A 276,606-nucleotide genomic window follows, 5' to 3' on the forward strand; every position below is an offset into this window, starting at 1 on the left:
CCAGACCTATACCTCAAGGTGAGAGAGGGCAGGGCTGGGGGTCAGCAGACCTGGGCATGAAAGATTGGCTGGTGCTGGGGTCTCCCTGAAAGCCACAGACCTGTTAGGAGAGTGTCCAGAGGCCACTCCAGGTCCTGTGGGGGGGCGGAGGTGGGGATGCCTTCAGTGTCCAGAAGGACAGAGTGGGCCGGGTGGGAGGGGGGTAGGAGAAGAGAAGAGCAGAGTGACAGACACATGATAAGGCCATGTGGTGTGGTGGGGGGAGAGCTATGGGCTGCGTGTCTGCTGAATATTTGGGAATATTCACTTGGGCATGGTATCAACAAATATGTAGACCTAGCCACATGCATTCCCTGCCCTTGGAGTCCCCCGTGCCTCACAGGCAAACAGACAGACAGACAGACACACACACACACACACACACACACACACACACACACAGGCCCAGTGTACAACCCCAGCACCCAGTCATAGTGCAATTTTATTCAGCCACGGAATCATCACTCTGGGGCCTGCCCTCCTCCCTCCACCCACTGCCATTTGTCCATGTCCATGTCTCAGGCTTGGTCTGTGAGGGGCTCTAGGACCCAAGCAGGATAGGGGGGCCACCAGAGGGCTGGTGCCCACAGTCTGCCAGCCAGGCTCAGCTGCAGCCCCCCACGCCCTTGATGAGGTTGGCGGCCTCGGGGATCTGGCGGAAAAGGTTGCGAAGGGTGTCCAGCTCCTGAGTCAGCTGCTCCACGCGGCTGCGGAGCCGCTCGTTCTCTGCCATGTATTCCAGCACCTTCTGCTGCGTCTCCAGAATGCGCCTCTTGGCCTTGTCCCGGCTCTTGCGCACGGCGATGTTGTTGCGCTCCCGCCGCAGCCGGTACTCCAGGCTGTCCTTGTTCACTGCCTTCTTGCCCTTGTGCGAGGGGCCGGCTGGGGAGGGCGCTTTGAGGAGGGGGCTGCAGGGCGGCGCAGCAGCGGCCAAAGGGGCCTGGAGGGGAAGGCACAGAGGGAGGAGGTGAGGGCCGGCCGGCAAGCAGAGTGGAGCCGGGGCAGGAATCCCAGCAGCCAGAGCATTCTTTGGGCCTCAGAGGGATATGGGGTTCAGAGCAGCTCCTGGTTCCCAGTCAGGACAGTCATTGCCCTGCCAGATGCAGAGGGTCCTCTGCTCTGACCCAAACTCCCTATCATGTTCCCCCACTCTCTGAGGACACTTTCCTTCAATCTATCTTGCGTCTCTGGTTCTACGATCAGCAGGCATTTCCTCTTCTAGAAGCAGGCGGCAGAGAAGCAAGAGGAGGGTGCTGGTGGGCAGCAGAGAAGCTGGTAGGGGGCCAGAGGTCTGGGCAGGTCAGCTGGCCACAGGGGCTGCAGGGCACGCTGGATTCCAGCCACAGGGTGGGGTTCGGGGTGGGAGTGAATTCACAGAGAAGCAAAGAGGGTCATGGTTGGCTGGCAAGCACGGAGGGCTTCGGGGTGGGTGATTGCACAGAGCAACACCAAACACAGACCCGTTAGCGGAAGCGGGGAGCTCAGGGACCCGCCATCCACACGGGCCTCTCTCCAGCCCCTGGGTGGCAGGGAGGAGAATTGACGTGTTCTTACCTTGAGGACGCGCAGGGGCTGGCTGGGTGCTGCCAGGGCTGGCGGCAGGTGCATGGCCGTCTGCCCACAGTGTGCCACTTGGTACTGCAGAGGATTGTAGCCACTGCGGCTGGCCCCCCGGCTGCCCTCAGGCCCCCGAGGCTCCTCCTTCACGGCCACAGCCCTGGGGTCGTAGTTCCCTGGGCTGCTGTAGATGCCAGGCCCCAAAGCCTTCCTGTCAGGGCCGAAGGTATGTGGGGGGTAGGCGAAGGGCCTCGGGTCAGGCGGCAGGTAGTGGGGGAAGGCGGGGGTCCCAGATCCCTTAAGGCCTCGGGCCTCAGGTGCCGGCTTCACAGCGAAGAGGTCAGAGAGGAGCTGCTCCTCCCCAGACTCGATGTAGGCGGAGAGGTCGATGGAGGCCTCATGCTCACACATGTCCCCCAGTTCCCCGGGGCCCGCTCGGCCCCCTGAGAACTCCAGTGGCTGCTGGCCAGCCCGGGGCTCACACTCGTAGTAGGTCCCGTGGGACATGCTGGCCCGCCCCCTGGGCTCCCCGCCCCCGCCGCCCTGCTCTCGGGGCAGCCTTGGGGATGCTCGGCCTGCCCTCTCTCGATCTCCCCTGCCCTAGATCTGCCCTAGATCTGCCCTCTCGGAACTCCTCGGTCACCCACTCCTGCGTGGCCTCTCTCCTCCCTCCTCTGCTGTTTCCTTTTCCTTCCTCTGTAGTCAATGCTTCTTTTCTCTTCCCTTTTTTCTCCTCTCTCCCTGGGGTGACTCAGGGAGGGGCAGGGCACACCCCGGAGGAAGGGATGCAGACCTGAGAGCAATGGGGCCCCTAGCCTATTTAGCAGTTGGGGGCATTCTTCGCTCAGGGTCCCAGGCAGGGTTCTGAGAAGCCCAGGAGCTGATGCTTCTGGGAATGCCTCCCCCTCCCCGTTGAGTCCAGGGGATTCCAGAGTCCTCGCTGAGGGCAACACCTCACTCTGAGTGTCCTCCTCCCTCGGAGTTCCAAAAAGTTCTGTGCAGAATGAGGTGCCAAGTCAGAATGAACAGAGAACACCCTCTTCCAGTGCCGACCCCCAGCCTGATCTGAGCTCCTCCCTTGACACGCCTCCCTCTGGGTCCCCTGCAGTGCAGGGCTCCACCTAACCCCAGGGGCAGTGAGTTCCTTTTGTAGCCCCACCTCCAAGGGCATTCTCCTGGGTGCAGGCCAGGGGTTGTTTTTTGAGGGGTTTAGGAAGTAGTGAAGGTTCTGGACCAAGCCATACAAGGGGGCCTGTACCGTGGTGCAGAGCATGCTTATTTGTTAGGGGTTTGCACAGGGTCTGTGCCATAGCCCAAACCCTCACATGTTCCCAGCCCTGGCCAGTTCTAGCAGCCTGGCACTGTCCCTGACTGCCTGGGCTTGGCTAGGGCACATGGTCAGGACTTGGGCCCTGTGCCTCAGGCCCAGGCAGCCTGCTGCCGCTGGAACTGACAGCCACACTCCTCTGGTGGCCCCAGCGCCTCTCTCTTCCAGCTGCCCTGCAGTGCCAGAGCCTCAAGCTGGCACTCTGCCCCACTCTAGTCCTGAGGCTCTGCCTGATTTCCTGTGCCCCGGGCTGCAGGGCTCGGGCACCCTGCAGCTTAGCTTGCACGGCCTTCTGCACAGCCGTTCTCTGACCTCGATGCATGTCTCTTGGTCCACTTCCTCTTGTGAGGCTTGAGAAGGCTTCTCTTTTGTCATCACCTCTTCCTGGAGCTCTGTTTCAGGGTCTCCAGGAGAAGCGCAGGGCTTGCTCTGCACTTTGGCTCTCATGCTGGGCCCCCTCCCTCCTTCCCTTTTCTTTTGCTTCAGGGAACCCCTACTCCCTCCCATCAGAGGCACGAGCTGTGGCTCTGCTTTTACCTGTCGAGTTTCATCTACAAAAGGGACTCGAGGTCCAGTGAAAAGGAAAGGACACCTAGAAAAGTGTCACTGGCTCTTTTATCACCAGCAAATGCTGTGAGTACCCTGTGGAGGCCAGTAGGTTTTATGTCTGGCTCACCAAGGCTGGGCCCCAGTGGGGCAGATGCAGAGGGGATATGTGCGGTGTTGAACACTAAAATAAAGTCTGCAAATGTGAACGGGCCTGCCTACCAGTCAGGCAAGTCCCCCCTCTAGTTAGCATCCTCCTTCCTCCCTCCATCCCTACTCCCACACCCACCCCAGGAGCTCTCTATGCAGGGCCTGAGCTACTTCCTCTGAGAGCCCTGACCTGGCGTGGATAGATCTGTGAGGATCCCAGAGACAGATCTCAGGAACCAGATGGGGAGATTTCTGCCTTCTCCCCATTTCAAAGGACCCTGTGGCAAACAGGTACCAGAGCTGAGGTACTTGTTTGATGGCAGTGCCTTTTTTGACCACCAGGTGGCAATATTGGTCCAAAATTCAGGTAGTGAGGCGCTGCTGTGGTCAGGAATGGAGTGGACTGCAGAGGGCAGCCTCCCATAGCTCTGGCTCCGGCCAGACAGGGCTGGGCCTCTGCAAGGAGGAAGAGGAAGCATGGCCGGGATGTTACACAGAGAGTGGACAGGCTGAGAGGACTGGGGCCAGAGGCTTGTCTCAGTGAGGAGAAATTCTATCCCCTCCCCGACTTTGAAATAGCGATGATGGTTAAGGCCTGGCATTTTCTAGTGTTATGCTTTTCCAATAATTGAGACGTACACTTTTCCATGCTGACCATTTCCCTGTGAGTTAAGTTGGAAGGTAAGCAAAACAGACGGTATTTTTATTCCTGCCATATAATGGAGGAAAACAGGCTAAGAGGCCGAGCCGCTCAAGGTCATCCAAGGATGTGCTGTTGATCTTGGGGGAAAGGGCAGTGGCCTAGTTCTTGAAACCCCCAGGCAAGAAGGGATAGGGAGAGGAGGAGCTGTGTAACTCAGAGAGCCTTTTGTGCCCTCAGTCATCCACCCTGGGGATGGGGAGACTGCGTCAACAGTGAAGGGGCGCTGGCGGAAGCAGGGAGGTGTGCAAATAGAGCGGCAGGAAATGAAAAGTCAGACGACAGCTCGACCATGGAGATAAGCGATCTCGGCCCCTCACCTCCAGGCTGGTGGCTGACGTTGCTGGCGCGCTGACATCAGCGTTTCCCAGTAACCGAGGAGTCTGGCGGCGGCCCTGTCGCTTACTAGCCCCGTGACCTTGGGCAAGTTACTTAATCTTACATGTAACATGGCAGTAGTAATGCGTACTTTGTCAGGTCGTTTAATTAAACTGTGAATAAGAGAATATACGGAAAGCAACTGGTCTCAGTAATGTTCAGTCTCCTTCCGCCCTTCCTCTGACTGCCCATTGCAGTTTATGTGTGTCTCCTAAGCAGGTACACTCTGCAGTCTCCTCTGAGGCCTCAATTTGACAAGCTTTTTTTTTTTTTTTTTGAGGAAGATTAGCCCTGAGCTCATATACCCTGCCAGTCCTCCTCGTTTTGCTGAGGAAGAGTGGTCCTGAGCTAACATTTGTGCCCATCTTCCTCCCTTTTACATGTGGGACATCTGCCTCAGCATGGCTTGATGAGCAGTGCGTAGCTTGACACAAGGTGGAACCTGTGGGCCCCCCCCACCCCTTGGCCGCCGTGGAAGCGGAGCACACAAACTTAACCACTACGCCACAGGCTGGCCCCTGCCAAGCATTTCTGGGCACGTAGGTACCAGCCCTGCACAGACTCTGGGGATCCGGCAGGTTCAGACCAGCCGGACTAGGCAGTCAGTGATGCCACGAAGTGCACACGTGTATGCCACAGGCAGGCTTGCCGTCTTTTCCATGCAGATGACTTGCTCCTTGAAGGTAGGGTCAGATACATCATTTGGACCTCTTCAGCCATTGTCACCATATTGCCTGAATTAAAATGAAGGACAGGCAGGGGGCTGGCCTGGTGGCTCAGCGGTTAAGTTTGCACGTTCCTTTTCAGCTGCCTGGGGTTCGCCGGTTGGGCTCCCGGTGCGGACATGGATGGCACTGCTTGGCAAGCCATGCTATGGTAGGCATCCCACATATAAAGTGGAGGAAGATGAGCACGGATGTTAGCTCAGGGCCAGTCTTCCTCAGCAAAAGGAGGAGGATTGGCAGCAGATGTTAGCTCAGGGCTAATCTTCCTCAAAAAAATAAACAAATAAATAAGGCCAGGTGGCATGACATGAATGAATATTCTTTTTTTTTTTTTTTTTTTTTTTTTTTTTTTTAAAGATTTTTTATTTCCTCCTTTTTTCTCCCCAAAGCCCCCCAGTACATAGTTGTATATTTCCTGTTGTGGGTTCCTCCAGCTGTGGTACGTGGGACGCCGCCTCAGCGTGGCCCGATGAGCAGTGCCATGTCCGCGCCCAGGATCCGAACCAACGAAACACTGGGCTGCCTGCAGCGGAGCGCGCGAACCCAACCACTCGGCCACGGGGCCAGCCCCTATGAATGAATATTCTTATGGAGACAATGGAACAGAATATTTGAAGCCTGTGTGGATTTGGAAAATTCAGGGATAAGTTCGCTATTCCTACAGCATACCACAAAACCCTTGGACGCATGGTTATAAAAAGATTTGTTGTGTGACTATATTAATAAATGAATGCTTAAGCAGCTATGATATCAGTGACGTCCAAAAGGCTCCCAAATTCCCCGAGGTCTAAGCATGTGAATTCCTAGTGTTAAAGTGACTGACAGGGTGAAGTCAGGGTAAAGGCCCAGGTTAAAAATAAATGCATGTTGCCCAGGAAGAAACCCACATTTGCCCGTTTGACCAGGTTAAAAAGATCAGCAAGTGTCACCTTACAGAGAGAGGGAGGGGCGCCAGGGACAGGTGTCTCCAAGGAGTGAGAGGGGATTGGGGCGGGAGGGCTGGACTTGCCAGAATGGGGCCTCATCGACCAGACCTGGGGCAGCCCAGGGACAGGAAAGTGTGTGTAGGGAAGAGGGGTCCCAAAGGGTGGATGTTGGGGAGAGGAGGGCCTCTTGCACGGGACTGGCTCTGCCCAGTTCTGCCCTTGCTCTTTTTGGACTGGGAGATTGAGGAACGCTTTGAGATTAGGTTCAACTCTCTTTTTTTCCTCTCTAAAAGTGCTAAATAGACGAAGTGACTTGCCCAAGGACACACAGCTGTTCAGTGGCCGACCTGGGACTCAGAGTCAAGTATCTGTGCCCCTGTGAATGGCTAGCCTCCAGCCTCAGTCTAGAAGAACACCAGCCACAAAGCAGGAAGGTTGGGGCCAGGCCAGGCCAGGAGTGGAAGTGTCTTGCCTGCCTGTGTCCTCACGGTGTCCCAGTCGGTGGAGGGTGATGTCTTAACACCCCTCCTGCCACGTCTGTCAGCAGTGCTGGCTCTGGACTGATGCCGTCCCAGGACAGGCAGCCTGCAGAGAGGGCTGCCCACCAACGAGGTACTCCAAGCAAGGCCTGGGGCTAATCCCTTCCACTTCCTCCAGCGATTATCCCAAAGCACCAGGTGGGACTTGTCCCCACCTTAACTACTTCCTCCCTTGTCGTCCTAGTCTTGCACCTAAGGATCTTCCTCTGGAAGGCTCTGCACCGCCCACCTCACCTCCCAGGCCCTCCCATCAAGCCCTGTGGACCCAGCTGGGTGCTCTCCTAAGAGCCCTCAGCGTCTTTCCACAGGCTCAGCCCCTCCCTTCCTTTCCCATTCAGCTCCGCGGTCCTGGCACCAGAAACCTTTGCTGACGGGTCTTGGGGGACCACCTCTGCCTTCACTTCCCTCCACTCAGCCTGGTGCTGCCCCCTCGTCGCCCCCGGTCCCACTGTGGGAAGGGACGAGTTTCTGCCTCCCAGCTAGTCTGTGGGCTCTCAGCACAGTGCACAGAGCGGGAATTTACTAACACTTTGTGACTTCACAGAAGAAATGGAAGTTTTTGGTTCAAAACAAGAGGTAGCTGTTTGAAGTGCTGTCACTGGGTCCCTAGGGCAGAGGGAGGGCCCTGAGGAATGCCATCCTGGAAGGAACCTGGGAACCAAAGTCCTCCTGAGGGAGACAGGAAATGCGCAGCGACTCTGTCTCAGAGGGTCATTGAATTATCAACACCAACTTTATTTCCATTTTAAATTTTATTACATTAAAAGAAAAAAACAAAAACCCTCCAAAAAACAAACCAAAAAACCCCTCTAAAACTGAAACCAACTCAAAGACAGATTATTATCCATGTAGAACCCCCACCCCTGCCGCAAAACAAACTTACATTAAAAAATCCAAAAGAAATAGAAATGCCAGCTTCAAAAATATTTATCCAAAAAGTAAGGCATTCACTTTACAAAAAAACAATAATGGAAGGAAGGGAGGAAGTTGGAGGAATGAGATGAGGGAACAAGAGGATGGTCCCCTGACCCTCCAGGGGCCAGCCCCAGCCTGCCTGGAGTCCACTCTGAAGGGACCTTAACATGGACCAGACCTGGCATCTCACCAGCGCGCGGGGTCAGCATCGGGGCGGGAAGCTGGGAGGCCTGAGCAGGCCAGGAGGGCTCCCTGGTATTCCAGTTTAAGCAGACAGGATGATAGCTTTGGGATAAAAGGATCTTAGTCCATAGCACAGCAGGTGTGGCTGGGGGGATGGGGGGACGGGGGCGGGTGTGCTGCAAGGCCTAGGGCAAACTGTGGCACCCTCCTTTGGAGCACAGGGAAAGGCGGCCTGTGCCTGCAGGAGGGTGAGGTGTCCACATGGAGAACGACCAAGAACCCCCAAAGTGGGTGACTTCTGCTCCTGCCCTGGAGGCTATCTGAAGACAGGACAGTGGTGGGGCCAGAAGGAGGAAGGGGTTATCTGAGCAGGTGGTGGTGGTGGGGAGGAACTGGCCTTCAGAATACAATTTCTCCCCAAACAGTCTGAGGTTACGGGATGGGCACCTCGGGGAGGCGGGAAAGCTCCCTCCCGGGAAGGTCCTGAGGGTTAGAAATAAGGGAGTATTTTTAGGTCCAGTTCTTGGATGGGAGGCGACTTAAGGCGGATTTGGCTTCAGTTTCAGGCCTGAAGGGCTGGGGAGCCTTCACACAGGGTGGTGGGTCCAGAGCTAAGGTCCAGAGAGGAGGTAATAAAGGGCAGGAGGGGGCTGGCGGCAGTGCTGCTGCGTGGGGTGGGAGGGCTTAGCTGCAGAGAGGACAGGGGGACCGGCTCCTTCCCATGGGGGTGTGGAGGGAGGGGGAGCTGAGCGGCTTTGTCATTAGGAGAGAAATGTCCACTACATAGAAAATAAGAAGCTGGCTTCAGAAAGCTTTGGCACCGAGTTGGGGGCAGGATGCAGGAGGCAGGGGCAGGGCTGGGTTTCTGCAATCTGAGCCTTTCCCCATGGATGGGATCTTCCACAGGCCTGGCTTGGGGGTAGCAGAGAGGGCAGTTCCCCTGCTGTTGGTCCTTGGCTCACTGGGGGGTGACCTCCTGACAGGAACCTTACTCTGAACAGGGAGCCCAGGCTGGGGTGGGTGGAGGTATGGCTGGGTGGGGTGGGGAAGATGCAGAGAGAAGTATCGCCTCTAATTTCTTGGGCCTCTAGGGAAGGGAGGGGGATTTGGGTCTCTCTAGCTGACCTATAATGGTGACAGATTTGCTCAAGTCCGTCCCTCCCGTTCCTCCGTAACCGACTCACTGTTGCTGCCATTCCTCTTGGAGTTGAGGCTCCCTTGCGCTCAGGATTGGGGAGGGAAGGCAGTACTGCACTCAGGTTCCAAAGGAGGCAACTGAGGGTGTGGGCCTAGGGGAGGGCCTGTAGGGGGCGCCCCTGCAGCTCCACTCTCCTCTAAAGCTCCAGCATGGGCAGCCCTTTGGACACAGGCCCTGGGGGCGAGAGGCTGGTTCTTTGGGTACAAATGTCAGTGTCTTCGTTTATAGTTTCTCACCACTCACACCCAGGTCCTGCCCCTGCTTGACAGAAGCAGAGGGGTGTGTGTGTGTGTGTGTGTGTGTGTGTGTGTGTGTGTAGGGAGGACACAGGCAGGGAAAGAGGGCAGAAAGGGGGATGAAGGAAGGAGGAGGCAGCTGAGAGGGCTTGGTGGTCCTCAGGGCTGGGGCTGCTCCACTGAGTCCTTGTCCTTAGAGAGAGTGTCTTGGTAGATGGGCTGCCGCTGCTCCTCCACATCCTCATTTATCTCCTTTGTCCCCGAGGTCCCCTCCGCCTCGGGGTACACAACCACACACAGCTTCTGGCTCACCAGGGTTAGCAACTCTGTGGAAGGAGGTGACACAGAAACTCGGTCAGTGCTGAGCATCCCACCAACCTGGCTGACCAGGCCATGGCCCTTCCCAGCTCTCCTGCCTTTAGGAGACTCCTTTTCCAGGAGAAGCCACCTCCCCTGCCTCCTGTGTCTCTGGGCCTGTTTGCTGGCTGCCCCTTCTCATCAAGGCCCCAGTCTTCCACCTTCCCCGCACACACTGAGCACCAATTCCAGGGTCTCCCCTGGTCTCCACCCAGCCTAGGCAGCTCCTGCAGGATGGCTCTCAAGTTGCCTGTGCTTACAGGTCTAAGGTCTGTGTGGAAACGACAGGTCTTCTCTCCTCAGAGGTCTCTGGGAAGGCACCTGCCCCCGACTCCTTCAGAGCTCTGTGGACCAGCCTAGGCCTCCTGATCCTGGTGGGCTCAGGACTGCTGACCACTGTATCCCAGACCAGGAGGCCCTCCAGCCACCCAGAGCCTTCGACTCACCAATGAAGTCATTGAAACACTTGGGCTTGTGTTGCCAGTAAACACCCAGGAAATAGACTGGCACTCCTGTCAGCATGATTGCCAGGCCAATGCCACACACCACGGGCTCCGACCACAGGCTGAAGACCAGCAGGAAGGCCCAGAACAGCAAGTAGATGATGGGGAACAGTAGGCTGATCTGTGGAGCAGAGGCACTGTTAGCTGTGTGGACCCCTCGGCCCCCAGGATCAGGGCATCCTTCATCTTCTTCACCCCCAGGGAAGCATATTTGAGGGCAAAGGCTGGCCTTCCCTCAGCTCTGTGGCTCTCACATTCCGAGCCCTGATGGGGGTAAGGCTGTATCAACAAATGTTGGTGAATTTGGGCAATGGGACCAGAAGAGGAGGGGTTAACCTCATCGCCCATCTCCTCCCTCCCGGGCGAGATCAAACAAGGCCTCGTCATCCACGCCATGTGCCTGCGACAGCCAGAGAAGCCCGTGGGGCTTCATCGCTTGCCAGTATATTGGTAGGGGTGGAGGAGAGCTGGAGAAATGAGTGAGGGGCACTAAGGAAAGGACCTGGGTCGGTCAGGCTCCCCGCCCCTCACCCACCTTTAGGCGGAGCCTTCAGGGCACAACGTGACAAATATCCATTCCTTTCACTCAGTTTGTTTCTCTTAAGCAATTTAAGAAGATAAATCTGCCAAGACCAGGAGAATCAGGAAGCCTGGCACAGAATAAGGCAGCCCAGGGCCTTGACTTTACTTCAGAAGGAAGCATCAGCACTATGGGCTTCATCCCTTCTTGTTGAGCACAGTGGGGAGTTCTCAGCAGAGAACTCAAGGCTCTCTATTCAGCTGCCTTTCTCCTCCTCGTCTTCTCCTCTCAGAGGATGTGCATGTGATGGGGAGATGGGGTTATTCTACCACCTCTTTCCCTCAGCAGGCTTTCTAAGAGTGGTAGGAAAGTGGCATTGGAAAACAGATTTGGAGAGCCCTTGATTCTTCAGCTGGAAGAATCTTCTAGAAGTATCTAGTCTCCCTCTGTTTCCAGAATAGGATTATTCAAACAGCTCAGAGCTATACTCTAGTCTTCTAATTTGCAGAATGCATAGTACTCTAGCATAGTTCGTTCTGAGCAATCCCACCCATTCCCATCACAAAGTTATTTCTTATAGCAATCAATAAGTTCACTGGGCACTCTCTATGTGCAGGGCCATAATAGTTTAAAAAGGTGGCTCATGGAGGGCTGGAGTGGACTGGAAGCTTCAAGGAAGAGGAGATGCTTGAGGCCCATGTGGAAAAGGGCTATCATGTGGATAGGTAGATGGGAGGAGGAAACTCATTCTGGGATGGAGACACAGCACAATGAACCCAGGTCCCTGAGGGACAGGAAGGAGACCGGCCAAACTAGAGGGTCCAGGGAAATGCTGGAGAGATAAGGGAGCTGGAGTTTAAGACAGAGTCTTAGGAAACAAAGGAATGATGTGATGAAAATATCATTTAATCTAATTTATTCCTCTAGCTGCAATTTACTCTGGTCCCATCCCCAGTGGAGAATGGCAGTGGCCGCCCCATTCACACATGGCCCTTGCTGCCCAAAGGGTCTGCTACCATCATACAGATGATGACCTCTGGCCAGCAGCTGAGAACGAGGTGGATTAAAAATCTGATCTGCGCCTAGAAGCAGTAGAGGAAGGGAACCCCAAGGGAGGTGCTCAAACCTTGATGGGACGGGGCATGTTGGGCTTCTTCCAGCGAAGAACTATCTGTCCAGCAACTGTGACCCCGTAGAAGAGGTAGTTGATGAAGCCCACGTAGTTGATGAGTGTGTACATGTCGCTGGTGACCAGCATCAGCAGGGTGGAGATGCACTGAGGGGAGGGGAGACGCTCATCAGTGATCAGAAAGGTATTGAGAGACTGGCGGGGCTGTTTGCAGGCTAGGGAGCTGCTCCCCGGCCTCAGGCCCAGGATGCTGTTTTATAATGGCTGTCTCAAAGTGGAGACTCTGCAGCCTCCCCTAGTAACCCAGACCGTTGCGAACACCTTCATTACCAGGAAGTTTTTCTTATTGCAGGGGTGATAATCAAAATACTTAACCACCGGTATGGCATGGGCACTAGCCAGTCAGAACAGATACTGGCCGTAAACTACTGGATTAGTCACAATGGCGGCACCTGGCTCTATGTCCGCCCCAGTCTCGTTTGTATTTCTCCCTTGATTGTAGCTCAAGCTAATTTCATTTATTATCCCTTAGGGAAGATTATTAACTGTAGATTAAGGCTTTATTCTTGCCCTCATCCTCTCTCCTGGCTGAGTCATCTAATTTATTTTTCCTCCTTCCTTTTCTTTCTTTCTGTTTTTTAAAAAATATCATTAACAGTTGTATAGCACTTAATAGGTGCCGGGCCCTATTCTTAGCATTTTACAAATATTAACTCATTTAACCCTCATAATGCCCCTGTGACGTTTTCTTGATAGGGTCCACTTTCCAACTTCAAAATCATCTCAGTGGCTCTCTCGGAACCATGTTCTTCCTCTGCTAATTTGTTAGGGCCGATAGAAGTTTCAGTTCTCCTGTGAGATCTGATGTGAAAACAATCCAGGAGATTTTAAGGGATGAATAAGCCAGATTCTTACTGTACTTGCCTTGCAGTCATAGTACCGCAAATGGCTCAAGCTAAGAAGTAGTTTGTGGTCCACTAGGAGTACTGAGTCTTCTTCAGTCGCCTTCACAACAAACCAAGCAGGATGACCTTCATCCTCTATCTGAATGTTCTGAAATTCCCCAGCGTTGTACAATGAATGCCATTGACTCCCGAGAGCTCTACTATCCTGGGCTAACTGCTTCTCCAGTGGACCAAAGTCATTGTCAATGTTTTGTTCAGGATCCAGAAGGAAAAGAAAATAACTCAAAAGACTCAATGGGGACAAGTCTTTGCTGCTGCTTTTTGCCTTCTCTAAATGATTCTACTCCAGGGTCATTCTACCTCCATCTCAAGTTTCCTTTTCTCCATTTTCAGTTTACCAGTCTTCCTTTATGATTTTCCTTATTTGGTGTGCCCTTCACACTGAATTTGTTCAGTGTTGTTTCCCAGGAGATGGGCAGAGCCTGCTGGAGCAAGAAGATGGCTGGGGAGGGGTTGGGGTGTGCAGTGATTATCCAGGAGCAGGGGCCTAACATTGCAACCCTGGGGCAACAGATGCAGGGGAGCCGAGAGAGGAGAAGTTCTTTGTGAGGTTGTAGAACCTTGAGGCAGCCACCATGGTCTGACCCAAAAGGATGGGAGAATGGAAATGAGCCAGCCTGAGAGCCTTAAGGTATTTCAGGACTTGGAGTCTCCCCTTGCCATATCTCTTGACATTAATAAAACCATGTTCACCATTTGCCAGATTATCTAAGACCCAGTGAAATCTAGGAGCAGAGCAGAGGGTGACAGGGGCACGTGTGGAAGTGTGAACTCCCAGCTCAGAGCAAGCACCAAAAGGGAGGGTGTGTGCAGGGCTGGCAGAGGGAGGGGCCCTTACTGTGAAGAGCAAGGCTGGGATTGGGGTGCAACGCTTCACGTGGATCATGGCCAACACGCTGGGGAGGTGGCCCTCCCTGGCTCCAGCAAAGAACAGCCTGGCAGAGAGAAAAGCAGGTCAGCCTGGGATAGCCCACCGGCCACCCAAGGAAGCTCCCTCCCAGCCCAGGCTCCCTCTTCCATGCCCACACAGGAGCATCCTTCCTCCAACAAGACACCTGCCTTCTGGTGCGCCACTTCCAGCCCCCTAGTCACAGGACCCACGTTCACAAGTGCAAGGTGCAGGCAGACCAGAGGCAGCCAGTGGATGAGTGGATAGATCCTGCATTCGAGGAGACCCTGAGTGTGGTCTGGGTGGCTTGGGGTTACTGATGATTGTGCCGTCACTCTGTGGGTCTCTTGCAATGCCTAGAATGCGGCAGAAGCAGCCCCTCTTTTACCTAAGGCCTTAATCCCTTTAAAAATGTGCTTCCCCCATCCTCGAGGGTTATAGGTTCTTTGAGACATGGGGACTGACCTGCACAAGGAAAGCCATAAAAACACTCATCCTACTCAGGAGGTAGTTGCTTTTCTGGGGGTGGGGAATGGCTGGTGGACCAGAAAGGGACCCGTGGGAACTTGGGGGACATGTGGAAATGTTCTATTTCTTGTTTTGGGTGGTGGTCACATGGTTGTCTCAATTGTCAAAATTCATCAATCTGAACACTTACAATCTGTGTATTTTATTGTATGTAAATTATACCTAAAAATTTATATCCTTTTTCTTTTTCCTTTTTCTTGAGAAAGACTGGCCCTGAGCTAACAGCTGTGCCTATCTTCCTCTACTTTATATGTGGGATGCCTGCCACAGCATGGCTTGATAAGCAGTGCTGGGTCTGCACCGGGACCTGAACTGGCGAACCCTGGGCTGCCAAAGTGGAACGTGTGAACTTAACCACTGTGCCACTGGGACGACCCCTAAAAATTTATATCCTGGGGCTGGCCGGGTGGCACAGCGGTTAAGTGCGCATGTTCTGCTTCAGCAGCCTGGGGTTCACTGGTTTGGATTCCGGGTGCGGACATGGCACCACTTGGCTAGCCATGCTGTGGTAGGTGTCCCACATATAAAGTAGAGGAAGATGGGCACGGATGTTAGCTCAGGGCCAGTCTTCCTCAGCAAAAAGAGAAGGATTGGCAGCAGTTAGCTCAGGGCTAATCTTCCTCTAAAAAAAGAAAAAATTTATATCCTTAAGCTACTTATTCTAGTCCCAAAAAGTCATCCTAAAGAAATGAACAGTTAGTGAAAGGTGAACATACAAAGATATTCTGATGATAAAAAAAAAGATTGGAAGTATCCTAAGTGCCTAAAAGTGAGAGACTGATTACATAAATTATGGTATATCCATAAGATGGAATGTTATGCAGCCATAATAATATTTTTGAAAAAAACGGATTTATGAGAACATGCTCACAATATAACATTAAATGAAAAAAGCAAGATATAAAGCTGTACGATTCCATACAGTATGATTCCAATCAATTTAAAAATTATTTATGGGTATGTAAAAACATACATTAAAATACCAACTGATTATCTCTGGGCAGTGGCATTAGGGGTAATTTAAATTTTCTTCCTTAGGCTTTAAAGAAAAATTTCAAAAATTCTAAAGTAGAAAATTTATAATCAGAATAAAAATTATGTTTTAACTTTAAAAAAACTAAAATTTTTATTTTGAGATAATCATAGATTCATATGCAGCTGTGAGAAATAATACAGAGCGATCAGATATATCTTTTATCCAGTTTCTCCCATTGGTAACATATTGCAAAAATATAGTACAATATCATGACCAGGATATTAATGTTTAAAAGTCTTATTTTTTTTGCTGAAGAAGATTAGCCCTGAGCTAACATCTATGCCAGTCTTCCTCTACTTTATGTATGGGTAGCCGCCACAGCATGGCTGAGAAGTGGTGTGGGTCTGCACTCAGGATCCGAATCCATGAACCCAGGCCACTGAAGTGGACCATGCTGAACTTAATCACTATGCCGCCATGGAGCCAGCCCCTAAAAGTCATTTTTAAAAAGAGAAATTTTAACATAAAAAGCAGCCCTTCTTCCCCTTTTCTCTCTAGAGAAAAAAGAGAATACTATAAGCTTCGAGGAGTCATTTATGTATTAGTACAAATGAGACCATGTTTTCTTTTATTTTTTCCTTTTTTTTTTTTTTTGAGGAGGATTAGCCCTGAGCTAACATCTGCTGCCAATCCTCCTCTTTTTGCTGAGGAAGACTAGCCCTGAGCTCACATCCATGCCCATCTTCCTCTACTTTATATGTGGGACGCCTACCACAGCATGGCTTGCCAAACGGTGCCACGTCCGCAGCCAGGATCTGAACCAGCGAACCCCGGGCCACTGAAGCGGAACGTGCGAACTTAACTGCTGCGCCACAGGGCCAGCCCCCATGTTTTCTTTTCTCTAAAGAAATTTAGATTTTTCTTTAGATTTTGTAGGGAAAGGAGCACCTACAGGGGTGAGAGGAAGGGGATGGTGTAATGGGGACAAAAAGGCACTTACTTTGTAATTTGTGTTTGGGAAAGAGTGGAGCTAACAGCAGCAGCTTGTCGGAAGTGTGGGAGTCAGTTATGGCCCCAAGTACCCGTAAGCATCACCATCGGTTGCCATCATCAAGTACCTAGGCCAGTGTCACTAGTTTCATGCAGCCACATGGCACCCTCTACAGTGCAGCTTCATGCACCCAACTGACCCCAGGTGCTCTGTGGGCCTCATCATGCACATAGCCAGGGTCTCACATTCAAATCCCTCCTCCACATGCAGCCAGGACCAGGTGTAACTGTCCAGGCCCAACAGCATTTGCAAGTGTCAAGTTCCCAGGAGACAATTTTTGCCCAGATAGCTGACAATGAAAGAGACAATGACATTAAGCATGACACACATCCACACACACACTCCTACTACTCAGGAAGGGTCATCCTCTCCATACCCCAAAACACAAAAAACTGAGAGAGAGGAAGAGAGAAGGAGGGAAGGAGGAGGAAGGAAGGAAGGAACTGGAAGATGAGCAGAGGCCTGGTGGGTGGACTGTGTCTCTGAATCAGAGGCCGAACACACCATGGCCACCGTCTCCTGCATGCACACACAGCTATACCGCATGCATGCAGACCACTGCTTGGCCTGCCTGAGGGACGAACCCCACTCTAAAGCGACTCTAGCCAGTGACTGTCCTCCAATAGATCCCAGAGAGCCTCATGGGTCACTGCTCTTCCACCGCTCGCCCTCGGCTGGGGCCTCCAGGTGGCCACTGCTCCTGTGTAACACGCACACAAGGTTCCTGTGGGTGAGTGTTGTAGGGCCCTGGGGTACCAAGGACACCCACACTCCCTCTTTCCTGCCCTGGGTCCTGAAAACAAGGCCCTCCCTTGTCATTTTATGAGAACTCCTCCCTGATGTGATGATGGCTTTGGAAGCACCTGAACTCAGGGACTCACCGCTTTTCCTGTATCTTTCAAGTGCCCTGGGGGCAGGGGAACTTCCTAAGAGCTCTGGGAGGACTCCTGAACCACATCAATGGCAATCACCCAGCATCTGCTGGCCTGACAGCCCATTCTGGAGACAGCAAGAAGGGACGGCAGGGAGGGGCCAGATTCCTGGATGTGTGGAGGCAGGATAGGGAGACTCCCGGCCCCCCTTGTGCTTCTGGCTTCCCTGAGAGTTTTGGGGCGGGGCACGGGGCTTTGGACAAATGCTTTCCTTCCACTCCTCCCCACCTCTCTCACTTCACATCCTCTCCTGGAGGCTCATGGGTGGCCTCCCACAGCTGCCTGTCTGCTGAGCAGGGAGGAGCCTGCCCCCACAGGGCACTCAGAGATGATCCTGTTCCACCTGCAGTCTGCTCCTAGAACTTTCAAGGGAGGCCAGCCAGAGGCCCCAGGCCTGTGTCCCCCCTTTCAGAGGGGGTTCCTTTCTAGCCAGCACAGCCTATTTCCAGGCAAATGGAAAAAGGGCTTGGGGGCTGCCGCTGAGACATTGCTCTGCGGCCAACCAGTCCCTGACCCGGGACCGCGTGAGGCCACCTGGGGCCTCCTCAGCCCTCTGCTCCTATGGAAGTGAGGTGGGAAGGGGCTTCTCACCACTACATGTGAAGCCACACGCATCGTCGGTAAGCACGTGAGCAGCACACACCCCTCTGTGTCCACGCTGACACACGCACGCCCTCACGTGAGCAGTCACCCCCTGCAAGGTTACCACCCAGCTGCCCACACAGACCCTTGCTGACGGAGACAAGCCCCCCACATATACACAGAGCGATATGCACAGCAGAGTGGCCCTAGCCGGGGAAGGGCCCAGACAGCACTCACCGGGAGGAGGTGAAAAGAGACCCGTTGACTCCACCAAATGTGGACAGGGCAACGGAAATGGGCATGATCCAGGCCATGACCCCTAGGAGCTTCTCTCCGAAAGTCTGGGAGAGAAAACAAGGGGGTGAGCAGAAAAGGAGAGGTTACGACTCCCCACCTACGTGTCCCTGCTGGGAATGCTCCCTCCCATCCCCAAACTTGCTGAGTCTCTCTGGCCAAGCCCCTCAGAGGAGGGATGGCGATGGCCCCTCCCGCACCAGCACTTCCCAGGGTGATGACTACACAGTGGGGATTCCATAAGTGTTTGGGGCTGGTTAACTGAAGGAGACAGTGTAAGTGGTAATAACGATAATAATACCAAAGTAACATTTGTCATCCTTGATTTATGGATGAGGAAACTGAGGCACGAAGTGATTAAGTAGCTTGCCTAAGATCGTACACCCAGGAAGTGGAGGGCCAGGACTGGAGGCCAGCTGTGGGAGCACAGGCCTCACGTGCATTGTACGCTTTCCCCGCAGAGGGAGGGACACATGCTGGCGACTCAGGCAGGTTGGGGCTCAAATCTTAGCCCAACACTTAGGAGCTGTGAGACCTTGAGCAAGGTTCTTAATTTTTGAGCCTCAGCTTTCTCATCTGTAAAATAGAAATGAATCCTAATATAGGGTGAGAATTTCTAAATTCATAAAAACAGATGATATTGGGGGCGGAGGGGAATGATAAGAACAAGCCACTATGTAGGCTGAGAAAGAAAAGGTGGTGAAGCTATAGACTGGTCTTCATGTACTGAAGGAATATAAAAGCCAGGGGACCAGTCTTTTCTATATGCTCGGAACCAAGTACACAGTCATAGTGCACCCAGGGGAGGGGGCGTTCAGAATAGCCGTCATGCAGGGGAAGGCTAGTGCTTCTGGGAATAGGCTGCCACGGGACACTGGCATCTATTTCTTTACAGTCTTCAGAGATAAGACAAGTGATAACACTGTTTGGCAGGGTGACGTCGTGGCCCAGGTGAAGCCAGGTGAGGGAGCAGCCCAGCTCCCAGGTCCCTCCCAGATGTCAAGGACTCCAATACCTCGGACCTGTGTGACCTCTTTCCCCAGAGAGCACAAACTGCTCCTACTTCCTCACTGCCCAGTGGCACACATTTCCCTGATGAGGGAAGGAGTCAGACCGCGCCATTTCCAGAGGAGAAAATGGAGGCAGAGAGAAACGGCACGTCTTGTGCAAGATTATGTCTCCCTGAGGAGAAGTCTGTCTCCTTTACACGATCATCACATTTGAAGTGTTCTAGATTAGGAGTTGGCAAACTTTTTCTCTAAACGGTCAGACAGTAAATATTTTGGCTTTGTGGGCCATGCAGTCTCTGTGGCAACTGCTCAGTCCTGCCATTGGAGCCGTTCTAACTATGACCCAGCTGCCAGTTGACTCCCAGGCACTTGCAGGTGCGATTTCCACCCTGAGGACTTGGGAGGACTTCCAACCCCACAAATCCATGGGTCAGGGAAAAGTGAGTGGGGCTAAGCAGGCAAGCCCAGGTCAACAATCCTGGTTTGGGGGACTATGAGTGGATTTCTTACCACAGCGACTGCGTTTGAGGCCAGCAGCTCCTGGGGGGACATTGCGGTGACATAAGCGATATTGGCAAAGACATACACAAATGTGACCAGTGGGATGGAGATGAAGATGGCTCTGGGAAGGTTCCTGTAGAGGGAGAGGAGGTGAGAGGGGGAAGGCCTGGCACCTGGGCCCGCCTGCCTGGTCACGGGGTCCAGGGAGGGCGTCTGCCCTTCTGCACATAGCTGACCTTGCAGCTTTCTGTTATGTTCCTTTGCCCTGGGGATAGATTTTTGTCTCAATATGGGTAAGATAATTTAAAGGAAATGAAACAGCTTAGATGGGAAATATGTTCCACATCTGTTGATCCTCCTGACCAGAATCTCCACAATGCACCCTTCCCCCTGCCTCAAACACAAAGAGCAGCCTGCCCAAGACAGATGAGTAAGATGCCCGGAAACCTCTCAGAGCGCACTTCATGCTCTAAGGCAGCAGTGTTATCTCAGCACCATTTCCAGCTTTTAACCTCACTGGATCATTTTTCTCCTCCTGGCAGAGTAGATGGCAAATGGTCTAAGTTCCTGGGAAATGAACTATTTCTTCAGGATAGACCCGGTCTTGGTCAGAATGGGGGAAGAAGGGAGGAGAAGCGGCCCATGGACTCCCAGCTCCCCTTTCTAGTAGCGGGTGCTGTGCCCTTTCAAGGGAGAGAGGAAGAGCTGGGCTATTTCAACTCACTTGTAGGGATCAACAAGTTCCTCAGTCACGTAATTAAGAAAGTTCCAGCCTCCGTAGGCGAAGGAGCCCTGAAGGAAAGCCAGTGCGATGAGGCCTATATCGGGTTCCTGGAAATTCTCAAATGCATTCTTTGGCTCCAGCCAGAAGTATTCTCCTGTGGACACAGGGGCAGGAGGCTGCTCAGAGAGACAGGTCAGAGGCCTGGCAGCCACTAGCCTGCCTGGCCCTGTCACCGCCCCTCCCTGCAGCAATGACCAGCTTTTTGTCTTGTCTCCAGTGAACCCCACGTATTGGAGAAGTGGGACCAAAAGGAGCCGAGAAATACAGGTCCAGGACCCCCAAAACCTGAAAACCTTGAGTCCAAATGGGGGTTCAGATTCAAAGCACAGTTCTGAATGTTCCTCTTTTAAAAGGCAACATGGGGCTGGCCCGGGGGCTGAGTGGTTAAGTTCTCACACTCCACTTTGGTGGCCCAGGGTTTTGCCGGTTCGGATCCCAGGTGCAGACATGGCACTGCTCGTCAGGCCATGCTGAGGCGGCATCCCACATGCCACAACTAGAAGGACCCACAACTAAAAATACACAGCTATGTACCGGGGGGCTTTGGGGAGAAAAAGGAAAAAAAAAAAATCTTTAAAAGGCAACGTTACTTGGAAGGGAAGGCCTGGGGGAGTTAGGGTCAGGGAAGGGTAAGTTCGAGCTGGCTTGCTGAGATTTGGAGACACAGGGTTAGGGCCACTGGCAGGCCCCTGACCACCTTCCCTGATATCTAAGTTTGTACATTTTCATGAAGGAAGCATCAAAAACAGCAAACACTCAAACATAAGCTTCCACAATGCTGTATTAGTTGAAGCTTGTTTTGCTTTCTTTGTTGATATCCTCCAGTCTCTTTCTAAGGTGTGTGTTTGGTCTTCTCTTTCCATAGTGTTGACTGCCTGTGAACAAAGAGCTTTTAAACTGATTTCCCAGCCCTGAGCACAGTGTCCTACACACAGTGGGCCCTCAAGAAAAGCTGCTGACTGAGGTTGTAATGAGACGCAGAGTAACTGCCCCTACTTGATTTGTTCCTCTGTAATCCAGCATTTGGACAGGAAACAAGGACATTAAAGTGATCAAGAGAAAGCACTGGGACCATATTAGGAGGAACTCACTATCTTTGAAAAGATAGCACAGTGATTACCTTAAGTCTAAATTCCTGAAAACAGTATGACCTCTAAAGAACTTAATCCAACTGACTAAAATAATCAGGCACATTATATAGCAGAGACTTAATTATGTTTCCTGGAGTAAAAGTCCAGGCATTCCACACTGCCTTCTGGGCTGTGGGTGGGTGAGAGGTCTCTCGGTTTGTCACCTGACTTTCTCCAGGAGGCAGTGACACTGGGCAGAGCCTAGTAGTGCTACGGGTCCGTGGCAGAGCCTAGTAGTGCTACGGGTCCCAAGGAAACCAAATACAGACTCGGGCTTGGAAAGGACCAAATCCAACGGGGAATGTTGGCAGGGGCCCCAGGAACGTAGAGCTCTCTCTTGTAGAGATTATGAATAATTGTGAAACGTATGAAATCTCCTCCTCTGTCCCCCATTTTAAGATATGGATCAGACACAACATAAGATGCAGGGAGTTTGCCTGCGGCTGAGGCAAGAGGAATCCAGAAGTCTGGGGTCTTCACCTAGATGTGCTAGAGCCATGAGGTCAGCATGGGAGGATTGAAATCTGCAAATTAGGTGGGGCATGCCCTACTTCCTGGGGAAAATAGTTTCTCTTCCCCTTTGTCAAGCAAGTGAAGAAGGGAAGTCCTTCAAGGCCAGAATGGGAAATGTCAGGGTGTGCACTCATCCTAAGGCAGTGTGAGGGGTGAGTACAGGCAAGGGGCGGAACATTGGGTGGGGCCCTGTTGTTCCAATGACACTCACCTTTGCAGATCTGTACAACCCCCATGATGATGATCAGGGCCAGGGCCAGGAGCTTCCCAGCTGTGAAAACGTCTTGAACTCGGGTGGCCCACCGCACACTGGAACAGTTGACCCATGTGAGGAGCACTGAAATGACAGACCCCCAAACATATCCTCAGGGGCTACAATGAGGCTGCAGGGCACCTTCTGCAAGAAACAGAAATGCTCCTTGCTCCCGATGACCGGATTGTAACAGGCGAGTCAAATATCCTGCCAGCTCAGGCCTGGTATCCAGAAACTTTGGCTAGGTTAATGGGTTACAAATGGGGATTATGTGCCACAAATCAGAACCTGGTCAGAACATGCCCTGTCCAGGGCTGGAAACCAGAAGTGGCATGGAAGCGTGGGCATAGGCTTTGGGAGAAAAATCAGCATCTGATCCGGGCGTGAGTGTGGGCTTTGTTTTCAAGTCATTGTATGTTCGAGGGCTGCCCTGAGCAGCTGGTGGGATTCTGGATGCCATCTTCCTGAGCTTGATTCTGGGGCAACAGAAGTTTAGGGGGATCTTTTGTTACTTAGGCTTATTGGGGTATAATTTACACACAGTAAAATTCATTTTTCTAAGTGTACAGTTTGATGAGATTTGACGAATGTATTCAGTTGTTTAATCACTACCTTACTCTCTATGTAGAGCGTTTCCACCACTGACAAAGTTCTCCTGTGCACTGTGCTCGGGGGGCCAGTCTCCTTCCCCTACCTCTGGCAACCTGTCATTTGATTTCTGTCCCTAGAGTTTTACCTTTTCCAGAATGTCACATCAATGAAATCATACAATATGTAGCCTTTTGTGTCTGGCTTCTTTCACTTAACATGATTTTTATTTTGTGAGGAAGATTGGCTCTGAGCTAACATCTGTGCCAATCTTCCTCTATTTTGTTTGTGGGATGCTGCCACAGCATGGCTCGATGAGTGGTGTGTAGGTTTGCGCCTGCGATTCGAATCAGCGAACTCTAGGCCACTAAAGTGCAGCATGCAAACTTAATTACTACACCACCAGGCAGTCCCTAATGTGATGTTTTGAAGATCCATTCATGTTGCTGTGTATGTCAATAGTTAGCCCTACTTATTGTCAAGTAGTATTCCATTACATGGATGTATCAGTTTCTTTTTCCATCTGCCAGCTCACAGACATTGGGTTGCTCCCAGTTTGCAGCTATCTGGAATAAAGCTGCTATAAACACTTACACAGAAGTCTTTGAGTGGATTACACAGGTCTTTGAGTGGGGTTTTCATTTGTCTTGAGTAAATCAATGCCCGGGAATGGGATTCTGGGTCATATGGTAAATGTATGTTTAACTTTATAAAAAACTGCCAAGCTATTTTCCACAGTGGCTATATCAGTTTGCATTCCCACCAGCAATGTGTGCGAGTTCCTGTTCCTTGCCAGCATTTCATGTTGTCAGCTTCAAAAGTCTGGCTATTCCAATAGGTGTGTGGTGGTATCTCACTGTGGTTTTAATTTGCATTTCCCTAGTGACTGACGATGTTGAGCATGTTTTCATGTGCCGATTGGCCACCATCCCCGTATCCTCTTCAGTGGCTTGGGGGCTTTTAACTCTGCCTCCTTTCCTAGGAGTCACAGGACTCCCACAGAGATCCCAACAACATGGAACCTCCAACGGCTAGAGGAGAGCTCAGAGGCTGAGGGCTAGGATGGAGGGGCCCACTGTTTTACCATCACCCTCCCTAAGCAACCCATGGGAACCGTATGCTGTAGCAATGGGACTTTCAATTTCCTGGTGGTTATGAAGTGCTTGAGAATAAAGGGAAAAAGAATAAAATCCTCTTGCTTCCCCTTCCCCTGAAATGGTCGCCCGGACAGTCCTTAGTCCTCCAAGGGTACAAGTCATACACGCAAAAGCACGAGACTCTCTCTCTCCTTAAGCCTCTAACCAGGCCTCTGACTTCACTTGAGCAGCTGATCAAGATATCAATACCTTATCCTGAAACTGTGCTTTTCCTTTCCAAGCACTTTCCAACCTTATTGGACTCTGAGAACGTTTCGGCAGGGGGCGGACATGACACTATTATCCCCCGTAACCTTCCTCCCTGCGCCATGTCTACCTGGTGAACTCCTTCTCATCTTTCAAGATCCAGCTCAAATGTCACCTGTTCTGCGAGTCCTTATTATTTCACTTACTCCTCACAGTGTGCCTGCCAGGTAAGATATATCCACCATGTTTCAGAGACAAGGAACAAAGTTTGTCTCTCTTCTCTACTCCCAGACCACTTTGTTTATACTTAATTTTGGCACTTATTTCTTCATATTATAATTATCTTTCTTTTTCTCTGTTTCCCTGTAGCCTAGGAGGGCAGTGACGTGACTTTTCCATGTTTTTCACTCCAGGGCATATCACTGGGGCCTGTAAATAGTAGGTGCTCAACAAATATTCAATATCTGAATAAAGAAAGTGCCCCAGTTCGGGAGCCCTCCAATCTCATATCAGTCTACGCATTCCACAAAGCACACCAACCTCCCCTGCTCCCCAGGGGGCTCACCCAAAGGAGACACGACCCCCAGTTGGTTTCACAGAGTCAAAAAGAACAAGAAACTTGACTTCAAGAGTAGCAACTCGTGATTCCTCGTGGAGGAGCTGTTATCCAAGATGGTGTCATATAAGGAGAACCAAAACATGTTGTCAGAGGAAGGATTTTTAGTGCCTGAACAGGGAGAACATTTTGTAAATACTCGAATGTTCCAGATGGACCAAGACGTTCTGATAAATACACACTTGGTTTATCTTACTCAATTCAATGAGGATTTCAGGATCACATGCTGGTGACAATCCAAAGCAAATCACTCTAAGCAACTGGGGCTGTGATCTGGCTGCTCCCCAGGGCCCTGAGGCATACTAGGTACAAAGCTAGGCCCCTGGGCCCCAGGAATTCAGGCAGATGCAAGCGATAATGACCCAAGGGTAAAGGAGACTGATTTATGAAAGGAAAGAAGATGAGGACACAAAACCCATGTGGTTCAGGGATAGGCAAGAATTACAGAATAAGGAACCCATCGATCTTGATCTCAGAGAAGAAAATTACCTTCCATCAAAGGGAGGAGAGGACAGAGCAGGGAGGTGACAAAAAGTGCCTGGAGAGAAACAGGGCAGAGCAGGAAAACCCAAAGAAATTTCTCCTCTTTCAAGCAGGAGGGGGAATGTGGCCACCTCCTCACGTGCTGGGATAGAAAACACAAAAGTCATCTCCTTATGAAGGGACTTTGTCAAGGCAGCCAGAAGGACTCCTTCAAATTGTCGGCTCCTGATGTTTGAAGGGACGGACAATTTGTCAAATAAACTTGCTCTGGGTGTTTTCTGTCCTCTCTGAGCTTATCTCCACAACTTCACAAGAACCCAGCCCTTGACTAATATTTAACCTTTCACCTTTACAGGGATCTTTCAGAAATAAGAAGAGAATTCCCGAGAATGAGGGGAAGATACAGGCTGCCGGAGACACTAATCTCTTGGGAACAATGGCTTCAGGCCCCTCTTCTGACCCTTCATCCGGCATGCAGTTGGGTGACCACAGCATGTGACCGAGGGGAAAGAGGGCACTTTCAGTCTCCTGCTACCACAGGACAGCTTCCCTCACAGCAGGCTGAAACCTGAGCCCTCATCCAGAGAGGAAAGGTCGCTGAGTAAAGGCAGCACTTGCCAGGTGCTTGCTGAAGCCCTGCCCAGCTCAGGCGTCCTACCTCTGCCCGTCTGCTACCCAGTGCCCTTTACTGCTGCTGGCAGCTATGTCCCCTCTCTCTTCTCAGCAAGACCCTGAATTCTGCATGTTTGAGATACAGCGACCTCAGGGAAGCTACATGTAGATGGGGACCAGTGGCCACTGCAGCTTGAAATGTGAGGGTTTTCATCCATCCATCCATCCAACCATCACCTACAAGGGCCTACACGTGCTAGGCACTCTGGTAGGTGGGGGAGTTATAAATAAGACACAAGTCCTTGTCCTCAGGAAGTTAACAGTGTAAAGTGGGGAGACAGGTGAGCTAAATGATGATCACCAAACAATGTGGTGATGGCACAGCCTTCACGGAAACTAGTGGGTATCCCCAAGGAGGCCCGAACTCACCCGAGGGCAATGGGAGATGCATCCTACAGGACGGGGAGACCCCAGCAAGAGGGAGAATTATAATTTTGGCCTAGCTGGACAAAATAAATAAGAAGGCATAAGACTGGTTCTTGGGGCCGGCCTGGTGGCACAGTGGTTAAGTTTGCACGGTCCACTTCAGTGGCCCGGGGTTTGCTGGTTCGGATACTAGATGTGGACCTGCACACCGCTTGTCAAGCCATGCTGTGGCAGGTGTCCCACATATAAAGTAGAGGAAGATGGGCACAGATGTTAGTTCAGGGCCAGTCTTCCTCAGCAAAAAAAGAGGAGGATTGGCAGCAGATGTTAGCTAAGGGCTAATCTTCCGCAAAAAAAAAAAAAAAAAAAGACTGATTCTTGTTCATTGTAATCTGGCTGTGCTGGGTGGTTGCTGCTTCTCTATAGGCCCCCATTGGAACCCCAGGCTTATCTGTATTTCTTGGGCATTTTCTCCTCTCTTTCTCTTTTGTTTCTTGGGTAAAAAAAAAAAAAGGTAGAAAGACTATCAAGAAGAGGAGACTTCAAAAAGATGCTGAAGTCAGGGGTTGGTTACTTAACCTGCCATTTGGAAAGCTTAACAGTCAAGCTGATATGAGGCAGGCAGGAGGAGGGGACTCAGAACCCAGTAATCTTGGCCCTGCCCAGAGCCCAGGGCCTCTCAACTGCCAAGTAGGAGACGTGGGCTCAAGGCTTCCTGCTGGTGCAGGACTGGACTGGGGGACAGAGGCAGAGTCCTTGTCAGATTGATAACAATGCAGATCCTATCACTGACTTGGAATGTGTCCTCTCTGGAGGGGCTGGGCAAGCTCCTGCTCCCTGCAGAGAAGGTGCCCCTAACCCCATTCCAGCCCTGATCCTCAGCCTCTGATCCCTGGGGAGTCACAGAGGCCTCTCCTCCATTTCCTCCCTCTGACAATGACATGAGAGCTCCTGGGGGCCGTGGTAGGCAGAATAAAGGCCATCTCAAAGATGTCAACATCCTAATCTTGTGAATATGTTATCTTACATGAGGAAAGGAACTTTGCAAATGTGATTAAGTTAAGGATCTTGAGATGGGGAGGTTATCATGGATTACCTGAAAGGGCCCCAGGTAATCTCAAGAGTCTTTATAAGGGGGAGGCAGGAGGGTCAGCCTTAGAAAAGGAGATGTGATGATGGAAACAGAGAGAGAGATTTGAAGATGACATGCTGCTGGTTTTGAAGATGGAAGAGAGGCTACGGGACAAAGAATGTAGGGGGCCTCCAGAAGCTGGAAAAGGCAAGGAAACAATTCTCCCCAGAGTCTCCAGAAGGAGCACAGCCTTGCCGATACCTTGAGTTTGGGATTTCCGACCTCTAGAACTGTAAGATAATAAATCTGTGTAGTTTTAAGTCACTAAGTTTGTGGTAATTTGTTACAACAGTAACAGGAAACTAATACAGGGCCAGATACCATACAGAAAGACCAGGAAGCAGGGGGCATATCCTTAAAGAGAAAAGCTTTGAAAGAACAACCAAGCAGCACACACCAGGGCCCCAGAAGAGTGCCTGCCCACAGCCTTTCAGTACACCATGTGGAGGGAAGTGGGGGGGTGTCGCTGGAAGTGGGCAGTGAACCTGAGGCCACCAATGTGCTGACCTAGTTGGCAAGTTTCCACACCACATGACAGTATCCCAATTCTTCCACACTCCCAGGATCCTATAGCTAGTGTTACTGCCTCTTCTTCCTCCCCTTAGTAATTCAATACAGGAGTAAACAGGCTCGCCCTATAATAACTCCAGCTGTGCTTTTCCTCTCAGAAAAATTCAGGGCAAAAGACACTCCCCATACTCATCCTTCATCTAACCCCAGGCTCTCCCCATTCTCCTCCACATTCCACACAACTTCAGGCTCACAGACACAACCCAGAACCACATGCAAACACAGGCCCGAGAGGTACAAACTTCCTGCAAGGCAAGTGGAGGGCCAGGATGTTCACGAACATGATTCCTTCGTTCTCTGACCCCATGGTTTTCTTGGTGTCCTAATTTTACCGACCAGAGGCTATAATCAAAGGCCATAAAAGGAGTCAAGATGAAAAACCAAGAGACGAACTCAAGAATCCCAAGTCTGAGTTCCTTCCTCTAGTTGGCGGGTAAGGAGTGGCCACACCGTGGGCTATCTTGTAGTGGACAACACCACGCGTGCTTTGGCAGAGCTCCCTCTGTGACCTTCCCAGGAGGAGTCAATCCAACCTGACTCACGTGAAGTTAAAGGATTATAAATTTTGGAAGGGAAAAATAGGAACAACATTTCTGGGGAAATTTTACCTTAAATTAATATATTTATAGACTATAGGTAAAAGAGGCAATTCAAAATTAATCTCTCTAGTCCATTGTGAAACAGACCATCAGTGAATCATTAGCAGAAACAAATAAATAAATCTTCAGTTAGAAAGTTTTAAGGATGGATTAGGGAACTGTGGGGCTGGTTTTAAGTCCCTGCAAACATCACAGAGCCAGGGCTGGGACTTCGTCATTCTCCCCTCAGCTCTACCCAGTGACACCTGGTGAGTGAAGGACCATGTGGGTTTGTGGTGTCTTTCTCAAGCGTAGAGCAAGCAAGTAGAGCTCAGAGTAGCTTGTGTAAGGAGTGAAGGATAAGAATGGGGTGGGGTTGAGTAGCTTGGAGGGATAGAGGCAGAGATGGTTCCCTCAGGGGGACCTGGTAGCCTGAGCTGACTCTAAGAATCATGGAACTTTAGAAGCTGACGAACCCGATGGCCATGGTGCCCTTCCCAGCTCAGTCACTTACGCTCAGGGAGACCGGACAAACCAGTCAAGCTTTCTGAGCCTCCCTCCCCTCTCTGTAAAATGCAGATGTGGTCCATTTCAATCCCATGAAGATGCTCGGTAACCTGTGTCCTGCTATATAAAATGTTAAGTGGCTATTCTTACTGTTCCTAAACTAAGAAACAGAAGTCAAAAAGAGGGCCTGATTAGCTCAGGATAATGCTGACAATCGGAGGCAAAGCAGAGTGGACGAGAAAAGGGATGGTTTGGAGGGTTTTGGAGGCACCACACCACACATCAGGCCGTATCTTGCATTGTTCCATAGCTTCTCCCTTGTTGCTTCCTCCTCTACCCCTGACCCTTCGCCTCAATTTCTAACCTGTTTCACCTTTTGCTCAGGAGGACGCTTGTCCACAAATTACCTGCTTTGGGGTCCTTCAAACCAAGCTGTCCAGAAGTGTGGGGTCACAGGCCCAACAGTGGAGTAGGGGGTTGTGGGGCTGGTAAATATAAGGCTGAGGCACTGAACCAGGAGTTCAGATGTTCAAGCACGTCCCTATGCCTTGGTTTCCACAAGTGAAGAAAATGATACCAATCCTTTAAAATTGTTACTAGGAAGGAATGCCCTAGAGAAAGCCAAGGAGTAGTACTGCTGCCGCCACTGCTGCTCGACTCCTCAGGCCCAGAGAAGAATGAAACTTCCTGTTCTTCCTGCAGCCAGCAGTGCGCACACAGCCATAAGCAACCCCCTGCTAGCCACTGTAACCTTGAGATCCTGTAACACTGTCTGGCACACAGTAGGGACTAACGCTTACTGAATAGAGGACAGATGGATGGATAAATCTATGCAGAAAACATCGGGGAGGGTGTGTAGGAGCCATTGTGCTTCTCCAGGGAGTAACCATCAGGGTATTTTACGTCATGGGGCAACCTGTGTTGCCAGACAGAGATGGGGGGAGGGCACATAATTGTGGCTGCTTCTCCTTCCCCCGAGAAAGCTTGTAAAGCACAGGTTACCCCCAGAGACCACCAGATGACTGTCTTCAGGTGCCCTCTTCCTTCTGGACACAGGACGCTGGCCTCCTGTTGAGTGGGCTGGCAAAGGGTTGTTTTGTGTCTTCATCAGAGGGCCGATGAACACTTTCCCGCATGGATCCCCATACCAATCTCATTCCTTTTGCCAAGCCAGCTTCTGCTCCATGAACCACACTGTTCTGGTATGCTGGGGTGGAAGTGACGACGGGCCCATTTGGATAGGGAGCTGGATTGACTGTTGTAAGAAGAGGGCTCAGAAGGATGAACCAGTTGGGGCTCTGCCTGTGGACAACTCCTGGCACTGGAGGGAGGTGTTTGAGGCCTACTACCCAGAGACACGTCTCCAGCCTCATGGGCAAACAGACCCAGGAATGACCCGAGAGACCCAGACCCTCATTTTATATGTGAGTAAAGTAAGACCTCAGCTAATTTGTGCCACACAACAGTCCCCTGCCCCCGCCATTCCCAGCCTTTCTTTTGTCACATACACGTCACTCTTCTTTCCCTTCGTCCATTCCCACATTCTCTCTCTCCCTCGCTCCTGTCGGTGGCACCCATGGTCACTGCTGACAGTGCCACTTGGGGCTCTGAGTCTGTCACCTGAAGACACTGGCTTGGCCCCAACCCACTTGCTTTCTGGGCAGCAGGAAGTAAGAAGCCAATGTGGATAAAAGGGAAGACTAAGATGGCTACTCCTCAGAAACCAAGAGAGTCATGTCCACTGCCCCAAGGGCTTTAGAAAGTTATTTCCCCAGGCAGACTTGTTTCTCTGCCTTGTGTCCCCTTCCCCTGGCCCCCTGGTCAATGTCACCATCACATGTTCCCTAGAACTCTGGGAGGGAACTCCATCTGGATTTCTTCATCTTGCCGGCTCACACCTCTCTCAGGAGTGGGCTGGAGGCAGCTTGGAAAGGCCTGTTTTCCTCTAGCATTTCCAGAACCAGGCTTCTCCCTCTCTTTTCAGACAAAAGAAAACAGGCAGCAGAAAGGGGAAAAAATGCCCAGACTTGCCAAAGTCCATAAAGACAGATGGTGAAGAAGAAAGGGAAAGAGTGAGCATGAGAAACAACAGGGGAGGAAGGAAGCGGAGGAACGATTTACATCATTATGAGAGAGAGAAGGAGCTCGGAGAAGAGAGAGAGAGAAGGCCACGACAGAAAAAAGAAAGGTGGAATGTCCTAAGCACCCAGCTGCTGAAAGGGGAAGCGAGTGACGCCACTTTGTAGAAATCAGAACACCCTGTGCCTCTCCAGAACTTCAAAATAAGCACCATTCCGGGATGGAGCTACCCAGCCCTCTGAAACAGCTGTAAATTTCACCTGGTCATGGGCTTGCCAGAAGCCGTGGTTTCTTGGTCTCACCTTTTGCTGGGGCACGCACTTCTCTGCCTTCTGCCACGCTCGGGCCAGCTCCCCCTGACTCCCTCCCTCTGGACCTGGAGCAAAAGGGGCAAGGTGATGCCCCTCAGACCAGCCCTCAGGGTGCCCACTCCAGAGCAGTGGGTGAGTGCCCAGCCTGTGGGGAGGCGGTGTGGCGACTCTCGGCTCTGTGATAGGCTGGACGGGGCTCCTTGCCTGCCTCCCCTCGCTCTTGGAAGGGACTGGGCACGTGTTTCTAATTGTGGAAAAGCTACTTGGCTTGGCCTGCCTGACCTCAGCCATTTCCAGATCTAGGAGGTAACCAGTGTCGGCTGCCAAATAGGCAAGAAAACACTGGAGTCCTGTTTGAGTTCTAATGCACACAACAGAGGCGCTGATAAGGTTCCAGTTCTGCCCACGCAGGCCAGTCTGAGCTGTACTTCCTCCTCAAAGGTCTCCGAGAGGCCCGGGGGGAAATTGAGTAGGAGTAAGGAGGCATGGAGTCTGCTTCCTAGAGTCTTTCCCCACTTGCCCAAGACTGAGACACTTTTCACATGGGGTGAGGAGCGGCATTATAAAGTCTTGTGTCTGCCTACCTAGAACAAAGGTTAGTGGTATTATTATGTGTAAATAACTTGACTGATGAAAGACAAAAATATCAAAACAAAGCAACAGAAGCAGGAAGAAAAAAAATCAAAGGAGCCTTCTATAGACTAAGCTTTGATCCCAGCTTCTGGAAGGTCCACAATGAGGCTTTGAAATAGATCTTGCCTACACACTGCAGTAACATTTTGCCCTTCTCCGGCCCTTTTCATCTCAAAGAACTGACAACGTTTCAGAAATCTCAGAAGCCCCCTCTAAGGAGAGGAGGTGTGCTGAGGCTTCTGAAGGGCCTCTCCCTTCCAAGGGCAAACAAGCAGAGGAGGAGGGGCGCAGAGACGCTATGGAGCTTCTGGAGGTCCTGAATCACAGCTTTTCCCCGACGCTTCCAGCTAAGCTCCCGCCCATGCTGCCCCACCCCCACCCACCTCCCTTCCTGGCTCTCTCTTCCCTTTCCTTCTTATCCTGACCCTCTGTTCCAGCTGCCGGACCTGGAGTTTGTGCTGAATCACCATCCAATACTTAGTTCAGCCAAGAAGCCCGAACACACAGCTCAGCATTTTCTAAGAGCTGAGTAGTTCTCCCTTCTGCATTAGCTCCTGAGCATGGCTCCTGAGCTGGGGTGGGGGAGAAGAGAAAAAAGGAAGACACCCAGGAAGCAGGAGAGACAGACGTAGTTTGCCATGCCACCTTGAGGAGCCCAATTTTAATGCCACTCATCACTTTTCCAGCCCAGACCTGGAAAATTCCTGTTAACTGGTACCCCAGTTCTCAAGGCTGATGCCTTCCGGACCCAGAGAAAGGGGGATGGGGCAGATTCTACTGGTCTGCACAGAGCTCAGAAGGGCCAGCCTGTCTCTCCACTGTACTCAGTCTTGGAGGAGAGGGTGTGGGTCCTGGTGCTTGGACTGGAAGGCTTGTGGGCCCTTAGTATCACCAAGGTCTATAAACTTGGATCCAGGCTGCAAAGTTCTCAAGACTGGTCAGTTACAACCCAATTCCAAGGGCAGCTAGTGTTCAAAACTGCTAACCCCTCAAAACAAATCTTGTTCTCTCTTCTTCCCCCAAAGCTCCCAGTACCACTAGACGTCACTCCCATGAGTCTTCTGATTTTTTGTTTTGGGGTATAGGATATAAATTTGGTATATCATATTAACTCTTAAAAGTTCACCAGACAGGGGCCAGCCTGGTGGCGCAGCGGTTAAGTTCGCACGTTCTGCTTTGGTGGCCCGGGGTTCGCCGGTTCGGATCCCGGGTGCAGACATGGTACCGCTTGGCAAGCCATGCGGTGGCAGGCGTCCCATGTATAAAGCAGAGGAAGATGGGCATGTATGTTTGCTCAGGGCCAGTCTTCCTCAGCAAAAAGAGGAGGATTGGCAGTAGATGTTAGCTCAGGGCTAATCTTCCTCAAAAAAAAAGTTCACCAGACACAATTAACAGGTGATTTCATAAACCAGAGGCATTGGCTCCTCTGGGAAAGACAAAGTGGTCCTTGAGAGTTAGCAACAAAGGGGCAGAGGAGAGTTTAAACTTCTAGGCTGGTTCGAGAAAGTCAGCAAGCTGCTTTCATACTGGTGGAAGAAAACTCCCTGTTTCAGGGAGCCTCTATCCCATTCATTATCTGCCCAAGCAAGAGTGGACACGTTCCCAGGAACAAGCTCCTCATTCCCCAATTTCCAGAACTTAAGCTATTTAGACACATCCTTTGAAGAGCACAGCCCCAGTCCGAGAGTAAAAGCGGGAGACCAGAAGAGACACTACGGGAAGCCAGGAAAGATGAGGTGATCTGGACCAGGAATTGCAGTATATTGAAACTAAAAAGAAGACCTTGATTTCTCAGGTAGTCATTGGGGGCAAAGAGCCTGGTCTGTGAACAGACTAGATTTGGACCAATGGACAGAAGTGCCCAACACCAATGGATCTCTGGGGAAGGAGACCTCCATAAAACTCTCAAATTCTCTGTGCTATTTGCAAATGCTTACTATGATATATTAATTATAAAGCACTGTACTAATAGTTGTTCTTATTCTTAGAGCTCAAGACAGTAACTCTTACAGAAACGTAAGATGAGGATAATGGAGATACCTTCATTCCCAGGGTTACAGGCACAAGGAGTACTCCAGAGGTCATATAGGGCAGGGAGGAGGTGAAATAGCACTAAAGAACGGGCATTTACTCTGCCATTATAGGCATGGAGGCCAAAAGCACAAGGGCTGTCTTCCTCAAGTCCCAGCAACAGATCTTAAGTACTGGAGAGTGAACGAGAAGGTGGCAGACAGAGGGGCCAACTCAGCCCAGTCTGAACCACACCAACAGTAAAATACGATCCAGAGTTGTCCTCGATTTATTTCACCTGTGGTTCCAACAAGAACGTGCCATCCTTCACTCCCTCACCCTTACTCGCCAAGTTCTGCCAATTCTACCTTGTAAATGCCAAATACATCTACTTCTCCCCACTCCCACTGCCACACCCCTGACTCACATCACTGTCCTCGCTAACCTCGGTTCCTGTAACCACATTGTAACAGGTCTCTTTGCTTCTGATCTTATTCTCCTCCCTGATCCATCCTTTACCCTTATAGCCACGATTCTTCTAAAATATAAATATGATAATGTCAATCGCCTGTTTGAACCCTTTAATGCCTTCCCATTGCTCTTTGGGTAAAGCCTAGTCTCTCTAGCATGGCCCATAAGGCCCTTCCAAGCCGGTCTCCACTTCTATCTACTTTTCCTACCTCCTAGTCCATGCTGTGGCTATATTGAACTACCCAGAGTTCCCCTGGAGGGCCAGGTTCTTTCTTGTCCCCAAACCTTGGCACATGTTAATACCCCTCGCTAGAACATTCTCCCTGCCCTGTCCCATTCCACCCTCGTCTCCACGCTGGACACTGCCTGGCCATCTCCAACTGGTCTTTCAGACTCAACTTATAGGTCACTTTCTCCAAGATCTTCCTCAACCCCAGTCCCTGCTCCCATTTCTTTTACTTCCAGCTCCCTGGATGCTGTCCTCTTGGGGAACTTACCACTTAGAACTCAAATTCCCTGTATACTTGTCAGAATCACCCATTGGACTGTGGGTTCCTTAGTACAAGAACTAAGTATCCCCATGCCTAACACAGTGCCCGGAGCAGAACAGACATTCAAATATTTGATAATGATTGAATGATTCTGTATCCCCTGCAGTACCTATAGAGGACACAAATGGACTCAATAAATACTTGTTAAGAGAAAAGCCTTAATTTTCTGCTGCTGCAGCAAATGAGAATGAGGAATTTTTTTTGGTTCACTGTTGTATCTCCTATGCCAAAAACAGTATCTAGCACGTGATGGGCACTTGATAAATGTTTGTTGAATGAACAAAGTATTGAGATTCTTCTTTATATAAAGCTTCCTGAGAGTCCCAACCTTTTCTAAGTTATACTGCTGTAGAGTAGGCTTTCGAGTAGCATCCTGGGGTAACTACCCTGAGGAAGACTTCCAACCAAAGACCTGCTCAGCGCTCCTCAGGGCTTTGTAGAGGACATGGAAGACAGAAATAGAAAGAACACATTATAACTGCTCATCACAAATGCTGGAGACAGTTAAGTTGAAACATACTTCATTTTGATTTGTAGATAAACTAGATTCCTCCCTCTTAGTCGTCAATCAATCAACATGTCCAGCCAATTCTACTCCTGAATCTTTCTTGTTTTTGTCATATTGCAACTTAGTTTTTATTTCAGGCCTCCATCTCTCTGGCCTGGACAAATGCTTAGCCTGCTAACTCGTCTCCCTGCTGCAAATGTCATGGTCTTTCCTTCACTCAAATGTGAACCTAATCATGTTACTCCCCTGCTCAAAACCCTTCAGCGGTTCCCTGTCGCTTGAAGTCTGCTCTTTTCTGCATGATATATGGGATCTTTCAAGATCTGGCTCCTGCTCACCTGTTCAGCCTCATCTCCTGTCACTTTCCCAGGCTACACCCCCACTAAAATACTTGTTTTTCTCCAACAGGCATTTCTCTCTTGGCCCCAAGTCTTGCCAGAGCCCTTCCTGCTACCTAGTTGTTCTATTTTTATGCCCGCCTGGAGTCCACCTACTTACCTTTCAAGGTTCAGCTCAACTTGGGAGCCTTCCCTGACACTCCTCTCCCAACCCTGAAGCACCTTTCTCTGTGTTGTACACACTTTTGTCATCACATTGTATTATAATTATTTGTTTGTACGCCAATCTCTTACTAGCCTTTAATCTCTTCCAAGACTCTGTCTACATAATGCCTATCTCCACTCAGTATAGGAGCTCAATATGGTGATCAATGGATGCATTTGCAATTTCTTTCTTTTTTTCCTAGGAAATCCACTTACAGAATAATTTTAGTCTTAATGAATCACAAAAATGAAAAATGGGATGTTAGTCAAGTTGACCACTGAGTAGAAATCAAAAGATTTTCAATATATTTAGATCTTAAAAGTTGGCTGGTTAGGAGATGTACAGAGAAAAAAGGGGGCTTGGATATATGGGCATCAAATCTAGGTCAGTTTTTATTTGTTTGGATTCATATACACAAGACAGACGGGACACCCAAAGAATTTTCTGGGGACTCGGAAAGGGCAAGAAGGCAGTACTGCCTGGCATCTGAGGCAATAGGTTTAAATGCGGATGAGAAGTCTGGGCCTGGAGGATATGAAACCTCAAAGGAAAATAAGTTGCGGTTAAGGGACTTAGAAACTGGAAAGACTGTTGAACCCTCTGATGTCAAGGGATTAATTTGCAAGAGACTTGCAAAACAACACACATGAGGGGCTGACCCCGTGGCCGAGTGGTTAAGTTTGCGCGCTCTGCTGCAGGCGGCCCAGTGTTTTTTCGTCGGTTCGAATCCTGGGCTTGGACATGGCACTGCTCATCAAGCCATGCTGAGGCGGCGTCCCACATGCCACAGCTAGAAGGACCCACAACTAAAAAAAAAAAAAAGCACAACTATGTACTGGGGGGCTTTGGGGGAGAAAAAGGAAAAAAATAAAATCTTTAAAAAAAAAAAAACACACATGAGTTTCTCTCTCACCGCATCCTGCATCAGGCACCTGAAGTTTTCTGTGAAGAAACTGCAGAGCAGCTCAGGGTCGAAAGTCTTATGTACTCATACATACGGTGAAGTCCTTTCCCTTCCAAATCGCTCAAGGAAGGAAAGAGGGAGAAATCTGAAACCTTGGAAAACTAGCCTCTTAGGAATCTCAGTAGAAAGATAGACAACCAGATAATAAGTATTTTTTACTTGAGAAATGCATGCAGGGTACTCCTCTCTCCTCAGGGCGAGAAAGGAGAAGGAGGTTCTTTAGTACTAGGCATTCAGGGACAAGAGGGAGACTTCAATGAGAAGGAAAGATTCTACTTCAGATGCTGGAAATGAGCCCAGCTCCTAAAGAGAGGAAGGAGGCCAGGAGCCGCCTGAGTGAAAGGTGGCCAGGTCCCCAAGAGAGGGGGGACAAACAGATCCTGAAGGAAAACCCAGAGTTCGGAAGCAAGAAGCACAACTGGGGGACCCCAGAACACCTGACGCTCCTGGGTCATGGCGACCACTTTGTTTATAACTAGAAACTCAGGCAACAGCCACAAGATGCAGCTAAATGACAAAAGAGCAAGCTGCGGAAATAACCCAGCCATACGTATGTCTGCATGCCCAGACACTGTACATCGCTAGATGCACTGTATTTAGAGCTGTCAGGACACTTATCCACTGTCACCACGGCTACTGGGCAGGAGACAGGGGTGAGGATAAGGGAAAGCGTTGACTCTCTTTATGTATTACTTGAATCTTTTACGTGGAGAATATAGTCATTTACTTATGAAATAACTTAAAAAAAAAAAAAAAGAAGAAGAAGAAGAAAGAAAGAAAAGAGAGACATTCAAGTAAATCACAAAAGAAGGCACCCAAACCAAGTTTTAACACCTCCTGTCCCGGTTCCTAACTCTGTCTTCCCATTAATATGCTTGCTCTGGAGCAGGGAGGAAGGATTTTCATTTAATTAAAATGTAAAATACTTTCTTTTTTTACTGCACGGTGGCTAGCGTATTCTGCTGACTCAGCAGTGACTAATCAGCTTTGACCTAAATCATAGAATAACTCCGAGTGGCAGCTGCAGTTGCATAAGCGTGATCCAGATCTGCAGTGCTGTCCCTCCCTCCGTCTCCTCCCCGCACCAGGCTTCTGGCAACTTGCAGGAAAGCCAGTTACAGCAGGCTCTCTGCCTCTCCACCCCAATCTGGCTCTTTCCACCATCATTTCTCATCCAATCTATTCCGAATTGGGCCCCACCACCAACCAGTCTTGACCTCATCTCCTTCCTCCCACAGCAAACGCCAGCCAGGGGCTTTGCCACGCCAGCTCTCCCCGCTGCGCTCTGTGCCCTGTCCTCCAGCTCCCTCAACCCCATGCCCTCCATTATATACTGTGACCTCTTCACAGAGGGTGGCTTCTCCCTCAAAACTCTTATTCCACAGTGGCTTGAGCCAGCCCCATCGTCAGTGTGCCAAAATGACACAGCAGAAGGCAGAGCTCCTTACATAAATACATTCAGACCATCCCCAAGCTGTCTACTGCTTCCCTCAAGAATACGGCTAGACTGGGCCACACTTGGCTCTACTGCCAAAGAACGCTGGGCCTATTTTACACAGCTGGCTTGCTGGCACCTGCTAAGGGATTGGGGTGCGGCTGGATGATGGTAGGAGGGGTGCTGGAATAAGAGGTATCAGCATTCAATGAAAGACAGCATCCCCCAAGCCTTCCTGACCTGGTTCCTATTTTACTAGACACTTTGAGAAATGATTTGAGGGGCCTGTGGAAGTGGGCTCCAAAAAAAGGAAAAAGCATTCAACAAACTAGAAAACAGAAACTTTGCACACAGACTCAAAGGAGCCAGGAGTGTCTGGTGAGGGAGGGCGAGTGTATGGCTCCGTGTACTGTGCACCTCCGCCGGGGGGAGGGGGGTGGGGGGGTGGGGAGTCGGGGGTTCCACATGGCCCTCACATCTGGGAGGAAAGGGGTGGCCTACAGGGTGAGTAAGGAGCTATTTTCCATTTCCCCCAAAGGAAATAAGGAGGAATGTTTAACAAGACTTTTCTGCTTTTGAAGGTAGAAAAGTACTTGAACACATATCTCAAGGACATTGAAACTTTCCTGTCTCTGGAGGACAAGCCTGAACGCTGCTAAGTTGGAGAGAATTCCTTGGAGTTCTCCCCAGGAGGCAGAGGACAGGCCAGATTGAACCTTTGATGGCAGGAATCCGGAGAGGGGAAGATCTTGTCATTTTTGTTACCAGAGTTTCTAAATTCCTCCTTGGCTTGGGGCTAGCAGTGTGGGGGTGGGGAGGTGGGGGTGGGGATGAGGGTGGGGGGTGGTTGCTGTGGAGGGGACTGTGTATGACCTATCTTTCTGGAGCTGGGCTGCCGGCAGGGGTGATCCTCATCTCTTTATCTTATCTCCTGGGAGGGTCTGGCTTTAGGGGATATCCAGGGGCTACACTACTCCAGAGGGTCTTTGTGCAAGGGGTCACCTACCCTTGGTGAGTTTGGGGAACCCAAAGGAAGCTGTGGGGTCTAGCTGCCCAAGAAACTCCAGCCTGTGGCCTGGTTTCTCTCCTAGGGGACAAACTGAACAGCCGCAGGGTTCTCAATTTCTCGTCGGAGGGTGAGGGTGGCCTCTGTCTGAGACACTTTAGCAGCATCAGCAGGAAAAAGGAAGCTGTGTCTGTGTGCACGAGACACTGAAATAGCAGTGGCCAGCACTTATGTGGTCCCTCTTCCCACCCCCATTAGCCTGTCTGATGGCAGAAACAGCAACTCTTCCTGCATTCCCACGCTCCCTTCCCCTTCCCCCACCTCCCCTGGCTCTGGATCCAGCTAGCAAGCAAGGACCTCATGACTACCCTCTGTGACCACCCTCAGTGACCACCCAATATGACTGGGCCGGGAGGTGCCTGATGCTGTGCTAAGAATTTTTGCAACCACGACCTCCTGTGCAGGCAGGATCACAACCTCCATCTCACAGTGGGGTGGGGTGGGGAACTTGGGCAACACCTGCCACAGTTAGAAAGCAGTGCAGCCTTAGGCAACCTGCTTCTGGAGCCCACAGTCCTCTGCTTTCTAGTCCACGAGCAGGACTGACCAAGTACAAAGAATATGCCTCAAACAAGTGTCATGGCCCCACAGTACCACTTGCCTGGATGGTAGGGGTCTATTCCAGAGCTGAACACTGCTGCCAAAGAGGGCACACTTGCCAAGGAGACCACCCCTTGGATCCCAGCTGGCTGCCCTGTGAAAGGCTTTGGGGTGGGCGCTCCCCTCCCCATCCCACCAGCATCACAGAAGGAAAGTGTCAAGACCTGGGAAAGGGTGTGTCCAGGATGGTCACTACCCTCAGCTAAGTGTCTGTGTGTTGGCAGGTATGGGAAGGCAGGGACTGAGCTAACTCTAGAAGTGGAGTGTCTGAAAAATTCCAAGTATTTACTTTAGAAATTAGTTTTTGGTTAAAAGATATAAAACACCCCAATCCATTGAGATCCCTGATATCAGAGGCTCAGTGTGGAGGCCTCCTAGAAACATGGGTTGCAGAACTCCTCTGTAAAGCCTCTCTAACCTATTCTGGCCCACAGAGATTATTTCTCCTTGTCCGAATTTTTACTGCTATTGAATCCTAACCACAGAATCTGTTTATATGGCTTTTCTCCCCAGTTAGACAGAAAACTTATCAAGGGCGGGGTCCATGGACAATGCATTCATTTTTTCCCAACTCACACCTTTACACTCTCCTACCAGAGACATTTAAGATATGAGCTGGCAGATTGCAGTGGATGAGGCCAGAAAAATCTTCCTATGAGCAGCAGGGAGCCTTCAGTGGGGTGTGTGTGCTAGAAAGAGGAGGAATCAGGAGACCAGGGCTCCACTGGGGCCTGCCACCTTGGGTAAGTCACTTGCCTGTCTCCTTATCTGCTCTAGGAAAATTATAATACTGGCCCAGCTTACCTCAGGGATTAGTCATGAGGCTCAGATCAGATAACAGAGGTGAAGGTGCTTTGTGTAACACAGAGAACCCTGCCAGTGAAAATGATGGTGCCTCTGCATAGCGACTTACTTACGTGTCTTCTTTTTTTAACACCAGATAATTGTATGCAGAGTCCATTCATCCAAAACACAGATGTAGAAATTGAAAGAAAAGTAATGAGGGGGAAAAAAAAAATAAAGGAAGGAAGGAAAGAAAGATGGAGAGAAGGAGAACTGGAGACATGTACGCCACCAGGAAGGCTGAAAGAGGCCGTCCTGAGAACAGGGCCCAGATGGCACTTACATAAGCAGATGGCAGCCAGGAGCCGAAGGCCAGAGTCTGGGGGGAAGCAGGTTGGGAAGAGCGGCTGGAGCACGTAGTTGGAGAAGGTGAGGGCGATGACCGCCTGGTTGGTGGGGTAGATCACCAGCACAGCAATCCATAGCCTCAGGAACCTGAAGGGGGACCAGGATCAGACTTGACCCAAGACTGCAGTAGAGATCCTGTCCCCTCCAACTGGCATGGCAGGGACGCTGAAGTCGTCAGGGGGAAGCCTGGGCAAGTCGCTGGGCAGTTTTAGGAGACGCAGGTGGGCTAAAGGGATGCGTTTCCTTTTTGTTTTTAGGGATGCTGAGGAGCCCAGGCTATCCTCCCCTCAAATGAGACTCCCAGCCCTCTGCAGTGACAATAAAATGGTTGAACGATGAAGAGCTTAGTTTCTTCTTTCTCTTGCCCCTCTCCTTTGATCATCTCTTCTTCACTCTGGCCCCCAGCATCCAGTGGTGGAAAGCGAAATTTGCAACCCCAGAATTTTGACAGCCAGGACATGCTAAGGGTGTGGTCACTTAAGCAACTTCCAAGGGAGGCATTGAGTGGGGTTTGAGGGGGAAGTGTTCTGCACACCCTTGGGCCCCTTGGTGAGGGTTGAGGTCTTCAGTAGCAGGGCTGCGGAAGCTGAGGAAATTCAGGATCAGGGCTTGACTCTAGAGGGAGGCCATTATCCTTGGTAATATGAGAAGAGGTACCCTGTCCCGTCTCTGAGGTGATCATCTCATTTGTCAAGATAAAAGGGCTTTGTTTTGGGATGTGCCTTCCCTGGGAGTTGTCATATAATTCATCTGCTCTCACTCATAGACTTGCCCACTAAGATGAACAAAGAGATTAAAACTACAACCTGGTTCTTCCGTCACTCTCAGGAGCATCAAGGGGACATAAGGCTATATTAGCAAACGCACATAGAGGCAAAAGAGGAATCCCATTGTCTAGCTCTCCTCAACACACTGGAAACCCCTGGCCTCAGCTGCCTAGACCACTTGGGCCTCTGCAGAACCTCTTACCCAGCCAGTCCTCCAAAGATGTCCTTGACGTAGGAGTAGTCACCTCCAGATTTGGGGATGGTGACCCCGAGCTCAGCATAGCACAAGGCTCCCACAGCTGTGATGAGACCCGTCACGATCCAGACGATGAGAGCAAGGCCCACAGAGCCGGCATTCTCCAGCACACCCTTCGGCGAGACGAAGATTCCAGAGCCAATGATGTTCCCTGCACGAGGCACCAAGGGGACCAGGGGAGACAGTGGGGTCAGCACAGTTGGCAGGACCAGCATTTCCAGGGGTGGTTTCATGTGTGATTTGATTCTAAGATGCCTTTGGGATGGGTAAATCACCTTCAGGCAGGCATGTCTAGCAACAATTCTCCTTACAAATAGGGTAAAGAGGAGCAGACAAGGGATAGGTACAGACCAGGAACTGGGTCAAGCATCTTACATGTCCCCTTTAATCCTCAGGATGACCCTATGGAGTCAGATCTCATTTCTCCCGTTTTACAGAGGAGAAAACTGAGACTTGGAGACACCAAGTGCATTGCCGAAGTCCACACAGTAGTAAGTGGTGGCACAGGTCTTGAAACTCAGGACCCTCTGACCAGGCTGCACATGGTCCACCCAAGGTGACAAAGGTCTTACAACTGGCTGGAAATGACAGGGCTGGAAAAAGAGGCTGTTCTCAGAGACTGGCTGCCAACTAGAGCACTTCAAAAATGAGCCGAAGGACAACACCTTTTGGGCAGATTGTGATCATGTTCCATGACTGGGGGTTTTCAAGACCCATGAGTGTGGACAGCACTCCCAGAGGCTCGCCTCTACCCTAGACACGACAGTCCCACCGTTGGTGAGAAACATGAAATAACCCTATAAAAAAACAGTCCTAGGAGTTTGGAAGTGGTTTGTAGGAGTGCGATACAGGTGAAGCCCGTGTACTACAGTCTTCCAAAGGTCGCTCCCCTCCAGCATTTCATGTGACCCTCACAACAACCTTATGGAATTCAGGAAGAGGAGGAAGAGGAGGAAGAGCAGCTGTCTCTCTCTATCTTACAAACGAAGAGACTAAGATACAGAGGGGTTAAGTGGCTTTCTCCAAATTCCACAGCTACTGATGGGTAAAATTGGATCTAGAAGTCGGTCTCCTGATGCTTAATCCGGCGCTCTTTCCACTAATCCACTTCTGCTTCTGTATGTGAGAGGCTGCTTTTCTCCTGAGAGGGAGGCCAGCAGCGAGGACTGAAGGGTTGGCTGCTGGGATGTGTGTGCTGGGCAAGGGAGGAGTAGGAGAGTGCGGGCAGCTCCTCACACGCTCCTTCCTAAGTTTCCCTTCGTCCACTTCTTGTGTTTCAACGTGGAGATCAGGGTGCACTGGACAGATGTTCAAAAGCTCTCTCTTCAAGCCCCATCTAGCTGCACCACCAAAGGCCTGAGGGAAGAAGCACAGACTAAAGGAATCCCGGGAGAAACGCAGAGCTGGAGTATTATGAGGCCGGTTGGATTTGACAGTGTTCTGAGGACATCTCAAACTCCCACCATCTCTCTTTAGTGGGTTGGAACCAGTTCTGGGCTGAACGAGATGCAGAATATAGGATTTTATGTTCAACCTTCAAAAACCGACTTTCAGATCTCAACCATACCCCAACCTCAATCCAGTCCTGAAACTTTCACTTCTAAACCCAAATTCAATGTTTAATCCCATACATCCAGCTATTTCAGTCAAAGGGGAAGAGAAGAGGATATCCATATTGTTCTAAAAGCAATAACATTCTATTCTTCTGGAATGCAGAATATGCTGCCCCTTTTCAAACTAAGAAATTGCAGTATGAGATGAGTAATGGGAGAGGGAAGGGATCCAGATGGGCGTAAAAGCAGCAACAAGCTGTGAGACTGAAATGCAGAATCAGAGGGCAGGGGCCACAGCTATACTCAGATGGAAAGGAGGCACATTTCTGTCTCAAACATGCCCTCCTTCTCCTGGGGCTAACAGTCTATCCCAACAAGACAGGGCTGTGTAGAGAAATAAAACCAAAAGAAGAAACAATCCTTCATGTTCAAATTCATGATCTAAACATCAGGCAAAGAAAGGGAGAAAAATGAGATCTGGGTGCCACCAGTTCTTAGAGGTTTTTCCTTTCCTTGTATGTTGATTTAAAGTCCTAGGATAGGATAAGAAGATATCTCTCAGCCCTCTTCTCTCCTCAACCGGTCCCTATATGTGCTTTGCATGAATGTTGGTTTAGTGGAGACTAAAAGATCTTCTGGGGTAGTTAGTATTCGTGGACTCAAGACACAGTGACCCTGTGAGGTGACCCTTCACCTGCCAAACTAAACATGCTGCTGTTCCCTGGAAGACACCAAATGCCAAGAGCTGAGAACTGGAGACAGGGTTGCTAATAGTGCTGAAAGATGATAGTAAATTCCTTGCCTAGTAAGAATTTATCAGGAGAGTGATCTGTAAGGCATTTCAAAGGCAGCCAAGAAGAGAGCATACCGGTAGGGTTATAAAGCTAGCTCAAGGGGTTAGAAAAACAATCAATACAGGAGAAAAACAAAGTTTGACTTTGGTCTTTAAGGTGTGGAAAGGGGAGGGAGGAAACATCTGGGCATTTCTCAGAGCCAGGAATGGCTGTTTCCAGAGGGAAAGTGGGGGTGGATGTTATTGAAAAGATCCCATCTTCTCAGGAATGAAGAATGTCAATGTTTCACTAAGGGTTCTTGGAAAACAAATATCCCAATGGGGACCAGTAAACACTCCTGTTCTCCACTCTGACATTTCCAGAATGTGTGCCCCCTCCCTCATTCCAGGTGGAGGCGGGACGTGCAACACCAGCAGCCCTTTGTGGGGTCTGACCACTGCCTGCCTCTCCTTATTCTTGGACACCATGTCTGTCCATGGAGCTGCCCAGTGATGGTGAGGGTTGTAATAGGTTGGCACTGGGACAAGAGTCCTCATTTTATAAAAATTGGGTTCTCCCTTGCCAACAATCTTAATTTTGACCCAATTAAAATGGCGAAGATGAAAGCTTGAAAAAAAAATTGAATTGTGCTAGCTAAACCTGAGCGCCAGGGAAGAGGAAGGAGAGGAACGCCTCTCTCTGATTCTAGGAAGCCGCTACCTAGAAAACCAGAATTGGATAACATTTCCTCCACCTTAGTGGCCTCTGGAACTTCTGCAAGGGGAGGAATGCCATCCATAGCACAGTTATGTTCTGGAGCTGAAAGACCATTTGCTCAAAAGTAATGCCTACTAGTACAATCTTGAGTGCAATTATTTGATGAATATTTACCTCTCCCACTAGGCTGTAAGCTCCATGAGAGCAGGAACTGTATTGTTTCCCCTCGCCCGTCAAGAGTCATGTAGTAGACATTCCATAAACATTTACTGAATGAATCATGTCTGACATCAGTCTAGAACTTAGCTCCACAGAGCAATTTAATACACCTGTTTCTTTGGACACTCCAAATCTTGCAAAGTACGTCAAGTGTGTATTGTAGGCAAACGAGTAAAGCAACCCACTTATTTCCCGGCTGAGGACAGTAGACTGGCTATTACGACCATCTCCAGTTTACAGGGAAAGAAAGTAGGGCAAACATTATTCTTATTTTCCAAATGGGGAAAATGAGGGAGGTATTATTATCCCTATTTTATGGATGAAGAAACTGACACCCAGAGGTAGTTATTTGCCTAAATCACAGGGTAAGTTAGTAGTAACTGGATTAGAACCTAAATCTTCTGTCATAGCCTCAAGCTTTTCCCGGAAAACAGTTTTACACGTTCCACTCTATAGGCAATGAGAATGGTTCACAGAAGGCGCTTACTAAAGAATTGGAACACAAGTCAGATTCCTTCCTTCTATTGCAGGACCACCTTTAATGGTGACTTACAAAACATCACATTCACTACCTTACTTGATTCTCGTAACTACTTTCTTAGGTGCACAGGGCAGGTATTATCGATCCTATTTATCTCTGAAAGGCTGAAGTTCAGAGAAGTGAGGAGACTTGATCAAAGTCACATACTGCACAGGTAGCTAGGCCTGGACAAGAGGCCAAGTCCTTGGACTCCTGGCCCAGCGTTTCCCCCTCTACTCCACACTGCCTCTCCAGAAATTGCACAACACACACTTTAACTGTAGGGCTTTTAAACTTGGAGACTATCCAAATGAGGCTTTTCTGGAGTGGCTTTGAAAAAGAACTGGAGAAGGCTTTTCTACCTTTCTTCATGAGAGGTCGGAGGAAAGTTGATGACTATGGGGACTGTTTTTCTCCATTGTTTTACTCTTAGACTCGATTCATTGTCTATAAAGCCATTCAAGAATGACATGCCCACCCATGTGGTAAAGCCAAGGTATTGGAGGTCAGGATTCCAATCCTCTCTTTCCTTCACTCCAATTAGTAAAGTAATTATCTTATCACATAGATCTTCTTTAGTGAAAAATGGGTCATAAGATGCCTGGACAATGAGGCCCAACTTGGCTTGTTCTACCAAAGAAAAGCCAGCCAAATCACTTTAGGGGCCAAGTTGTATTAGTGGGCAAGTCTTCACTAGAAAAATTGCTAGGATTGAGAAAATCTACATTTGCTATGAATAACCACTGACTTCCCCCGTGGGCCCATACCCATGTGACTCCTATTAAGACCTTACTCACCTCCAGGCCTGTCCGCACTAGAATGTTATAGCCATCAAAGAATTTCTTGGTCATGGAAGTATAGACTTCTCATGACCAACAGACCCTCAGAACCAAAAGGCTCTGGCCTTCCATACTAACTCATGCTAGTCTTGAAATCTAGCCAGAGCTCCTCCTGGGGCTTGGAGGTTCTGTCCATTTCCAGGATGTCTAGAGAAAGCTGAGGTGAACCTTCTTTGAATTTCTTCCATAAAGTGGCTGGGAGGAACTCAGGATTTCCAGGACTGGGGGAACAGCGTGGAAGCAGGGTCTGGTATGCTGAAGCCACATTTTGATCCTCATGGCAGGCCTGGAAGCTCACCATGCTCCTCACCCTGTACATAGTCCACCCTTTTCCACAGGGGATGTTCTAAGACCCCCACTGGATGTCTAAAACTGAGGACAGTACCAAACCATATATATACCATGTTTTTCCCTATACATATATATTTGAGGTGTGACAGCAAAACTAGCAGAATTTCTTTTTCCTCTTTCATGGATAGAAGATTCATTCTTCCTGTAGATCTTAGCAACATCAGGATATGATTTTTTTTCTTTCCTTAAATCGAGAACTTTCACTTAAAGGAAGCACTTTACAGCTTTTCTTTGGCATATGCAAATTGCCAGCATCACTACTCTTTCACACTGGGAGCATTACTAAAGAAAATAAAGGTTACTTGAACACAAGCACTGAGATACCACGACAGTCAATCTGATAACCAAGCCGGCTACTAAGTCACTAACGGGTGGGTAGCATATAGAATGCTGGACAAAGAGATGATTCACATCCCCAGCAGGATGGAGCAGGATGGCGCAAGATTTCATCACACTACTCAGAATGGCATGCAATTTAAAACTCGCTATTGTTTATTTCTGGAATTTTCCATTTAATATTTTCCGACCGAAGTTGACCGCGGGTAACTGAAACTTCGGAAAGCAAAATCGTGGATAAGGGGGGACTACTGAATACACTTTCCCATCAGGACTGTACAAATAGCTACCTCAGGGCGACATCAGTTCAAGACTCCGACACATGTCCTGTGGAGTTCCCATCTCCCACAGAAGAGATGTGGAAGGTACTGCAAGACTCTGCTGTTTTGGATTCCTCACTGAAAAGTGAACAGGGCACTAGACTTACAGTTGGAGGAGCCACTGAGTCCTTGGTTTGCCACTCACAGGCCGTGTGACTTGAATTTTTCTGAGAGTCCCTTCTTCCATCTGCTGGATGAGAATAATTGTTCCTGCCCTTCCTACCTCACATGGTTTTTGTGGGGATCAAAGGAGATCACATATGTGTGGGAGAACTTTATAATCTGTGAAATCCTAGCAAATATAAGCAATTGCTAGGATTGATAGCAGTAGAGATAGAGACCATTTCCAGAAGAATTCAATGGGCTTGCTCTGGAAGCTTGGCTCCCAAATAGCACTGTAGAGCCAGGACCATAAGTACTCTCTGAGTCATTTGTCTGCTTGTCTAGGTATAATTTTTAGATGCCTCAGGTGGGCGGCCAGCAGGTAATTACACCTCAAAAAGTATTTATTAGGCATCCACTCTGTACATGTTTGCTTTAAAAGGTAATTGGGAAGCACTTGTTCGCACATGGACTTTTAATGAAATCGATGGCGCCAACCACCACCCACCAGCCACTGAAAGACAGGCCTCCTGGCCTGAGGGGCTAAGAGTGCTGAGCCCTCAAATATTCCCATTAAGGATTCTCATCCGGCCTGCAGAGTCTCCCTGTGTGGTTGGGAGACCAGGCACTAGCAGTGAGAGCCTTTGTCTTCCTCAGCAGTTCTCTTCCAGGAGCAATTTTGCACCATTCCTCTACCCCCAGGGGACAGTTGGCAATGTCTGGAGACATGTTGGTTTGTCACAACCAGGGGGGAGGGGAGTTGCCACGGGCATCTAGTGGGTAGAGGCCAGGGATGCTGCTAAACATTCTATGGTGCATGGGACAGTTCCCCACAACCAGGAAGTATCTGACCCAAAAGTTAATAGCACCAAGATTGAGAACCCCTGCTCTACCTTCAAGCCTCAATGCCATCATTTGTTTAGTCTCTAAAGTTCCTTCCAGATTTGAATTTAGATGATTTGGGTGTTGGTTTTTTAAGCCAAGTACAAAAATTTATTGTTCATGGGAATAACTCATTTTTAAGCTAAAAAAAATTTTTTTTTTTTGAGGAAGATTAGTCTTGAGCTAACTTCTGCTGCCAATCCTCCTCTTTTTTGCTGAGGAAGACTGGCCCTGAGCTAATATCCATGCCCACCTTTCTCTACTTTATATGTGGGATGCCTACCACAGCACAGCTTGCCAAATGGTGCCATGTCCACACCCGGGATCTGAACTGGCGAACCCCCGGCTGCTGAAGCGGAACGTGTGTACTTAACTGCTGCACCACCCCTAAAAAATTTTTTTTATTGTGGCAAAAAATACATAACATTAAATTTACCATCTTTCTTTTTTTTTTTGAGGAAGATTAGCCCTGAGCTAACATCTGCTGCCAAGCCTCCTCTTTTTGCTGAGGAAGACTGGCCCTGAGCTAACATCTGTGCCCATCTTCCTCTACTTTATACGTGGGACGCCTCCCACAGTATAGCTTGCCAGGTGTTGCCATGTCTGCACCCAGGATCCAAACCAGCCAACCCCTGGCTGCCGAAGCGGAACGTGCGAACTTAACTACTGTGCCACCGGGGTGGCCCATAAATTTACCATCTTAATCATTTTTAAGTGTACAGTTCAGTAGTGTTAAATATATTCACACTGTTGGTAAACATATTTCCAACAGGAGATTTGTTTTTGACGTACTGCAGTTATTCAACAAATACTTTCTAAGCAGTTACCAGTCTGAATACGTGGAGATGTGAAAATGAGTAAGACTCAGTCCCTGCCTTTAAGGAACTGTGTGGAGAAGTGAAGACACGTATGTGGACACAGAGCTGACAACACCGAGAGAACAGAGGTCACATGAATGCTACTACAACATATGACAAGATATTAGGGATGGAAAAGGTCACTGGCCTGGGCTGTTTAGAAAAAGCTTCCTGGAAGAGGGGAAGCGTGAGACAGATACTGATGAGTAATAGACTCAAATCAACAGAGAGAAAAGGAAAAGCATTGGCTGGTCGACAAGCAGGTCAGACTTGGGCTGAATCGGGCAGTTCTTTTCATTACCTGATCAGTCCAATCTAAATTTCTGAACCAGAATTAGTGAGTGTGTGTGTTTGGGTTGGGGATGGGAGGGGAGGTGGGGATGGTGGTGGATGAGCTCAAGGAGAGACAGAAATTAACATTTATTGAATATATCCCATAGGATACTGGCTTTATTTTAATACTCCACAAGAAACTTCCATTTTACAGGTAAGTAAACTGAGAATTAACTCGTTCCAGGTTACAAAGCTTGTAAAGAGGGAAGCAGTTTACAAACTCAAGACCATCTCCAGAGCACCTCCTCTTCTGCTAGATCATTGATGGTTCCTCCCTTTCTACAACACACTGATGCAAATCATGGAAAAATTCATTATACCCTTTCTGCTTCCAGCGTCAGGGCCACTTAACCAATGCTTCCTTATCCCTAAGGCAACCTGACCTGCCTATGTCACCCCACGCAGAATTGTACTCTAAAGAAGCAGCTAAAGCAATTACGTATTTCATAGATGTACAAACAGGCACCTTTAAGATCTAAATATAGAGGAGAAAAGGGCACTAATAATTCTGCAGCAATGGTACTCTCTCTGGGTGATCTGCCTTCACAGCATGCAGCTCAGTGTGAGGTTGCACAGAACATCCTCAGGCATATTGTGAAACTCTCCCCTGAAGTGATGTCACTGCTAATGCTGAGGATATTTAAAGCAGGGAGCAAACCAATGGGAGGACTCGTGACTCTGACAAAGGATGAGGAACGAGATGTGATCGATAAAGCTTTTCAGCTCAAACTTCATTCATCCTATGAATAAAACAGCTTAAAATAGACTTGAGGGATAATTTTGTTTCTTAGAAATAGAATTCGTCAGTGCTCAGCACAGGGCCTAACATAACGTGCTCACCGAGTGTTTTTGAACATCAAAATATGGACCGGTCCCAAATCCTATGACCAGCAGCCCCCACCCCTGTCCCAGGGAGCAGCCTGCAGTTTCTCATTCCCAGATCTCCAGGGAGAAGGGGGCTCTTCAGTAGGCACATTCTGGGAGGGGAACAAGGCAACAAGGCATGTCTTCCTGCTCTGTATGCTCAGCCAGGAGTTAAAAATCGGAAGGGAAGAGCTCTAGCCCCCTAGGTTCCTGATTGCTTGTTGTTTTCGGTAATTTAGAATATATTCTTGGGATTATTTGCTCATGCCTACTTTTTTGACACCTCCTTCCCACCCCAAACAATAACAACAACAAAGCAACAAGAGCGACCATAGAAATTCCTTACGCATTTCTTTGTAGGCAGCCAGGCTGCTAGATTAACCCTCAGAGGAAAGCAGGAAACCTTGATAGCCGGACAACTTGAGAAGCCCCAACCTGTATGCCCATACCTCCATGCCACTTCAATAAGCCGATTCAGTTCAGAAAGGTCGTGTATGTGGTGCCGGCCTCTCTGAGAAGGTCATCTGATCTGGGTACAGGGTGTTCTTGTTGTTGTTTTTCTAAATCAAATGGGCTATTTGGTTCGTTTCTTGGACATAATTTTTTACCTACTGGGTTCCTATTTTCTTTCCCCAATCCTAAGCGTCTCCTGCTAGTCATTCATTCTGTATAACTCTGCTCTTTGAGAGAACATATTATAGCCCTGTCAGGAGCAGGCTCAACCTGTTCTTTGAGCTCCCTGGTTCCTGGAGGCAGGAAGCATGCAACAGGATCCCTGATACCAGCCACCCTGAGCTCCATCCGGTAGAGCATTTTGGTTAAGCCCAGAAGCTTCAGAATTCAATGACCTAGTGGGAATCCTGGCTCTGTCATTGCGCAGTTACTTATTCAGTCAAATCCTTCCTTTTTATAACGGTACTTATTTCATGGGGTTAGGAGAGCGTATTCATAAAGCACTGATCAGGTACTATGTACCCGGTGCACAGTGCTCAATAAATGCTAGCTACGTATTATTATTACTACACCGCTGAGTACAGCTTTTCTCTATTCACCAAGATGTGTTTTGTTTTGACAAGACTCCTAGTTGGCTTCTGTCTCAGAGTTTTCTTTGAGGACAATGAGAGTTTTAAATATGTTTTCATTCTGAATGACCAAATCCTAATCCCTCCATGTTTGAAAAAAAAAAAAAATTGGGGCCGCCTGGTGGTGCAGTAGTTAAGTGCGCACATTCCGCTTCGGTGGCCCGGGGTTCGCAGGTTCAGATCCCGGGTACAGACACGGCACCACTTGGCAAGCCATGCTGTGGCAGGCGTCCCACTTATAAAGTGGAGGAAGATGGGCGGGGATGTTAGCTCAGGGCCAGTCTTCCTCAGCAAAAAGAGGAGGACTGGCAGCAGATGTTAGCTCAGGGCTAATCTTCCTCAAAAACAAAACAAAAAAACAAAAATTGAAGTATAAACTCAAAAAACAATTTTCATATCCCATCCCTCTGGTTAATAGCCAATAGACATTTTGGGGATTAGAAAGCTAATACATCATATTAGAGACTACAACGTAAAATCTTCTAAAGTGGTGTAAAACACATGGGTCTGAAAATCTTTTGGACTTGAAATTTTTCCAAATCAGCCCAGCGCCATTTCATTATAGTTATACCTATAGCCACACTTCTTTGTAGACAAACAGCCTTAAAAAAAAGTTTTTCCTCAAGTTTTTTGAAATCAGACATCCATGGTCTTTCCAGACAATCTCAGAGTTATGGTCCTCCATGGCTCTCTCCCCCACCACACAGTACACACCAGTCTCCCTCCCTCCTCTCCTGTTACCTATCAGAAATGGGGAATGGCTAAGAGCTTTGGCCATGGAGTCAGCCTATCTCAGTAGTCAGCTGTGTGACCCTGGGCAAATTACCTGCCCGCTCTGAGACTCAATTTCCTCATGCTTAAAATAGAGATAGTTATAATATCTACTTCCATAGGATTGTGGTCAAGATTAAATGAGGTAATATGTAAAGAGCTTATAGCACAGGAACTGGCACTTAGTAAGAGCTCAATAAATGTTTTTTTTTTTAAACATCTTGTTAGTTGGGAGAGAGTGATCTAGTAGCTAGACCTGCATCCAGGATTACTCTGCAGCAAATATACCAAGTTCCCCGTAAACATACATTGTGCTAAAAACAAAAAGGTCTGACATATTATGAATATTTTTGTTTAGGCTGAACAGCCCACCCGGTGCCTTCAGATCTAGATTCTGGGTTTGTACCTGAACGCATAACTCATATAATTCACCTAAACAGCCAGGAACCCTTGGGTACCTCTACCGTGGCTGGGAACAACGCTGGTCCACAGAGGAGAGGTAGGCATGTGAGAGGGTAATGGGAGCGTGGTGTGTGCGGGTCAGATCCTGCAGTAGCTGAGCGATACACCCCAGGCTCCGCTGAAGTCTTCCTGCAGTTTTACCAGGAATGGCACCTTCTCCCACTCCCAGCTGATTGCTCAGCTCCCCTTGACCCTGGCATGCATCCTCACCAGGAACACAACACTAACGGCTTCATCTGTAAAAACGAATAAGGAGCTCTGCCCAGGATCTAAAGGAAAGCAGCCCTCTTAGGACATAAAAACAGAAGTAGTAGAGAATACTGCTTAAAAGCTCAATTCAGGATTCAGACAAGCTCTAGGTTTGAATCTTGGCTTCAATACTTTTCAGCTGTGTGACTTTCAACACGTTGCTTATCGTTCTGAGCCCCTATTTCCTTATCTGGAGGCAGGGCTAATAAGCCTACCACATGGGGTTACTGTGAGGGATAAATAAGATAAAGTAAGTGAGGTAATTGGACCAGTGTCTGGCAGAGAATGTTTAATAATGATAGCTATTTACAGTAGTTTTCGTATCATTAATAAATGAATTTTGCTGCTCCTTCACATTCGTGAGATTTTAGGGGGACTCCACATTCACAGAGAAATCTAAGTTCATCTGTTACTAAGAGGTCCGCTTAGCCAAGTACATGGAGAGCAATAGCGTGGTTACATTAAGGCAAACGTGATGTTAAAAAATTAAAACAGGCCAACCTAACTGTCCAGGTTGATGACATTATTCTTTGCTTAAAGATTTTCAAGCCAGGATCCCAACAGCCCTTCAGATAAACACTTACTACGACTGCCTTCAGATTCCTGTCCAGAAGTCAATTAAATTCAACCATCATTTGAGTTATCGTTCCATGTCAGGCCTTCTGCTAAGCACTAAAGATTTAGAGATGTATTAGACACACTTTTTTTCTTGCTTTTTTCTCCCCATATCCCCCCAGTACATAGTTGTATATTTTACTTGTGGGTCCTTCTAGTTGTGGCATGTGAGACGCTGCCTCAACATGGCCTAATGAGCGGTGCCATGTCCACGCCCAGGATCCGAACCCTGGGCTGCCGAAGCGGAGCACGTGAACTTAACCACTGGGCCACGGGGCCGGCCCCAAGACACCTTTTTTTGCTCAATGAAATGGTAACAGTTTAGTTGTTGCTCTTTTACCTACAAAATCTCCCAGAACCATCTTCTCTACTCCATCTTTCTCCACATCCTTCAAGATGCTTCTCAATCTAGATCTGGGTGAGAACTTCTCTCTCTTTGTGCTCCCCACCATTCACCCAACTCTGACCTCCTTCAGCTTTTACACAACTCAACCATATTATTAATTTTCAGTATTCTCTGTTTAACACGTATGAATCTCATCTCCCCAATCAGATTATAAGTAACTCTAGGGCATGAGTCTTCTGTTGGCTCATTTTATATTCCTGTAACACCTGCCATTCTGTTATTCCTACTTTAGATCATCAATGATGATTGTCAATGAAATTTTATGAGCTTACATGAAACATAGTTTAACTTATCTCTCTAAGTCAATTGGGCATGAGATAGATTTGAGGCAATTGCTACTTTTCCACACCATGTCACCTGATTCACTTAGGAAATTTCCTTTCTGTTTTTGCTGTCTAATTCTCTTTCTTCCACAGTGTTGATGTTGAACACAAGATTGCTGATTTCTGCATGGAAAATGCCATTTCTATTTTTACATTTGGTCTTGAAAAAACTTGAATCACTATCAGCCACTTGGAAACCCTTCTAGAAGAGGACAAGGCATCTGCTCAGCACATTTGCAACTCAACAGCCCTGCAGGAGGGGAAGTGGAAGGGATTTTGCCCCCATTTCATCTACTTAAATAGAAGTAGAAAAGTGCCTATTAACTCTACAAGGATACTTGCACACTAGAAAAATATCCTGATTTCTCTGAAATCACGCATTTAGGATCTCTTTTCACCACAGAACACCAGAGGTATTACTCTTGTTCTGTAATGAACAGAGTATTGGGGCTATTCTCACATTGAACTGCCATCCATGAAGTTATGGACAACTCAGTGGTAACATTCATCCAACTGAAACTGTACATCTTATACCTGAACATTCTCATTTCTTCATAGTCTTAGAAAAATGTTAAAGAGACCAAAAAAACCCTCAGTATATAGGAAAATATCTCCTACCCTTGAAGACCTGCCCATATGTAGGAGCAGGTGAGCAAGGCTGAGGCACAAAGGATGTTTGATTATGCTTGTGTGCATGTGGGTGTGCACATCTGTGTATGAATCAGAACCTTCCCAAAGGGAGGAAATGCTTAATCCTATCAGTCAAACTGGTGAAAGAGGTAACAGGCTCTGGGCTAATTATAGACCTTAAATTGGCGTGTGCTGTACCTATTGAGTACTTTGCTGATCTCACTTTTTAGAGCAATTGAAACAAAGGAGAGGCAAAGAAAAGGTAATAAGGGATTCAGACCATGACTACAATTGTTTAAAATAGCATTGCCTTTCTTACAACTGTAGACACCTGGAAAGCCTCCTGGAGTCAGATAATTAGACAAAGTGGGATTCCATTTCGAAAACAGAGTGGAGATAACATGACCGCTGAGATCTGGGTGTAGAGGTGAAGAGGATTATCTGAATACTGTACTGATTTTATTTGATTTCAAGGATGTTCTCCAGTGTCACTGTTGCTCAGGTGCCAAAACGTCTCTGTGCTACTGCATGAACCCTGGGGTCGTCCAGAGAAACTGGTTTCTGGGCACCAGGACACAATAAACCTTCAAAAGGAACTCTGGAGAGATGACATGGCAACATATCTGGCTTGATCACCCTGCACCCCTTTCTCTGGGAAGAAGGTAGAGCCCTCTACCAAAGACAGGGAAGAAACTCTCACCCTCGGAAGTGAGGACAGTAATGAGCTATTGCCCATGCATCTCTAGGGCCTCTCTGGAAAGAGGAGGATGGGCTGTCCAGAGATGGAGCCATATCTGGGACTCCCTGCCCAGTAGAGCACAGATAGGGGGTTGGAGTGGCCTGGACTGGCGCTCCCAGGGACACCCAGGCAACCCAGCTTCAAAGCCTCCCAGCCAGGACACATTTTACTGGTCAGTTCCTCCTTGACTCCACATGCTAGGTACTCCCATCTCCCTTCAAGAATCTCACAGGGTCTTCTGTGGATATTAAGAGCCAGGTGGACTCCACTAGGCAACTAGAGAAATTGCAAACTATACATTTATAGAAAGGCACAAGCTGTCTCTACTTTTCTTCCATAATTTATTTCCTCATCTGTGAAATGGGAATAATAGCCCTGTCACATCTACTTCACAGAGTGATAGTGCTGTTTAAGATGCAAAAGCTATAGAAAGCAAGGCATTAGTACCGCTGTCATAGCTATTTTTACTATTACACATCCCTTAGGTCCATAGTTTCAGATAATATAAAACAACATAATACTTACTAAATACATCTCAAAAGCCAGTCCACAGCTTGCCGAGGTGGCTGCATAAAAGCTTGTTAAAAATTCAGGTTCCCTATCCCAGCCTTAAGCCTGCTGAATCTGAACCTTCAAGTGTGGAGCCAGGAGGGAGACCTGTATTTTCAACAAGCTCCCAGGCAATGCTGACCATCAGCTAAGTGTGTGACCCAAGTTTGCTCATTCTATGAACACTGGAAGAACCTCAGCCTGGTTTGGAGGAAGAGATGTAACGACATACACCACTTCCTACGCCTCTCAAACTTGACCAGTAGGGATAGGTTACAGCACAGGTGGATGACAATTCTTTTCTATGGGAGTAAGCAGCAAAAATAGGACTTTAGAGGGGTTAAGGTTCCACAGGAGGACCACCAGAGAGGGGGAGGAGTGGTTGGTGGGAAAAGGAATTGGACTCACCTACAATGATACCACAAGCACTGACCAATCCAATCTCCTTCTTCAGGGCTACTCCACCCCCTCCGGAACCAGTCTCGGGGCTGGCGTCCGACTGGCTCCCACCTGGGTGGTTCTTTTCAGTGTTGTTTCGGTGCCTGGCTCCTTTTTCCATCTTTCTCAGTAGGATTTCAACCTCGGAAAGGTATCTCTCTTTCTAAATGCGTGTGGGTGTAAATATATTTAGAGAGAGTGCCTTTCAAATTGAAACGTCCTTTCCTGAAATAAGGACCACTCCTACCCTCTTAAAAAAGACCCAGGCAGTTAAAAGAGAAAACTGAATATATTTCTACTCCGTGTTGACACTTTCTTGTCATTCGTGCTTACAAGCAAGGAAAGTGTTGTCAAAAGGGGGGAAAAGGACATAGATATTTAAATATAAAAATAGAACTGTACCAGCTCCTCCGGCTGGAATTCTCATGAAAGGGATGTAGATCTTCAGAAACCAGGATGGTCCTGCAATGTGTACCAGGCAACGGCTTAATTCAGACGCTGCAGAGAGTCTGGATTTCCCTCAGGTCTCCCCTTAAGAAAACAGAGATTGTCTTTACCTCCCCTTAGCGTTTTCTTTTATGATGAGAATAAAAATAGTTTTCATTAACTGAAGAGAAAAAAGGGTAATCCTCCAGTACTTTCTTCTCTTCCAGGAAAACAATTGTGGACCCGACCGGTTTGCTCTAGATCTTGTTTGCACCTGCTGTGGGTTTCTTTTTCCCTCCCGGTCTCCTGCCTTCCGCTTTCTCGAGATGTCCTCTTCTGTCTCGCTTGTCTTCTTGTCCTTGGTTTTCTTCTTCCAGTCTCGGTCCTCACGGCACAGGCTGCCCCATCTCTCTTGGTTACGGAGAGTGGCTCGGGCAGATACGAACGAACGTGCTTCCCTTTTAGCAAGGGGTTTTATGCGCTGAGCTTAGCTCCGCCCCCACCTCCTCGGTTCCGCTCCATCCTTCAATTTAAGATTAGCACACAGCCTCCAGAGATCGCCGAGAAGATGGATTAAAATATTTCTCTTTGTAATGGTCGCTCTCTTTCCATCCTTCTCCTTGTAAGAAGTGGAAGTAAAATCCATCTATATCAACTGTTCCGGGAGAGTTCGATGGCTGGTATAGCGTTACAGGTCAGAAGAATTCGTGAGCTTTGTAAATAAGGGACTGGTTGTCCAGACACTTTAATTCCATCAGAAATACACTAGTGAATGTATTAAAATATTTATGTCTGGATTATTTGAGGACACAGGAGAGAAGATCATAGGGAATCATCTTCAAGTTTCTGAAAGTAGGGAATCCACGGGTGGGGGAGGGGAGTGGAAAGAAGCATAATGGAAAAGAGGTTCATTTAGTATAATTGTGAGCTGTGAAGAGTAGAGCGGTAACAAATCACCAGGAAGAGGTGGTAGCCTTACTGTTCACAGCTCTTATTTAGTGTTAGCTGAGACAGGAAAAAATGACTCCCATCCTGGTTCCAGAAAAGAATGACAAAATCTGGTGGAATGGGAACTTACACAACTTCTAATATTTTTTGCATTTATAAATTATTTGGAAGGCAGACCAGGGAGGGGACAGGGAGTTATCAATACGTCTCTGATTGTTGTGAAGCAGATTGTTGATGTTAAGAGATGACTAACTTATTACCATATTGATATTGTGCCTTGGGTCCCTGAAGAATTTCACCCAGTTGAACTGCTGCCTTACAGGTGAGAGCAATGATGTCTATTTATAAGTGTAAAGTCCTTTGAAAAAACAGCAAGAAGCTATATAGCAGACAACACTATAAATCTAAAATAAATTATTTTGAATCTGGATTAAACATATTATGCAAATTACTTGATTTTAAAGTGGGTCTAAAAAATATAGTTCCCCAAACTGACCACTAAGTACAGAAATTTGATCTCACTTTTTGGAAAATGTTCCAAAAGATTTTAGATTTTAAGTAAAATAAATACTTAATTCCTTAAAATGGAGATGGTTGAACTATTATGCAGCAAAGGCTTTTTCAAACGGGGTAAAGATCAATCAACAGTCTTTTCCACTTTGCCCCTTGATCACTCAGCAAGTATTAAGAGGTTTCAAAGGTTGGGAGTTCAACCCATTCTCCTTGTGCCAGTTCAAGCCTCAGCAAATTGAAAGCCTCAGCAAAAAAAAAAAAAAAAAAAAAAGATGGGGAATAGAGATGTGTAAAGGATTTTTAACACAAAGAAAAAAAGAACAGACAAAACAGGGAAAATATAGCACAAAAGTCCACAGGAGGGGATGAGTCACCGGAAATTAAAAAATTTGTGGGCCCGGACTGGTGGCGCAGCAGTTAAGTGCACACATTCCGCTTCAGCAGCCCAGGGTTTGCCAGTTCAGATCCCGAGTGCGGACATGGCACTACTTGGCATGCCATGCTGTGGTAGGGGTCCCACATATAAAGTAGAGGAAGATGGGCACGGATGTTAGCTCAGGGCCAGTCTTCCTCAGCAAAAAGAGGAGGATTGGCAGCAGATGTTAGCTAGGGCTAATCTTCCTCAAAAAAAGAAAAAAACTGAAATTGCCACTGCCGTTCCTGACAACATCAGAAAGCACTGAGGGAAAATTTAATGGATTCGTTTTAAATAAGCCAATTTGAAGACTTCTGCTCAAATTTCAACATCAAGGTATAAAACAAATAATCTTTCTGCTTCTCAAACATGAGTTCTTTCTGTAATGTTTATATTTCTAATTTAAATGATATACATTTAATATGAGATAAAACATGAATGTGGTGAATTTGAGGTCTCTTGCTAAATCCAGTGCAAACTGACCCAATATGGTAAGCTTTAGCCATCTCAGTTTATGAACTAAGAAGCTAAGGGGACTTATGGGATCAAATACATTCTTGGGGTATAATGGTGCTAAGCATACCAAATTGGAAAGGAAGGGTGCTTGAAGATTAATATTTCTATTTCTTTAGCACTTGGAGATTACAAGGGGCCGATGACTGTCTATAAATGGCACAGTGTGAAACCTAGGAAAGGACCGTCCCCTCCTTCAACAGGACCATTTATTTATATTATATGGCTCTCTTCAGGTTGAGGTCTTGTAAAATAAGCCTTCAGTGTGTGAAAATCCCACATGACTAACATTGAACATAGGAGAGAAAGAAGTCTTGGTGTAACATGTTGAGAAAAATATATAGAAATGATTAACTTAAATTTCTTAAATTTTGAGCACTGAATTCTTTTTTATTCATAACTCTATTCTACGTTTGCCTTGATATCTTTCATTCTACTTTAAACAGTGCTTTACAGACTGCAAACTGTTTTATGCATGATATGTCATTTTTTTCTTCCTCATCAAATACTTTGGGTAGACCAAGCAATCATTTTTTCCTATTTTAAAGATTAGGAAGCTGAGGTTCAGACAAGCATCTTACCTGAGGTCAAAGACAAGACACTTAATCTATTCAGGGACAAGCAGGCTATCAATGGTTTACACTGAGAGCTTTCCCCGGGACAGTACAGCTACTTGCTGAAGCCTCAACTTCTTTTGCCTGAAGGCAACAGAAGACCATTGTTCAGGGCCACGTCCATGTCTTCTTGAGTTGGCGTCATAACTGTGCTTTTTTGAGACCCACCTTGATGCCAACACAACATCTGTTTGGTGAGACTCACTCGACCTAATCTGCCCTCCCCCTCAACATTTGCCACCCCCTTCACACAGTCCTCGGTTTTGGTTTTGGCTGTTTTCCAAGTACTTTAGTACAACTCTGTTTCCAGTATCTGGGTGATTGTTTACTGTTGTTTTGCATGCTTACGATGGGAAGAAATTGATCCTTTTAACCAGGGAAAGGGTTGGTAAGAGAGCTGTTTTCTCATGAATATGGATTTAGAAAGAGAAAGGCTGTGTGAGACTGACACCTACCTCACAAAGAGAGACATGGCATGGGGATATGCTGCTTGTATAATAATTGAACAAAAACACTGTCTGTTCCAATATTCCCCTTTTGAAACAACAAGTAGGAAGTATCTGTTAATGCAAAGGAATAGAACACAAGGCATATTCACTCCATTCTTGACTTTTTTTGGACCCAGTAGACAAGCACTTTATTCTTATTCTTTATAACAGAGCTGTGAAGTCTGAGGTCACTAACAGAGGAACAAGTCTCTTCCTGGAGGGAACTGACAGGCTATGCTCCCACTCCACTCTTCTTCTCACACCTACATGCCCAGAGTGAGAAGGAAACCCTAATGTCGATTAAAGCCAACTTTCCTTCTAGAATCTCAGCAACCACTGCCATACAGTGGCTTCCTGAGCTAGTGGTTCTAGGAGCATTTATTTCATTAAAAAATGGAAAGCAGTTGAAAATTAGTGAGCGAGGAGGAAAGAAATAAGAAAAAAATAATCCAAACAGGTCAGAAAGAGAGAAAGGAAGATGACATGAGATGAGTCAGTTACAACAAGCCCTGTTTAGTGTGTGCTCTGTTTGCCTCTTGGACATACTCATCAGTTCAAAGGAGGTTTGATCTTCTAGGGTTTTTTTTTTTTTGGGGGGAAGATTAGCCCTGAGCTAACTGCTGCCAGTCCTCCTCTTTTTGCTGAGGAAGACTGGCCCTGAGCTAACATCCATGACCATCTTCCTCTACTTTATATGTGGGACGCCTACCACAGCATGGCTTGATGAGCGGTGCCATGTCCACACCCAGGATCTGAACCGGTGGACCCTGGGCCAACGAAGCGGAACGTGCAAACTTAACCACTGCGCCACTACTGGACCGGCCCCTCTGCTAAGGTTTATGCAGTCCTGAGAATTTGGATGGAGCAGACTCTGACCTGATGGTCAATTAATTCATGCCCTTCTGGAGCTAATGATGAATCTTTGCTCTGACACTAGAGACAAAAATTCCGGCAGATTACTCTTTCGTCTGCTGCACTTGGCTGAATTCCATAGAGCCAGCCCAGGACTAGTGAGAAAGAAAGAAACAGCCAGGCTGCAAGTCCTGACCTCCTTTGCTAGACCCAGTCTGTCACGGGGCCTTGGTATTCTTCTTTCTAAGGATTTAGGCAACTCCAGTTCTGAGCACTTAAATATTGAAACTTCCACTTCCTGATTGGTTTTCACTGAGGATTTATTTTACCAAAGATGAGAACTCATAGTTTTTAGAATGTGGAAGATAAGCTTCCTGAGATCAGAAATTTGTTTTGTTCACTGCTGTAACCCTAGTACCTCGAATGTGCCAGGCATGGCACTCAATGAATGTGGTTGAATGAATGAATAAGTGGTGATGTACATTAATGCATAATAAATAAATTAATTACATAATAACTAATGAACTGATATCCCAAATAATCGTAGTGAGACGTAGCCCTTGGTTCCTGGGGAGGGGGTGGATTGTAGAAAGAGGAGAAAAACATGATCAAAAGTTTGCTTCGAAGATCATTTCACACAGAGCTCAGATCTCAAGCAGGCCCTCAACACGGCCCAGCAATCCTAGTCAACTGACTGTACCACTTACCTTCTCTCTGCAAACCAACACCATCCTCCAAATCCTCACTTCTGGTTGATGTCCTTGCCAATTTTTCATGGAGAAAACAGAAGTAGACAGAAGAGAACTTCCACATCCTCCAACCACTAAATCTGTCAAGCTACCCCTAGCTTTCCCCACATACCTGCCTTCCCTCCCACAGAAACTCATGTGCCATCCATGCTCCTATGTATCTCCCTGACTCGTGCACTAGCTTCCCTGTGCTATCTCACCTACCCAGGGACTTGCTCCTGCAATTGTTCCTCTCTCTCCTGCATCATCAATTTTTCACTCTCTACTAGATTATATCAGCATACGAATGTGCTGTAATAGCGCCCCTTAAAAAAACCCAAATCTAATAGAAGTTTCCTTGACTCCATGTTCCTTTTCAGCTGCCACCCAACTTCTCTGCTCCCCTTTTCACTCCTTCACCTCCATTCATGCTTGAATCCACTGCACCTAAGCTTTCATCCCTGTCATTTTGTCAAATCCATTCTTGTCGAGATCACCAGTAGCCACCACGTGGTCCAGTCTATCGGTAATTTCTCAGTCTTCATCTTATTGATCTCACGGCAGCATGGCTCCTGGGCATCCACTCTCCTGGCTTTCCTCTAACTCACTGGCCACTTCTCAGTCTCCTCCGCTGGATCCTTTTCTCTTCCCAACCTCTCCTCCTCTCAATCCTCCCTCACTACCTGGGTGACCTCATCTAGTCCTCAGACTTTCAGTAGTGTCTATACATGAATATTTCCCAAATTTATAGATGCAGCCCTCATCGCTTTCATAAACTCTAGAGTTAGCTCTCTGTCTATTTGATGTCTCTGTTTAATAGGCAGCTCAAACTTAGTAAGTCCAGAGTGTGCATGCCCCACCCAATATGCTCTTCCTCTGGTATTCCCTACTTTAGTAAATGGCTAAATATCTTGGTGATAGCTATGCTTTTAATTGTTCTTCTTAAGAAACTTTTTTTAATTTTTTAGTCTTTTTTTTTTTATTGTAGTAACAGTGGTTTATATCATTACGTATATTTTAGGTGTCCATTGTTATATATTTCGAGAAAAATTTTTAAAATATAGTTTTATTTCTTTTTACTTTCTTACCAAATCATGATAATTAACTGTGATCTCAAGAAATGTGTAGCAAAGTTGGGAAGGAATTACGAAAGTCTAGTTAGGTGAAAATTTACAGACCCAATCACCTGAAACTTTTGCCAGGCTATGGTGTGGAGATCACTGACGTAAAATCTATAGTGAGAGAATGTGGTCTTTTAGGAAATTTTCAATACTACACAATTTATCAGACTAGTTGAGAAAGAAATTCAAATAGGAATTGGATTACATAGACATGAGTGTGCGCAATTAATTTATTCACGTATTCCGCCAATAATGATCAACTGTTTATTGTGCTGGATCCTGGGGATATAATGGTGAACAAAGATCACCTGCCTTCAAGGACCTCAAGGACCACGGTGATTAATTTTATGTGTCAGCCTGACTGGCCACAGGGTGCCCCAGATTAAACATTATTTCTGGGTGTGTCTGTGAGGGCGTTTCCAGATGAGGTTAGCATTTGAATATGTAGACTTCATAAAGTCAATTATTCTCCCCGATGTGAATGGGCCTCATCCAATCAGTTGAGGGCTTGAATAGGACAAAAGGCAGAGGAAGGAGGAGCTGGCCCCTCTTTGCTTCCTATCTTCCTGTTTGAGTTGGGACATCTCATCTCATCTTCTCCAACCCTCGGATTGGGATTTAAACCAGTGACTTCCCTGGTTCTCAGGGCTTTGGACTCAGACTGAGTTACAGCATCAGTTTGCCTGGGTCTCCAGCTTGCAGACGGGTGATGGTGGGACTTCTCAGCCTCCATAATCACGTGAGCCAATTTGCCATAATAAATCTCTCTTTCTCTCTCTGGATGTATATATCCCTATCTATCTGTCGTCCATCAATCTGTCATCTCCTGCTTGTTCTATTTCTCAGCAGAACCCTGACTAATACAGGGACCTTAGATGCAGATACTTTAGATCTTTCTCTTTCTTCCTAAAGTCCAGGGACAGCTTAGTTACCTTGTCTCCTCAACAGAGGATCACTGAACATTTGAGGAAAGCTCCAGCATGAAAGCCATAGACAATAAAAACATAGAAGATGCAAGGAGCAGAAGAAAACTTTCAACAAATTACAATTCATATACTCAGAAAGGGTGCTTAGAGTGAGAATACAGGACCCAGCTCTGAGCCCCGGTGTTAGTCCCATTAGGTCATACCCATCACTGGGTTCAAAACCAAACTCCTGTCTGTTCCTCAGACAAAGCTGTTCTTTCTCCCGTGTTCCCAATTTCCACCCATGGCTGGCATCACACTCTTCATCACCCAGGCCTGAGGCCTTCATCTTTCCCTCCCTCTCTCTCCCTTTGTAGCCCCATATCCAGCTGGTCACCAAATCCTGTTGGTTCTGTCTCCAAAAATCGCCTCACAGCTGTCTTCTTCTTCCTGTCCCATAGTTCCTGCCCTATTTCAGAACTACTCATCTCTCTCCTGTCCCATCACAATAGCCTACCAACTAATCTCCCTGTCTGTGACCTTCCATCCCTTCATTCTGTTCCCAGGGTTATGTTTTATAAAATATGGGTTGGTCATATTTCTATCCTGCTCAGAAGCCTCTGATGGTTCTCCATTGTATAACGAAGCAGTCCATAAGGCTGGCTGAGTGAGCACCACAATCACCCCAGGAACTTTTAACATATATCCTTGCCACAGGGGAAGTGCTCAATAATTTCTCAGGCAGACCTTCTCCTATGGTGCCCTCTGGTGGCAACTTCGTGCAATGGCTGGTCTTCATTTTACCCACAAAATTCCCTCTCAGATTCTAATTCAGTCTATCTACCTATTGCTTGGGGGAACCACTAGCTTAGAAAATAAAGTCTAAACTCCTGTATAGAGGCTTCAATCCATCTCTCCAGCTTTTTTTCCCATAACATCTTCTTTTCCTCACCATCCCTTTTGATGCCCCCTTCATTCTTCTCTTCAGTCACACTGGACCGTGCTGTACTTTCCCAGATTGGTGACTTTACTGGTGCTTTTTCTCTGCCTGGACTGCCCCTCCCCTCGACCTCTGCAGGATAAAACTTTCACTTTGTTTAAGGCTCATCGAAATACCTGTTCCTCCAGGAAACCTGCCCAGATCAACCTGATTTCTCTTTTCTCTGTGTTCTCATAGCATTCCATACTTCCTCAGGGAAGCCTTCCCAAATTGCATGCTCTCATCATTCCTGGTGTTTCATCTTTTATAACAGTACTTAATGGTTGTATATTTATTTGTGAGATTTTTAAAAGAATATCTTTTTCTCCTACTGTACTGTAAGTGCCTTGAAGGCAAGGACCATATGTGTTACCATGTACAGTTGGTACATAATATGGAAGCTCAATAATATTTGTTGACTTGGTGAATTTATGTTTCTGCAAGGATCACATATTCTGCTTTGTAGTGTGTGTAACTCTATGTACATTTGCATTCCCTATGAGGTCAGTCTTCTTTTTTTGGTGAGGAAGATTGTCCCTGAGTTAACACATGTGCCAATCTTCCTCTATTTTTTATATGTGGGACGCCGCCACAGCATGGCTTGTTGAGTGGTACTAGGTTCACCCTCAGGATCCAAACCTGTGAACCCTGGACTGCTGAAGCAGAGCATGTGAACTTAAGCACTATGCCACTGCCCAGCCCCAAGTCATAGCCTTTTTGAAGGGACAGATGAAATTTCTTATGTTTTTGCACCCCATCCCTATCCCTACCTCGCTCTGCGCCTGGGATTCAGTAGGATCTTAGATAAAATTGTCCCACTAGAACCCCAGGGGAGGGGCCGGCTTTGCTTTGACGGCCCAGGGTTCCACCAGTTTGGATCCTGGGTGCAGACATGGCACTGCTCATGAATCCATGCTGAGGTGGCATCCCACGTGCCACAAGTAGAAGGACCCACAACTAAAAATGAAAAACAACTATGTACCAGGGGACTTTGGGGACAAAAAGGAAAAATAAAAATCTTTTTTTCTTTTTAGGAAGATTAGCCTTGAGCTAACATCTGCTATCAATCCTCTTTATGCTGAGGAAGACTGGCCCTGAGCAAACATCCATGCCCATCTTCCTCTACTTTATATGTAGGACGCCTAGCACAGCATGGCTTGCCAAGTGGTGCCATGTCCACACCCAGGATCTGAACTGGCGATCCGTAGGCCATTGAAGCAGAATGTGTGCACTTAACCGCTGAGCCACCAGGCCGGCCCTAACAATCTTAAAACAAAACAAAACAAAACAAAAGAACCCCAAACTTCACAAGAGCCAAGACTTTTCTTTTCTTTTCTTCCTTCCTATATTCTCAGTGTCTAGAACAGTGCTTGGTCTGTGGCATTTGTTCAGGAAAGCCCTGTTGAATGAATGATTTAATTGCCAGATGGATCCTTCTCCTATAGTACCCAACAGTAGCAACTTTATATAACCACCAGTCATCTTCACTTCATCCCTAAATTTCTCTTTTCCCACTGAGATGTGTTTCCTGTTTGAGTGTACTACCATGGATCTGGAAGCCAGGTAAGATTCTCCCTGATCATTTCCTTTCCTTTTCCATCATTTATCAAATAGTCACTGAATCCTTACTACACAGCAGACACCACGGAAGGACTGGTAATCCCAAAGCGAAGCTGTAGTCCCAGTCTGGTTAGAGAGAGAGAGGAGTGAACAATTATAACACCGTGAGACAAGGGCCATGGTAGAGTCAGGCAAAGGATGCTCGGGGAGCGCCCCTCAGTGGGCATGCCAGAGTAGGCCACTGGAGAAAGTGACTTCTGAGCTGAGTCTGGAAGGATGAATAGAAGTTAATCAGGAGGATATGCCAGGCAAAGGAAACAGTTTGCACAAAGTCACACAGAGAGAGCGTGATTTAAATTTGATGTGACTGAAGTGCACTGTGCTTTTGACCAAATGTTGAGAGGTGCAAAAAGAAATGTAGATCACGAAGAGCTTGAGTGCCATGCTCTGTAAGTTGTCTTGAAAGTGTCAGGCAGGTTTAAGCAGAGCTGTGATTGGACCTGGCAGCCGCAGTAGGACGAAGTGGAGATGGGCAAATACAGAGGCAGGGAGCAGTTAGGAGGCAGTCAGAGTGATCAAAGCAAGGACAAAAGAGGGACTAAAAGAAAGCAAAGGTGGTAAAGGGAAAGACGACGGATTCAAGATATATTTATAAAATGTGTATACTCGAGGAACACTTATATGTCTATAAAATTGCTTTTAGAAAGAATTGCATGGGTGTGCAAAGATAATTGAATAAAGATGTTTATTACAGCATGTTTTTGCAATAGTTAAAAATTAGAAACACTCTATGCATCCATCAATATGGTGTGCCAAGCGGTGCCATGTCCGCACCCAGGATCCGAACTGGTGAACCCCGGGCCACCAAAGTGGAGTGTGTGCATTTAACCACTGCGCCACCAGACTGGCCTCCTCACGTTTTCACTTTTTTTAATGGACAACTAAATGTGATCCTGGATAGAAAAAACTTTTTTTCTCTTTCTATAAAGGACATTGTGGCACAATTGGAGAAATTTGAATAAGGTTTCTAGATTAGATAATAGCACCATATCAATGTTAATTTCTTGATTTTGATAATTGTACTGTGTTTATGGAAGAGAATATCCTTGTTTATGAGAAATACACGCTGAAATATTTAGGAGTAATGGGGCATTATGTCTGCAACTTATTCTCAAATGGAACAGAAAACAGTAACAATAGAGAGAATAACAAAGCAAATAGGGTAAAATGTTAACATTTGGGGAATCTGGATTAAAGTAAACAGGAATTCTTCTATATTTGCACTTTTCTGTAGGTCTGAAATTATAAAGTTAAATGTTTTTTAAAAAGGTATAAAACAATATAAAGTATGCTACCATTTGTGTAGGGGGAAAATGGAATATATATAAATATATGCATTTATTTATGAATATATAATGATCTTTGGAAAGATACACAAGAATTAGCACTATCAGTGGCCTTTGGAAATGAGAATTTGGTGGCTGGGAACAGTGGAAAAAGGAAGACTAATTTTTCATTATATGTCCTTTGATAGCTTTTGAATTTTCACTAAGTAAATGATTTGCCTATCTAAAATAAATATAATTTAAAATAATAAAATATTTTGTACAATGAGGAATTGCAAGCATACTCAGAAGTAGAGAGAAGAGTACAGTGAACTCTCATATCCTAGATCATTACCCAGAGTCTACCATTATCAAGATTTTGCCACATTGCTTTATCTATCCTTTCCCACTCCCTGTATTTCTTTTATCTTCTTTGCTGAAGTATTTTAAGATTCCAGACATCATTCCATCCCTATAAATCTCAGTAAGCATCTCTTAAAAATATGGACATTTTCTTACATAACCACAAGGCAATTATCACACCTAACAAAATTAACAATAATTCTTTGGTATCAACTAATATATCCAACCCATAACAAAATTTCTTCAGGTGTCAAAAAAGGACCACATACTGTATATAGACACTGTACTCCAGCTGAATTTATTTCTCATGGGATATAGGTTAACAGTTCTGAAACTGTTTTACATATATACATTACATATTTACATATATACTGGGGTTGATCAAATAAGTACATGTATAACTGATGTTGGGAGTCAGGGTTCTCACTGTCAAAGAGAAGTAAGAAGGGAAGAAAGCAAGAAGGGAAGCCTAGAATGAACACTGTACTGGATTAGGATCAGAGACATCAGCATGAACTCAGGTTTAGCTTAACATACATGCAGATAAAGAGATACAAACAATGAGAGATATGTGTGTTTACATGAATTAGTACCCATACATATATTACCTAGTACTGTCCACTCAGAGGATCTAGAAGCAACGAAATCACCGTAGCAATGAGCACACCTTGTGCCCAGATTTTGGTTTCAAAATACCATTCTTCAATAAAAGCAACCAAGGATCCTTGGAGAAATGTCTGATTTTAGAACTGGGGCAAGAAAAATACAAAATAAGTCTGGAGCACCTTGTAATACCAAAAATGAAAGAAGTGTTTAAAATTTCAGGGGGATGGGGCTGGCCCCGTGGCCGAGCGGTTAAGTTCGCGCGCTCCGCTGCAGGCGGCCCAGTGTTTCGTTGGTTCGAATCCTGGGCGCGGACATGACACTGCTCGTCGAACCACGCTGAGGCAGCGTCCCACATGCCACAACTAGAAGAACCCACAACAAAGAATATACAACTATGTACCGGGGGGCTTTGGGGAGAAAAAGGAAAAAATAAAATCTTTAAAAAAAAAAAAATTATCATTAAAAAAAAAAAAAAATTTCAAAGGGATGGAGGAATCATCCTGAAAGAGCTCCCCAATAGCCAAATGGAATAATTTGAGCAACAAAATAAATAGCATAGTATTAGATTATAATCCAAAGTATACATGAATCTATACTGATATAAATAAGTGATCGAATACATAACTGAGTGGTGGAGTAGAAACAAATCTTCTTTACAGAACAATTCCAGATTGTTCTGGAATGTACAAGCTAATGTCATGAGATACTCTTTCTTGCAGGGGGTGGTGCTTAACCACTTCTCCCCGACTTTGAGGGTGGGCTGGACTTGTAGTCTTGCTTCCAAAGAATGTAGAAAGGGAAAATATTGAACTTTAAACTGGAGACACCTGGCAAACACGACCGTAACCAGGTGATCGAGATTAACATCACCAATTTGTCATGTGGATATCAGGTACCCCCTGATGTTACGTAATGAGAAGGCACTTCACCTTTGTGGTATTCTTCTTAAAATTGTGGTAGCACAATGCTGTGCAATCATCACCTCTAGTTCCAAAGTTTTTCATCACCTCAGACAGAAACTCTGTGCCCATTAAGCAATGACTTCCCATTCTTTCCTTCTCACTGTCCCTGCTAACCTCTAATCTACTTTCTTCTCTACGAATTTGACCATTCTAGGTATTTCATATAAGTGGAATCGTACATTTGTCCTTTTGTGATTGGCTTATTTCACTTAGCATAATGTTTCCAAAGTTCATTCATGTTGTAGCATGTATCAGAACTTCATTCTTTTTTATGACCAAATAATATTCCATTGTATGTGTATACCACATTATTTCTCTGTTGATGGACACTTAGGTTATTTCCACCTTTTGGCTATTGTGAATAATGCTGCATCAATATTGTGAACATTGACCTGTTTGAGTTCCTGTTTTCATTACTTTTGGGTGTATATGTAGAAGTGGAGTTGCTGAGTCATATGGTAGGGTAGTTGTATGTTTAACTTTTTGAGGAACTGCCCAACTGTTTTCCAGCAAAGGCGCCATTGTGCATTCCCACCAGCAATATACGAGGGTTTCAGTTTCTCCACATTCTCCCCAACTTGTTGTTTTCCTTTTAAAAAAATTATAGCCACCCTAATAGGTATGAAATAGTATCTCATTGTGGTTTTGATTTGCATTTCCCTAATGAATAATGATATTGAGCATCTTTTCATGTGTCTGTTGGCCATCTGTATATCTTCTTTGTAGAAATTTCTATTCAAGTTCTTTGCTCATTTTTTAACTGAGTTATTTGCCTTTTTGTGTTGAGTTGTACGAGTTCTTTATACATTCTGGATATTAAACCCTTATCAGATATATGATTTGCAAATAATTTCTCCTATTCTGTAGATTACCTTTTTGGTCTCTTGATAGTGTCCTTTGATGCACAAAAGTTTTTAATTTTAATGAAGTTCAGTTATCCTTTTTTTCTTTTGTTGCCTGTACTTTTGTCATAATTAGAAACCATTGCCAACTCCAAGGTCATGAAGATTTGCACCTATATTTTTTCTAAGAGTTTTATGTTTTTGCTCTTATGTTCAGGCCTTTAATCCATTTTTAGTTAATTTTTGTATATAGTATAAGGTAAAGGTCCAACTTTTTTTTCTTTTTTCATATGGATATCCTATGTATTGAAGAGACTATTATTTCCCCCACTGAATGGCCTTGGTTGGCATCTTTGTTGAAAATCAGTTGATCATAGATGTGAGAGTTTACGTCTGGATTCTCAGTTCTAATCCATTGGTCTATATTTCTATCCTTATTCCAGAACCACACTGTTTTGACTATGGTAGCTTTGTAGTAAGTTTTTAAATTGGGAAATGTGAGTCTTTCCATTTTATTCTCCTTTTTCAAGATTGTTTTGGCTATTCTGGGTCCTCTGAAATTCTACATGAGCTTTAGGATAAGTTTTTCAATTTCTGTAAATAACACCTTTGGGATTTTGATAGGGATTGCACTGAATCTGTATATCACTTTGGGTAGTATTGTCAACAATATTAAGTAGTTTTCCATGTACAAGTCACCTCCTTGGTTAAATTAGTCCTAAGTATTTTATTCTTTTTGATGCTATTATAAATGGAATTGTTTTATTAAGGACAACTGATTTTTTTTTTTTTTTAGGAAGATTAGCCCTGAGTCAACGTCCACCGCCAATCCTCCTCCTTCTGCTGAGGAAGACGGGCCCATCTTCCTCTACTTTATATGTGGGACACCTACCACAGCATGGCTTGCCAAGCAGTGCCATGTCTGCACCCGGGATCCGAACTGGCACATGTGAACTTAATCGCCACCGAGCCGGCCCCTGGACAACTGATTTTTGACAAAGGCAATTTAGTCATTCTTTTCAATGAATGATGCTGAAAACATTGGATATCCATAAGAAGAAAAAAAAAACCCCAAAACTAAACAACACACACATATACACAAGAGAACTTTAATCCACACCTCATACCATATAGGAAAATTAACTCAAAATGAATCATTCCTAAATGTAAATCCAAAACTATAAGTCTAGATTTTTGAAATTTCTAGAAGAAAATAAGGGAGAAAATCTTTGTGACCCTGGATTAGGCAAAGATTTCATAGATATGACACCAAAAAATTCTCCATATAAGAACAAATTGATAAATTGGACTTCATCAAAAGTAAAATCTTCTGCTCTTCAAAAACCACTAGTAAGAGACTAAAAAGAGTTGGGGCCGGTCCTGTGTGTAGTGGTTAAGTTTGGTGTGCTCTGCTTCAGTGGCCTGGGTTTGCACGTTTGGATCCCAGGCATGGACCTACACCACTCGTCAGCGTGCTGTGGTGGTGACCCACATAGAAAATAGAGGAAGACTGGCACAGATGTTAGTTCAGGGCTAGTCTTCCTCAGCAGAAAAAAAGAGAGAGAGAGAGAGAGAGACTGACAAGACAAGCCACAGACTGAGGATGTATTTGATAAAGGAGTTTCTTCAGGATATATGAAGAACTCTCAAAATCAATAATAAGAAAATAAACAACCCAGTTAAAAATGGGCAAAGGATTTGAACAGATACTTCACCAAAAATACATATACAGATGGCAAATAAGCATATGAAAAGATGTTCCCCATCATTCGTCATTAGGGAAATACAAAACCACAATGGGATACTACTATACACCTATGAGAATCATTAAAATTAACGGAATAAACATACTAAGTGCTAGAAATAATGTGGAGAACCTGGAACTCTCATACATTGCTGGAGGGAATGTAAAATGGTGCAACCACGTTGGAAAAGTTTGGCAGTTTCTTCAAAGGTTAAATATGTACTTACCATACCTACTATATGATCTAGCCATTCAGCTTCTAGGTATTTACCCATGAGGAAAGAAGGCATATGTCTAAACAAAGACTTGTACATGAACATTTATAGCAGCTTTATTTGTAATAGCCTCCAACTAGAAATAACTCAAATGTCCATCAATGGATAAGGGATAAACGAAATACTACTCAGCAACAAAAATGAAAGAACTATTGACACATACAACAACATGCATGGATCTCAAAATCGTTATTCTGAATGAAGGAAGCCAGACAAAAAAGAGTATATATGATTCTATGTATATAAAACTTTAGAAAATGCAAACTGATCTATATTGATAGAAAGTACCTGGGTTACCTGGGGAGAGAAGTGTGGAGAGGGTTAGGAGAGATGGTTTACAAAGGAGCAGAGGAAATTTTCGGGATGATGGATAGCTTCACTATCTTTATTGTAGTGATAGTTAAAGGGTGTATATATATGTCAAAACTTATCAAATTGTACATTTTAAATATATATAGTTGATTGTATGCCAATCTAGCTCAATAAACTTGTTTAAAGTCACCAATCTGATGTACAGTTAAATTCATTTGTTTTAGTCTCCTCCCCTCCAACTTTTAGGAATTGCTTTTTAATTCTATTCTTGAATATGTAAAACAATTATATTTCCAAAGACAATATATATATCAAGTTAAATTCAGGCAAGTCTTCCTTCTATATTGTCACCTCGACAATGTTACCTTCCTACCTCTGTAGGTAACTTTTTTTTAGTAATTTTTGTTTAATCTTCTAGTGTTTCTTTTTGATATATCTTGCTAGCTCCCCTTTCTTAAACAAAGAATTGTATATTATGTAATCTTCTACCTCTTTTCTTTCTACTTGACAATAAATTCTGGAAATTGCTTCAAATTAGTGTATAAAGATCTTTCTAATTTCTTTTTATGTCTGCATAATATTCAACTATGATTTGTCACTGATAAATAAATACTTAGGTTGTCAGCAATCTTTTGCTATTATAAATAGTACAGCAAAGAACAACCTTGTTCATAATTGATCTCATACTTTTGGCAGTGTGTCTTTGGGACAGAGTCCTAGAAATGGGATTGCTGGATTAAAGGATAAATACATAGGTAATTTTCCAAGATAGAGCCATATGCACTGCAGAGCAGTCATACCATTTGGCATTCTCATCAACAATATATGAGTGTCCCTGTTTCCCCATAACCTTGCCAAGAGTATTTTATGAAATATCTGGATTTCTGGAAATCTGATAGACGGAAAGTGGTACTTTGATGGCGTTTTCATTTGCATATCTCATTAAAAGTGAGGTTAAATATCGTTAATATGTTCAAGGGCCATTTTTATGTTTTTTGTGAACTGTTTATGACTTTTGCTCAAATGTATAAGTCATTAGCTTTCTTTTTAAAAAAGTTCTTTATATATTAAAGCTATTAGCCCTTTGTGATTTAAGTGGAAGATAGTATTTCCCAATCTGTCACTTAGTTTTTGACTTGGTCTGTGGTAGGTTTTGTGTTTGTGTGTGTGTGTGTGTGTGTGTGTGAGAGAGAGAGAGAGAGAGAGAGAGTTTGGCCAAAAAAAGGTCTTCTTCTATTTTTATGTAGTGAAATTTATCAATCTTTTCTTTTATTGCTTCTAGATTTTTGGATCATAGAAATATTTCCCCCACTCCTAGGTTGTAAGTATTCTCCCATGTCTTCTTCTAGTGCTTGTATGTTTCACTTTTTATCTTTAGATTTCTGACCCATTTGAAATTTACCCTGGTGAAAAGTGAGATACAGACCCAATCTGGTATTTTTCCAAATGGCTATCCAGTTGTTCCAACTTTATTTATTAAAAAAATTCAACTCCTCCCCCTCATTGAATTCCCCACCTTTATCATAAATTAAATTTTCCAAATGTACATGCTTCTATTTCTGGACTTTCTATTTTATTAGTCTGTATGTTTATCTATGCACCAATATCACGCTTCTTAAATTATAGAGGCTTTATAATATGTCTTAATATTGGGTGTGGCTAGCTTCCCACCCTACATGACACTAAACATTTTCAGGGTTTTCCTGGATATTGTTGTTTGTTTGTTTGGTAGTTTTCCATACGACCTTTATAATCAATTTGTTTAATTCCAGAAAGACAACTTGTTGGTGTTTTTTATTGGGATCATGTTAAACTTATAAATTAACTTAGGGAGAATTGACACCATTAGGATATTGACTCTTCCTAACCAAACACAAGACTTGCTTTTCCATTTGTTTGTGTTGACTCTTGTCTCTTTCAGTAATGTTTTGAAGCTTTCTTCATATCTATTTGCATATTTCTGTTAAATTACTGCCTTAGCACTTTAATTAGAGTCTTTTCTCCCATTATATCTTCTAAGTGGTTATTATTTAAATATGGAATTGTATTTCTCTTCATTAATTTTACAGCCTGTTACTTTACTAAATTTTTAAATTACTTATAGAAGTTTTCCCATTGATTCTCTTGGATTTTTCAGCTATACAATAATACAATCTGCCAAAAAAGGTTTTTGTGGGTTTTTTTTAAAAGATTTTTTCATTTTTTCCTTTTTCTCCCCAAAGCCCCCCGGTACATAGTTGTATATTCTTCGTTGTGGGTCCTTCTAGTTGTGGCATGTGGGATGCCGCCTCACTGTGGCTTGATGAGCAGTGCCATGTCCACGCCCAGGATTCGAACCAACGAAACACTGGGCTGCCTGCAGCGGAGCGTGTGAACTTAACCACTCGGCCACGGGGCCAGCCCCCAAAAAAGGTTTTTTCATCTTATCTTTTTTTGTGTGTGTGAGCAAGATTGACTTTGTGCTAACATCTGTTGCCAATCTTCCCCTTTCTGCTTGGGGAAGACTGTCGCTCAGTTAACATTTGTGCCAATCTTCCTCCAATTTTTTTTCTTTTTTATGTGGGATGCTGCCACAGCATGGCTTGAGGAGTGGTGCTAGCTCTGCACCCAGGATCTGAACCTGCAGACCCCAGGCTGCCAAAGTGGAGCCTGTGAACTTAACTTCTACACCACTGGGCGGCCTCTATCTTATCCTTTTAAAGTAATGTTCAATACCATGTTGAATGGTAGCGGTATTCTTGTCTCATTCTTAACTAGCAAGAATGCCTCTAGTGTTTCCTTGTTAAAAAACATGCTAGCTTTGCAAACACATATGCACATAGCACTTTAATTATGTTAAGGAAATATCCATTGATTCTTACTTCACTGAAATTTTAAATCAGAAATGGATGTGAATTATGACAAATGCTTTATTGGCAACTGTGGAGGTGATTGTATAATATTTCTTCTTAGAAATATTACTATAATAAATTACATTAATGGTTTTCCTAATACTGAACCATCCTTTCATTCCTGTAATGAACATCACTTGGTTATACATAATGTATACTTTAAAAAAATTTGTATTTTATTTATTTATTTATTTTTTGTGAGGAAGATTGGCCTTGAGCTAACATCAGTTGCCGATCTTCCTTTATTTTATGTGGGATGCCGCCACAGTGTGGCTTGATGATCCATGCTAGGTCCATGCCTGGGATCCAAACCTGTGAACCCCGGGCTGCCAAAGCAGAGTGTGCCAACTTAACCACTATGCCACCAGACGGGCCCTTATGTAATGTATACTTTTTTCAATGTGTTATTGGATTCTATTTGCTAATATCTTATTTAAGATTTTTGCATCAATATTCACAAGTGAAACTGTCCTATAGTTTTCTTTTATGTGTGTGTGCAATCTTTATCACTCTTTGCTATCAATGTTAATTTCATAAAAATTTTTTGAAAGTTTTTTCCTTTTTCTATGACCCAGAATATTTAAATAGAATTAAGATTATATTTAGGAAAGTCTTTTATGTGATGGTTTGAGTTATGAAGTGAACTAATCATTTTTTTATGGAACACCATTTTTACTTAAAATTACAACTAACACGGGGCGAGCCCCACGGCCAAGTGGTTAAGTTCGCGAGCTCTGCTTCAGCGGCTCAGGTTTTTGCCAGTTGGGATCCTGGGCACAGACATGGCACCACTCATTAGGCCACACTGAGGCGGCGTCCCACATGCCACACCTAGAAGGAGCCACAACTAAAATGTACAACTATGTACTGGGGGGATTTGGGGAGAAAAAGCAGGAAAAAAGAACAACTAACAAACTATAGTTATTCAGACTTGAGTATCCGATAGACATTTTCTCAAAAAAAACCAAAATGAGCTCATCAATTCAAGGAAAACTAGTGACAGTATTTGTTGCCAACGATAAAATTCAAGCTTTCAGAGGAAAATAAGAATTTTGGAAAACATATCTGCAACTGTGAGCTTCAGAGCTTCCCAATACTCAAATACTTTTCTGATGCAATAGGTAGCAATATTAACAAAAGTGACTTTTAAATATTATATAATGAAGTGTGTCAATATTTAATATTGTATAATGAAATGTGTCAATGTGCATAACTCAGTGCATCAATATTTCCCAAATGACCAGTTTGGTCTCAATGTAAGATGTTACATATTCGTTGATATGATGTCAGATCCTACATTGCAACTAGCTTTTAACAAACTCCTACTTCTTTTATTTTTTATTAAAAAAAACTTTTTTTGGCATCTGAGCTGACATCTGTTGCCAATCTTCTTTCTTTTCTTCTTCTTCTTCTCCCCAAAGTCCCCCAGCACATAGTTGTATATTCTAGTTGTAGGTCCTTCTGGTTGTGCTATGTGGGATGCTGCCTCAGCATGGCTTGATGAGCAGTGCCATGTCTGCGCCCAGGATCTGAACTGGTGAAACCCTGGGCTGAGGAAGTGAAGAGTGCAAATTTAACCACTTGGCCATGGGGCCAGCCCCAAACTCCTACTTCTTTAATTTTGGTATAGTATCAAAGAAAAATGTTCAAATTATCCAAATAGGCTATTAAAATCTACTCACTTTTCCAAGTATATATTTGGGTGAGTCCAGATCTTCACATACTTCAGCCAAAACAGCATATTGCAACAGAGTGAATGTAGAAGCAGACATGTGAACCCAGCTGCTTTCCATTAAGTCAGATAGTAAGAGATTTTGAAACTGTAAAGCAACTGCCACTCTTTTCACTAAATTGTTTTTATTTTGGACACTATAGTTATTTTTCATGTCATGTTAATATTTAATGGATTTATTATTGTTTTCAAATGAATAAATATTTTAAAATTTCTCAGTTTTGTTTTTTGCTTTTTCTCCCCAAATGCCCCCAGCACATACTTACATATTTTAGTTGTGGATCCTTCTAGTCGTGGCATGTGGGACGCTGCCTCAGCGTGGCCTGATGAGCAGTGCCATGTCGGCACCTAGGATCCGAACCAGTGAAACCCTGTGCCCAGAAGTGGAGCTGGTGAACTTAACCACTTGGCCATGGGGCCCGCCCCCAAAATTACTGTTTTAATTACTAATATGGCAAATATTGATACATACAACCCACATAAACAAAAGCTCTTTGGGGAGGGGGTCTTCAATAATTTTTAGAATGTAAAGGAGTTTTCAGACCAAAAAGTTTGAGAACCACTGCTTAATGGGTTCCTCATGTTCACATTTTTTGTCAGCAGCATATATACCTGAAGACAATATAAAGGGATATAAAGTTCTTGGATCATATTTTTTCTTTGAAAAATTTGAAAACGCTGTATTGTTTCTAGCATAAAATGCTGCTGTAGAGAAGTCTGATGCCAATCTAATTTTCTCTTCCCTAAAAGTGGCTAGTACTTTTTGTCTGGATGCTCAAAGGGGTTTCCCCTTATCTTTAAAAACCAATCTTGGGGCCAGCCCCAAGATTTCTTTCAAAAGCTTTTATCTTTCTTTTTAGAAAAATCATTCTCCTTTCAGCTCTTAATTGTGCCTTTTTTCTCATTTATTTCTGAAAAAAGTTAAAAACTTTTTTTGTGAGATTTGTTAGTTTTCATTTAATATCCTCCTGTTCTCTATCCATATCACTTTTTAGCTTTTCTATTTCTGATTTCTGCTGTTCTTTCAAAGCATCTACTACTTTCTTTATTTCATTAAAAAATATTAGGTTGAAGTTTTCATTTGCTTTACCACATTTTTCTAGTGTGTTACTGTCTACTGGAACTTACTTTTTTAGGTTTATTTTCACTGTGCTGTTTCCACAGTAACAGGTATGGGATTAGATTACATTCCTTAAGTGTTCCCAATTTTAAACAAGATATTACATTTTCCGGGACTATTAAGTAGAACCACCCTTACCTCTCCCGCTTGGAGCCCCACCCTTTCCCCCAGCACGTGGCCGCGGGCCCCGCCCACGCCTGGCGCACGCCGGGGCGTCCGGGCCCCGCGCATGCGCTCAGCACACCTCTAGGCCCCGCCCACGCCTCTCACGCGCCGTCGCGGCCACGCCCAGCCTCTTGTCTCTCCCTGGGGCCGGGCGCGCGGTGTATTTTCCCGCCATTTCCAGCTTGTCGTGAGGAGAAGTGGATGATTTCGATGAGATCCGGGACCCTCTGGGATCACGGCGGCCAAGCGGGTAGGGAAGGTAGCTAGAAAAGTATTGGTAATTTGAGACTCTAAGTTCCCCCTCTCCCCTAGAAACCAGGCGAATCTCGCCCTCACCACTGCCCTTCTTGTGAGGGGCTCACCTGGCCATTTGAATAAAACATTTGCTGCCCCTAAACAAACCAGGGCATAGATGAGGGGCATTTTCAGTGGTTCTTTAGCCTCACTTCCTGGTGGAAGTTGCTGTATCGTGAGCAACGAATAGAAATGTGAAGCTCGCGGCTCTCACGGTGTAATGCGTTTGCATTGAACTGGTTGTCCAGGAAGTTTTTATCGTGAATCTTGCCTTATGTGACAAACGTGTTGAAATGTGGTGCAAACTAGCCAGCATTCTTTTAGCGAACCGCTCCATACGCCACTTAAAAACTTTTATTAAAGAGAAGACTTAGGCGGGGAAATAAAATGACCTTCTGTTTTATTTTCCCAATTTAATTTTAAAAGAGATCAAACTAATAAATATTATATTCTTAAATAGTATATTTGTGAAATTAAACAGGAATTCATTAAACGTATGAACTAATTACAGCTCAGTATGTATCAGCTCAGTTCTGTATTTTTGATATGTCAATTTCATTTCAAAGTCTTAGAAAGTCATATTTACATAGTTATGTATTTAACAAATTATATGGAATGAGTATTGGCAGAAAATATAGGATGTATGGTTGCCATGCCTGACACAAAGGCTTAACTAATGTGGTAGCAAAAACTTTACACAGGAATCAGGAGACTTGGGTTCTAATCCCAGAGCTACCACTAACTAAAGATGGAACTCTGGGCAGGTCATTGATTTTCAGTGAACATTAGATATATCTTTTGAAAAATGATGGGATTGAACAAAAAGTTGAATGATTTTCAAGGTCCCTTCCAGTTCTCTGATTCTGAGTTTCTGTGGAGTCGAAGGAAAATTGCACAAGCTGAGACAACATTGTCATTCACAAACCGTGTTTCCCCGTAGATAAAATGTGTCCCAGGTGGCTAATATGTGATCTTCTATGTCTGGTCTGCCACCTCCTCCTCTCTCCATCTTGCCGGATCACAGGAAGCTGTTAGGAAAGAAATGGATAGTTCTCTTTTTTGAGATTGTTTTTCTAATAGCTAACTGATACGTAAATTAATCTGGAAAACTTGGAAAACAAGAAAAGTGTAAAGGCAGCACATACACACACAGCCATAATCTCACCGCTCAAAAAATCTTGTCATTGTCCTGTTACTTTACTATATATATATATATGTTTTTTTTTCTTTCTTCTTAAAACATGGTATAACGTAGTCTGCAGTCTGCTTTTGTCGCTTCAAAGGTGTATATATTTCCTTACAACTAATTGGAATACCCACAATAATATGCTCACATCTCAAGATGGCAGAAGTTGGGGCCAGCCCCGTGGCCGAGTAGTTAAGTTCACACGCTCCACTTTGGTGGCCCAGGGTTTCGCTGGTTCGAATCTTGTGTGTGGACATGGCACCACTCATCAAGCCATGCTGAGGCGGCATCCCACATGCCACAACTAGAAGGACCCACAACTAAAAATACACAACTGTGTATCTGGGGGCTTTGGGAGAAAAACGAAAAAATCAAATCTTAAAAAAAAAGAGAAAAAGATGACAGAAGCTAAGCACACGTTGTTACATAGATTTTTGAAGAGCTGTTAATTATACTCTTTCTCTTTATCTGCTCCAGAATGGATTGGTTTCACTGCAACCAGTGTTTCCGAAAAGATGGAGCCCATTTCTTTGTCACCAGCTGTGGCCATATTTTCTGTAAAAAGTGTGTGACTCTGGGTGAGTGACTTAACTGTTTTTAGATTGAGGCAAAAATGTTTTTAACCGGGAAATAGTAATCAACCATTTTTCTGTGTAACTTGGGGAAAAAAACTTAGTAGGCCTAAGGTGGTGTGGATAGAGTAGGAAACTGTTGATTATGGAAACTGGAGGAATCCATTAATAAAGAATGATTGAGCAAATGGTATCTATTACTTGAGCACCAAAAGGTACTTGTTAGTGTTTTGAAGCCCGTCGCAGGGAAAGCCACAAGGTTATCAGACTGATTAGAGAAAAGAGAGAAAGTAAGGATAATGAACAGGAATAGGGGAAAGTTTAGTTGATAACGAGAGTCATTTCTAATGGGAAGTGGTCTAGCCTGTGAAATCAATTTGATTAGAAATGATGATGATGATGATGGTGGTGGTGGTGGTGGTGATACCATTACAGTTTAAAAAGTATTTTCACTTGTACAATTTTATGAATCCTTACCACAATTCCAGGCAGTAGTTATTAGTAGACTCATTTTATAGATGAGGAACTGGTTCAGATAGGATAAGTGATTTGACCAAGTTCTCACTGCTATTAAGTCTTAGAAATGAGACTTGAATTTAACTTGCTTTTTTTTAATGCTAAAATATTTACGAGGTATGGAAATGGCCCAAAAGAGGGATTTGAGATAGGGTGCTTTGATCAGGGAAGATTTCATAGAAGAGGTATTGCTTCACTAGAGTGTTGAATAATAAACTAGAGTTTGCCAAGTGAACAAGGCAGGGAAGATCATTCTAGTTTAAGAGAACAGCATATATAAACACATATCACATCATAAAACCATAGTGCAGGGCACTATACATTGTTGGGATTGGTAGAGCATAAAGAATAAGGTAGGAAATGGTGAGAGATGAGGCTAGAGAGGATGGAAGGCTCTATATACCAGGCTAAAGAACCTGAACTTTATCCTGCAGGTGATGGAGAGCTGTGGAATTTTCTTTGGTGTTTTTCTTAAATGGAAGAATGACTTGCACTTGCTAGCTCACTCTGGCAATAATACAGAGGAAAGAGTGGGAAAAACGTTTAGTCCCCAAGCAGAGAAGAGTCAGGGTTAGGTCGCCTCTGGAGAAGTCTTTTTCTCTATATGAATCTCGTGACCCTTTTAAGTTATCTGCTAATGTAACAAAGCTATTTACTATGGTAACAGCAGCTCACTTTGGAGTGGTTTGTCTCTGTGAAGCATATGTCATGTGATGTTTCTCCTGACACAGCTTTTATCTTAATTAATAACGAGCACCACTACTAAAATTTCAATTTACAAGGAAAGATTAGGAATTTTAATTTTCTCATCTTTCAGATTGGGTTAATTAGGGAATGAAAGTAGCAGAGCTTCAAAGCAAGATCCCAGAGATATTAGCAAAGTGAGAACAGGGCAGGGATAATTGGGGAGTTTCTTGTAGTACCTAATGCATACCTGCGGTCAGGTAGATAGGATAAAAAACGAGTTACTTCAAGTTGAGATCATGGATACTCTTTTACTCTTCCTACTATTCTTGTAAATGTACTCCACTACTTCTGCTGGGCAGTTAGAACTGTCCCTGACCTGCAGAAGAAAATTGAGAATTTTAAAAAAGAGAGCGAGACATGGGTACAGTGTTAAAGCCTTACTTGTCATCAACATGCTAGTTTGGAAGTACTGATTTAGAGAACAGAGCTCAAGTGATGACCTTCTATAGCACAATGATATTCTCATTTCAGTAAGCCCTCTTTTCCTCTTCTCTTGCTAGCCTGCTTGACTATCACCGTGTACTTTAGGAAACTCTAACCTCGTGCCCATGAGAATCAAATGTTTTTTTTCTTTTCCCTCCCAGAAAAATGTGCTGTTTGTGGAACTGCCTGCAAGCATCTGGCTCTTTCTGATAACGTAAGTTTTTCTCTCCCTGCCGCAAACCATCTTATCCCGTTCCTGGCCTGTAGGAAGTATACAGGAAGTACAGTTGATGAGTGACTAAACACTGAATTTTTAAAAAAGAAAGAAAGAAAAGAAAAAGAACAAACAAAACTTGCAGAGAGCAGTTGAATGAAAAGGGTGAAAAATAGATAGAAGAATTATTTGTGGCTGCTGGTACAGGACCGCAAGGTAAGGAGAGTTAGGACACATAGTCTGCATCTCCTAGGGTGATCGCCTTCCTACTTGGCACAGTGAAATAGTACCAGATGCTCTAGAGAGGGTGGCACATCCCTTGCCATATTTGCCAGTATTTTATTTCGTTCCTTTGTGGATATGGTCATTGTTTGTCTTACTCTCTTCATAGCTGAAACCTCAGGAGAAGATGTATTTCAAAAGCCCTGTGGAGACAGCTTTGCAGTATTTTAATCACATCTCCCAGGTATGAGAAACAAAAGTGAGGAAAATCTTATCCTCCAGGAAAGTCTGATTGCATCTTATTTTTCTTTATCAAAGATTCTGTTTACACGGCATTTGCACACAATGGAGAGAAATTGGCTGCTCTATTTGCTTTCTTCTCTGATGATACAAATCTGAAGTTAACTTTTTACTGACCCAGAATCTGTGATAGGCTGTAAAAACCACTATGTAGCTGACATCTTGCCTTGTACTTCCTAGTTTTGCTAAGTAATTTTTAAGAATAGAGAAGGTTCTAGGGAGCTTTATCATCTTTCTCTGCAGAGTAATGGATCTTCTAAAAATCGCTCTGAATATATACGCCTGACCCTGCAAACAATAGGTTTAGTGGTCTAATGCTCAACCTTTTACTTATAGACCTAAGTTCACGAAGGGGTTTCTTGTTCCCCATTCTCATTTTTTAATAGCCTTTCTTAGTAATGCATATATATTTAATTCTTCATTTAGTGTTCATAATTAGTTACCTGAATTTTATAAAATATTTGTCTTTTCCTGATGCATCATATGTTGGCATACCATTGATTTGGTCGGGAGCAATAGGAATGTAGAAGAAGGCGGAAAGAAGGCAGGACAACCATTTGAGAGAGCTCCCAAATTGTAAAAACTTTGGTTTTTCCTTTCCACTCTCCAGTTCCCCACTGAGATTATATTGCATGGCCTCAGGTGATTCCTATCTTGGCATGTTTCTTGAGATTTTATCACAGTTCTCCTTCTATTCTTACTTCTCATTCTTAGGAGAGTATCCCTTTCCTAAATATAAAGATGATCCATATCCATTTTCTGGCTGAAAACAGTAGATTTAATTTTTCTTTGATGTCTCACTCCTCAATCCTAACTCTGGAGATAGAGGAAGGGAAATTAAGGTTTTGGCTGCATCCTGCTTTTAGCTGCTTGGGTGAGCCATCATATTTGAGATACTACTTAACATTATGGGGAGATAAAATCCAGCTGAGATTCAAGGACAAATGTAAACAAGGTCACATGAACAAGAGAAAGAGCAGACCTTTGGTTAATAACTAAACCCAGGGTTAGTTAATAATCGGTAGAGAAATTATATGCAGTCTGAATCTTAACCTGCCTAATCATGGGACCAATTACACATGGTGTAATAATCAAGATAAAGTAAATGGAAAGGGTCAGTTAATCATCACTAAGTGAAGGGCTAGTTTGGTGAAGTCAGCAATGTCTGAAAATGTGTTTTCCTAATCTGTGAAGTTGAATAACTGATGCAAGTAATACCTGGATTGCCTCATTCAGGCTTCAGCTCAAATTTTCTTTCATCAGTCAGACCTTCATTGACTCTCATATCTCAAATCGTAGCCCCAACACTCTCTACTTCTCACCCTGCTTTATTTTTCATCATAGCTCTTATCTCTAGCATAATATATTTGTTTGTTGTCTGAATGCTGCACTGGAATGTAAGCTCCATGAAGGCAGAGATTTGGTTGGTTTTGTTTATTGTTGTCTCCCCAGCTCTTGGGATAGTTCTTAATGCGTAGCGGACACTCAAAAAATTGTTGAATGAATGGAATGCTGATCTAAATATCCATTAGTGTTTTAATCATCCCCAATCTTTGTAATGACCTGAAAAGACATTTTTCTACTGTACTACTTTATGGCCAGTAGTTGATCAAACTGCCCATTGTGAATTCTTTTTTTTTTGAGGAAGATTAGCCCTGAGCTACCATCTGCTGCCAATCCTCCTCTTTTTGCTAAGGAAGACTGGCCCTGAGCTAACGTCCGTGCCCATCCTCCTCTACTTTATATGTGGGATGCCTGCCACAGCATGGCTTGCCAAGTGGTGCCATGTCCACACCCGGGATCCGAACCGGTGAACCCCAGGCCACCAAAGGGAAACATGCGCACTTAACCGCTGTGCCACTGGGCCGGCCCCCATTTTGAATTCTTAACTCACCACTAGGTAAAACTATCTAAGTATCTTTGGGGATTGGAGAGTCCCATATGGACCTGTTTCGCTTTCTTCTATTCCTAGGTCGTAGACTACACCCTTACCCACAACTAGCCATCTTTCAAATGCATGCTGATAATTGTTCCTTCTTTGGTAAAATCTTCCCTGATTCCTATAGATTTTTACTCTGTCCTTTGTACTCCTATCCCACCTTGCTCTTAACTCTGCAGAAGTACTTAACTCCGTGAAAGTGTTTTAATTTATTTGTTCATACGTCTGTTTCTCTCACTAAATTGTGAGCTTTTCAAAGGCAGGTATCATCTTTGCATTGCCCAATGCCTAACTGGTACCTGGCACAGATTAGGTGCTTAGAAATGTTTAAGTGAATGAATGCACATTAAGGCTGGGAGGAAGGGAGGGAGGAATGATTCATGGTAAGATCAGAGAGAGAGGCTTGATCATATAGGGACTTGTAGGCCATGGTAAAGAATTCAGATTTTCTTCTAAGTGCAGTGGGACGCTGTTAAAGAATTTTAAGCAAGGAAATGGCATCATCTGATATATAATTTTAAAAGAGAATCTGGCTGCTGAATGGAGAGTAGACCACAGAGTCGTTGAGAGTAGAATCAGGGAAACCAGTTAGGATGCCATGGGAGAAATCTGAGCAAGACTGCTTGGGCTAAAGTGGTGGCAATAGAAATGGAGAGGGAGAGTTAAATCTGAGATGTGTTTTCTAGGAAAAACTAGTAGAACTGCTGTTGATTTGGATGTGGAAGATGAGAAAAAGAGAGGAGTGAAGGAAGATGTCTGGGTTTTCATCATGAACAGTTGAGTGGGATGATTGTATCCTTTACCAAGACTGGGAAGACCATTTTGAGGGAAAATACCATTTTGGACATATTAGGTTATAGTTGCTTATTAGAAATCCGGGAGGAGAATTCACGAAGGCAGATACATTTACCATTCTGGAGCTCAGGACATAGGTCAAGGACGGAGATAAAAGTATGGAACTCATCAGGATATAGATAGTTTTAAAGCCTCGGGACTAGAGATCACCCAGGAAAGAGTCCCTTCAATATCTAGTGATCAGGTAGAGGAAGAGGAAAGGTTAGCAAAGAGCAGTAATGAGAGAGGTGAAAACAAGGAGAGCGTGGTGTCACAGAAACCAAGAAAGGAAGAGGGTTCAAGAAGGAAGAAATAATCAACTGGGTCAAACACTGTTGAGAGTTGAAGATGAGGGCACAGGAAGGTCAGCTGGATTTGGCAACCTGCAGCTTGTTGGTGACCCTCACAGGAGTACGGTGAGTAGGGTCTTGAGAAAGAGGACTGCATTGGCGTACATCCATGGGTGTGTGTCTGCACTCAGTCTACTTCTTCACTTCCCAAGCCTCTCCTCAGCTCTCTGCAGCTTTAGACTGTCTCACTGAAACCTCTCTTGCTAAGGATATCAGCACCCTCCTTGTTATCAAGTCCAATGGATGCTTTTTTTGTTCTTGTTGTATTTGATTTCTCAGCAGCATTTGAGGCTCACTCTCTCCTCCTTAAAATATTCTTTCTTTTGCTACCCTAACCAACTTCTGTTCCCTTTTTGTGTTCCTCTTCTGTCCATCTCTTAAATAGTTATATTTCGGGGCCAGCCCAGTGGTGCAGTGGTTAAGTGCACATGTTCCGCTGCAGCAGTCCAGGGTTCACTGGTTCGGATCCCGGTGCAGTCATGGCATCGCTTGGCATGCCATGCTGTGGTAGGCGTCCCACATATAAAGTAGAGGAAGATGGAAATGGATGTTGGGTCAGGGCCAGTCTTCCTCAGCAAAAAGAGGAGGATTGGCAGCAGTTAGCTCGGGGCTTATCTTCCTAGAAAAAAAAAGTTATATTTCTCAGCATTCCATTCTAGATACTTTCCTTCCTTTTTATACTCTCCGTGGATAATCTCATCCACTCCCATGCTTCGGTTATCATCAACATAAGGATGACTTCCAAACCTATTATCTCCAGTAAAGATCTCAGCTTAAATGTCACCTCTGAGGAGTCTTCTCTGTCCCACTATATCTAAATTTGGTCTCCCCCTTTGTTCTCTCTGATAGCAACCTATTTGTTTCCTTAATAATACTTGGGTAAATTGCAATTTTTTTAGTGGTGTTTGTTATATGCTCCATAGACTCTAAGCTCCATAGAGGCAGGGAACAACTTTGTTTTGTTCATTGTTGTACCTGCTACAATGATCATAGTTTTGCCACATAGGAGGCACTCAGTACATCTTTGCTGAGTGACTGAGCACTCTCTCTCTCACTTCAGAGCCATATATCCATTTGCAAACTTGTCCCAATTCACTAATTCAACATGTCCCAAACTGAACTCATTTTTTTTTAAGATTTTATTTTTTTATTTTTCTCCCCATAAGCCCCCCAGTACATGGTTGTGTGTTTTTAGTTGTGGGTCCTTCTAGTTGTGGCATGTGGGATGCTGCCTCAGCATGGCTTGATGAGTGGTGCCATGTCCGCGCCCAGGATTCGAATTGGCAAAACCCTGGGCTGCCAAAGTGGAGCGCGCGAACTTAACCACTTAGCCATGGGGCTGACCTCTAAATGCATTATTCTTAACACCCCTCCACCCTGCCCACCTCCCACATACACACAGGAAAACAGGCTACTCTTCCTGTTTCTATCATGATGAATGATAATCACCATCCACATAATGACCAAACCAAAAATCTAGGAGTCGTTCTTAATTTCTTCTTTTTGCAGGGAAACCAGTTAGGATGGTTTAGCCATCCATTGCAAACCAATGGATGGCTATCCAATCCATTATTAAGTCCTATTAGTTCTGTCTCTCTCAAATACTTGAATCTCTCTGCTTTGTCTCCAGCCTCCTGATTCAGTCCACCATAGCTTCCCATCTGGATTACTGCATTAGCTTCCCAGCAGATCTTTTGACCTCCAGTCTTTCCTTTTCATATCGGTTCTCCATATTGAAGCCAGAGAGTCATTCGAAATATAAATATGATCATGTTATTTCTCTATTTAAAACCACTGAATACAACCATTGCTCTGAGGATAAAGTCCAACCCTGTAGGATGGCCTATGAGGCCAAATATGCTTTGGTCCCAGTTTAGCGCTTCAGTCTCATCTCTTATCCCCACCTCCCTGCAACTATAATACAGACAGACTGAATCTATTTTAATTATTTATATACATAATTTTCTCTATTGCTTCTGGGCCTTTGTACATGCTGTTCCATTTGTCTGGAACATTCTTGTCCCCAAACATATACATGGATGTAACATGTATAACACCATATTTCTATATTATGTTAGAATTTTCTGTTTGCTTTTCTACATCCTCCTATGAGGACAGGAACAGTATCAATCTTATTCATCTTATATATCAGCTCCTGACACAGTACTGGAACATAGAAGGATTCGATAAATACTCTTTGAAAGAATGAATAGAACAACCTTCCCCACTGAACTTTTTCCCTTAATATATATGAAGTATGGTAAAGTGATAATACTGGGAAAACTATTGGAGTAGAAATCTCAAGACTACATCTGCCTGCTGGCTTGTAACTTCGTTTCTTTGAACTATTCATACTCCCTCACGTGTAATGTGAAATAATAGTACTCATCATAGTTCTCATAAAGATCCAATGAGATAATGTTTGTGAAAGCATTCTGAAAGCTGTAAAGTACTATATTAGTTTAAAGAATAATGTGGAAAACTCATAGTAGATTATGGAAGGTCACAAACCTACAGGAAATTAATTAGTGACCACACAAGTAAAAATAAATTTGTACTTTTTAACTTGTTTTGAAAGGGAAGTATAAAATATCCCATCTACTTTTTTAATAACAGTTTTATTGACATGTGCTTTACATACCAAATTCATCCCTTAAAGTGTGCAATTCAGTGCTTTTAGTATATTCACATAATTGTAGATCACTACTACCTAACTTTAGAACATTGTTATCACCCTAAAAAGAAACGCTTATACCCATTAGCAGGCACTTCCTAAATGCTCTCTATCCTCCCTAGCCCTGGGCAATTGCTAATTTACTTCCTATCCCTATAGGTTTGCTTATTCTGGACATTTCATAAATATGGATTAATACAATGTATGATCTTTTGTGACTGACTGCTTTCACTGAGCATAATGTTTTCAAGGTTCATCCACATTGTAGTGTATATTAGAACTTCATTAGTACTTCATTCCTTTTTATGACCAAATAATACTCTATTACATAGATGGATATACATTTCATGTATCCATCCACCAGTTGAGGGACATTTCAGTTGTTTCCACTGTTTGGCTGTCACAAACAATGCTGCTATGAACATTTGTGTACAAGTTTTTGTGTGGACATGTATTTTCATTTCTGTTGGATATATATGTAGGAGTTGAATGACTGGGTCCAATGATAACTCTTATGTTTAACTTGTTGAGGGCTGGCCCGGTGGCGCAGCGGTTAAGTTTGCACGTTCCACTTTTCGGCGGCCTGGAGTTCGCTGGTTCAGATCCTAGGTGCAGACATGGCACCACTTGGCATGCCATGCTGTGGTGGGTGTCCCACATATAAAGCAGAGGAAGATGGGCACAGATGTTAGCTCAGGGCCAGGCTTCCTCAGCAAAAAAGAGGAGGACTGGCAGTAGTTAGTTCAGGGCTAATCTTCCTCAAAAAAAAGAAAAAAAAGAGTTCTTTATATATTCCAGTACAATTTCTCCCGTTCTGTTGGGCCTATCCACTTTAAATTAAGAACAAGTAACATAAATGTCCATTAAATAAATAGAAATAGGGAAGAACAGACAGGATAGGAAACCAAACAGAATAAGAAGTAGAAAGGAGAGATTGAGAGAAAAAGTGGGAAAGATATACATCCACAAAGAAAGGCAAGTTCAGAGAAGACACAAATGGATATATATAGAGAGATTTTCATAAATTTAGTGTTGGGATTGACAAACTTTTTCTTAAAGGCCCAGTAAATATTTTAGGCTTTGCGACCCATACAGTCTCTGTTGCAGCTACTCATCTCTGCTGTTGTAGCACAGAAGCAACCATAGGCAGTATGTAAACAGATGGGCATGGCTATATTCCAGTTAAACTTTATTTACTAAAACAGGCAGCTGGCCCTTGTCAGTAGTTTGCTGACTTTGAAGTCATATGTTTTGCCAGCATATACATAAATAACTACCATATACACATTTGAATAAACTCACATCAACACCTGAACTCATCAATAGATCAGACCAGTTCTCCATCCCTCACTTGAGTTAAAAAATTGAACAACTGTGATAATCAATGCTGCCTTTAAAGAAAGGTTTTATTTAGTTGAAGATTATTGTATCTAAAAGAAAAAGCTAATCTGGGACTTCTGAAAGAGTGTAGTCAAGTTCTTTTTTTCTTTTTGAGGAAGATTAGCCCTGAGCTAACATCTGCTGCCAATCCTCCTCTTTTTGCTAAGGAAGGCTGGCCCTGAGCTAACATCCGTGCCCGTCTTCCTCCACTTTATATGCAGAATGTCTACCACATCATGGCTTGCCAGGCAGTGCCATGTCCACACCCAGGATCCGAACTGGCAAACCCCAGGCCGCCGAAGCAAAAGGTGCGAACTTAACCACTGTGCCACCCAGCTGGCTCCTCTAGTCGAGTTCTTTATCACTACTGAGCAGGTTGAGGAACCTTAAGCCAGTGTGAGAGGTTATGTCGCTCTGATCACAAACTCTGTAACTCAAAACTTAATGCATGCCGGTGGGCTGCTGAGGTTCTCTCATTCAGAGTGGGTACCCCTGACATCTTAACAGTCCTCCAATTGCTTTTGATAAGGAAGAATTTTTAGGGCTCTTTTTTGCTTAAATCTATTCTCTGTGATCACCACAATAATCCATTTCAGTTACAAATCTGAACGTATAACTGCCTTTTCAAAACCCTTTGGTGGCTTCTCATCACTTAAGTTTCAGACTTCAAAGTGACACTTAGTTCCCTTAATGATCTGGTTCCTCCTTACCTCTCCATTCTCATCTATAAGTACCACCTCACATCTCATGTACCAACATAAGGTTACTTGTTACCTAATCTATAACATAGATTTAGTTCTTTGCAGTTCTTTTATACACCGTATAGTTTCGTACCTCTGTGCCTGGAACGCCTGACTTCCATACTCTGAAGACTGAATAGTTACCTCTTAATCATTATTTCTATACTTTATGCATACTTCTTCTGTTCTACTTATCACCTTGTATTTTATTTATTGGTTCACATGTCTGAATGTCTCCTCTACTATACAGTGAAGAGCTGCTAAAGGACAAGAAACCATACTATTTATCTTAGCATTTCCAGTTTCATGTATCCATCACCTTGCTTCACCAGTTATCAGCTCATGGCCAGTCTTCCTTCATCTATATCTCCTGCCACCCCATTTAGATTATTTTGAAGCCAAACCCAGATAGTATGTCATTTCAATCTGTAAATATTTCAGAGTATATCTCTAAAAGATGGGTACTCTCTTCTTAAATCCATGTCATGCTAAAATAATAATTCCCTAATATTATCAAATAATCAGTTAGCATTCACATTTCCCCAGTTGTCTCATAATTATTTTAAAACTGTATTTGAGTTGGGTTTCAGTAGGGTCTATATAGTTCAGTTAATTGTTATGTCTCTTAAATTTCTTTTAAACTATAAATTTCCTCTCGTTTCTTTTTCTTATTATTGTTGAAGAAAATGGTCTTTTGTCCTAGAGAGTTGTTCACAGTGTGGCTTTTGTTCGTTGTATCCCCATGGTATCATTTAGTATGCTCATCTGTGCTCTATATTTCCTCTAGGTTACTAGTTAGATTTAGGCTTAATCGGAATCATTTGATTGGGAGGTGGGAGACAAGACTACTTTATAGCAGTGTTGTGTTCCACCAAGTGTTATGTAATGGTCTTCTGTCTCTTGTTTTGTGTGATGGTAGCCGTTGATGAACTTTACATAGATCTGTTAATTCTGTAGGAGTTACAAAATGCTCATATTTTAGTTCTGTCATTCCTTTCTCATTTATTTTAGCTGGACTACTTCTGTAAAGAGAAATTTCTTTTCTCAACTATATGATTATCTTGAGATATAATTCAAACATACTAAGACCTTTAGATATTATGGAACAAGGGAGTCAGTTTCACAAAAGATAGATAAGGCAAACTAATCAGTTTTGAGTGCCAAAGGGAGATAGTGAACTTTTAAAGTAAAAATGAACCTTTAAAGTAAATTTCTAAGACTTAGCAACTCCTTTACAAATGTTCAAAGCATTAAAATTGCATGGGAATATAAATCTTCAACTGAAAAAACTCTGACATTTAAAAATAAGAATTAGGAAAGCCATTCATTAGTACAAAAGAAACAATCCATCAAGCTAGTGTTCATTTCCAAAGTGTGTATTACTTTTATAAACAAAACCCTTTTTAAAAAATAAAGCAGTAAAATGCACACCCCACGCTGAACCTAAATATCTTAAGTCTTGTCCTAATAAACTACTGAGCTCCCCCTTTGCTTCCATTACGGTGCCTCTCTCAGGATCTTTCAGTGGTTTCTCCATTGCTTTCTCCAGCCTCTTGCCGTTAACTAGACTAATTCAGAACTGGAGTTTTAAAATATTCTCTTCAGTAAATAAAATAAAAATTATGTTCCATGTTTCAATTCCAAAATGACTGAGAATCTAGAGCATGAAGATCATAATACCTTTACCTGGTCCTAGTATAGGAAAGGAATGTAGGAAAGGAATCTAGGTCTATAAGCAGCTATTTTCATACATTGTTCCAATAAAATAAATAACACTTGGTGTTATCCGGAAAGTGTTTAGTGATAGCAACAGAACTACTTTTATTATTATCTGCTCTGTGTGATTATATTAACAAAATAATCCCAATTTTTTAAAAAAGAGCAAAATTTGTCCTTCTTTAGAAAAAGAAAGAAGCCCACCTTTTTATAAGGTTGAAGGATATAAATGAGAGAGAATAATGAGTTTTTGAGATTTGTTACTAAGTTAGGATTTAAAATCTTCTTTGGTGGATGTATTTGAAATAGGCTAAATGTTGGTACTCTAGCATTGGACAAAACCACTTGTTCCTCTCCTCCAACACTTTGTGCCGGTGGTTATTTTTTGGGTTGGTTTTTCTTCTTCTTGGGATGGTCAGGTCTGAGATTTGGGTTTGAGTTTTTTGGAGTGAGTAGGCAAAGTAGGCCTGTTTAGGCAAAAGGCCTTCCAGTACTCCAGTCTGGCGCCCTGGAGTTCCACAGTGGGGTCTGTTCCGTGCATATGTGACCCTTGGTGGTTTCAAAGGGAGAACTACTCTAGGGCGGGATTTGGGTTTTCTTGGCTCTAGCCTGATACTAACTTAATTTTACCACAGACTGATCCCAAGAGTAGGTTAGGATGTTTGGGATACTGTTTCTTGGCTATATATTATATCTATCTATAATATCTATCGCTCCCCAATCACCGCACCATTTTAGGTAACTCTCAGGATTCTGAGTGATTTTTTTTTTCTGTTTCTGCACTGTTCAAATTTCCTAAAATGAACATGTTTTGTTTTTATTGAAAATAACTTTTAAAAAAAATAAAATAGACTACAATGAATTCTTATCCATCTAGAACTAGTTTAGTTTACATTTGAGAAGAAAGGGAAGAGTTCAGAGATTGTATAAACTGTTAAGTACAATTCTGTAGTAAGGTGGAAAAAACAACTTGCAAATTAGATGAGAATGAAAAGTTTATGACAAAAGTACCAAGATCTAGGGAAGGACCTTAGACAAAAGGTTTATAGTCTGAATAGGGAGGAAGCAGATGAGACATAAATACTGCTGTGTATTCAAAAATAGAGCCTGACAAAGCCAAAACACTTTCTAAATATTAACTTTTGATCTGACTCAGTGATCCCATGATAGGCACATCTGTCTATCAAATGGTAAAGTAAAGCAAAAGATAAAATTATTTGTCTGTGCCCAGAAATAAAATTCAGGAATCTGTGCCTTTTTGCCCTTTATCATAGCAGCATAAACAGCTTACAGCTGTCTCTGTGTGAGTATGTTAGGGAAAGTAAATTGGTTACAGGGTTGTTTAGTAGCTAGCAATGTGGAAGCTGAGTCTAAACTAATAGTAGACAAGTCAGATCAGAACCAATTCTAAGCTTGAAAAAGTGTTTTGGGTGTTACTCTTTTTGCTCAACATGAAAGATTATGTATATATATTTTTTAAAGATTTTATTTTTTTCCTTTTTCTCCCCAAAGCCCCCCAGTACACAGTTGTATATTCTTCATTGTGGGTCCTTCTAGTTGTGGCATGTGGGACGCCGCCTCAGCGTGGTTTGATGAGCAGTGCCATGTCTGCACCCAGGATTCGAACCAACGAAACACTGGGCCGCCTGCAGCGGAGCGCACGAACTTAACCACTTGGCCATGGGGCCAGCCCCGAAAGATTATATTTTTAAAGGCCCATTCTACTATGTCAAAACATTCTCATTAAGAAGTTAGGAAGCCATTGTCCTGGAAATGAAAAGTTTTGGCTTTCCCCTGTGTTGAATCCTCTAGTTTTGGGGAGTTGAAAATTAGGCCAGATGCTCCAGAAGAAGATGATCAGTAATAAAGTATGACTTGATGGATTTCCCTTTGTTGCCAGAAGTAAGGCGAAATGAGCTGGGGGGGGGGGGTGTATGTCAAAGACCTGTTTTTCCCCAGCAGGTGTGGAGTTTCCAGAAGAAACAAACAGATCTCCTTATTGCCTTTTATAAGCATAGAATTACAAAGTTAGAAGCAGCCGTGCAGGAGGCACAGCAAACTGTGACCAGCCAGGACAAGTAAGTGACAAATCAAATCACCAGAGAGCTTTTTTCCTTTCAGAGAAGCTGTAGCCCTTATTTCCTTATGATACAAAGCCTGAAAATTGCTGCATATGTGTTTATGTTTGTTTTGGGCAAATCAGGTAATAGAGTTTTTGGTCCCCTCAATCTCCATTTTATTTTTCTCTTTCTTTCCTCAAAGGGGCCCTCCTCACTTTATAGCTTTCCTCTTTGCCTTCCCCCCTATCAAAAACTGCTTCTTCACTCAAGAAATTGGACATAGCCTTCTCACAGTGATAAAGATTTGAGAGAGCATTTAAAATGTTACCTCTGGGAGGGTGTGCTTTGGAAATCTTAACCTAAAAGGTGGGATTCTTGATGGAAATTTTCAGACATCAGCAGGCCAGGGGTGTAGATGGAGTGGAAATGGAATTCTATGTAGACACCTCTGAAACCATATCACCTGACTCCTTATTTCGTCCACCTGATGCTTCTCACCATGAAAATCCTGCCGTTGTCCCCCTGAATCACTAGATCTCTGACAGAAATACTTTGTATAGAGCAGGCATCTCTCCGTATGCGTTAACTAGATGTTTATAATAATAAAAATAAGGTTTTTTATCCCACTGACCTGCTGGAACTGATTGTTTCCATCTTTTGCCTAGAGAGCTGTCAGTCTTAAGGAAGGAGAATGGAGAACTGAAGAAATACCTAGCCATCTTAAAGGTGAATAAAGTAGATTTCCCTTACTATTTCTCTCCTACTTTTCCCATCTATCTAGCTGACTGTATAGGATAGTGTTGCCTAACTTTTTCGCATCATGGCACGTATAACTGATAATGTCTGTACAACAAGCACACTGCAGTAAATGGACCAGGCCACAGACGACCTTGGGGGCTGAAGGGTTAATATTTAGCACCCTGGTAACCCATTCTCGAACATCAGTGAGTCACAACTCACCATTTGGGAGGCTCTCTTATAGAAGAAACATCTTTTGTAACTTAAAATGTCTCTTCAAGAATCTCAGGACCCTTCCTCTCCTCAAACTCTATTTCCTAGACGTTTCTCTCTTCCTAGGAATCTTCTTTGTGTTCATATAATGTTCCTATTGATCTTACTGTTGTAACTATTCTAGCACATTGCAATCCTGTCATTTTTCTTTCTTTCCGATAGACTCTCCATATTTCCCCACATGTATCAGTCTACAGAATTCCCAATGTGTTTTTGTGAGGAGGAACTAAAATTTTAATCCCCCAAAGCTAATAGTTTCCTAAGGAAATACTGTCGCTGTTTTTCCTCCTACTAGGAATCTTAGCAACCCCAATGAGAGGACATTGCAGCTTAGTTATCTCGCAAGTAAGATCCACTGATTAGGACCCTTGAGCTGCAGCTTCCTTCACTCCCATTTTTTTCACCTACAGGAATCTCCAAGTTGGTACCAAGGAAGCAGGTCAGTTTTATCAGGCCCCATACTAGCCCTCTTTGACAGTTTCTGTTCTTTCTTGACTCTTGGCTGTAACTCCTGAGTGGGCTCTGAGGTGGAGAAAGTGGTTGATGAATTTATCTTTCACTTCTCCAAGAAAGAGTTACTCACTGAAAAGTGCTGAAGTAAAAATCTTGAATGTAATGCTCACTCTTGACCGTCCCCTTATGAAATCCTACTCCTACTTCAAAATTTGACTCACATGTCATTTCCTCTGTCAAGACTTCACACTATAATTAGTGTTCAGGTGGTGAACATGATGTAATGTATACAGAATTTGAAATATGAAATCCGAAAAAAATAAAAATAAAAAAAAAGACTTCATTAGACAGAGTTAGATGTTCTATTATTCATTTATTCAATAAATATTCATTAAGTGCCTACTGTTTATCAGGTACTATGTTAGGTTCTGGGTGTGCATCACCAGTTATTCTAATTGGTAATGTCTGTACCCTATGAATTGTTAAATATTTTTAATATCAGCCCTGTATTGATGGATTAAAAAGACATGGCCTCTGCACTCAAAGAAGTTACAGTCTAGTGTCATTTGACACTTCGGTACTTCTGATATACCTATTATAACACCTAAACATTGCTTTATTTTTCTTATTTGTCTCTCCCACTAGCCTGTGAGCCTCTCAAAAATAGGACCCATATTCCAGTTATCTTTGTAATCTCAGGATCTAGGATGTACAAGCACTAAATAAATGCTTGTTGGATAGATGGATGAGGGGATGGAGGGAGTGAGGGAATGGTGGATGTGTGAATGGATGGACAGATGGATAGACAGATGTAAAGTTGAGACTACTTGGTAATGCACTGAGGGAAGGAAGAAAGGAGGACTTGGAAACTTCTCCTATTGCAAGGAATAGAGAAGTGGAGAAGGTTTCACTTAGGGAGCTGGAGAACCAAGGAGTCTCATGTGGAATCTTTCCCTCCATATTTTGGGGTGACACCTATACTACATGATAGTAAGCAATTTGTGCTCAGAGAGGAAACTATTGTTTCTAAAAACAATGATCTGATTTATCCTCTAAGGTGGCACTTAACTTCTGCTTATAAATATTAGAACTGCCTCTTTTCTTTTTTCCCTTGCAGATCAACTACACCCCGACCAGTGGGTATTACTTCCCCGTCACAGTCAGGTAAAGAACATTTTTTGCCCAAATATCTGTGTGAGATGAATAAATATCCTTTCCCATATGGAAAATGGTTTCCTCTCAGAGACTATAATGTGATTTTCCTACTCTTATGTATGATATGAAAAGATCATATAATCAGATACCCACTTGCAACAGATTGGCTTGGCAAGGCAGACCACACCATTGGTGGTCACTTTCCATTCTGCACTCTCTTCTTTTTCAGTTACTCCACGACCCAGTTCTCAGCATAGCAGCCAAGTGGTCAGGTGAGTTGAGAGCCTACACAGCAACATTAAAACTGTTGGCAAAAGTTGGAAGATGAAAGGGGCCAGCCTGGTGGTGCAGTTGTTAAGTTCGCATGTTCTGCTTTGGTGGCCCGGGGTTCACTGGTTTGGATCCTGGGTGCGGACCTAGGCACTGCTTGTCAAGCCATGCTGTGGTAGACGTCCCACATATAAAGTAGAGGAAGATGAGCATGGATGTTAGCTCAGGGCCAGTCTTCCTCAGCAAAAAGAGGAGGATTGGTGGCAGATGTTAGCTCAGGGCTGATCTTCCTCAAAAAAAAAAAAAGCTAGAAGGTGAAAGAAATCTTGGTGTGGCTGAGATAGGGACTGAGGAGACTTTAGATCTATGTAGGTCTATGTAAAAGTTTAACATCAGGTTGGTTTGTTTGTTTCCTTTTGTCTCACCTTATACAGCCGGTCCTCCTCAGTGGAGTCTATCCCTTACAGAGTGGCTGGCTTTGGTAGCTTGGGACAAGTAAGTCATATTTACCTTCTCTTTCCAGATTGAGATTTCCAATGCTAAATGAAAGCATTTTAAACTTTTTAAAACATTTTTAAAACTTACATTATTTAAACTTACAAGAATATTAAACTTACATTGGTTTTGGCATAAATTATCTGATGCCTTTCTTGGACTCTCTTTTCTGTTGGCAGTGCAGACCTGATGTTAGAAGCTGACACTGAGGATGAATAGGGGTGAAAATGGTGAAAGTGTTCAAGGACTAAATTAACAGTGTCCCTCATGTTTATTTTGGAAGTAATAAAGTGTGGATCCTTCTTGGATCACTCTGGGAGAACACAGTATGCTTCAATGTGTAGATATAGAGAAATAATAAGGAATATGTAAGCCAGAAAATCAGTATATATTTACTAATTGATGTTTATTATTTGTCCATCAGGGAGCCAGAGGCCTGCAGGGAAGGAGCACTCCCAGAGACTCTTTTACTGGTGAGAGGGGCAAAACGGTGTCAGAGGGGCTGGCCCAGTAATGGTTAACTGTGGCATGCTCCACTTCAAGGGCCTATGTTCGTTCACAGGTTTGGATCCTGGGCTTACACCACTCATCAGTCATGGTGTGGTGGTGACCCACATACAAAATAGAGGAAGATTGGCGAAGATGTTAGCGCAGGGCAAACGTTCCCCAGCAAAAAAAACCAAAAAAAAAGTCAAGAACCAACATATTCTGTGCAGATATGAGATTTCTGCTTTTCTGTACGTAATATACACATCACTTGATGGGGATATGTCCTGAGAAATGCGTTATTAGGTGATTTCATCGTTATGTGAACATCATAAAATGGAATGGCCTACCACACACCTAGGCTATATGGTACTAATCTTATGAGAGCACCATCCTATATGCAGTCAGTTGTTGACCAAAACGTTATTATGTGTTGCATGACTGTTATGCCATTTTACTTTGTTTGTTACCACACAGTGATTCCAGGTATCCAGACATATGTTACTACTTTTCAAATAATGATATTTCTGTTCTCAAACTGATAAGGGGAAAATAAAAAGTCGAGCAATAGAAAGTCACTGAAAGCCTCTGGTCAGGAGAGGGAGGATAACTTTTGAGTAAAATAATTGACTTGGATTTTTTAAATTGCCACAAGGTGGCAGTAGAAGTTAGGCTTAAAAGGAAGCTTAACTAGATGCTGTAATTATGTTAGCCTGAAGGGTATATGTGGCTTCTTCACTGTGTATTAAACATAAAAATATTCCAGAAAAGAAATATTTTGGTTCCACCCACTTAAGTTCTTGTTTCTTTCTTCTTATGAGACTGATGCGCTGCCTACTGCACTGAGAAGGCCGTCTTGTTTCTTTTCAGAACTGTTACTGTTTTCTAGAACATTTGTCATTCCACAGAGAAGACTTACCAGAGAGGATTTTTCTTTCTTTCACAGGAGGCATTCTTTTTAATTTTTTTATTGAGGTCACATTGGTTTATACTATTATATAAATTTCAAGTTTGGGGGCCAGCCTGGTGGCATAGTGGTTAAGTTCGCTCACTCTGCTTTGGTGGCCAGGAGTTTATGGGTTTGGATCCTGGGCGCAGACCTACACATGGCTCATCAAGCCATGCTGTGGCGGCATCCCACATACAAAATAGAGGAAGACTGGCACAGATGTTAGCTCAGGGCCAATCTTCCTCACCTCCCCCCCCAAAAAAAATTCAAGTGTACATTATATTTCAACTTCTGTATAAACTACTTCGTGTTCACTACCAAAAGTCTAGCTGCTGTTTGTCACCATACAAATGTGCCCCTTTACGCTTTTCACCCTCCCGCCCTTCACTTCTGGTAACCACCAATCTGTTCTCTGTATCTCTGTGTGTGTTTGTTGTTGTATCTTCCACATATGAGTGAAAATGTAATGGTATTTGGCTTTCTCCATCTGACTTATTTCGCTTAGCATAATACCCTCGAGGTCCATCTGTGTTGTTGCAAATGGCAAGATTTCATCTTTTTTATGACTGAGTAGTAGTCCATTATATATATATACCACATTTTCTTTATCTATTCATCTGGGGATGAGCACTTAGATTGTTTCCAAGTCTTGGCTATTGTAAATAATGCTGCAATAAACATAGGGGTGCATATATCTCTTCAAATTTATGTTTTTGTTTTCTTTGGATAAATACCCAGAAGTAGAATAGCTGTATCATATGGTATTTCTGTTTTTAATTTTTTGAGGAATCTCCATACTGTTTTCCACAGTGGCTGTACCAGTTTGCATTCCCACCAGCAGTATATGAAGGTTCCCTTTTCTCCATATCCTCTCCAACATTTGTTATTTCTTTTCTTTTCTTTTTTTTTTTTGAGGAAGATTAGCCCTAAGCTAACTGCTGCCAATCCTCCTCTTTTTGCTGAGGAAGCCTGGCCCTGAGCTAACATCCATGCCCATCTTCCTCTACTTTATATGTGGGATGCCTACCACAGCATGGCTAGCCAAGTGGTTCCATGTCCGCACCCAAGATCCAAACCGGCAAACCCCAGGCCGCCAAAGCAGAACATGCGCACTTAACCGCTGTGCCACCAGGCCGGCCATATTTGGTTCTTTTTAATATAATTTTCTTTATTAGTATTCTCTATTTGTTGAGACTCCATTTTCGTGCTTTCCTTTAGTGCTTTAGACATGGTTTCCTTTAGTTTTCAGAACATACTTAAAACAGCTGACTTAGAGTCTTTATCTAGAAAGTCCAATGTCTGGGTGTCCTCAAAGACAGTTTCTATTGATTGCTTTTTTCCTTTATCAATCATACTTCCTTGTTTCTTTGCATGCCTTGTAATTTTTTGTTGAAAACTGAACATTTAAAATAATATAATGTGGCAACTCTAGGAATCAGATTCTTCCCCTTCCCCAGGGTTTGTTGTTGTTGCTGTTTGTTGTTGTTTGACTTTTTTTTAAAAGTTTTTTTGTCTGGATAGTAGGTAAGTTGGGTTTTTTTTTGAGGAAGATTAACCCCAAGCTAACATCTGCTGCCAATCCTCCTCTTTTTGCTGAGGAAGACTGGCCCTGAGCTAACGTCCGTGCCCATCTTCCTCCACTTTATATGTGGGACGCCTACCACAGCATGGCTTGACAAGCGGTGCATAGGTCCACACCCAGGATCCAAACCAGCCAACCCTGGGTGGCCGAAGCAGAATGTGTGAACTTAACCACTATGCCACCAGGCCGGCCCTTGTTGTTTGACTTTTTTAAACTAATTTTTTTTTTTTAAAGATTTGCACCTGGGCTAACAACTGTTGCCAATCTTTTTTTTTTTCTGCTTTTATCTCCCCAAACCGCCTGCCCCTCCCCCCCCGCCCCCCGTAAACAGTTGTATGTCTTAGTTGCAAGTCCTTCCAGCTGTGGGATGTGGGATGCCACCTCAACGTGGCCTGATGAGCGGTGCCATGTCCGCGCGCCCAGGATCCGAACCCTGGGCTGCTGCAGCGGAGCACGCAAACTTAACCACTCGGCCACAGAGCCAGCCCCTAAACTAATTTTGTAAAATCCATATTCTTTGTCATGTGTGGCCACTGAAGTCTCTGTTCAGTTAGCTTAGTGGTCAGCTAGTGATTGGACAAAGATTTCCTTAAACATCTGGAGCCAGTGAGTCTCTCAGTCTTTGCTCAGGGACTGTGTGTGTGTGAGGCTGCACTTTCAGCAGTCATCCAGGCAGTTGACAGCTGTGTCTTAGCCTTCACTTCTTGCTTGTATGTTCTCAAGGCAAGCACCAGATGAGAGCTTAGGGCCTTTTCAGTTTTTTCCTGAGTGTGCACACAGTCCTGTGCATACACTTGCCCTAGATTTCCAAAAATGTGTGTTGCTTTCCAAAGTCCCCATGGACAACTCATTCCCCAGCTTTTCCTTTTATACTTTTTGGTTAGTCTGTTGTTTGCCCTATTGATATTCACCTCCTCAGGCATCCTAAACAGGTGTCTCTAATTGTTTGCCACCAACACTTCTGGGGAAAAGGCATTTCACACTTGGTGAACTCTAAGCTCCAAGTCCTGGTAAGTTTGGGCTCCAAGTCAGGTCAAACAGAGGCAGCCTTGCAAGTGGAGTCTCCAGTGAACCACTCGACAGGTCAGTGATGACAGTTCTCTGGGAATGCGGCTTTGAAAGAGCTCCAACCCTGTTCCATCCCCTGTAGTGACTGCCAGGTTGCTTTTCAAGGCTGCCATGGAGCTGAAGGAGAAATGGGAATAGGGCAAGTTAAAATGCCACAAAGCTCACTGTTCTTACCCACATTCAGCTATTTTTCTGGAATAAACATTCCTCAGATTGCTGCAAGCTCTTTGTTAATTTCCAGAGTTCTGAAAAAGTTGATTCTGACAATTTTGGTAGTTTCCTCATTCCTTTTAGAGAGAGAATTTTTGGAGGTCCTTACTCCACCATTTTTGCTGATGTCACTCCTAGCCAATTTAATAACCCTTTGCCTTTAGTCATGCTTTCTGGTAATCTCCATCTTAGAGGCAAAACCAAGGCACGGATACATTAGGGCACGTCAAGGCTGGGATGGATCCTGGCCCCCAAACTCATGAAAGGGAGAGGAAAGCTCCTGTATGAGACACTGCTAGGTGATTTGTGAGCTTTTCACTTGCCATTAGCCCCTAAACCTAACATATATTACTGAAAACCTTTGATCCCCAGTTCCTTTGCCCTGACCTCCAGTATACCTGAATCTCTTCTCTAGTTCATGGATTATCTCACAAACTCATTTTTATGTTTTCCAGAAACCCCTTCACCAGCTTCCACTCACAGCCTATCTTACAGGTGAGTACCTCTGTGCTTCCTTTCACTTGGGATCTGTTCACACTCACACTCAGCCAGCAGCCCTGGGGTTACTGCTCCACTGGCCTGTACCACTGAGGTTTATAATCTACCTTGTAAACAAAAGAGAAGGTTGAATAGGACTGTCTAATATATATCCGAACTACTTAATTTTATTCTCTGCTGCAAGCAGGGGATTTATTCTTTTCTGGACTAGATGTATAGGCTCTTCCTTTACATATGCTTTTCACCTTTACCCTTCCTTTTCTCTGCTGATGCTTTTATTTCCCTTCTTAGACCTTCATCTGCCTCCTCTGGACAAGGGATCTTTTCTTTCAGACCATCCCTAAATGGAGTCCTCACCCCCAACAGTTCAGGTAAGTTACATAACATTCCCAAAGGAGTGGAACTTAAACTATTGACATACATATTAAAATGAAGATTTTCAGGGTGAAAAGAAGTTGGGATTTGCGCTCCCTACCCCCAAGAGCATCGTTTCCAGTGTGATTCTTCAAGAGTTATCCCATTTCCTTCACAGTGAAGGGGGCTTTGGATTTTGCCTAAATAGCACTCATCGTGTCACTGGTCTAGTCATGCTATTTAGCCAGAAGGTCACCTGAAGAATTAAAAATTAAACTGCCTTTTTTTTTCTTTTGAGATTCCTATGTTTGAACATTGCTGGGAGCTCAGTTCTGAATGAGAATGATAAAACCAGTACCCTTTTTTCTCTCCATCTTGTTAAAAAAGTGCCTCTGTTACCAGTCTTCCTGGTAAGGGGCTGTCATCTTCCATAGCTCACCAAAATCTTTATATTACCTCTACATCTTTCTACTCATAGTTAAACTCAAATCTCAGACCTCTCTGTCAGCATCCTATCCTCAGAGGAAAAGAATGAACTTTATAACCCACCTCTTAAATTATTTAGCTAACTGTCTTTTCCCTTTGGAGTAGCATACTGCAGATTGAGAACTACTCATTTACCCCCATCCATAAGTAACCCTGCCAAAGAACTGCCCAAGGAAGTTATCTTTCACCATCCACTCTATCCTTCAGGTCAGAGGGAGAGGAGAACCACACCAGAGAGCCTTCCTGGTTTCCAGCTACCAGTCCTGCAGGTGAGCCCTGGCTAGTCTAAGTTGTCTGTGCATGAAAAGCTCCCAGGTTGGGCCTGTGCACTAAATGCCTCCTGTTAAGGTTAGAATGTAACCAATGGAGAATGACATAGGTTTCAAGAATGGTAACCGTATGCTCACAGTTTTCCAGAATGGTCTCAGTTCCAAAGATTCTGTCCTGTCAGATTAGCTTCCTGGTTTGGGGTTTAAAAATTAGGTCACACAGTAGTGAAAGGCTTTAAACTGAGAGGTCTTGGCCATCGTGAACTAAGTTTGTGGACACAACTGACATTCCCAGAAGTTCCACAAAGTAAGTATTTTCACTGGAATATATCTTTAGGGTAGAGGTACTGCTTGAACTAGGAAAAACCATGTTTGCTTCTCCAGAGATAGCTAGAATAATATTTTGTAAATTTATGGGACTATGATTCTGATGCAGGCAACAAGAGGAAAAGGGCATGGGAGTGAGGAGAGAGGTTTCTAAGAAGCTCTATTAAATGAAATGTCCGGTCTTGCCTTTTAAGTTAACTTTTGTGGCTTGGGTTTTGAGAATCTTCAGGCCCTTTTCCATGCCAAGCTCTTGGTGACCCCAGGGACATACTAAAGTACCCAAATATTTTGCTTTCATATTCCAAAATGCCCTTTATTTTCATCAGCAAGAAATTAGGGTCTAAGTCCTAAGAGGCAACACTAGGGAAATAAATCCTCCTCTCAGATCCTCACTGATGGAGGGATTAACCTACAGAGGAGAAAAGACTTATGAGACATATAAACCATCTACAAACACGTGGCCCCTAATTGGATCTTGATTGAAACAAACTATAGAAACCATTTATAAGAAAGTTGAGGAAAATTGAATACCTAGTGGACACTTGATACTAAGGAACTGTTAATAGTTTTTTTGTAGGCATGATGCTATTGTGGTTATTTTTTTTTAAATAGTCTATCTTTTGGAGATACTAAAATACTAATGGATAGGAAGCTAAATAGTTGTCTGGGTGTTGCTTTAGTATAGTCTAGTGGACAGGGGCAGTGAGAGAGTAGAAAGAAAAATTGGCTGAGTTATTTGTTGAAGTTGGGTGATGGGGACATGTGAGTTCATTATAATACTCTGCTTTTGTATTTTTCAAAATTACCATAATTAAGTTTAAAAAAAGAGTTATTAAAGAAAGTGCCACCTTCCCAGAGGCATCAGAATGCTGTCTCTCTGGTAATCATCTCTGGGCATGGTAGTCATACATTCCAGGTCTTCCAAAGTAGTGTTTCAAATATTCTGCCACCTTATCACCATAAAACACTGAAATGTTCCCGAGTTTCATAAGTAGCAACAAAGCCTTTGTCATGCCAGGCCTACTAAATCTGTTTGGAAACGTTACCATGCAATGGAGAAAACTATGGGGAAGCAACAGCAGTGGTTTACTGTCCCAATAAACTTCACATAATGGCTGGACAGGGCCTTACTTACCCTTTTTGTTGTAAATACCCATATCTGCCTTCCTGTCCTCTGCTGCAGACTCTCTACCAACAGAGGCAGATGGCATTAGCCAGGGGGAGAGAAGCATGGACCACTTCCAGATAGACCGTCTTCAAGGTCTGATCTATATATACTGCTGAACGACAGATTGTAGCATCCAATACCCATTAGGCATGATGGCCTTGGAAAATGTACCCCTGCCTTGTTTCTTGGTTTCACTCTGTACCTTATCTTTCTCGATCTTTACCATATACACCCTGTATTACCTCCTAGGAAAGTAGTCAGGTCTTATATAAGGCTTGTGCTTCAGGAGGATGTTTCTATCTCTCTTGCAAGACATACGTAGCTCCTTCATTTCCTATAACTTGAAACAAAGGTTGTAAAAACAATTCTTGGCATCACTGGGTATGGGGGTAATATACTCATTACCTGTGTTTTATTTCTGGCTTTCATTTTTGGATATGTATTCTCCCATTGCCAATGTTAACAAGCAACAACTCTGTTCCTTGTCCTAATTTATTATACTTTTTCTGTTTGCCTGTTGTTTCCTCTGCCTAGTTACTATTAAATGTGTTGATTTTCCTTTCTGATAACGGTTGCAGACAGACTTTAAGCTCACTAAAGTACATACATAATAAAATAAAGAGGATGCCCTTTCATTGGTATTGGAACTCTGTTGGTATTACAAGCTGTAGAATGGTGGAATGGGCAAAGAACACTACCACTGAGATCAAACACTTACTCTTCTTTGGGTACTAAGAAGTAGAAATGAGGAATTAAATGAGTGGGCCACTGGCAGGCAGGCCTTAATAAAAAAATATTGGAAAAATGTAAAGACAGCCAACATCTGCCAGAAATAAATTAGGTCTTGGGAATGACCCTGAAGCTGAACTAGGATCCCACTAGAAACTGGGATCCCCATTCTGAACTGTGAATTTATTTTTAAAGGCATTGCTGGACACCTCCTCTTCTGAGTAAGAGCCCGTGCTGTAGCAGGTGCAGGAAAGAATCTGCCTAGTGATACTGCTCTACTGCCCTTTAAAGCTTTTGTTCTTTTAATATACCTCAATATATCCTGCTGCTTCAAAAGATAAATAAATAAAGAGTATACTAAATCAGAATGTTAATGGATTTGGCTCCATTAGGCTCTAAACCATAGAAGTGGCAAAGTGGAAGAGAGAGAAACAATTTTATTTTTGGCCTTTTTATTATTCTAGCAATTTGGGCCTTCCACTCTTATTTCTAGATGGTTAATCCATTGATATCTTTATATCTGACCCCAACTGATGAAAACCATTCTAAAACATCAATAATTAGTTTAGTTAAAGACCATGGTCCCTTTGTCCCCAAGACAGATCCTATAAAGAAAGGGAAGAGTCTCTTTTTCTGGACAAAAATTGAACCAACACCAAAAAGATGAAAAATCAGTGTCTGTCAAGCTAGGCAGGAGGGAGTGTCAGGTTTGTAAAACCAAACCTGGAACCCACCTGCACTGTCTTCTGAACAGTCGAAATCATTCCCTCTCCTCTATTCTCTCTGTAACCTAATCTACTTTTTTAAAGGACATCTCCCCTAATTCCCACCTTCAATAAATATCCAGTCTAAATTACTCTCCACCAAATCATTAAACTTTTTCACAAGCTCCGTGGGGGAAGATTTACCCTGAGACAAATAGTGAACAGAATGGGGATTTTGGAAAGAGTTAAAAAGGTAAAAGGCAAAGTGACCCCAGTATCAGAAAATATTCTGCTACCTGTGTGACTCAATAATGAAGCAGGTGAAAGATACACAGTCAAGTTGGGATGAGGAAGAGGAAGTATTTGTGATGAGACGGGACATACTGAGATTCTTTGCTGCATTATGCGTGGACTTGTGCTCAGAGAGAAAAGGGGTACAAGGTAGCCTTGTATTCCAGGGAAAATGCTTGGACTAGGGGAGGCACTGGAATCATCAATTGAATCAAAATTCTTTACTCCTCCTTTCCAGTCCTCCTATGGACGTGGGGCCAAAGTCTGGCCTCTCTGTAGTACACTAAGGGAAAAGAACAGCAGATAGGAGGAGAGCAAGAGGCTTTACCCAGCCCATAGTTTGGACCAGATCCTTAGCGCTCTCTTCACTGAGGCTAGAGGCCTGGATTTCCAATCCCCACCTCACTTTGTGCCCTATGGTCATCCTCCCTGGTCCACCCTCACTACATCCCCCTGGCCCCAACCTCAAGAACAGAAAGCTTTTCAGTTCTTTGCCACAAGGTAATTAAAAAAATGTGGTTTCTTTGTTTAAACAGTGACTAAATTGGTTCATCTTTTAGTAACAGACCTCCCCTCCCTCAGCCCCCCACTCAGTCCTGTATGATCACGTCATCATCATCGTCGTCGTCTTCCTCCTCCTCCTCCTCTTCTTCATCCTCATCTTCTGGCAGTTCTTCCTCCTCCTCTTCCTCCTCTTCATCTAGACAAACCACCACCTCAGCTGGCTCAGGTAATCGAGAGTCAAACCAATCCAGTACCTGCTGGGTGCTGAGCCTTGACGCCTGACTCAGTTGAGGGATGTCTCTTTCCCGTAGCTGTTGGTGGGCTGCCCAGTACCTCTCCAAGGGTCGTATATCCGGTGGGGGTGGGGGAGTTGGCAGAGGTGGTGTCTCAGCCCATTCATTCAAGGAGCGAGTTGAAGGCGGTGGTGTGGGAATTGCTGGGTCCTGGAAACTAGGGGCACCAGGGACTGCGTTGTCCCGAAACCATTTTAGTTGCCCATGCTTCAAGGCATAGCGTGTGTCACCAAACCACTGAATGATCTCTGGCCGAGGTAAACCAGTGATCTGTTCTAATTTATAGTAATCCTCCCGCCGTGCCCATTGGCATTGTAAAAAAAACGACTTGAGGATAGCCAGCTGTTCTTTGGTTTTGCGCTTGGTCTTTCGCTGGCGTTGCATATCTGGGGAAGGGTACTCTGCAGGGCCAACCCTACCTGGTACTGAGTTATGCCTTAGCCCCTGAGGCCAGGCTGGCTCCAGATGTGGGGGTAGTGCCTGTTCATTGGGTGACCGTGGTTGTGGGGTACAGCCCAGTGGCTGGAGGGGTTTAGAGGTGGCGGTAGCTCCATTAGCCAGTACCTGGAAAGAGGAAGAAGAGGTAGAGGAAGAAGAAGGAGTCATATTAGATGCTGACTCCTGCTTACAACTACTGGCAAGTAATGAGATTGGTGGGGGCTTATCCCGAGCACGTGGCTGGTGGACGGTTGTGGAGTGGTTCCAGGAAGCAGTACCTAGGCCATGTGACTGGTCAAGACCCCTGCCCGCCTGCTCCTTAGAGAGGCCACTACTTTGAAGATCCTGCCAAAAATTTGATTGGTGGGGGAATGCCCCACTGCCAGGTGCCATCAGGGGCTCCTTTGCTTTCTGGTGACTCAGTGGCTGTGAGGACTCCTCAGGCTCTACCTTTAATCCTTTCATCTGGGTGGGCTCGCTAAGATTCAGGGGCACTATTGCAAGACCAACTTGTTCTGGAGGTGGCACTGGAGAAGGAGGCACCTCCTCTGGGGGCCGCCCTGCATGATGAGTAAAAGAGAGAAGGGATTTGAAATGGAGTTGGTCCCGATGGTAGACCACTCGGGCTCGAGTCTCTTCTATTTCTTCAGATGACCAGCTAATGCCACAGCGGAGGCGCTGGGCCATGAACCAAGTCTTGACTTTCTCCATCTGCAGCCCATAGCGTAGACAGAGAAGGGCAATATCTGCTAGACTGGGATAGGGAAAGTTGCTGAAGGTTTGTAGCAAGTGTTCATTGCCATCCAGCTCACTGGTCTGGGCTGCTTGGGTCCACACAAGCTGGAGTTCCTCGGAGATTGGAGGGAGGCAGATGAGCCCCGCGGGGGAGCTATTAAGACTGCTGGCCTCTTTATTAGGAGGCATGGTGTTTTCTGATTTGTGCCCTTCAGAGATAGCTGTAATAAGAAGAGAAACAGCTCAATCACTGGGGCTCATCTTTGGCCCATTGCTTAATTTCTACCAAACAAAATGTTGGACTCCAAAACAATTAACTTCCTATGTGTACTGTGCTGGATTGCATTTAAAGTGCTTTAACAGTTTCCTATTTTCATAACCTTATGAAGTCATCAGAGCCTCTATAATTCCCATTGTATGTATGAGAAAACCAAAGTCCACAGAAGTTAAATTATCCCAAGTCACATGACTAGTGAGTACTGTCACCAAGACAAAATCTGTCTTTAGAGGGTAAGGAGGAAAACTCATCCTTACATAGCCTTTATCTTTCCAATTCAAACTCACTTCACCCTCTAGGTTCATGGAACAAGAGTTACAAAATGAAGACTCAACCACAAAAACAAGACGAGTGGTAATCTCAGAACTGTTCCAAACTTTTTTAGCTCCTAACAATTTATGATTATCTCTAGAATGTGGTGAAAGGTCGGGAATATACTGGATGAATATCTAGAAGGTAGGACAGCACCGTTCCTCTGCCCAGCCCCCAACCACCTTTTCTTTCCCTTCTTAGTGGTGGAGTGTTGGGGGAGGGGAAAGATAGTACCTTTAAGCCCTAAGCCCAGACCTGATAGTTTTATTTTTAATTTCAGTAGGAGAGGTCAGATAGCTGGGATCAATGGGGCTTACTCTCCACTGGGTTTAGGTCTGGTGAGAGTAAAGAGAGGGGACTGTTTCCCCCCCAAGTCATGCTTGGAACAATGGTTACCCCTCCCCCTAGCCTTTGTCTCTTCCAACTGCTCAGTCTCTCTCCAGGGAGCCTAGAGAGCTCCCTCAGACTTTAGCAGCCCCCTCCACACAGGGCGGAAGGCCTGCAGCTCTTATCTCTCAGTCCAGCTTTCTTCTCGTGACCAGGTAGGCAGGCTCATAATAAATTGTAGCCAGGTCCCACAGGCTACCCAGCAGCACCAGCTCCCAGGGTTATGGGTGCGGAGACTGCAGGGATAGCCCCCACTGTGCTTCATTCCTGAAACACCTGCTCCACTTATTTCCCAGAACAGTTCTGTTGACTGAATTTTAACTCGGCTCTATGTGTGGGCGTTAGAGACTCTTTAACACATCTGTCACCCTTTACTCCTAGAGGAATCCCATCTGAGTTTATAAATATTACTTCTGACAAATTTTTAAGGACAGGACAGGATTCCTATGTAAATGCTACATGATGAATTGAGAAAACTCTCAAGTCCAGAGAGTTAGAGATAGAGCAGTGTAATATCGGGGATTTTATATGATGATGAGAAAGATCTGGAAGCATTTTAATGTGTGTCACCATTCCCTTTTAACAAGTCAATTTAACAAACTGAAGGCCATGCAGAGATCCTAAAAGCAACACAGCTTGAAGAGAACCTTAAAGGGTAAATCGAGATAGTATGGCAAAGTGGGTAGAAATGATTCTTGAGTAAGGCCAGCCTGCAGTTTGAATCCCAGTGCTGGACTTACCAGCTATGTGATCCTGGGCAAAAGTTACTGGACTTATATGAGCCTTGGTTTCTTCATGTGTAAAAAATGGAGACAGTGCTAAGTGTATGTAAAGTTATATTTTACCCAACACCTACTATGTGCTAGGGGTCATCTGTAGGAGGTCCTGTTAGAGGGGGAGGTCTGGGGTGAGGCAGATTTAATGAACTGCAGCTCCACCATTTCCTACAGTGCTGCTGCCCTTGGGCAAGTTATTTACCCTTTCTAAGCCTTGTTTCCCATTGAAAAACAGGAGGTCAGAACAGCACCTACTTTGCAAGCTTATGACTAAATGAAAAAGTGCACCTGACGTTATGCCTAGAACAAAGTAAAGGCTCAATACATAGAAGCTTTTCTCATTACTTGAGCCTCATGGGGTGATTCTGATATAAGGTAATGCTCCTCCTAGACAACGGGGGAAATGAGCCAAAGACTGAAATCCTCTAAAATCACTGTTTTCAATCTGTTTTTGTAGAGTCTTAATTCTATGATTTTACATTTTTGGACTTGGATATAATTCCAGAATGGATTTTTCTGCTTTAAAAATGAAAGTCACTGCTTTAGGAGAATTGAATCCATAATTTGGATATAAAGTCTTTCTGACTGCCAGGTGGACTGCAACGTGGTAGCTCTACCTTTCACCCTCCAGGTTCATTTTGGACACAGCTGAGTAGCCTGTGAGGACTTGCTTGCACAGCCATTTAGAAATTGTGGCCCACCAGGAACACCACCAAATCTAAGCTGGAGAATATTTTATGATTGCAATACTTGACACTTAGTTAACCTTATTTGTGTCCTGTTCTTAAGAACACAATAGCACTTTAGATAAGAAGAAAATGTAGCATAAGGAATACAGCAGTCCAGTGTGAGGATGAAGACTGCCAGACAGGAACATAAGGCAGGCACAGCAAGAAGCCTACAAAGAGGCATTTTTGCTTTCATTCATGTGGTTTATGATTCCTGATTCTCATGGCATCAGCTTGGTATTTCACTGTAACGTGCAGTAATGCAAATATCATATTTGGTGTACTATATACATCCACAGTTTTCCAATTAGTCAAAACACAGGTTGTGGAAGACTTCTTGATACAGAATGGTGTATCAAATCAGGCTTAAATCAAAGCACAGCTGTATAGCTGGTATCTCCCTGTTAGAATCTGGCTTTGAAGTAGGAAGACACTACAACCAGAGAGTGACTCAGGAGAACTCTAACAAGTAGGATAGACCCTACAGTAATCAAAACCACAGTGAAGACACTACAGTGTCTTGTGTTCTTGTGCCTCCATTTGGTGAGGGTAGAAAAAGGACTTCTATTGGCAGAGGTGGTGGCAGTGGAGATGGGAATATCAATTCTGAGTAATTACTAAACTTGTATCCTTAAATATGCCAGATATGTCCTACTGCTACTTAAAGTCACTAATTAAAAATATAGAGCCAGGATAACACCCTTCTTTCCCTTTGAGCTTTCTATACCCCTGGGCAGATGGGAGAAAAGAATGGGCTGCCTTAAACTTATCTGGGTGTTCACACAATCCTAGAAAAAGCGGTGTTCAGAACTTAAGGCTTGAGCCTAGGCTTATGACGAAAGCAGGAGAAAGTTCAAGTGGGACACTAGATATGATCCTGTTAAATTCCCTAAATCTTTATTCAGAGAACTGAAGAATGCCTGAAATGTGTGTTGTTGATACAGTTTTAAGGACCTTAAAGGATGTTTAGTGATTTTCAACGTATGTGCTTCTTAACTTTTTGGATTATGAACTTCTTTGAGAATGGATAAAAGGACCTTAGAAAGTTATGCCTACCCCCTTCCCCCCACCAAAATAGACATTCACACTTACACATTATATGTATAATCTCAGGGGGTCACTGGCTGCCCAGAAGCCCAGGTTAAGAACTTCTGCTTTATGTCCTCAAAACTCAATAAAGGCAATGGTGGTAATTGCTTAAAGAGGAACAAAAAGCTTAATGTGAATGAATGGAAAGAGAGGATGGAAGACAAGAATCTGAATAACTCTGGAAGGGACTGGGTATTGGTGATGCTAGTTGGCAAGAGTGGAAGGGAGGGGTGTTCAATTAGGCCAGGAGCCTGGCTTAACTGACCCACTGGATTACATGACCAATACCCATAGTGCACTGGACACTAGAGCTGGGGAAGCTACTCCCTAGTATGCCAAAATCATCTGCTTCCTTCAGCTGCCCTGTGTGGTTGGGCCAGTTGTGTGTGATTCCAAACCTGGTTATGCCCGTTGTTTTTCTATATTTATAAATAACTAATTAAACAGCACATAAACCTATGAAAAATCAGTGCATTAAAAACTGTTCCTATGAAAACAAAGTCAAATGCTTTGGAAAGACATAATACAAAGGAGTGCACATTATAAAAATTGTTGAGAGTAGGTAAGACAACTGTAAAAGATTTTTTTAAGGGGACTTAATCTGAAAAGTATTCTGCATTCAGATTGCTTTAAAAGTGTTTACATTCTCATTCCACTTTAAAGAAACCAAACCTGGAAATCACAGATGATGAGAGGCAGTGGCTCCTGTCTCAGACTGCACGTTAGAATTACCTGGGAAACTTAAACCAGGCACCCTCCTACTCTTTCTGACTTAATTAGTCTGGACTGGGGCCCAGGCTTCAGTAGTTTTAAAAAGTTCTCAGGGTGCAGCCAGATTTGAGATTTGCTTGTGTAATTTATACTAGAAAGACAATTGGGAACTCCAGTCAGCCGACTTACACAAAGAAAACGCCTGGACTACCCCAAAAGATTGGTGAAATGAACGTATTTTTAATGACAATGCTTAAGATATTTATTTGCATCATTTAAAAAATTCCCAACTTCAACTGGCTGTTTTGGTTTTTTCAATTACTGCCATCTACCTGTCCTAATCATACAATATAAAAGGGCTTCAAATGTATGGTGAGGAGGTTCATATGATAAAAGACCTGATCTGGGCCCACATTACCAAACAGGTCTCAGCTTGAGTCTTCTTTCAGTTTAGAAGTCTCAGATTAGGACGCAACACCGGGAACCTCTGGGGACTCGGGTTCTCACTTTCCTGGTTGGTTTTCTGAGTATGGCTGGGGAGGGGGTCAGAAGGGGCAGTTTCTCCTAAACCTTTCATTCCCAAAGGCCACTGCTCCCCAGAAGTAAGGCCAGGTTTCTGTACGTGTGCTGAGGTCGCCGGGAGGTAGTCGTGGAGGGGAGGAGGGGAGGCCTGGGAAGGAAACGTTTTTCCTAGCCTCCATTTCACAGGCAGTCTAGAAGGCTCCAAACTGGGTCAGAGAACAAAAAGTTGCTGCACTTGGGGCGATGAGCCCCAGGGAGCAGGCGAATCTCAATCCTCCCCTCGCCAAGGGCGTCCCACCCAGCCTTCCCCTCCTCCCTACACACCCACTCACCCTCCCCCAGTTACAACAGGGAACCGAAAAGTCCAGAGGAGAAAGGAGAGAGAACCGGGCGACTTCGAACCTAGAGTTCTCCTCCCCCCAGCGCGGGGACGGGGCTCCGGAGGTCGGAGATCGTACGGGGGCTGGGAGGGGGAAGTCGAAGGGGCTGGGGATCACTCACCGCGGTCCGGCCCGGGCGGCGGCTCCCAGCCTCGCACCATGGGCCGCGGGGGGAAAGGGGGAGAAAGGGCAGGGGGGCCTCCGGGGTAGGAGTGGGCTTCCCGCCCGGTGCGGCCTGCTCCGAGCCCACCCGCGATGAGGGCCGGGACCGGGACTGCCCACCCCCCCCCCCCCCGCCACCGAGAGCGCGCCGGCTAGCCCAGCCCTGCTCCAGCGAATTGGAGGCGGGGCGGATGGGTGGGGCGGGCTCTGGGGGCGGTGCCACGGTGGCCCGAGTTCCGATTGGTGGGCGCAGGCAGGAGGGTACGGGCGGAACGCACTGGGCCGGCCATTGGCTGCGTGGGTCTCGGCTGAAGTCGACTATTGGCTGCATGGGCCTCAGCCCGGGTGGCTATTGGCTGCGTGGAGATGTCCCCCGGGGCCAGGGTGCCGCGAAGGGTACCTCCCCCAATCCTCGACCTATCCGCGCCGGAGCTTCCCAGTACCCTGGGCCATGTTCCTCCCGGAATTCCCCAAGGAATTCACAGCAGTTTGCTGAACTTTCAGATCGCGTACAACTACTCCCCATGTTTCCTCTTGAAGGAAGACTTTTTGAGCATCCCCTTGCCAGCCTTACACTCGAGCCGCGCCTTCCCAGCCGAGGGCCCAACCGCTGTCAGCAGCGTCACTGTAAACGAAGCGCCTAGAGCAACCAGGAACTTGTTCGAGATGGATCAAATGTCTTGCCACCCGGAAAGACGAGGATGCTAGCAGCCCGGCGCCTTTGGCCCCTTCCCGGGTCCAGCTTGCATCGGACAGGTGTTCTCAAAAACGAAGCGCTGGAGGGATCACCTCCTTGCAAACCACCCCTCTCTGCCCTAATAAAGAAGACCTGGAGCTCTGCCTCATATTTCGGGACCTTGGTTTTCACTGTCAAGGAAGGGATGACAATAAAATATACTTTTCACCAAAGCAGTATTCCACACACTCCGAAGTTCTAGGCCAAAAGTTTGCATATTTGGGATTCTCACTCTTCTGACTAAAACTTGGGAACAATACTTTCTGAAGTGACTCTTCTGTTCTCATGCTGGTCTTTGAAAAAGTCTCTTCTTACTTATTTAGGTCACTTAATAGCTTATATAGTAGTTACAATAATTTATAAAGCAATTTCAGACTTTGCCCTATATTTTGCAGACCTCACCTCTCCCCATATACCCACCAAAAGCCAGCCGCCATAACTGCTACTTCTGATTCTTCATCGCTCTGCTTTAAGGTCTAGAGCTCTTTCAGGGTTGCCAGACATCAGAAATATTATCTCTACTTCAGCAATGAGCCCTATTTTCTGTTGCTGGTCTTGTGTTTGCCCCTGCCTCCCCCCTCTCCCTTATTACATTCAGTAACAATCTCAACTCCTAAAAGTCAGCCCCACGTCCTTCAAACTAGTATCCAGCAAAAGCATCATAGGCGTAAACAACAGAAAGACATATACTCAGTTTTAAATTCAGGAAGTTTTGATCCCTCAGAGTTTAAGCCAGGGCTGATAGTATATACAGACCTTTTCCTGAATCGTGACTATTACAATGCCCCAATGATTTGTATGTAATGAAGGAAGGGAAAAGTGAAACATTTTAGGCAGCGGCAGCCCTCAGTTTTCAGTGGAGAGGTCATTCTCTCATAATCCAAACAATTCATGAAACTGGATTAACTCGGAAGAACTCATGGTGGTTTGGTTGGGAAGCCAGGCAGGCACTGTCTGTGGGATTTAGCGCCTGCCCCTGGAGGGTTCAGTTAGGCATTCTGGCATCACTGACCGTGGCCTTAGAATATGAAAGGTGGAGTAGGGAGCAGAATCAAAGACAAATTTAGGAGAGGGAAAATCCCTCTCCTAAAAGGAAAAAAGGAGAAGAAATTCCTTTGCCCCAGTTCTGGAGTGCAGGCTGAAGCCTCCCTCTGTTACGTGAGTTTTACCCTAAGCTTTAGAAGATGGAGTGGAATGGGGCGGGGGAGTGGAAGACAAGAAGAGATCCAGGCTAACAATATCAGAGAGGGGAGGATCCCACCTTTAGCAAGACAATAACACTCCCAGCTCTCCCAGAGACTAGTGCTGAATAATGGGGACTCATTATGTTATCTCAACATGGAGATGTTAATCCCCCATCTTTGATGAAAATTCTCTCTCCCTTTGCATGGCTCAGATAGTAGCAGGACTGACCAGAGGCCCATTGACCCTATAGCTAAGCAAGCTGAAGTTTCAGGGTCCTCCCTTGCACAGACCTCTTCCAAAGCACTGGAGGAGCCCCAGCAAGTGTTAATGTAGTCAGTTTTTGTAAAATTTGAAAAAAATATTTGAACTGCAATTGGTTAAGGTTGATGTCTCTTTCCTTTCTGACTTTCCCTCCATCACACTTCCCCTTTTGTCAGGTGGTGGTGGAGAGGCCATGGGCATTTTAGGATTGGCTAAGGAAGCTGAGTTGGGGATACATTAAGTTTGGGTTTAGTACGTATACATCTCTGGTTTGCAGCTTCTGTGAATAGTTAAATAGTAGGTATAGTGTTATGGGCTGAACTGAGTTCCCCTAAATTCATGTTAAAGTCGGAACTCCCAATACATCAGAATGTAACTGTATTTGACGATAGGGTCTGTAAAAAGCCAATTAAGTTAAAATGAGGTCTTTAGGGTAAATCCTAATCCAATATGACTGTTGTCCTTATAAGAGGAAATTTGGACACAGACATGAACAGAGGAAAGACCATGTGAAGACATAGGGTGAAGATGGCTGTAAGCCAAGGAGAGAGGACCCTCAGAATGAAATCAACCATGCTGACACCTTATCTCAGACTTCTAGCCTCTAGAACTGTGAGGATTTCTGTTGTTTAAGCCACGCAGTCTGTAGCATTTTGTTAATGCAGCCCTAGCAAACGAATGCATAAAGCTTCCAGGAATGATCCTAATGTCAGCAATTCAGAGCATATGACATTAGTCACTGCAAATTTGAAATGCTCCAAAATCTTACACTACATATACCAAAGAAATGTGATAGTTTTGTCCCCAAGTTTGACAAAAATCCTTAAAAATTATGACATTATCGCTTACAAAGTGTGAAGGCAAAACTTTTCTAAATTATCAAGAATTTTTAAAAAATGATCATGTAGAGGACTGAAATACCTTTCTCCACTCTTTATAGAAAACATATATAGTAATCACATGAAAAGGTTATCTAAGAGCATGCAGCTAAAAGCAAAATTGTAGGAAAAAATATATAGGTTTGCCAGGTAGATAACTTTTTAAAATTTTTCTTGACTTTGTGGTATTTGTCAGCTTTTTAAAAATTGTAATTTGTTTATATCTTCTCATTCTAAAATATATTCACTTTTTTCCTTAAAGATTGGCACCTGAGGGGCCAGCCTGGTGGCACAGGGGTTAAGTTTGTGTGCTCTGCTTTGGCGGCCCAGGGTTCGCCAGTTGGGATCCCGGGTGTGGACATGGCACCACTTGGCACGCCATGCTGTGGTAGGCGTCCCACATAACATCTAACAGGCTAACATCTGTTGCCAATCTTTTTTTTTTCCTTCTTCTCCCCAAAGCCCCCCAGTACATCGTTGTATATTCTAGTTGTAGGTCCTTCTGGTTGTGCTATGTGGCGTGCTGCCTCAGTATTGCTTGATGAGCGGTGCTAGGTCCACACCCAGGATCTGAACCCATGAAACCCCGGGCCACCGAAGTGGAGCAAGAACTTAATCACTTGGCTACGGGGCTGGTCCCTAAAATCTATTAACTTTTGTACATAACATACTTACTTTTCTCAAAAAAGGCTCCAAAAGTTGTATGCTTCAGGTGCCCAAAAACTTTGATCTACCCCGGGACTACCCAAATGGATCTGGTGAATTTCTGCCTCACTTGGGGAAACCCTGCTCCAGTGTTCTGTGCCCTGTGTGCCTTTAGCCAATTCTAATACCAGAGCTGAGGGCTGACCAATCAGAACTGCAAGGATTGAGGATCTGAGATAGCAAAAGCTGCAGTGAAGGAGTTTGTGGAAGAAGGATTTCAGACAAACCTATAGCCAAACTAAGATGTGACAAGTCTGGAAAGACAGTAGGGCCCTAGAGGTACCCTAGGCAATCAGCCATGGCGAGAATCCCCTTACCTCTCCTTGGGTGTCTGCTCCTCATGCTGACTCTACCCTTCAGCATATCTCGTTTCACTTACCACCTGTACTAAAGAGTGGGTGCTCTGCAGTGACATCACAATTTGGCCATTATGATGTAATAAGGAGGCATCTGATTTTTCTCGGGCTATCCTAACAGGGCTTCCCTATTAGGAAGGTTGTCTCATTACTTTGTGGGTAATTGGATTCTTTCATCATTCAGGTGATGTGGAAGTCAATACTACGTTAGAACTTGATGTTTTTCAAGGATGCCTCCTTTTAAATCCATTTCTATCGCTCCATTCTGGATTAGACAGAGGTCCTTGCTTTTCCTCTCCATCTTAATTTTCGTCCTTTGCTTTAGGGTTGCCCTTGATGGGAGAAAGGGCTTTGCTCTTCCCTCCAGTGCTTAAGGAGCAGAATGTAACTTAGATGGCCCCCTTAATGAAGAAGAGCCCTCCACCCAAGGTGAAGTATGGGCTTTTACCCAAGCTGTATCCTTTAACTGCTCCAGCAGCTGGTGCTGGGTGCCAGGGAACTAAAGTGCTGGGCCCTGGTAACTTTTCATACTGCTACCCAAAATGGTGGTGGGATCCTGTTCGGGTGTTTTATACAGGGCTGCCCAACTCTTCTGTATCTCCTTCCCACCCAGCTTTTGCGTAGGCAGAGGACTCCTGCGGACCGAGAATAGGACTTTTAAGAAATGGGGAATGAGAGGGAGGCATCTTGCTTCTGGGTCTCTTGCCACCCTAGCCCAAAACAAACAATATTTCTCAATACCTTATGATATACTTTCTTTTCATATTCCATCTTTATTTCAAATGTAAGGTCTTTTATCCAAAAGGGAGGGCAGGTGCATAAGAAAGCTGAATTGAGGCACAATGCTAATGAGTTTGGGGCCCAGTGAACAGAGCAGTGCTGTGAAGAAGGTGGGGAGGCTCTGGGAGGGCCTGAAGAGAACATTGGTTTTTGGGGAATTCACATAGCAAACTTTCATTTCCTTTCCAGGTTAGCTATTCAGTGGGTGGATCACTCAGTCTTTTTAGCAACTCCACTCTTTAGCAATATCACCAAAAGAAGTGCCAAGGCTGGGGGCATAGAGAAAACTACAAGTGCCTTTATTTTTCTTTATGCCTGGATGGAGAAGAAAATGGAAACTAGTAGCAAAAAAGGAAACATTTCCAATATTATCTCTTGCCATGAAAAAATCACGGGTCTGGGTAGAGGGCTGTTTCGTAGCCTGGCAATGGGATGTCATCAGGAGACCTCAGATTAAGTCCCATTTCAAGCTGCACTAACAAATTCCGTGACCCTGCTGGGGTCACTTCTCATCTCTGGACCTGTGTCCTCATCTGTAGGGGAGCCTCGACCCAATGATCTCTAAAGACAAGGCTTTTCAGATCTCTGATGCTATGACCTGCGAATTCCAAGGATCCAGAGTTCGAGAGAAACACAGGTGTTAGAAGCAAGGCAATGCGGGAGTTAGATTGGAGAGTTGAGGAGTTGGGGCTTATTATGAAGAGAAATAAAGGAACAGGAGGAAGGCTGAGACAGGTAGGTGTAGGAAGACATCTGAGGTCTGGATGAGAGAAAATGGCAAGTGTTCCTGCTGTGTTGCTTCAAGGAGCCAGGCCCCTGACCATGATAATGGTTTCTCTTATGGCACTTCCCAGTGCACAGCTGACGTGTTACCTCCTAAATTGCTCCTGTTCATACAGTCATCAGCCTTTAGAGGAAAGTCCCCACCACAGTGTCTAACATGACACATCTCTAAAGAGTCCACCAAACTCCTAGTGTTCCCCATGTCAGATTAGACTATCAGTTTACCCCCAGTGCCTGGGGGCAGCTCTATAGGGGAAGAACCAGAAGATTCATGTGTTGGTTCTATAAAGCTGAGAATGGGGGGTGGGTGAGCCATGGTACTTCTTTCAGAGAAAGAGCTCAGGAAACAATGTAGTATTCTTGGTTCCCTGCCTCCAACCAGTTTGCTTTTGTCCACTCAGTAATACCAGGGTTCCCAAGCACAGACCATCCAGCAATTGTCCTAGTCGGAGACCCTTCTAGCAGAAACTTTAGAGAATTGGCCTGGTGGGGGAGGAGGAAGGGGTGTGGCACACCAACAGGTGTGGAGGGTTGACTAGGGCCAGGAGAGAATCCCAGTGTATGGAAAGGCTGGAGTCCAAATGGGCTCCCAAGGTCCCTAGCAGGCAAACAGGGTAGTCCCTTGCTGATCCTGCAGAGCTGAGACACTGGCACCGGCGAGAGCAGCAAGCTCCTGGAAGAAGCAGATGAAGCTTGGGACCCTCAGTGCTTTGCCTTCTGCAAGCCAGTTTAGGAGACTGGGAGGATAGGAAGGCAGGACACAATTAGAAACTATGGTCTTTTCCTAATAAGAGATGATATGGCAAGGTTTTTAATTTTGCTTTTAAAGGAAAAAAATATAACATCCTGGTTACATACAGAGGCTCTGGAGATTTCCTTGGCTCACAAGCCTAGCTCTGTCATTTACTAGCTTTGTGATTGTGAACAAATTACCGAGCTTTTCTGAGCTGTTTCCTCATCTCTAAAACAGGGATAGTTTTACTTAACTCAAAGTGTTTTGAGAATTATAATGCATGCAAGACACCAGATTTTAGTAGGTAAGTAAATGTAAGCTATTATGATTGTTAATACAATGTAACAGTAAAGCACACACATTAAGCCAGAGATTATTACACACTGAGCCTTGACCCAGCCTCAAGCTCCATTATCCTCCCTGGGGCTCTTCACTGATGACTAAAAAGTGCACTGCTTGGTGGCTTCCAGTACAGTTTCTCTCTTCACTCTGCTGGAACTGTGACCTGAAGGTGATCCACAAGATGCATGAAATTCTGTTTTCTTCATCAGATAAAGATGGTGTTTAAATGGCCATCTGTTTGAGAAATCACTTGGGGTTCCTCTCTTTCAGCCATCTTTCTTCAAAGGATTAAGGCTTTGGACAGGAGGGGCATGGTAACAAGCCCCATGCTCTATTCTGATGCATGTATGGGCACACGTGCATGCACTCTCTCTCACTTAGTGATAAGGAAGAGGGGGATCCAGGAATTTTCTTAGAGAAATCATTAACAGATAGACATGGGTATGGGGGGCTAGTTACCTGGGAGCTCCTGTTCATCTGCAGCATCAGGAACTGCTTCTTTTCCCTCTTCTCCCTTCTAGAAGACTGTCAAGAAGGAGCCTGAGAGAGGAAGGTGGACCAACCATGGTCTTGGCAAAAAGGAAGTAGGTTCTCCACCCCTTCTGGAGGGAGAAGGAATAGCAGAGATCAACAAGGAAGAAGAGGGAGGCAAATGGAAACAGAGAAAATGAAGGTAAATACCCTATATGCTAAAAGAAAAATGAAAGTGATGAAAAGAGAGAGGGACAAAGAAAGAGAAAAACAAAGAGCTTAGGAATAGGGTAAGAGGAAAGGAAAAACAAACCAGCAGGTTAGCCAGGAGGAGAGACTTAAGGCATGAATGTGAATGAGTACACGAGTCTAGCTTTCCTATTTCACTTGCTCAGGGTATGGAGCAGACTGCCATCTTCTAGTGCCATTTAATTTCAAGTTGCTTTGATTCTTGATTTGAAATGTTTTTCATTTCTTATACCCATAATCCTTTGTCCTCAAGAGAGCCCCCAACACTGCTTCATCTTTGGGGCTCCCAAGCATCTTTTTCTCTCAGAGAGATGTTCCTCCCCAAAGCTGTCTCAGAGGACCCAGGCCGGAAGTCTGTGGGGCAAGAGCAAAAAGCAAGGGGCAGAGGATGAGCTGTGGTTTGAAAGCGGCCCTGGAATACCCTGAGGCTGCAGGCTGATTATGGGATGCTTCCTAGGCTCTGGAACATGTGTCAAAAACTGGAGGACTAACCTCAGCCCCAGCCAGATGCTGTGTTCTGAACTGTAGCATTCCAACTGTAGGTTGAAGAGTGTGGCTTCAATCTACACTCTGCCCTTCACAGATCATAAAATGTCAAAGCAAGAAGGGGCTTTAAGAGATCACCTAATCCAAATCCAGTTTTCCAAGGAGGAAACTGGGGCCCGACAGGTGAAGTAACTTGCCCAAAATTATACAGCTAGTCGTCAGTGACTTCCTTTTCTTCTGAGGCAGAAAGAATCAGAATAGTGATTCTTGTGATTCACTGTCCCTTTTCAAATACAGTCCATAAAGTGCTCAGAGGTCATTAGAAGGCACCCCAGAAAGGTAAGGCTGGCATTTTTCTGGAAGCCCCTGAGTGTACCAACCCCTCAGGCTACAAGGACCGGCCTGGAGTTGTTTTGTCTTCATTTTAATCTCCAGAGCTGCCTGGAGGCTGGAGGAAGGAGCTCTCACTGCTACCTGCCATCACTCCCCAGCCAGTCTGTGGAGACTGAAGCCAGGGACCATCGGGTGACGAGGGAATCCTGTCATAATGCCAGGGACTGGGAGCAATGGTCAAGTTCCTGGGGTTTAAGCAAGGCAATTACGGCTGAGTTAAAGCTGGGATGGGCAGGGCTGGGGGACCTGAGGTGGCAAAGGCGGGTGCGGAGAGGGAATGAGCCAGCAATTTAAATGACTTCACGGGGGTGAGCTCCTACTTCACACAAAATGCCTCCTCAATCCCAACGAGGTACCTTAACCTTCTACTGCTTAGGCCTGACGAACCCACTCACCTTCTCCCAGTGCCCACTCCCGGAAGAGGACGTCACCATCATCCCTATTCTGCTTTTTTCTAATCTCCCAGTGCCCTTTCCGGTCTCCTTCCTCCCTAAGTCCCGGGTTCCTTCCACTCACATCCAACTAGTGATTCCCACCCCAGTCTCCCCGACCTTCGCTGATTCCGCCCACGCCCCCAGCCCTAGGATTTCTCCCATCCTCCTCGCCCTCCCCGGCTTGACTCTCTTGGACAGCTCCCCGCCAATCCCGGTTTCTCCCATTCCTCCCCGCCACGTCTTCAGGCTTCCCCAGCCCCCAGGTGCCTTTGGTTTTTCGGCCGTCGGCCGCAGGCGTCTCAGATAAAGTGGATCCAGCCCTGGGGCTCCGGGGCTCCGCCACTGCCCGGGTGCTCGGGCCCACGGAGAGCATAGTCACGGCCGCCGTTGTTGTCCCAGAACTCGCGGCCGGTGACACGGTAGCGCAAGGCGAAAAGCAGGGCGCCCCCAATCGGCGGCGCGGGCAGGCGGAAGGCGAAGCGGTCGGCGCGCGGCGGAGGCGGGGCCGGGCCGGCGTAGGCGGCGGGCGCCTCGCGTTGGCTCCGCCAGCCGTCGGCGCTCCAGCGCACGCTCACGCGCTTCTCGTAGGCCAGGTCCAGCACGCGCGCGCTCCCGGCCACGCCCAGCGGGCCCGCCTCGGCGCGTTCCAGGCAGATGCGCTGCGCCTGCAAGCGGGCGGCGAAGCCGGGCTCGCTGGCCGGCTCCAGGGCGGCGCGCGCCTCCTGCGGGGAGAGGGGGAGGGGAAAGAAGGCCGGGTGGAGAGAGGGAAGAGACAGGGGGCGGGGTCAGGGCGACGCAAGGGACCAATCCGAGGTCGACCCCGGCGTCCCGCCGTCAGAGTGCCGCCCGGCTGGGGGCGTGGCCTAGAGTCACTCGCCAATGGGGACCCCCAAAAGGGAAGAGCAAGGGCAAGCCCAGGATAGGAGACAGAGATGGGTGTTCCTTGATAAGTCCCCTCCCACCCCGCTGCCGCGGCCGGGCAGGGGAGGTCCCGGGGAAGGGGCGTGGCCCTGCCGCTTACCTGGAGGCCTCGGGCGCGGGACTGGCACGGCGCGAAGTGGCGGAGGGCGTCTCTCTGTAGCTGGACCTGCACGTGGCGGGGCACCCGTGGCAGCTCTCCGGGGCGGAAGCGGCGCACGGCGGTCAGCTCCAGCCCCAGCGCGTCGGCGAAACGCACTCTCTTGCGGGTGTCTGGACTGCGGCTGCGGGGCGCCCGGGCCCCGCCGCCTCCGGCGGGCGCAGAACGGGCCCGGCGGCCTCGACTCGGAGCGTGAGCACGGGATCGGGCCCCGAGGCGCGTCCCGCCCTGGCCTGGCTCCTCCTCCGGCTCCTCCTCTAGGCTGGGCCGCTGGCTGCGGTAGTAGGCGCGCTCCGTTAGCGCGGCGATGAAGCTCAGGTTGCGGGGGATGTCGGTTCGGGGGGGCCGCTCTCGAGACATGGCATCCCCCGACCTGGCGGGGCCCGTCTCGCGCCCGCCCGGCGTCCACACGGAAGCCGCCGGGCCCGCTTCAGCCGCCCCACGCCATTCCGTAATCTTGCTGTCACCTCCAGGATCCTCCACCTCCTGTAGCTGTCTCTGCGACTACCTTCCCCTCCCACTGGCCATCAGCTCCCAGGGTCTTAGACCATCACCTCCTGTCTTCTGCGAGCTGTCTGCTCTGAGCGTGCGCTCAGCGGCGCTCACCCTCCGGTCCCGCGGTCTTCGCGGCCTCGGCCCCCGCCCACAGCCCTCTGACAGGTGGTTCCCCATCTGTCTTCGCTGCGTCTGCACCAGGGGGCGGGGACTCCACTCTTTCGGTCTTGAGTGAGACCACTCGGCCTTTTTTTTTTAAGCGCCTCAACTTCTGCGGCACGGAAAGAGTTAACGCAGGGAGGAAAGAGTAACCTTCGTTTTCTTGCAGGGGAAGGTTCAAAATGCCCAGTTTGTGACTTTTTCTTCAGGGCTTACAGTTTTTTTTTCTAAACCCTAGGCTCCAGGTTTGGGAGAGGGGTGGCGGTGGGAGCAAAGAAGGGAAGGTCATAAAAGACAGAAGCTGAGCTGTGGCGCTCAAAAGGGTGGGTGGCCCATTGGCGAGAGTTCTGAATTGAGAGTTGTGGGAAGACATGGCTTCTGGTCTCACCTCTGCTATTCAACTGTGTAACCTTGAGCAAGGCACAACTTGTCTGGACCTCAGTTTTCTCATCTGTAAGAAAGTGGATTAGAGTTCTGATCTCTAACCTGACCGTAAGCCCTTTGAGAGCAGAGGCTGTGTATGATTCGTGGTCAGTTTCAGCACGTAGTAGGCCTTCAAATTGAATGAATGAGCTCACAACTTTCTTGGAGCTTGGACTGTGGGGTTCTAGTTTCAGTGGGAGCTTCCAAGAAGGGCACAGAGCTGGATTTTTTTCTCTCTGTTTTTTCTACATTAGTGAAAAAAACGTGATGCTTTGTTTAGTTTTCTTCTAGCTTCTCTTCTGATCTTATGTAGCTCTTACAATGTGCTAGGTATGGTAGTAAGAGTTTTACAGATATTAACTCATACAATACAGCCATCATAAGAGTAGGAGTAGTATTATGCCTATTTTACAGATGAGAAAATCGAGGGAGACAGTGTCTAGGACTCTTTCCTAGGGTCACATAGATAATAACTGGAGAGCTGGGATTAGAACCTCAGCAGTCCAACTCCAGAGTCTACTCTCTTATCCACTGGTTATATAAGATTAAAACATTTCATAGTGATAATTAACATCTTCCGAGTATTGAAATGGGGAATCTTACAGTAGAAATGGAATCTAAATGTAAAACAGCAGGAGAGTTTAACTGTAAAATCACCAGTGACTAGGCTGGAAATAAACAATGAGACAGGTACCATCTTACTACTGCACAATTCATTCCTGTTTGCATTTTAACTCCGGTATTAACCATAACAATGCTATTTAGCCAGGACTCATTTTTAAAGTGATATTGAGTTTTACTTTCTTATTTTATACATACAGGTATAATCCATGGACATATTATTTTCATTTCTTAGGGTGTAAAATAATGTTACATGAATTTATGCTACAGTCTAGCAGTTTAAAACTGTCTTCCTCGCTCTGGTAAAATGTCATAGATGGACTAGATAAGCTCAAAGTCAACCTATATGGCCTGAGGTTTTGGTAAAAGCTCTGTTTTCTTTTCTACAGTTTGAGCTGCCATTCCTTGATTCTGTGGTGTTTGTCTGAGAAGATTCTTGAGGTACACAGCTTTGGACCCAGTATAACTTGTGTTGGTCCAGCAGCTCTGTTCTCCTGGTCCTGGTCGCTCAGGCTAACATTGAACCTTTACTCCAAATTTGCTTAAGTCTTTGTTCCTTGAACAGCCACTGCTGCTATCTTCAGATGTCTGACAGGGCCTGCTCGATAACTGGCCAGAGGCTTTGAGTGATTCAGTCAACATTTACAGAGGGTCCATTAGGCCATAAGGACATAAAAGTGAATGAAATTCAGTTATGCTCTCACAGAGCTTATAAATAAATGGGTGGGCAGACAAAAGTGTATTTGGATCCTGAGGCTTAAGATTATGTTTATTTCAAGTAAATGTCTTAGGAGAAATCAGGATTGCAAATGAAGGACTGGACTAGATTATTCTCTAAAGAAGGAGGCAACCTTGCTGGTGGCAGCTGGAATGATCAGCCTAAGAGCAAAGAAGAAATGAGGATAGTTGAAAGGATACAGTCATAAAAGAGTGGAACACCTTCAGAATAGAGGGAGAACTGAGTTTGGACTTGTAAATGATGTGGTAACAACATTGATCACCTGAAGCAGGAGAGGTGACCTTGTAGCAATACAGTTAAGACAAACTTTCAAGTCAGACAGAATTATATTGAGTCGCAGCTTCTGAGTATCTGGCTTTGGGCAAATTAGCCTCTCCAAGCCTCACTTTCCTCATCCATTGAATGAGGATAAAACAGCATAAGGAGTGATATGAGGACAAAATATCATGCATGTAAAGAAAGCACTTAGCACCTAAGAAGTCTTCAGAATGTGTTCATTGTTACTGTTATTCTTACAGAAAAGACCTTGCTTCTCCAGTGACAGTAGGGCAGATGGGAATACCAAGGCTTGGACTGGAGGTAGATGCAAAGAGAACCAGCAGGAAAGAAGAATTGGGTTGCTTCCTTCTGGTCTTTGGTTGGAGATGCCTCCAAATGGAGCGGAAGGAAGTGCCAGCTGCAAAAGCCGGTGGGGCCCAGTCAGAATGCCTGAGGGCGCCCCCGTGTGGATCAGCTGTGGTCAGGCTGCTCGACTCCCTGTGAACTGCCCTGTATAAGAATATTGCCACGTATACATACTAGACATATGTACATGTGCATATATATATATATGTAATCTGAAAGGATAAACATCGACCTTGACATTGGCAGCCTCCAGGAAGGGAAGTGCAATTGTGGGAGGGGTGGAGGGAGATTGAGATCTTGCATTTTTTCCCCTATACCTCTATATTGTTTGACCTTTTCATAGGGAGAATGAATTCATGTGTTGGGTAAAAAAGAATTAAAAAGAAAACCAATCTGATTACAAAAAAGGGGAAGAAGATGAAGAAAAGTTACCTGCAGAAACCAGTTATGATCCAAGGCCTGGCTCCCAGACACCTAGCTCAAGCCCCAGCCCACAAAGAGACCTCTGGGTTAAAGGTCCTGGAGAAAAGAGGAAGTGAAATGTTTGGTGTCCCTGTCATGTCTGCCAGTCCCATAGGGCGAGGCACCTGGCAGGCAGTTCTCACTGGAATGGGAACTGCTCCTCTTTTCCAGGCACCCTCTCCAGGGCTGGAAGAGTTCAACAAGTGCGAGGAACATTAGAGACCTTCTGGAAATGCTGAATTTGCTCCAAGGTTTCCTGAAGTCTAGCTGGCTTCTCCAGACAGCCTCCAGGCTCAGGAGCCCCAGCTGCCCTCTGTGCCCTCTCCGCCCAGCTCTTCTTGGCCTGTAGTGTCCCTCTCTCTTCCTGAGTTGCAGCCCTTCCCAAGCCTGCGTCCCAGCCCCGCCCCTCTCTCTGGACGCATCTCTGGGCCCCATCATCACCCGGCGCCGGGCCCTCCTTCCCGCCCCCCCTTTCTCCTCCCTCCTTCCTTCCCTCCCTTCCTCCCTCTCTCCCTCCCTCCCAGCTCCTGCACCAGGAAACGGCCCGGATCCCGGCAGCGGCCTGACCCGTGAGATCCCTAACCTGGCAGGCAGGCGGGGTTGGAGACAGGCTGAGGGTGGGGGTGAGGGAGGAGCTGGGCCTTTGGGTTGCACTGGGGGCAGCCGGGAGTAGAGATGGTGTCGGCAGGAAGCCCTTGGCCCTGGGTTTCCCGGGAGGACAGTCATTAAACATGGATTCGGCCACACAGCTGGTAGAGCGTTGGGGGCAGGGACCGGTCCCGGGAGCTGCAACCTCAGCCTTTCTCAGTCCAGACCCTGATGCCTGGCCTTCCGTGCCTAGCTCTGCTCTCCCCCTCCCCTTCCCAGGGCTCCACGCTGGCCAGGAGGATGAAAGGCCCCAGCTGGGGGCTCCTTGCCACCAGCGCTGGGTCCTAAGAGCTGCCATCCAGGCTGGGTGAGTGTCTCCTTCTTTCTCTGTGCTGGGCAACCCTTTGCTTCTCCCACCTTTCCCTTCAGCCCCTGTCTCTTCCCTTATCTTGTGCCTCTGCCAGCATCTTCACATCTTGCCTCGGGGGAGGTCCTAAGCCCCTTCCTCTAGCCAATAAGGTGTGTACTGTGGAGAGGGGGTTAATAGGGGTGTCATAGAGCTGGTGTTGTCTTATTGTGGAGAGAATCTAAAGTATTTTTAAAAATAAAATTTACTTGTTTTACATTTAATTTGGCATATTGCGAATTTAAGGGCCAACCCATCATGTCCTGGTCCCTCACCATGACTTAGTTCTCTTGTTCTTATCCCTCCCTGCCCAGTGGTCTCTGAGCATTTTCTGCCACCTCCCTCCCTCCCTGTCTCACCGAGATGGCCAAGCCTGAAATGCCCTTTCTGGGTCTGTGACCATATATTCATGCGTCTTTCATCTTTGACTCTTACAGCCGCCCGGATGGCGACCCCAGCCTCAGCCCCAGACACACGGGCTCTAGTGGCAGACTTTGTAGGCTATAAGCTGAGGCAGAAGGGTTATGTTTGTGGAGCTGGCCCCGGGGAGGGCCCAGCCGCTGACCCACTGCACCAAGCCATGCGGGCAGCTGGAGATGAGTTTGAGACCCGCTTCCGGCGCACCTTCTCTGATCTGGCGGCTCAGCTGCATGTGACCCCGGGCTCAGCCCAGCAACGCTTCACCCAGGTCTCTGACGAACTCTTCCAAGGTGGCCCCAACTGGGGCCGCCTTGTGGCCTTCTTTGTCTTTGGAGCCGCGCTGTGTGCTGAGAGTGTCAACAAGGAGATGGAGCCACTTGTGGGACAAGTGCAGGAGTGGATGGTGGCCTACCTGGAGACTCGGCTGGCCGACTGGATCCACAGCAGTGGAGGCTGGGTAAGAGGCTTCTCAGTTGCTGCTCTGCACATCCCTCTGCAAAGCTGGTCTCCAGGGAAGAGATGTGGGCTCTGGCTTGAGTCTAGGGGGCAGTTCTGCTGGGAATGAGGTATAGGGGCTGAGTCTCGCTATTTGGGTGGAATCAGATGCCCTCATTATGGGCATCATGCTGGCCTCTGCACTCCAGGGCTGCCATGCAGTCAGCACTGGATGGGCTCATGCAGAGACCAAAGCAGAGACCAGGATACACAGTACCCAGGGAGTACCTGCAGGGAAATGGCATCCAGCCGTCAGGAACTTTTACACCTAAGGACGTGGCATGGGCGGGGGGTGTCAGGGATGGGTGGTGGTCAGGCAAGCCTTGGCAAAGGATGCCAGTTCTGAGCAAAACTTTTGGCCAAGGAAGGGATGGGATTCGCTTGAGGCAGAGAAGGCAAATGAGCCAGGCGCTCATGAAGAATCAGAGGGGCTTTTAGCCAGCAGAGCTTTGCCTGGAGAGGAGATGGGTGTGGGGTAGTGCTTGCAGTGGATGGAACTGGAACTCTTCCTCTCCTCTTTTCTCCATTTTTTCCTCTCCTGATATCCCTTTCTCCTTCTTTCTCTCCTACTTCCCTTTTCTCCCACAGGCGGAGTTCACAGCTCTATACGGGGACGGGGCCCTGGAGGAGGCGCGGCGTCTGCGGGAGGGGAACTGGGCCTCAGTGAGGACAGTGCTGACAGGGGCCGTGGCATTGGGGGCCCTGGTAACTGTAGGGGCCTTTTTTGCTAGCAAGTGAGAAAGTCCAGGGCCAGGTCGGGCTAGGTGTGGCTGGGGGATAGAAGAGCAAGAACAGAACAGAGAAATGCCCTTGGAAGAAGTGGGGTCACTGGATGGGCATGGAACGGGGATGGGAAGGGGCAGGGTAGTGTGTGAGGGAGGTGAGTGTGCCAGGCAGGTGGCTGGAAGAATGAGCTGGAGACACTGGGAATGTATTTGGAAAGTCAAGGGGCCAGGAGATGGAGTCATTCCAGGGTGGGGGGAGGTGGGAGGGATCACGTCCATAGGTGTAGGCACACGAAATGACACCTGGAGCCCGATTTGCAGCCCTGAGGAGCATGGACTTGCATAAGGGATTGTGCCTCCATTGGAAGAGTGGGATTTGGGGAGAACGCAGAAGGCACATCCCTTTGGAATGGAAGCTCGGGGTTCTTAGGTGATAGGGAGAGGTGGCTGTGACTGTGGGCTGCTTGGACACGCGTGTGCATGTGCACGCGTGCTCATATGCATGCTGGGTTGCTTGTCTAATCTGGTGGCTGTGGTATTCTTCAAGGAGAAAACATTCCCTCTTGCAGTGGCAAGAACAAGGGGCAGTTCTCTGCTCCTCCTCCCAACCCTGCCTCCCCCCTCCCCTTGTCCTGATGCCTCAAGGCTAAGGGAGAAACACTGTATCCAGACCAGGGCTTCAGGAGCTTCTTTGCAGAAAGTCAAAACGTTGTTTGCAGGGCTTTGGAGAGAAGAACGGTTCTGTAGCTGGCCTTGTTCCTTCATCGTCCCCCTTCCCTGTGCATCACGCACTTGCTGCTGCCTCCTGGGCTCTGACAGAAAGGCAGGGCTGTGGAGCCTGCGGTGGGTAGAGGCTCGGTAGCTGGACCTGCTGGCCGCCCTCCTCTTCCACTGGGGCACACGGGTGCCTCAAGTGTTCCCTATCTCTGGGACCTTCTGTACCCAAACTTAAACTCTAAATTGGGGCTCTAATTGATTTTCCTTTTGAGTGTGTGGATGTAAATGCTGATCTAGAATACAGTCTGGTTCCTGCACTGGGTCTCAGTGAGACTGTTGATGCCTTGAGAGGAACATTCCAGCTCTGAACCCCATGGGTGTGAGGGGGACGTGTACTCCGTGACTGGCCTATTCCGTGTGGTGGGCTTTGGTGCTGCTTTATCAAGGGCCAAGTGTATGGGTTCTAGAGTACCTACCATGACCTACAAGCATTTACATTTTCTTTGAAGACACGCTGTTTGCATGGGTGTTACTGTCTGTACCTCTGAGTCTGAGGATATTAACTTTGGAGCTCACAGTCCTCTAGAACAGATTCTGATTATAGCTTTTTCTTTTGAGGAAGAAATGATTTCACTCCAGATGCATGCCCTGAGCCAGACCTCACTGCTGCACTTTCCAAGGTGCTAAAATTGCTGCTCTCGATGCTGTCTGCAGACGCAGTGCTCTAGAACCCTGCCCTTGAACCTGAGCACTGATTAGCTTAGCTAGACCATGGTTGACTCTTGGAGATTTTCACTTGGTCCCAGAATGTGGCAACATAGTTGTACTCACTAGAATGTGGGACCAAAATTGGCCTCAGGTGTTCAGCCCACCCTTTTGCTTTTGAGAGAGGGCTGCACTTTTTAATGGTATTTATAGGGGAGGTGGTGGACTGCAGGCGCCACTTGCTCTGTCGTGAGTATGCTGATAACCAGAAACTCAGAGCTGGTCTGTGGCAGGCAGTTGGGGTGGGGGTGTCTCTGACTTGCTCAGGACAAACTAGGCCAGTGGTTTTCAAACTGCTTGGCAGAGCCCCGACGTTTCCTAGGGGTTGCCTCAGGAGTCCTTGGGGGAGATGAAGGGGGGCACTGAGCAGGCTGGGCTACTTGCCCTCAAATAGAACAGCTCCCCTTGTAGCTGTCTTACATATCGGGGTTCAGGGTAAGATTTTATTTGCATTAAGGGGTTTGCTGCTGAAAAAAAGTTGGAAAACCACTGACTAGACCATCAGCTTCAAATTGGAGCCTGTGCTCCCCCAGGTCTGAGGCAAACTCTTCACCCTGCCCTCTCCCACAGGACACCTCGCCCTGTTAGCTCTTCTGGGGGCCTTTAGCAAAGAGGGGCAGTAGGGACCGTGGCCAGGTTACTGAAAAACCCTCTCTGAGGCCTTCGCATCTGGGTGGGAGGAGAGGCTGTTTTCTGAAAGGGTAGAGGGCTTGGTCTGGATTCCAGAAGCATAGCTTGGATGGGATCACAGTGGGCAATGTCGACCTGTCCTGCCCTTCTCAGCTTGAGGGGCAATGGAAACCCCAGAGACTCTTCTGTCAGGGAAAACTAGAGACTCTCTTCTAGAGCCATATAGTTCCTTGGGATTAGCTCTTGGCCAAGAAGGCTGAGTATGGCTCCCAATTTTTAAATCCATTTCATTTTTTAAAAAATAAGGGGAATAAATATCTAATTGCCATTTTTCAGAGATTAAATAGGTGGAGAGGGTGTGTCTTGCTCTCCAGAGCCCAAAGGGACAAATAGGGACTTTGCTTAGGCCAAGGAAGGCGCAGAAGTAGGGCAACTAGGTCCTGTGATTATTAATCCCACTCCCCACTTCTCCTAGGGCATACACTATTTTACTTTTTTAAATCATAAAATGGCGAGAGAACAGATTGGTTAGTTTAGAAGAAAAGAAAAAGCTCTATAAATATAAATATATATTCCTGTATTTTTATTTAATAATTTATAAATACCAAGTTCATTTGACTTTTATTTTTGTGTAATATGTAATGGTCGTATTAAAAAAAAATAAATAAAGCCCAGAAGTTTAATGAGAAGGACTGAGCAGGGTTTGTGACTTCTACACTGTATAGCTTGGGGTCAGGACATTTCTTGATCCAGTCATCTCTTCATGACCTTGTTAAGGGCAAGAATTAGAGTAACAAGGATTTGGGAAGGTGTTGAGATTAAAAAAAAGAGAAAAGCAATTCAGAGTTGTTCCCCCGTTCCCCCACCCTGGCCAAATGCCCAAAGCCAAGAGCTCCATCTATGCCAACCCAAGCCTTAAGGGGGTGTGTGTATACAGTACTTTGGGATGGCCATAAACAACCACAAACCAAAACAAAGAAAACTTACCAAAAATCCCTGTGTGATGGTAATCAAGTTCCCAGTTGTGGTTCAGCCTCTCACCAGAAGTGTGTGATAATGAGCATTTCTCCCCAATTCCCGCTGCCTACTTCAGACTTAAAATAAGTCTGGAAAAAATGGAGCCCCTGCTTCCTTTCCTGCTCCCCTGAGACATTTGGTTTCAGCCATTTTCATGCAAACTGCTAAATTGGATGGAATCTACAGAAACTATTCAGCCCATCCCGCTGTACTTCTAGTCTAGGACCACATCAAAGTCATGCCTGACAGGAATAGTGATCCTAATTTTAAATTACAAGCAGTAATATCTAGTCTTTCTATAATCCAGTGCAATAAAATGGCATTTGGGTTTATGTGTTAAATTGTAATGAGAAATGATACTGCTTAGAGGAATCCAGTGTTGAATTTCCATTCTTTCTCTATGGAAAAATCTACAGAACAAGCCATATTAAAATCAGAGTGGCTTGGTGAACAGGGTGTTAGGGAAAAGGGAATTAGTTGCTCCTAATAGCATCAGGCTACTACAGCTAGTGCATTTATCTCCACTGCAGTGTGATTGGTTTAACGATTGATTGGTTTATATTTGCCTAGTTCCAGAAAGCATATGCAACATCTTACCACAATACACAAAGGAGGAACCAATAGGAAAATTTGTTCCTATTTTTAAAGATTTTTAAAGTAGGGGTAAAGGGTAAATGGAAATATTACAATAGATGACACCAAAAGGAAAATTAAGGCACGGAAAAGCATTCTATAAGCTGTATTCCCAAATACTAAAGCTAGGCTATGAATTCAGCGTTGAGCTTCCTGGCAGCTAAAGAAATTGGAAAACACACTGAGATTCACATTGCTCTTAGGATTTATAAAAGCCTATCAGTTCCTCAAGATGGGCAAAAAGTTTTGTGGCTCTTCTGAGGTGATAGGGTGGACACCACCCTCTATAACACCTGACAGCAAATATGATGTTGAATTATATACTACTGTTGCTTATACGAACACCAAAGGGAACAGACGGACACAAATTTCTGCCCTCATGTCACTTACATTCTAGTAAGGGAAACGAAAACGAACGAACGAAATAAATACATACATTCATTTCATAACATTCATTAATGTAGAAGGTGGTAAATGCTATGAAGAAAAGTAATTCATTAGGGCGAGACTGGGAAGGTGTATGTAAAGATTTCAGTATCAGGAAGCCCTCATTTCTAAGGTGACTTTTGAGTTGTCATGAAAAATGAAATTGGAAAAATATTTTTATTGATATGGAAAGATGTTTCTGTATCTTACAGAGTAAAAGAGAAAATAAATTAGAAGATAATATATACAGTATGTTCCCGTTTTGCTAAAATATTTATATATATGTGTGTGCTTCTATATGTATTTGTGTATTGAAAATTTCAGAAAGGTCATATGCCAAAATATTATTAGTGATTATCTCTGGGTGGTGGATTTTATGGGTGATTTTACTTTGTTATTTTTGCTGTGTTTGCTGATTTTTAACTGAAGAACACATTTCCGGCATAGTATATTAAAACAAGTTTTTCAGGTACAAAGCTTTAAAAAAGTTAACCAAGCAGAATGGAAATTAAGCAGCCCAACAGACGCTCCTTTTCATTTAAATGACCACCCCACTTCCATGCAAGGGCAGACCTAGGGAGTCAAGGCCAGTAGGGCCAGACTTTGCATTAGACAACAATTGGAGTCGGCTCCAAAACAGAGGTAAGTAAATGATCAAGGTCCAAGCTTCTAGATCAGCACTGTCTGCTAGAAATATAAGGCAAGCCACATAGGGAGTCTTACATTTTCTAGTAGCCTCATTCAAAAAGCAAAAAGAAACAGGCAAAATAAATTTTAATAATATTTTATTTAATCCAGTATAAAAATACTGTTATAACTTCAACCTGTAATTAACATTAAACAATTATTATTTTACAGTCTCTACAGACTTTTCATACTAAGTGTTTGAAATTTGGTGTAAATTTGATACTTTCAGCACATCTAATGCAGACCACTCAGGTTTCAAGTGCTCAAGCCATGTGTGAGTAATGGTTATCATATTAAACAATGTAGTTCTAGGTTACAGAGAATTACTGTGGCTGGTAAAAATTTCAAAGCAGGAGTTAAAAATAGGGATGAAACTCCAAGAAGCCACGTATTTATGTTGTTTAGTGAGAAAACTCTTGCCTTCTGGATAGACCTGGAGACGCCCTTATCCACTTTTACTGATTTAATTCTCCTTTTCTCAGCTCCACTGACCATTCACTTCTATTAACACATTTTTCTTCCTTCTAGGGCACATCACCACTGAGTTTCAGTTTTCCCAAAACTCCATGATCCTCTGTTGATTATTACTGAAGGAAAATTATACTCATAATGGGTCAATCTCACATCATTACATACTAATTTTTTAAAAACTCATTCTCAGAGGGAAACTTCTCTCTTTGATATTCTTTATCCATCAACAACAGGCAAGATATTAAGTAAGGTTGTCACGGAAGAGCATTCATTCAGTTAGCATTTATTGAGCACACAGTGATAGGCACTGGGAGTACAAATAGTTTTGAGATGGTGCCTGCTTTTTCCAGTCTACAGTCAAATAGGGAAGTATCATACTTTACAAGTTGCCATTCAAATATATATATGTATGTTTTTGATGAGGAAGATTGGCCCCGAGCTAACATCTGTCGCCAGTCTTCTTTTTGCTTGAGGAAGGTTGTCACTGACCCAACAACTGTGCCAGTCTTCCTCTATTTTGTATGTGGCATGCCGCCATAGCATGGCTTGATGAGCAGTGTGTAGGTCCATACCTGGGATCTGAACCCACGAACCCTGGGCTGCCAAAGTGGAGCACGCGAACTTAACCACTTTGCCACCGGGCCAGCCCACAAATATTTTTTTAAATGCATTTGTTCGTAAAAGTAATCACACTTATGACAGTAAGTGTAGAAGCTGTAGTGTTGTATTTTTATTTTAAGTAAAAATAATATATGATATTGTCAAAAAATCATAGAACATAGAAAATTATAAAGAAGGTCAGTCATAATCCCTCTGCCCAGAGAGCCACTATTACCATTTTGGCACATTTCTTTTTTTGTTGCTGGGGAAGATTTGCCCTCAGCTAACATCTGTTGCCAATCTTCCTCTTTTTGCTTGAGGAAGATTTGCCCTCACTAACATCTGTGCCATTCTTCCTCTATTTTGTATGTGGGTTGCTGCCCCAGGGTGGCTGCCGACAAGTGGTGTAGGTCGACACCTGGGAACTGAACCCAGCCCGCTGAAGCAGAGCCTGCCAAACTTGACCAGTAGGCCACAGGGCCAACCCAACCATTTTGGCATATTTCTTTCCAGGCTTTTATCTGTGCTTATAGTTTATGATCATACTGTATATACAATTTTGTCTACTGCAATTCTGCTTACCATCATATTGCAAACATTTTTCCTTGTCATTAAAAATGTTTTGAAGGCATACTGACTACATAAAATTACATCTATGTGTGTACAATAATTTTCCTGAAAATGCTCACTTGGACATTCCAGTTGTTTACGTTTTTTTACTTTGCTGAACATCTTTGTTCTCAAATGTTTCCTCAGTTTTTAGATTATTTTTTAGAGCAGATCATAGGAAATACAGTTACTGGGTTAAGCATCTCAACATTTTGAAAGCTTTTGGTACATACTGCCAAAGAAAAGATTGTACTGGTTCTTGTTCCTCTTTTTTCCCCAATGCCCAAGTTGTTTTTTTAAAAAATCAGACATACTTTTAATCATACTTTATATACAATTTTACATTCCACTACTTTGGCCTAACACAATTATTTTTTCATGTTATCATACACTGTGTGTAAACCTTTTAATAGGTGCATAATAATCTTTGGATGTAACTATAATTTGCCTAATCATTTGTCTATTGTTGGACTTTAGTCTTTTTCCAATTTCAGCATCATACATGATGTAATTTTTGTATATTAAAGCAGACTTTACAGTAATTTTGATCTTAATTGTAAAGCTGGCTTTGAATTCCCTGTTCACTTCTAATTAGTTGCATGACTTGGGCAATTTACTTCACTCTTTCCTCGTCCCCAAAAAGGTTATAGTTTTGGAACTATTTACTTCATAGGGTTATTGTGAGAAGTCAGTGAGATAATATAATAAGGAGTCTAGGATAGTGCCTGTTACAAAATCAAGTGCTCAACAAAATTAGGATTCAAAAGCGTTATTTAAAAAATCACATTTCCTTAATTGGCTTACTTAGTTTAAATTAGGTACCAATAAAACTTGCAAATCTTGATTAGGTTAAGATCAGTAGAAAAGACTTTTCTTCCAGGGAACTCACAACCTCTTAGAGCTTATCTTCCGTGCTCAATTTACTTCTCCTAGTCCACTGAAGCTGAGATGGCTGATGAAATAATTTTCAGTGAAATTTTAAGCAACTGTGACTCTGCTCCAAGATCCTGTTCCTGAGGTAAGGATTTGTGAGAAAAAGTGAGGGTGAGGGGAAGGACGGGTACACTGATAGGATTTTGACTTTTTGGTTTGTTAATAGAGATCTCCTCAATGTCCAAATCATGCCCCCCGCCCCCAACCATGCACGCCCTGTTGGGGTTGTTTAACTACTTGGTTGGACTCATTTGAATCTAACTCTCAAACTTGGTCTGATTACAAATAGCCCTCTTGCAAATGTAGTACTGCCGTTCCTTCCTTTTTAATAAATGCGTAGGATCACTAAAAAAATGACAACCCTGCCTTCCAGGAGTGGGTCTCATTGGTATCTCAGAGTACCACGGTGTAGTGGGAGCCTGCTGGAGAAATTCCTTTGGGATCTGAAGGACAGTTTGGAGGCCTGGAAAGCGCTGAACCTGAAGGGTGGTACCCAGATCCCCAACCAATGCATCCTTCAGTCAGCAAACATTTATCGGACACTTACTATGTGCTAGGCATACTGCCTCACGTTGGAGACGCAAATATAAATGGGATCTGGCCTCTCATCTCCAAGCTCTCACACCTAGTTAGGAAACAGCGCAAAAATGATTAGGCACACAGTGGAGGTAGGCCCGCTTGTCATGGGAGAGGGGAGGCTAATAGAAGGCTTCGCAGGAGAAGTGATGCTGGGGTTTGCAGTGGTCTGGTTGAGGAGGGACTGCATGTACAGAGACACCGCCCTGGGTGCAGGAACACCACTGGAAGGAGTGTGGAAATAACATCAGCGAAGTAGCCTGGTCCTGAGGTCTCTAAGGCCACGGTAAGGAGTTTTGAGACTTTACCTGGCCTGCAAAGGGGAGCCAGCTCGGTCCGGCAGCCATGCAGAGTGGAGGGGTGACACTGGAAGCTGAGAGACCCATTAGGGGGCTGTAGCAAACAGTCCAAGCAAGAGAAGAAACAGGCTGAAACTGGGGCATAAGCAGCGTGCTTGGAAGGTATGCCTGTGTAGGAAGACAGAACGGACAGGACTCGTTACTGGTACCTCTGGAGTGATGATTCCTCCCTGCTTTCTGGTTTGGGAGACCTAGTGGATGGTGGTGCCAGTAACCTGAATGGGAAAAGTAAGCTCTCTCCTGGAGAGCTCCATTCGGAACCCTCCATGGCCAGCAACATCCCATTTACTGGTGGTTTGCTAGTCAGGAGACCAGTTTCCAGAAACCGCGCCAAAGTTTCTATCCTCTGCCTTCCAACAGCTCACTAATTGGCAACCAGTAGTATCAAGATGGCGGCCCCCTAAGGACTAGTCATGTGACCTCGGGTTTCCCTTGCTGGAAGCCCGCAGTCCGTTCGGGGGCAAGGTTCACCTGTCAGGAAACGAGTGTCAGCCCTTCTAATCTCGCCAGCCAATCGGCACCTCAGAATGGGCCACTGCGGCGAGGCGATCGGAAGATTGGTCCTTTCCGCTCGCCTAGCCAGCGGCCAATCACCGAGCATCATATACTTTACGGGCCCGCCCGTAGGCGGGGGAGAAGCAGGAATGTCGTCACAGCGTGGCAGTATTGTTACCTAAAGACTTGAGAGGAGGTGGGACGTGTGTTGATTGACAGACTGATTTCCCCTACCGGGATTTGAGAATTTGGCTCAATGCCCCGCCTTAGAGGTGGGGTCTTATTTGATTGCCAAGTAATATTCTCCAATGGAGTGCTAGCTCGTGGTGACGGGCAGGCTGCTTGACTAATGAATCCTCGGCGTGGCCGGCGCAGCTCTCCAATCGCTGGGCGGCGGGCCCCAGTCTGAGCGGCGATGGCGGCGGCGGCGGCGGCGGCAGCAGCAGCGGGGGCTGCGGGCGGTCGGGGCTCCGGGCCGGGGCGGCGGCGCCATCTTGTGCCCGGGGCCGGTGGGGAGGCCGGGGAGGGGGCCCCGGGGGGCGCAGGGGACTACGGGAACGGCCTGGAGTCTGAGGAACTGGAGCCTGAGGAGCTGCTGCTGGAGCCCGAGCCGGAGCCCGAGCCCGAAGAGGAGCCGCCCCGGCCCCGCGCCCCCCCGGGAGCTCCGGGCCCTGGGCCTGGCTCGGGAGCCCCCGGCAGCCAGGAGGAGGAGGAGGAGCCGGGACTGGTCGAGGGTGACCCGGGGGACGGCGCCATTGAGGACCCGGTGAGGGAAGGAGGGCGAGCGAGCAGGCCGGCGAGCGGCCGGCCGGGTCACGGGAGGCCCAGAGCTCGGGCGAGCAGGAGGCAGGCGGGGGGTGGGGTGGGCGGGGAATAACGTGGCTGGGGCCGGGCCGGAGACGGATCCTCGCCGGCCAGAAGGGGTCCAGCCGGGTAGATTGGGGCGTCATGGGTGTCTAGTGGTCTAGAGAAGGTAGCTTACTTTTCTTTTGGTCGTGCTCCTCGCGTGGGGCGAGGGAAATGGCTCAGCATGGCTGGGGCCGCGCGCGGACCGAGAGCAGGGCACGGCCCCTGCGTTGGTTCCTCTTAAGCTCTTCTCCATACCCTCCCCACTCATTGTAGGAGCTGGAAGCGATCAAAGCTCGAGTCAGGGAGATGGAGGAAGAGGCTGAGAAGCTAAAAGAGCTACAGAACGAGGTTGAGAAGCAGATGAATATGAGTCCACCTCCAGGCAATGGTGAGTAACTGGCGGTTGCACGCGGAGTCCGGGTCCTCGGATTGGAAGGGTTGTGGGAGCACGGGTTATATGCGATTAGATGCTGGGGACCTTGGAGCTGCTGTCTGAGCAATTACCGGGCAGGTGCCGCGGTCATAGTCCATTGTGTGTTCCTCTGACCTTAATGTCAGACACAACCTCTGTTTGGGTGATGGTAGTCTTGTTACAAATGTGTTGCTTTGTTCTTAGTCTATTTCTACCCTTTGTGGAGGTTGCCAGCTGGCATTTGACCTTCAAGTCTAATAGTTCTTCCTTCAGTTGGAGACCCTTTAATTTGGAGTCCTAAGAGAAGCTGCTCAGCTGCAGGGGGCTTCCGCTTTAGTCTAGAAATGTCGCTTTAGTCTAGAAATGTCCAGTCTCAATCCTCTTTATTTTGTTCCTTTTTCAACTCATTTCGTTCAACGCTATTAAACAGGGACTTGATTTTGGGGGCGGAGGGAATTCCTGTGCTGTTTTCTTTGAATGTTAAGAATGTGTTAATCTAATCCTTAATTTGTCAAATATTTAGTGAGTACCTACTGTGTGCGAGAAACTATTTTAGCTAATGGGTACAGCCCAGAACAGAACAGACCAAAATCTTTGCCTTCGCTGGTGGTGGTGGTGGTGGTGGTGGTGGTGGTGGTGGTGCATATATAAGTCAAATAGAGAACAAGCATTTTTTTTGTTTTTCTCCAAAGCTGGCCCAGTGATCATGTCCATTGAGGAGAAGATGGAGGCTGATGCTCGTTCCATCTATGTTGGCAATGTATGTACAAGGGCCCTGGTTAAGGTTTGGGGGAGCTCTTATTTTGGGGAGTTATTTGATAGGAGATTTGAAAGGAACATCTCAAGGATAGGTGGTGGATTTGGGAAATTGAAGGAGGCTTGGGAGGAGGTAAAAGATAATGGTGATCAGCAGAGGCGCTCTGGGGTTGGGAAGAAAAAAGATTAGTTCCTTAGAGAACCAGATCTGACGTGCCTTGGTGTATATGGACGGCCCAGGCCAAAGGCTGGGCAGGGTACCTGTTGAGACAGACGTTTGCCCAGTACCTGTGAAATGTGTCCCTCTTCCCCATAGGTGGACTATGGTGCGACAGCAGAAGAGCTGGAAGCACACTTTCATGGCTGTGGTTCAGTCAACCGTGTTACCATACTCTGTGACAAATTTAGTGGCCATCCCAAAGGGTAAGTAGAAAAGTAAGTTAAGATCATATTAATCACAGTTTAAAAATAGATTGTTTTATATTGAGCAGGATGTTAACATGTTGAAACAAGTGGTCTCTGTCTTTTAAGATATGGCATTAATCTTGGTATGTATCAGGGGTTGTACATAAATGCTTTCAGAAGCCAGACAGATAACAAAGATGAAAGCTAGGTGTGGGTGGAGTTATGAACGAGAAGGGAAGGGGCAGCTTCTACTAGGCCCCAGCTGGTTCTGCCATATGGAAGTCTAGGCCCTGTGTATCCTATTTTTAATAATTTTCCAAGAGTAGCTGGAAATTTTGATTAGAATCTTTCATTTAAAAAAAGTTTTGCCAGGGGCCAGGCCTGTGGCCTAGTGGTGGTTTGGCACAGCCTGGATTCGGTTCCTGGTCACGGACCTACACCACTCGTTGGTGGCCATGCTATGTCAGCAACCCACATACAAAATAGAGGAAGATTGGCATAGATGTTAGCTCAGGGCAAATCTTCCTTGACAAAAAAAAAAATTGACAAATAATTAAAAATGTAAACACGTTGTACTCAAAGCATGCCTGCAAGTTGGATTTGACCTGTCAGCTGCTGTTTGCAACCTCAGATAAAGTGACAATTATTCTTTTCAGGTTTGCATATATAGAGTTCTCAGACAAAGAATCAGTGAGGACTTCCCTGGCCTTAGATGAGTCCCTATTTAGAGGAAGGCAAATCAAGGTAAGCCCCATGCCCATTCCTGTTCTAGTTCTGTGTAAATGCTCCAGGTTGCTTCTTAGGCTTTCTGTTATATATGCCTCACTCGCAGGTGATCCCTAAACGAACCAACAGACCAGGCATCAGTACAACAGACCGGGGTTTCCCACGAGCCCGATACCGTGCCAGGACCACTAACTACAACAGTTCCCGCTCTCGATTCTACAGTGGTTTTAACAGCAGGCCCCGGGGTCGCGTCTACAGGTCAGGATAGATGGGCTGCTCCTCTCCCCCGCCTCCCATGAGCCCTGTATGCTTCCTTCTCTCCTGCTCTTGAGGAACCTCCTTCCCATACCCTCCCCTCGGTCTCCAGGGACTTGGTCTCCTGCCTGTGCAGGGTGAGGAAGGTAGTTGCAGGCCAGGAGGCCAGTCTCATCATCTTTTTCTGGAGCAGGAATTGCTGATAAGGGCTGGGTCTCTCCACTCTGTTCGGGGAGATGCTGCTTCCACCAGCCTTTTTTTCCTTGCAAGTTGGTGGCAGTGAAGGTGTTTACACAGGAGGCCAGGAGGAATGGCCTCAGAGCAGTGAAGGCACTGCTTGGACATTTGCCACTTTGCCCAGATTTAGGGGGAGGTTGAAGTTTGAACAGCTCCCTTGAGAGAGTACCAGAGGCTGGTCGATCCTCCTCAGCAGCTATGTGGGAGGATGTTGAAATATGTCCTCTTTAACTGAGCCAGTCTTCTGCAGGCTTAACTTTCTCACTGGGCCTAGTGTGGTGCCATGTTGTTGCTTCACTTCTGTGTCTTTACATTTAAATAGACAGGTTAGGCATATAGACCATGGCTTTTCATAAGATTTACCCATCTGCTCCCAGGAGTTAGGGAGCATCTGTGGTGAGGGCCTAGGGTTTTAAGAGCTGTGGAGAACTGCAAACTGAATAAACAATGAGTCCTTTTTCTTGCCCCTATGTCTCAGATTCACTTCTTTATCGCCATGGTTTGGCGAAGTATTCTGTTAATTCCCTCCTCCCGTTTGCCTGATGTGTCAATGTTTCGGGATTGTGGGATCAGTTTTAGGACACTTGGAAACTTCTTTCCCCCCTTCCCTTCACAGTAACTGGGGCAAGGGCCCGTGGGGAGGGGCTTGTACTGAACTGTTTAGTGATCATGTTAACACCTAACTCTCCTTCTTTCTTCCAGGGGCCGGGCTAGAGCGACATCATGGTATTCCCCTTACTAAAAAAAGTGTGTATTAGGAGGAGAGAGAGGAAAAAAAGAGGAAAGAAGGAAAAAAAAAAGAATTAAAAAAAAAAAAAAAGAAAAACAGAAGATGACCTTGATGGAAAAAAAAATATTTTTTAAAAAAAAAGATATACTGTGGAAGGGGGGAGAATCCCATAACTAACTGCTGAGGAGGGACCTGCTTTGGGGAGTAGGGGAAGGCCCAGGGAGTGGGGCAGGGGGCTGCTCATTCACTCTGGGGATTCGCCATGGACATGTCTCAACTGCGCAAGCTGCTCCCCTTGTTTCCCTGTCCCTCTTCACCCCCTTGGGGGCTGCTCAAGGGTAGGTGGGCATGGGTGGTAGGAGGGGTTTTTTCACCCAGGGCTCTGGAAGGACACCAAACTGTTCTGCTTGTTACCTTCCCTCCATCTTCTCCCTAACTTTCACAGTCCCCTTCTGCCTGCTCCTGTCCTGCCAGGTCTGCCACCCCGCCACCCCTCTTTTCCGGCTCCCTGCCCCTCCAGATTGCCTGGTGATCTATTTTGTTTCCTTTGTGTTTCTTTTTCTGTTTTGAGTGTCTTTCTTTGCAGGTTTCTGTAGCCGGAAGATCTCCGTTCCGCTCCCAGCGGCTCCAGTGTAAATTCCCCTTCCCCCTGGGGAAATGCACTACCTTGTTTTGGGGGGTTTTGGGGCGTTTTTTGTTTTTCAGTTTTTTGTTTTGTTTTGTTTTGTTTTCCTTTGCCTTTTTTTCCCTTTTATTTGGAGGGAATGGGAGGAAGTGGGAACAGGGAGGTGGGAGGTGGATTTTGTTTATTTTTTTAGCTCATTTCCAGGGGGTGGGAGTTTTTTTTTTAATATGTGTCATGAATAAAGTTGTTTTTGAAAATAAAAAATTATTTGGCCTTTTGGGTGTAAGGATTATTTATCTGTCTTCCTATTCTCTCTTAGATCCCAGATGGCTGTTAATTCTCCTTTGTGGAAGTGCTGGTGTTGTGGAGGGGAAGTTCCCACTTAGGAATTAAGGAGTAGGAGTTAAAATTACGACTAGCAGGAACATTATGTGTTTAGTTGAGGATGATGGGTTTTCTGGATAGCATGTAGCCTGATTGGCATTTGAAAGGTGAATTAATGAGCCTGGGAAAGTAAATGAATGGCCAGATTAGAGTGATCTAATAGCACTTCGGTATGTCCTCCTGACAAAACTTACATGTGGGTGAATTATCCACATCAGTACCACTAGATTCTTGGGATCTCAGTCTCAGTTGCCTTTCTTTTCTTCTCTACCCCAAGGTAGGCTCAAAAAAAGGAAGGGCAAAAAACCCGTTGTGCTAAGAAAGACAGTTGGAAAGCTCATGTTGTCTTCTCTAGCCAGGCAGTGACCACTCAATATGTTCAGCTAACTTTGGATCATTCCATTAATTAGGACTTAACAGCTGACTTTCGTGGTTTTAGTACCCTTAAGTTTAGTTACTTGGTCATATTAATAACCTAATTTAGCCATTTTATATTCTAATGTGAGATTGGTCTTGAAATCCTTGGGTGCTCCGTCACGTCCCCTGCTCAAGGCTTCGTAGACTCTCCATCACAGGGTTTCTAAGTGTTTAAGCCTCCATATGATGCTCTTCACCATTCACTTCTGTTCCGAGGATGTTTTGTTCAAGATTGCCTCTGACCTAGATGCTCTCTTCAGTAATCTTAGGTTAAAGAAACAGCTCTGTTCTATATACATGCAGCCGTAACCCACGTCTCACATGGCTTTGTATTCTGAATTCTCAGGTCAGCGTTTTGTTCTACTACCTCCTAGAGTGTCATTTGTTAGGCATTTGGGGGTCTCTTTAGTTAGATTCAACCAGAATAATGCCTTGTCATTGTGGAGGCTTCTGCAAAGGCTGATTAGCAAGAAGCTGGATAAAGGGTTGAGTGTTAACTATTTTTACTAGAAGAATGTGAAACATTCTGAGTGGCTTGATGCTGTTAATGCTGGGAAGGTCTTATCTATCCACCAGGGGGCACTGAATGGTTATCTGAAAAATCCCTATAAGTAGTTGGAGAGTGAATGTCATTTTGACCCTTCTTTGTTTTTAATTTTGTATGTGCAGTCATTCGTACTCAATATCCTGTCCATTCTCCTCTCCATTCTACTTTAACTGCTTGAGCAATTCCCCATCTTTGCAGTGGGCTCCTGGCAGATGTCTCCAAACTGTTCATGTTGCCACAAAGACCCCTATGCTGCCACCAGTAAGTACAAACTCAGGTGTGGAACCAAGGCCTTTCCCAGTTTGATCCTGATTACATTTTCCTGCCACATCCTGCCGTACATCTGATGCTCTGCATTTCACTTGAGTTTGAATTTTCATGTGTTGCTCATGCTGTTCCTCCAGCCTGCTATGTCCATCCCATCTACTCTGTCAGGGTCATAAGATGTAAGCCAGGTACCACGGCTAGAACAACTTTCTTGATTCCCTAGTTGGAATGAATCACTTCTGCACTCAGAAAATTTCTCCTGTCTCTCTACCACTTAATGGTTTTATAATTAGAATAGTTACATCCCTCTCTCCCCACTAGACTGCAAGATCCTTGAGGGCATGCATTGTGCCTTTGTATGACCTCACAGTGCCTGCCACTTAGTATGGGCTCAGAAGGTATTAATTCACCTTGGACAAGGGAAGTCCCCTTGTCCTGGACCTGCTGGTTCCTGTCCCTATAGGATCTCCTATCCTATCTCCTATTTTATGATATTTTCATTTCTCTTGTGTTATCCTCAGAGACTTTAGAGGAAGTGGCGTGGAAAGAAGATTGTTTTCCTTGGGAAAGATTGGTTACTTTTCTGTCAGTCATTCTTGATAAGCTCCCTCTTAATTGAGGGATAGGAGTGAGCCCAGTCTCACTGGGGTCTGCAGGAGGTAAGTGTCTTTAAGGAAGAGAGACTGGGGGAGCCTGTCTACAAGATTTCTGCTCGAGAGAGAGTCTGAGTCAGAGATCCTTAGATTATGAGTGATAGAAAATGAATGAAGACAACCCAGATTTGCCCAACTTGACATCAGGAATAGAGAAAAGCAGTTGCTGGTTTTTTTCAATAATATGACAGCTTTCCTTGCTTTTATATGTATGGTTAAAATGAGTAGCCTTTCTCAAATCATGATCTAATTTTAAAATGCCTTTCAACCCTGCTAATTTCTCGTGCCTCTTTTCTTTATGCCTATGGTAATTGTTCAGTCAACAGACAGACATTTACTGAGTAATTACTAAGTGCTGGGCACTGTTCTAGGTGCTAGAATTTGTTAGAGAAAAGGGAGTCACTTAGTACAGGAACTTTTATTTGCTGGAGAAAAGTGTTGGTTTGCCATACTTCTGACTTGCATCCCACCAAAAATCTCTATGGAGTTTTTTTTGAAGATGTAATTAAAATACCGTAAAATTTACCTTTTACTTGTACCATTCAGCGGTATTTAGTATGTGTATATATATATATTTTAGAGCATTCTCATCACCTAAAAGGAAATCTTACACCCATTAACAAGCACACCCAATCTTCCCTTCCCCCCAGCCCCTAGCATTCGCTGATTTGCTTTCTGTCTCTATGGATTTGCCTATTCTGGATATTTCATATAAGTGGAGTCATACAGTATGTGGCCTTTTGTGTCTGGCTGCTTTCACTTAGCATAATGTTTTCAAGATTCATCTGTGTTGTGTATATCAGTACTTCGTTCCTTTTTATGGCTGAATAATGTTTCATTTTTTCATATACCACATTTTGTTTATCCATTCATCAATTGATATGCATCTGAGTTGTTTCTGTTTTTTGACTATTGGGAATAGTGCTGCTGCAAACACCTGTGTACAAGTTTTTGTGTGAACGTAAACCTCTTGGGTATATGCCTAGGAGTAGAGTTGCTAGGTCATAAGGTAACTATGTTTAAACTTTTGAGGAACTTCCAGGGTGTTTAACAAAGCAGGTGCATCATTTTCTATTTCCACCAGCAGTGTATGAGGGTTCTAATTTTCCACATCCATACCAGACTTGTTATTGTCCATCTTTTTGATTATAGCCATCCTAGTGGTTGTGGAGTGGTGTCTCCTGTTTGTGATTTGCCTTTCCCTAATGACGTACTAAGCATCTTTTCATGTGCTTACTGGCCATTTGTATATCCTCTTTGAAGAAATGTCTATTCAGATCCTTTGCCCATTTTTTAATTGGGTTATCTTTTTATCGTTGATTTATCGTTGAGCTGTAAGAGTTCTTTAAATATTTTGAATACTAGACTGTTATCAGATATGTATGATTTGCAAATATTATCTCCTACTTTGTGGGTGGTTTTTTTTACTTTCTTGATAGTGTCCTTTTAAGCACAAAAGTCACAGAGGTTTACGCCTCTGTTTTCTCCTAAGAATTTTATAGTTTTAGCTCTTATTTAAGCCTTTGATCCATTTCAAATTAATTTTTGTATATGGTGCGAGGTAGGGTTCCAACTGCGTTCTTTTTCTTCTGCATGCAGATTTGTCCCAGAACCATTTGTTAAAAAGGCTATTCTGGGGCTGGCCCCATGGCCGAGTGGTTAAGTTGGCGTGCTCCGCTTTGGAGGCCCAGGGTTTCGCCAGTTCGAATCCTGGGTGTGGATATGGCACCGCTTGGCAAGCCATGCTGTGGTAGACGTCCCACATATAAAGTAGAGGAAGATGGGCACGGATGTTGGCTCAGGGCCAGTCTTCCTCAGCAAAAAGAGGAGGATTGGCAGCAGATATTAGCTCAGGGCTAATCTTCCTCAAAAAAAATAAATATACAACTATGTACCGGGGGGCTTTGGGGAGAAAAAGGAAAAATAAAATCTTAAAAAAAAAAAGACTATTCTTTCCACATTGGATGGTCTTGGCACTCTTGTTGAAAATCAGTTGACCATAAATGTGAGGGTTTATTTCTGGGGTCTCAGTTCTATTCCATTGATCTATATGTCTGTCCTCCTGCCAGTACCACACTGTCTTCATTAGTGTAGCTTTGTCATAAGTTTTGAATGTGGAAGTGTGAGTCCTCCGATTTTGCTCTTTTTCAAGATTGTTTAGCTATTCTGGGTCTTTTATACTTCCAGGATGAATTTTAGAATCAGCTTGTCAGTTTCTGTAAGAAAGCTACAATTACTTTGACTCCGTGGATCAATTTGGGGAGGATTGCCATCTTAACAATATTAAGTCTTCCAATCCATGAACACAGAGTGTCTTTCCATTTGTTTAGGTTGTCTTTAATTTCTTTGAACAACGTTTTGTAATTTTCAGTGTATAAGTCTTGTACTTCTTTTATTAAATTTAATCCTAAGTATTTTGGTTTTTGCTATCTTAAATGGAATTGTTAATTTTGTTTTCAGGTTATTGATTGCTATTGTATAGAAATACAGTTGATTTTGTATGTTAATCTTGTATCTTGCAAGTACAATTGTAAGTTTAGCAGCCTTGCTGAACTTGTTTATTTAGTTCTAATGGTTTATGTGGATTCCTTAGGATTCTGTATATACAAGATCATGTCATCTGCAAAAGAGTTTTACATTGTCCTTCCCATTCCGAGTGCCTTTTATTTGATTTTCTTGCCTCATTTCCCTGGCTGGACCCTCGAGTACAATGTTGAATAGAAGTGGTGAGGGCAGACATCCTTGTCTTGTTCCTGATCTTAGGGGGAAAGCTTTCAGTCTTGCACAGATAAATGTGATCTCAGCAGTGGGGGTTTTTCATAGATGCCCTTTATTCCATGGATGTTTAAAATAAACACTTGTGTTCTCCATGTACACCATGTTCTGTCAGGCCTCTAGGCTTTGCACTACTTCTTCCTCCTTTCTGTCCCTGGCAAATTCAAGACGACTACTTTAAGCTTCAATCCAAATATCTGAGAGGCTTTCCTTGACTGCCTCCCATGGAGTATATCCTTCCCCTCTCAGAGCTGCTACAGCACTTTTCACATGTCTCTGCATTTTCCATACAAGGATTGTCATTATTTGTCTCTCAGTTTTCTGAGCTTTTGCAGGCAAGGACCATGCCCCAACCCCCAGACCTGAGGCAGCACCAGACGGTGGATAATCAGTGAAAATTGGTTGCATGGTGGCCAGGCTAGGTTGACTGAATGAGAGGAACAGGAGTCGCCTTCATGTTACTTCATGTAACTTTTCAAGGTGAGAAATGTACCCCATATACCCTTTTAACTTCCCTTCAATAATCCTTTACAGCTCTTAGTTGTGAATCCAACTAAAATATTGCTAAAATCTGTTCAGGTTTTAATCAGTACCACCTCTCCAAAGAAAGTAGTCGTTTCCTTATTTGTTTGAAAACTGTGTCCAAGTTCTTAGAGTATCTTCTAAACTTAATATTACAAGGCAAGTAATACTTTCTTTCATTTTCTATCTGCTATGCCATAAGAAGATTGCAGGCTCTCAGTTCTCAAGATCTGGCTACTCTAGTTATTTACCTGTCACATAACCTTGAGTAAGTTCCCTCTCAAGCCTCAGTATCCCCACTATAAAAGCCTTAAAAATAACTTTCATGGAGTTATTGATGAGGATCCAATGAGATCATGTGGTTGGTGACTTTTAGAGCAACTGACAAGATGCCAGTTGTTTTAGCTACACACATTGACCTTTTCCATCTAGACTATGAATCACTTGGGGATGAGGGACTGTGTCTTCCCTTGTGCTTTGTTGATGATTCTTGAATACTCCTGGGGTTTTTTTGCCTTCACCTCTTTGGTTGAAGTCAGAGAATCTTCCTCTCTAGCACTTGCCCTCCTACCAGAGCTGTTCTAGCTTTCTGAGTGCTTTAGCTTTCCTTTCCTAGACCTTTTCCCAGTGGTGTACAAAGAATGCGTTCATTGAAATGTCCCTTTGACACCATTCCTCACAGTGTGTATTGGACAGTGTCATTAGCATGTAAATAACTCCTTGGCTTTACATGGGCTCTACCAAAAAGTACAAGTGCTTATTTACCATCCTTCTGGTTTGCACAGAATCTCCAGAGACAGCTGTGAGTATGATCTCTTGTTTTGTTGTTGGCTAACTAAAACTAAACAGTCAACATTGGAGTCAGTTAAAACTCCACAGACATTATTCTACAGAATGTGTGCTACAGAGTGTATAACTGAAGGAACTGTGGTGGAGTAGAAGGAGCAGCCAGAAACCCTGGGTTTGCGTCCTGGCTCTGCCACTTGATGGCAGATCTCTCAATTTCTTTTTTTTTTTTATTGAGGTCACATTGGTTTATAACCTTACATGAATTTCAGGTGTGCATTGTCACATTTTGACTTCTGTATAGACTGCATCACATTCACCCCCCAAACACTAGTTGCCATCCGTCACTGTATGTATGTGTTCCTTTACCCGTTTTGTCCTCCCACCACCCCCATCCTCTCTGGTAACCACCAATCTATTCTCCTCATATGTGTGTTTGTGTTTTGTTTATCTTCCACATGTGAGTGAAATCATACAGTATTTGTCTTTCTCCACCTGACTTGTTTTGCTTAGCATAACACCCTCAAGGTCCATCCATGTTGTCAGGAATGGCAGGATTTCATCTTTTTTATGGCTGAGTAGTATTCTATTGTATATGGATACCACATTTTATCCATTCATCCGTTGATGGGCACTTAGGTTGTTTCCATATCTTGGCTATTGTAAATAATGCTGCAGTGAACATATGGGTTCATGTATCTTTTTGAATTAGAGTTTTCGTGTTCTTTGGCTAAATACCCAGAAGTGGGATAGCTGGGTCATATGGTATTTCTATTTTTAATTTTTTGAGGAATCTCTGTACTGTTTTCCATAGTGGCTTCACCAATTTACATTCCCACCAGCAGTGTACAAGGGTTCCTTTTTCTCCACATCCTCTCCAACATTTATTTCCTGTCTTTTTAATAATAACCAATCTGATGGGTGTGAGGTGATGTGTCATTGTAGTTTTGATTTGCATTTCTGTAATAATTAGTAATGTGGAACATCTTTTCATGTGCCTGTTGGCCATTGTTTATCTTCCTTGGGAAAATGTCTGTTCATGTCCTCTGCCTGTTTTTTGATTGGGTTGTTTGTTTTTTTTGTTGTTGAGTTGTTTGAGTTCTTCATATATTTTAGATATTAACCCCTTATCAAATATAGGACTTGCAGATATTTTCTCCCAGTTGGTAGGTTGTCTTTTCATTTTGCTGATGGTTTTGTTTGCTGTGCAGGAGGTTTTTAGTTTGATGTAGTCCGGTTTGTTTATTTTTTCCTTTGCTTCCCTTGCCTGGGGAGACATGATATTCATAAAGATACTGCTAAGACTGATGTCAGAGAGCATACTGCCTGTGTTTTCTTCCAGAAGTTTTAGGTTTCAGGTCTTGCATTCAAGTCTTTAATCCATTTTGAGTTAATTTGTGTGTGTGGTGTAAGATAATGGTCTACTTTCATTCTTTTGCACATGGCTGTCCGGGTTTCCCAACACCATTTTTTGGAGAGACAGACTTTCATTTCTCCGTTGTGTTTTCTGGCTCCTTTGTCGAAAATTAGCTGTCCCCTCAATTTCTTTTATTTCCATTTCCTCAGTAATTAAATAGGATAAAAATAATACATATTTCAGGGGGCTGTGAAGTTGAAATGAGAAAGATTCTTAGGAATTCTCCAGTAACATTATGATTATTGTTGAGAGCCCAGTAGCATGGCTTAGTTCTTAGAGCTTTGGGCGTCAGACGTGGACTGGCAGAGGGTAAGGAGATAGGAAGACTGGTGCTACAGGAATCTGTGGGTAATGGACCTGCCTTCTCTGGAAGAGCCTGGCCTCAAGACTTTTTTTTTCCTTTTTCTCCCCAAAGCCCCCCAGTACATAGTTGTATATTCTTCGTTGTGGGTCCTTCTAGTTGTGGCATGCGGGATGCTGCCTCAGCGTGGCTTGACGAGCAGTGCCATGTCCGCGCCCAGGATTTGAACCAACGAAACACTGGGCTGCCTGCAGCGGAGTGCGCGAACTTAACCACTCGGCCATGGGGCCAGCCCCAAGACTTTGATTTCCCTAAGAATCCCTCTCTCCAGGACCACCTCACCCTTTCCTACCTCCAGGCCTCTGCTCTCCCGATGCCCTTTGAGTTGAGAGCGCTGTACCTGTGTCCTAGGACCTTGCTTGGGGGCTTCCAGCCTCTCTCAGAGAGGTCTTATGTCCTGGATGCAGCCTTTTGGTGCTCCAAACCACCGACCTCTCTTCTTCCTCAATATTGCTAGTGTTAGATGGATTTTAAGCTTTTTGAAGGATGGCCTGTGCCCTAAATATCCAGGATGGTGCTGGTCTGTAAATTGGACACAGTAAACATAAGCTGAAAGAATGAACAAATATTAACAACTTTTTGAAGCTCTATCGTGTCAGGCTTTGGTGCTTCAAAGTTGAGTAAGACAAAATTCCTGCTCTCAAGGAGCTTACCATCTAGTGGGGAGTTTAAGAGGTACTTACAATACATTATCTTGTTTAATCCTCATAGCAACCGTTGAAGGAAGCTGAAGCTTAAGAAATTTGCACAAAGTGGTAAAGCCAAGCCAGAGCTATTCTGAGAGGCAGGCCCTGGCACTGAGGTGGAAGTCCTAGTCCCCTGCTGCCACCTCCCGGGGTGCCTAGAGACTCACGCCTCGCTTCCAAGGCTAGTGCTCAAAGATGGGAAGGAGTTGAAAAGGTGGCCACAGTGTGTATCAATGAAGAGCTCCAGTTCCAGGATCTAATCATATCCCAGCTCTGTTTCTCATTAACGGTAACCTTGGGCAAGTTACTGAGTCTCTCTGAGCATCAGTTTTCTCATCTGTAAAAGAAGAGCACTGTAGTGGGTGTCCATTGCTTTTACCTGCACAACATCCAGTCTAACTTCTGCTCACAGCACTCGGGTGGTGGTCTCCCTCTCCCCAGTTGTCAGTTATACGGGTGAGGGTGGCGTGTTACTCAAGCTAGCCAGTCGCTTGCTCTCTGGAAATGAATCTTCAGTGGGGTGACCCAAAGATTGAATCCCACTGGAGTTATTCAACCAGGTGAAGCCTGGACAAAAATATTACTAGTTCCTACTCCCTGGAGTAGGGGCCTCTCTGGTTCCTGATCTTTTATGACTAGTTCTGCTTCTGTCTCCATTCAGTGAGCCCCCCACCACAACCTGCCCCATCATATCCCTCTAACAAATTCCCTTTTTGCTTAAGTTCATTAGAGTCAGTTTTTATTGTCTGCAACAACAAAAAACTTTAATTGATCCAAACACCTACCTTGCGGTCTTGTAAGGATTAATGGTTAAATGGAGTTTGTGAGGTGCCTAGCCAGTCCTAACAGCATAGCGAGCAGTCAGGAAGGGGTGGTAATTGGAAGTTAACACGCAGTGGGAGATGGGGGGGCAGGGCACAGGGACGGGGAGGGAGATAGTTATTGGTTTTGGTTCCACTGAGAAAAACTTTCCCCCAAGAGACAAGTACAACAGAAGGGAGGGAAGTCCAGGCTATGGTATGCTCATTTATTCAAAATGTCTTTATTGAAACAGAATGATAGAGCAAGAAAGAATGAGGTCTGGGAGGATGTCTTTGGGCACAGGATGGAGCCCAGACCTAGTGGTTACAATGTGGAGCTCTCTCCCTGTCCCCTGACTCTTGCCAAGGACATGAACACAAAGCAGTAGGGAGGAGATGGGGGTGGGGACAGTCCTCTGAGCTCTCCTTGATGGCTGGCATGAGGTGTCTCTGAGCCTTCTGGGCAGCCCTGCCTTCCCCAGTCCTCCTGATCTCCTTGCCAGGGCCTTATGCCACTTTTCTGTACAGGCCAGCCTCCTGCCAGGTGCTCAGAGGCCACTCAGAGGGCAGGGTTGGGGGTAGCAAGCAGCGGGACGTGGTCACAGCGGTTAGGGGGTGGCTGCCGCAGCAGAGAAGGCCGGCGGCACAGCTCTCCATCCCGGAGCACCTCGGGCAGGAGCTTGCGCTTGGTCTCCGGCAGAAGCATGATGCTGAGGATGCAGAGGAGGGCACAGGCTGCCAGCACCACATGCTGCAGGAAGGCTCCGTGGCCCATGTGGAGACGCTGGGCTGGGCCACTCAGTCCTCCAAGTGCCCCTAGTGCCATGATCAGGCCCAGGCCTCGGCCCCTGGGGGAGATGTAGGAGGCACTCAGCCTTGAGCTGTGGGCCTCACCCCAAACCTTCTCCAGCAGCCTTCCCTCCTTTATCCCTCAGGCCTTGTCCTCAGCAGAAGGCCTGGAGGCCTGGCCTTGCCCCTGGCAGCACCCCTGCTCTCACCGGACAGTGGTAGGGATGACTTCAGCAGCAAGGAGGGTGCTAAGGATGCCGGCAGCTTGGGAGGAGAAGAGGCCGAGAACAGAGAAAGTGGTGATGGTGGCCTCATTCAGATCTGGAGGACCAAGAGGGAGGATGTGAATGGAGGTGGGGAGATCATGCTTGGCCTAGTCCCTGGCGTCATCCCCTTGCCTCTCTGATCCTAAGGCTCTAACGGGTGGGCTCTGGGCATTCACTAATTGGTTAGGAGAACAGACAGGGTTGTGTGGCCTGGGGAGGGTTGTGTGGCCAGGGTGAAAGACCTGGGCAGGGTCTAGTCTTGTCTTGGGAGGCCTGTGCCAGGATCAGTGGCTGGGCCTGTCTGAGGCACCTCTGCTGGGGTTTGTCTTGGGAGGCCTGTGCCAGGATCAGTGGCTGGGCCTGTCTGAGGCACCTCTGCTGGGGTTCCTTTGCTGAGCCCACACTGTGGAGAAGGGAGGATGCTCACAATCCCACAGGCCCAGCAGGACCAGGGACGCGATGCCAGTGAGGGTCATTGAGAGAAGCAGGATGCCCCGGCGGCCAAATCGGTCCACGGTGACCCCCAGGAAGACGCAGGCCAGGGCTGCTGTGCCGCTGGCCAGCAGGGAGCACAGGTAGAAGTCCGATGGGCTCCCTCCTCCTCCCACAGGCTGGTAGCAGTGGCGAATGGCATGGGCAATAAAGCTATGAGAAGGGGTGGGAAAGCAAAGGATAGTGTCTGAATCCCCATCAGCAGCATTCCACAGCCCTGGCTGCTTCTGCATGGGTCCTCAGACCTTCTCCACCCAGCCAGCCCCCATCCCAGCTACTGGCCTGGCCCTTGGCTCAGACACCCAGGCTCACTTGGTGAAGCCCAGGATAAGCAGATTTTTCCAGATGTTGCGGTAGTTGAGAAGGGAAGCGAAGGAAAAGGAGGATGTTCCAGGGAGAGGGCAGGTGTTCTCCAGGTCTTTGGGAGAGAGAGAGGGGCTGTTAGAAGAAACAGCTGAGAACCCAGAGTCTTCCCATATCGGTGGTAGGGACCCTGGGAGAAGGTGGCACAGCTACAATCATGCAGAGGGCACTGTCATGTGTGCACGTGAGGTTATCACCTGTAGGGACCTCTGTCTCTTACCCTGCAGGGCCTCCTGGGCCTCCTCTCCCAGCATCTGCCCATGGGGCCGGTTCCGCTCAGCCAGGATTCTCAGCACGGATTGGGCCTCCTCAATCTGTCGCTTCACTATTAGCCACCGCGCGGACTCCAGAAACAGACCAGGCCAGCTGGGGATGGGATGGCGGGGTGCACTGTGAGGCCTGACCCAGGGATGGGAAACTCCCATCTCTGAGGGGTTGGGGCTGGGGCAGGCCTGGATGAGGGGCAGTGGAGAAGAGGAGGGGTTTCCAGGCTAGAGATAGGCTGGAGGTAGAGATGGGAATGGCCAGACAACAGGTGGAGGTGATACTGACCCATAAAACAGGAAGAGGATGCAGGGAGCGGTGATCATTCGCTGCAGAAATCGCCAGTCCTTAGAGACAAGGGCCAGGCCCAGGAACAGGAAGTGTCCCCCCACCCCCACCAACTCCCCTGCCAGGGCCACCCGAAGCCTCTGGGTTGGGTCGCACAGCTCCAGGCCTAGAGATACAGCAGGGACAGGGAAGAGAGGCCAGGGAAGAAGGAGGCATGGGAGGGAAGAGGAGAGAGGGAGGGAGGAGGACAGAGAGCGAGGTCAGACCCTGCGTGGAGGCTGCAGCCATCACCTCCCACAGACTAACCTCTGAAAGGCAAAGAGTGGAGAGACTGTTTAGTCCTTCTCCTCTCCTGCTCAAACCTGGGAGGGCTCGAGGTTCAGAGTCCCTGGTGGGTGTTCCACATTCCCAGTTTACAGGTCCTTTCACATCAGACCTCTTATTTGATCTTTATATCAACCCTTGTTCAAGCTCTTGACAAGCTAGTCAGGATTTCTTTTTTTAAATAAGGCTCTATTCCCTGACAGCAGTAAGTCCAGGGCAATGAAGGCCTTAAAGATTGCGGGGCGAGAGGGCTGTGGAGAGAAGCAAGATCCCAAGGTCCTTCAAAGGCCTGAGCAGAAAGACAGCTGAGATTCTGGACAGCTGAAATTTGGGGCTGAGGAAGGGACTAAGGGGACCCTAGGGGGCAGTAAGAATGGCCTGAGGATGCAGACAGGCAGGCATGAACCCCAAGAGAAGGACCTCTGGGAGGGTGCCACTCACGCATCAGGTAGACACCAAGGTCAACGCCGGCAAGCAGAAAGCCCAGGAGGAATCGGAGGGCCATGACACCTGTGGAGGAGCCTGCAGCAGCCCCTCCTACTCCACAGGGGCCCACCAGCCCCAAGGTCAGCAGCACGATCCCACGACGGCCAAACCTGGAATAAGGAAGGGCCTCTGGTCATCCAGACTCCCTGAGGGAGGAGTTGCTGGGTGGGGCCCAGTTGCTCACTTCAAAGCTGGAGGTATGAGGATGAGGCCCTGGGAGCAAGTATTGGACTGAGGCTAGAGAGGATGGGAAAGGCGGGGAACCTTTCTCATCTAGTTATGATGTCTAGTTGCTGGGCACTGGGGCGTAGCTATGGTTCTGTGGGGGTAGAACCACTGATTCTTGGGACTGGGGCTATTGGTCAGGGATGAGGGCATTTCTGCATGGAAGAGAGACCAACATCAGAGGGGATGAGATATTGCTTAGGGGACTAGGAGCCACTGATCCTTTGGGATAGAGCTATTGGTCAGTGGGGATGGACCTTGTCTTGCTCAGACTGGTCATAGGAGATGGGGTCATTGATATATGGGGTTGGATCTATCAATCTTAGGGGACTGAGTAATTGATTTTGGGGGATGAGGCTATTGTTCCTTGGAGTTGGGGTATGGGTCTATTAATCCATAAGGATGGTCAGTGGGGCTGGGGCCACTGGCCAGAAGATGGAGCCACTGATCCATGGGAATGGAGCTATTAATCCATTAATCCACAGGGTAGGACTATTGATCAGTGGGGAGGATCACTAATCTTTGAAGATTGGACAACTGATCTTTGGGGTTGGACCATTGATTTATGGGGTGAGGATCTTAGTCCATGTGGGCTATTGGTCAGTGGGGTTGAATCTATTAATCCATGGGGATAATCAGTAGGAATGGGGTCACAGACCAGGAGAGATGAGACTATTGGTCAGTGATGATGGTCACTGACTATGAGTGGGGACAAGGCTACTGATCCTTGGATGCCAGGCTATTGATCTTTGGGGATAAGACCACTGATATATAGGGATAAAAACTGGGGTCACTGGTCATTGGGAAGGGGGCACTGATCCCTGAGAGTGAAGCTACTGACCCAATGGAGTTGGGTTGTTTTTCCATGAGGATGAGCTTATTGGTTAATGAGGCTAAGGTTCCTGAATTTAGGGGACTGAATTATTGGTCTTTGGGGATGAGGCTATTATTCCATAGGAATGATGCTACTGTTTGGTGGAAATGAGGCTATTGATGCATGAGGATGGGCTATTGACCTGTGGATTTAGAATCAGTTGCCCACAGGGGTGTGTGACTACTGGGTGTGAGGATAGGTATTGATTTCAAGGAACTGGATTATTGAATGTTGGGTTGCCTTTGATCCATGGGAGTTGAGCTATTAAGCCATTTGGATGGGACTGTAGATCAGTGGAGATGAGTCTAATAATCCATGGGGATGGTCAGTGGAGATGGAGCACCTGGTCAGATGGTGTTGAGACTCAGAGGAGATGGGAGTTTTGATCCCTGGGGAGAGCTACTGGTTGGTGAGGATGGACCGTTGATCTTTGAGGTGAGGCCACTGATTCATGGAAGTGGGGCTTTTGATCTGACAGGATCTGAGAGCACTGAAGATCCATGAGGATGGGACTATTAATCTCTAGGAGGGTGCTGTTGTGGTCATTGATCCATGCAGGTTGGACTGTTGACCCATGAGGGTGGAATCATTTGTCTGTAGAGTTAAACCATTGGTCAGTGGGAGTGGGACTGTGATATTTATGAATTAACATAATGATCTTTAGGAATTAGGCCACTGAGATGGAGCTAAGGGTCCATGTGGATGGGGCTATTAGTGGGGATGAGTCTGTTAATCTATGAAGATGGTGAGGGAGGTGGTTAGCGGTGATAGGGACAATAAAGGAGGAGTTAGAACTTTTGATCTGTGGAGACAGGGTTTTTGGTCAGCAGGAGTGGGGCTACTGTCTTTGGAGATGAGGCCCTTGATCATGTATATGGGGGTGGAGTTACTCCCCTGCGCAGAAGAGGTTTGGAAGGAGTATTTCCTGATGGGGAGTGAAGTTGAGATGGAGGTGGGGCTGCATATCACTGAACAGAAGAAGTCCAGAGAAGACTGCAGAGTCCAGCGAATCCTCTTCTGCCTCTTGCAAACGCCAGCTGCCTGGGCTAGACTCCTTAGCACCCCCTCCTCTCTATTCGCCCTGTCCCCACGGCAGCCCTCACCTGTCCGCCGGGTAGCCCAGGAATAGGTAGCCGGAGGCAAAGCCCAAGATGAAGAGGATCTGCTCCAGGATCACCTGCCAGCCCAGGTCACAAACCAGATCCCACTGGGGATGTGAGAGGGATGGAGTGGGTGTGAGGCCCGGCGCTCGTAGCTCTTGGCCCGCCCCCAGACCCGGGGCCCCACCAGGCCGCCTCACCTGGCCGATGGCGTTGGTGGTGAGCACGGGCAGGCCGTTATAGTCCCAGTCCTTGAGGCAATGGTTGAAGTCCGGCGGGGCGAAGCCGCTGCACGAGGGGTCCGTACTGGTGGCGACGCGGCTGGCCGCGCTGGCTGCTAGGGCCGCGCTGGCGACGCTGACGCCGCTGGCGTTGGGGGGCTGCTCCCAGCCAGAGGCATTGGGGGCAAAGCCCCCGTAGTGGCAGTGCAGTGGGGGCGCCAGCGTGAAGATGGGGTCCGAGGCCATGCCCAGCGCCACGAAGAGCACAGGCAGACAGCAGAGGCCGAGCTGCAGCTGCTGGCCGCCGCCCAGCGCCCCCACCTGGGCGAGCAGCGCCTCAAAGCTGAGGGGGCCGGGGGGCACGGCCAGCGACAGGCTGCTGCCCATCCCGTCGCCGCCCGCGTCGCCCTCCCCCTCCCGCTCGCGTTCGCGCTCCCGCTCACCCTGCAGCTGCTCCGTGGGCACCGCATCTCCGAGGGTCCCGACCTGCTGTGGGGGTGGGGGGGGGTGGCAGGAGATGGTTGAAGCGGAGAAAACCGCAAAGCGAGGCAAGAGGGCGGGTGCGAGCGCGGGGAAGGCAGTCAGCGGCGCGGATACGCGGGAGGAGAGGGCCAGGCGCTTGGCGTGGGTGAGGGGAGACGATGGCGTAGCCCCCCAGGGCGCCGGCACTTACTCCGTTGGGGCTGGAGGTGATCTCTACGGTGCTGTCGACTTTGCTGCCGCCCCCGCCATTGGGCTCGGGGGTCCCGGTGGCCACCCGGGGAGCCAGCTTGCCGACCGCAGGGGCCCCGCCGGCCCGCACCGAAAGGATGCGCTGTCCTCTGGCCCAGTGGCGCGCCCAGTGCCAGATACAGAGGCCGGAGAGACCCCGCTTCGCAGCTCTGCAGCCAGGGGCGCCTCCTTCGTCTCTGCGATCTCTGCGCTGCTTTCCCCTCCCCTTCCTCCAGACTCTCCTCCCCTTCCCACGTCAGCAGAACCTTGGGTCCAGACTCTTCGTCAGAGAGAGGAAGGGGGGCCAGGGCCCAGGCGAGGAGGGGATGGGGCTCTGTCTCTGTTCCCTGGGTCTGCGGGTCATTGCAGTAAAAAGGGGAAAAAAGCTGAAGGATAGTAGCTGGCCCAGGCAGATGCCAGAGAGTCCTTCTTTGCTTCCAATTCTTCTTCTTCATTCGTTCATCCATCCATCCATTCCTTCACTCACCAGTAAAATTTATTAGGCTCTACTATGTGCCTGGCCTTGTGCTAGGCTTTGGGGCTAACAGGATGGACAAGACCCACTTTGGAGGAGCTTACTGGGGAGAGGACATGTATACTAGCAATTACAGTACAGGGAATGCATATGGAGGACCAGGTGGGGCACTGGACTCAGCCCTGGCCTCAGTCCTCAACCAGACCACTTCTCTGGGTTCCACCACCCCCACCCTGGTTGAGTTGCTATCATTTCCCAGCAGCGTTTCGCACTGTTGACCACCTCTTCCTCTAGACACTTTCTCTCTTGGCTCCTCTGCCCCATACTTCCCTGGTTTTCTTTGTCTTGCTCCTCTTTTCTCCATTGCAAGTTCATCCTCCTCTTCCTCACTATCATCCAGTGTCTGCAGTCCTCCGAGACTTGGTCCTATGCCCTCCTCTCATCTCATACTGCTCTCCCCACCTTGGATCTCATCAATGCCCATGGCTTCAGTCACCCCTAGTATCAACAATGCAAACCAACCAAAACCTGATTCCCAGATTGACATCTCCAGCTCCCATCTCTCTTCTGAGCCCCAGACCCATGAAGCCACGTCTTATTTGACCTCCTGTCTTGGATGACTCACAGGGACTCAAACCCAATACGGCCAAGACCATGCTCACGCTCTTCCCTCCTGTAACCTGCTTGTCTTCTAGTGCTTCTTTCCTCAGCGAGTGGCACCCTCGTCATCCAGTGGGGGCCAGATGCTCAGGTGACAGCCCTTAGAGCACCCTCTGCCTTACCCCCATGTCAAATCCTTTACAAAATCCTCTCTATTTTACTTCCTATACAGTTCTCAGATAGTCTGCTTCTCTCCATCTCTACCACCATTAGTCAAGCTACCTGTTACACAGACTGCTTTAGCCTCTGAATTTCCAACTGGTGTTCTGCATTGGCTTTGTCTCCATCCCCTGCCCCCATCTGTTATTTATAGTGCAGATGGAGTGATCTTTTCAAAATGCAGATCTGTTGATGTCCCTTTCCTACTTAACAGCCTTCAATGGCTTCTCCTCATCGTCAAGGCAAATACTAATATCCTCCGTACCTTGTACATGGTCCCATGCTCTCTGCAGCTCCATCCCACTTCTCTCTCCACTCTCTGCACTCCAGTCACACTGGTCTTTGAGTTTTTCTGATGCCACAGGGCCCTTGCACAAGCTGGTCTTTATGCCTAGGCTTCTCCTCTCCTTTTAGTCAAGTCCTCCTCATCCTTCAGCTGTCAGCCAAAGCATATTTGCCTCAGAGAAGCCTTCCCTAACTCCTAGAATTGCCAATTAAAGTGTGATTGACAGACCAGCAGCACCCATATCACCTGGGAGCTTGTTAGAAATGCAGGCTCTTGAATCATCATCTGTTTTTACCAGATCCCTAGGTATATGTACATTAAAGTTAGAGACATATTTCTCTAAGAGATTTGATACCTTATAGGGACTTTATTCTCTAATCTCAGGTGAGGGCTGGAAAGGAGTGTCCTGACAGTCTCAGACAGGAAATCCATTCCCTCTTCTCTCTACCAGCCTCACTGCTAATTCGTCTCCTCTGTTCTGAAGTTTTCCAAATACGGGAAACTCTTCTAATGCATTAAGCAGCCTCCCATCACTTCCCCTACCCCACATCATTTCAGCATCTCTTCAGGATTTACTTTGGTGCTGTCACAGCCATAGTCCTGGGGGATTTATTTGTCTGTGTCCTTGTGTCTATCCAGGAGTTATAATTCCTTAGCTGTATGTGGTGTTGGGCTGTCGTATGTCCTTATTAGGGCCTCACAACAGCTCTGAGACCACGATGATCATCCTCACGTTACAGATGGAACTGGGACTGAGGGACTGACAGGATGCACCTGTGGACACATAGCTACTTGGAAGATCTGGGACTTGCACTGTGACCTGTGACTCTAATTCCAGGCTGACTTCTTGAAATTCTTTTTGGAAGATGATGGAGGATGGCCCCTGTTGTAAGTCTTCAACATACAGGGTGAATTTTGGTGACTTCAGAATCTGGAAATGAGTTTTCTTTTGAGAGTGAAATAAGAAAGAAAGAACCAAAATGGAGGAGGCAAGTGCATAGTGGGTGCCATGAGACTAAGATCCTGACTAGTTTGGGGTGCCTCCAATCCAGTCAATGGGCCAAGGTATCATCTTAGGAAAACACAACTGAAGAAAAAGGACCTGTGGCTTGGGCTTTTTCCCCTGTGGTGAGTGGCTGGAGTGATCCCCCATCCAGGCCATGGCTCATCAAGTTCACCAGAGCCCTGAGGACTATGGACTCCAACGCATTGCATTCCCCTGTCCCTCCACTCCTCTAAAAGATAGTGTCCAGAAGGACGGCCAGCAGGAGGCCCAGGAAGGGGTGTTTAAGGACTGGACTCTCGGGGTTAACCTAAAGGGGAGGGTGCCCTGGCTGGCCCGCAGCCCTCTCCCGTTGGCCAGAGCTGTCCTGTGGTGCAAAGGGGAGGATGGGCCTTTAGCAGGGGGGACCTCTTCAGGATGGCACCTTTCAAGGCTCATGTGGCCACCCTCTCCACATGTGCACCTCTCTAATGACATCACCTGACAATGAGGTCTTGGAGGAAAGGCCCGCCAGTCAGTAATCAGTGTCAGCCTTCCTGGAATGCTAGTTCTCAGGCCCTTCCTGTTTCTGTCACCCTCGGGGTCTTGGCTCAGCTATCAGCCCCCAACCATCCTGGCTAAAGTCTCCTTCAGTGGCCTCTACCTCATCTAGTTAGCCCTTCACATCACCCTCTATTTCCCATTGCTAGCAAGTGTCAAATCTGTGGCAGATTCTTTATTTACTTATTTTAATTGACTTGTTTATATCCATCCCATCCCCACGATGCACCTTCAGACCTGTGCCTGGCACGTCATGGGAGCTGAAAACGCGCTGAAAGAACAGTTGTTGAAGAAACAGCAAAATTTCCCCAAAAACCCTACAGGCATCCTGCCTACAGCATGTGTCCCATTGGGCTGAGGGGCATGAGGCCCGCCCCATCCAGGCTCCCAAGAAGCAGAGGCAGGGAGCCAGACAGCCGAGTTTATTGACGTGCGTGCCCAGTGCCCGAGGGCCAGCTCTCTCCCGCCCCTGGCCTCTCCCAGACCTTCACATTCTGGGCAGTCAATGCCCTGCCCTTGCGCTCAGCTGACAATGAGGCACTGATGTTCTAGAGCCAAGAAACAGGACAAGAAACGGCCCCGCGTGGCCCCAGGTTTCAGCCACCTGATTCTCTTTGGGGCCAAGCTTCCAGAGGTGGGTGGCAGTGCAGTGACCAAGAACCTCTACCCCAGGCTGAGGGAGGGGGAGAGTCCAGTTCCTCCCTGCCCTGGAGGGCCGGGCACCTGCCCCTGACAATGCAGGGAATAACATTAAATATAAATAATTTATACAAAATGGCTCGTACAAAAAGCTGCGGGGTAGAGGGAGGAGCCGCCCCGGGTGAGGGACTGAGATGACTGGAAACGGCGGAGAGGGAAAGAAGACCTCCACCACTCCCTGTCCCTAAAATAGAGCCCCCCAGCCAGCCCAGGCCTGGAGGGGAGCTCTGGCAGGCAGGGAAGGGGCAGAGTGGGGCCAAGGGGCCCTCAGGGGGCCAGACTGGTGAGCAGGGTGGTGAATTGCAGGGCCCGCCCTGCCAGCTCTGCCACACACTGTGCCATCTCTTGGGCCGGGGGGCCTGAAGGGTAGCCCAAGGCAGCCCCCTTGACGGCCAGCACGGTGGCCTGCAATGCCTGGCCCAGTGCTGTTCCTGCAGCCCCGACCTGTGCTCGCAGTGGGGCGGAGGCCGCCAGCCGGCCCAGGGTGTCCCCAACAAACACCAGGCGGTGAGCGGCCACCACCACCCGCTTGCTGTGGGGCACGAAGAGGTGTGGGGGCTGGTTGGCCTGGATGCTGGCCATCAGGGCCGCCACGGCCGCCTGGAGGGCTGAGTAGTGGCTCTGGCATTGCCCTGCGTAGAAATGCAGTAGCTGGAGGTCTCTGGCGGGCAGGAGCAGCGGTTCCCCTGGGGACAGGGCCTCCTGAGGGCGAGAGGGGCGGTCAGTGGGGACACTCTCATTACTGTCACTTCTGCTCTGGCTTCCTCTCTCCTTCCCTCCCTCTGTTTCTCATCCTGAGTGCAGCCTCTATAGCTCCTAACTCTGCCATCGGAAAATTTGATTCCCATAGCGAGCGGCAGGAAAGTGCCCAGAGTTGATGTCAGACAAATCTGCATTCAAATAACCTCAAACAAGTCTCTGAACTTCTTTGTTTCCTTATCACCAAAATGGGGAATCCGGTACTGCACTGCCTGATACAGTCACGTGCTGGATAATGGCGTCTTGGTCAACGATGGACCGCACAATGGGCCTGCCGTAAGATGAGCAACAGAGCCTCGGTGTGTAGTAGGCCGTCCCATCTCGTTTTGGGTAAGTGCACGCTAGGATGTTCGCACAACGAGGAAACCACCTAACCGTGAGTTCCTTGAATGTGTCCCGTTGTTAAGCGACACATGACTGTATCAACGTTATTCGAACCACATGTGTAATTTTTAAATTTTCTAGTAGCCACGTTAAGAAAAGTAAAAAGAAACTAGTATATTTTTTCTAACTCCAAATATTAAAAATGTTGTCATTTTGGGGCTGGCCCCGTGGCCGAGTAGTTAAGTTCGCGCACTCTCCTTTGGCGGCCAAGGGTTTCGCGGGTTCGGATCCTGGGCACAGACATGGCACTGCTCATCAGGCCATGTTGAGGCAGTGTCTCACGTGCCACAACTAGAAGGACCCACAACTAAAATATACAACTACGTACTAGGGGGATTTGGGGAGAAAAAGCAATTAAAAAAAATTTCTTTTAAAGTAAAATGTAATTCAATATGAAAATGGAGATTTTCTTTTCATACTAAGTTTGCAAAATCTAGTGTGCATTTTATATTTACAGCGCATTTCAATTCAGACTAGCCAAGTTTTGGGTGCTCAACAGCCACAGGTGGCTCGTGGCTAACACAGTGGATGGTACAGTCCTGGGAGCTGCCTCCTGAGGCTGCAGTGAAGATTAACGGACACAGTATATAGAAAGAACAGATCATGGCACACTGTAAGCCCTGTACGAGGACTATGATTATGATCAGTGTTGACCCATTACAGGGTCCAGCCCTCGGGACATACCCGATAAATGGTAGCTACTGTGCTTAGGACCACTCTGGACAGAGCTGTGGAGCCTGCCTCACTTTCCTGAGGCCCAGAGAGATTAACAGGTGGCTCCTGAGCCCTGGCTTCTTAGTGGTGGAGCTGGGATTAGGGGCCAGGTCTCTTAGGAGCCCAGGAATTTACAGTTGGAAGGAGCCTCAGCAGTCACCAGCCCAGCTCTGACCCACAGTCCAGAAATTCTGCTCCTTGGCTGCTTTGTTTCCTGACTTCTCTCCAACACATTCTTTCCCCTCTTTCTGAATTCCTGATACCTTTTCTAAGTTCCAGCTCCTTCCTGTTGACTAGTAACTCCTCTCTACCCCACTCCTCCCCTTTCACAAACTCTCCTCCCACCCTAATCTATTTCCCTTGAGGGTTCAGTGAAGAATACGCCTCCCTCCAAGGTGCTGTTCCCCCTCCCCTGCGCCCCTTCTCCGGCACCAGCCCTGCAGGCTTACCTGCTGTTCTGGCGGCGCCCCCTCCAGCAGTTCGGGATCCCCCGTGATGGCCTTATCCAGGGGCCTGGATCCCTGAGCTTTATCCATGCCCTGCAGGAGGGGATCAGGGCCTCAGCACAGAAGTCTTCCAGCCCCTCCCTGCCCCGCCCCTTCCCCAGGTCTCTTCCACCATCAGAGTCCCAGGCCCTTGACTCCAGGTCTGTGAGAGCCCCGGTGCAGGCCAGAGGGCTCAGGAGGCAGCTCACCTTCAGGTGGACGTAGTCGTACTCCTCGGCCAGCGGGATGCCCTCATACTCATTGTGCTGTCCTGCTGGGTCGTCCTCCACCTCCTCGCCCTCTGGATCCCCCTCCACCTTGGGGCCCCCGAAGCCAGACAGGCGGGGCGGGGGTGGGGGCAGAGGCCGGTCCTGGATGCTGCCCTTCCGGCCTGGAGCAGGCGAGGGAGCCGGGGAAGGGCTGGGGGCCTCAGGGACAGGCAGGGCAGGCAGAGGGCGGCGGGACAGACTCTCAGCTGAGGGCAAACGCGGCCTGTGTGGGGTTGGGGGGCTTCTGGCCAGAAGCAGGGCCAGAGTGTCCTGGTCATTGGAGGCTGAGGCTCCTGGGGGCTCTGGAGAAGGGGGTGTCTCTGGCCCCAGCAGCGGCACGTCGTAGATGCCCTCGTCAGTGCCCCCCCCTTCCCCGTCTGCTAGCAGTCCCTCAGGCGCTTCGTACAGGTTGAGCAAGGCCGATGCCCGTTTCAAGTTGGAGGGGGCGGCGTAGAGGGGGGGCCCTGGTTCCCGGCCCCCCTCCCACTCCAGATCCGGCTCCAGCTCTGACGGGGGCTTCGGGGCCAGAGGCACGTCATAGGGAGCTTCGTCCTCTCCGGGGGGCCGCAGGGCAACCAGCGCCACAGGGCGGGAAAAGGAGGCGGGGGAGTCATAGGGGCCGCTGGTGGGAGCTCGGAGGGCAGCGGGGGGCACGTCGTAGACCTGGAGAGGGAGCAGTTCGTCACCCTCAGGCTCAGCAAGGGGCCCCCTGACAGCCTCTGTTCCCTGCCCGATGCACACAGACCTCCGGCCCTCACCTCCAAGGCGTCTCCAGGGGCAGCCAGTTGGGTCCCATTGCCTCTGGGGACCTTGTAGATGGGGTCAGGGGAGGGCGGGCAGGGTCCAGCTGGAGGTCCTAAGGTAGGACAGGGCCGAGCTGGGGGTGGTACCACATACACCTGGGGTATCAAGACAGGTGGGTGGGTCAGGAGTGGGCACCAGGGACAGATGACGTGTGCCTCAAAGGAGCTTAGCCACCTTCCAACCCCCTCCCTGCAGTCAGGGAAGAGCTGCGGTCTCAGGGCTCTCCCGGCTTGGGGGCGAGAGGGCTCCAGGTCTCACCTCCTGGTCCTCGTTGCTGTGCTCTGGGGCTGGAGATGGTGAGCCAGGCTGGGCTGGGGGTACCTGGGAGATGCCGGGCTTGGGTGCTGGGCCAGCAGGAAGGAGCTTCACTCTGTTGGCGGGCACGATGCCCTGCTGGCCATGCAGGGAGCACAGGCACCAGCCGTCCAGCCCGCCAGCGCCCTCCCTCTGCAGCACCCGTAGAACGTCCCCTCGACGGAAGGACAGCTCCTGGGGGGACTCGGCAGTGTTGTCATAGAGCGCCCGGGCCAGCTGGGCCTGGTGGGTGAGGTGGGAGCAGGGAAAGGGGTCTTCACACACAGATCAGGTCAGGTCACCCCCTGCTCAAAACACTTCAGAGCTCCCCATTTCCCTCAAGCTAAAAATCTGACCTCCTGACTCAGCTCTTTGTGACTGGGCCCTGCCTCATCTCCAGCTTCTTCCCCTGCACTCTCCCTCTTCTTTTCTGTTCCTTGAACTAGGCAAGCTCTTTCCTACCTCAGGGCTTTTGCACCTTCTGTTTTCTTTACCCAGAATGCTTTTCCCCTGACTGGCCCTTATTCATCCTTCAGTTCTGCTTAAGTTTCCCCTTCTCAAAAAGTTCTTTTCTGCAGTCTTCTCCCCAGCCCATTCTGTGTCTGTCTCCACCCACTGTTTCCTTTATAATATTTTACACTATTTGCCTATTTACTTTTTTATTATCCATTTTGTCCCTGACACTAAGCCCTGTGAGAACAGGGACTGCTGTGTTCCTAGCCCTGCCATAGGGCCTGACTTGGAATCAGTCCCCAATAAACCTACATTGAAAGAACTTCCTCCAAAGCCTCATGAACACAAGGCAGCCCTGCTAAGGTCTCCCACAGAATCTCCTTTACGTTCTCGCTTCCCAGGGAGCATCCCCCACAAGCAAAAGGTTAGATCAAGCAGCTGCAGAGACCCCTCATCCTGAGAGACGGGGAGAAGGCCAGCCCGGACAGTGCCCAGGCCGAGGGAAGAAAACAGAAGCCAAAGCAACTGTTTTGTTCTCAGTCTGAGCAAATAAGGTTCTACCGGAAGAAGTTGAGTTTACCATGGAGAAGAGAAAAGTGTATATGCCTCTGTGTGTGTGGGTGTGTGTATGGAGCGGGGCTGGCGGACCAACCAAGAGCATTTACCAGCCTGTTTCCAGTCCTGTCTGGTGGGGACATCTAAGCTTTTACTTTCAAGAGTCATACGCTCAGGTAATAAGTGACAGGTACAAGCAAAGAATATGTATCCAGACACCTTGCAAATCGTTGCACTCATCACCTCATCTCATTTAATCCTCACGACCACCTTAGGAGTGAGGAGCCGTCCTTCTCCCCATTTGGAAAGGAAACTGACCAGAGAGGTTAGTACTTTGCTCAACAACACACAGCTGGAGCAGCGTGATTTCTACCTGCGGCTGTCGGATTCCGAGCCCGCCCTCTCCCTCACTCCTCAACTGCTTCTCCACAATCACCAACACAAGGACCTACTTTCTTCTTATCATAGTAACAGAGCTTCAGTCTAGAGGGTCTATGACTCAATCATGACTCAAGCGCATGTGCAGTCTTCATTAAACCCAAGCTCCCTTCACAGGGCTCTGGTCTCACGAGGTCCTTTGGTAGAATCGAGCTTAAACCACTCACAATATCAAAATCTACTCTGCCTCAGTTGTGTCTGTTAATGACTGCCCCTGGCAGCAGGACCTCGGGCAGTGGTGACGGAGAGCAGGAAGGCAGGCAGTACTGTGCAGGTGGCCTTGTGGGCTGACTAATTCAGCAGACATCTCAAGCTAAAGGTCTCGGGCAGGCTGGGTTTGGCCTGCAGGCCCTGGTGGCCACGTGTCGTGTTGCCCTCAGGCGAGAGGCTGTCCGGCCCTTCATGACTGGGTGACTTTAACAACAAACAGACTTCTCCTCTTGCCTGATTCCAAACTCACCAAACCATTTTCTGATTATATTTTGGCTTCTAAAGGATATTGCCCCACAGAAAGAAAACCTGCTAACCAGATGATGCCCATTCCTGGCTAGCTCGGCACCTTGCTTTCTAACTGTAGATTCTAAGCGTTCTGGGTCTGTTCTGCGGTAGACACACGTGGGGTGGGTTTGAGTCCTGGCTCTGCCTCTTTCTAAGTCTCACGGGATCATTCTGAGGACTGGATGAGATAATGTGTCAAACAATAAGGACAACGAGGACGAGGACAAAGCTTAGGGCCAGTAAGCGCTCAATAAATATTGGCTGTTATTAGGATCCTGAGTCTAATTACCATAAATACCTCTCCACACCCACCCTCTGGGTAAAAAGGAAAATCGAACTCCTGGGACTACAAAGCTGACCGGCCCGGCTTCGGAGCCAGCATCTTTCCGTCAGAGCGCCCCCACTATTTTCAGGACCTCTCCTGGCTCCGAGCTAGGGTCTTCTCACCATCACATAGTTTGAGGAACTAAAAGGAGTTCGGTCTGAGAAGGAGTGGAACTCGAACTCATCCTCAAGGGGTACGGGAGGATGTCAGGAGCTACGCTTCTCTTTCCAGCCTCACAATCCTCCTTCCCAGAATACCCTTTAGAGGGGCCAGAAAGCAAGAGGCAGCCTCGCCTTTCCTGGGAAAGGGTGGAAGGGGGCCAGGATTGCTTGGATTCAGGCTACAAGGAGTGCAGGGCAGAAAGCAGAGGTGGGGCTGTGGAGAGCTCCTCCCTGAGTTAGGTTTGAATTCTGTCCAATGGGGCCAAAGCTGTGCAGCTCACGATGTCAGAACCCAGGCCAGAGCTGCTGTTAGACTGATGGATGTTGGGTGTGGCCATCCCTGCTCTACCCCCTCCTCAGGGGCCCAGCTGACTTGTGAGGGAGTGGCTGCCTTGATTGGGGTGGCAGTGGGCCACAGGCTCTCCGGGAGGCCTCCTCCCACTGTCCCATCTTGCCAGCTGTCTCCTCCCTTTGTCCCCAGTCCCCGGAAAGTGGCCAGAGGCTGGCTGACATCACCTCCCCTCCTCCCTCTATATTCTCTTTCTCCCTGTCTGATCTCCCTCCTGCTCTATTTCCCCCTTTTCCTCCATCCTTCCTCTAGAGAAGGGCCTCTCCCATTTCCCTGGAGCCACCTCTGTTCTTTCAGCTCCCTCCCAACCTTTTACTTGCCTCCCAATCACAAGCCCCTGCCAACCACCAGTGGCCATCTGTTCCCGCCCATAAAAGAGCAGACAGGACTCGGGCTGGTCTCGCCCCCTCCCCTCCATCCAGGGGCAGCCTCTAGAAAGAAAAAGAGGAGAATGGAGAGGGGGGCAGAGAAGGGGGAGCCCAGACCCAGAAGGAGCTAGGGGTGAGGAGTGGGAGGGAGAAGGGGAACAGAAGTGAGAGGCGGGGGACACGGGCTCCTGGAGAAGAAAGGGACCAAGGAGAGAGACAAAGAGAAGGCGGAATAAAAGTGACAGGAGTGCAGGGCAGGCTGTGGAGGTCTCTGCCCGGCAGCCTCCTCTCCCTGTGGGACTCACCGACGTGGCTACCGCCATGGCCTTGGCCTCGCGCGCGGCCTGCTCCGGGCCAGGCTCGGTTTCGCTGACTTCAGCAGCCGCTGCCCCGCACCATGGAGGCGGCCCCCGGCTGCGGCGCCTGAGTCGTGGCCTCCGCGGAGGTTGGAGGAGGAGAAAGAAAACCCACAAAACTCCCCAAATGGGAGGCAGCTTGGCCGGGCAGGAGGAGGAGCGGGGCGGGCCGGGGCGTCGCTGCGGGACCTCATCCAAGGGCGCGCGCTCTACTGTCCCCGCGGCCTCCCGAGGGCCGCAGGGTTGGCCAGGCCCGGGGGGCTGGCTGCCCTAGGCCGCGGGGGAACCCCGGGTCCGCATGGGCCGAGAGCCCCCTTCCAGGGCCGGGGCCGGCGAGGCGGCGGGGGCTGGGGCTGCGCTCGAAGTCTCTGGAGGCCGCTCAGGGCGGCCCCGAGGGCAGGGAGAAGCCGCCGGGGCGGTTGGGCCGGACGAGCGAGTTCAGGGCCCACCCCTCCACCAGGGGGCCGCGCCGGCGAGCGGTGCTCCCAGGGCTGTGGTCGGGGCCCCGGGCGCCACGGCGGCCCCGCTGCGAGGGGGGCAGGGAGGGAGGGGGAGCGAGAACTGCGACGCTCGTCCCTCTTCAGACTCGCCCAAGTTGGCGAAGGAAGCCGGGCTGGCGCCAGAAGCCCCCGAGAGCGCGGCCGCTGGGCTGGGCTGCCCGGGGGGCTGCTTTCGGTCCGGACGCTCGCAGCCGCGGCGGAGAGGGGTTGCGCTCTCACGCACTCGCCCGCGGCCCGCCCGGGGGTCCCGGGGCCCCGCGACGGCGCCTCGCAAGTCGCACGCGGCCCGGCTCGAAGGGGCGGGACGGCCTCCCAACGCCGCCCTCCTCCAGCCTCGGCGCGGCGCGCGGGGCCGCGAGCTCCCCCGCCTCACCTCCCTCCCCCAGGCGCCGGCCCCCCACCCCGCTCACGCGCACCCTCGCAGGGCCCCCCGGCGCGCCCCAGAGCTCAGGGCAGCTCCCCGTGTCCCTGGGAAGGGAGAGAAAGGCCACAAAGCAAAAGGAGGAGCAAAGAGGAGGCGAAGGAGGGGTAGGGGTCAGGGTCCTGCGGACTCGCCTGGAGGTGGGGGGCACTGAGCGGGTTGGTAAGTCTCCAGGGTCGCGCGTGGCCTTCAGGCTCCCCCCACCCCCCGCTCGCGGCTCCCCGTCCCCGCCCCCGCCCCCCGCACCCGCGCTCCCGCTCCCTCTCAGTGCGGTTCCTTTCTCCTCCCCCGGGCCCTCTCCGCTCTGGCGCGGGGCTCGGTCCTGGGGATTAAGAAAGGAGGGAGGGGAAAAGGGAGGGGAGGGAAGGGGCGGAGGAGAAAGGAGGACGATCCCTCCGAAGGCGGGTGTTGAGTTTCAGCTCGGGACCCTCGGGCCAAACTGCGCGTCCCCTCCCGGCCCCTCTCCCCGGCGCCTTCTTCCTCCCGACGGCGCGGCGGACCTCCCCGCGATCCGATCCTCTCCCTACTGGGAGCTCCTGTCCCCTGCCGCGCCCCCGCAGCCACGCGCCTCTTTCTGCCTCCCTTTTATTAGCCCCACATCTGTCTTTCCCGTGGGAGGGAGCGCGCTCCTCCCGCCTTTCTGGGGTCCTCAGCGGAGCCTCTTTTCTCCCTTAGCGTTGTCTCTGCAGGGGTGGCAGGGTTAGCCTGGCCGTTCCTGCCGGGGACAGGCCGGGGGTCTGGGGCTGGGCGGGGACTCTGGCCCTGGCGAGAGAAGGTGAAGCCTGAGCGTCCCAGAGCTGCGGGCGGGCGGGTTGTGCCGCCTCTTACACTCCTCTGCCAGTCTGGGCCTGTCCCCTGCCCTGGCTCTGGCTCACTTCTGCTGTCACGAGCAGGAGTGGGGACTGTGGGCCCATCAGGGCAGGACTCTTTCAGCGGAGCTGGATCTGCACTCAGGAGTTTCAGCTGGAAGGACAGGCGATCTCGGGTCACACGACTTTCCTGCGCTCTTAACTTCTTAGTGCGCGCTGCCTGCCTCCAGCTACCCCTCCCCCTGGCTCTTCCTTTGGGGGCACACATCAAGGCCTCCAGAGGCTCTAGGGAAGCCTTCCTTCTTCCGTTTTTGAGGTTCCTGGTGTTTAAAAGTGAGAGGCCAAACAGGATTGAAAAGCTGTAGTGTATTTTCAGTGTTTACATAGAACAAATTAACATTTCAAACACATGAAACAGACAAGGACTCCATGTATAACGTCATTTGGAGATAACATCAGAAGTCTAATTTAAGCCCCTTTGTGAACCTGGGGCCTTGGGCACATGCTCCCCTCCTCCCTCCCCACATTCCACAGGCCTATAATCTAGGCATTTCCAGGAGGGGAGGGGGAACACCTGTCCTTGAGCCTTCCCCTCCCTGCTGCCTGGGCACCTATAAGAGCCCTCTGCAAAGGGGAAGGGTGGAATTTATGGGTGGAATAGAGAGCGATTCTGGGGTGAACATGGGGATGGACAATATTGGTTCTGGGCTTGGCTCAGAGATGGGGTGCAGACATGGGCGTGGGGCTGGGAATCCTGTACAGACCTAGGCTCCCTTAGGACGTAGAGGAACTTTTAAATTTCCAGATGCGTCTGAAGGGAGAGCTTCCCCATTCCAGCTCCACCCTGGTCCAACCTCCTTCAGACCCCAGCCCTGGCAGGCCTGGCTTCCTGCAAGACAGACATTCAGCTGCTGGAAAGTGACTTGATATGATCTCTGCCCAGGGGACTGCCAAGGCACACTGGGGTCCAAGATGGAGGTGGGCGGGAAACCCAGTTCCCAAAGATGAACGCTCTGACTGGCACCAGGGGGAATAGATGGAGGCCAGAAAAGGCTTAGCAGGAAATAATTGCTGGGAGCAGGTAAAATGGTGGTTTGGGAGGTGGGTGATGGGGCTCCCTGCTCAGAGCTCAGTGCCTGGAGAAAGGTAGTGGGGGGAGCAGAGAGCAAACCTGACGGAAGACAAGACTGTGCTGCTGGCATGCCCACACATGGAATGGAGCTAGTCGGACTGGGGAGTGAATCCTGGTTTATTAGCTGGGTGACCTTGGACAAGTTATATAACAGCTGAGTCTGATTCCTCATCTCTAACAGTCACTTCGGTGAGGAGTGCCCAGCACAGTGATGCCCTCCTGTCTTTTCATCTTCACCTTGGCTCCACCCCCAACTCCCCCTAATTGTGCTTTCATGAAAGCTGACAATGTTTCTTTGTCCAGGGCAGGAGGAGCCTTTTCCCTGTCCTTATGCTTCATCTCTGCCCTCTCCTTCAGAGGAGTTAAAGGTGATTCTAACCTGTTCAGGGAGAGTTCTGGGCTCTAGGCAAGGTTGGGAAAAAGCCAGGGTGGGCCAGTCACTAAGACTGTGGGTGGGTGGCAGCCCCAGGCAGCCAGGCCCTCAGCTTTGGGTCTTGCCCCTAACGTACTCAAGGGGTAGAAAGGAAAGGAACCCCTCCATCTGGCTTTCTGGGTCCCAGGCTTCTTTCCCCTTCCCAGCAGCGTCCACTGGCTGGTCTCTTCCTCTTCCCCCTGTGCCTTCCTTGACCTGTTCTGGTCTCTCCTGCTAATCAGAATGTCTCAGGTGCTCACAGATTCTCCCAGTTCTCCTCTAGAACTGGGAGTGCCTGGGTTCTAATCCTGATTCCGTCACTAGCCAGTGACCTTGCAGGCTCCATGACCTCTTGGAGCCCCTGCTTCCCTGTCTGTGAAGTGGGACAACTATGGAACCGACCGCGTGAGCTTGTTGTGAGGGTTCAGAGAATCCTGAGAAGGTGCCTGGCCCATGATGAGCAGATGTTGGATCAAAGCAACTGTCAGGATTGTTATTTGATGCCAGCGCTGTGCAGGCAGCAGAATGTTGAGGCGAGGGTGCCCGCCCTCGAAGAACTCACATCATGGAGATCGTGCTTGATTCTGGTCAATACCTTCCCACTGACTTTGGAATAACAACCAAATGCTCCACCGCAGCCTCTAGGATCCTATGTGATCTGGCCCTGCCCACCTCTTCATCTCATCTCATCCTGCTTTCCCCTTAGTCTTTGCTCTCCATCCCCACTGTCCTTTCTGTTTCTCAAATACGTGGAGCTCTTCCCCACCTCCAGGACTCTACGTGCCCTGCTCGCTCGGCCTGGACCACTCTTCCCTTTTCCCTCAAACGTCAAATTCTGCATCCTCAGGAAGGCCTTCCCTGGCTCTCCAAGTTAAAGCAGCCCCTCCGTCCTCTCCCTCCCCCTCATAACTGCTTATCTCCTAACACTGTTTCATTTTCTTCATACCACTTATTATTATCGGAAATTGTCTTGTTTCCATGTTTATCATCTGTCTTCTCCTAAAATGTAAGCTTCACAAGGCAAAGACCTTATCTGGCTCTCGCCATCCTCTGCATTCCCAGGTTTTAGAATAGTGCCTGGTGTGTAGTAGGTACTCCATAAATATTTGGTGAATGAATTAATGGACAGGGCTGCTGTGACTGGAGGATGAAGCTGAGTAAGCCGAGGGCTCTCGGTGGGGAGGCACGGGGCACATGGTGGGGGAGGGAGTCGTGGGGCTTCTTGTCCTGTTCACTCTGATTCTCTGGGAGTTTCCCAGGCCAGCCTGGGTTCTCTTTGAAGGTAGGCTTCTGAGCCTCAGCATCTTTGTAACTAAAGGGGATACTACAGGTAACTAGCAACCAGTACCATGTTCACCCACCAATCCTGGGGCATGGGAGCAGTGTTCTGGAGGCCCCCATCTGGGCGGGGCATTCACCCTTTAGTTGCTGGATCACAGGGAGGTTGTGATGGGGTTGCCCCAGGACTGAGGACAGCATCAATGTACCAGCAGAGGTGGAAGTATGGCGGCATTTTAACCACCGGTGCCCCCACCTCACATCGGGTGAGTGTGATGAGCTTCAGCAGACCCTGCTGAGGCCTGTGGTTTCAGCTCTACCTCAGGAGCTGAGGTCCAGAGCAGCTAAGCTGGTTGGTGCTTTTGTTTTCGTCTGGATTACCCCACTTGCCCCCCAAAAAGCACATACACACTTCTATAAATGAGGAAAGAGGACCAGAGAGGGCCCACGGTCAAGAGCTGATCAGAGGCAGGGTCAGGACTTCCTGGCAGCAGGTGGGGATTTGAATGTCCTTCTGAGAAAGGGCAGGACCGCCATATTCTCGCTTCCTGCAAGCCCCTTGAGCCTTTCCTGGTCGCAGGTGGGAGTGTTTTCCACCCCTACATCTTCCCTGCCCTTTCCTGCCAGGTGCACGGCGCTCCTCCCAGCACTCCGGGGTGGGACTCCCAGCAGGTCCCCTCTGGTTGCCAGGTCGGGCCAGGCAGATGAGCTCACAGTGGAAGGCACCCTTGATGTCAGGTGCTGGGCGAACTTTCCTTTGCTTCTGCCTCCACCATTGTCCCCTTCGCCACCCCCGTCTCCCCACACCCCCAGGGATTCTGTGGAAGCCGACGTGACTCAGGGATTCCAAAACTAGTCACCCCAGGAGGAAAACCCTCTGGAAAATGTTTCTCATGGCAGGGAGTCACCCCAAGGAGTTCCACAGAGATGCCACTGAGATAAGGGCAGAGCCTGAGCAAACGGGAGGACGCAGGGGGCGTGTGGCTCAGAGCACAGGTTCCCGGGTCAGGCCTGATCATCACGGGGGGAAAGGCCAACCCTGGGGGAGACTTGTGCTTGGAGGGGCCCTCCCTCTGCCTTTTGGGGCTTCCTCAGAGGAGGTCCCGGTACAGAGGTAGGGGGAACCCCCAAAGGCCTCTCCTAAGGGCAACATCCTGGGCAACAAATGTGGGTCCTTTTGCAGCATCAGCAAATGAAACAAGTAGCTGGGGTCCCTTCCAGCTCTTTCGGGCACCCCTCCTGGATGGGGGCCAAGATCAGGGGAGCTGGGCCAATGTCAGGCTCTGAGGCTCTGATTGGTTTGGGGGAGACCCATAGGGATCCAGCTCTTCTGGAAGAGTACTGCCCCCTCAGAGGCTTTTCTGGGGTTAGGGTCTTCTCCGGAACAGCAGAAGCCATCCTGGGGGCCACATGCCAGACCAAAGACTGGGGAATAGGGAGCTGGAGCAGTGGACCCCAGCCAGCAGGGCAGGACGCCTGAGTGGGCAGGTGAGAGCTATCCCAGCTCCAGCCCGGGTGAGTGGGAAAACACTTACTGAGGGGGCTTCCCTTTCACATGCAGTTGACCAGGGGTCAGCACAGTGTGGTGCCTCCACGCCAGGAGCTCAGATGTAGAGTTGGTCAGGCTGGAGTGGAAAACTGGCTCTGCCTCTTCCTAGCTGTGCAACCCCGGGGAGGTTGCTAAATTTCTTTGGCGTCTTAGTTTCCTCACCTGTAATATGGGGATAATAGTTTCCATCTCATGGTTTATTGTTAGGATAAAATGAGCTGATGCATGTGCGGGGCTTGGCACCAGCCTGACACATGACACACAGGAGCTGAGGTCGTGGCGCGTGGGAGTGAACGGGCGTGGGGGGTTCAGGGTAGAGAGCAGGGGGCGGGGTGAGGTGTTCCTGACCTCAGGACTCTTCTTGAGTGTCCTGCTCCCCCAGCCACTGTCTGTTTCCCCTATGTCTGCACCCCACCCTCACTTCCGGCCCCGCAAAACTCACCAGAGCGGCTTCTCTCCCATTCTCCAGCATGCCCCCGACCTCATCCTTCCTCTGCTTTGGGGCCACTTTGCCATAAAACCTTCGAGGGATTCCTCCTCACTCTGCACTCTGGGTGATCCCTGGTTCCTGTTGTTTATGTCCTGAGTCCTTGGTTACCAGAGGAGTATTTTCTAAGGGAAAGCACATGCAAATCAGGAAACAGCGTTCTAGAGACGACGTCTGTGTCTGAGTGTGTTGGGGAGGGGGGTCAGGGTGGGGGTGCGGGGTAACGGGGAAGGATGAAGGGAAGGGAGGGAAGTAGGCTCTGGGCTGCTTTCAGCACTGCGCCTCCCAGGTGAGGTGGCCCCTGGCTGACCGGCGTCTTTAGGGTCAGGCCCAGCTCTGAGCACACATACCCGCTCCTGGCCAACAGTGGCCCATGGAGCTGGGGGGCTGAGGCTGGGTGGGCTCACCCCATGGACTGAGAGTGGCAGCTTTGCCTGCTATGGCCCTTGTCCCCAAGGCCCTGTAAGTGGGAGTGGGGACAGGCTGGTCTTGGAGCTGGGACCTCCCTGGGTCTGAGGTGAGGCTGCCGGTGCCTCTCCTCTTCCTGGTGTCACCTTCTCGTTTGGGCAATGGGACAGTAACCAGATCTTCTTCCATAAGACCCTGTGCATCCAGCCAGCAAGCTATGGGGTTGGGGCCTTTCTGTGGTGCTGTGGGGTTAGGCCTATATCTCTAGCCCAGAGGAGGTCAGGAAAAGGGCGGGGATGGGTCGGAGTGGCCACTGGAGAAGACAAGGGGAAGTTAGGGAGTCAGTAAGGGACAGTGGAAAAGAAGTCATAGATGAGGAGGTCATAGAAATTGGGGTCATCCAAGATGAGGAAGGGGGCAGAGAACAGAAGGGTTGAGGGTCAAAGGAGATAGAGGGGAAATGTTCACTAAGGTGGGTGATCAAGGGAAGTCTGAGAAGGGGAATGGTGGAGACAAGGCCCCGGGTGGGAGCAGCAGAGACCACGGAAATGAGGCCTCTTAAAGATAGGCCAGATCTGTTCCCTAATTTTGGGTACCAAGCCAACCAGCTCCCAAAGGCTCCAAATAGCAGGATACTATTGCTTTGACACCTGAGAAAAAATGCAAAGAACAAAAGTTTACCCAGTACGCTTCCAGGGTAACAATAACGTTAATCACAACTTCCATGAACATTTTAAGCAGCTTTTGGAAACACTTTCAGCCTTCTTCTTTTTTTTTTTTTTTGGTTTTGTTTTTTAATCTCAGGTCACTCCCTCTAAAGGTAGTGGAAATAAATTTGAATAAACAAAACAGGTTTGCTGAAAATAAAACCAGGACTCCTAGACTGCTCCAGTCAGCCTGCTCCCACAAGGCCTACCTGTCAGCCAGTGTGACACCAGGGCTGGACCAGCAGCAGAGCAGCATCCGGCATGTACCAGGTGAGGGTGCAGTGGCCTGGCCAGGCACTGACAGCTCACAGGAAAGGAGCAGAGAGTTGCTGAGGGTGGAGGGAGGCTGGGCTCCTAGTTTTGGGGCTGGGGACCAGGTGGAGGCTCGAAACCAGGATCTCAGGGAACAGCTGGGGGAGCTGCACTGAGTTTAGATGAGAGCGGTTCCCCCCCTGGGAGGAGGAGGGAAGAAAAGGAGAGAACCAATATTTTCTGTACTGAGTACAGATTTTACATATATTATTTCATATGATCTGCCATTTTCCCACAGGTGGTTGTGTTTTTGGCAATGGTCATGGGAACCCCCACCCTCAGTTTGTGGCACAAGGAATGCACCCATTGGCCCAGCTGCTGCCCCAAGAAAGGACAGGACCCCATTGAGGAGTGGCTGAAGTGGAGCACTGCGCACGTGCCTCCCCCAGAGACTGCTAACCTCGCCCACCACCCAGAATCCTGCAGGGCCAGCGAAGACGGACCTCTCAACAGCAGGTCCATCTCCCCCTGGCGATATGAGTGAGTCTGCTGTCCCCTCCTGAATGCCTGCACGTGTGCTGGTCAGGGTGTGTGCCAGGGCCAGGGCGGTTCCACCCAATGCCAGCCTACCTGCCCTCTTTTGTCTCGGAGAGGCCATAAATATTTGGGTGTTAGACAAGGCCTAGCCTGGGTCCTAGCTCTGACACTTATTGGGTGACCTTGGGCCAATTACTCGAGGTTTCAAAGCTCAGTTTTCTTTCATCTGGAAAATGAGATAATACCCCATAGGCTAATGTGCAGATCAAATGAAATAATATATGTAAAATCTGTACTCAGTACAGAAAATATTGGTTCTCTCCTTTTCTTCCTTCCTCCTCCTCCCTCTCCTCTCCTCTTCCTCTTCCTCCTCCTCCTCCTCATTTTCCTCCCCTCCTCCCCCTCTTCTTCTTCTTTTGTCCCTACAATGGCCTTGTTTTTCTAACTAAAATATCAGAGAATAATGATATGATACAGTCACGAAGCATCCCAATACTAAACACTACTGCCTGGCTGTGATTGGGTTGTAATGGTGCCAAGATAGGGAAACCGTCAATGCCTGGGGGCAGCTGGGTGGCTGAAGCCTTGGTCTGGTTATCTTTGATCATGAGCAGTCTTATTTTTTCACCCAGTGTGCCACACAAATATTATATTTCTCTATTTGTGCCATGATGTAAAAACTATTAGGAAGCACTGAAATTGGGACAATGACACCAAATATTAAAAATTAGGCCCTTAGGGATCCCAAACATATTTCTCCTTCTGTCTTGTGTCCTCATGGGCAGTGTGTGTTCCCACTCCCCGTTAAGTCTAGTTCTGTCTTAGCCCTGGCTTTGGAGATGGATGGAGAAGCTCAGTGGGGGTGGGGTGGGGGGGGGGCGTCAGCTCTGATTGAGACTAGATCTGGGGTGGAGACTCCAGGTCACTGTGCTTTGAAGTGGTCTCAGAAGGCTGGCTGAGGGGCCGGCCCCGTCGCTGAGTGGTTAAGTTTGCGCGCTCTGCTTCGGCAGCCCAGGGTTTCGCCGGTTCGGAGCCTGGGCGCGGACATGGCATCACTCATTAGGCCATGTTGAGGCAGCATCCCACATACCACAACTAGAAGGACCCACAACTAAAATATACAACTGTGTACTTGGGGGGGTGGTTGGGGATAAAAAGCAGAAAAAAAAGAATAAAAAGAAGATTGGCAACGGCTGTTAGCTCAGGTGCCAATCTTTAAAAAAAAAGATTTTTTTTTAAAGTTGGCTGGGTTCTGGGCTAAATTCAAAGAGGTGGGAACCCCTTTGGGGAGGCCGGGTGCTAGAGGGCTGACTGGGCTGAGATCCAGACCTCTTGTTGGGAGGCTGTGAACCCCTGATAACCATTTGGCTGGTCTTCCCCAAAGTGTTTTCTTTGCAACACTCATCCCACAATCTGCTCCTCAGAAAAAAGTGACGATGTCAAGTAAGTGTGGGAAAAGATGCTCCAGCCCTCACCCCTTCAGGATTCACAATGTACTCAGCACATTCAAGTCTGGAAGAAAAGAAAGTCCCAGAAAGGAAACCATTAAACTCAGAGTTTCCCAAACTCATTTGGCCACAGACGCCTTCTCTTGCAGGATACTTATTAGGGAACCCACTTTGGGAAGGGCTGCACTAGCTGAGCCCGGCTTGTGAGGGCTTGTCTGTATGGAGAACAGCCTTACAACCCAGCAGCTGTTTCCTGCCAGCCTTTGGGGGTCCCAGACCTTGGGATCATCTACTTTTCAAGTTGTTTTTGGCCATGAAGTCCTTTCAGAATAAGCCTCACCGTGCACCCTTGTGTGTGCTTATAATATGTGCGTGGGAAGTGTCTGGAAGGATGCGCAGGAAGTGGTTGACAGTGGCTCCCTCTGGGGTCTGGGAGTGGTGGGGAGACACACTGTTAGTCTTCACTTTATACTTTTTAATTCTTGGGTGTAAGAACAGGTTTTACTTTTATAATAATAATAAAAAAAAAACCCTGAAACCGTAATAACAATTACAAAAAAGAAGCCTCGTGCCAGAGCCCAGCGTGTGTATCAGATGGAAGGCGAGCTGGTCTGGCGAGGCTCAGCCAGGAGGCTGCTCACCTTCCCCGGCCTCCCCAGGGCTCCCAGGACCAGTTGGAAAGCCTCTCTTCCATTCTCCACATTTGCTTACAGTTGGGGAAAATAAGTCTGGAGAGGAGGGGGTGACTTCTTCAAAGTCACACACAGCTGGGACAAGAAGTCAGCTGCCCCCCCCCGCCCCCCACCCCCCCACATTTCCTTCCTCTGGCATTTCTCCCCCCTCCCCCAGGGCTCCCTGCTTTTGGCCCGTCCCCTGTCTGCCCTGCCAGCCTCCCTCCCGGGCCTGACGAGTGCCACCCCCACAGGTTGGACAGGGACTTGAACCGGCTCCCCCAGGACCTGTACCACGCCCGGTGCCTATGTCCGCACTGCGTCAGCCTGCAGACAGGCTCCCACATGGACCCCCTGGGCAACTCGGAGCTGCTCTACCACAACCAGACCGTCTTCTACCGGCGGCCGTGCCCTGGGAAGCGGGGCGCCCACGATGGCTACTGCCTGGAACGCAGGCTCTACCGCGTCTCCTTGGCTTGCGTGTGTGTGCGGCCCCGTGTGATGGCCTAGTCGTGCCGCCCATGGCCGGTCCCTGGTCGGAACGCTGGAGCTGGGTGTACAACCACCTGCCACGGTGAGCCAGGACGCCTGAACGCTCAGCCCCTCCAAAGCGCCACTGGTGCAGTGGGATCGTGTGACAGGCTGGGGGACTGGGGGGCAACCGCACTTTGCACTTTTGGGAGTGGATGGAAATGCAGGGTGAAGCAAAGGGAGCCCAGACTGCTATGGCCTCTGGAAGCTGGTGTCCTGGCATTTCCTCTCGGGAACGGTGTTAAATCTGCCCATTTCTGGAGGCCACCACCTGACTCTCTTACTTTCCTCCCATCCCTGACTGCCCTGGTGTGGCACGTGGACTTTCTTGATATTTTCCCCATTGCTAATGGAGAGCCCCTCATTTCATTTCTTCATTTGTTCATTCATTCATTGATCAACCACTCAGTGAGCATCTACTTTGCACACATCCTGGTGTAGTTACTAGTCTTTTGGCATGGGCAACTCTGAGGAAAAGGCTGTTATTGAGCATGGAGAGACTTATCCAAATAAATAATCTGCATTTAAAAGTGGCCTAATTTGTCTTCGGCATCCCTGGTGCCTGAACAACTTGTGGTCCCCAGCTGGCTCCCTTCCTGTCCCCTCCATCAGCTCTCACCTACAGCCCTCTCCCTCTGCCCTCCCGAGTTTCCGCTGCGGCCTCCCATCCCTCCCCTTCTCTGGCTCCCTGGCCCGCCCCTGAACACCGGGGTGGGGTCAGGCCCCCCTCCTGGCATGCTGGAGGGACAGAGGCCCATTGAGGCACTGCAGCAGGCACACAGCGCCCCCTTGTCCCCCCAACAATCTGTCTTTGTCCTCAGTCTTGGCTGCTACATCTCGGTCTTGGGGGTGCTGCCTGGGCCGGGCTCCAGCTCCCACCCTCCCTAAAAGGAAAAGAGAGAAAGGACCGGGCCAGGAAGAGGGTTAAGTTTAGGGGAGGGGGACATAAACTTCAGGCTCAGGTCCTTGGGGGGCTCCTACCTAGTCCAGCCCATTTCTCAGCTTACCTCCCAGCTCCTCCCAGTTTCTCCGTGGATCTCCTCCTCTCCCCTCTCCTCCCTTCTCCCCTTCTCCAGGCTTGGTTGGGCTCTGACCACTCCCCTTCCTTGGCCCTCCCCTCTCCTCCCCATGTGCCTCCTGGGGGGCTGGTGCAGGCCCCGGCAGGGCCACTCTGGGCAGCTGGGTGAAGGCCCATCTGGGCGAGCCTCCCTGGGCGGCCCCACGGCAGGCCTGCCCGCTTCACTTTCAGGTTTCTCAAAGTGCCTTCCTGCTCCTGTCTGCTTCCCCATCCTGCCAGGTTTCCGTCTTCCTGTTTCCCTTCCTGGGCTGGTGGCAGTGGGGGGCTGTGCCTGGTGGGCCCCGTGGAGATGCTCAGTGCTTGGGATCGCCGGGACCGGCCCCCTGAAGAGGGGGCAGCTGCAGGGCTCCAGGGCTTCAGCGTGGACAAGACCTTCCTCTCCTCCCTCAAAGGCATCCTGCTGGAAACTGAGCTGGTAACAGCCGCCTCCCCACCTGGTGCCTCCATCCCTCCCGGGATGACCCGCTCCTCCCCTCCCCCAGGGCTCACCCCTCGGCAGGCTCCCTTCCCAGGCTTTCTGGACCCCTCCTGCGCCCAGCCACCCCGCCCTCGCCCTCGTCTCCTGCCCTGCCTTCTTGCTGCCTCTCCATCTGGAGGCAGTTACTGAAGGCTCAGCAGCAGCAGGAAGGAATGAAGTTAGAAGAGCTTTCTGGGACCCGGGGGGAGTGTGAGGCACAGGGATGGGACGCCAGCCTGTCTTTCCCTGGGCTCTAAGATGGCCACTTCTTGGCCTGTCTAAGAAGTCCAACTATCACAAAGCTTCCTGCAGCCCCATGTTTATCCATCGTCCGCTCCCCACGAACATCTGTCCTCAGGAAAGGAACTTCCCCATGTCACTTAGCAAGCCCTTAGTGTAAACGCCATCCTATGTCGCCAGAGCTTCAGGGACCCCCAGAGTCCTCCGTGGAGCATCTGCCTCCTATGCCTTGTCTCTCCGTATGGAACCAAAGGCCCTCGGTGCTCGTTAGAGGAGTTTTAGGCATCTGGGGGTGGGGAGAGTATTATGGGGCAGCGGGGCTGCTGCGGGCATGACCCTGGGAGCTGGCGTGCACACTGTACTCTGTGCATCAGCGGGAGGGACACGTCCTTCGTGGATTCCTTAGAATGGTGCCCCTGGAGCTGTGCAGCTTGGCCAACGGCTGCGGCTGCTGGGACCCCAGGGCAGGGGCGGCCTGGGCTGGCAGAGGCGGGAGGCTGGAGACGCCCTGGCATGTGGCTCTCACCACAGGGATGGGGAGACCTCCAAGGCGGGTCGGGGGGCCAGCCAGGGGGAGCTCCCGAGGAGGGGAAGGCAAGGCCTGGCTGTGCCTGTGTCCCCTGCCTGGCAAGCTCTGTACACTCCGTCCCGCAGGCCCTGACCTTCATCATCTTCATCTGCTTCACGGCTTCCATCTCGGCCTACATGGCCGCAGCGCTGCTCGAGTTCTTCATCACGCTGGCCTTCCTCTTCCTCTACGCCACCCAGTACCACCAGCGCTTCGATCGGCTGAACTGGCCCTGTCTGGTGAGGGATCCTACCTCCACCACCTCATTCTGGTCTCTTTCTTCTCTGAACGCCAAGTCTCCCTTTCCTCTCCCAGCTTCTCTCCTTTCCCTGGGTCAGTAGGGGGCCCAGCCCCCACACTCCAGCTGGGCTTCGCCCCAAGCTGTGCCCCACACTAAAAAACTGCTGTGATCTACACTGATCTCACAGCTACTGGGTCACGGACATCGAGGACGCACATCCCTTAGGTCTGCTCTCCCACTCACCAAATGTCTGGCCTCAGCCCCAGTCCCACCCCAGGCCCCTGGCTTCTCACCATGGTCGCTCTGCACTTATCTGTATCCCTTCCCTGGGGAGCAGTGTGGGCCTCTCTCCTCTTTCTCTTTCAAGTGCATTACATTGCGTCCAGGGATATCTCCACGTAGAGATTCACAGTACCTGAGGCCCAAGCCACTGACTAGCCTAGAAAACCTCGGGGTGATGCTCCCCTGCCCTCTGACTTCCCTTTGACCCTGCATCCCTGACCCTCTAGGACTTCCTCCGCTGTGTCAGTGCCATCATCATCTTCCTGGTGGTCTCCTTTGCGGCCGTGACCTCCCGGGATGGAGCTGCCATTGCTGCTTTTGTGAGTCCAGCCCCACGCAGCTCTCTAGCCCCCCGAGCACCTCTGCCTGGTGGTTGCACACTTTCTGTTCCTCCCCCAAGTCCAACCAGTGCCCAGGGTTCTGGCTCACATCTTGTCCCATACCACCCGCCTCCCTTTCCCTAATATCTGATGGCCTGATGGCCTTTGTTGTGCCATCCCTGCCCCTACTCCTACAGGTTTTTGGCATCATCCTGGTTTCCGTCTTCGCCTATGATGCCTTCAAGATCTATCGGACTGAGATAGTGCCCAGGGCCACCCAGGGTGAGTGGCTGTGCTCTGGGGAGAGGAGAGGTCCCCTCTACCCCCTGCCCCAGCTACCCTATCCTGACATGCCCTTCCCTGCCTGGCTCCATCTTCACAGCGGACCAGCAGTGACCCTGGGGCTACCTGGCTTCCGGGCTCAGCCAGACAAAGGGGACCATGAAGCCCAGACACATCTCTGGATTTGCTGGCACCCCAGCCTACTGCCCCCCACCCCAGGCCTGCAGAGATGGAGCCTGGTCTGAGAAGTCACCGGGGACTTGTCTGTGGAGCCTGGCGCTCTGAGATCTGGCTCCTGATGAAGCTCAGCCAGGGAGGGGGTGTTGTGGAGGGAGGAGGATTCAGGAGGAAGCTCATCATTCCCAAATTAAAAGATTCGAATCCTACTGGTGAGTCTTTTTCTTCCCCAGAAATTAGGCAGGTCAGGCATGCCAAGGAGTATTCACGGAACTGTTGCCTGGAGCAGGTCATGGTCCCTTCTCTGGGACCAGGGTGAGCACTGAGGACGTGGGGGCCTAGACTGAAGATGCTGAAGACGTCCCTCAACACAAAACTTCTGTACCGCAACTCTCAATGTACAAGGCCACTTTGTGGTGTGCCTGGTGGTTGGGCATCCAGAGTTCTGTGTCTGAGAAGGCACAAGCCTTCCGGATGTGAGTAAGGGCCCACCACCATACCTGTGCACACACTTAGTGGGTATAAGGCGAGGTGCTTCCCAGGGGCTTGTGTAGAGCGCCCCCTTGTGGTGTGGGGAGGACTTGGCCCACAGGCCACATGGGAGAAGTCAGCCTGTGGCACCAGATGAGGGTGGAGATTCACAAAAGGCCAGCGCTGGAAGAGCCCTTAGACGTCAGCTGGTCCAGTGCCCTCATTCCACGTAAGACAAAACAGGCCCAGTTAGGGGAAGTGACCTCCTTACTTGTGACAGACCTAGAGCTAGAGCTCAGCGCTCCTAACACCCAAACAGGTGTTCTGGATGCTGTCCTGAGCCCCTCGTAGCTCAGAAAAAATGGCCCAGCCTCATCTCCAGCTCCCTCCACCAGTGGGTCCAGCTTCCCAGCTCGCCAGCACCTCAGCAAGCATTTCCTGAGCATCTCCGGTGTGCAGACCCTGTGCTGGGCCCCAGGAATGCAGAGGCGACAGGCGGGCCTATCTTGAGCACTCACAGACCAGGGAGACAGGCTGGTGAAGGGCAGCCATGGCTCCCCACAGCGAGCGCCATGGGAGAGCTTGGCTCAGGGGGTTTGCAGCAGGCACCGCTGCAGCCTGGGAATCAGCCCTGCCTGGCCCATGACAGTCCAGAGCAGCCAGGACATCCCTGCCCCACCCCACAGAGCCCAGCAGGGCCCAGCTCAGGGGCTCATCCAAGCTGACTTGCTGTCCCCTCTCCCCACTGCCTGTGTGTTCCTGCCCTGAAATACCTTCCTTCTTCTGGGGTGCTCCTTCCCAGAAGGAGCCTCAGCCCCTAAGCCCAGCTGAACCTGGAACTTTGGTAGTGATGCTCTGTTCCCATTGGTGACAACCGTGAGTATCTCCTGGTCTTTTTCCTGCCTCCCACTTCCTGTTCTCTTGTCCTCGTGTCCTGGCTCCTCACCAGGCCTGGCAGCCCCTGCAGGGCTAGAACTAACTGGATTTTGTGTTTCTCTGGTCTCCGCTCACAATTCTCAGGGCTTTATGCACAGTCCATTCTCATGACTAGTGACTGACCTTGGAGGAGGTGGAGTCAAGGCCTCCGAGGAGGATAGAAGGAGCTTAGCTGGGGGAGGCCAGGAGACGGGGAGCCAGGTGAAGGGATGAGAAGGTGGTCAGGAGAGCCTGGCTGTAGAGCCCAGCAGGCGGCAGGGAGTTGCTTGGGGCAGAACGGAGTCAGGACCAGCCCTGGCCCCAGAGCAGCTGCGTGATCCGGGCCAGACTGTCCCTGGCGGGAGCTCAGAGACAGCAGAGTGTGATCTGCGTGGTGTGTACCTGCACATACACCTGTGCTCGTCTGTGTCTGTGTGAGAGGTCAAAATGAGACAAGCCATGCCTGGTTTCGGTCCACATTGCACCCGGGTTTTGGCTCAGCATTAGCTGGCCTGAGTCTCAGGATGCTGTTGTGGTGAAGTGCTGACCCACAGAGGCTGGCGTGAGAGCCAGGTCCCACTGATGTACCTGGGGATGATGGGAAGGGGGACTCCCTGTGGGTTACTTCTAAGGGGCTGACCAGAATGCGACCAACCCCTTTATCTGCACCTCCCTCCCCAGCCAGCCCTGAGCCTCTCTTGGCATCAGTGGGAAATTCATTTTGGAGGGACTGGGTGTCCCAGGACTCCTTTAACCCCTGCAGCCTCAGGTGGGGTACGGCAGCTTCAGCCTCAGCTGTAAAAACCTCTCTCCCGGCAGGCGGCTGGAATTGGCCCACCTTCTGTGTCTTTGTTTTCTCCACTTTTGAAACTTCTCCCTCCCTCCATCATATGAGTGACCGAGCAGAACTGGAACCCATGGCTGTGCCGCCTCGGGAAGGACACCTCCCTCCTCTGGACCTGGATTTTCTCCTCTAAGGATGTGGATGCCTCGGCTCCCAGGGCTCTGATACAGGGGCGGCCCCCCCTCCTCCAACTCCTGGCTGGCCGGTGCCGGGGAAGGACAGGAGCTCAGGCAGCGTCTGGCACTCGGATTTATTATGGGTTAGCGAGAGCGAGAGCGGGGTTCTGGAGGCAGCATCACTCCTCGTCGTGCATTTTTTGCTGAGAAAGGAATAAGAGGTGTGAGGGGGCAGCTGGCAAGAGGGAGGAAGGGTGAGGCGAGGAATCTCTAAGGCTTTCGGGGGCCTGGGGAGATGTCTTTAGGGGGAGAGGTTCTGGTCTCAGGGATCTTGGGGTCCCTTTTAGGGGTCTTGTGGTCTGGGCAGTGGGACTGGGCTTTCTGCAGAGGATCCAGTCTGTAGGGGCTGCTCGGAGCAAGATGGGGGATTCTCAGGTCTGGGTGCTATGGGTCCTGCAGGGCTGTCCAAATACAGGGAAAGGAGTGTCCGCTCGGGGGGCACTGATGGCAGGGGGAGGTGAGCTGCCATAGGGGTGACTAGCCAGTCCTGGGGGAGGGACCCACCTTGGCACCGATGTCACGGCTCTTGGCCCTCAGCTTGTTGACCTGGGACTCCGCGATGTCTGCCCGCTCCTCTGCCTCATCCAGCTCGTGCTGCACCTTGCGGAACTTGGACAGGTTGGTGTTGGCCTGCTCCTCCTGCGAGGTCCAGGGAGTGGAGAAGGAGGTGAGACAGGGTCAGGAGGGGGGACTCCCAACCTCCTAGTGGGTGGGACTCCCTGTCCCAAACCAGGGGCTCAGAGATCTCACCCCTCACTGATGTTCATGCAAGAGCCTCACCAAAGGTATCCTGCTCCTAGCTTAACACCCTTGTCAACTTGCCCCGCACTCCGAATTCTCCGTGGCTACCCACTGCCCACCATGGATCCCGTGCTGCCTGGTCCAGGCCCCTCAGACTCCAGCTTCACGGCACCTGTCCAGCTGTGACTCTGACAGACCCTCCCCAGCCCTGGGGTTTCCTGCACAGGTGTGCTCATCAATTCCTCACATCCACACTTTTCTGCCCACCCAGAGGTCCTCCCCACTGCCCTAAGCCTGGTCAGGTCCCTTTCCAGGCCCAATTCCACTGCCGCCTTCAGCACTGGCTAGCCACCCATCCTGCATTAGCAGCTGGGCTACCTTCTCTTGGGCTTAATGGTGTACAGATTATAAGCAGCTTGTGGGCAGGCCCTGAGTTAAATAAGCTTTGCTTTTGTTAACTCAGAGTGCCTGACGCAGCTCTGAGCCCACTGGACACATGTAACAAATGTTTGAGAGGTAAAGTGACTCTTTGTCCAGGCCCCACGTGGGGGCAGACACTCGTCAGTTCTCACCCATAGGAGGTGTGTTGATGAAAGAGTGGAGGAAACCACGAACTCACCGCCTCCTCAGCCTGGCGCTTGTAGGCCTTGACCTTTAGCTGCAGCTTGTCCACCAGGTCCTGCAGCCGCAGCAGGTTCTTCTTGTCCTCCTCCGTCTGGGGGTGGATGGGCGGAAGAAGGCAGTTTTGGGGGAGGAGTGAGTGGTATCATCTTCCCCTCCCTCACCATCCACTCTCCTGTGCCTCAGCTGCCCCTCCCTCCACTGGGCCAGGTCAAAGAGGTGGTGGGCAAGAGAACATCTCTGATGCTACTTGTAGGTCAAAGAGCCAAGGTCCTCAGTCCAGGATCTAAAAAGCAATGAGGGCTGTGGCCCTAGAGCTGGAAGTGGGGGGAGGGGCTCAGAATCAAATGGAATTCCTTCATGTGATAATAAGGAGACATCGGGCTGTTCTAGCTCCAGCCTATCAGCTCCACCACAGATGCTCTTGGCCTGTGGTTCTAGAGTGACCAGAGAGGAATAGTGAGAAACGCAGAAAGAAGGGGTATTAGCATAGCCCAGCTCATTCTAATCTATCATAACCCAATATTCTAACATATTGTGCTGGGCCAGATTTGGGGCATCAAGATCACTGGCTCCCATGTCACTTGATCAGTCTTATCTCCACATTATTGTATGTACTCAGATGCCATTTCCAGGTCTGTCCACAATACATCTGCATCTCTTTCCTGTGCCTCTCATATCCGGCCTTCAAATGGACCATTACCCCTTTCTCTGTCTTTCCTTTCCACATACCCTGTAAAAATAACAGGTCAAGGGCAAAAGCTCTGAGCTATGCAAATAGAGGTCTTAGAACATTCTGGAATCTTCTTTGTCTAAGGCCTTGTATCTGTTGTCCCAGAAGTTCCATGGAAGATCTGCATCTTTTCCCATCCCCAACTTTTATCCCTAAAGTGCCACACTGTGTCTCTCCCTCTCAGGCAGGTGTAAAGTGGAAAGATTCCTTTTTCTGTCTCCTGCCTTCATGGTAGCGCTTCAGGTTATTAAAACCCTGGAGAAATGCTGTTAAAAGAGCTTTCAGGAGATACAAGTAGATTCTCCATTTGCTAGAAAAATTCATGGCCCCCAGCCCAACTGACTCCAGAGAACATGAAAGAAAATTAATCTAAAGACAGCTTCTCAAGGAGCAGGTGCCAAGAGGGCGGAGTGGCATTCCTGGAAGGTGGTTCTGGAGGAGCCCGTGTGGGCCAAGAGGTGGGGCTAGGGAAGCGCGTTCACGGCCACTCCCAATCACCCGCACCTGGTAGGTGAGCTCCTTGATGCGCCGCTCGCTCTTCCTCATGCCCTTGACCGTCTCCACGTTGCGTTTCTGCTCAACCTCCAGCTCATTCTCTAGCTCCCGCACCCGGGCCTCCAGCTTCTGCAGCTGCTTCTTGCCGCCCTTGAGGGCGATCTGCTCCGCCTCGTCCAGCCGGTGCTGCAGGTCCTTAATGGTCTGCTCCATGTTCTTCTTCATGCGCTCCAGGTGGGCGCTGGTGTCCTGCTCCTTCTTCAGCTCCTCCGCCATCATGGCGGCCTGTGGGCGGGAGAGAGCTGATGCACCGGCGGGCTAAGTCCTCACGCACTCACTGCCCGATCCAAGGACACCTGGGCCTGGAGCCGCGGGGGCGGCGGGGGCGGGGCGGTGTGTGCTGGGTGGGGGGACTCACGTCCGTGATGGCCTTCTTGGCCTTCTCCTCGGCATTCCTGCACTCCTGCACCATCTCCTCCACTTCTGACTGGAGCTGGGTCAGATCCGACTCCATCTTCTTCTTCTGGTTGATGAGGCTGGTGTTCTAGAGATGAGTAGAGAAAACTCTCACATCTATACTTTCTTTCTCACCTGACTCTACACCTCTATCCAGAGAGAATTAAAACTGGTCATTTCTTAAAAACACGCCTTGCTTTTAGCATAGTCCTTATTTTGCATGTGCTTCCCCTTTTCCTGTGAAAATAGATATGTTCGAGATGTTATATCTAAAATTACTCAGCTCTGAAGAAAGACGTGAAGCAGGAAGGGTCTGCAGTTCTCCTGAGCTCTTTAGTAACATATCTATGCAGGAGCATGGAAATATTCTGAGGAAAATGGGAGCAACTTTTTTACCAGGACAATATGCTGGAGATGATTGTAGTTACAGAAAGAATGAGGTGGGGGAAGGAGGAGAGAACCAGGTCAGTGGAGGACATCATTCTCACATATACTAGATCATGGAACTCCTCGGGGCACTGCAAGAGATGGGCACAAAAACTCCTTGCAGAGCGTAGCTAAAGATAGTGTTGATGCGATTGCAGAAAAATGGTCTTCTATCGAGAATCTGGTTTGCAAGTAGATGCAAACTGTACTTCCTTAAACTGCCAGAGTCCCATTTTCACAGAGTGAGCTGGAAGCTGTCTCCTACATCAAGGATATTGAATAATGCAGGCATCCCACTACTTCCAGATTTGTGACTTTGGCAGGCATCACCAATCAATTGTGACACTCAGCTTTTCAGTGTAGACCCCCCTTCTCAAGGTGGTGGTTTCTGCAGCCACAAATAACAGATGAGAGTTGGCCTAAGAGATGAAATAATTTGTGATCCTGGTTGGACATGCTCACTCAGAGCATCTGGCTCAGAACAACTATAGATGTCCCGGGCTCTGCCACGCAGCAGGTTATACTGTGGTGGCCCCTGACCTCCTCACCTGGGAGTGCAGCAGCTGCACCCGCTCGCTGGTCTCGATCAGCTCCTGCTCGGCCAGCTTCCGAGACCGCTCCGTCTGCTCCACCACGGCCCGCAGCTCCTCCAGCTCAGACTGCAGCAGGGTGTTTCGCCGCTCCACGATGGCGATGTTCTCCTTCAGGTCATCGTTGGCACGGACTGCGTCATCCAGCTGGATCTGGGTGTCCTGTGGGGAAAAGAGTGATGTAGAGAGGCCTGGACCCCATCCCATCAGGGACTCCCATTCAGGATCTGATGCTCCTTATCCCACACTTACAAACCTCTTGTCAAGTGGAGGGCAAAGGAGCACATTCCCTCATCTCTTCTCTAGGCCTAGAGGCTGGACTGGTCCAGGACATGCTTTAGGGTCTGGTCAGTTCTCCTCCCTTACGCCTCCAAGTCCGGAAGGTAGGTGGCTCCCACTTTCTCATATTTGTTAGCCCAGGACCCTTTTCTCTGGCCCTCACCATTCCTCTGGGCTCACCTTGCTTCTGAGAGCCCCAACTTCTGTTACCTTCAGATGGCCTTGGGCAATCTTCAGGTGCTTCTGGGCCTCCGAGGCTATCCTGTTAGCCTGGCTGAGCTGGATCTCCATCTCATTGAGGTCGCCCTCCATCTTCTTCTTCACCCGCAGCGCCTCGTTGCGGCTGCGCGTCTCCGCGTCCAGGGAGGTCTGCAGCGAGTCCACCACCCGCAGGTGGTTGCGCTTGGCCTGCTCCATCTCCTCGTCCTTCTCTGCCAGCTTCCGCTCGATCTCTCCCTTGATCTGGTTGAACTCCAGCTGTGCACGGAGGATCTTGCCCTCCTCGTGCTCCAGGGAGGCCTGGGAGAGGGGTGGGGAGAGAGGGTCTGAGGCAGGCAGTCAGGGCACAGGGCCAGGGGAGGGAGGCAGAAAGGATGCAGGGTGTCAGCCAGGATATAGCCTGGAGAGGACGAGGTGGGAGATGGGACCTGCCTCCCAGCCCACCTGGGTGCTGTGGGGAGGAAGTGCTGGATGCTATGGGCTTCCTCTGTCAAGGACAGAGTTTACACCTCACAATTGCCAAGGTCCTCCAGCCCCAACATTGCATGAATTCCTGACCCATCTAAAATATAGAAAAGGGAGGGATTTTTATAACCACAAATTCAAAGCTTTATCTTTGTTTCCCAAGTCCCTCACCCTTTAGTGAAAAAAGTTAGAAATCCCTAAACTCAAGGCTATCCCTATGTTCTTAAAAATGAACAGTAACAATAGCTAATATGTATTAAGTGCTTAAGGGTGTTACCTCAGTTAATCTTCATAATAATCCTACATAAAAATCTTAGGAGGTATGTACAATTAATTCCTTTTTTTAAAAGATTGGCACCTAAGGTAACATCTGTTTGCCAATATTTTTTTTCCCTTCTTCTCCCCAAAGCCCCACCAGTACATAGTTGTATATTCTAGTTGTAGGTCCTTCTGGTTGTGCTGTGTGGGACACCACCTCAGCATGGCCTGATGAGCGGTGCCATGTCCACGCCCAGTATCGGAACTGGTGAAACCCTGGGCTGCCGAAGGGGAGTGTGCAAACTTAACCGCTCGGCCAGGGGCCCGGCCCCAAGTTAATTCCATTTTACAGATGAGAAAACTGAGGTACAGAGAACTTAAAGAACTTGCCCAATGACACTGTGGAGGTCCAGAAGCCGAGTTTCAAACTTAGGTCTGTTTGACTCTGGAGCCCATGTTCCCACCCACTGTCTGAGGTGTTAAGACGATGGACAGATCTCAACTTTTTTTTTTCTGCTTTATCTCCCCCCTCCCCACCCCCGTACACAGTTGTATATCTTAGTTGCAGGTCCTTCTAGTTGTGGGATGTGGGACGCCACCTCAATGTGGCCTGACGAGCGGTGCCACGTCCGCGCCCGAGATCTGAACCCTGGGCCGCCACAGTGGAGCGCGAACTTAACCACTCGGCCACGGAGCCGGCCCCTCAACTTTATAAACCCGGTGGGAAACAAAACCTATGGCCTGTGATCAGACTATGATGTTTTCCTTTGTGCAGACACTAGCTCTGGAAGTGGTCGTGGGTAGTGGGTAAGTGTGTAGACGACCTTGGATTAAGAATAAGGAGCTAACAGAGTCAAGGTCACCCCCAGGTGCAGGAGAGATGGGGAGTCAGAGACAGTAGAGAGGGTGGGCGGGCTGTCCAAGGCAGGGGTGCGCGCAGAGCCAGGCCCTCACCTCGGCCTCCTCCAGGGCCGACTGCAGCTCCAGCTTCTCGGCCTCCAGCTGCTTGCGGACCTTCTCCAGCTCGTGCACAGTCTTTCCTCCTTCTGCCAGCTGCTCAGTCAGGTCAGCGATCTCCTCTGGGGGTCAGAGGGCCAGAAAGCTCAAATCCTGTCTTTTCCCTGCCTCAGTGCCGCCCTCCCTGCTCCCCCCCGGCCTCTCGGGCCCCAGCGCACCCTGGAGGTTCTTGTTCTCCCGCTTGAAGGTCTCCAGGTGCTCCAGGGACTCCTCATAGGCGTTCTTGAGCTTGAAGAGCTCGGTGCTGAGGGAACGCGCCTCCTTCTGCGAGGCCTCCAGCTCCGACTGCGACTCCTCGTACTTCTGCTTCCACTCGGCCAGGATCTACGGGGATGGACGGGGCTCACTTGCAGGCCCAGCCCCCGTCCCCACCTCCAGGGGCTGCCCAGGCCCCTCATCTGGGCTCAGCCGCCTCCCCAACGGAATGTCCTTCTTGAGGACACAAGCCCCCCTGCTCTGTCTCCTGGCTGCGGCCCCCGACCCCAGCCCACCTTGTCGAAGTTCCTCTGCTTCTTGTCTAGGGCCGCGGCGGCCGCGTTGGAGCGCTCCACATCCACCATCAGGTCCTCGATCTCATTCTGCAGCCGGTGCTTGGTCTTCTCCAGAGACGAGCACTTGGCGTTGACAGCCTCCACGGCCTCCTCGGCATCCTGCAGCCGCTGCGCCAGCTTCTTCCTGCCCGGGGAGATGGGTGTGTGTGTGTGACTCTACCTGGGAACAGCGGGACCTTGGGACCACCCTCTCCCCACAGCTCCTTGGGACGCTGAGCAGCCCTTCAGGCCCTGGAACCCCATCCTCAAGGGAGCCAAGGCTGCAGCTGCCTAGAACAGTTTCCTCCCTACGTGCAGCAGCATCTGGGTGGCAGACCCCACCCCTCCCCACCCAGGCTGATCGTCGATAGCTCCTCTGACCAACAAGCTTTTTGCTCGTCTTATACGTGAGCATCAGGTATAACCCGGGCCAAAAGCTCGCCCGTCACAGGAAGTGAGTAAGGGCCAGCGGGGTTCACTCAGAGCGCAGGATCCAGGCTTCCTTTCAAGCACCTCTACTGCCTAATACGTCTCTTCCACCCTCCATTCTCCCCGCTCAAATCATCCCATGCCCACTCTGCCTGCCCCACCCCAGGTCCTCTTGCTCCTTCCTCTCTTAGAATCAGGGCGAGGGCTGCCTGGGACTCACTTGGCCTCCTCGAGCTCCTCGGTCCTCTGGATGGCGTCTGTCTCATACTTGGTCCTCCACTGGGCCACCTCCGAGTTGGCCTTGGAGAGGACGCGCTGCAGCTCGGCCTTGGCCTCTATCTCCTCCTCGTACTGCTCCCGCAGCAGGTCACAGTCGTGCCTGGCCGACTGCAGCGCGTGAGCCAGGGCATTCTTTGCCTGCGGGGCAGGCACCGGGAGGTGGGCTCAGCTCCCTGGAAGATGGGAGGGAAGGCCCTCCCCCCATTCTCCAGGTCATTTTCATGTCTACAAACTTCAACCAAGCCCCAGCCTCTTTCCGGATGAGGGCTGGTGTGGAATCTCAACTGTCCTGGAGTGGCTTCCCAGCTAGCCCACTCGACCTCCTTACAAATAAGAAAAGAGGCTTTAGATGACTTTCCAGTGTGGCTTAGCTGAAGCGGAGAACGACCTAGCCTGGAGGTCTTTCCATTACAGAGGCCTCTCTCCAGCCTCTGGGCTCCATTGCTGGCATTGATGTTAATGGCCCCAGGGCTGCCATCAAGCCTGCCCTACTGCCCTCTAGCTGGGCCTCACCTTGCCCTCCTCCTCCAGCTGCCTCTTGAGGTCCTCCATTTGCTGGGTGTAGGAGAGCTTGCCTCGGGTCAGCTGGGAGATCAGTGCCTCCTTTTCCTCCAGTTGCCGAGACAGCTCTCCTGGAGGTGGGCATGGGGGTTTGTGGGTCACAGAAGAGGGCAACCAGTGCCCTATCTGGGGCAGGTACAGGGCTGGTTAGAAGCACCCACCGTTCTCCGTCTGCAGCTTGGCTCGCTGGGTGGTGAAGTCGTTGAGGGAGCGTTGGGCCTCTTCCAGCCTCGTGCGGTACTCGTTGGCCTGGTCCTCCAGCGTCCGGGACACCTTCTCCAGGTTTGCCTTCAGGCAGGAAGGGACACAGAAAGGGTGAATGCAGGAGGGGCTGGAGTTGTTGGGGAGAAGGGGTTGGGTTGAGCAGAGGAAGGAAAGAAGGGCTAAAGTGGAGAGAGCACAGAGGGCAGGGGGGTGAAACGGGTCGGTGCTGGAGGGACACAATCTGAAGAGGGCACAGAATTGAGGAAGGGAGGGATGGTGAGGAGACAGACTGGGTGGAGGGTGAGGGAGGGACAAGGGAGAGAGGGAGAGGCTGAGAAGAGAATTATGAGAGATGGCAACTAGAGAAAGTGGAGGAAGGCGCACTGTGAGGCTGTGAGGGAGAGGAGGGTGAGGAGAGGTGAGTGGGTAGCCCACCTTGGCCTTGATGATCTGCTCCATGTTGGAGGTGACGTCGTCCAGCTCCAGCTTGAACTCACTCTTCTCCTTCTCCAGCTTCTGCTTCACGCGCTGCAGATTGTCGATCTGCTCGCCCAGCTCAGCCACGCTGTCGGCGTGCTTCTTGCGCAGGGCCGCCGCCGTGGCCTCGTGCTGCAGCGTGGCCTCCTCCAGGTCCCGCCTCATCTTCTGGAACTCGGCCTCGCGCTTCTTGTTCAACTCGATCTGCACAGACGTGGCCCCGCCAGCCTCTTCCAGCCGCTCGCTGATCTCCTCCAGCTCCCGGGACAGTTCTGAGCGCAGCTTCTCCACCTTGGCCCTGGCAGTGCGCTCGGCCTCCAGCTCCTCCTCCAGCTCCTCAATGCGTGCCTGGGAGTGGACACAAAGGGCTCAGCCCCACCACCTGGAACCCTCTCTTGGAGCCCCCTCCCAGGGCTCTGGAAGTCTCCTGGCCCAAGCATCAGGTCCTGTAGAGCAGTGTCCCCTGCCAACCCCAAGGGACAGTTGGCAATGTCTGGAGACATTTTTGATTGTCGTGACTTGGGGAGGGGGTGTTGCTGCTGGCATCTAGTGGGCAAGGCCAGGCTTCTGCTAAACATCCTATAATATACAGCCATCAATAGGAATTTGGTTGAAGCCAAATCTTCAAGCACTTCGCAGGGGCACCTCGGACCCAGTCTGAGCATCTACAGCCCTGAATCCTGAGAATCTGTATTCAGAGGAGAATCTTGAGATCCCTGAAACTCAGAGATTCCTCAGATGCACTAGGCTCTCCTCTGCTAATCATAAGGCAGGAGAGCAGGTGCTTTTATTTTACAAGTATTTGCAACAATATGCATCAAACAATCAAAAATTTTTGTAATCTTCTGAGTTAACCGCAAAGTCCACAAAGTCAACCATATTCCTCACTCTCCACAGCTTGCTGTATTGATGCCCAGGGCTGGGTTCCAGCTTGACTGTTCCCTTCCAGGCCAGCCAAGTGCTAGCAGAGTGCTCCCCTCTGCATCATCCTCTACCTCATTTTTCTGGCCTTAGCCTTGGCCTTGACTAAATTGGGAGAAAGTCTCATCTGCCATCTTAATCTGTTGTCTGACTAGCCAGGAGCCTCAGGGAGGATCACTAAGATCCCTTCATCTGTGGCTGTGGACAGTGTTAATGGAACGTGCAGGGTGGTCCATGCCTCTGCTCCCAGGATGGAGAAGGTGGGATTGTGTGCAAGAGCTTGGGCAGGAAGAAGGAGGAGCCACAGCCCGTGGCCAAGCCCTGATGGAGATGACAGTACAATTGTTCTGGGTCTATGAGTCAAAGTTGCACAGAGCCAGGTCGAAGAACCTGGGGATGTCCTAATATTCTGGCTAAAACCCAGAAGCGGCGCCAACCAGACAGGAGGGCAAATTATCACTGACGGCAGGCCAGCCCCTGAGCAGCCCCCAGGGGAGTGGAATTGTGTTCATGCGTCACTTGCAGCCTGGGCCATGGGCCCTGAGTACTGAGAGGAGGTTAGCTCTCTTCCTCAGCCGCAGTCTGATCAGAAAATGACAGGATAAGGCCCTGCCCACAGTAGCTGAGTGTCTGTTGCCCTTGGGGTCATTATGTCCAGTCTTAGCCATGCAGGTTCTGCAGCTAGAAAATGAGGATGACAGTACCTGCCTTCCTTGCCTCCAGGGCACTTTTTGACAAACACGGGACCAAAAGTGCATTAAAATTCAGGGTGCATTAAAGGTAAGGGAGACTATGGCTGTTAATTTAATCTCCTTCTGCAGAGGGAGGAGAAAGCCATGGGGAAGACAAAAGAACACCTCCTTGCTAGTGGCTTGCGGACTTCTCTAACCTGGACTATATTAAAATAACGTTTATATAGGGCTTCCTAGTTGACAAAGTGGTTTCCTACACATTATCCCCTCTTGTCCTCTGTAAGGCAAGGGTTATTAATCCCATTTTACAGATGAGAAGAGAATCTGTGGTTCAGGGAGGGGAAGCGAGTTGCTCAAGGTTGTGGGAGTTGACTTAATCATGGGGACTCCATGGGGACTCAGCCTGGGTGAGGGGCTGGGTCAGGACCCGGGAAGAGTATGAATGGAGCACCCCAGAGGACAGTGCTCCATGAAGCTCCTTCTCAGCCCCAGGCAGCGAGGAGAAGTGTCAAAGGAAGGGTTAGAAGAGAATCGAACCCTAGCATTTATCCCAGAGCAGAAAACCCATGAAGCAGAGCATAGCTCAGAAAGAGAAGCGCTTTTAGCAGGTATGAGCACCCCCTCTACCCCTGCAATAGCCTTGTTGAAGCAAGACTTTATTGCCCTAATGGGGGAGGGCCGGTGTTCCCAATGCCTGTGAGTCAGGGCTGGGGGATCTCTGGGGCGGCCTGGAGTTCCAGATACTGTCTAGAAGCCTAAGCAGCTCCTACAGCCTCAGCTGACTCAGGGCCACTGAGCTCCCCCTTGGCTGTGCCCCAAAGAACTTCACCTGGTTTTCCTTCAGTTTCTTCTGCAGCTGAAGGGCCAGTGCCTGCTCATCCTCAATCTTACTGTTCAGCTGATTAATTTCAAACTCCTTCCTGGAGGAGAAGGGAGGTGACAAGTGGCCTTCCTTCCTCTGTGCCCATTCTCTTCTCTGGCCTCAGCATGCCAGCACCAGTCGTCGCCCCCTCAACCCACCCTGGCCCAGAGGGTGAAGGTGGAGGGCTGTGATTGACCTCCTCATGCCCACTGTGCCCAGGGCAACCACGGCCAAAGAGGGGCAGAACCCCGGGCTTTAACCCTCAGGGCAGGTGCCTCCATTAGCCCCTCCTGGCCCCTACAGGCTCCTACTTCTTAAGCTTTTCTTCCAGCTGCAGCTTGTCATTCTCCAGGTCCATGATGCTCTCCTGGGTCAGCTTCAGGTCACCTTCCAGCTTCCGCTTTGCTCGCTCCAGGTCCATGCGCACCTTCTTCTCCTGCTCCAGGGACCCCTCCAGCTGGCGGAGAGAAGAAAACAAAGAGGGTGTAGAAAACCTGAGATCCACAGTGCATGCTCTTCTGCTCCCTTCTAAGCTCAGTCCAGTGGGATTGGAAGTCAAACCAGCAGAGAAATCTCTGCAAGCACAAAGAATTCAGAGTCGCAGCCCAGGGAGGAACTGCAGAGAGAAAAAGGCCCCCGGGGTCAGAGAGGTTAATTCTAGGGATCAGGGACCCCTTGGCCATTGTGTTGCCTACAAAATCCTGATCTGAGAGAGATGGAGCTTGGTTTTTACTACTCACATCATCCACCTGCTGCTCCAGCTTGACCTTGGCCTTGGTCAGGGTGTTGACCTTGTCCTCTTCGGCCTGAAGGTCATCCAGGGCCTGCTGGTGGGCCTCTTGCAGAGCTTTCTTCTCCTTGGTCAGCTTGGCGATGATCTCATCCAGCCCAGCCATCTCCTCTGTCAGGTTCTTCACCTGCCGACCAAGAACCCCGTCCCCTTTAGGTTCAGAGGTCACCAGCCTGGAGATATCTATGGGGACCTCCAATGCCAAGGACCAGGGCCACATCCTGGTCTGGGAATCCTGGAAAGACCTGGGCTGGAGCCAGAAAGAGCTGCCCTCACCTTGTTCTCTGTTGCATGCTTCTCCTTCTCCACCTTGGCCAGTGTCAGCTCCAGGTCATCAATGTCCTTCTTGAGCTCAGAGCACTCATCTTCCAGCTTGCGCTTCTTGGCGGTGAGCTCAGCGTTCATCTCCTCCTCATCCTCCAGCCTCTCGGTCATCTCCTTCACCTTGGCCTCCAGTTGGATCTTGTTCTTGATCAGCTGGTCACAGCGCTCCTCCGCATCATTGAGGTTGTCTTGTTCCTAGAAGAGGAGGACAGAGAGCAGAGCTGGTGGTTAAAGAGATGAGAGATCCAGGGTCTTCTTCTCTGGTGATGAGACGGGCTATTATCTAGGGGAAGGGAGAGGAGAAGTGAAGAGACAATCATGTGGCCTCACCGCCTGCACTTGGAGCTGTAGGTCGTTCTTCTCCTGCAGCAGGGACACCATCTTCTCCTCCAGCTCCTTGCGGCGAGCCTCAGACTTCTCCAGCGACTCTTTGATACGCCCAAACTCCTCCTTCATGGTGGCCATCTCCTTCTCTGTCTCTGCGCTCTTCAGCAGAGGCTTGATCTTGAAGTAGAGCTTCATCCAGGGCCAGTTCTTGACCCCCATGAAGGCCCGAATGTTCCACTGGATTACCAGCAGGGCATCCCTGGCAAGGAATCATGGAGGCGGGGAGGAGCATTATCAACGAGCACTTCCTAGTTATGGGGCAACTGCACTCGGTTCCCAGCCTGTCTGAGCAAGTTTGTAGGCACCTGAGGGCAGGAGCCCTGTCTCGTAGCCTTGAGATGCACCCCACCCCAACATTACCACATGGAACATGGAACTGCTCAATAAATATTAATTGATAATTCAAGGGTAGTTTATATCTGCCATACTGGGGCATTAGTAGTAATGGAAGCTACCAGCTATAGAGTGTCTATTGTGTTCAGTGTTTCTAATCTCATAAGAACCTCAAATATGTTAAAAATGGTGGTATTTTATAGATAGGAATATCCATGATATATACATAAGTTGCAAAGCATGAAACAAACTGACTCTCCGTGAACCTATTGCCCAGACAGGAGCTAGAGCATTGCCGCTGCTGGCTCTGCCTGTGGACTCCTCTCCGTCTCCTTTCCTGGTCCCCGCACCAGAAGCAGTCACTACCACGAATCTTGTGTTTTTCATTTCCTAGCTTTTTCGAAAAATACTTTAACCATATATGTCTAAATCTTTAAACAATATGCGGCTATTTTTTGTTATTATTTCTGAGCTTTATAAAAATGGCATCACATTGTGTGAATCCTTCTGTGACTTGCTTTAGTTCACTCAACAATCTGCTTTTAAGGCTCAAAGACACTATAGCAGGTAGTCGTAGTTCCCTCCTTTCATTGCTTTATAATATTCCACTTAATGACTATCCTTCTATTGACCCATCCCCCTGTGGGTGGAATTTGGGTTATTTCCAGATCTTTGCTATTTTGGCCAATGCTGCTATGAAGATTCTTTTTCATCCCGCATGTACTCCTGTGCACGTGCAGGGGTTTCACTGTGGGAGGGCACTCAGGAGTGGAATCAAAAGGTATGCAATCGTTCATCTTTAACAGATGATAAATTCTTTTCCAAAGAGGTTGCACTAATTTACACACCTGTAAGCAGTGGGTCAGACTTGTTGATTTTTGTCAATCTAGTGTCTTAAAAAATAGTATCTCATTGGAGTCTTAATTTGCATTTCACTATGGGAATTTTCTTTTTTTTAAGAATTCAAAATGAGACCCAGAGTGGTAAAGTCACTTGCCCAGACCAGCTGGTAAGTGGTGGAGTCAGGATTTGAACTCTGGTCTTCTGACCCACGCCGGTTGGTCCTGCGTGTCTACCTCTGACATCTCCGGGAGTGCCTCTCCCTTCCCTCGTGCCTCACCTGCGCTCCAAGATCTTCTTGAACTCGATGCGCATGAGCTGGCCCCGGGACTGGGCTTGGATGCGGGTGAGGATGCGGCTCAGCCTCTCGTCCCGCATCTCCTCCAGCAGCCCCAGCAGCCCCGCCTTGAAGAACACCTGTGGGCAAAGGGAAGACCAAGGGGCCGAAGCCTCAGAGAAGGGTAGCCAGGGTGGTGGAAGAGGGCAGGAGACCCCGGCTGAGCTCCCAGGGCACCCACCACCTGTGCGTCCTAGACCTGAGAGTGAAATGTGAAAGACAGCAGAAGGGAAGCCTGGGCATCAGCCCTTGGGTTGATACAGGAAGCCAGGAATCAGGAGTCTGCCTTCTGAACTCCCAGCTGCCCCACTCAACATGGCCACACGTTCTGCAAATCCACCCCATGGGGCCCTGGACTCACCTTGGTGTGGCCGAACTTGTACTGGTTGTGGTCAATGTCCAGGGAGCCCAGCAGCTTCTCTGTCCCTTTCCTGCTGTCAATGAACTGACCCTCAGGGATGGCTGCTGGGTTCAGGATGCGATATCTGGGGAGGGAGGTGCCTGGAGTCACCCATAGTTCTGCATTGATCTGCTCTGCCTGCAGAATTTGGGGCCACCTGCAGAGTCCTCTCCCCAACAAGGCCACACAGGCTTCCTGCGTTCCCTGAGTTCTGGGACACCGCCTACCCACCTCTGCCGGAAGTCCCCATAGAGGATGCGGTTGGGAAAGCCCTTCCTGCAGATGCGGATGCCCTCCAGCACACCGTTGCAGCGCAGTTGGTGCATGACCAGGGGGTTTTCCATCACCCCTGAGGCAGGAGGGGAAGAGAGAGGGGTCAGCTTCAGGGCAAGTGGAAGCCAAGTGCCCTCCTCAGACTAGACCCTTCTCCATCGCTCACCCGGAGCCTTCTGTTCATTGGGGATGATGCAGCGCACAAAGTGAGGGTGGGTGGTCCTCAGGTTGGTCATCAGCTTGTTCAGATTCTCCTGGGAGTGGATGAGAGTGGGACGTCAGGAGCCACAGGGACCATTCTTTTGGTTCTTGAGCTCTGGGCCCCAGACAGCCTGTTGCCAGCACCCTCCAAGGGACGGGGAGCTGACACATAATTTACGCCTTGAGTTCAGACTTGTGTAGAGTTTATATGCCAAAAACGGCCATGTAGCTCTAGCTTCTTTCCTCCCCAGACTCAGAGCTTCAGGTCAGGGTGCTGCAGCCAAGGGGCTGGGCCTGCCCATTGCAGGTCTCCTGGCATCTCTGGGCCCTTCTTACCCGGTGGAGGGCCGACACGGTCTGAAAGGATGAGCCTTTTTTCTTGCCTCCTTTGCTTTTACTGCTGTCCACTAATAACAAGAGAAAGAATGATGAACAAGAGCTTGAAAACGGAGGAGCCCTCGGGCAGGGGCAGGGTTCTGCTGCTCACTGGCTAGGGGATTTCATGCAAGTTATTCTCCAAGTTTAGGTTTTCCCATGAGGAAGATAGGAACTACCTCTAAATGGTGTGAAGAAGATTAGATAAGACCGAGTGAGTAAGGCCCTGAGCAGTGCTTGCCACAGAGCAGGCGCTGAAATAACATCAGCGCTCTTCCGCCACCCTCGCCTCACCCCACCTTCACTCTTGGCATCTTTCCACCTCCTACTTTTCTTCTTGTGCTTCCTCCTCCTCATTTCAATCCACACCTTTTCCCTTCCTTCTCTGACCTGCAGGCTCCTCTGTTCTACTGTTTCTTCAGCGATCCTCTCGGGGTTTACTGAGACCTCCTGCGGGCACGGCTCTATGCTGTGCCAGGTACAGAGATGCCTGTGTCCCCTCACTGACCCCCAGTTGCTCACAGTATGGAGAAGACATGTGACACATGCACCAATATCCATAACCCAAAGTGGAAAATGGCACTTTCACAGAAGGGGTGCAGATGGACTGCTGTGGGATCTCCTGACCCCCACCCCTGGCCCACGGGCTCCGTCCTGGCTCTAGAGTCATGTGCTTTACAGCAGCGGGACCCTGGCTTCTTATACCTCCAGAAGTTACCTTCTTATACTGGCCCAGTACAGGGGCTGCCCTCTTACCAGAATCAGCGGAAGTATACGTGGAGAAGAGCGTGGCCAAGAGCTTGAGGGAGGACTTCTGGTACAAGCCCACCACTGTCTCATTGAGTGGGTCTTTGTTTTTCTCCAGCCAGCCCAGGATGTTGTAGTCCACGGTGCCAGCGTAGTGGATCAGGGAGAAGTGGGCTTCTGGCTTCCCCTTAATATTACGAGGCTTCTGGAAGTTGTTGGACTTTCCAAGGTGGTTGTCGTACAGCTTGGCCTTGAAGGTCATGTCGGTGGCCTTGGGGAACATGCACTCCTCCTCCAGGATGGACATGATGCCCATGGGCTGAGAGCAGCGTGGGGAATAGAGAGCATCACTCAGTGCACCCCCAGGCTTCCAGTGTCCCACACTCTGACAGAGGAAAGACTACAGCCCACTGGCTGGCATGCCACAGAGAGCCTCTTGTCCCAATATAGGTAGTCAATATTCCTGGAATTAACCTAAATCCAATTACATTCAGATCTGGCCTATGTAACCTCTTTCTGCCCCAGGGAATCCAGCAAAGAGCCATGTACTCCCAGTCATCCTGCAAGGCCCCCATGGCCTCGCAACACAGCCCCTTCTTCCTGGATGGCTCCCCGCCCCTGAGTGGGGTCAGGGCAGGGACAGATGTGTGTCAGAGATGCCAAACTGCAGGGCAGCCCAGACCCCTGACTATATGATGGGCAACACTTCTTCAAGGGGTGGTTCTGCACATCCTGCTCTTCAGAAAGTGTGGGGGTTCTTGACTTTTCTTGGGGGAAGAATCCTGTTGAAAATTTGATGAAGCCAGACTCCCTCCCCAGAAAAATGCATGTACACACACACGCATATGCACACGCACACACACACACACACACACACACAAACATACATCCACGTCTCTTTTCCATACAGTTTCAGGGCACTCTGAGGCCTCTGGAAGAGCAGCACCCTGGATAACCACCCAACATTTTCTGAAGGGCAGTGGCTGGACTGAGTGAGGGTCAGCCACTGCAGGCTCTGGCTATTTCAGCAACATACACAGGTGCCCTGAGAGCAAGGCAGCACTTTGAGGCTTCCACCAGCTCCATCCTTGTCTCCTGAGTCTACAGACAAGAGTGGCTGAGGACGGGCTTATTTTCAGAGAACAGGGAGAAGATGGGAAGCCAATGTTTCAGCCTAGGATCTTTCCATGAATGGCCCTTCTCTTGGGGTGTCAGAAGGGCTAGGAGTCCTCTCCTTCACTACGTCCCCTTCTTAAGGCACTATGAGGTGACCACCCTAGAGGACAAGGTCTTAGGTCCTGGGGAGAGAAGGAAGGGGCTCATCCTGTGTAGCCTGTGACTGCACGGTGGGTGGAAGCTGGGCCTGGAGAGAGGCTGGGGATTCTGGGGACTCTAGTTTCTTGGGTGTCGAAGGCGTGGGGCTGCCACTTTGTCTGAGATGGCAGAGGATGGGATGCAGGTGGTGGGGCCGGGCAGCACCTTCTCGATGAGGTCGATGCAGGCCTGCAGGTCCATGCCGAAGTCGATGAACTCCCACTCGATGCCCTCCTTCTTGTACTCCTCCTGCTCCAGCACGAACATGTGGTGGTTGAAGAACTGCTGCAGCTTCTCGTTGGTGAAGTTGATGCAGAGCTGCTCAAAGCTGTTGAACTGCAGGGAGAGGGAGGGAGGGCAGGAGCGGTCAGGTAGGCAGGTGGCTGAGTGGCCAATGGGGTCAGCCCCAGCCCAGCAAGGGGTGTGGCTGGTCCCCTCCCACGTCAGGGCAGGAAGGCAGAGCCCCCCTGAAGACAGGATAATGACTGCCTCCATCACTGCTGAACCCCGCTGCCTTTCCCACGCCCGGCCTATAGCTGGCTCTACAAACAGTTGTTGCATGTGTGAATGAGTGAGTCACTGTTCTCCCCACCCGCGGGGCTCCCCTGACTCACGTCAAAGATCTCAAAGCCAGCGATGTCCAGGACTCCTATGAAGTACTGGCGCGGCTGCTTGGTCTCCAGGGTGGCGTTGATCCGCATCACCATCCAGTTGAACATCTTCTCGTACACTGCCTTGCCCAGGGCCCCGATGGAGTAGTACACTTGCTGGACATTCTGCCCCTTGGTGACGTACTCATTGCCCACTTTCACCCGAGGGTGGCACAGCCCCTTGAGCAGATCCGCTGAATTCAGCCCCATGAGGTAGGCAGCTTTGTCGGCATCTGGTGGAGACAGAAAGGAGTAAGCAAGCACTTTCGACAGACCCTCCTTCCTGGTCCCAGGGCCAGAGCCTTTTGGATGCACTAGGTCCAACCCCCTCTCATTAAAGAGTTGCAGATCAAAGGCCTGGACCAGCACAAGGCTTGCCCAGGGTCACCTTGTGCCCAAGGTCACACAGCCAGTGTGTGCCCAAGTCAGGCTGGAGCCTGGGCCTCTTCATCAGCCCAGGGCCTCCCACCACACACAGGTCCTCCTTTATGTCTGCTGCGTGTCTCTGGACCAGCCCTTGCCCAGCACTTCTCTAAGCCTGTCCCCTGCCCTCACTGCACCCTCTCGTCTCTCCAGGGCAGGGACTGGCTGATGGGACCGGCTGTGCTCTGCTCCCTGCCTCCTTTGTTCCCCACCCCAGGATGTAGCCCGGGACTGAGCACGCTCTACTCTCAATCCACGTCCACCAATTTGACTGGCTGGGAAATCAAGGTTCCCAACAGCATGTTGGCCAGCCACCCCCATCCCAACCCCAGCTCTCCAAAGGTGCCATCCAAATACCATCTCTATTTAGAGGGAATTTATTTGGTTTAATTTGAAGAGTTTTGTGATAATGTGGCATGCTATCATGAAACCCAGGCTTGGCATTTTGATCTGGGCTGACACAGAGAGAAGGGATCCTCGAAGGTAAGTCAAGAGGAATGTTGTTGAGCATTTGTCTAGCATTGTTTACACCTTCACATCTCCTTCTCAAAGGATTGTCGAAACAGCCCTGCCTGGGAAGGACTGTCACTCCATTTCATTGAGGAGGAAACTGAGGCCCAGGGAGGTGGGTGGCATACCAATGCCCTCAGCTGTGTCCTGACCCCTGACCTGCTCCTCCCAAACAGAAGGTGGCACAGAGCCTGCCGGGGGGCTCACAAGGGCTGGGCGGCCTCCCGACCCTGCATTAATGACAGGGAGATGCAGAGCTTGGGGTCTGCCCTTTCCTGGACTTGGGTGAGTCTTGGGCACGGGAGGAAAAATCTCCAACTTACTTCTGGTCAGTGCAGCTGGGCTTCAGAAGTTGGTGGGATTGTGGGGGGCCCCTCGGTCTGCCCTCCTCTCCCGTGTTCCTGCACACCCCAACCCTCACCCTACCCATCTACCCCACAAGCCTCAGGTCTTCCGGGAGCCAGCTTGTCTGCGGATGGTGGGTACTCAGAGGCCTGGCTCGGCTCCAAGGGAGGAGAAAGCCTGGAGGCAGGGCCGATGGGGTGGGGTGGGGGCAGAGCCTGGCCCTGGGAAGAGGCCCCGCGCTCTGACCACGTGCTTCTCACACTTTTGGTTTCCTCCCACTTTCTCTGTCACAGTCCTGACAACACTGGTGGGAACCTAACTCCTTAAGAATTGTTGAAAGGCACCAGTTTTGGATGCAGCATGGGAGACCCTGCTCCCAGGGGGCTGCCTTTGGCATGACAGGTAAACCAGCACCTCAGGTCTTTCTGGCCCCTGCCTCCTGCCCCTCAAACCTTCGGTGCCGTCTGGCTCAGCCTGCTCCTCCCGCTGCTTCTGCTTGAACTTCATGTTTCCGTAGTGCATGATGGCGCCCGTCAGCTTGTAGATGCCAACTTTCTCCTCCTGAGTGAAGCCCAGCACGTCAAAGGCATTCTGGGATGGGGTGAGAGAGGCAGGGAGGGCGGTTGGAGCAGGTGGCGCATGGGCCCTCGGGAGCCCTCACACTGCCTCCTCACTCACATCTGTGGCCATGAGCTCCTCGGAGTCATCGATGGAGGCCACGGACACCTCTCCCTGAGACACGAAGCCGTAGTCGTAGGGGTTGTTGGTGAGCAGCAGCATGTCTGTCCAGGCAAGGAACAGGGCAGGGGACAAGGGGCGGGAGAAGGCAGGGGATGGGCAGAGAGGGGTCAGGAGAGGGGCGCAGGGAAGGGAGAAGAGGACCGGAAGCAGAGAGAGCGGTGGAGAGTCAGCCAGGACCAAGGAGAGAATCCAAAAGAAATGAAAAAGTAGGAGGTAGGGGGTACCTGGGGCAGGAAGAAGCAAAGTCCTAGGCTGAAAAGCAGAGGGAGGATAGTGGGGGAATGACCCCTGGGAGAAGGGGAGGCACATATTGAGGAGCAGGAGGAAATCCATACGGAGGAGGAGGAGAAAGATGACAAGGAAGGGTAGAAAGGGAGGAAAGGGGAGCCGCAGGCAGGTCCAAGGTGGGGAAGGAAGAGAGAGGTGCTGAGCAGATGCAGGGAGGATGGATGAGCAGGGCAGGCAGAGTGGGGAGGAGGAGGGCGCCCGCCCTGCACACAGGCGGGCTCGGTGAGGGCAGCAGGGCAGCAGGGACATCAGTTCAGCTCACCCAGAAGCTCTGGCTTCTTGTTGGACAGGATCTGGTAGAAGATGTGGTAGTTCCTCTCAGCCTTCAGCTGGAAGATCACCCGGGACTTCTCCAGGAGATCTGAAGAGAGGAGAGAGGAGAAAGGAAAGAGAGTTGATCCAAAAAAAGGGTGCAGATCAGGGGAGAAAGGTTCCTACTGCACGATAGAGAGAACCAGGAGAAAAGACATGGTTTAAAGAAGAAAGGATCCTAAAGCCAAGAGGCTAATGTAGACAAAGAGGATGGAGGGGAAATGATGACATAGGGCCGCCCGGCTGGGAAAGAAGGCAGAGGTGGGGACCCGGAGGGTGGGCAGGGCTCCCTGAGTACTCACAGGTCTCTATGTCTGCAGAAGCCAACTTTCCAGTGGCTCCGAAGTGGATCCTGATGAACTTCCCCTGGGGGCAGATGGGACAAAGTGTGAGGGAACTGGACAGAAGGGACAGAATGGGGATCTTGGACCTCAAGGCAACCCAGAGTGCCCTGGAAATGTGAACGACCTATTTGGCATCCCAGTTTAATACGAGTCAAACAGGGAAAAGATGCCCATCTCCACATACCACCAGGGTTCTCCAAGCAGACACAGGCTACGGATGAACCCAGATAGAATCCTCCTGTTTGTACTTCTGATAGGATCTCGTGTAATCCTCCTAATAACCAGCAAGGTATATATTACTACTCTGTTTCACAGATGAAGGAATCGGGGCTCAGAGAGGTGTGGGGACTTGCTGGGCAAGTGGAAAGCCAGGAAATTGGCTCCAGTGTTTATGCTCTCTTCCCACTTCCAATGTGGAAGAGCTGTGGTAATAGTCATAAGGAAAAATATAGAAAGTGATTGAAATCAGTTCCATTACTTGGCTATGGAACAGCTGTGGTGACTCTGGGTCTCTTTTCTTGAGTTCCCAGAACTCGAGGAGCCAGGCTGAGTCGGGAGGGTTTAGAGTGAGAGTGTGTGTGTGTGTGTGTGCGTGCGCACACACACTGATATTCCAAAGCCAAATAAAGTACAATTGACTGGATGTGCTGTCTGTTGGCAAAACAGCACCCTCCTTTTTTTGTCAAGGCCAGACGGGGCCAGTTGGCAGTGGTCAAGGGCACTCACGAAGCGGGAGGAGTTGTCGTTCCGGACGGTCTTGGCATTGCCGAAGGCCTCCAGGGCGGGGTTGGCCTGGATGATCTGGTCCTCCAGGGTGCCCTGTGAAGGGAGCAGAGCAGAGGGGGTTCATCTTCTGTCCACCTCCAGGTGGTGGTGGGGAGGGCAGGGGGCTGCTCTGGTCCTGGGGGATGGGGGTGGGGCTAGATGGCCTGCTGATGGGTCTGAGGCACCAAAGGGCCGTATTTAGACCACAGAGTGCGTCTCCTGCCAAGAAGGTCTTCAGTACTGGGCTCAGTGGTTCTGTGCCCACCTCTCCCCAGGACAGGGCTAGGGATCACCAGGTCAGTCTGCCCTCAGACCCTCTCTGCTGAGCCTGTGGCCCACCATGAACCTTGTTTGCATTGACGTTGTCCTTCTTGCTGCGGTCACCTATGGCTGCGATGCTGGCAAAGTACTGGATGACACGTTTCGTGTTCACAGTCTTCCCTGCCCCAGATTCTCCGCTGGAGGCAATAGGGACTGATCAGAACCCAGATTTCCACTGTTCCCCGTTCGGAGCTCAGCATGCACCCTCCTTCCTGAGTGCCCCGGCCATCTGACCTCCTCACTGGGGTCCAGCTCCCTGCGGAATTGGCCCATCATCGTTGGTCACCCCTGCACCCCTCTAATGAGAGCCAGCACACCACACTCCTTGCAATCACAGCCTAAACCTTTCCTCCTCCCTGCCCCCCAAGGACTCAGCCTGGGTCACCTCTAAGCCTCTCTGTGGGTGACAGCGCTCACTCACGTGATGAGGATGGACTGGTTCTCCCGATCTGGAGGAGGAAAGAGGAGAGGCTGTGGGTCAGGGCTGTGGGCCCAGGTCCACATGAGTGTGGGGTGAGGGGACACAGGTCGGGGCTGCCCGGCTCACCTGTCAGCATGTACTGGTAGGCGTTGTCAGAGATGGAGAAGATGTGGGGCGGCGCCTCGCTCCTCTTCTTGCCCCGGTAGGCGGCCACCACCTCCGCATTGTACACCGGCAGCCACTTGTAGGGGTTAACGGTGACGCAGAAGAGGCCGGAGTAGGTCTGGATCAGGAGACAGGGCAGGCATGAGAATCAGGAGGGGAGAGCCCAGGACGAGCGGTGGCAGCAGGCAGGAGAGTCCCTGGTCATCCCAGCTGGCTCCTCTCTTTCTGCAGCTGACCAGGAGGGAGGGGTGGGGGAAGGTGGGGGGAGGGGGAAAGAGGGGGGGGAGGGGGGCTGGCGGGGCGGGTGGGAGGTACTGGGGCCCCTTGGCAGTGTTCTGACTCCTCCCCTTGAGAGAGTTCCCTGGCCACTTTGCTCTCCGTCCAGCACGGGGGCCCTGCGGTGTGCAGGCTGCACTCACATAGATCATCCAGGCCGCGTAGCGGTCCTTGAGGTTGTAGAGCACTGCGGGCTCGTGCAGGAAGGTCAGCATGGCCATGTCCTCGATCTTGTCGAACTTGGGCGGGTTCTGCTGCAACACCTGATCCTCCTTCACGGTCACCGTCTGGGGAGGAAGCATGGGCAGTGGGTCAGGATGACCACACTCCCACCAGGACCTTGCTGGTCTGGCTTGCCAGCCTTGCCCACTCACCTCCTCCCAGAACACGACCCCCGCCCCCACCTTGCTCCCTGGCTCTTCTCTGACCTGTGCCTGGCCTTACCCCATAGTTCCTCCAGGACACTTTCCCCAGATAATTTACCCACCCGCTGTCTCTCCCATCCTGGGGACTGCCCGAGAGTCCCTGTGTCTTGTTAGCACTCCAGATCCTGTGCCCATGACCATCACCTTTCAGTCTCTGCCTCAAGTGTCTAGGGACAAACTCAGAGGGGCTGGCAGCTCTCCCATCTGCCAGCTTTATCCTGACCCCAAGGCTGTCTCCTGGGAGCAGTGCTTGAAGGCAAACCTTCGTCCCTACTGGAAAAACATCTCGCCCATCTACTCTATACTCCCCATCAGTCACTGTCGGTGTGGTTTGATTGGCCCCATGGAGTTTTCCATGCCCTGACATCATTAGTTCCTGCAAGTAGGTATTCTAGAATTTTTTTACAGTAGAGGAAGCCGTGGCTTGAAATAATTAAATGAATTGTTGGCACGGTGGTGAGTTAGTGGCAGAGTCAAAGTCCCCGGCAGGTTGTGGCCTGTTATTTCATTCCTCAAAGGGACACGAAATTCAGTCAGTATGTCTGCAAGGCACACGGTTCTGAGCCACTGCTGGTGACCAGTGGCAATTCTCACGGCTGGCGTGAGGGACTGGGGACTGGGCACTTCTGAGTGCCAGTCACCAGCCCAGGACTGAGCATTCTGCTCAAGAGTTCTCTCTCTTTGTGTTCATCTGGGTCTAAGAGTTTGCTCTTGGGTTGGGTGAGGGGGATTTGGGAAAGTTGGTCCATGGAGGAAACCAAGGCATAAAGGAGTGGGGTACAAGTATGATAAGGGAGTTCCATTCGATGATGTGTCTGTGCCCTCTTTATCCACAAGACCCACTGAGGAGGAAACAGGCTGGGGCTCTTGCCAACATCCTCTCTGGCAAGAGGTGTGCTTCTCTGGGGTGGCGCCCTGTTGCACCTGCTCAGGTCCATCTGAGAAATGTCAAGAGTTCACCCTCAGATGCTGGACTCTTTGAGGGGGGCATGTCCTGCACCCCCGATGGCTTTGGCTCTTCTCCAGGGTTCCTCAGATCCCACTGTAAGTGACTCCACCCCTGCACCCTTCTCCCAAAACCTTCCCTCCCCTCCCCGGGGGCTGTGCTCCACGCACCTTGCCATTCTCAGTCTCGGCAGTGACCTTGCCCCCCTCCCGGGACACGATCTTGGCCTTGACAAACTCCTCCTTGTCATCGGGCACGAAGCACTCAGTGCGGATGTCAAAGGGCCGGGTCTGGGCCTCCAGACGCTCCTTCTCTGACTTGCGGAGGTACTGGGCCGCCGCCCCAAAATCGGCCATCTGGCTATCGCCCATCTGGGTATCGGTCATCTTGTCGCTCCTCTGCAGCTGAGACACAAGAACCCAGGTCTTAGTGGGTGACACTGCCCTCCACACCCCATTCCATGCCACATCCCCTCACCACCTGGGTCCTACTGCTCTCTCTGCCACTGAGAAGCACTTGGCCTGGGTCCAGTCTTCCCAGCTCAGGTTCTGCTTCCCTTGTCCTCTGACTGGATGCTGAAGGAGAACCCCTGTGGGGGTCTGCGTAGAGTGGAATTGGCTGGAGTTTGCTAAGGGGAGGCGCTGAGCTGCTCAGAGGAGAGACAGTGGGACCCTGGTCCAGCACCCTGGCTCCTAGGAGGAAATTGGGGTGGTTCTCACCTGGTTATCTCTTCGCAGAGAATCCTGAAGACTCTGGACCATGAGTGGAGCCACAGAGGTACAGCCAGGTAGAGAGAGGAACGGAAAAAGAGAATGAAGAACAATGGAGGGAGGCAGTGAGAAGTAAGCCAGCGGGCTTGCCCCAGAGAGCCAGACAAGAGCAGGACAGACCAAAAGGGGGAGGCAGGGAGAGAGAGAGGCAGAGAGGCAGGAAAAGAAAGGATGCAGAGTTAGTAAAAGTGCAAGGGGTGGATGTGGGCTCAGAGTCGGAAACAGAGAGAGACAGGGAGATTAGAACACACAGCCAAGAAGGACGGGCAAGAGGGAGAGACAGAGAAAGAAGTGTGACAGCGATGAGTGTTGACAAAGACCAAGAGGTAAAAGAAAGCCGAGACAAAGAGAAGTAAGCCGTCCAAGGAGGGAGAAAGATGGAGACAGTGTGCAGAGGATACAGAAAGCAGGAGAGGACAGATGCAGGCAAAGAAACACAGATCAGAGAAGAAAAGAGTGTTCTGGTTTTTCCCTTGGAACCTCCTGTCTGTCAGCAGGAACTCCCGGGGGGCTGGAGAAAGACAGTTCTAGCAGAACCCTTGGGCCCCCGACCGACCTTCCCCCCACAGCTGGTGAAGGCAGAGCCCCTCAAGGTGGGGCCCTGAGGGCTGGCCACAGAGCCTCTGCAGCTAAACCCTCTCTCACCTGGTCCAGAGGAGTGTCTGTCCGTCCTCGAGCCACTCATTTATATCCTGCTGCCCCCACCCCCTGCCTAAATTTGGAGTCCTTCCGGAGGGACCCTCCCTTCCACCTCTCTCCCCTCCCAGCTCCTCCTCCCTTGATCCCTTGGCTCTGGAGGTGACAAGAGGACAGCAGGGCCTCCAGATTTGCCCATGAAAGGTCTGTCGCCCTAGCCCCTCTGGCTCCAGGGCCTTTTTTTAGTCCTTGGGCACATTCCTCCTCTCCAGAGTACTGATGGGCAGAGAGTGGGAAGACAGGGCCTTCTCAAACCACCTCCCCCACCCACCCAGGCCCTTACCTTGGTTATTTTTAACCTGAAGGGTGAGTTGAGCACACTGGGTGAGGGTCACCTTATCCCACAGGCCAGAGGCTTGTCCTACCCCCTAATGGGCTCCCCTCCCTTCTTCTCGCCTTTCCTTTCCACTCTGGCTTGTCCTCACAAAGCCCCAGGCTGGGAGCTTCTCCCCACTCTCTAGGGCCTGGAGTCCCACAGTGTGAGGAACTGAGAGCTGGAGCCAAGATGCCCAGGGAGGGGATCTTCTGCCCAGTGCCATGACTCAGTTTCCTCTTTTTAGGAGAAGAATTTCTGTACTGCCCTCTCTCTCCACAAATTCCGTGCCTGGCTTCCTTCTGGTCCCCATGTCTCCAGGCAGGTGTCCTCCTGCCTGTGCTGAGGCTGTGCTGCTTTGGGCACACATCTGGAACCCCTCTCCTGATGCTCCTGATACAGTGGCCACATCCAACCCCCTCAAATAGGGGAAGGTATTCCCCAGTGCCACAGCCAAGGATTTGCACTCCGACCCACAGTCCAGTACCTTCACATGCCCATTCTCAGCCACACACACGCAGATTTGCACGCACATTCAAGCTTGCAGATTTTCCTGCTTGCTCTTATGCACACTGATAAACACATTTGCACAGTCACATTTGCACGCATAAACTTTTACCCTCCCACTGCCACCTTCTGCTCCTGGTGTGGGGCAGAGCGGGGGTGGGCAGAGGCAGGAGGCGTTAATCCGGGGAACTTAGGGAGGAGGGGTGGGGGTAGGGGGCTGTTCCCTCGTGCCTCTCTGGGCTGCCAGAGGGTACAGGTGCTGCTGAGGCTGGCGGGGCTGCCTGGCAGGCCAAGGGATTTACACCAGCTTGGCCCCAGGCTCTGCATTCCATGGGGTGGGGGTGGGCGTGGGGCTCTGCTGCCTGCTCCCCCTCCACAGGTAGAACTCTGGCGTCCCTTCCCCCGAGCCTCCTGGAGCTCGTACTCACATACCCTTCCTTGTGGGTGACCCCAAGTGCCCCAGGCCCTCCCTTAGCCTCCCATGATGCCACCTTTCAGAGGCTGTAGGTGTCCGGTCTTCAGCAGGCCGTGCTTGTTATGACTAAGTGGACATTGTGTTCAGGAAACAAAGCCAGACTCCCCGACTCTGGCTTTCCCTCACACCCTCACACCCAGGAGCACTGTCCCAGCTTCCCCCTCCCACCCCATCTACTGTCACCTCTCAATATAGCTCTAGAGTGTGGAGGTGGGTAGGACAGACAGGGGTCAGCTTCTCCGGGTAGAAGAGCTTTCCACTAAATATATGGCTTCTCCCCCAAGGTCTCCAACTGCTTAGCACACTCCACAGCCCCATTACTGGACTCAGGAACACACATCTCTCTCCAGGGGACTTGTACCCTGTATCCAGTATCCTTGGAGGGACCTGAGTGAACCCCACATCCCCATCTCCTGCAGGTGTCTAGGCCAAATCATTACTCCCAGGGGATGCAGGCCACCTGTCCCCAGCTCCAGGTCACTCGAGGCCCCAGTGTGTAAGCTAGGGGGTTAGCCCATGGCCAGTGCGTCACTGCCTGGTTCCCATTGCCCTGGAGACGTGATAAGGGGCTGAGAACACCAGGTCAGGCTGGGTCAGGTCCAGGTGACAAAGACCAGGCTTTGTCCTCAGGGAACCCTGTGTTCCAAGCTGGCCAGACTCAGTATAGATGGAGAGGGGGTGTGGGGTAGGCAGGCAGTAACCCATACCGCCTGTAGAAGGAGGAGGAGGGATGGGGTTAACTTGGTTCCAGGGCTCTGCCCCCTGTGTGGTCTGGTTTGCCCTCCTCTTCCTTTCTGAGGCCCCCTTCTCTCCCCTGGCTCTCACATCCATCCCTGCTCTCCATCCTCCCTCAGCTGCTCTCAGACAGCTCCTCATTCTGCTGGAAGTCCTGGAGAGCGAGGGCACGGGATGGAGACTCCTGCCACAGGTGAGGGGACAACGAGGCAGGGGCAGCCTCCTTGGCACCGCGTCGCCTCTCTTTGCCTGGCTCCCTGTATCTCTGTCTGTCTGTGTCTAACCTTCCTTTCCCTCTGCCTGGTTCCCTGTCGCAAAGTCGGACCTGGCCTTCATGTTTCTGCCTGTCTCAGGGTCTGCCATGCCCACATTCCCACGAGCGTCTGCCTTCTCTAAGCCCGACCTCCGCCTGACTGCTCTCTGCCTCTATGTCTTGCTCCAGGGTCTTGTCCACCCCTCTCCAATCAGCTTCCCTGACTTTCCTTGCATCTGAAGGTGACCCAGGATTCTTTCCTTCGCCCAGTATCGCCCCCTCGGCTCTTCCGGCTTCTCTCTCCAAGGCTCACCCGTCTTTATCCTCTCCCATCCCCTCTGGTCACCCTCCTTCTCCTGGGGCTCAGCTGCCAGTCTTTTCTCGCACCCCCCTGTCTGCTGTGTTCTCTCAGTGTCTAGATCTTCTGCTCTGGGAGCTTAGATTTTCTGAGTGTCCCCTGCATCCCCCTTTTCAAGTGTGTCCCTCCCTTTTCTCTACTTATCTCCTCATTGCTTTCCAAGTCCTTGAGAGAAGAGGAGTGTCCTAGGTCGGGAGAGTGGAGAGGGTGTGAGGAGGGAGGTGGGACCGCCTCTGGACCTCTCCTCCTCACCTCCTGTACCTCTTCTCTTTGTGGGTTCCCTTGGTCACCGTCTTCCAGTTTCTCAAGCTCTCTCCCTCTCTCTCCACTGCCACCCTCCCTAGGTCTTTCCTTTTCCCTCCCTCATTTCCTTTGTCCCCCTCCCCTCTCCTCCTGTTCTCTAAGACTGGCATCCCCTCCTTCCTGGGATAGGCCCTCACTCTTGGCTGCTGCTCAGAGTGGGGGATGGAGCACGAGGTTGGTTGGGAGTGACTGTGTGTGGTGGGGTGGTGGTGGGGAGATTCAGTCCAGGGCTGCACCAGGGTTCCAGGAGTCCCAGGGGGACAGTCCCATTGCCTCCCAAGCCCCTGCTCTCTATGGCCCACAGTCCCAGGCCTTCCCTAAGCAGCCCACCCATGTGTAGTATGACTCTAGGGGAGCTGGGTTTGTTCAGTTGGAGGGGGCGCTTACAATTTCCTCCACTTCCCAGCCCTGCAGAGCCCCTTCCCCAGAGTGCTGCTCGCACCTGTGACTCTCCCCAGTCCCGCATCTGCCTGCCTCCCCTCGAGATGGTCTGCCATAAATGGGCCAAAGAACCCCCATCTTCCAGCAAGCCCAGACAAGAAGGGTCTTGGCAACAGAAGTTACCGTGGGAAGAAACGAGGGAGAAGAAAGGAGCACCCTGGACGGAGGGGCCGACCCGAGAGGAGACGAGGAGGAGAGGGAGGTGGGCTAGGGTGCAGTGCCCCCGGCTGTCGGGGGAGGAGGTGCGGGCCTCTCGGGGCGGTTGGAGATGGTGGTGGCCGTGTCTGGAAGGATAGTTGGCCACTGCAAGTCCTCAGCCTCTCAGAGACTTGCCTTGAACCAGGACTTGGGGGTCATTACTCCACCTACCCAGGTGGCTCACACCTCAGAGGGCACCCCTACAAATGTCCTCCCCACAGCCGAGCCCTGGGTGTTATCAGGTGGGGCTAGTGTTCATCAGAGCCAGGGTGCCGGTCGGGGCAGGCTCACATGATCTGGCGAGCCTTAAGTGTTTTCCTAAATTTCCTTCAACCCAGAGTGTCTCTGAGCCAGAGAGGGGCTGGGAGGAGAGGGCTGGGAGGGGGAGGGGAAGGGGAGCACACGGGCAGTGCTGCACCAGGGGTCTCAGAGCCTCACAGGCTCCCCAAGGAGGCCTCCTTGGTCTGGCCTGTGAAGCTGTCCCTCCTCCTCTGGAGCCCCACCTCCTCTCACCCCTGTGTCCCACCCGCATATCCCTGACCCCATGTTCCTGTGGCTGGCAGGCAGTGAAGAAGAGTCTAGAGGCAGGATCTCACTTCAAGGAAAATTGCTTTATTCTGCTTCCTCCAAAGGGGCTGCAATTTGCGTTCCGGGACTGGAACTCCATTGGCACCCTCAGGACTGGGCAGGTCAAGAAGATGTGGCACAGCTACTCCTCATTCAAGCCCTTTTGAAAGGAAACAAAGTCCAAATTAGTGCCAGAGAGGTGGGTGTGGGGCAGGGCTGGGCACAGAAGTCAAAGGGGGGCTGGGGAACCTGATGGGTGGAAGGATGCTGTGTGGCCTGATGGGCCCCCATGGGTGGCGGATGTGCCCTAGGGATCAGTGTAGAGGGAAAGTTCCGGAGGGTAGGGCTCTGGGGCCAGCCGGAGGGAGCTGCCTGGGTGAGGACAACGGGGTTCCCTGGGATGTCCATTTTAGGTTTGAGTTGTGAAGTTGTAAGCCAAAACTGGGGGGAAGAGAAGTGGAGACTAGCAGTTGGGGGAAATTGAGACATCCTGGGTCCTATCAGTTGGGGTCATCGAGGGGAGGGTTCCCAATCACCCGAGGGCTGGAATTCACAAAGTCATTGAGAGCTAGAGCTGGAGGAATCTTCAAAATCCCAGAGGACTGAATTCCCTCCCCTCTGGGGCTTTGCAGTCAGTTCTAGGAATGAATGAAGAGGCATCCGTGGTGTGAGGGGGCTCTGCCTGAGGACACTGATGTTGGGGGGCGGGGATGCTGCCATGGGGGCAACTTGCGAGACCTGGGGTGTGGGACGACCCACCTTGGTGCCGATGTCGCGGCTCTTGGCCCGCAGCTTGTTGACCTGGGACTCGGCGATGTCCGCCCGCTCCTCTGCCTCATCCAGCTCGTGCTGCACCTTGCGGAACTTGGACAGGTTGGTGTTGGCCTGTTCCTCCTGTGGGGCCAGGGAGCAGAGAAGGAGGTGAGACAGGGTCAGGAGAGGGGATTCCCAGCCTCCTAGTGGGCAGGACTCCCTGTCCCAAACCAGGGGCTCAGAGATCTCACCGCTCACCAACATTCATGCAGAGGGGAGCAGAGGAGGAGGTGAGAGGGCACCCAGGGTGCTCAGCCCCCCAGCCTGGGGCACCGGCTCCCCTGTGTCCCTTCTCCAGGTTCAGGCCCCGGCGTGGTCACTCACCGCCTCCTCGGCCTGGCGCTTGTATGCCTTGACCTTCAGCTGCAGCTTATCCACCAGGTCCTGCAGCCGCAGCAGGTTCTTCCTGTCCTCCTCCGTCTGGGGGTTGGGGTGGTCAGGAATGAGGACAGGATGGCACCGTCAGAGGAGGCAGCATGTCCCCTCCCCCCACCTGTCGTCTTTACCCTGAATGTAATATCCTGACCCAAGTCTACTTTCTGACCCTCACCAAACACTTGGATTCTCGTAATTTCTTACCAAAAAAAAGATGAATATTTTTAATGCTTTGTACCAGGAAAGAGTCTAGGGAGCTTATGGGACTCCTGAAATTGTGCACAAAACCGCATGCGCACACTGTGCCGGGAAGCAGGGGGCACGCCGTTGGGGGTCCTGGGGCCCCATGGAGGATAAGCTCCCCTGTTCTAGAACCCAGGAAGCACTGGTGGTAACTGTGGATGGCAGGCGTGAGGGGATTTCCCTGGCTGCAGGGAAATAACACAGACTGGATGGAGGTTAAGGACAAGTGTGCATAGACAGAGGGTTACTTTCTGGACTGGAAGAGAAACAAAATCGAACTGAGAGTCTGATTCTAGAAAAACACTATGGAAAGCTCAAGCCTACACCTCCCTGGATAACTGAAAAGTTTGGAGATTTGTTTTAATGACTTTGGTATATTTTTGGTGTATTGAGGTGGTGATGGCACCAGGCCAAAGCTTGGCCACATATTTGCTTTCTGGTGATCTGTGCTGGTGAAGGGCTGTCTGGAGCTCCGGATGTGCCCCCAGGGGACAAGCTGAGGGTGAATGCTGAGGTGGAGCTCACAGGTGAGGAGACTCAGAGACTGACCAGGGGACACTCAAGGTAGAACAGGGTTAGGCAGAGTGGAAACCAGGCCACCAGGGGCTGTGCTCCCACCCCTAGCCCTGGAAGAGGCTGAGGGAAAACACAACATTCCTCTGAGGGGGTTGCCCCCCTGGCTTCAGGCCATGATGCAAAGGGCCCGGCCCCAGAGCAGCTGCTGCGCCCGCACCTGGTAGGTGAGCTCCTTGATGCGCCGCTCACTCTTCCTCATGCCCTTGATGGACTCTGCATTGCGCTTCTGCTCAACCTCCAGCTCATTCTCCAGCTCCCGCACCCGGGCCTCCAGCTTCTGCAGCTGCTTCTTGCCGCCCTTGAGGGCGATCTGCTCCGCCTCGTCCAGCCGGTGCTGCAGGTCCTTAATGGTCTGCTCCATGTTCTTCTTCATGCGCTCCAGGTGGGCGCTGGTGTCCTGCTCCTTCTTCAGCTCCTCCGCCATCATGGCGGCCTGTGGGCGGGAGAGAGCTGATGCACCGGCGGGCTAAGTCCTCACGCACTCACTGCCCGATCCAAGGACACCTGGGCCTGGAGCCGGCGGGGGGCAGGGGGGTGGGTGAGGGGACTCACGTCCGTGATGGCCTTCTTGGCCTTCTCCTCGGCATTCCTGCACTCCTGCACTGCCTCCTCCACTTCAGTCTGAAGCTGGGACAGGTCTGCGTCCATCTTCTTCTTCTGGTTGATGAGGCTGGTGTTCTGAGGAGTGGGGTAGGCAGAGCATGAAAAGCGCTGAGCAGGCTTGAGTAGCTCCCAAACCTCACCTGCTGGGAACTGCCAGTGGGGCTTCCCTCCAGGAATGCCCAGGGGAGCCACTCACCTGGGAGTGCAGCAGCTGCACCCGCTCGCTGGTCTCGATCAGCTCCTGCTCGGCCAGCTTCCGAGACCGCTCTGTCTGCTCCACCACGGCCCGCAGCTCCTCCAGCTCAGCCTGCAGTAGGTTGTTGCGCCGCTCCACGATGGCGATGTTCTCCTTCAGGTCATCGTTGGCACGGACCGCGTCATCCAGCTGGATCTGGGTGTCCTGTGGATCAGGAGGATGGGAATGAGAGAGGGAACTGACCTTTGGGCCCATCAGAAGGCTGTTAACGCCAAACTGGATGCTAGTGGAGAGCCCATTGCAGTGGCTCAGGAGGGTCCAGTGGGTTGTCTCTGCAATGGCCCAGGGGCAGGAGGGATCTGGTGCAGTGAGGGGACACTACCACCTAACTGGGCCACGTGGAGGTCAGTCCCTTCTCTAGGTGAGGACTTCCTGCTTCCAAGAGTCTCAATGTACCTTCAGTAAGCTCTGGAGGCTCTTGACTTGCTTCTGGGCCTCTGCAGCCATGCGGTTGGCATGGCTGAGCTGGATCTCCATCTCGTTGAGGTCGCCCTCCATCTTCTTCTTCACCCGCAGCGCCTCGTTGCGGCTGCGCGTCTCCGCGTCCAGGGAGGTCTGCAGCGAGTCCACCACCCGCAGGTGGTTGCGCTTGGCCTGCTCCATCTCCTCGTCCTTCTCTGCCAGCTTCCGCTCGATCTCTGCCTTGATCTGGTTGAACTCCAGCTGTGCACGGAGGATCTTGCCCTCCTCGTGTTCCAGGGAGGCCTGGGAGAGGGGTGGGGAGAGAGGGTCTGAGGCAGGCAGTCAGGGCACAGGGCCAGGGCAGGGGTCTGTCCATGAATCGTGGATACAAAGCGAGTTCAAGAGTGGTGTAAGTGGTTCAGTCAAAGAAGCAGAAGGGAGAAGAAGAAAAGAGAATTTGAAAGAAAAAAAAAACAGGCCCAAGAGAAGGTGATTCAGGCCCTCACAGATGAGAGCGAGCTATGAAGACAAAGAGGAAAACGAAGAGAAAGGTGTTGCCAAGGAAACAGAGGCAATCAGGCAGAGAATGTAATCCGAGGAGGGAGGCGGAGGAGGGAAAGGGGAGGGGAGTGGAAGCAGGAAGTCTTGTCTAAGACGTAAGCGGTAAATGTGTGGAGGGAATGGAGTGAGCCGTTCATTCATTCAGTCCACAACCTTGTCAAGGGTCTGCTGTGCGCAGGCACTGTTCTAGGCCCTGAGAATGCCACAGTGAATAAAACAGGGGCCACAGCCTGGAGCTTGGCCTCCTCCGCCCCCAGGCCCTCACCTCGGCCTCCTCCAGGGCCGACTGCAGCTCCAGCTTCTCGGCCTCCAGCTGCTTGCGGACCTTCTCCAGCTCGTGGATGGTCTTTCCGCTGGAACCCAACTGCTCAGTGAGGTCGGAGATCTCCTCTGCGGGAGAGGCCAAGTGCCTCAGTTGGGGGCTGCCACTGTCCAAAGGGGGGGGGCACGCCTCTTGGAGCCCCTAGGTGGCACCATATGTGGACACTACCCCTGGCCCCTCCCCGGCCTCTCGGGCCCCAGCACACCCTGGAGGTTCTTGTTCTCCCGCTTGAAGGTCTCCAGGTGCTCCAGGGACTCCTCATAGGCGTTCTTGAGCTTGAAGAGCTCGGTGCTGAGGGAGCGCGCCTCCTTCTGCGAGGACTCCAGCTCCGACTGCGACTCCTCGTACTTCTGCTTCCACTCGGCCAGGATCTACGGGGATGGACGGGGCTCACTTGCAGGCCCAGCCCCCGTCCCCACCTCCAGGGGCTGCCCAGGCCCCTCATCTGGGCTCAGCCGCCTCCCCCACAGAATGTCCTCCTTGAGGACACCAGGCCCCCTGCTCTGTCTCCTGGCTGCGGCCCCTGACCCCAGCCCACCTTGTCGAAGTTCCTCTGCTTCTTGTCCAGGGCCGCGGCGGCCGCGTTGGAGCGCTCCACATCCACCATCAGGTCCTCGATCTCATTCTGCAGCCGGTGCTTGGTCTTCTCCAGAGACGAGCACTTGGCGTTGACGGCCTCCACGGCCTCCTCGGCATCCTGCAGCCGCTGCGCCAGCTTCTTCCTGCCCGGGGAGATGGGGGTTGGGTGGGAGAGGGTGGGGAGGATGGAGGGTGCAGATTTGGACAAGGGGAAACCATGTGAGTCTTCTAGAAAACAATCCTTGAAAACTCAAGCATTGTTGGAGAAGCCTGAGGACAGGTGGGAGAGGGTCTCCTGACAGACGTGAAGACCCACAGCACCCAAGAGGGCCTTCTTGTGGCGTCCCTTTGACCCTGGGCCTGCCTCTGGTCTGCAGACATGGAGGTCACACGGGCTTCTGCAACTCACCCACCGCCCTCTGCCACAGCGCCCTGCCCCGGGTGGGAGCACTCTGCCCTCAGACAAACCTTTTGTTCGTCTTATATTCGGATGAGAAACATAACGCGAGCAAAAAGCTTCCCTGAGAGGAGAAGGAGGGGGCAGGGCAGGGTCCTCCCGTGCTGTCAAAACCTCGCTGAACCTCCATTCCGGGGGGCCAGATCTACTGAAGCGGGCCGCCCAGGACTCACTTGGCCTCCTCGAGCTCCTCGGTCCTCTGGATGGCGTCTGTCTCATACTTGGTCCTCCACTGGGCCACCTCTGAGTTGGCCTTGGAGAGGACGCGCTGCAGCTCCGCCTTGGCCTCCGTCTCCTCCTCGTACTGCTCCCGCAGCAGGTCACAGTCGTGCCTGGCTGACTGCAGCGCGTGAGCCAGGGCGTTCTTTGCCTGGGGGGAGGCGGGCCGTGGGAGGTGGGCTCAGCTTTCTCCATAAGACCACCCCAGCCCTTGCCCATCTCCTCAACCTATTTCAACATCCTCCCCATGGCCTCAGCCATCTCTACCTCCTCAGTGGACCTGGAAGAGTTTCCTGAGTACTAAGAGCTAAGAAGGCCCACGCGGCACCACATGACTTAGGAAACGCTTCATGCCCACCACCCCTGTGCCCCTCCCTGCAGCGGCCATATCACCCTCACCCGCCTTTACAGGGGAGGAGACAGAGGCTCAGAGAGGCTAGGTGATTTCCCTAAGATCATTAAGCTATAAGAGGTCCTGGCCTTTTTAAAGTCATATTCTTTCCCCTTTTTCATGAGCCCAGCAAAGTGCTAGGAATAAGTTCAGTTGAGTTTCTTTCTCCAGTTTTCAGATTGCTCTGCTAATCCCAGGACCCACTTGTGCATCTAGCATCCCGTGCCTGTGCCCAGCCAAGGCCATAACACATCTCCCTCGTTTATTTCCTCTCCTCCACGTCACTTCCCCTCGACCAAGGCACCCTTAGCCCATGCCCTCCCTCTCTGTCCAGGGAGGCAGCAGAAAGGCAGAAGGCCTCGCCTGGGGAATAGACTTAGGAGGTGTGTGGTGGGTTCTGGGATATTATTTCTTTTGGAATTCTGGGAGAATCAGACAGCAAGCCTCATTCTTGGGAAGTGAAGTGATGTGGATCAAGGCCAGCTGGTGTGCTCCTTGCCTGGGCCAAATGGCGTGAGTCTAGGTCTCACCTTAACCTCCTCCTCCAGCTGCCTCTTGAGGTCCTCCAGCTGCTGCGTGTAGGTGAGTTTGCCTCGGGTCAGCTGGGAGATCAGTGCCTCCTTCTCATCCAGCTGCCGAGACAGCTCACCTGGAGAGGCACCAAGGCCCACTCAACTCTTCAAGGTCAGTCACTCGCCTCTCCCTCCAGCCACTCCCCTAACCCTCAGGCCCCATTCTCTGGAGAGGGGTGACTGTGTGTCTACCCAGAGCTGGGGTGGCTCAGGAAGTCAGGGGAAACTGAGGTGGGGCTTACCATTCTCAGTCTGCAGCTTGGCCCGCTGGCTGGTGAGGTCGTTGACAGAACGCTGGGTCTCCTCGGCCTTGCTCCGGTGCTCATTCATCTGGTCTTCCAGGGTCCGACACATCTTCTCCAGGTTGGCCTGAGAGAGGAAGGAGAGTCATATGATGGCTATAGGGGACACTGAAAGGGGTGCCATTGAAAGAGACAGGAAGAGGGAAGGCATGGAAAGCAGGAGAGGATTGAAGAACCGGGTAGAAAGGAAGCAGGAAAGTGGACCATCAGAGAAGACAGAAAGAAAGTGGAGGTGGGTGGAGGGACATGGAAGAGAGGAGAGGCTGACAGGCTCACCTTGGCCTTGATGATCTGCTCCATGTTGGAGGTGACGTCGTCCAGCTCCAGCTTGAACTCACTCTTCTCCTTCTCCAGCTTCTGCTTCACGCGCTGCAGGTTGTCGATCTGCTCGCCCAGCTCAGCCACGCTGTCGGCGTGCTTCTTGCGCAGGGCCGCCGCCGTGGCCTCGTGCTGCAGCGTGGCCTCCTCCAGGTCCCGCTTCATCTTCTGGAACTCGGCCTCACGCTTCTTGTTCATCTCGATCTGCACGGATGTGGCCCCGCCAGCCTCTTCCAGCCGCTCGCTGATCTCCTCCAGCTCCCGGGACAGGTCTGAGCGCAGCTTCTCCACCTTGGCCCTGGCGGTGCGCTCGGCCTCCAGCTCCTCCTCCAGCTCCTCAATGCGTGCCTGGGAGCGGACACAAAGACCTATCACCTGGGACCCTCCCTCAGAGCCCCCTACCAGGGCTCTGGAGTGTCCTGGCCTGTGTGGAACAGCAAGTCAGTTTAGTTCTCCCGGTGGAACTAAGTACTGAGAAATAGAAATAAAAAGATTTAGGGGAGGTGGTTTGGACAGCCAAGGTAGCCTTCCTTTAGGCCAGAACGTCATACTTTTTCTTTATTGGAAGAAAGTGGTTGAGGCTTGCTCTTGAAAAGGGACAGAAAAACCTAGGTTCTATGGATATTTTAAGCAGTAGAGCAGCAAAAATTATAAAAGTTAGAATGAGAGAGCCCTGTTTGTCTGACCAGACAGCTAAAGACCTAACAGTGTCTGCTCTAAAGGTAAGAACTTAAGTCATAGACCATTAGGGATAAAGGGACCTTAAAAGCCACTGGGTAGCAGGGGAGGACATGGAGACTCAGAGATCTGGAGCGGGCTCCCCATAGTCACTGGCTAAACCCAAGCTGAGAGAGGAAGCCGGGATTTCTGCCCTCCAGACCTGTGAGGTTTTCAAGGTCTCTTCCTAGGTCATCATTGGATCGCCCACCCCTCCTGGAGGGGCTCCGTAAGGTTACTGTGATGGCGCAGCATCTCCCCCATAGACACGTAGCAAGTGCCTGTAATGCTGGGGAGAGGACAGCATGGAGGAGGGGATTGGGAAGTTGAGAACCAGCCTGGACTCCAGTGCCAACCCTGGGCATCTCAGACCTTACCTGAAGCTCTTTGAGCTTCTTCTGCAGCTGGCTGCCCAGAGCCTGCTCATCCTCAATCCTTGCATTGAGGGCGTTCAGCTCAAAGTCCTTCCTGTGGGGGAAGGAGGGAGGGTGAGGCAAGAGAGGCCCATTAGGCTCCAGGGGGCCCACCAGCGATTGGAAATGGTAATAAAACAAACGAAGAGCAGGATTTCATCATAAAAGCAGCTTCCAGGGCTGACGTAGGGTCCCTAAAGGTATATCACCTGCTGGAGAACTGAAATCCAGCAGGAAATGTACTGGGGAAAGCACTGTAGGTGGAGCACCAGGCCCTGGGCTCGGAGGGTCTCCCTCTTTGGTCCGTAAACTGTGGGGGCTGGACTAAATGGTTCCAAAGGCCCCTTTAACTCCGATGATCTTTAATTCTGTCACTGTTACTTTGGGCAATTTGGTGAAACTTTCTGAGCCCTCGTTTTTTCTTTGATAAAGTGGGGCTAAAAATACCATCTTTTGAAGGTGGTCTAAGGCTCAGGGGGTCCTATACTTGTTCATCCCTTCAACAACACCGTGTCTGGGGAAGTGTGGAGACTCCTGGGCAGATGCAGGCCCGACGAGGATGGAGACCATGATGCTTCACAGAGCCTTGCAGAGTCCCTGAGCACCATGAGCTCCTCGATCATTCAAATATGTCCTGCAGGCTCGCTGTTTACCAAGTCTGGAAAGTGGATCTATACATTTTGGAAGGACTTGCAATAAGAATCGCAACCTTGAGTTCATCGGAACAAAGAAATGGCCCAGCCCCCTGCACTGCTCAGGCTGCGGCTGGCCCACTTCTCTGTGGCCCTCTGGGCTCTCTGGGAAGGACCCTGAAGGGACTTTCCTGAGAGGCTTTTGTGTGGATGCTTCCTCTGTGTTGAGCAACTAGTCTCCAAAGAGCCTTGTGTACTGAGGGGGCGAGCTGTTATTGTCCATCCCTTTTGAGCGCCCAACAGGAAGAAAGGGCTTGAGGGATCCAAGTTAGACTCTCTCTAGGGAGAACTGCCAGGCCCTGATGTGTGTGTCTGGGGAGGAAGGCCCTCCTCTTGCAGGCCTTTGCCCACTTATCGAGGCTGCATGAGGCTGTTGGCTGTGAGAGGGGATGTCTTGTGTCAGCTTGTTCTGCCCGCAGAACAGGCTGCTGGGCCAGGGAGGGGGAAAGGCGAGAGAGAGGGGGAACACACTACTTTTTCAGCCTCTCATCCAGCTGCTGCTTGTCGTTCTCCAGGTCCATGATGCTCTCCTGAGTCAGCTTCAGGTCACCCTCCAGCTTCCGCTTAGCTCGCTCCAGGTCCATGCGCACTTTCTTCTCCTGCTCCAGGGATCCCTCCAGCTGGAGGAAAGAAGGACCAGCGTGCCCCATGAAGCCAAGTATCTTGTTTTGGTAATCTGGGAGCTCAGTTGCTTGAGGGTTGAGGAATCCTAAGAGATGTCCAGGACTTTGGAAAGCTTCCCCAAAGTGGGCCACACATTACCAGTGGGCTGTGAGACTGCCCAGCACGGAGCGAGGCTCAGTAACTATCTGATAAATGAGGGAACAAATGACTGTAGGATGAAACCCCAAATCTACATGAATTCACTCAGCATCCTCTAAACACCCGCTGGGGTCCAGGCTCTGTGCTAGATGCTGCAGACACAAAATTGAATAAATCCAAGGCAGCTTACAGTCTTACGGCTGAGACAGTTATTTCCATAATGACAACACAGAGAGATACATGATTCAGCAGAGATATGCACACAGGACTATCTGTGAGAACAATGATCACTGACAATCAGATCATGCCTAAACTCTTAGAAGTCCAGAGATCCTCCTTGAGGAGCCTCACAAAATCCCCAGAGAGATGTATCATGTTCTTATGAGATAACTCTCTAAATTCTGTGTTTGAAGGTAGAGATATACAGGCTTGAACCTAAATCGAAGTAAGGAAGCCCATCTCTGTTGTTGACCTTATCAGTGAGATGAGATACACAACTCAGAATTGACCATCCTTCCACTGTTTTATTCCCCAGCTCCCTTCTAGAAAGGCATCAGAAGTAGCACTCCCCAACTCCATCTCCCAAACACACAGACACACACAAGCACAGATGGACATAGTGTAGTTAGGCCCTGTGATAATCTACTTACATCGTCCACGTGCTGCTCCAGCTTGACCTTGGCCTTGGTCAGGGTGTTGACCTTGTCCTCTTCAGCCTGGAGGTCATCCAGGGCCTGCTGGTGGGCCTCTTGCAGAGCTTTCTTCTCCTTGGTCAGCTTGGCGATGATCTCATCCAGCCCAGCCATCTCCTCTGTCAGGTTCTTCACCTGCCGACCAAGAACCCCGTCCCCTTTAGGGTCAAAGGTCACCAGTCTGGCGATATCTTGGGAGACCTCTAACATTAAGGACCATGCTGCTATCAGGATCTCCTGAGTGGCCTGGCCTGGGTTAAGGTCAGTGTGGTCTTGGAATCTTGAAAAGACCTGGGCTAGAGCCAGAAAGAGCTGCTCTCACCTTGTTCTCTGTTGCATGCTTCTCCTTCTCCACCTTGGCCAGTGTCAGCTCCAGGTCATCAATGTCCCTTTTGAGTTCAGAGCACTCATCTTCCAGCTTGCGCTTCTTGGCAGTGAGCTCGGCATTCATCTCCTCCTCATCCTCCAGCCTCTCAGTCATCTCCTTCACCTTGGCCTCCAGCTGGATCTTGTTCTTGATCAGCTGGTCGCAGCGCTCCTCTGCATCCGCCAGGTTGTCTTGTTCCTAAAGGCAAGGCCATTCAGTGGGTGAGGTACTTGCCCTGGCAGGTGGAGGGAGGGGGAGGCTCAGGGCTCAGGATAGGAGGGGATCTCCAGGATATCCTCAGCTAGAAGAATCTCAGAAGGATGAGGATAGGAAGAGTTCTAGGGAAACATGATGGGAGCACTGGGGGACAGGAGGAGAGAGGAAGGGAAAAAGGAGTCTCTTTATCTGGCCCTCTTCTTCTGGTCTCCCCCATTGAAGGAAGAGAACTGCATCTGTTGATGCAAGCATGTTACATATTTCCAACCGAGTAGGATGGGCAGCTTTATTCCCTGTCTGTCTAGAGATGAGGACATTGAGACTCAAAGATAATGCATGGTTTGCCCAAGGTCACGAATTATTAAGCTGTGGATCCAGATTGAACCCAGATGGAAAGCCCGTGTTTTTAAAAGTTATTTTCTTTTCCCCCTTCCCTTTCCTTCTCTTGAGGGATTTCTTTGGAGGTCTTTGGAAGTGGTGATTCCAGAATCCTCCGCCTGTGAGGGGCAAGATGGTGAGCCCCTGGGTTGGAGGCGCAGGGTGTGTGGGAGACGCAGGCAGAGCAGGGTGGCAGAGCCAGCAGAGACCCAGGAGCCTCACCGCCTGCACTTGGAGCTGTAGGTCATTCTTCTCCTGCAGCAGGGACACCATCTTCTCCTCCAGCTCCTTGCGGCGAGCCTCAGACTTCTCCAGCGCCTCTTTGAGGCGCGCAAACTCCTCCTTCATGGTGGCCATCTCCTTCTCTGTCTCTGCGCTCTTCAGCAGAGGCTTGATCTTGAAGTAGAGCTTCATCCAGGGCCAGTTCTTGACCCCCATGAAGGCCCGAATGTTCCACTGGATTATCAGCAGGGAGTCTCTGCAGGGGCCCAGCAGGAGGGGTGGTGAGAGAGCCCTCCTCCCTCTTCCTGTCCCGAGGCCCTGACTCCTAGGTTACGGCCCCTTCCTTCATCCACCCCGCACTCCCACCACCTACCAGGCCCACCCTGTGTCAGTATGAGCTCCTCTTGCTGGTCTTGCTATTGAAGACCAGATGAGCTCTTTCTCCTGCCCCTGACCCAGCCTGGGCCTCAGATGGCTGGGAAGCTCCTTTTGAGATCTCTCACCTGCGTTCCAACAGCTTCTTGAATTCCATTCTGGCGAGCACACCCCGGGACTGGGCCTGGATGCGGGTGATGATTCGGCTCAGCCTCTCATCTCGCATCTCCTCCAGCAGCCCCAGCAGCCCTGCCTTGAAGAACACCTGCGAAGAAGGTGTGTGTGGGCATGACCAGGACGGGGCAGGAGGGGAAAGAGGAAGGGGGTTACCTTAAGGAAGACAACAACCTAGGAAAGAACTATGGGGAGAAGGTCAATGGCAGCTGGGCCTGGGATGGGGGAGTGGTGAGTATGGTCCATGGGGAGGGGTAGCATGTGGTTCAGAGATGTTCCTGAGATGATTGGTAAAAGGAAAGGAGCCATGAGCTGAGGAGTCAAGGGACAAGAGAGGTCTCCCTGTAATCAGCTTGTCTCCTCCTTTCCTCACCTTGGTGTGGCCGAACCTATACTGGTTGTGGTCAATGTCCAGAGAGCTCAGCAGCTTCTCTGCTCCTTTCCTGCTGTCAATGAACTGGCCCTCGGGGATGGCCGCTGGGTTCAGGATGCGATACCTAGGGAGGGAGGGGCCTGGACTCACCCATGTACTGCATTGATCTGCTCTGCCCACAGAATTTGGGGCCACCTGCAGACTCCCCTCCCCACAAAGGCCACCCAGGCTCCCCCTGTTCCCTGAGCCCCGGGGCACCCTGGTACGCACCTCTGCCGGAAGTCCCCGTAGAGGATGCGGTTAGGGAAGCCCTTCCTGCAGATGCGGATGCCTTCCAGCACGCCGTTGCAGCGCAGCTGGTGCATGACCAGGGGGTTGTCTATCACCCCTATGGCAGGAGGGGAGGGGAGAGGAGTGTGTAGAGAGAGCACTGGACTAAGAGCCAAAATTTCTGGGTTCTGCTCTTGGCTCTGCTACTTATTAGCTGGAAATCTTAGCAAGTCTGTTAATATTGATCCTTTATTCTTTTCACTTTTTTCTAGCCATACTTTTAAGAGTAACCAGAAGGTTGTCACATTCTTAATTTTATATGGTTTATGCCTATTATCATAGGCAGTAGCCAGAGCAGATATATCCCATTTTCTAGAGAACAAACTAAGCCCAGAGAGGTTAAGGGACTTGACCAAAGTCACTCAGCTGATCAGAACAGAGCCAGCCCTTGAACCCAGGCCCCTGAGCCTCCATCTCCTTATCAGTCCAAAAGGGATAAACAATGCTTATATGTCTCATTGGGGGTTGAAGGGCACTCGTGAGGTAACGTCCATCAAAGTGCTTAAGCATTACCCTGAGTTACACATTCCAAGTGTTAGGTAGCACATAGGGGGAGGGAGGCATAATCTCTGAGACCTCATGGAGGATGGGGGGAGAAGAATGTGGCTTGGAGAGCACCATGGTGGGAGATGAGGAGAATTTAGAAGGCCTCGTCCCTGGCAGTGCACTTCCAGCAGTGGGCTGGGCCCAAGTCTGGGGCTCACCTGGAGACTTTGTCTCATTGGGGATGATGCAACGCACGAAGTGGGGATGTGTGGAGCGCAAGTTGGTCATCAGCTTGTTCAGATTTTCCTGTGGCCCAAAAAAACAAAAAGGAAAAGTAAAGAAAGTCAAAGAAAGAGAAGTAACAAAGACAGAGGAGAGGAATGAAAGGGAAGAGGGATGAGGAGAATGCAAGGAGCTAAAGAGAGTGAAGGAATGCTGGGGGAGGATAGAGGAGACTGGGCTAGAAGGCGGGAGGGAAAGAGGAGAGGTAAGGTGGGAAATTGAGTAAGAAAGGACGCCAGCAGTGAAGCAGAGGAGAATGGAGAGGACGAGAAGCTCAAGAGTGAAGAGGATCAGGAGTGGACTGAGGAGCCAGGCATGCGGGAAGGCAAGGACGAGCAAGGCAGGGAAGAGCCGGGCTGGGCTGGCTTCGGGAGCTGCATGGGGCTGGGGCTGGGTCACACTCACCCTGTGCAGAGCTGACACGGTCTGAAAGGATGAGCCTTTCTTGGCCTTGCCTTTGCCCTTCTCAATAGCTGAGGGGAGGAGAGTCAAGAAAAGGAGCGTGAGTGAGCATGGGGGGTGCCAGGGCAGGGTGAAGAATCACAGCCTCACTGGCATTAGGCCTCCAGGTGAGGGTTTCACTGTGGGTGCCTTGGCTTCTCCACCCAATTCTATCTCACTGAGAGTATAAAGCTTGGGGCACAACCTGACATGGAAGTGGTGGGGTATAGCCATTGACCTGCCTCAGAACCATGGCAGAAACCCTGCTCCTCAGTCCCCTGGGTCCCAGTCTCGACTTACGTGCATCAGCCCCAAGATAGTTGGCAAACAGGTTGCTGAGCATCTTAAGGGAGGACTTCTTGTATAAATCCACCACGGTCTCATTGAGTGGATCTTTGTTCTTCTGCAGCCAGCCTAGGATGTTGTAGTCCACAGTGCCAGCGTAGTGGATCAGGGAGAAGTGGGCTTCTGGCTTCCCCTTGATATTGCGTGGCTTCTGGAAGTTGCTGGACTTTCCCAGGTGGTTGTCAAACAGCTTGGCCTTGAACGTCATGTCGGTGGCCTTGGGGAACATGCACTCCTCTTCCAGGATGGACATGATGCCCATGGGCTGAGGGTGAAGGGGAGAGCATCAGTGAGCATGCTTCATGCAGATGGAGATGGATCCTGCTCTAGGGTCAATATTTGCTTAAGGAGATACCCCTTTGGGCATTAACATGTCAGGCTCAGCTCCGAGTACAGTTATCTACAGAGTGGCACCTGTTTAAGCCTTCCCAAGGTGAAAGACTTTGTTTGATTTCAGAGGGACCCTTGTGAACATCTGGGGATGTGGATGCCATAGGTGCCTTACACACCACTCCATCCCCCAGATATTGGGGTTGAAAATAGGTGCACTCTTACGATCTCCTACCCCACCTTCAACTTCCTGCTCCTTGGATGGGTAAACCAGGGCAACTAAACACATTGGTGTGGGAGGTCATCCTGGAGGTGCCCATCCTCCATGTGTCTGCTCTCAAGCCCCTGAGATGGCTCTCCCAGATGCTACTCTGTCTTGGGTGGCCAGAACAAGACAGGGCTCTGGAAACTAGGCCTCTGGATTCTTCTGTTATGTAGATCATCTTCCCCAGAAGGGTGAGGGCCTTCCATTTTGTCTGCAAGATTCCTGTGGGGTGTGAGTGAGGAGTTCAGGTGGTGGGGCCGGGCAGCACCTTCTCGATGAGGTCGATGCAGGCCTGCAGGTCCATGCCGAAGTCGATGAACTCCCACTCGATGCCCTCCTTCTTGTACTCCTCCTGCTCCAGCACGAACATGTGGTGGTTGAAGAACTGCTGCAGCTTCTCGTTGGTGAAGTTGATGCAGAGCTGCTCAAAGCTGTTGAACTGCAGGGAGAGGGAGGGAGGGCAGGAGCGGTCAGGTAGGCAGGTGGCTGAGTGGCCAATGGGGTCAGCCCCAGCCCAGCAAGGGGTGTGGCTGGTCCCCTCCCATGTCAGGGCAGGGAGGCAGAGCCCCCCTGAAGACAGGATAATGACTGCCTCCATCACTGCTGAACCCCCCTGCCTTTCCCACGCCCGGCCTATAGCTGGCTCTACAAACAGTTGTTGCATGTGTGAATGAGTGAGTTACTGTTCTCCCCACCCGCGGGGCTCCCCTGACTCACGTCAAAGATCTCAAAGCCAGCGATGTCCAGGACTCCTATGAAGTACTGGCGCGGCTGCTTGGTCTCCAGGGTGGCGTTGATCCGCGCCACCATCCAGTTGAACATCCTCTCATACACTGCCTTGGCCAGGGCCCCTTTAGCATATGCCACCTGGCAGGCAGGGAAGAGACCCAGATGAGCAGAATTGTAAGGAAGAGTGAATTCAAAAGCTCCTACTGCACCATGCCAGCCCCCCACCTTATCTTCTGAAGATGACCCACCTGCTGGACATTCTGCCCCTTGGTGACATACTCATTGCCTACTTTCACCCGAGGGTGGCACAGCCCCTTAAGCAGGTCGGCTGAGTTCAGCCCCATGAGGTAGGCGGACTTGTCAGCCTCTAGAAGGAAAGGGAAGGTAGCGAAGTGGGTAAAGGGATGACTCCTCTGCAGACATGGCCCCCAGTGACTCCACAGTCACCCCCCAGCATCCAAGACCCCTACCTTCGGTGCCGTCTGGCTCAGCCTGCTCCTCTCGCTGCTTCTGCTTGAACTTCATGTTTCCGAAGTGCATGATGGCGCCCGTCAGCTTGTACATGGAGTTCTTCTCCTCTGAAGTGAAGCCCAGCACATCAAAGGCGTTCTGTTGGCAGGCCCCGTGTTGGTAGACCCCAGAAAAGGAAGTGTGGCAGGTAAATGAGATCCCTCTACAGTTGGAGAGAGAGCTTGTCTCCTGACTCCCTATGGGTTCTGAGACTCCCATACCTAGTGGGGAACTCTAAAACAAAACTTGGAGGTACTGGAGCAGGATGGGGTGTAGACAGCCTCAGCCAGGCATCAGTGGTCACAGCTGTCCTCTGGAGCTGCTCTGGGTTACCCGTTCATGTTTCCTCCTGTTGCCCCCCTTCTAGGCCTTACGCTTGCTTCTCTGCCTGGACTTTCCATACCTGGGTGTATCTGTTCTTCACATAACAGCCTACCCCAGCCCCATGGCATCTGCATGACCCTCCCCTTCCTCTTTCTCTTGGTGATGCCTTGTTTCTTGTCTTATCTGCTTCTCTGTCCCTGGCTTTCAGCCTTCTCTGGTGAGAATGAACAGCAAATACTGGCTAGCCCCGTCTCATCACACCCATGCCCCAGCACACCCAGGTCATAGGGCACATTCTGGCCCTTGGACAGGGCCATACCACTTTGAACAACAGGCAGCCAGTGTCTTAGCTGTACTCCTGGGCCAGTGAACCGGCCTCATTTGCCCCTCACCACCAATCCCCTCACCTCTCAGTTGTGTCCTCACACACTTACATCAGTGGCCATGAGCTCCTCAGCGTCATCAATTGAGGCCACAGTGGTCTCTCCTTGGGAGATGAATGCATAATCATAGGGGTTGTTGGTGATCAGCAGCATGTCTGTGGGGAGAAGATATGGTTAGGATGTGGGCACAAACCCCTGGCTCTCATTGGGGCTGCCTCCCACAGCACATGGCCTGTGGGAGAGCACATGACAGAACTTAATGGGGTCCTACATCCCCCAGAACTGAATCCAGCAGTGCCATAAACCCAGGGCATGCCAAGAAGCAGCTGCAAGCAGAGGGGACCAGGTTGCCATGGAGATGGTTGGTCTCGGTTGGTAGCTCTGACTCACCCAGCAGCTCAGGTTTTTTGTTAGACAGGATTTGGTAGAAAATGTGATAATCTCTCTCTGCCTTCAGCTGGAAAATAACTCTGGATTTTTCCAGAAGGTCTGTGAACAGTAGGGGAGAAGAAAGAGAGAAAGAAAAGGTTAGAATTTAGGTACAAGGAAACAGAGGAAAATGAATGATAAATGTAGCAGCAAAAGGCAGAGGGTGAGGGAGAGACAAAGAGAGAGACTCAGACACAGACACACGGAAATCCCACTCAGAGATGGAGATGGAGACAGAGACCAAGGAAGAGAGAAATAGTCTCAGAGAAAGTTCCCAGAGAAGGACACAGACATGAAGAGACAGAGGAGAAAGGCCAGAAGGAGTTTCAGAGAGAAACGAATATATAGCCCTAGGGACATAGAAAGACAGAGACAGAAAGAGAGGGAGAGAGACTGAGGGGCAGAGACCTAGAGAGAGATAGAGACAGAGAGGGAGGAGAGAGCGAGAGGTTGAGCTTGAGATGGTTAGAATAAGGGAGAGCTCAGGCTGAGCCCCAGCAGATTCACGGCACTCACAGGTCTCTATGTCTGCAGACGCCAACTTTCCAGTCGCCCCAAAATGGATTCGAATGAATTTCCCCTGGAGAGATGGAGAAGAGTGGTGATGAGTTGAGGGAAGGCTCATATTTGATACCATGCTTTGACCAGCCCAGATCTCAAGTCCAAAGTCAGGGACCACTCACGAAGCGGGAGGAGTTATCATTCCTGACGGTCTTGGCATTGCCAAAGGCCTCCAGGGCAGGGTTGGCCTCGATGATCTGGTCCTCCAGGGTGCCCTGTAGAGATCAAGTAGGATGGTAGGTGGGAGGCCTCCCCCTCCATTTTTCAGTGCAGGCCCTTGGAGGACAACAGGCCTACCTTGCCTGAGGTCTGATCCTTTTTGCTGCGGTCCCCAATGGCGGCGATAACAGCAAAATACTGGATGACTCTCTTGGTGTTGACCGTCTTCCCTGCCCCGGATTCTCCGCTGTTGGAACAGTCAGGGGCTCATTAGGCAGTGAACAAACACTGCTTGAGACCAACAAGCCTCAAGTCAGGAGAGAATGCCTGGCCCTACTCAATAGCGGAAACCCTGACGCAGGAATCTGCCGGGTAATACGCATCCCAAACACACAGCTGGTCTCTGACTTGTGTAGGGTCAGAGTAGCAACCAGGAAGGATGCCACAAGGAGGGGCTGGGTTTGGGCAGGTGGAACCTGGTCTTAGCTGGACCAGGTCAATCAGAGGATATGGGCCAGGGCTGTTTTGGCAAAGAACGGGTGGGGCTGGCAGAATGGGGAAGGTTTCTGAAAGGAAAGACAAAATAAAATTAAGAGGTGAGGAAGACATGGTGATCCTGGGCTTATGGATAAATGAGTGTCGAGTTGGAGGAGAGTGGGTGAAGGAGATAGGAGAGAAAAAATAAGAGAGGGATGGGAAGCAGAAAGGAAGGGGGAGAGCAGACAGAAGGGAAGGGGAAAGGGCAAAGAAGTCGGTGCTGGCATGAAGGTGGAGGGAAAGAGAGCTGTGGGTCTAGGCACAGGGGCCAGGGCCCTGATCTGGGCTGCGTCAGGGAGACTCTAGAAGGGAACAGGGTGGGAGCCACACTCACGTGATCAGGATGGACTGGTTTTCTCTGTCTGTAGGGAGAAAATGGTTAGGGAAAGTCAGGAGCTGCACAGGATGCTCTCCTCTGGCTTCCCCCCACCCCATCTCCTGCCTCTGTCCAGGCATCTCCCAGCTTTCCAAACCCCTTGGGAGGAAGGAGAGAGCTATCGTGTGTGTTCCCTCCAAGGGGGCCCTCAGGAAAAACCTTCACTTGGGGCCTGTCACCTGTCAGCATGTACTGGTAGGCGTTGTCAGAGATGGAGAAGATGTGGGGCGGCGCCTCGCTCCTCTTCTTGCCCCGGTAGGCGGCCACCACCTCTGCAGTGTACACCGGCAGCCACTTGTAGGGGTTGATGGTGACACAGAAGAGGCCGGAGTAGGTCTAGGGTAGAAAAAAAGGAGTGAGTTGCCAGGGATGAAAGTGGAGGGATGGCAGTTTTCAGAGTTAGAGAAAGATCCCAAGAGAGGAAGGAGCGAAAGGAAAATCTCTGACTGCACTAAATCTGAGTAATCCAAGCTCTGGGGTATTAGAACTAAACCGAGGAGATAGGATAGAGTGCAATACTGCCTGGGCGCAAAGAACAAACTCTTGGCTCCAGGAGGTAGACATGTACACACCAGGAAGCTACCAGAGTCAGAGGGATAGCGTAGGTTTCGCACTCACGTAGATCATCCAGGCCGCGTAGCGATCCTTGAGGTTGTAGAGCACAGCGGGCTCGTGCAGGAAGGTCAGCATGGCCATGTCCTCGATCTTGTCGAACTTGGGCGGGTTCTGCTGCAACACCTGATCCTCCTTCACGGTCACGGTCTGCAACAGCCCACACAGGCCCTCCTGTCAGCCCGAGCTTTCCCTCCTCCCTCAGCAGGGATAGGAGTTAGGAGAGTTATAGGACAACCATGTTCAGGAGAGAAGGAACCAGGTCTCACAGAGAAGATGGACTGGATGTCTGGAATGAGCAGGGCTATTTGGAGAGTTTGGATCCCTACCCAAAGGAAGGGGAAATCGGACGGTCCTCAGGTCTGAGTGGGGTGGATCCTGGTGGGACCCCTCTCTGTCTACACTAGGTGTGGGGTGCGTCCCGGGTGGCCTCTCAAGCCAGCCCTGCCACCTACCTTGCCATGCTCAGTCTCGGCAGTGATTTTGCCACCCTCTCGAGATATAATCTTAGCCTTGACGAACTCCTCTTTGTCATCAGGCACGAAGACGTCCTTCTTGAGGTCGAAAGGCCTGGTCTGGTCTTCCAGCCGCTCCTTCTCTGTCTTGCGCAGGTATGGGGCGGCGGACCCAAACACAGCCAACTCCGCGTCCCCCATGGCTGCACCTGCAGTGGATGGGAGAAGGGGCTGGCTGCCCTCCCTTCCACTCCCCTCCTCTCCCCGGGCTCTCCCCTTCAGTGGGAGCCTCAGCGCCTGGCACCATGCTCAGGAGTCAGGAGGGGTCACTGGCGAGTCCCTCTTTCCTTGAGCTTATCCCTTAACCCAAGAATGGCCTAGAAAACCTGTCAGGGCAGACGGGGAGGCTAACTTTTGTTCCGCTTGGGGCTCTCCTGGAGGAGGGAGGAGCATTCTGGGCTTCTTGTGGGAGCAGGAAACTGACTATACCCATCTCTGACCCTCATCCTCCCCGGCCCCTCACTAGTCACAGGTAGGGAACTCTTGGTCACCAAGACATTCTCCCCAAGGCAAGATAGAAACTAGAGTTCCATATCTTCCCAGAATCCCTCATACCCCATCTTCAGCTTTCCTTACCTTGGCTTCCCAAATGTGTCTACAAGAAAAGAAGCTCAAGCCTGCAGGTGACCTGGAGAGAGGGAAGGCTGTGTCAGGGCCACCTCTCTGCTGCTCCCTGGCTCTCCCCCTCAGCAGCCACCCCTCCCCCAGGCCTGAAAATGGGTGGGAAGTGGTGGTCAGCTTCTCTGGCCCTGTCACCTCTCTCAAACACTATTTCCTTTTCCCCCTGAGCACTAGTTCTAACAGTTTCCTGATATCAACCCAACTCTGAGTCCTAATCCTCCTCATTCCTGTCTACCCTCTCCCTACCCTTATCTACACCCATGTAGTGTGACTTGTCTTCTTTGAGCCACCTAAGGAACAACTGATGGTCACATTTGTTCGGGGCTTTACAGCCTACAAAGCAGTTTTATGTGAAATCTCTTACTCAATCCTCACCCCATTCTACAGATGAGGAAATCAAGGTTAATGGGCTTGCTTGTCTAAGAACACATAACTATATGTGGTGGAGCCAGGACTTGAACCCAAGTCTCATGACTCTAAAGCCAGTTCTCTTCCATCCTGTTCCCAGTTGGTTGTCCGTCTTGGTGGACATTCTCAGAGAGCAGACCCTGTAGGCATCCTCTCAGAGACACATCCATCACGCAGCTGAATGCTCTCCATGTGTTCTCTGATGAACACCCACACCCACTGCTTGTGCACACAGTTCACACAGACACGCTTCCTTCCTATACCTCGGCACACCCACCTCCCCCAGTGTGCCATTATGCCTCGGCAACAGACTTGCACGTTAAATATGTGTATAGCCTAAATAGGCACACATCGCTGTACATTGTCGAATATACAAAGATCTGGAATTGTGAGCTCCTTTTGCAAGGTGTACATACACTGTGGCAGTTGCGACTCCTAGATGTGTACCCGAGCACCTCCATGGCATGGACACGGGTAGTTACACATTGCAGACCTCACAGAACCAGCTTTAAGCCTACATACTCCCTAAGTAATCTTCTCTGCCATCCTCTTCCTCCTTTCCCCAAATAGGCCTGCTTGTCCTCAGGCATGATCATAAACATGTCTTCCATTTGATATTTCTGTGTCTTGGGCAGTGAGGTACATACCCTCCCTCACCATGCATTCAGACCGTGTGTGCTTGTACACAACACACACACACACACACACACACACACACACCTCTAATGCATTCTGTCCCACACACTCAGATGCAGACACTGCCCCCCCATAACACACGAGCCCCCTACTCCCACGGCACATACACGCATGTTTAGACCTGCACATGTGTGCTCAATGACCAGACCTGGTAGTCCACATGAAGGCTGCTATTCCTAGAGGAGGCCCTTCCTAAACCTGGGGTCCCCTTATCCCAGAGGAAGGCCTCCAGCTCCACACTCCTACCTGAGAGCGGCAAAGACAGACAGAGCACAGGAGAGAGCTGCGGCGCCAGACCTGGTCAGGGGCTGTATATATGGGGCAGCAGGGCGCCCCCACCCCCACCTGCGCCCAGTCCCCAGCCGGATTTAGAAAGGGCTGTTGTCACTAGAAGCATTTCCCCCAGGCTCCCCCCCCTTCCCAAACAGTGCTCCCCCCGCCCCACCCCAGCTAGGAAACAATTGGAAGTGGTCGTCATTGTTATGGCATGGAGTATGCAGGGTCTGAGTTCCAGGGGGCGGGGATGGCTCAAACCGCAGCCAAAATATCTCCCAGGCCAGGCCTCGCATTCCACAGCTGGCAGGAGAGGAAACTGACCACGACCACCGTGACCTCAGGCAGGCAGGGCCCTGGCCCTTCCCCACGGCTCTCCTGGACCCTAATACTGCTGCCCGGTGGGCCCCCTGCCCCCAGTGCTGGCTTAGTCCCACTCGTACAGTGTCCACTCTGCTCCATGGCCTGGGTCCTACATCCAACTGTGGGATGGGAAGGGGCTCATTGTCAGCAGCAGAGGGATGGGGCAGAGCTGGGGGCATGGCCTCAGGGTGGGGGCTAGATGAGGCAGCTGGGAGGAGGTTTCCCAGCCAAGTGGCAAGAACAACGACTAGGGAGCTTAGAGATGGGGACTCTGTCTCAGGCACTGATTATCTGGAACCAGCCGGGGGATATGTTGAGGTCACTGAGCCTCGAGCCAGACAGGCTGTTAGTGATGGGTCCAAGTCCTTCATTTTATGGAGAAGGGAAGTGCCTTCTTTAAGGTCATGCAGCCAGTCAGGGCAGCAGGATTCAAGGGGGGAAGCTTAGCAGATGGGAAACGGAGCCCAGCCTGTGGAGGGAGTTCTGGGAAGGAGGGCTGGGAGTCCAAGGAGGCGGGGACCCACTGCGTGTGGAGAGCAGGACCCGTCTGCCTGATGGTCCTAGTTTGTAGCCTTTGCTTGGCTTGTTTTCCCAGCTCTGACTGCAGGTACCAAACGCCCTAGTCCACAGCCAGACACTCTCGGAGCCATAGATAATACAGCTCCTCTGAGTAGGAGACTCCTAAGCAGAACAGCTGTGGCCTGGCCCACCCACCCTCTCGTGTTCTGTGGGGCGATCTCTGTCCAGACCTTGTGAGACTGGTGTTCTGGCGAGTCGGGCAGAGGTTCAGGAAAGATCTCCCCCTTTCCTATAAGCCTTAGGAGCAGCCACAGAGGAGGTGAGGAAAGAGAGTTGGGGCTCAGCCTGTGAGCACAGAACATAGCCGACCGATGTCACACTCTTCCAGCAACGGGGTTCCGTGTCCAGGCAACCACTGCGGGGGTTTGGTTTGAAATCCCCCCTCCTTCCTGGGCACAGCTTTTCAGCGCATGCGGGTTAATCCATCTGATTAGCTGACAGCTTGGAAGGAGAGCGGCAGACCTGGGGGATGGGTGCAGAGAAGTTACACTTTGAGGGTGGGGCCAGCACAGCAGGGAAGGGCACATCCAGGTGAGGGCTCAGCAGGGGCCGCTTGGAACCAAGGCGCAGTCTGAGGGCACTGAGCAGATGTGGGGGTGGGGGAAGGACGCACGCAAGTGTCGGGTGGACCAGGAACCGCAAGGGCAGCTCTGTAGTGCCGGGGTACACAGCTGCTGCGGTAGCCCCGTGGGCCCCAATGCTAACACATGTAGCAGAACAAACTCGGGGTGGGGGTGGGAGTCCAGACCAGGCCCTGCCAGGTGCTGAGAAATTAGGCCCACCTTTAGGGACCTCAGGGATTGGCGATGAAGGGCAAGAACTCTTTTCATCTACCCCTTCCAGCTTTCCAAGCTCAAATCTGCCTCTCTCCCTGATTTCCCAGGGCTCAGTCACAGACGCAGGCAACTGAGATGCACAAAGGATGCTTGGGACGTGGCTGAGCCATTTCAAAGCCAGTGTCTTCACCACAGGCCAGCCTCTTTGGCTGTGGAGTTGGGAAGCCACTGAGAGTTCTTCACATTTAGCAAATCCATTGCACTTTGTTCCCTCCTGTCGGGTTTGGGGGTCGCTGGCCTGTTGGTGGTACAGTGTTTCTATTCTTCATGCCCCCTTGCAGAATAGAACTCACCTCCCTGCCCCTAGGCTCCTGCTCCCTGTCTCCAATCTGGAGACAGAATGGAGAGTCTGATGTCCTTAAAGACGCCCACTCATCCCCAGCCTCCGGCTCCTGCTCTTGACTTCACCATGCTTCTCTTCCTTCTACTCGCTACTGTCTGAAGACTGATTCCTTCATTCAGCAAGTATTTATTGGGCCCCTACTGTGTAGCAGGCATTGTTCTAGTCAACAAGAATCTAACAGTCATCAAAATGAAGACCCCTTCCTCTGGGCAGCTCTCTTCAACTGTGTGTAGAAGTGAAATCCAGGCCTGAGCTTACAGCCAGTGCCGTTGCTCACACTCACATTCCTGCGAGGGGGAGTGGGGGGCCAGGGCCCCACTGTGTGGGGGTGGGTGGGGATGGTGCAGAGTGTACTACAGAGTGATAGCAGACAAGACAAAGGAGGGCAGAGCAAAATGCTAAAAATAAAGAGGGGCTGGAGGGAGGGCAGCTTCACCAAGGTAGACCAAATAAGGCCTGGAGTGGAAGGAAGGTGATCCAGCTCCCCTACCCTCGCCTCTCCTCCCGGCATCGTGCCTGCTTTGTCTGGGCTCTGTCACCAACCTGATCAAGTGTCAGGCCCGAACAGGAGCCATTTGCTGTGAACATGCCAGCGGGAGTTCAGAGGAAAAGTTACTAAAATTACTACCAGGAACGGGGGGCGGAGGGTTGCGCTAGGGCGAGTGAGAGGAGGCCTCAGCATGGAGAGAGGGAAGTCAGGAAGGAGCCCCAAACTCAAAGGGGCAGGAGAGAAGAGGGGCGGAAGAAGCAGGGGGCTTGGCCCAGGAAGAGGAATGGGGCACCAGCTGTTTGCTCCCATGGGAGAGGGGACCCACCCTAGAGTGGGGCCAAGCGCTCCCACCAGCCTGCCCCTAGAATCCCTGACCTTGGGGGGCCCCTACCCTGGCTCCACACGAGCCTGGGATTAGGGCCTGAGCTTTGTGCCTGTCTCAGGTTTCCCTTTACAAACAGCTGCTCCTTCTTGTCACTCTTTTGTCTTCTTCCTGGCTCCAAAATCTTTTGTATCCCTCTGCACCCTGCTCCCACTCCTTAGTCCAGAGTCTCTGCTCTCTGAGGGACAGTGGACAGCTGGAAAGAAGGGAGAGGAGGGGGTGGGGCTGGGACTGGCACCGTTGTTTGGGATGTTTGGGAAGGTTCATCTTGCCTTCAGGGAGTGTTTGGAGGGGCCCAGCTCACCAAAAGGGAGGCCTTGTGTGCGTGGCCATCCTGGATCCAGGGCTAGAGGTCTCAGAGGGCATGCGAGGGGCAGCCTGGTGAGCTTTGGGGTCAGTCACAAAGATCCACTTTGAAAGCCAGTGCCTCTATTCTCCAGCTGTGTGATCTATGTCAGTCACAGAAACTCTCTGAGTCAGTTTTGTCATCTGTAACATGGGGACAGTCACATTTACCTTCCGGGGCTATTAAGCCCACTAGAGTTTGCACAGGTAAAGGGTCCAGCACAGCCCCAGGCACAGTGGGCCCTCACTAAGTGGCAGCCTTTGTTGTTAGGAACACAGACTCGACTGCAGGTGGGCAGGGCGGGTTACCTCAATAAGTTCTTTGCCCCACATCTCCATCAGCCCCACTGAATCAGCCTGGTTCAAGGGATGGTTTGGGGCAGGGTGGCTCAGAGATCCAGCAGTCCTATGATCTCTTCTGATCACATCGTGGCTGCTCTTGGGAACATCATGACCAGGAGGCCAAGTCCACAGGCTGTCCTAGGCTCAGTCCAGGCTCACCGCCCTGAGGTGGGCGAGCACCACTGCCTGACTGTGGCCCATGGACTTGCCCTTATAACAGGCCAATGTGCTGAGCTGAGGCCCACCAGGAGTCACCCGGCGTTAGCCAAGGACACCTGACAGGAGCAGAGGCCCTAAGGTAGAGGCTATTTGGCCATTAGAGCCAGACATCAGCTAGATTTTTTGTGTGTCCTGCCTGAAGATCTTAGGGATCCTGGGTGGAGCTTCCTGGTGGAGCTGGGCTGGCCCTAGGGAGTGGGATTTGGGGTGTGAATGGGAGGCAGATTAAACTGAGGCCGTCAGAGATGGGGCTGCCCAGGGTTTATTCAGCAGTACCAACCACCTCTGGGCTGGGGCCAGACTTAGGACGCAGAGGGCCTAGAAACCTCTAGAAGGAAAATGACCAAGGTATTATGTTATGAAATAATTGGGCAAACTGAAAGATAGCGTCTACTAGACACTGTGGTGTCTCGACCTGGAGTCTTGCACACTGCTCTCTCTATGTTGGACCCCAGCGGGGGACCCAGGACAGGCCCCTGCTCCTCTACACAAGGACCTCTGCTCTGTTCACAAGCCTCCCTGGGGCAGTATCCTATGACTGCCAGGCCTGGATCAGCCAGGATATGGAAAGACCATGGGATTTACTAGGAGTGGATGATAATTGCTCAATGAGGAGCCAAGAGGCTGGAGAAGGGATTCTGTACTTCATTCCTTTTGTCAGAGGCCCCAGTTCCTTAAGCAGGCCTCCCTGGGGCTGTCACCTGTCTCCGTACCTCTACCCCCCACCACCAATGCAGGTAAGTGCACACAAGCACACATGCCTACAAACACGTGCACTATGTGCGTACGCAGACATCTCTGCACAAACATCTGTGGTACAGAGTTTGAGCTACCTTCTGCAGCCAGTCTCAAGACAGAGCAGTGGTGTTTGATGAACTTGCCAGAGTGCCTCCCTCCCAGCTTCTAGCCTATCTCATTCTTCCTTCCACCCCGCGGCTGAGTGCCAGTCAGTCACTTAATCAGATGCCTTCTGAGCCTGCTGTATGCCCAGCTCTGTGGGGGCCACAGGAGGATCACAGGACCTCTGACTCACAGGCATTCCCATTAGCTCGGGAAGCCACAGGTATCACACTGGAAACCAGAGGAGGATGGTTCAGGGCTACACAGAGTGGTCCCTGTCCAGAACCACCCAAGGCAGAGAAGCTCTTGTTCAGGGTGGGCTGGATCGGTCAAAGGTTTCTAGATGGGGGCCCGAAAGTGGGGCTTGAAGGGAGGGTAGGGCTTTGAGAAACACGGGGAAGGGGGATGTCGTTTAGGTGGTGGAATGATAGCATGACCAGCGGCATGGCAGGGGAATGGCATGGTGAGGTAGTAAGGACTCAGGATGTTTGCCTGATTGGACTATGGGGGATCTGGAGATTTCAGGTGGGGCCACATTGTGGAAGTGGGGACAGGGATGCTCACATGCAGAGTGCCTACCTGAGCCCGGCACCTCTCGCAGAGTTTGACGCATATCATCTCCCTAATGCTCACATTGGCCTGTCAATTAAATTGCACTTTATGATTAGCAATGGGGTTCAGAGAAGCTAAGATGTTTGCTCAAGATCAAGCAGCAAGTGTGGTGCTGGGATTTAAACCCAGGTCTGTCTACCTCCAAGGTGTTTTCTATCGACCCTGCTGTGTTTCCCAGATCAGCAAAATGGACAATATCCTGGAGGCACTGAAGAAGGACTCAAGCTCTGGACCAGGGGCAATCGCTGTGACGTCCTGACAGCAGGCTTTGAGGGGCCTCGCAGGGATATTATTGGGCACTTTGAGGGAGAGGAGGCTGGAGGCAGGGAGACCTGAGAGGAGGATAGGGTAGCAGTCAAGGGTCAGAGGAGAGTGCGGCCAGCATATATGAAGGCCTGGAAGGGTCTCTCAGGTAGAGATAAAATGCCTTTCTGACACACCAGACACAGGAAACGAGGAAAGAGGACTCCTGACTGCACAATGTTGGCAAGGATGGGGATGGTGCCAACAGGGAACAAGCTCTTAGGCAGGTGGGAGGAAGCACAGAGTGTTTGGTTTGGGGCGGGGGGGGGTTGGAGGTAACAGTGGGCATCTAGGGCAAAACATTTTGCATCCTTGTAGGGAGCTGGACTTATGGGACTGGCAGCCAGGGGTGGTGACTGAGACCAACTGCCTTGGGGATTGTGGAAGCAGCCATGAGATGGGAGAGAAGAGGAAAAGTTCGAGGAGACACCCAGGGTACAAAGATGGGAGAAGGAAGAAAAGCCCATAGACAAGGGAGAAGGCAACTCAAAGATAGCCACGGAGCACCAGAAAAGGGCAGTTTCCTAGAAATCAGAAGAAGTGTTTCGAGAGGAGCAGGTGGCCGTAGTGTCAGATGCCAAACAAAGACTGAGTGTTGGGAAGACGGGGAAGAACACTTGGGTGATCTTGGAGCAAGCGCCTTCTGCGAAGTCGCAGGCAGAGCCAGGCTGCAGGGAGGTGCTAAGACAAGGCTGAGTGGACAGGAAGTGGAGGCAGTGGGTGTAAACCATGCCTTGGAGGAGCTTGGCAGTGAAATGAAAGAGATTAGATAGCAACTAGAAGGGGAAGGGGGCCAAGTTGCGTGGTTTGTTTTGTTTTTAAGATCGGGCAACCCTGAATGCGTGAAGAGGGGGTGATAAAAGATGCCCTTGTTTTGTTCCCCATTCCCTTTTACATTTTCTGGTTCTGTTTTCTCCTTCCTGTCTCTCTTTTTTTTTCTGTTTTCTTATTTCCGTCTCTCTTTCTGGAAGCCTGAGAGGTGGTTTGGGAAAACTTGGAGAGTTGAGGTGCCCACCACCATAAGGTAGGCTTGCAAACGAGAGACTCAGCTGGCTCCTTCCTCATTTCCAGATTCCCAGTAGGGAGCTTGGAGCAGAGCTTGGGGCAACCATGCGCTCAGCCCTCATCCACCTGCCTGAGAAAAGGTCTTGGCCTCCTGCGTTCCACAGTATGAGGACTAATATAGGGCTGGAGGGCAGGGAGTAGCTCTAGAGAGTGATCTGGAAACAAAACACAAGTGGCTTCTGTGACTCAGCTTCTTTTGCTTGTTTATGCCTCAGTATTTTTATTTTACCTAGAAAGGTGATGTGCCTGGTTTGATGGTGCAGGTGCCTCTACTTGCCCCCAACCCATAACCCTGGGCTTGGGATAACTGCTGGTCTCTTGGAGCAGGGCTCCTGCTGGTGTTCCGAGAGGATGGAGGGTGGAAGGCTGACCCTTCTCTGATGTTCTTGCGCTGGAGCGCCATGCAGCATTCCTGCTGCTGGGTGTGCAAGCCCGGGTTCAGTGCAGGACTTTAATTCGAGTCCTTTGCCACACACGCCCCAAAGTTCTACACAAATATTAGAAACTGATTAAGAACACAAAGAGATGTGCACATTGTTGCAGGTCCTTCCGGCCCTGGAGGAGGGCGTAAATGACCTCCCCGGGTCTGATCTGGAACGGAGGAGCCGGGGGAGCTGGCTGCTCTATTCTCCCAAGGGAGCTTTACAGGGGCAGCAGGCAGCCTGACTGCCAATCGCCTGGGATCCATGGATCAGGCTAGGGACTGAGAGCTGGTCAGGTTTCTCGACGTCTGAAGGGACCAGAGCTGGGGGCTTAGCTTCCCCAGCTGCAGCAAGGAAAGAAGGGCCTTTATAAGAGGACTTTGGATTTACTAAATAAAAAGAGCCAGAACCATTCTGAGCAGGAGTGGGAAGGAAGCAAGATGGTGAGGTCGCTGGTTTATTGGGAGTAGGAAAGAGCCAGGAAAGGGTCCTTGGGAAGCTGGAGAGAGGGGCGGGCCAGGAGGTACAGTGGAGTAGCAGGGGTGGGGCTGGCAGAGCTGAGGTTCAGCTGTGGAGTGAATAGGCCAAGACTGAAAAAAGAGTGGCAGAGCTATGTGTCTGTGTGTCGTGGGGGGAGGTGACCTTGCCCCAAGGGCAGAGTCTCATGGTTCTGAGAAGGCAGGGCAGGGGGCACCAGTTCCAGCCCAGCCTCCCCGTGCCTGGGCCCCTTGTCTCTGAGATTACAGCCTTGGCTGCCAAGAGCAGCTCCATGGGGGTGGTGTGAAACAAAGCAAAAGGCCCTTTTGTGGTACCAGGTTCCTAAGAATAGCTGTGGCTGGGCTTGGGGAGGTGTCTCCTATGGCCTACATGTCTTGTTCTCAGAGGTGTCCCTATGTCTGGTGTCTGATAGTGATGATTTCTAGTTATTAGTGGAGCAGAGGCTGTCAGCCCACCTCAACCTCTGTTACTTGTGCTTGTCCAGCTCAGCTTTGAGGGAGGGCATAGCAACTGGATAGAGGGAAGAGTGGACCAGAAACTGGCCCAAATGCGTTAGAAAAGGGGAGACAGAGGCCACCAGCCTGGAAAACAAACCAGCGCCTGAAGCTGAAGACAGTGAGGAGCCTGGCAGGAGAGGGGGTGGGGCAAAGGGGCCAGGAGGGAGACAAAAGTGGGGAAGAAGGCTAAGTGGGAAGGACTTGTGGGAAGTGGTGGACAGAAGCAGATGAAGGCAGAGAAGTAGGGAAAATAGCTGCAGAGGACAGGAACATGGACAGAAGAGGGAGGAGAAATTAGGAGGGGCTGGAGAGGAAGAGGAGGGGGAGGGAATGGATGGGGGTAACAGAGAAGAGCAGATGGAAGAAGAGAAAGAAGTGGTGAAAGGCCGTGAGCACTCCTGCAGACATGGGCAGAGGAGGGGGTGGTGCAGCTCTTGGAAGAGCTTGGAGAAAAGGCTCTCAAACGCCATTCCTGTGAGATAACAATGCAGTTGAAATCCATCCCTAATCTCCCCTCCTATTATTAGCCCTGCGTCCTCTCAGGGAAGAGGCCACAGGGCTCCGGGCTCTGTCCTTTCCCCCATGCCCTTGGCTAGAATTAGAGCAACGTGCCTACGTGGTCATCTGCTAACCCTGGTCCTTCTGGCCTCTGGCAATGTCAGAGGAGAAGAGCGTGGAGAGGTGTGGCAAGGGCACAGGAAGGTCACACCCTCTGTGGACCAGGCAGCACCCAGACACCCAGAGGGGTAAAGAGGCAGGTCAGAGGCCTCAGAGTTTTCAGATCAACGAACACACAGCCAAATGATCACAGGCCCAGAGTGACAATAGTTAACGTGCAAAATACCTGAAAATTTGAGTATATAACACAGAAAAGCAGAAGCGCAGTCACTGAGGGCAGAGCAGGGAGGGGAGAGGGCAGTTAAGGAAGGTTCTTGTGGAAGGTGAGTCCTGAGAGGGCCGGGTCTTGAGCAACCACATCCATGGCCACTGGCCAATGCCGTGAGCATTCTGGAGGAAATGAGGGCCACCAAGCCTTCTACAAGCAGCTTTTCTGGCCCAACCTGTAGGGTACGAGGTTGTCACAGCTTGAAGGAAGAGTAGCAGCCTCCGGGGTTTTTAAGCAGACTGGTATTTGTTGCTATTTGCTTGAAACTGCTGCTTCTTTCTTCCCCACATATTCTTTTTATGTTTTCCACTTGCCCTCCCTCTTGCCTCTAGTCTCCCTAAATATTGTTCATTGTTTTGATATCTCAAATGGGCAAAAGTTATTATGCATATTTTTGTCTTGAGCTCTTTCAACTCTGACAAATCTGAATAAAATAAACACATGATGCATAATGTGCCAAAGGGAGTGAGCAGCTGCTGTTCTGTTCCTCTGAGGGCTCCAACTGCTACTGCAGGATGGGGCATAGATGAGATTCCCTGGATCCTGCTCAGGAGAGGGCGGAGGGAGCTCCTCTTCCTTCCTTTCTCTCTCTTTCTCCCTTCCTTCCTTCCTCTTTCTTTCGCTCTTTGTTTTATTTGTCTTTACTTCTCTCCCAAATCTCTTTCTCCTTCCTTCTTTTCTCCCTTTGTCCTTCTTTCCTTCTTCTCAAATTACAAAAGTAATGCTCATTACTTTAAGAATTCAAACAATGAATCTTCTATAAGGCAAAAGAAGTGAAGCCTGAACTGCCACCATTCACAGTCCCATTCTGCAAAGGTAGCCATGGTTCATAGTTGGAGTGTATCCGTCCAGACCCTTCTATGTGTATGTATAAAATACACATTAAGATGTTTTTCTTTTTACTGGGATATACAAAAATGAAGTGTCCGTAGTTCCTGGAGGCTTCTCAGGTCATGGATGATTCCAGCGTCCCTCTTCAAGTAACCTGCATTTGGACGGTTACCAGAGTCTCTAGAGACGAAACAGTAATCAGCTCTCAACAATGAACCAACATGAACTCAAAAAGGAATAAAAGAAGCCGAGGAAGGGTAAGAGGATGCTGACAAACACCCCCTTTCTGCTTCAGTTCTTCCTTGCCCCTGGACATCCTCCTCTTGGGAGAAGGTGTCACTCAGACAGAGAGACTCTACCTAGGGGCAGAAGTGACAGTAGGTGGATAGTGGGCTCTCAGTCATGGGGAATGGGAAATTATCCTAACATAGCGGGGGCTATTATCTGTCTCTGTTGTGAAAAAGAGTTTCTTTCACAACAGTAACATTGACATAATGATGTCTGATTATTTCTTTTGCAAAGCCAATTCTGAATTGTTCCATTTTTCATGCTCAGAAATTTTTCTGGTCATTTATCTGTTTGGAGCTCTGTAACTGATCCTTTAGGTCACATTTGTATCTGTCCTTTGTTGTGGAAGTTCTGAAGTGGGCTTTAGCCAAAAGTCAGTCAAAAGTTCTGACCAAGATCTTAATATAGTTGATGACTCTGATGCAGCCCGAGCTGACAGCTGCTGGAGCGTGGATGGCTGGATTCCTGATGTGAAAGCATAAGCCCAGAAGCATCTGAAATAACCCTGCTGCCTACTCTCATCCTGCTCTGTGCTGCTCCTGTGGGCTCCTCACTCCCTACTGCAGACCCCAGGCTGAGTGAATACTAGTGCCTCTGGTTTCTGCCACTTCCCAGAGACCTATGCCTTGGCCAATTGAAGGGAACAAATCAGGATGGAAGAAGGAAAGAAAAATCTAAGGCAATTGTTGCGGATCCTGACAGAGCAAGGTCAATAGGATAAGGGCCTGAAATATGGGACCATCCTGACAGGCAAACAGGGAGTGTGCATGCGGAGGACTAAGGAGGGAGGAAGGCTTGAAATCAAGTAAACGGAGGGTGGAAAGGAGAGTGCAGGGAATGGGTCTACAGCCCCAAAGGATACGGGTGAGCCCTGGAAGGCCCAGCCTCTCCGAGCAGTGCCAAGGATTCTGGGGAGGAGAGTATGTAGGGCAGCCTGCCTCCCAGCCCCTCCATCCGTTTTCTCCTCTCCCCTGCTTCATCACACATGCAGGGTCAGTCCTGCCCCCAGGTCTGGCCCATGTCAGGCCCCAGGCAGGAGGAAGAGAAGGAGCTCTTACCCACACTTGGAGTCTCAGCATCAAGTCATCCTCGATGCTGTGCTCTAGAAACTCAGCTTCTATCTGTTTCTAAGACTTTGGTCCCACCCTGTGCCCCAGTCTGGTAACTGAGCCCTGGTCTTTTTCCCTCTGCCAGAGGTCCTGTCTTGGTAACTCTCTTAGTTTTTCTGGCTCCCGTCTATTTCTCAGGGACTAGATTTTTCCCTTAAGCCCCAGACTGGAAGTTGGGGGACCTGTTTCCTGCTAATCGAGGGAGAAAGCATATCTTAATAGCCAAGAGCATAAGTTTTGAAGTCAAATAGACCTGTGTTCAAAAACAGCTGTGGACCAGCTGTGTGACCTGGGTGAGTTACTTAACCTCTCTCAGAAAAAAGAGAAGTATCACGCAGAGTCTTGTGACACCAAATGTGATCCATGGACTGATGCATCTGCATCAGTGGGAGCCTGTTAGAACTGCAGAATCTCAGGACCCAGCCGGGCGAGTTGAAACTGAATCTGCCTTTAAATAAGACCCCCAGGTGATTTAATACACATTAAAGTTTGAGAAGCACTGATGTAGAGGAAAGAACACAGCCTTTGGAACCAGGAAGATCTTGCTGTGAATCCTCACAATAAACCTCAATCTTATCTGTAAAATGTGGATGGTAATACCTACCCCATATACTTGGCCTAAGAATTATGTATATGGGGGCAGCCCTGATGGCCTAGTGTTTAAAATTTGGTATGCTCTGCTTCGGTGGCCTGAGTTCAGTTCCTGGGCGTGGAAGCACATCACTCATCTGTCACACACACACACAAAAAGTGGGGCTGCCCTGGTGCTGTAGTGGTTAAGTTCGCATGCTCTGCTTTGGCGGCCTAGGGTTCCTGGGTTCAGACCCTGTGTGTGGACCTACACACTGCTCATCAAGCCATGCTGTGGCAGCATCCCACATACAAAATACAGGAAGACTGGCACCGATGTTAGCTCAAGGTCAATATTCCTCACCAAAAAGGAGAAAGCAAAAGAATTATGTACATGAAGTTATAAAGAAAAATTGGTACAGCCATATGGAAAACAGTATGGAGGTTCCTCAAAATATTAAAAATAGAACTAACATATGATCCAACTATTCCACTTCTGGGTATATATCCCAAAGAAATGAAATCACTATCTTGAAGAGATATCTGCACTCCTGTGCTCATTGCAGCATTATTTCCAATAGCCAAAATATGGAAACAGCATAGGTATCCATTGACAGATGAATAGATAAAGAAAATGTGATATATATACACAATGGAATATTATTCAGCCTTAAGAAAGAAGGAGGAGGTGGCCCAGTGGTGCAGCAGTTAAGTTCGCATGTTCTGCTTTGGCGGTGGCGGCCTGGGGTTTGCTGGTTCAAATCCCGGGTGTGGACATATGCACTGCTTATCAAGCCATGCTGTGGCAGGCATCCCACATATAAAGTAGAGGAAGATGGGCACGGATGTTAGCTCAGGGCCAGTCTTCCTCAGCAAAAAGAGGAGGATTGGCAGCAGATGTTAGCTCAGGGCTAATCTTCCTAAAAAAAATGTAAAAATACTATTAGGGGCTGGCCCCATGGCTGACTGATTAAGTTTGTGCACTCCACTTTGGCGGCCCAGTGATTCGCTGGTTCGGATCCTAGGCACAAACATGGCACCGCTCATCAGGCCATGTTGAGGCGGCATCCCACATGCCACAACCAGAAGGACCCACAACTAAAACATACAACTATGTACTGGGGGGATTTGGGGAGAAAAAGCAGGAAAAAAAGAAAGAAAGAAGAAAATCTTGTTATTTGTGACAACATGGATGAACCTGGAGGACATTATGGTAAGTGAAATAAACCAGACACAGAAAGACAAATACTGCATGATTTCACTTGCATGTGGAATCTAAAAAAGTCAAACTTTTAGAAGCAGAGAGTAGAATGGTAGTTACCAGCAGCTAGGGGTGGAGGAAACATTGTTCAAAGTTTCAGGTATGCAGGATAAATAAGTTCTGGTGATCTAATGCACTGCATGGTGACTACAGTCACAGTACTGTATTGCGTACAATCATGCATGCTTAATGACAGGGATACCTTTTGAGAAATGTGTCGTTAGGTGCTTTCATCATTGTGTGAACATCATAGAGTGTGCTTACACAAATCTAGATGGTATAGCCTTCTATACATCTAGGCTATACAGTACTAATCTTATGGGACCATTGTTGAATATGTGGTCCATCCTTGACTGAAATGTCATTATGCAGTGCATGACTGTACGTGAAATTTGCTAAGTGAGTAGACCTTAATTGACCAAAAAGGAAGGAAGAAAGGAAGGAAGGAAGGAAGAAAGGAAGAAAGAAAGAAGGACATAAAGAAAAAGGTAAGTAAATGGGATGATAGATATGTTAATTAGCTTGATTTTGGTAATCATTTCACAATGTATACATACATCAAAACATTATGGGGCTGGCCCAGTGGTATAGTAGTTGGGTTCACGTGCTCCATTTCAGCAGCCTGGGGTTCATGGATTCGGATCCTGGATGTGGACCTACACACCGCTAATCAGGCCATGGGGCATCCCACATATAAAGTGGCGGAAGATTGGTACAGACGTTAGCTTAGGGATAATCTTCCTCAAGCAGTCCTCACAGATCACTGTGGAGGGGCAGACAAGCAGACAGGAAGTGACAATATAGTGTGACAGGCACTATGATAGAGGAAGTACCAGGTGCGATGATGGAAGAAGTCATGGAGCATAAAGCAAGGCCACCTAATCTGGACTAGAGATCAGGGAAGGCTCCCTGGAGGAAATGACTTTTTTTTGGTGATGAAGATCATTGCTGAGCTAACATCTATGCCAATCTTCCTCTATTTTTGTATGTTGGATGCCACCACAGCATGACTTGATGAGTGGTGTGCAGGTCTGCACACGGGATCTGCACCTGAGAACCCCAGGCCACTGAAGTGGAACATGTGAACTTAACCACTATGCCACCAACCCAGCCCCAGAAATGACTTTTAAGGCGAGCCTTGAAGGATGAGCTGGAGTAGGTCAAGAAAAGAAGGAGCTGGGCAGAGAGACCAGCATGTCCAAAGGCCTGAAAGGAACAGAAATGAATTCAGTGTGGCTAAAGTATAGGAGTAATTAGGGGAAATATGGCCAAAGAAGAGCCTGGAAGGCAGGTGAGGGCTGGTCATGAAGGACCTTAGGAACCAAGTTAAGGGAGTTTGGACTTTAACCTACAGGCACTGAGCAGTCCTTAACGTATTTTAAGAGAGGGAAGTGCTATGATCTGATTTTACAGAATAGGTTGTATAACCAGTCGTTCTTGGAAAAGTGACATTTAGCTTTCTAATTCATTTGTATAGGGGATTCTAGATTTGTGGTCACAGGTACAGAATGAAGAGTTCGCGCGCTCCACTTTGGCGGCTGGGGTTTCACCAGTTCGGATCCTGGGTGCGGACATGGCACTGCTCATCAAGCCCTGCTGAGGGGGCATCCCACATGCTACAACTACAAGGACCCACAACTGAAAATACATGACTATGTACCGGGGGGCTTTGGGAGAAAAAGGAAAAATTTTTTTAAAATCTTAAAAGAAAATCCCTAGGTTAGGCCCCTTTTCACGTCTGGATAACTGCAACAGCATCTTGACTAGTCTTTCAGCTGCTCATTGCACCAAATGGCTAGCAGACTCAATTTTCTAAAGTACCACTTCTTACATATCTGTCATTCATGGACATTCGCAGGGCTCCCTGTTGTCTCTGAGACAAAGCCTGGCCTCCTCTGGCTGGCATTTAAAGACACTTCACAAACCGGCTGCGGATGGTCCCACCTTATCCCTCCATAAACTCCCACCTCCAGGTCTGGCTGGTCTACTAAAGCCCCCTCACCCCAGGCTGGGCTTTCCTCCCTGACTGACTTGGTCGGGACTTTTCCTGCCTGCCCCTCCAGGCTCAGCTCAGTGGCTCTTCTACGAAAGGACTTTCCAGTTCAACAGGGCTGCTCCTGAAACACAAAAGCAAACAAACAGAACTTTGTTGAAACTCTGCAAGTACAAAAATGACGCCCAAGATCTCCTACCCAATCACATTAACTATTCTCATTTCTCTACTTCTTTCCAAGGGGCATGTGTGTGTTACAAGCATCATATATATTTTTTATATAGCTGTAGTGTATAGGTACAATATGTACATAAACTTTTATTCTATCAATGAGCATTCCATATTTCTACAATCTTAGATTTTATCATTTTTATGACTATAGATATTCCACTAATGTCTGTAAAATGGGGACAATAATATTGCCAACCTTATGGGTTTGCTGTGAGAAGTAAATAAGTTCACACAGAGATGTTCAAACTTGACCAGGCTGCCCAATCACGTGGACGGCTTGTTAACACAGTTTCTTAGGCCCCAGCGACAGGGATTCCGATTCACTAGGTCAGGGTAGGGTGCCCAGATCTGCATACCTAATGCTACTGGTGTGAGGACCACAATCTGAAAACCACTGAGTTAATACACATAACATGTTCAGAATAGTTTCTGGCATATAAATGGAGCTAGGAGGCTATGTATTTGCCATTTCTGAGTTAAAATATGAAAAGTTACTTGTTTGATATTTAGATTGTTTATAGTTAGCATAACATCTTTATTGAGACATAATTCACATGCTATAAAACCCACCCTTTTATAGTGAACAATTCAGTCGTTTTTAGTATATTCAGAGTTGTAAAACTATCACCACTATCTAATTCTAGAACATTTTTATCATCTCCAAAAGAAACCCCATACCTATTAATAGTCACTCTCCAACCACATCTTTGTAGTTTTTTGAACTTATAAATAATGTCTCTGTAAACATATATACACATGGCTTCTTTTTCCTTTGAATGATTTTGTCAGAACAAATTCCAAGAGATCAATTCCTGAGTCAGTGATTATGAGTATTTTTATGTATAGTGTGATGGTTAATTTTACGTATAAACTTGACTGAGTCATGAAGTGCCCAGATATTTGGTTAAATACTATTTCTGAGTGTGTCTGTGAGGGTGTTTCCAGATGACATTAGCATTTGAATCCGTAGACTGAGTAAAGCGGGTTGCCCTCTCCATGTGCCTAGGCATCATTCAATCTGTTGAGGCTCTGAATAGGACAAGAAGGTGGAGGAAGGGATGTTGGTATTCTCCTGCCCTCCGACTGGGATTTACATGATTGGCACTCCTCGTTTTCAGATCTTTGGATCTAAAACTATAAAACTTTTAGAAGAAAACATAGGAAAAGTTTTCACTTAGGCAATAAGTTCTTACATGTGATACCAAAAGCATAATCCATAAAAGAAAAAATTGATAAATTGAACTTCTTAAAAATTAAAAACTTTTGTGCCTCAAAGGACACCATCAAGAAAATTAAAATCCAAGCCACAGACTGGGGGAAAATATTTGCGAATCATATTTCTGATAAAGGACTTGTTTTGGGAATATATAAAGAACTCATACAACTCAATAATAAGACAACTGAATTTTAAAGTGGTCAAAAGATTTAAGTAGACATTTCAACAAAGATATAAAATGGCTAATAAGCACATGAAAAGATGCTTGACTTAAATTCAAATTAAAACTTCAATGAGACACCACTTCACATCCACGCTTCACACCCATTAGAATGGCTATAATAAAAAAGACAAAGAGTAATGTCGGTGAGGATGCAGAGAAAGCAGAACCTTCAAACATTGCTGGTGGGAATGTAAAATGGCATAGCTACTTTGGTAGCTTAAAAAATTAAACATAGGGGCTGGCCCTGTGGCCAAGTGGTTAAGTTTGCATGCTCTGCTTTGGCGGCCCAGGGTTTTGCGGGTTTGAATTCTGGGCGCAGACATGGCACTGCTCGTCAAGCCATGCTGAGGAAGCATCCCACATGCCACAACTAGAAGGACCCACAACTAAAAATACACAACTATGTACCAGGGGAGTTTGGAGAGAAAAAGGAAAAATAAAATCTTTAAAAAAAAAAAGTTAAACATACATGTACCAAATGCTCTAGCCATCTACTTCTAGATATTGTCCCAATGGAAAAGAAAGCAAATATCCACACAAAGACTTGTATGAATATGTTCATGGCAGCATTATTCATAGTAGCCAAACAGTAGAAAAAATCTAAATGTTCATTATTTCATGAGTGCACAAACAAAATGTAGTATATCCATACAATTGAATATTATTCAGCAATAAAAAGAAACAAAGTACTGATACCTGCTACAACATAGATGAAACTCAAAATCATTACGTTGACTGGAAGAAGCTAGATGAAAAAGACTACATCCTGTATGATTCCATTTACATGAAGTGTCTAGAAAGGAAAAATCCATAAAGACAGAAAGTAATGGTTGCCTAAGGCTGAGAGTAGGGACAGTGATAAACTGCAAATGGGTGTGAGAGATTCTTTTGAGATGAAGGAAATGCTCTAAACTGGATTTTGGTGGTGGCCACACAACCTTGTAAATTTTCTTTAAAAATCACTGAATTGTACACTTAAAACAGGTAAATTTTATGGTATGTAAATTATACCTCAATAACGCTCTTTTAAAAAAACTAAAGCAGTGTAAAACACTTTTCTATAAAATACAGCTTTATTATTTTGGTAAGATTATGTTTTACTTTAACCAATCAAATAAGATATTGTTGTAGTTTGGCAAACATATCAAGAGTATGTGTTGTTTCCAGTATTACACATAAACACATCACCAATCCAGCTGGTGTCAAAAGACTGATTTGTTCAACGCTTTTTTCTCATACTGATGTAATATTACAATGTATTTATTTGAATATTTTACGCAGATAGCACAAGTTACAGTGATATCTATGTAAATCATAAATGGTAATTGAATTGAAATATTATTTTAATTATAATACAAATAATTTTTCTAGCTAAAAATACATATAGACAACATTTTTAGTTTAAAATGAAGGCATATTACTGATGTGGAATCTAGTAAATCTTGCAAAACGTAGGGCTTGTAAGTTGTCTCTCCTGTCCTCTCAACAAGAAAAAAGTTGAACTGAAAATCAACAGGTTTTCTTAGATCCACTAGAGAACTGAGGTCACATGACAAACCACCATTCTGAAAAGCGGACAGACAGGTGACTACAGAGAACACAGATCAGCTTACCTGAAGCAGGAGCTGCTGGAGCCAGTAACTGATAGGAACACTTAAATGGTGACTTTGACAAACCACTGGAGGCTGAGTGTGGCCTAGCCTGAGAATTAAAAACTCCTGGAAGCTCCCACACCACTTTTGTGGGTTTTACCTCCAGGAGCCCCACCAGGTTCTCATGGTGAAGACTGGAGAAAAATTCCCTCATGTTTAAGCCGTTGGGGGCCGGGGGTGAGGAGGGTGGGGGGGCGGGGCACAAGGTAACAGAACCATTTTGAAAAAAACCCAGAGCTTTCTCCATAACAAAAGCCTGCCCAGCAAGGGAAAAACCTTCATCAAAGCCATATCTGACTTAGGGGGAGAGAAATTACCCAATTCCAGTCCCCTCTAGGCTTCCTGTCTCACAGAAGGAGTAAAAAAACTGAGAAGCACTCATTAAGGTCACAGCCCAGGGACACAAGTCCACTAAAATACTGAGACCTAATTGAAGAATGATAGAATGCTTCCTCTCTCCCCACGGCTCACTACCACATCAATAGAGCTCCTGTGTAATCACAGTGGCTTATAGCTGAAAGAACTGCAAGGTTTGGATTCTACTTAAGAAGTTTCTGGGTAAATCCAAAGACAACACGAAAGACAAAAACAAGGATGTCAGAGGAAACTGAAATCTCGAACACCTGCAGCTACAGCAAACAGTAAACACAGTCTAACTCCCAGCCAGATAAGCATAAAATTTCACATGAAAGACCTATCTACCTCAGTTCCTATTATCCAACACATCAGGTCTGCTTTCAACAAAAAATTACAAGTCATGCTAAGAGGCAAGAAGGAACACAATTTGAGGAGACAAAGCAGCATCACAATGAGATTCTGATATGGCAGGGATTTTGGAATTATTAGTCTTCAAGTTTACCCACGGATTTTGTTTTAATCAGGTGTGGTAAGATGACAGACACAGACACAGCTGCCTTGAAAGAAGAGTTTATTACTCACAGTTCCCAAGAGGAGGGGGCACACCATACCACACAGGCCCACATGGGGAAGCACCAGAGTCACTCAGGGGGCAGAAGGAGAGGAGAAAGCCTGGGCACCAACCTTTATTGTGTCTTCTGCAGGAAAGGCAAGGCAGGGCAGGATAAACATTTTAGGATTGGTTAGTTTGAATAATTTTAGCAGGCTCTTGGCTATAGGTGGTCTCATTGTTTGGGATCTGGCCCTGGGATCACTTAGGGCAGAAGAAATATTGGCTTGATGCTGAGAGTTACATAAAGGAGGTGGTTGGAGGGGCTGGCCCCGTGGCTGGAGTGGTTAAGTTCGCGCGCTCCGCTGCAGGCGGCCCAGTGTTTCGTTCGTTCGAGTCCTGGGCGTGGACATGGCACTGCTCATCAAACCACGCTGAGGCAGCGTCCCACATGCCACAACTAGAAGGACCCACAACGAAGAATATACAACTATGTACGGGGGGGCGGGGGGGGGGGCGGGGGCTGTGGGGAGAAAAAGGAGGTGGGAGGTGGTTGGAGACATGGGCTTGGTATTGGTTGGTTTACATATGAAAGGTGTGCTCACAGAAAGTTGTTTGCTATCTCTAGAATTTAGCTAGCCCTGGGAGGGGCAGTCTCTCCAGGATTAGCAAGGACCTTAAGAAGTGAAAGCATCATAAAATACAGATAACAAAAAGCATGATTAATATATTATTGAACTTGGAATTTAAAATAACTATGATTAATATGCCGAGGGCTCTAATGGAAAAAGTGGACGATATGCAAAACAGATGGGTAATGTAAGCAGAGAGATGGAAACTCTAGAGAAAAGTCAAAAGGAAATGTTAGAAGTCAAAAACACAGTAACAAAAATGAAGAATGTCTTTGATGGTCTTATCAGTAGACTAGACACAGCTAAGGAAAGAATCAGTGAGCTTAAAGATTTGTTAATGGAAACTTCCCAAAGTGAAATGCAGAGAGTAAAAAGAATGGGAAAACCAAAATGGAACAGAATATCCAAGAACTTTAGGACAATTACAAAAGTTGTAACATATGCATAAATATATAATGGGAATACCAGAAAGAGAAAGGAACAGAATAAATATTTGAAGTAACAATGGCTGAGAATTTTCCAAAATTAATGACAGAAACCAAACCAAACCAGAGGCCAGCCCCATGGCTGAGTGGTTAAATTTGTGCACTCTGCTTCTGTGGCCCAGGGTTTCACCCATTGCTAGTTTGGATCCTGGGCACAGACCTAGCACCACTGATCAAGCCACACTGAGGCGGCATCCCACATAGCAGAGTCAGAAGGACCTACAACTAGAATATAAAACTACGTACTGGGGGGCTTTGAGGAGAAGAAGAAGAAGAAGAAAAGATTGGCAACAGATGCTAGCTCAGGGCCAATCTATAAGACAAAAAAAAAAAAGAAACCAAACCAGAAACCCAGGAAGATCAGAGAACACCAAGCAGAATAAATACAAAAAAAGCTACACTTAGACATATAATATTCAAACTGCAAAAACCAAAGACAAAGAGAAAATTCCGAAAGAAGTTAGAGAAAAAAATCTTACTTAACAGAGGAATGGATAGGAATTACATTGAACTTCTTGTTAGAAACCACACAAGCAAGAAGAGAGTGAAGTATTTAAAGCATTGAAAGAAAAACAACAGTGACTGAGATTTTTTAATCTAATGAAATTATCCTTCAAAAGTGAAGAAAAAATAAAGACTTTCTCAGACAAACAAAACTAAGAGAATCTGTCACCAGGAAACCTGTCTTGCAAGAAAGTTAAAAGAAGTTCTTCAGAGAGAAAGAAAATGATATAAGTCAGAAACTTGGATTTTTGCAAAGGAAGCAAGAGCATCAGAGAAAGAATAAGTCAAGTTAAAATAAAATCTTTATTTTTCTTATTCCTATTTGATCTAATAGATAACTGTTCAAAATAATAACAGCAACAATGTATTGGGTGATTTTAGCATATGGATAAGTGGTGAAAAGAATGGCAGCAATACTATAAGGAATGCAAGGGAGGAACTGGAAACACTCTGTTACAAGGTACCCCCACTACCTGAGAAGCAGCAGTGTTATTTGAAAGTGGGCTTAGATTAGTTCTAAATGTATACTGCAAACTCTAGGGCAACAATTAAAAAATATTTCTTTTAAGAAGTATAATTGGCATGCTAAGAGAAGAGAGGAAATAGAATCATATAAAATGCTCAATTAAAATCAGAGAAGGAAGATAAAGAGGTAGGAAGAATTAAAAAAAAAGAAACAGAAAACAAGTGCAATGAATTCAAAATGGTTACAAACATGTTAGATATTAATTCAAAAATACCAATAATCACTTTAAATGTGAATATTCTAAACACACCAATTAAAAGACAGAGACTTCAGAGTGGATAAAAAACAAGACCCCACTATATGTTATCTACAAGAAACATACTTTAAATATAAAGATACAGATATATTAAAAGGAAAAAGATAGAGAAAGATATACCATACTAATACCAATCAAAAGAAAACTGGAGTGGGGCCAGTCCGGTAGGACAGCAGTTAAGTTCACACACTCTGCTTTGGCAGCCTAGAGTTTGTGGGTTCAGATCCCAGGTGCAGACACCAGCACTGCTTATCAAGCCATGCTGTGGCAGGCATCCCACATATAAAATAGAGGAGGATGGGCATGGATGTTGGCTCAGGGCCAATCTTCCTCAGCAAAAAGAGGAGGATTGGCAGTGGATGTTAGCTCAGGTCTAATCTTCCTTAAAAAAAAGAAAAGGAAAGAAAACTGGAGTAGCTATATTAATTTCAGACAAAGAAGACTTCAAAGCAAGGAAAATTATCAGGGATAAAGAGAGGAATTACATAATAATAAAGGGGTCAGTTCTCCAAGAAGATATAACAATCCTTAATGTGTATACATCTAACAACAGAGCATCAAAATATATAAGGCAAAAACTGATAGAGCTGCAAGGAGAAATAGATGAATACACTGTTATAGCCAAAGACTTCAATATCCTTCTATTAGTAAATAACGGATCCAGCAGGCAGAAAATCTAAGGATATAGTTGAACTGAATAGTACCATCAACCATCTAGACCTACTTGACACCCATAGACTATTTCATCTAAGAACGGCAGAATACACATTCTTCTCAAGCTTGTGTATGGAACATTCACCAAGACAGACCACATTCTGGGCCATAAAACATATGTATTCAAATGAAAAAGAATAGGCATTATATGAAACACGTTCTTAGGCCACAGTGGAATTAAACTAGGAATAAGAAACAGAGAGATAACGGGAAAATCAAAATATTCAGAGGGGCCGGCCTGGTGGAGCAGCGGTTAAGTTTGCACGTTCCACTTCAGCAGCCCAGAGTTCACCGGTTCGGATCCCGGGTGTGAACATGGCACCGCATGTCAAGCCATGCTGTGGTAGGCGTCCCACATATAAAGTAGAGGAAGATGGGCACGGATGTTAGCTCAGGGCCAGTCTTCCTCAGCAAAAAGAGGAGGATTGGCAGCAGATGTTAACTCAGGGCTAATCTTCCTCAAAAAACTATATATATATAGTGGGAGATTAAGCAACACACTTCAGAATAACAGATGGATTAAAGAGTAAGTCTCAAGAAACAGTTAAAAAATATTTTGAATTAAATGAAAATACACCCTATCAAGATTTGTGGTATGTAGACTCTAGTGGATTTTCAGAAGTTAGTATGATCACAGAAACAGTAAAGAAAAAAGTATGTTGCAAATCTCACCATGAACAGCAATAGCAATTTGCAACAGCAAAGAAAAAAAAGCTGTCGTGCAGGAAACATTTTAAAATAATAAAATGGACAATACTGAGAGACATTTTCAACAAATACATAGTGAATTTGATACGAAGTTTCCCCTTAACAGTCAAAAAAGAATTTATGAAATTGGTCTTTTGAAATCAAAATTAAATGTCTAAAATTTTAAAAAAATTCTTTAACAAGATCTGAGCTTGTCACTTTATCCAGCTATAAAATGGCTTAGATTCTCACACAAAAAAGAAAATCCTTTTTAGATGGAGATATGGTAAAAGAATCTATTATTTCAGTTATGGAAGTTTTGTCAGAAAATTATGAGGAAAGGCTAAAAAAAATAAGATATTTTTAAAAACCCCTGAAAGATAGTCAGTTTAAGCCACCAAACAGTTACCCATAGAATTCAAAACATTTCTAACATTATCAGAATTCAACTAATTCAAAATGTCAAAAGTTGCAAGGACCTTTCTCTAGCTTTAGATGAGTCATGCAATATAAAAGACACTGCCCAATAAATACTTTTGGCTTTTTTTGAGTATTTGTGTCTCAAAGACTGCTAAATTTATAAAGAAATGTTGTCAATTTGTGCTCCCCCCCAATCAAGCTCATGGCATAGATGAATTTCTGCTAGATATGAAAAACTTAGTTTCTATCAAGAGGGAAGGTGCCCTTGCCGTGTTAGGTTAACAGCCTGAATTTATTGGAATTTTAAAACAAGAAACTGATGTTTCCGTTATAGTTTTATTTCACCATATGACACATATTTAAAATATTTGTGCTCACTTTTCTGAAGCAGACTCTATGAAAAATGTCATGGATATAGTTGTTAGAAATTGTTCAGCATTTTCCAACTGATTCTATGAGGCCAGTAAACCAAAACTAGTCAAAGACATCACAGGAAAAGGAAAATAAAGAGCAATATTTCTTATGAAAATAGCTTTAAAGATCCTCAACAAAACACCTGCAAACTGAATCCAGCAACATATAAAAAGGATTATATGCCATGACCAAGAGGGACTTATTCCAGGAATACAAGGCTGGTTTAACATCTGAAAATCAATGTAATGCACCATATCAACAGAATCAAGGACAAAAATCACATGATCACCTCAATAGACGCAGAAAAAGCTTCTGACAAAATCCAACACTCCTTCATGCTAAAAACATGCAACAAACTAGATAGAGGAGAACCTCTTCAGCCTGACAAAGGGCATTTATAGAAACCCCACAGCTAACATGATACTGGTGAAAGACTTAATGCTTTCACCCTAAGATCAGGAACAGGATGTCTGCTCTGGCTACTTCTATTCAACACTGTACTGAACTCGGCCAGTAGGCACAAAAATGAAATCAAAAATGTCTAGATTGGAAAGGAAGAAGTAAAACTGCCTTGGTAGACGTGATCTTATAGGGATCATGGACATGATCTTACATGGAGAAAATTCTAAGGAATCCACTAAAAAATACTTTGAACTAATAAATGAGTTCAGCAAAGTTGCTGGGTATACGATTAATATATAAAAATCAATTGTATTTGCATATACTAGCAATGAACAACCTAAAAATGAAATCAAGAATGAAATTCCATTTACAATAGGGCCTGCAGTAGGCTGACTAATGGCCATCCAAAGATACCAGGTCCTAAGCCCTGGAACCTGTAAAAGTCACCTTGTAAGGACTAAGGGTCTTTGCAGATGTAATTTAACTAACGACCTGGAGGTAGAGAAGTTATTCCGGGTATCCAGGTGGGCCTGAAATCCAGTTACAAGTGTCTTTGTAAAATAGAGGCAGAGAAGATTTGACACATGGAAGAGGAGGCAATGTGACCAAGGAGGCTGGAGCTACCAGCTTTGAAGAGGCAAGGAACCCCCTAGAGCCTCCAGAGGGAGTGAAATCAACACCTTGATTCAGACCAGTGAAACTGATTTCAAACTTCTGGTTCCCTGAACAGTGAGAGAAAACATTTCTCTTGTTTTGTTTTATTTTATTTTATTTATTTTTCTTGAGGAAGATTAGCCCTGAGCCAACATTGCTGCCAATCCGCCCCTTTTTGCTGAGGAAGACTGGCCCTGAGCTAACATCTATGTCCATCTTCCTCTACCTTATATGTGGGACGTCTACCACAGCATGGCTTGCCAAGCAGTGCCATGTCCACACCCGGGATCCGAACCGGCGAACCCTGGGCCGCCGAAGCCGAATGTGCACAGTTAACCGCTGCGCCATTGGGTTGGCCCCCATTTCTCTTGTTTTAAGCCGCGAAGTTTGTGATAATTTGTAAAAGCAGCCACAGCAAACTAACACAACTTGAAAAAGATAAAAATCTTAAGAATGAATTTATAAAAGAACTGCAAAACTTATACTCTGAAAACTAGAAAATACTGTTGAAAGAAATTTTAAAAGACCTAAACAAACAGAAAGACATCTCATGCTCATGGATCAGAAGGCTTAATATTGTTAACATGGCAATACTCTCCAAACTGATCTACAGATTCAACACAACCCCTATCAAAATTCCAGCTGGCTTTTTTGCAGAAATTGACAAACTGATCCTAAAATTCATATAGAAATGCAAGGGGCCCAAAATAGCCAAACAATTTTGATAAAGAACAAAATTGAAGGGCTCACACTTCCCAATTTCAAAACTTATTACAAAGCTATAATAATGAAGATAGTATGGTACTGGTATAAGGACAGACATATAGATCAATGGAATAGAATTGAGAGTCCAGAAATAAACCTATATATTTATGGTCACTTGATTTTCGAAAAGGGTGCCAAAACAATTCAATGAGGAAAGAATAGTTTTTTCAACAAATGGTGCAGGGACAACTGGACATTAATAAGCAGAAGAATTAAGGTGGACCCCTACCTCATACCACACACAAAAATTAACCCAACAGGGATCAAAGACCTACAAGCAGCAGCAAAACTCAGTAGAAAACATAAGCATAAATCTTCATGCTCTTGTCTTAGGCAATGGTTTCTTAGCTAAGGCACCTAAGGCACAAGCAACCAAAGACAAATTAGATAAATTGGACTTCATCAAAATTAAAAACTTTTGTGCTTCAAATGATACAAATAATACACATCAAGCAAGTTAAAAGACAACCCATAGAATGGGAGAAAATATTTGCGAATCATATATCTGATAAACGACTTGTATCCAGAATATTTAAATAACTCTTACAACCAATGACAAAAAGACAAGCCAATTAAAAAATGGGTAAATGATCTGACCAGAAATGTCTTCAAAGAAGATATACAAATGATCCATAAGCACATGAAAAGATGTTCCATATCATTAGCCATTAGGGAAATGCAAATCAAAATCACAATGAGATACTACTTCATACTCACTAAGGTGGCTATAATTAGGAAGACAAATCATAAGAAATGCTGGCAAAGATGTGGAGAAATTGGAACCTTCGTTCATTGCTGGTGGGAATGTAAAATGGTGCATCCTCTTGGGAAAACAGTCTGGCAGTTCCTCAAATGGTTAAACATAGAGTCTCCATATGATCTGGCAACCCCACTCCTAGGTATATACCCAAGACAAATGAAAACATATTTCTCTACAAACACTTGTATACAAATGTTCATGGCACACTATTCGTAACAGCCACAAAGTGGAAACAACCCAAATGTCCATCAAGCAATGAATGCATAAATAAAATGTGGTATATCCATAGGATGAAGTACTATACATCAATAAAAGGGAATAAAGTACTGATACATGCTACAAGATAGGTGAACCTTGAAAACGTTACGCTAAGTGAAAGCAGCCAGTCACAAAAGACCATGTATTGTATGATTCCACTCTTATGAAATGTCCAGAATAGATAAATCTATAGGAACACAAAGATTAGTGGTTGCCTAGGGCTGGGGGTCGGGGTGAGGAGAAAAGGGTGAGTAACTGCTAATGGGTAAATTTTTTTACGGACTGATAAAAATGTTCTAAAACTGATTGTAGTGATAATTGCACAACTCAGTGAATATACTAAAAATCATTGAATTATAGTCTTTAAATAGGTGAATTGCATGGTATGTGTATTAAATCTCAATGAAGAGGTTAAAAATTTTGCTCAGTTTATAAGTGCAAATGTCATGAATGATCACCAGTTTATAGAACCGTTGAAAGAAATAGAAAACAACAAATTTAATGATTTTGTGTTCTTTGCCAATACTTCTTAGTTCACCCCTGGTAGAGTTTTACAAAGATTTACTGTACTGTAAACTACAACATTTTCTTGTAAGGAAAGGAATAGCTGACAAGCATTTACTAATCAAAACAAAACAGGGCAGTGTAATTTGTTTTCTCATCAGTATATTATGATACTGGTACGAAAAGACTATGCATATGAAAAGACTAAATTTCAAGTTTCAAGGAAAGGAAAAGCTTATTTGTGACCTAACTAGACCACTTTGAGAATTCATGTTGAAACGGAAGCTTTTCATAATACAAATCTTGATAAATGGCACAAAAGCTACTGGTTAATTGACTGAGTAGGTTGTCCAGGCACCCTGAGCTTACATGCTCAGCCTGAAGCAGCAAATCAATGTTAGAGGCCTGGGGACTGGATATCCCCTTCCTTCTTCTTCCTCAGCTCAGCAAAAGATTGAGAAACCAGTTTTTCCCCCACTCTGGCTCCATTTATTCCAGAAGCCCGCTCCAAGACAGGTCAGATTTCTAGCCCTGGGTCGGCTGGGCAGTTGCAGGGCAAATTCAAGACCATCATCTGCCCTTACAGCGCTTACCTTCTAAGGGAGATGATGGAACACTTAATACCCATCCAACTTATTCACCAGCCTGTGAGAAACAGAGTGAGCTGACACATTTGAAAGTACGAGAAAATATGAGGCGGGTATCATGAAATATGCACAGGCTGGGTTTGAACCAAGGTCTGCTGCAGACCCGTGACTGGGGTCAAGTCACGTAAATCTGAACTGGCTTCCTCCTTTGTAAAACGCACTCCCTTTGACGTTCACACACTGGTAGGAGTGTCGGGGCGGCATCTGGGGGTGTTTCCGCGGTGCCTCCCGGTGCACACGATGATGGCCAGTGCCCTGGTTTTTCCGTTTCTAAACCCTGGCTCTGGGCTTCTCTGGTCTAACTCTCCTATTTGCAGATGAAAAAGCCTCAGAGACCGAGTAGTCACATATGACTACTGTCACAAAATTGACCTAAGAGCACTGAGGTCTACGAGAAATCTCGCGCAGCCCGCGATGGAGCAGCAGCCAGCAATGGCGACTCCGCAACGCGGTCCCCTCAGAACGAAGCCAAAGCCTGTCACCTAGCGGCCGGTTCTGGCCACAGAAGGGAAAAGTCGTGAAAAAGGCTCTGGGTACTGCGGCATCCAGGAGCCAATACGCTCAGTTCACTCAGCTAACTCTTTTCTTCCATTGGGCCCCTTTAACTGTCAATCAACCACCTGCCCCGTTTTCATTGGTTTAGCTTCAATCATTCTACTCAACCTACTAATCACTTGCCTCTTTCCAAGAGCATCTTTACGTCATTAGATCGCCTCCTAAGTCTGACGAATTTAGCCAGTTCTCCTATTCCATTGGCTGGACCCGGCCCCTCCTCTCGAACATCCTGTTCGGGGCGGAAGTGAGGGAGTCCCTATTCCTATTGGCTTAAATTTGCAGACGGCTGTTGTCTATCAAGATAACTTCGCTGTCAGGAAGTACAGCCCCGGAAGGGGCGGGCTCATGCCAAGATGGCGGCGTCGGTGAGTGTCGCGTTTTATTTCTCGCGTTGCTATTGTGGACGTTTCCTTTTCTCTCTGCTGCTAGAGGCATATTATTGGCGCGAGGGAAGGGTAGTGATGAAAGTAGCTTTAGGAAGGCGACTTCCCTGGCCTAGCTGGGCAAAAGCAGTAGTAGGGAGACGGAACTGAAGTTAACGCTCCTCTACAGTAACCAGGAGGCCTGGCCGGCTGTGAGGCGAGGCTGCATGTGCCCCACCCGGAGTGGGAAGGCCGGGAAGTCTGGTGTGTCTGAAGGAGAGAGAGGGATTTCCACGTCAGTCGCCCCGTCTTTTCATTATCCTGGGGGAAAGAATGGGTTTTCTTTACTCTCCTTCTCCCTTCTATAGGGGGTGGTAGAGTCAGACCTGCAAAGTGCCGTGACACTTCTGAAGAACCTTCAGGAGCAGGTGAGTAATGTTACTCCTTTGGAATGGATCAGTCACGGATGGGCTTTGACTTTGTGTGCCTCGCCTTCAGACTTTGGTGACTTGGGGGCATATATTTGAATGCTACCAAATAGCATAAGAGGAAAATGATTTAAGGAAAACGTTTTTAGGTTAGAATGCAAAGTATTTGATTTCTGCATCCAAAGGAATAGAGACAACTCCGAAAAGAAAACTGAATCCGTTTCCTTCATTCTTAATAGCTAAGGACACCGATAGAGAAAAAGGTGATAGGATTTGCTCTTTGGGTGCTGGAAAGTATACATTTATATAATTCGATGCCTTGTAAGTTCAACCCGTATAGATAAAGTTACAGTCCCCCCATCACCACTGTCCCAGTCCTTAGCCCCTCCCCATGGTTTCTTTAGTTTAAGAAGAGATGGAAGGGTTTTTTTACCTTTTGGAGAAGTATCAGAAACCATCTCTTCTATACTTTCCCAAAACTAGAAAGAAGATAGTACTGTACTTTAGGCAGTGTTTCAGATAACTTTTAGGTGGCATTGTTTAGCTTTTGCCCTTCATAGCTCACAGAGATGACTTGATATATTTTGGTAAGCTGTTTTATTTGGACTGATTTCAGGTGACGGCTGTAACTGCACAAGTGCAAGCTCTGACGAAAAAAGTTCAAGCTAGAGCCTTTCCTACAGAGAAGGTAAGTCCTACTTGAAGAGTAAGCATTCCTTGACTTGATGTTCTCAGCCATTCTTTCATCATAGATTTGAGTATCTTGTGTGTCCTAAGTGCTGGAGCTTCATAGATGAATAAGATCCAGTTGCTGTGCTTAAGTCTAGTGAAGACAGAACAAAGCAATAGGTATAAGCAGTAACAGTCATGTTACAGAGACATGTTGAGTGCTGTGCAAGCCAAGGAGAGAGATTAAATAATTAGCAGAGGAAGTCAGGGAAGGCTTCTCAGAGGAGGTAACAGGATTGTGAAGAATAAATAGGAGTCAGAGGGACAGAAAGAAACAGCGCATGCGTGACACAAATACTTGGAAGCATGGTCATGTTCTGGGGAAGGAGGTAAGTCATTTAGTGTAGTCAGATGTAAATTTTGTGTGTGTGTGTGTGTGTTTTAGGAGTAGGAAATAAGGCTGGAAAAGTAGTCACTCTGTGAAGGGCCTTGTAGGCCAACTGAGGAGTTAATATTGTATTTCATCTAACCTAAGATGCTGGTAATTAGAGACATACCAGTTGTTTTATATACTAGGAAAAAAATGCAACCTGTTGATCTATTATATAATGCTAAGGTACTGTTGATTAAAAGATGCATCCTGACTTCAGAGATATTAAAATATGAAAATGATGTGCATCTTAAAATTGAAATATGGTAGTTTTCAAATTAAGGTCTTAGAAAACCTTCTAGGGATCATTGGGTGTGGGGCAGTATAGGAGGAGGACTCTGGATCCCTCATATCTGTTTGAACTGGAACACTCTGGTGTTACTCATTTTATTTATTGAGCTTTAGTCCTAAGATACTATTTAAGCAAAACATGCCATCAGCGTGTGTGTGAAAATTAGCAAAAGTGTGAAAATCATTGTAGTAGCTTAATAAGAATCATTGAAGGATTTTTAAGCATGGAATTTACAGCAGATTTGTGCTTTAGAGAGATAGCAAACAGCACTTTAATATCTTCTCTTTTTGCCTTTTCTTTCTCATCATTAAATTTTATTGTCTTTTTACTTTTTCTGACTTTTTTTAATCTTTGCTTTTTCTTGCTGCTTTGTTTTTCTTTCATATGCTTGTAACCTAGTTTCAACTTGACAGTGCCCAAGCGTGTCTGAAGAGCCTACTTCTCAAATTCTTGGCTGTCTTTAGTTTGGGTGCCATGGTTTGGCCTATTTTTAATGCCTTTTTTTTTTTAAAAGATTTTATTTTTTTCCTTTTTCTCCCCAAAGCCCCCCGGTACATAGTTGTATATTCTTCGTTGTGGGTCCTTCTAGTTGTGGCATGTGGGACGCCGCCTCAGCGTGGTTTGATGAGCAGTGCCATGTTCGCGTGCAGGATTCAAACCAACGAAACACTGGGCTGCCTGCAGCAGAGTGCGCGAACTTAACCACTCGGCCACGGGGCCGGCCCCTTTAATGCCTTTTTGAGATGGGCTTCCAGTATCTTAGATCACTGTGTGTTTATTCATTGAACAGATGTTTATTAACTTATCTTTCATGACCAAGACTTTTACAAAGTGTTTTACAGGTTACACGTTGCTCAAGCAAATATTATATAGTATATTTTTTTAAATAAAAGGAAGTAACCTGTGAGCACTGACTTAAGTTGTAGTTACTAAATAAATTTTTAACAAAGAGTCACGTTATCTTATTTGAGCCTCATAATTACTCTTTGGGGCAGGAAAGAAGTACTGTACATATTACAGATGTGAAGACTGAGATCATAAGGTTAAGTGACTTCCCAACATTTGACTACCAGATGCCTAATTCAGAACTTAAACTCAATTTGTCTGTTTTTAAATCCTTTGCTCATCCTTCTGTAGCACACTAGTGCTGATCTCAAGGCTTAACATGTTGGTTTAAAGATATCCAGGGCTTAGATGTTGGAGTCAGACTGAGTTTGAATCCCAGCTCTACTCCTATTACTCTGTAATCTTGGGCAGAATATTTAACTGGTCTGAAATAGGTCTTCCCAGGGCTGTGGACTTTTTCAGTTTTATACAGTCACAGTGACTCTTTTCTTCTTTTCTTTATTTAATATCTGTAACTTAAGTCAATGCTCACACATGTTACTTTGTTTTATTTAAAAGGATAAACTATAACATTTGCTGGATTTTTCTGCCTGTAAATATAATACACTTTTAATTTTAGAAAGTTTGGAAGATACAAGAAAGCACAAAAAAGAAAATTAAGAACTAATATAATCACCATTCTGAGATAACTACTGGGGTACATGTTTTGGAGATTATAGAAATTATATGTGTTTGATGGAAAAACACTTTCACAGTACAAGCACTCCATTTCTTCCTTTTCCTCATCTTGATCCCCAAGGGTAGCAGTTGTTAATTGTGTGTCATACTTCCTTCCCGCTTAATTGGAACCATATTAAGCACACTTTTAAAAAAACCTTGTGTTGACATGGACTGAATTGCATGTCTGCATGTATAGATCATTGTTTTACCTGTATCATGTGGTTCCATTGTATGGGGATAAAATCATTAATTGTTTTGATTAATTTAATTCAAAATTCAACAATGTGTGGGGACTGTTTTGATTGTCACAATTTGGGGGGCATCAGTGGGTAGAGGCCCAGGATGCTGCTGAACATCCTCCAGTTCCTGGACTGTGTACCACAACAAGGAATTAATTATCTGTCCCCAAATGTCAGTAGCTCTGAGGTTGAGAAACCCTGCAGTAGTCATTTTGGGGGATACTTTGATTTTCCTACTCTTACTCTCTTCCAGTAATCCTCTCAACTTTGCTTCTCTCGTGTTAGCATAATTTTCTCTCTGGCCATTTTAGGTACAGCCACGTCCTTGAGACTACTCTAAATGCCTTATATGAACTGATTGGGAAAAACTGGAACTTGGAAAAAATTATCCTGTTTCTCCTAGGCTCGCCTCGTAATTCTCTGGCTCAAACTGAATTTGCATCTCTTACGGTTTTATTCAACTCAGGGTCTCAGCCTCTTGGAAGTGAAAGACCAGCTGCTGCTCATGTACCTTATGGATTTGAGCCATCTCATCCTGGACAAAGCCTCAGGAGGGTCTCTTCAGGGACATGCTGCAGTTTTGAGACTGGTGGAGATTCGCACAGTATGAAGCATTTGGCATCTTAGAGTTCTAGGTTTCCAAATCCTGAACTCCAGGACTGTCACACAATAGCTCTTATTTAAGTGGGTGTTCTTATGTTTAAGTGAGGAAACCAAATGGAAAAAGTATTTTTCTCTTCATTTGCTGCACTTTGCATATTTTAGGTGCTTTATCTGTCAACTTAATATAGGAACTCTGGTGTGTGCTTAATTTTGGGAAGGGAATGTAATCCTTTTTAACCATGTTGTAGGTTTTAGAAAAGCTTCGTCCCTTGGACCAAAAACTGAAGTATCAAATTGACAAACTGGTCAAGACTGCAGCAACAGGCAGCCTCAGTAAGTGGGGGAAGCTATAAGGTTATGTGGAGACCATCATAAAGATCCAAACCTTAGAAAATCACTTGGGTTTTTTGTTTCAGGTGAGAACGACCCCCTCCGTTTTAAGCCTCGTCCCAGCAATATGATGAGCAAGGTAAGGGGTTGCATTATCCTGGTTTTCCTGAGGAAGCTAAGCCTGAACGAGCCTCCTGGTGATCCTGGGTCTCCTGGGATTTTCTTATTACTATTGATGCCCAGCTTGTGCCTTAAGACATTGAGTATTCCCACCTCCCCAGGTTACTCCAGCTTTGGTTTTTCTTATCACTTGTGTGACTAACACTTCCTTAGTTTGTGGACATTATGTTCCCTTTGTAGTTGAGCTCTGAGGATGAGGAGGAAGATGAAGCAGAGGAAGGCCAGTCTGAGTCTTCAGGAAAGAAATCTGTAAAAGGAACAGCTAAGAAATATGTTCCACCACGCTTGGTTCCGGTACATTATGGTATGAACTGTGAGCAGCTGCCTCCTCAGCATGAATTGTGTTTCTCTTCTCTGTTCTGGGATAACTCTTGCTGATTTTTATCACATAGATGAAACGGAAGCTGAGCGGGAGAAGAAGCGCCTGGAACGAGCCAAGAGACGGGCACTGAGCAGCTCTGTCATTCGTGAGCTTAAGGAACAGTACTCAGATGCTCCAGAGGAAATCCGTGATGCTCGGCATCCTCATGTTACTCGCCAGAGTCAGGAGGATCAACACAGGTTTGAGCCCTTCCAATTAGAAATTGTTTCTCCGCTGTAGAGACCTACCCTTGTGCTTTGGTTGAATTTAATTAAGTATGGTACCAAGAGAACTCACAGTATATAGAAAGTGGAGTGAAAAACTTGGACTGACAGTTTCTAAGAATTAGGGGTTTGAGGTATAGAATAGGAACTAGGAAAAAAACCTTTTTTTCCTAATTGTTTAAGTTGAGCAACTGCTACATGAAGAAGAACATGCGCAGTTCCACCCAGTAGGGCTTTAAAATTCTGTATTATCA

General features: G+C 48.5%; 14 protein-coding genes, 3 long non-coding RNA genes and 2 other non-coding genes across 58 annotated transcripts in view; 7 read left to right on the plus strand and 12 right to left on the minus strand.

Annotated features, from left to right (window-relative positions):
• Positions 1-445: 445 nt before the first annotated feature.
• Positions 446-2,691, minus strand: CEBPE (CCAAT enhancer binding protein epsilon). Its single transcript, XM_001493841.7, has 2 exons — positions 1,594-2,691; positions 446-979 (listed from the first exon to the last, which is right to left on the minus strand). Exons 1-2 carry the CDS (start codon positions 2,101-2,103, stop codon positions 644-646), a joined length of 846 nt encoding a protein of 281 aa, XP_001493891.1. The 5' UTR covers positions 2,104-2,691; the 3' UTR covers positions 446-643.
• Positions 2,692-7,620: 4,929 nt separating this feature from the next.
• SLC7A8 (solute carrier family 7 member 8) lies at positions 7,621-58,589 on the minus strand. 3 transcript variants are annotated; one of them, XM_001493818.7, is made up of 11 exons: positions 57,477-58,589; positions 42,523-42,727; positions 41,489-41,640; positions 22,295-22,420; positions 20,381-20,534; positions 19,666-19,789; positions 18,089-18,192; positions 13,732-13,828; positions 11,926-12,075; positions 10,223-10,400; positions 7,621-9,745 (listed from the first exon to the last, which is right to left on the minus strand). In XM_001493818.7, exons 1-11 carry the CDS (start codon positions 57,625-57,627, stop codon positions 9,579-9,581), a joined length of 1,608 nt encoding a protein of 535 aa, XP_001493868.1. In that variant the 5' UTR covers positions 57,628-58,589; the 3' UTR covers positions 7,621-9,578. The 3 variants fall into 3 exon arrangements, with proteins under 3 accessions (XP_001493868.1, XP_014588984.1, XP_003363598.1); XM_014733498.3 differs by having other exon boundaries at positions 57,909-58,415; XM_003363550.5 differs by lacking the exons at positions 41,489-41,640; positions 42,523-42,727; positions 57,477-58,589 and adding an exon at positions 31,573-31,813.
• On the plus strand, positions 22,303-26,795 carry LOC138918675 (uncharacterized). Its single transcript, XR_011428294.1, has 2 exons — positions 22,303-24,494; positions 25,722-26,795. It is a non-coding gene; the product is annotated as an uncharacterized lncRNA (long non-coding RNA).
• On the plus strand, positions 58,448-123,321 carry RNF212B (ring finger protein 212B). Of its 16 annotated transcripts, none has more exons than XM_070241204.1 (17): positions 58,448-58,626; positions 59,172-59,202; positions 75,280-75,318; positions 81,863-81,963; positions 83,805-83,857; positions 84,249-84,323; positions 95,972-96,090; positions 96,738-96,798; positions 97,494-97,522; positions 98,654-98,700; positions 98,921-98,963; positions 99,396-99,456; positions 99,881-99,929; positions 104,207-104,246; positions 104,541-104,620; positions 105,297-105,358; positions 106,869-107,488. In XM_070241204.1, exons 4-17 carry the CDS (start codon positions 81,864-81,866, stop codon positions 106,932-106,934), a joined length of 885 nt encoding a protein of 294 aa, XP_070097305.1. In that variant the 5' UTR covers positions 58,448-58,626; positions 59,172-59,202; positions 75,280-75,318; position 81,863; the 3' UTR covers positions 106,935-107,488. The 16 variants fall into 16 exon arrangements, with proteins under 16 accessions (XP_070097305.1, XP_023478086.1, XP_070097296.1 ...); XM_070241216.1 differs by having other exon boundaries at positions 58,474-58,626; positions 95,975-96,090; XM_023622318.2 differs by lacking the exons at positions 59,172-59,202; positions 106,869-107,488 and adding an exon at positions 116,396-116,730 and having other exon boundaries at positions 58,453-58,626.
• Positions 108,000-120,072, minus strand: HOMEZ (homeobox and leucine zipper encoding). Of its 2 annotated transcripts, none has more exons than XM_005603224.4 (2): positions 119,974-120,072; positions 108,000-110,768 (listed from the first exon to the last, which is right to left on the minus strand). In XM_005603224.4, exons 1-2 carry the CDS (start codon positions 120,017-120,019, stop codon positions 109,168-109,170), a joined length of 1,647 nt encoding a protein of 548 aa, XP_005603281.1. In that variant the 5' UTR covers positions 120,020-120,072; the 3' UTR covers positions 108,000-109,167. The 2 variants fall into 2 exon arrangements, with proteins under 2 accessions (XP_005603281.1, XP_001493848.3); XM_001493798.7 differs by lacking the exon at positions 119,974-120,072 and adding an exon at positions 115,851-116,207.
• Positions 120,763-126,452, minus strand: PPP1R3E (protein phosphatase 1 regulatory subunit 3E). Of its 6 annotated transcripts, none has more exons than XR_011428277.1 (4): positions 125,705-126,408; positions 124,951-125,405; positions 123,110-123,252; positions 120,763-122,813 (listed from the first exon to the last, which is right to left on the minus strand). XR_011428277.1 is itself a non-coding variant. In XM_023622362.2 (3 exons), the coding sequence occupies exons 1-2, from the start codon at positions 126,119-126,121 to the stop codon at positions 124,983-124,985; spliced, it is 840 nt and encodes a 279-aa protein (XP_023478130.1). In that variant the 5' UTR covers positions 126,122-126,452; the 3' UTR covers positions 120,763-123,724; positions 124,951-124,982. The 6 variants fall into 6 exon arrangements, 2 of the variants coding, with proteins under 2 accessions (XP_023478130.1, XP_023478123.1); XR_011428279.1 differs by having other exon boundaries at positions 120,763-122,312; positions 125,705-126,380; XR_011428274.1 differs by having other exon boundaries at positions 120,763-122,312; positions 123,110-123,724; positions 125,705-126,365.
• On the plus strand, positions 123,185-134,719 carry BCL2L2 (BCL2 like 2). 3 transcript variants are annotated; one of them, XM_070241272.1, is made up of 5 exons: positions 123,185-123,323; positions 129,456-129,874; positions 130,152-130,239; positions 130,716-131,155; positions 131,782-134,719. In XM_070241272.1, exons 4-5 carry the CDS (start codon positions 130,724-130,726, stop codon positions 131,929-131,931), a joined length of 582 nt encoding a protein of 193 aa, XP_070097373.1. In that variant the 5' UTR covers positions 123,185-123,323; positions 129,456-129,874; positions 130,152-130,239; positions 130,716-130,723; the 3' UTR covers positions 131,932-134,719. The 3 variants fall into 3 exon arrangements, with proteins under 3 accessions (XP_070097373.1, XP_001493744.1, XP_070097378.1); XM_001493694.6 differs by having other exon boundaries at positions 129,456-129,853; XM_070241277.1 differs by lacking the exons at positions 123,185-123,323; positions 129,456-129,874 and adding an exon at positions 125,699-125,953.
• Positions 134,720-137,970: 3,251 nt separating this feature from the next.
• Positions 137,971-140,735, minus strand: LOC138918674 (uncharacterized). Its single transcript, XR_011428293.1, has 3 exons — positions 140,291-140,735; positions 139,954-140,031; positions 137,971-139,486 (listed from the first exon to the last, which is right to left on the minus strand). It is a non-coding gene; the product is annotated as an uncharacterized lncRNA (long non-coding RNA).
• A 501-nt stretch (positions 140,736-141,236) lies between these two features.
• Positions 141,237-146,095, plus strand: PABPN1 (poly(A) binding protein nuclear 1). 2 transcript variants are annotated; one of them, XM_023622347.2, is made up of 7 exons: positions 141,237-141,602; positions 141,959-142,073; positions 142,790-142,857; positions 143,170-143,276; positions 143,915-144,002; positions 144,091-144,242; positions 145,179-146,095. In XM_023622347.2, exons 1-7 carry the CDS (start codon positions 141,252-141,254, stop codon positions 145,216-145,218), a joined length of 921 nt encoding a protein of 306 aa, XP_023478115.1. In that variant the 5' UTR covers positions 141,237-141,251; the 3' UTR covers positions 145,219-146,095. The 2 variants fall into 2 exon arrangements, with proteins under 2 accessions (XP_023478115.1, XP_070097341.1); XM_070241240.1 differs by lacking the exon at positions 141,237-141,602 and adding an exon at positions 141,682-141,809.
• A 9,564-nt stretch (positions 146,096-155,659) lies between these two features.
• SLC22A17 (solute carrier family 22 member 17) lies at positions 155,660-164,081 on the minus strand. Of its 6 annotated transcripts, none has more exons than XM_023622417.2 (10): positions 161,812-164,081; positions 161,118-161,627; positions 160,921-161,024; positions 158,674-158,828; positions 157,909-158,074; positions 157,577-157,722; positions 157,306-157,411; positions 156,929-157,146; positions 156,445-156,556; positions 155,660-156,294 (listed from the first exon to the last, which is right to left on the minus strand). In XM_023622417.2, the coding sequence occupies exons 2-10, from the start codon at positions 161,523-161,525 to the stop codon at positions 156,006-156,008; spliced, it is 1,704 nt and encodes a 567-aa protein (XP_023478185.1). In that variant the 5' UTR covers positions 161,526-161,627; positions 161,812-164,081; the 3' UTR covers positions 155,660-156,005. The 6 variants fall into 6 exon arrangements, with proteins under 6 accessions (XP_023478185.1, XP_023478169.1, XP_070097183.1 ...); XM_023622401.2 differs by having other exon boundaries at positions 156,875-157,146; positions 161,812-163,859; XM_070241082.1 differs by having other exon boundaries at positions 161,118-161,624; positions 161,812-163,056.
• Positions 164,082-165,379: 1,298 nt separating this feature from the next.
• On the minus strand, positions 165,380-173,682 carry EFS (embryonal Fyn-associated substrate). 2 transcript variants are annotated; one of them, XM_070241037.1, is made up of 7 exons: positions 172,833-173,253; positions 172,480-172,590; positions 169,345-169,623; positions 169,041-169,181; positions 168,223-168,945; positions 167,978-168,067; positions 165,380-166,373 (listed from the first exon to the last, which is right to left on the minus strand). In XM_070241037.1, the coding sequence occupies exons 1-7, from the start codon at positions 172,848-172,850 to the stop codon at positions 165,939-165,941; spliced, it is 1,797 nt and encodes a 598-aa protein (XP_070097138.1). In that variant the 5' UTR covers positions 172,851-173,253; the 3' UTR covers positions 165,380-165,938. The 2 variants fall into 2 exon arrangements, with proteins under 2 accessions (XP_070097138.1, XP_023478200.1); XM_023622432.2 differs by lacking the exon at positions 172,480-172,590 and having other exon boundaries at positions 172,833-173,682.
• A 21-nt stretch (positions 173,683-173,703) lies between these two features.
• Positions 173,704-184,558, plus strand: IL25 (interleukin 25). Its single transcript, XM_023622443.2, has 4 exons — positions 173,704-173,966; positions 180,684-180,856; positions 181,137-181,378; positions 183,749-184,558. Exons 2-4 carry the CDS (start codon positions 180,848-180,850, stop codon positions 184,002-184,004), a joined length of 507 nt encoding a protein of 168 aa, XP_023478211.1. The 5' UTR covers positions 173,704-173,966; positions 180,684-180,847; the 3' UTR covers positions 184,005-184,558.
• On the minus strand, positions 174,960-185,116 carry LOC106782196 (uncharacterized). 2 transcript variants are annotated; one of them, XR_011428292.1, is made up of 5 exons: positions 185,033-185,107; positions 182,851-182,887; positions 180,796-181,038; positions 179,427-179,596; positions 174,960-179,146 (listed from the first exon to the last, which is right to left on the minus strand). It is a non-coding gene; the product is annotated as an uncharacterized lncRNA (long non-coding RNA). The 2 variants fall into 2 exon arrangements; XR_001379091.3 differs by lacking the exon at positions 182,851-182,887 and having other exon boundaries at positions 185,033-185,116.
• CMTM5 (CKLF like MARVEL transmembrane domain containing 5) lies at positions 184,921-187,879 on the plus strand. Its single transcript, XM_023622454.2, has 5 exons — positions 184,921-185,518; positions 186,455-186,607; positions 187,119-187,211; positions 187,409-187,493; positions 187,594-187,879. Exons 1-5 carry the CDS (start codon positions 185,393-185,395, stop codon positions 187,605-187,607), a joined length of 471 nt encoding a protein of 156 aa, XP_023478222.1. The 5' UTR covers positions 184,921-185,392; the 3' UTR covers positions 187,608-187,879.
• A 2,256-nt stretch (positions 187,880-190,135) lies between these two features.
• Positions 190,136-216,017, minus strand: MYH6 (myosin heavy chain 6). Its single transcript, XM_023622391.2, has 38 exons — positions 215,304-216,017; positions 214,755-214,988; positions 213,357-213,500; positions 212,899-213,055; positions 212,773-212,800; positions 212,377-212,488; positions 211,992-212,084; positions 211,224-211,287; positions 210,872-210,970; positions 210,259-210,362; positions 210,033-210,171; positions 208,267-208,535; positions 207,818-207,988; positions 206,348-206,657; positions 205,553-205,623; positions 205,182-205,269; positions 204,974-205,091; positions 204,704-204,827; positions 204,286-204,422; positions 202,776-203,031; positions 202,398-202,640; positions 202,072-202,248; positions 201,643-201,788; positions 201,299-201,389; positions 198,815-199,204; positions 198,337-198,463; positions 198,128-198,246; positions 197,556-197,752; positions 196,868-197,051; positions 196,535-196,700; positions 196,314-196,438; positions 194,628-194,936; positions 194,097-194,300; positions 193,085-193,210; positions 192,676-192,951; positions 191,437-191,532; positions 190,581-190,715; positions 190,136-190,219 (listed from the first exon to the last, which is right to left on the minus strand). Exons 1-38 carry the CDS (start codon positions 215,343-215,345, stop codon positions 190,196-190,198), a joined length of 5,895 nt encoding a protein of 1,964 aa, XP_023478159.2. The 5' UTR covers positions 215,346-216,017; the 3' UTR covers positions 190,136-190,195.
• On the minus strand, positions 197,278-197,360 carry MIR208A (microRNA mir-208a). The gene has a single exon (NR_032785.1). It is a non-coding gene; the product is annotated as a microRNA mir-208a (primary transcript).
• A 4,208-nt stretch (positions 216,018-220,225) lies between the features above and the next one.
• MYH7 (myosin heavy chain 7) lies at positions 220,226-242,378 on the minus strand. 2 transcript variants are annotated; one of them, XM_014733468.3, is made up of 40 exons: positions 242,156-242,378; positions 240,761-240,812; positions 240,125-240,333; positions 239,676-239,819; positions 239,237-239,393; positions 239,016-239,043; positions 238,283-238,391; positions 238,108-238,200; positions 237,941-238,004; positions 237,386-237,484; positions 237,047-237,150; positions 236,249-236,387; positions 236,027-236,145; positions 235,767-235,916; positions 235,318-235,488; positions 234,410-234,719; positions 234,074-234,141; positions 233,605-233,692; positions 232,841-232,958; positions 232,571-232,694; positions 232,152-232,288; positions 231,649-231,904; positions 230,788-231,030; positions 230,424-230,600; positions 229,486-229,631; positions 228,284-228,374; positions 227,148-227,537; positions 226,812-226,938; positions 226,528-226,646; positions 225,561-225,757; positions 224,890-225,073; positions 224,557-224,722; positions 224,295-224,419; positions 223,463-223,771; positions 223,007-223,210; positions 222,760-222,885; positions 222,365-222,640; positions 221,338-221,433; positions 220,960-221,094; positions 220,226-220,360 (listed from the first exon to the last, which is right to left on the minus strand). In XM_014733468.3, exons 3-40 carry the CDS (start codon positions 240,323-240,325, stop codon positions 220,343-220,345), a joined length of 5,808 nt encoding a protein of 1,935 aa, XP_014588954.1. In that variant the 5' UTR covers positions 240,326-240,333; positions 240,761-240,812; positions 242,156-242,378; the 3' UTR covers positions 220,226-220,342.
• MIR208B (microRNA mir-208b) lies at positions 225,383-225,459 on the minus strand. Its single transcript, NR_032786.1, has one exon. It is a non-coding gene; the product is annotated as a microRNA mir-208b (primary transcript).
• A 28,586-nt stretch (positions 242,379-270,964) lies between the features above and the next one.
• Positions 270,965-276,606, plus strand: part of NGDN (neuroguidin) — a 62,871-nt gene continuing 57,229 nt past the window's right edge. For 3 of the 6 annotated variants that reach the window (XR_011428306.1, XR_011428305.1, XR_011428307.1), the window contains exons 1-8: positions 270,969-271,033; positions 271,399-271,458; positions 272,075-272,146; positions 275,121-275,258; positions 275,506-275,590; positions 275,674-275,726; positions 275,948-276,071; positions 276,160-276,328. Coding sequence is in view for 2 of the 6 variants with exons in the window: in XM_001492106.6 (XP_001492156.1) it covers positions 271,022-271,033; positions 271,399-271,458; positions 272,075-272,146; positions 275,121-275,258; positions 275,506-275,590; positions 275,674-275,726; positions 275,948-276,071; positions 276,160-276,328 (713 nt within the window). In the remaining 4 variants the exon portion in view is untranslated. Of the gene's footprint in view, positions 271,034-271,398; positions 271,459-272,074; positions 272,147-275,120; positions 275,259-275,505; positions 275,591-275,673; positions 275,727-275,947; positions 276,072-276,159; positions 276,329-276,606 lie in introns of all 6 variants that reach the window. The other 3 variants (XM_001492106.6, XR_011428308.1, XM_005603231.4) reach the window with 3 other exon arrangements.

This window comes from Equus caballus, chromosome 1 (genome assembly GCF_041296265.1).
Source record: "Equus caballus isolate H_3958 breed thoroughbred chromosome 1, TB-T2T, whole genome shotgun sequence".
NCBI lineage: Eukaryota > Metazoa > Chordata > Mammalia > Perissodactyla > Equidae > Equus > Equus caballus.

What these genes read in the sequence shown, in the direction of transcription:
- CEBPE (XM_001493841.7), bottom strand. Translation starts at nt 2,103, where the DNA reads ATGTCCCACGGGACCTACTACGAGTGTGAGCCCCGGGCTGGCCAGCAG. An exon ending in AGCCCCTGCGCGTCCTCAAG is followed by an intron (nt 980 to 1,593) that starts GTAAGAACACGT and finishes CTTCCCCTCCAG; the next exon opens with GCCCCTTTGGCCGCTGCTGC.
- SLC7A8 (XM_001493818.7), bottom strand. Translation starts at nt 57,627, where the DNA reads ATGGAAAAAGGAGCCAGGCACCGAAACAACACTGAAAAGAACCACCCA. An exon ending in GGTTGTACAGATCTGCAAAG is followed by an intron (nt 20,535 to 22,294) that starts GTGAGTGTCATT and finishes CTGTGTCCACAG; the next exon opens with GAGAATACTTCTGGCTGGAG. An exon ending in GAACTTGTTGATCCCTACAA is followed by an intron (nt 19,790 to 20,380) that starts GTGAGTTGAAAT and finishes CTCCCTCTACAG; the next exon opens with GAACCTTCCCAGAGCCATCT.
- RNF212B (XM_023622282.2), top strand. Translation starts at nt 67,528, where the DNA reads ATGTGTTTCCTGTTTGAGTGTACTACCATGGATCTGGAAGCCAG. An exon ending in ACCATGGATCTGGAAGCCAG is followed by an intron (nt 67,572 to 75,279) that starts GTAAGATTCTCC and finishes TATTGCTTCTAG; the next exon opens with ATTTTTGGATCATAGAAATA. An exon ending in TCCAGCTACCAGTCCTGCAG is followed by an intron (nt 105,359 to 116,395) that starts GTGAGCCCTGGC and finishes CTGAACTTTCAG; the next exon opens with ATCGCGTACAACTACTCCCC.
- HOMEZ (XM_005603224.4), bottom strand. Translation starts at nt 120,019, where the DNA reads ATGCTGAAGGGTAGAGTCAGCATGAGGAGCAGACACCCAAGGAGAG. An exon ending in GAGCAGACACCCAAGGAGAG is followed by an intron (nt 110,769 to 119,973) that starts GTAAGGGGATTC and finishes TTCTTATTACAG; the next exon opens with CTATCTCTGAAGGGCACAAA.
- PPP1R3E (XM_023622362.2), bottom strand. Translation starts at nt 126,121, where the DNA reads ATGTCTCGAGAGCGGCCCCCCCGAACCGACATCCCCCGCAACCTGAGC. An exon ending in CCCGCGCCCGAGGCCTCCAG is followed by an intron (nt 125,406 to 125,704) that starts GTAAGCGGCAGG and finishes CTCTCCCCGCAG; the next exon opens with GAGGCGCGCGCCGCCCTGGA.
- BCL2L2 (XM_070241272.1), top strand. Translation starts at nt 130,724, where the DNA reads ATGGCGACCCCAGCCTCAGCCCCAGACACACGGGCTCTAGTGGCAGAC. An exon ending in TCCACAGCAGTGGAGGCTGG is followed by an intron (nt 131,156 to 131,781) that starts GTAAGAGGCTTC and finishes TTTCTCCCACAG; the next exon opens with GCGGAGTTCACAGCTCTATA.
- PABPN1 (XM_023622347.2), top strand. Translation starts at nt 141,252, where the DNA reads ATGGCGGCGGCGGCGGCGGCGGCAGCAGCAGCGGGGGCTGCGGGCGGT. An exon ending in TTAGAGGAAGGCAAATCAAG is followed by an intron (nt 144,003 to 144,090) that starts GTAAGCCCCATG and finishes CCTCACTCGCAG; the next exon opens with GTGATCCCTAAACGAACCAA. An exon ending in CCCCGGGGTCGCGTCTACAG is followed by an intron (nt 144,243 to 145,178) that starts GTCAGGATAGAT and finishes TCTTTCTTCCAG; the next exon opens with GGGCCGGGCTAGAGCGACAT.
- SLC22A17 (XM_023622401.2), bottom strand. Translation starts at nt 161,525, where the DNA reads ATGGGCAGCAGCCTGTCGCTGGCCGTGCCCCCCGGCCCCCTCAGCTTT. An exon ending in CCACCAACGCCATCGGCCAG is followed by an intron (nt 161,025 to 161,117) that starts GTGAGGCGGCCT and finishes TCACATCCCCAG; the next exon opens with TGGGATCTGGTTTGTGACCT. An exon ending in GCAAAGGAACCCCAGCAGAG is followed by an intron (nt 156,557 to 156,874) that starts GTGCCTCAGACA and finishes TTGGTCCTCCAG; the next exon opens with ATCTGAATGAGGCCACCATC.
- EFS (XM_070241037.1), bottom strand. An exon ending in CAGGGGCTTGTGATTGGGAG is followed by an intron (nt 169,624 to 172,479) that starts GCAAGTAAAAGG and finishes CTCACCCACCAG; the next exon opens with GCCCAGCTGGCCCGGGCGCT. An exon ending in ACGACTACGTCCACCTGAAG is followed by an intron (nt 168,068 to 168,222) that starts GTGAGCTGCCTC and finishes CCCCTCCTGCAG; the next exon opens with GGCATGGATAAAGCTCAGGG.
- IL25 (XM_023622443.2), top strand. An exon ending in ATCTCCCCCTGGCGATATGA is followed by an intron (nt 181,379 to 183,748) that starts GTGAGTCTGCTG and finishes CCACCCCCACAG; the next exon opens with GTTGGACAGGGACTTGAACC.
- CMTM5 (XM_023622454.2), top strand. Translation starts at nt 185,393, where the DNA reads ATGCTCAGTGCTTGGGATCGCCGGGACCGGCCCCCTGAAGAGGGGGCA. An exon ending in TCCTGCTGGAAACTGAGCTG is followed by an intron (nt 185,519 to 186,454) that starts GTAACAGCCGCC and finishes TCCGTCCCGCAG; the next exon opens with GCCCTGACCTTCATCATCTT. An exon ending in GGCTGAACTGGCCCTGTCTG is followed by an intron (nt 186,608 to 187,118) that starts GTGAGGGATCCT and finishes CTGACCCTCTAG; the next exon opens with GACTTCCTCCGCTGTGTCAG.
- MYH6 (XM_023622391.2), bottom strand. Translation starts at nt 215,345, where the DNA reads ATGGTCCAGAGTCTTCAGGATTCTCTGCGAAGAGATAACCAG. An exon ending in AACCAGTCCATCCTCATCAC is followed by an intron (nt 212,489 to 212,772) that starts GTGAGTGAGCGC and finishes TATTGCCTCCAG; the next exon opens with CGGAGAATCTGGGGCAGGGA. An exon ending in TACAGCTCCAAGTGCAGGCG is followed by an intron (nt 202,641 to 202,775) that starts GTGAGGCCACAT and finishes CTCCTCTTCTAG; the next exon opens with GAACAAGACAACCTCAATGA.
- MYH7 (XM_014733468.3), bottom strand. Translation starts at nt 240,325, where the DNA reads ATGGGGGACGCGGAGTTGGCTGTGTTTGGGTCCGCCGCCCCATACCTG. An exon ending in TACGGGGACTTCCGGCAGAG is followed by an intron (nt 232,695 to 232,840) that starts GTGCGTACCAGG and finishes CTCCCTCCCTAG; the next exon opens with GTATCGCATCCTGAACCCAG. An exon ending in AAGAAGCTGTTGGAACGCAG is followed by an intron (nt 231,905 to 232,151) that starts GTGAGAGATCTC and finishes GGGCCCCTGCAG; the next exon opens with AGACTCCCTGCTGATAATCC.